The 288358-nt window shown below is 40.8% G+C and overlaps 1 protein-coding gene across 5 annotated transcripts; it reads right to left on the bottom strand.

The window, feature by feature from the left end:
• Nucleotides 1–49971: 49971 nt before the first annotated feature.
• ADAMTS16 (ADAM metallopeptidase with thrombospondin type 1 motif 16) lies at nt 49972–210921 on the bottom strand. Of its 5 annotated transcripts, none has more exons than XM_066360795.1 (23): nt 210347–210921; nt 209389–209494; nt 199194–199519; nt 153698–153977; nt 149532–149731; nt 147983–148066; nt 145156–145315; nt 143348–143453; nt 135818–135955; nt 125228–125381; nt 113113–113208; nt 111548–111696; nt 110217–110389; nt 108324–108454; nt 106236–106359; nt 105594–105838; nt 103154–103292; nt 93415–93541; nt 63795–63996; nt 63442–63636; nt 60860–61084; nt 51950–52097; nt 49972–51214 (listed from the first exon to the last, which is right to left on the bottom strand). In XM_066360795.1, the coding sequence occupies exons 1-23, from the start codon at nt 210629–210631 to the stop codon at nt 51099–51101; spliced, it is 3909 nt and encodes a 1302-aa protein (XP_066216892.1). In that variant the 5' UTR covers nt 210632–210921; the 3' UTR covers nt 49972–51098. The 5 variants fall into 5 exon arrangements, with proteins under 5 accessions (XP_066216892.1, XP_066216897.1, XP_066216896.1 ...); XM_066360800.1 differs by lacking the exon at nt 210347–210921 and adding an exon at nt 209593–209828 and having other exon boundaries at nt 209389–209491; XM_066360799.1 differs by lacking the exon at nt 210347–210921 and adding an exon at nt 209593–209828.
• Nucleotides 210922–288358: the final 77437 nt, after the last annotated feature.

The following is a 288358-nucleotide window of genomic DNA, read 5'->3' on the forward strand; positions in this document are numbered from 1 at the left end:
CTTTTTCCAAGAATCAACAACTAGCAACCAGTGGACACCAGCTTTCTAAGCCCTGCATCCAGGAAAGGCTATTTTCCTGATACTATATATTATTTCTCAAGCAAAATTGTGAAAAAGACAAAATTTCTCCAGTCATGAAAATGAAGATAACTGTAATGAAAGGAATCATTGACAACAAGAACATGATCCACTCTACCTTGGATGGCACTTTCTCTTTTTCCAAGTGAACTCTGTTCATTTTCTCAGCAGACCTCACCACTCCCAGATGAGGAATGGAGGATCAGAATTATTGGCTCTTTATGAGGACATTGTTGTCTGGGGCAGTGGAATGGTGGAGCTGGCTCCAGAATCTGCCTCTGTTGATTGTGCAACAGATTTTGTTAGTTGTCCTTTGCTGTGTAAAAGTTATGAAGGACTTAGAGGTGTAAACTGACAGCCATGTATTTACCTCACTGACTTCCAGGTCAGAAGTTGGAGCACAGAGAGGCAGGGTTCTCTGCTCAGGGTCTCACACAGTGAAACAGTGGTGTTGTCAGACTTCCTTCCTTTCTGGAAGCTCAAGAAAAACACTTGCTTCCAATTTATGTAGGTTATGGGTGGAATTCATTTTTATTCATGGTTGTAAGACTGAGGACCTTAGGTCCTAGAGATTGTCCACATTCCTTACCATATTGTCTCCCTATCTTCAAAGCCAGGACCAGAGAATCTGCCTCATGTTGAATCTTCCTCATACTGCAAATCTCTTTCTTCAGGAAGTCCCCATCCTCTTATAAACCCACTTGACTAGGTCAGGCTTACCCACAATAATCTCTCTATCTTCAAGTCAACTAATTTTGAACCTACTTTCATCTACAAGAGTCAATCTCAGCAGCACATAGATTAGTGTGATTGAATAGCTGGGGGATGATCTGTGTACACTGTGGGGTTGGGGGGAGTGGTGGGAATCTGGGGGTCACCTTAGAACTTTACCTCCCACCGTCATTCTTGTTGGGTTACACTGGCTTTAGAAATTTCTGTGCTACTAAGACGATCCATGAGTGATTGTGAAAATAAAACAATGTAAGTCAGAAGTGATTTGATCTTAGTTAGTAGAATGCATGAGAACCCAAGACACTCCAAAGATCTCGATGCTGACAACCTGGCAGAGTTCTTCCCATGTCTGGCAAAATTGTTTTCCTCACTGCTGCCTGCAATCCAAAAAAACTGTATGATGGTTTCTTGGTTGACTTTCAAGGAATATTTTACAAAGAGTGTATGTTAAGCATCATTGTTGTCTAGGGTTGGTATAATGCTCACATTTGGGGCAATTCAATAATTAACTATTATGGCACTGATGTTCTTTATGAGATGTTAAGACAAATACATTGTTTTCCCTCAATAATAAATGGAATAAAACTACCAATCCCAATGTCCCAAACTGAGACTTTTTAACATGACTGCCACATCATTGCACTCCAAGCCATAGTTTCTCCAGCTACACCTGACCTCATCTTCTGAGTTCCTGATTAAAAGTTTATAAAAGTCACTCTATTTGTAAAATGTTTGGTGAAATCTACTGTAATACCGGTGGCTGAGCCCAGGCAGGTTCACATTGGATTCAGGCAGATGGAAGAGAAACTGTGGAGCCGGAAAGCGTCAGGCCATACCTGCTTATTGGAGGCTGGCAAAGACAGGTGAACAAGAAAAACAACAAAAGGAAAGAGCTAATAAACAAAGAAAAACTTGCTATTTGCAGTAAGGGAAAGGGAGCAAGGAAAGTCACACCTTACAGTGATGGGAGGGCGATCTGGGAGACTCACCAGCCAGGGAAAGCGCCCGCAGCCTTACACAGACCATGCACATGTGCCGCTGCTATATACCCATGCACCAATCAGGCAAAGAGCTTGTAGCCGGTAAACCCAGGAGCAAGGCTCACACAGCTGTTTTCCCTACATCTACCAAGTGAAAGTTTTAGCCAAACCATAATTCCTGGTGATGGGTTAGTTGCAGCTCCCCATTTTCAGCCAGTGTTGGGGGGGGGGAAGAGGGGAACCCTGGGCAGTTGCTAAAGGATCATCCTGCTCCTCCTCCATGACAGACTACTCTCTGCATGAACCATCCACCTTCCCCTTGACCGGAGAGAACTGCTGTGTCCTATGTCAATGTGCAGCAAGCTGGGCTCCTCTGGGGCCAAAGAGACAAGACCCCCGGCCTCATTCTCTCTGCTTCCAGGCTGTCACCAAGGGCACCAGTCCCTCTGAGCTCTGATGTCATAGATTCAATACCCCAAGACTGGGGGCCGGGCTCATTTTCTCAAGCAGGCCATGCTAATATCATTGAACTGCCTGGTTTTAATTTTCAACCACTTCCTAACTCTCTACTTAGGCGTGTTGAAAGCCAAACTCACTTATTTTTTCCACCATTTCCTGGTGATTGGAGCAGTTCAATGATTGTCTTGTGAGGAGAAAGGGATGCAGATCAGGAACAACTGGAGAGTGATGAGAGAGAAAAATTGTAAGTTGGAAGAAAAAAGCCAGCTCATAAACGTGTAATTGAAAACATCGTACTCATACAATTACCGTTGGGGGGGGGGGCACTTGGTTAACAGGGACTCTAAATTTCTCGTACTGCTGATAGTCCACTGTGAGAAATAAAATTGTAGAATATCGGGGGGGGGGGCATTCCAGTATTTCTCAACAACTTTATTTAACAGTTTGGTGTGGGAAACAGAAAGTGGGAGTGATTTAAGGGACTTCAGTGGTCGCGTGGCTCTTCAGTAAATGTGCCAGTCCTGTGACATTCTGTTCAGACTTGAGCTCAGTCACTGTTCAGAGCCTGGAGAAGGCCTCCCATATTCGCTGAGAGAGAGAGAAAACAGACCTGTTGCTGGTCTGCCTCCAGTGCAGTGTCTTGTCCTGTTGACAGACTTCAGATTTTAGAAAACAAGGTGGTGCTTCTAAAGTCAGTTATTCCAGTCACTTACTTGTTTGTTTTAAGCATCAACATGCCCATAAAGATATCTCATGAGCACCACAAACATTTCTTTCCCATGACTACCTGAGCATTCCTGAAATCTTGCCCTTCATTTATATCTTCACCCCACTCAGACCTCACTGAGAGGTGGCCAAGGGTCTCTTGTGTCTTCAGAGCTAAAACCTGGGGTGGGATTCGGCCAATTCGCACTGGTTCAACAGAACCAATACCTACTTTATTGTCGAGTTTGGCAAACTGGTTGTTAAAATGGCACTTGTAATCAGGGTTCTCTCTAAGGTGGGTGCCTGGGCTGCCACCAAACATGGAAATCACAAATTTACACTCCTTAGTCTTTTATAATGTTCATCTGCACAACAGCCTGTTCTAAGCACCCGTAGTAATGTTCATTTCATTCATAGGTGAAAAAAAAATGCAAGTGAGGATGCCAATCAAGTGAGGATATGGAAATCTCTTAAATAACAGTTTCATTGTTTTTTATCCAATATTATTTAATACTTTTTCATTAATATTGTAAAACTCTTTTTTATAATCTAGTTTTGTATACCTCTTTTATTGTTCTTACTTAAGTATTAAATGCATGAAATGATAAATGACCTTTCAGTATATCTTTTTTTACATTTAAAATGGTCATTAGGGCAGAGAATCAGTTAAATTATTTGAATCCCACCACTAGCTCAAACTCAATGGCAGAATGTCTGATTGGCTTCCCCCGCTTTGGCTCCTGTTTCTGGCCAGGCCATTTCTTCTCCCCAGACCCCTTGAGAAGATCCACTCCCAGCATTTCTGCCTTTCTTCTTTCCCCCACTAATATCTAGTGTCTTCACAGGTGCCTGAGAAATGAGTTCAAAGCCTAAACACAGTAACATCATGCTGTGCCCCTGCTCAAAGCCCTCCAACAGCTTCCCCTTTTACTTAAAATAAAATATATACACTAAGGTGGCCTGAAGACTTGCATTTGTAAATGCTGCCTCTTCCTGGCCACCAAGAGCACTCTTCTCCTTTTTTTTTTTTTTTTTTTTTGACAGAGACACAGAGAGGGACAGATATGGACAGACAGACAGGGAGGGAGAGAGATGAGAAGCGTCAATTCTTTGTTGTGGATCCTTAGTTGTTTTGATTGCTTTCTCATATGTGCCTTGACAGGGTGGGGGGCTACAGCAGAATGAGTGACCCCTTGCTCAAGCCAGCGACCTTTGGGCTCAAGCCAGTGACCATGGGATCATGTCTATGATCCCATGATCAAGCCAGCAACCCCATTCTCAAGCCGGATGAGCCTGCACTCAAGCTGGCGACCTCAGGGTTTCAAACCTGGGTCCTCTGCATCCCAGTCTGACACTCTATCCATTGTGCCACCACCTGGTCAGGCACTCCTTTTCTTTCTGTTCACGAATGTGCCACGTCCCTTCCAGGTCTTCTCAGGTCCTGTGGTACTTAGGGCTCTGTTCAAATGTCCCTTCTCCTGAGAAGCTTTCCTCAATCACAGATGGTGAGTCCAGTGTGGCAGGAATCCCCAAGATAAAAAGGGTATCTGGGCTAGAACATGGTGGTCCCTCAAATTTTTGGAAAATTAATGAATGAATAACTTCCCTGATATTTCAGAAGGTTTAACTACTGAAGCCAAGAACTAAGATAGGTTCTCACTGAGAAGTTCAGTTCAATTCAATACCTGCAGATTAAATATTTTATTCCAACCAGTATAGGAATTTCTGGAGCTGTGTTGTCCAATATGGTAGCCATTAGCTACATATGGCTAGTGAAATATAAATTCAGATGAACATGAAATACAATGAAACATTCAATTTCTCAGCCACACCATGCACAGTTCAGGGGCTGCATAGTCACATGTAACTAGTATAGCTCCCTGTTGTGGACTAAATGTTTATGTTTCCCCAAAATTCATGTTGAGGCCGTACCCCCCAATGTGCTAATATTTGGAGATGGGCCTTTGGTAGGTAATTAGGGTCAGATGAGATCATGAGGGTATGGCCTCCATGATGGGATTAGTGTTTTATAAGGAGAGACACCAGGACACCCTCTCCCTGTGCCTTGTGAAGACACAGAAGAAGGTAGCCATCTAAAAACCAGGAAATGGGCCCTCATCAGACACCGAATCTGCCAACATCCTGATCAGGTATTTCCCAACCTCCAGGACTCTGTTTTTGAGCCCTGCAGTCTTGGTGTTCTGTTAGGCAGTCTAGGCTATAACAGTGCCTATTGCATGGTGTAGTTGTGGAGCATGTGCATCATTGCCAAAAGTTCAATTGCACTGAGCTATTATAAAATGTGGTATGAAAAACACTGTCATTCTCTCTGAAGGAGTTCAAAGTCTACTAGGGAAGGACAGATGGGGAAGTGCCATTTAATTAGTACTGATGAGTGTGTGCACAGGTGCTGAGGAGTTAGCACAGAGACCATGGTAGGGCCCTACACTTCTTGACTCTGAGCCCAGTTTTCAAGGATGAGCAGGAGCCCTCAGATAAAGCAGAGTGTGGGAGGTCAGAGATTGACCCTGTGTATCCTGAAAACAAATGTAAATGTAAAAAAAGCCTCAGCAGAAGATGTATATCCCCAAAGAGTATTTGATGCCTTACATTCTTCTTCCTTACACTTTTTGTTGAAAGGAAAAGAGCATGTCACTCTTGTTTCTTCACAAAAGTGACATATATGGAGCTGTGTCACAGTAAAAATGTGAGGGTAGTAGGCCACTTCTACTTTGTGTAGAAGCAGCTTGACTAGCATTTGTGAACTAGAACTAGGAGAGCTAGCATAAGATTGAGTGAGGTGCCACATTGTCATGAATGAAAGTTTGAAGGTAAGAAGACCATGAGTGTAGTTGAGGTTCACACCTTCTACAAAAGAACACTCTGTGATGGTCAGTGATCACAGCCATAGAATGGGTTCTACCCACAAACATGGGTCCTCCATGCTCACACACTGTTACTGGCTTTGCCTCCCAGATGGAGGAAGCACATGCATCCTTCTCTTCATTCACTTGATGTCAATTATTTTCTTGCCAGGGTAAGTGGTTATCGGCCTGGGCCACCTGCTTTTCTGATGTGACTTTGTTTCCTGGCATGCGTGTTTTTGAGCAAAATGTATGGAACCATTTCACATCCTGATCTTTCTTTCTTCCCAGCACCAGGCAAGATCCTTCCCAGCATCAGGCACTTCACAAATAGATGCATACCTTTATGGTAAATGAATGACCTCCTTTCTGGTTAAGTACCCAATGCTCATCTGGGCTTGGACCTTGCCTTGGATCTCCAGGACCCCAATCTCAGGATTATGGGCAGCAGGGAAATAAGACAGAGGAGGTCAGATGTCCCAACAAGCTCCATAAGTAATTTTATGTAATTCAACATGGAGTTCCAGGGATCTTTGTAAGAAGTGAATGTATTTTTGGGGTCCAAAGCTGGAAGGAGAAAGGAATAGGGTACAGCCACGGACTCTGAAATTGTTTACCCAAGAGCAAGCTCTACATTCAACTTCTGGCATATCTGAGCTGCTCACAAGAAAAATGGGGGCAGTTGCAGCGCATTCCCACAGATAAGAAGGCTCTTCCTTGCCTTGTCTGCACCAGCCATTTTTTCATTGCTTTTAGAAGATGCAATACAACCTCTATATGTTGTGTTGGAGATGATACAGCCAGCTGAGCTTCGTATTGAATAAACGTTGGCAGCCACATCAAGTTTAAATTGATATTAATGTCAGGGTTGCTTTTTATAGTTTTCCTGAAGGTTTTAGCAACAATAGACCAAAGCAAGCATCATGGTACCTGAACCCGAATCAAGCTTGCATTTTTCTGATGTGTATTTAATTTGGTTTTGGCACAGAGTCTCTGTTTTTCTTGGGTTTTACATCATTTATGAGGTTGCATGGATACACTCTAACAAAACATCATCTATAATCAACTGAGGCTCACAGAAGAAGGAAATGTGTGCCAATTCCAACTAATCTGAGCCTTTATGGGAATAGCTGTTTGCTATGAATGATTGGCCAAACATCTGTGTCAACACTTTGGGAGCTGGAGATAGAGAGGTTGTTCATCGCCACATTCACAGTATTTCTAGTTTCATCGAGGGGGAAATGCTCATTACAAATAAATGTCTCAACTAAGCTCCTCTAAGTGAAATATACTCTCTTAATTAATAATAATAAGTAAGGACACAGATATTTGCATGGGGTATGTGTGTGTGCTGAGGGTGTGTTTAACAAAAACAGCGTTGCTTTGTTTCACACTAAACTTTCTAATGAAGTGACATGACCTCCAGTCACTCCTGCAGGGTCATTTTAGGAAGAAAGTCATATTTTCCCCCCATTATACGGAGGCATCTGTTCTCATCCTCTGCTCAATCCAGGCATCACTCAGCAATTTCTGGAATGAAAAGAGGCATACATGCTCTTCAAGGATGGTTTATGTAATTAAGGATGACGAGAAACCTCAATAATTGAATCCATTGTACAACATTTTGCACAAGAGTCAACATCTGTCCTCAATTGTTCCAAGCATCGTGGCAGTTCTCAGAGCTTGTTGTGGGAAACCTATTTCTCCTGGTAATTACCAACACTCAGCTGCCTGCAACTCTGCCTCCTGAAGCAGCCATTTACCTCTTAGGGGGTGGTGAGGGTGGTGGAGGCCGTGCCTCAGGGCAGGAAGCTCTTCTTTTTTACACTAAAGCCTCACCTTTTGCTGCAGTTTCTTCTGGGCTGGTCATCCGTTTTGCTCCTTTGTGACATCTGCCTGCAGATTAGACATCACATGAGGATAGGGTAGAATGGGACCTGCACACACTGGCAGCCAATTTACTCAGATCTGGAAACAGACATAGATGTTGCTGCTGCAGAACCAGGATGCTGTTTTAGCCTGGGGAGCACGGAGCACTGCATGCAAATGGGGCATATCTAGCCCATCTGAGTCAACTGGAAGTACCACTGATGTCGGATCAGCAGCTGCCTCTGTTTTATCAGCTGCATCCTCTGTGGGCACGCAGACTTCTCCAAGCCCTCAGAGGAGGCCAACGCCAAACCTCTGAGTCATCAGATCAACTCTCTTTAAACCTAGATACAAATTCCTTGAGTTTAATAAAGTGAAGTTTAAAAAAAAATGGGTTTTTCTATTTCAACGTCTGTTCCTATTGCATCTGGCTCCTTCTTAAGCCCCTGGCCTATGGTACAGAGAGCAGGCAATGGAAGGAGAGCCGGCTGAGATAGTTCAGTCTCAGATTCAGTGGGTTCTCTGAATTAATAACATCAATTGGATGAAATCCAGCTGAAGATTTGATCCCACTCTGGACAAGCAGTTATATCTTTTTGTTTCTTTGAGCCTGCCCCTTTTCTTTGAAAAGTTCATTTATGAGGCAAGTTATCTTGCAGCAAAACCGGGGAAAACAGCCTAAATTCATATATCTAGGCGAAGTCTTTCCAAGCTGCTGTCACTTGCTTGAGAAAGCACGCTCGCCATGACTGAAGTCATCCTGTGTCCCAGTTGGTTTGCTCCTATCACTTCCACTTCATATAGCTTTTTGCCTGGCCTTCTGCATTTTCCCAACTTGTGCTCTTTAAAAGGCCTCAGATTCTCCTGGTTTTGGAAAACCTAACCAGGAAATCTATTTATTACCTTTACCAAGAAGCCTGAAACAGGGGAGATGATTTGTATTTATTTTATTTAATATTTGGTGAATCTGGAGGCCAGGAGGCACCATGTGCCACAGTGAGTAAACCCGACCTCTCACCTGAATGGCTGCCCACAGTACGGTGAGTGCTCCCGAGCCCAGGATTCCTGCCTTGGAAATTGAATGTTAAGCAGAAGGTCTATTCAACGTGCCTTTCTGGAAGCCAGTCTGTGTATGAGCACCCAATTTGCAAGAGGACAAAAATGTAACTGGAGAGGATGCTCAGATGCTCAGATAGGTTTCAGTAAGATGGAGGTACTTAATGCTTTCTTGCAATATTTTATTGTACATCTCCCCAGTTTGGGGATTCCTCCACTAGTTGTATTTGTGACTGCACTGAATGGTAGCTGAGGGAGAAACGGCCTGCCTGGCTTGATGATATGTGGTAAAGAGTGGAGTGACTGTTGAACTAAAGCTTCTCATTGGCCTAAGCACCCACCACTCCCTTCTTTTTTTAAAAATTTTTTATTAATTTTATTTATTTATTCATTTTGAGAGAGAGAAGAGAGAAAGAGAGAGAGAAGGAGAAAGAGAAGGGTGGGAGGAGCAAGAAGCATCAACTCCCATTAGTGCCTTGACCAGGCAAACCTGGGGTTTTGAACTGGCGACCTCAGCGTTCCAGGTCTGCATTTTATGTACTACACCACCACAGGTCAGGCACCACTTCCTTTCTTGGGTTCTCAGAAGATTACAGCCTTAAGCTTGTCCACATAGAGTACTACTATTTCCAAATGCTTTGCTTTGAAAATGGAATGTATCGTTAGCATATTGGTGGGCACAAGAAAACACAATATTCATTCTTGTCAAACATGTCGGTTAGTCACAACCTGTAGTCAGAGTCCAAATGATTCACTTTTGAATGAGCTGATATGACCCCATAATATTTAGACTCAAAGAGAAATTTTCATTATGGCCTACTTTGTTATAATGGAAACATACAATAAAATCTTATTCATTTGAGTGTGAAGTGAGAAGTAACATACTTTGGGAGACTATAACCAAACTATATCCTCCTTTGGAGGAAGCCCAGGGTGGGACAGCTATAGAAAGTGATACAGTGCTAATTCAGGGTCATTAAATCAGTTGTGATAATGCAGATTTACCTCCCTGTATTCTGATTGTAGTATTGTCATGGCTTAGCACCTCCAGGAGAGAAAAATCCCTTTGGTTATATCCATGCTTAAGTGGCCTTGCACTGCATCTTTGAGAGATAACAAGTGTCACTCTTTTGAGCAGTTGTCCTGGTTTCTGCTTTTTACTCTGAGATTTGTTTATGACATTGTTAACGTTCAAGTTCTCAGAAAGATGAAGATCTCAGTTTGGCACTTTCTATTTGCAACAAATTGCTTTTGAGCAAGTCTACACCAGGACCCTGCCTCTCAATGTCTCGATCAACTGTAGGGAAACTCTAAAAGGATGTACAGGGGCAGGTGGAAGACAAGAGATCACACATCTAGCCCAAGTCACTGTTACCTTTCTGTGTCTCATCCAACAAGATGATGGATGTAATACTGGCACAAAGCTAAAGAGGGAAGTTGAATTCTTTGGGAGAACACACAGCCCTCATATTATTTACTGGACTTACTCAATTGCATGAAAGAGTCCAATTTTACAAGAGTTGCTTCTCAGCTTTTGGACTAAATTTTGGATGTTCTAAACAAGTTGATTTAGTCATTCATAAATTATCATAATTTATTTCATCTCCTTCTAAAATGTCTACTTTTTGAAATCAATTATATGTATTATTAGAGTATTTGATAACCAAGCTATGAAATTTACATACTCTATCATTTTAGTTTGAATATTCTATTTAGTTTTGATATAAAGAAGTATAAAATTTGAAGTTTGTTGTCTAAAAGTTCCAGTTGTACATTTTTCTTGGGAAACTATTCTTAAATTTTAGTTCAAAAGGACTGGAAAAACATGCTTTCAATGATACCTTAATAATTTTCTAATTATCCAAAAAGAAATAAAAAAGATGGGTAAAATGAAATAAAGAGTTGATGACACTTCTTTGCTTTCAGTCTAGAAATCTGTCTGGTTTTGAGAAAATTAATAGGAGGGAATGAAGAAGCAAGAGAGGAGAAAACACTAGACCATCAACTGACTTCCCAATGAATGACTTAATGACAATTGAAATAGCTGAGAAAGAGAAGGTTTGGGTGTACCTGGACCATACACAGGGGGATTGAACTGGTTCAGGAGCATGACCCTCTTCTTTGAGGGATGTATTTGAGCTGGTAACAGAAGTATGAGATGAATCAACAGGGGCATGGGTTGAGGTGAACATACCAGGCTAGGAAATGGCTTTCATCATTGTTGTGTCCACTTTGCATTGAGCCTGATGTTTATTCACAATCATCCATTTAGAAATTAGATGGTATCCCAGCCATCTCCTCAAGACCCATATACCACCATCCCATGTACATATTTCACTGATGCCATGGTCCTAGTTAATTCTGTGTATTCCTTAATTTCCCAGTGTAATTCTGTGTGTTCCCTAATTTCCCAGTTTTTCCCTGGGCTCCTATAGCCCATGGACATGGCTTATTCTCACCCACGTGCAGTATACAACACATGCCCTGCTGCCCTGTCTTTATCTGTTCATGTCTGTCTCTATTCTTACAGGTTGGGCTGCAATGGCTCCTCCACCTTTGTGTCCCCTACATCTACTACTGAGTTTAACACATAGTAGGTCAACTAAGTTTATGGGAGGAATACTCACTAAACTGTCTACTCATTAAGTCTCAAGGAGTCACATGATGAAGAAGAGATGTGAGCTTGTCCACACTTAACCCTTGGAAAAACCTTGTCACAATGAGGACTCAATATCTCACTAATCCCTTCTTGAAAACAACAAAATATTTTTAAACTCATTTATTTTACCAATAATTTCTTTATTCACCCTACTTTTCTGAAAATGAAACATGAGTCACTTGCCTTTGGACAAAAGTGGCCCATCCCCTTCCCTGATGAGTTTTGTTCCTCCCAAGGGCACTGCTTTTTAAAAAAAAAAAAAAAATTGTTTAACATTCATATAGTCTTCTCTGATTCCTTTTCTCTTTTTCCTAACTCTAGAAATGCTCACCATCAGCTCACAAAGCCTGTTCATGTAATTATAAGGCATATTTCTTTCTCTTTTTCCTTAACACAGTCATCTCCCTCTACCCTCCCGTATCCACAAACACTCACATACCTTTCCCCTCCACTCAAGCTCCCTCTCACATTCTTCAACTAGAAGTCCCCCATGGCAGCTGGACAAGGCCAGCTCATAGTGGGGAGATTAGGTCACTGTGGCTTGTCTATACAGCTGTGTTTTTGGCAAGGACCCGGAAACACTAGGCTCATCCCTTATGATGGAACCAGTAGTTTAGTCTCAAATCCACTTTCCAAGTATGTATGCTCATACCCCTAGAAACATGACACATTCATAATAAACACAAGTCACCTAGCCTTGTGAACCAGCACCCATTTCCTGTAAATTCTATAACCCTTCTGGGGACCCTGGATTCATTGAGAGACCCTCCCAGCAGAGTGGTAGGAGTAGCTCCTGGTAAGACCACCATGATTGGTGATAGTAAGGTCTGTGAACACAGGGTTGTCTGGGTAGTGGGGCTGTTCTTGGGACGATGAGGGTAGCGGCTGCCACTTTAGGGTGGAGGAGACTAGCATTCTGGCCTTGTGCTAGACAATTCTTATGTGGTGCTGTACACACCTAATTTGAAATTCGTGGGTGGAACAGGAGCCATAGACTGGGTCCAAACCAGAAGAATGTCAAAGGCATGCCAGAAGGGAGTTAGGAATTAGGTAATAGGGAGGGAAAGGGGCTAGTCCACGGTTGGGCTCTCAGTTCATCTGTGGTCACCAACAGTCATGGTTGGCAGAGGTCTACAAGAAGGCAAGGCCAAAGTTGTCAAAATAATAACTCTTCTTGAACACAGACCACACAATTATGGGATGTCAGAGCAGGAAGTGACTTTAAAGCTAATCTAAGCTTTACAAAATCAAACCAGTTGCCCAGGTCACAAAGATTTGGGACAGGTCTCCAAGTCCTCTTCCTTCCCAGTGGCCTTTCCACAATTTGTTGTTGTTGTTAAAATCACAGTATAGATACCAAATATTTTACAGGAGGTGATGCTGGTTGCTATTCTAAGTATTTTACTGCTATTACCCATGACACCCTGTCAGGGATATAATACATTTTTGTAGTTGTTGGAAATTTTACACTCTGGCATCACTTAGTAGAAAACAATTCATTATGCAGCACTTGAGAATAGTGAGCAGGAAATCAACCGACCAATATAGTGTCTCTGAAGACGCGTATTGGATGGTCTGCCAACCCTCCCCTGGCCTCCTCCTCCTCTCCCTCCACTTACCAGCTCAGAAGCTGTGCTGTTCTTTTATGAGCCTATCTCCATGACCTTCTTGATTAACCTAAGAGTGGAAACCTGATCTACACCAGGACATGCTGAATCTCTTCCCCAGGGTTTTTGAATAGGAATTCCTCCATGGCACAAACTGAACCATGTAAGTCAAGGGCACTGTGGGTACCATGTTTCCTGCCATTTGGAGAAAGGGGTTTGGGATCACAGTGCCCCACTAAGGAAAGCAAAGATGAGGTCCTAAAACAGAAAGCCTGACAGTGTTTACATCTGGAGGTCAGCTGACCCAGGACCCCAAAGCACTCCTTCCATTCAAGGGATGGTTGCTCAACTCTTCCTTGGGCTCTGTCAACCAATTAATTAATGTTCTGCTTATGCCCATTCAAGTCTGGTTTCTGTTTCTTGCCACCAAAAAGACTCTTGTTTAACTGGTAGCTTTCCATTACTAGGTTATAAGTATCATTAAAGAAAATTATCTGTATAGCATTGTTAAACCAGATAGACAGCAACAACTGTTTTAGGCATAAAAGTGGCATATTGCAAGGATGGGGTAGAAAAGGTAGAAGATGAGCTTGGAACATCTTATCGTGTCAAAAAGTAAAGAAATGATTTTTTTTAAAGAAGAGGTCTTGTCGCAAAGACATAGGAGCAAGTGGAAAGAATTCCCCACTAGCCGTATCTGGGAAAATTTACGTTTCAGTATAATTAAGAATGATGATGAATCATTGCAAAAAATGTCCAAGCCCATGTCCATAATAAGTAGATAAATAAAATAAATGGTGAGGAGTAGGGAGGTCTTGCTTGCAGCAGAATACGAGGTTGGGTGGGTAAATGTAGAGGGTGTGCTGGGATGACAGCTTCATTTGCAATTAATTTGCAGTCATCGTGATACAGAGCCTGGCAAGGAAAAGTTGTCAGTGATGCTCAGTGCACTTGGGCCAGGATGGATTTTGATGAGAAGTTGGATACTGACATGTTTTAAAGGGCCTCCCTCAGATTTTTTATTAGAAACAAGGGAAAACTAGTAACTACAGAATGGAAGTTTGGGACCACATCATGATGGGGAGACCAGAATCTGCCTCAGCAATGAGGGCAGACCAATGGCCAGTGGTCTGGTGTGATGTCATATAATGTATGTGTGTAATGTCCCTCATATTGTGCATAGAACAAATCTATGAGCAAACATGAACTGAGGGCGCATGTTCCACTGAAACAGGAAGGGTGAGATTCTGAACTGTTTCAGGTGAAACAAATGTAATAACTGAATGCAACAAATGATGTCAGCAAAAAAAACCCCAAAAAACAAACAAACAAAAAAACCCCACAAAAACCCAAAAACCCCCAAACAAAAACAACAACAACAACAACAAAAAACTAGAACACCAACTTATGTCGTACACAAGAATAAACTAAAAATGAATTAAAGATTTAAATGTAAGTCATGAAACAATAAAAATCCCGGAAAAAAATATAGGCAGTAAATTTTAGACATTTCTCATAGCAATACTTTTGCTGATATATCTCTGCAATCAAGGGAAACAAAGGAAAAAATAAAAAGTATAGGATTACATCAAACTAAAATGTTATCTATAGCAAAGGAAACCATCAACAAAATGAAAAGACAACCCACTGAATGGGAGAATATATTTACCAATACATCTGATAAGGGATTAATATCCAAAATTAATAGGAATTTATAAAACTCAACACCAACAAATCAAACAATCTAATTAAAAAATGGGCAAAGGACCTGAATAGACACTTCCCCAAAGAAGATATGCAGATGGCCAATAGACATAAAAAGATGCTCAACATCACTAATCATCAGAGAAATGCAAATTAAAACCACAATGAGATATTACCTCAAACCTGTTAGAATGACTGTCATCAATAAATCAACAAACACAAGTATTGGCAAGGATGTAGAGAAAAGAGACCCTCAAGCTCTGTTGGTGGAAATGCAGATTGGTGTAGCCACTGTGGAATGCAGTATGGGGTACCTCAAAAAATTAAAAACAGAACTGCCTTATGACCCAGTGATTCCACTTCTCAGAATATATATAAATACAAAGAAACCTGAAGCACTAATTTGAAAGACTATATGCACCCCTATGTTTATTGCAGTGTTATTTATAATAGCCAAAATTCAGAAGCAGCCCAAGTGTCCATCAGTAGATAAGTGGATAAAAAGCTGCGGTACATTTACACCATGGAATATTATGCAGCTGTGAAAAAGAAGAAAATCTTACTTTTTATGACAGTTTGGAGAAGGAGAACCTGGAGAGTGATATGCTAAGTAAGGTAAGACAGTCAGAGAAAGACAAGTACCATATGATATCTCTTATATGTGGACTCTAATGAACAAAATAAACTGACAAAATAAAAGCAGAGGCATGGATTTATGGGAGAGACTGACAGCTGTTGGCAAGGAGGGTTGGAGGCTGGATGAAAAGTGGTAAAGGTATTAAGCAAAATATCATATACATACATATATATAATACATAGACACAGACAACAATGTGGTGATAGCCAAGGGAAAAGGGGCTGGGAGTATGTGGAGATGGGCAAAGGGGAGATAAATGAAGACAGAAAGAGCCTTTGCTTTGGACGATGGGCACATAATGCAGTATGCAGATGAGGTTTTGTTGAGTTGTATATCTGAAACCTGTATGGCTTTATAAACATTATGTCACCCATAATATTTTAATTTAAAAAAAAAGAGAAATGATCCTTGACTTCACCCTTCTTTGAAGGGGGAAAATGTCACAATGGACATTATTGGGTCAATTGTCAAAATTGGACAATAGATAGTGGACTGGATAAAGGGATTGTATCACTGTTAAATTCTCTGAAGTGGGTAACTAACTGTGCTATGAATATGTAAAAGCATCTTTGTTTTTGAGAGTAAAGAGGCATGATCTACAAAAGCTATTCCCAAAGAACTCACAAACCATCTCACACACACACACACACACACACACACACACACACACACACACACACACACACACACACAGAACAGATCACAAAGCAGATGGATAATAAGGTAACAATAGTTAATTGTAAGTAAAGGGTACATTGGCATTCTTGTTTTATTTAAAAATATTTTCTTTATTTTTGAAATTATATCCAAGTAAAATGTTAATAAATACTGCAAAAGTGGTGCAATCTGCCCCCTTTCCAAAAGGAAACCCGGACCTGTGTGGGCAGCAGGTCCCAGGTCCCTCAGACTCCCCGGGTAGGGCAGTCTTTCAGGTTCTTTGACTCAGTGAGGGTGCTGCGCGGCAGGCTAGGCCACTCACTTTTCACCTTGGATAACTTCTTCCTTTCCAGGATGTTTGTTTCCATTAACCTCCAGGTAGCAGAGAGCAGAAAAAACTCAGCTATGTGCCAACACTAACGCTTGGCTCTTCAAATGAAGTTATAGAAAAATTGTGACCTGGAAGAGGGTTAGTTAAATATTCCAGAGTGTTGGAAACAAAAGATATTTGAAGTTCCTCAGGGCCCTCAAGAGTGATTTAGAGGATGCAGTATGGCCTGATATTAGATGATATTGATTGGAAGGAAACTACAGCTAAAAACTAAAGCCTCAAATGTAGGAGAAAGAATAAAAAGAAATCCAGTGTCTTAGAGCCCAAGGCTCCCGTGATCCTCATGTGTAAGTGAGCAATGACAGAATCAACTCAAACGTGAAAGTCCTTGAGCTCCTAGAGACACAGCACTGCTGCTGTACGCATTCCTTCCCTGCTGCAGCATCTAGAGCAGGGGTCCCCAAACTATGGCCCATGGGCCGCATGCAGCTCCTTGAGGCCATTTATCCGGCCCCCGCCACACTTCTGGAAGGGGAACCTCTTTCACTGGTGGTCAGTGAGAGGAGCCCAGTATGTGGCGCCGCTGCAAAGCGTGGCATTGCTCACATACAGTACTACTTCTGGTGACACCGGACGCACGCCTCACGGCTCCGGAAGCACGTCATATCACTTGTTACGGCTAGCAGTGACAAATATGGAGCCGGACATTGACTATCTCATTAGCCAAAAGCAGTCCCATAGTTCCCATTGAAATAGTGGTCAGTTTGTTGATTTAAATTTACTTGTTCTTTATTTTAAATATTGTATTTGTTCCCGTTTTGTTTTTGTTTTTTTTTTGTTTTTTTAGTTTAAAGTAAGATATGTGCAGTGTGCATAGGGATTTGTTCATAGTTTTTTTTTAATAGTCCGGCCCTCCAATGGTCTGAGGGACAGTGAACTGGCCCCCTGTGTAAAAAGTTTGGGGACCCCTGATCTAGAGCTTAGAGAGCTATGCTATTGCCACACGGCCAAGCTAATGGGATAACATCAATGATTCTCAGAATGGGGTCCTCAACCTGTAGCCTCAGCATCACCCAGAAATTGAGAAATGCAGATGATCAGGCTCCACCCAGACCTGTCACATCAGAGCTCTGAGTGTGTTTTCACAGGCCCTCGGCTGATTTCCATCCACATCTACTACAGTGTGAGAGCCGGTGGTGGTGGTGGTGGTGGTGGGGGCTCATATCATTTCTCAGTTCTTATCTTCATTGGAATGTCTATTGCTGAGGGGGAAGGCTTTAATCCAGCTCTATCATTCCCTGTAACCTTGAATAGATCAAGTCAAATTGTTGGGCCTTATTGTAAATTCAGGACATTTGATCAAAAGACTTATTTTTTATTTCTCCTTTATTCAAAATTACATCAAACTGGATGTAACTCATTTGAAGAGGTTCTCGACTTTGCTGCCAAGGGACATGTCAGAATTTATTTCTTCAGTGATCTCTCTATAGACAAGACTCATGGGGTGTGTTGGATTGTTTATTGAAGGGCATGTGGAAAAAGGCTGACACGCAAGAGAACCTCCAGGTCCCCATTTCCTTCTTAGGGTCTGGTGGGTTCGTGCTCAGAGAGAGGGGCTCTATAGCTTGGAGCAATGCTTATATCTCATAGCCTGGTGTTTAGTAGGTGCTCAGTAAATACACTGTGATGAATGAAGCAGTGTACTAATGATAAAGGGTAGTTATCCTGCTTCCATGGGAAGAAAATCTTCATTTATGCTAAAACTTAAGCTATAAATGAGAAATATCTCTGTAAGCATTTTTCAGAGCTCCTGGTCTTTCTGTAGATACTCTGCTTTCTCCCCAAGTTCACAGGCAACAGGGACTGGGATAAGAACAGTGCAGCATGGTGAAGTGGGATAGGTGGACGCGTTTTTCAGAAGCTCATATGTCAGTTGCTCAGTTGTCTGCCACGTCCATTACCAGGCATGCATTCCTACGGAACTCGGATGCAGGCATCAGGAAAAGGCATTGGGAGGTCTAAGTCGCAAGGACCCAAATCAAGTCTGGAAACCCTCAGCATCAACAACCTCACATTTGTTGAGTTTCTTTGACAAATCTTACGCTTTGACTTCAAATTCCTATATAATAAGTGAACTCCCTCATGAGGGTGGCCCTTTAATCACCAGGACTCCCAGAATTTGATGCATTTGTGAAAAACATGGTGAGAACAGAGGGACTGAACTGGAGTTAAGACTGCCTTCTCTGCTCAGATTCTGCACTGACTGGCATTAGCATCTCAGGGCCATGATGCTCAGTTCTGCCTCTGCCTTCATTTTCCAGGTGGCCATTTCTAACACAGATGTTTATCCTAATCCTTCTGGGGCAGATGAAGAGGAAGGAAGATTTATGGGACTGCACTCTCTGTACCCAGCCAGCTCTGTTTGCTAAATGTGTCTGGTGTCCCGGTGATGCTTTTGTCTTCCACACAAAGGAAAAGCACTTTTAGTGACAGAGAAACAGATGTCCACAGGGGGAGAGACGACCTGGGCCACCAGTTGCCTCAGTTCCCGATAGAAGCCTCATATGTTCAGAGCTCACTGAAGCCAACACATTCTGACAAACATGTGACATTTCTTCAGCTTAGATTAAGAAGAAAATGAAAACCGAAAAGCATTTCTCTGCTTTTTAATCATTGCATCTCAGCTTTCTGCATCTGCTCAAACACATACCCCATTATTTAGGTAAACCTACAAGAACTATTCATTTAAAGAGATTGTGTTTTAAACTTCTAAATCTAGAGGTTGTGTTTTGTAGAGACCTTGTGAAAAGCTTTTGGGTGGGGTATGCTCATTGACAGGCAGTTCTTTATTCCGCTGGTCATTTTCCATCAAATATGACCACTGGTCATAGGATGACTCTTAAAAGTCCATTAATGGTCGTACACGTGGGGAAAGAACCCTCTGTGAAGCCACTGATCCCACTGCTCTTCAGTCTTCAGAAGGCAAGGCAGCCCCCTCCCAGCACCAATGATGTGAATGTGTTTGGGGCTGCTGAAATGAGAGCTGTCCTTGCCACGGCCCCGTAAACCTTGTATATGTTTATCTCAACCTCTGCGTTTCCTTCAGTGATTTCCATTACATAGGAAAAAAGGCTGAAATTAAATCCACGATAAGCAAGTAGTACGTAAGGCGTGAGAGGAGATGATGGACTTTGGGCTTTATTTCAGGTTACACTTGGGGGTTTGGTTCTTGAGGATGACAGTGGGACTTCTGGTTTCCCTCCCTTGGCTGAGACCTCAGCCTGGAAGGACACAAGGACTGACAAACACCTGTAGACATACGTGTTGGGAATTGTTGCTCCCTTAGCAGATCCAGGACACTGGGGAACTAGAGCCATGCACACAAACCAGGGAGCTGGGAGAAGAGTGAGGGTGAAATGAGAGAATGGGCTCTAACCAGTCCTGCAGAGTGGGCTCATGGTCTTAACCTTCTGTGCATTCTCACGTACAACTCCAACTTCATTTTACACTGTTAACAACAGAACCCTTTCCCCCAGTGAATTCTGTGTGTAGGAAAGTGTATGGTTAGGGAAAGTCTGGGATGATATAGACTGAATGTTCTGTCCCCCTCCATTCACATGCTGAACACCTAACCCCAATATGATGGTATTAGAAGGTAGAACGTTTGGAGGGTGTTTAGGTCATGAGGGCAGAACCTTCATGATGAGACAAGTGCCCCTTATGAAAGAGACCTCAAAAAGCTCTCTTGTGCCCTTTGAAGACACAGTGAGAGGTCAGATGTCTGAACAGACACTGAATTGGCTGGTACCTTATTCTTGAACTTCTAGCTCTCCGAACTGTGAGAAATAAATTTCTTTTTGTTTACATAAGCCATGCAGTTTCTGGTATTTTGTTAGAGCAGTCTCAGTGAAATAGGACATGTAGGTAGAATATTTGTCATGTTTATCTTCTGGAAATATAGGTACTCACAGGGAAAAAATGCATCTGTATAATGAAAGAGAGGAGAGTCCATTTGGTAATGTGACAATGTTGCCACCCACCCATTATTTTAATTCCTCTCTCTAGTACAGCAGTGAACATGCTTTTTAATAGTGCAAAGACAGCCCAGGCTGTGTCTAACCAGACACAGTGATTTAACTGCTATAACTGACCTAATGAGTCAAATCATTTTTTAAAAACATTTAAAAATCTGAAATATTGATTCCATAGCATGTCCTTTTCCTTTGTTTTTCCTCCTTGGCATGTCAGAGAATGTGGACATTTCATCTTGACGCGACCTGGAGGGAATGATTGCAGTAGTCAAGATAATCCAAAATATGTTGTGGTGTCTGGACGCCTTGATTTTCCAAGCCTGTGTCTGTCTTTTCAGGAACACGTGCCTCCCAGAATCCTTCAGCTACAGGGGCTGCCGGGGGCTGCCCAGCTACAGAAAAGGTTGTGTTCACATGTCTATTTCTTTCATGATCTGCAGCTGGATAAGATGTCTCTCAATGCCTCTTTGGTAACATTGTGCTTTATGTTTGTGTATTTTGGGCTGGTTTATTTTCCTTTTAGGTGTGGGAATAGTTCATGTCCAAAGTGAGTCTCTCTTTCATGATTATAGGCTGTTTACATTTAAAAGAATTTCAATGAGTCAAGTTCACTCCAGTTTCTCAAAAATGCCATCCTTTTTGTCCTTGTAATATTTATGGCCTCCAGCTTGGGAAAAAGCCAACCGTTTTCTTTGGTAGGCATCCCAGAAGGTGACAAACTTAAGGCAACAGCAATCACATCTTTCTGAAGGTAAGTGCCTCAAGTCTGTGGGCTTGACACACAGGAGACTGTATTGTGTTTCCACAAAGAGTTGAACATTAAATATCATGATTGTAAGTTATTTCTAGGACTATAGAAACACAATACAGACACAGAAACATACAAAAGTATATTCATAACTATGATTTCTACCTCATTGTTAAAAAATTGTGTTTTTATTTTTAAAATGCACATCTAATTCAGAGGTCTTACAAATAACTTACAATGCCTGAGTGAGGAATGATATGTTTTCCAGAATTTAGTTACACTGAACTTTAATTTATTACTATAGAAATGATCGTGGAATTTTCAGCCTCAAATTTCTTGTAATTGAGTAATATAAATCTCTGTGACCTTAACTTTCAAACATTTTGTCCATATTAAACAAAATAAAATTGGTTTGCTAACAATATCAAATTTTGTCGATATAGTTGTCCATCCACCCCTTCATTCATCCATTGTTCAATCATGTGTTAATTTTCAAGTTTAGTGAGTAGGTTTCTCCTTCCATTGTGGGAAACAATGCAGGGAGTTATATAGCATGAACCATATCTCATTCATTTCTACTGCATTCCTTTTCTCAGGTCAAAAGTAATTGACTTTGAAGGAAATAGAGAACTAGAAAAATGGTGGGAGCCTTGGAGATTGTCTGACACAGGCTGTACCTGTGGTTGGAGCCTTTAGGAATGGGGTGGAAATAAAAGGTTCAATAGACTGCATGTTGGTATCCCCTCCAAATTCCTGTATTGAAGCGTTGCTCCCAATGCTATAGTATTTGAAGTTCGGTATTTTGGGAGGTGATTAGGGTTAGATGAAGTCATGTGGGTGGGGGCCCCATGATGTAATTGGTGGCTTATTAGAAAAGAGCAAGTTAGCTGTCTTTGTGCCCTATCAGGAAACAGCGAGGTGATGGCTGTCTGTAACTAGGAGGAGGCTTTCACCAGAACCCAACCAAGCTGGCAATCTGAACGCGTATGTCCAGCCTCTAGAACTGCGAGAAATTATTTTTTTTGTAAGCCCCTGTCTATGGTAACCTATAACAGCTCGAGTATCCAAGCAAGTTGTCCAAACAGCGCTTGTTAGCAGTTTGACTCGGAGTCAGAACACAATTCGGAAAGAAGGTGTCTGTCTGTCAGAACCCCTGGCAGTGCCTCTCTCCACTCGGGGTGTTGAGGACCATCTTGCAGTCAATGGGACCTATGCTGGGTCAGCATGAGTAGTTTGTGCAACTGTTGTGGCCTGTGTTGGCCATGGAGGAACCGATTCTTACAGTCAGTGAGGGTATCTAGGGCCGTTATATGTAACAAATGCTGCTGGTGATGACTGCAGTTAGACAGGAGATCAATAGTGTAACAAATGCACTGGCAAAATTAGTGCCACTCACATTAAAACCAAACCATAGCAATCAGATAAAGCAATTTATTTTCTCAAGTAAAAATTAAAAATTAGTCTTTCAGCTAAGTCCTATTATCAATGCACACTTTAGTCCTATAGGGAATAATATCAGTGGTTAGTGATAGGTTACGGTTCCTTTCTATAATCAAAGATCTAAAATGAAAGGCCTCACATATTTCTATGCTTCACAATACAAATATTTCTCCTGAGTAATCTAAGCTGAATTTTTAAATAGCTGAGTCTTTAATTTTTAAATAGCTGGGTCTATAATTTTTAAATAAAGAAATATCAGAAACATGTACAATTACAAGACCTTTTACAATTAGAGATGTTTCACCATCTTATGATTGATGAGATGCATTCAGGGCACTGATGTGTCACCTCACCGGGGGGTGACCGTGCCAGACTGTGTTTATTTATTGAAAACTTAAAAGAAGCACAAGACCATTGGGATGGTCAGGATTTTACAAAGGATAAGATCAAATGAGAGTGGGGCTTTAGCATGCTGTCCAAAACTAATGTTTAGAATAGGATAAAGGAAACCCAGAAATGCACCAAAATACAAGTGCCTTGGCTTTTTCATTAAGATGGTTATACCGGGTGGGGCCACATTAAGATGTTTATCCGGGGTGGACTTGCGTTTCCCTTCTTTTGAAAGTAAAGCATTGGCACTACAGGAGGCTATCTCTTATTGGGTCTGAAGCAATCAACCCTTTTCCTTCATCTGAGATGTTTCTTGGTCCCTAGGGGGACTCTGTGGCTCCTGCCCACTCTCTTCAACCTTCTCTATAGTCTGAGTAGCTTGTGTGGGTATAGAAAGGGCTCTCCTATGCCAATCTTGATGACTTGGGGTGTATGGGTTAAGGATGTACTGAAACTTTGAGTCGTTTTAGCCCCATAGCGAGCTGGCAATAGGACACACATGCAGTGCTGTGGAAGGCCTAGAACTCATGGGGTAAGTCTGTTGCTCAAAGGTGGAGGAGACTGACTTAGGCTGACCATACTCCTCTCCTACCCAGAGAAGAGCCAAGGGCTGGGGGTCAGTCAATCACCATTCAGGTCTCAGCTCTGCCTTCAGGGCTTGGGTGGTGCTGGGCAAACACTCATACACTCTACCTTGGGTCCCCTGGCTATCACAGAGGGACAGAGTTGATAACTTATTCCCTTGCTTACAGGATGGTTTTGAAGATTAAATTAGGAAGTCCACATAAACACATTTTTTAGGGCTGTGTATCTGTAACATGTAATATGAATAAAAAAGTTATTTCATCAAATGGTATTGGAACCACTGGACATCTATCTGTATGCCAAAAAATGAACCTCACATCTTATACAAAAAAATATCTCTAGTGAATCATAGACTTAGAAAACCTTCTTCTATAAAACTTATAGATGAAAACATAAGATTAAATATCTGTGATCTTAAATTAGAGACCGGTCACATACAACACTAAGGCACAATCCATAAAATGAAAAACTGGTTAAGTGGACTTTATCGAAGTTTAAAGGTTCTGCTCCATGAGAGATACTGTTAAGAAAAGAAAAAGATAGGCCAGAGTTAGGGAGAAAATAGTTGCAAAACACATATCTGGTAAGAATTCCTTTACTAAAAAATCAAAACTTAAAAATAAGAAGACAATGCAATAAAAATGGGCAAAAGATGTGAAAGGATACTTTGCCAAAGAAGATATGCAATGGCAAATAAGCTCATAGCAAAGAGCTCAGCATCATATACCAGGGAACTGCCAACTAAAACCATAATCAGATATCAATATATTCATATTAGTATGGCTCAGAGAAAACATCCTCAGGCCATGAGGCCCATTAGCTGGGGACACTTGGGGCTGGCACAGAAGAGAGTGAGGCAGTAGGATCCAGCTGAGAGTGCAAAGTAATAGATGCACAGATGCTTGGAAGAAGAAGTGGGGTGTTGTTGGAGGTGAGATCATTCTTGTCTGAGAGCCTGAGCCGTTAGCACTACCAAGTATATGGCTCAGAAAGGTATCCATGAAAGAACTCGGGGTTGCAGTTAACTAGTCAACTTCAGTTGTCTCTGCCATCAGCAGTATGATGGGCATTTGAAGGAGTTCAGTTATCTAAAGAAACACGCCACATATATTTTTTATTGAGATACAGTTGGCATATGACATATTAGTTTCAGATGTACAACATAATGATTTGATATATGCATATATTATGAAATGATCACCACAATAAATTTAGCTCACATCCATCACCACACGTAGTTATACATTTTTTTGTGATGAGAACTTTTAAGATCTACTGTCCGAGCAAAAATCTACAACTATTTTTTTAAAATGCGTTGCATTGTGTAAATTTCACACCCTCTGCACACTCACCTCCATGCTTTATCAGCACACTTGAGAGTATCTAAAACTCAAAAAAATACTCTCTTCACAAAATTAAGTTACTAAAAGGCTAGAGAGTCCCTTTCTTTGATGCTGTCAAATGCTTGACCTTGAGACCCTGCTCACAAACGAGTGGTAATGGGTTGAACTGGACAGTGGTAGGTACACCATGAAGATATCACCAGTAAGTGAAATTTTGTCCTTTACAGAAACATAGCACATTTAAATGACCCTACTGCAGTGAGCTTTAAAAAAAACATTTTAAACAGTGGAATCCTTTTTCTAGACATAAGGATACACAGAAACCCAAGAGGTGGAAGAGATAGTAGGTTAGGCTGAAGTCAGCAGTTCCTCCACCCTCCTCAGACAGCTTCTGGGCAAGGGAACAGCTTTCTGAAGCCACTGGGAGAGTCTATACATCCAACACCAACTCAGGGAATCTACTTTTATTTATTTATTTATCAGATTTATTAGGGTGACACTAGTTAACATAATTATACAAGTTTCAGGTGCCCAGTTCAACAACACATCTCTGTACACTGTATTGTGTGTTCATCCCCCCCAAGTCAAGTCTTTGTCCATCACCATATATCTCCCCTGTTGAATTTACTTTTAGAGTGGAGTGGAAACAGTCTTAATTTAACATCTACAATGTGGTAATCACAAAATACTTTTTAAAAAGTTGGAAGTCAATACACAAATTATTTAATAGTAAGATTATTTCTTTTTTTTTTAATAATTTTTTAATTCATTTTAAAGCGGTGAGGGAGAGAGAGAGAGAGAGAGAGAGAGAGAGGAGAGAGAGAAGGGGGGGAGGAGCTGGAAGCATCAACTCCCATGTGTGCCTTGACCAGGCAAGCCCAGGGTTTCGAACCAGCGACCTCAGCATTTCCAGGTCGATGCTTTACCCACTGCGCCACCACAGGTCAGGCGTAAGATTATTTCTAGCTGGTAAGGCCAGCGGAGATCCCCCCACCCCCTAGTTGTTTCCAAATTTCCCTAGAGTAAGTATGTGATAATTTTGTACTTAGGGAAATAGTGGTATGGCCTGCACTATTTGGTGGGCTGTCTTTCATGTGGGCAAGCACCAACGGGAGAGGTCGGCCACATCAGGCTGGTGCTCCTGGGGAGAGGGCTCCCTGGGTGACTGTGGGTATTGTGATGGTTCAACTGTGCTGCAAACAAATGGGAATTTTGTCTTAAAGATTCTCCAGGGAGACATTATCCTAATTGGTAACCAATGAAAATTTCACAAGGAAGGAAGACAGAAGATGTCAGCCGCTGTTTTCTTATTGAATAAATTGCAGGTTCTGTATCTATGCTTATTCACGGTCATATCTCAGTAACACAATTAAGATGTTTTGGTAACAATTATTACTTAAGAAGATTTTGTTTTTATATTTATTGAAATGTGTGTGTGTATGTGTGTGTGTGTGTGTGTGTGTGTGTGTTTATCAAATAGGAAGAGAGAACAGTAAAATACCTATTAAGTATTTTGCATTCCACTGTGATGATGCCTTTCTGTGAACAGGCCTGAGTAGGGCAACCTTCCAAACAAGCCTGGGTGCGGAGTAAGGAGACCAGGCTCATCTGCCTGCCCCTGACCAGGCGAGTTTCTCAGGACAGGTCACTAGACTCCCTGAGGCTGAATCATCTGGAGAAGAGAAAAGGACATCCTATCCTGCCCACATCACCTGGTTTCTCTGAGAATCAAATGAGCCAATGTGGGTAAAATAACTGTTCTTATGTTTTTAAATATATATGTGCTGGCAAGGGAGGTAGATTATAAAGGATATTTCCATCATCATTTCTCCCAAACTGAGGATTTCTGAAGGCAGAAGTATAAACCATTTTTGGTGCCTCCTCTACCTTCAGCCTTTACTTCTCCTTCTTCCATCCAATGAACTCTGATTTCCATTTGAAGACTGACTCCCTTTTCATGGTGTGCCATAAGACCTTGATGGTCAAGAACACCCCTATCACTAGGACACTGGGTTGTTCCGGAATCAGCGGACTGCTTTACTCAGCGTCTGCACTTGCAAAGAGCTACCAGTGGTTTCGCCCTCATCCCCCACAACAGCGCTTGTGGGAATAAGAGAGATGAATTGCTTCAGGGTGGGCAGAGACCCCGGGGGCCACTGCAGGCACTGCAGGTAGCCTCCCATGTATGGGCAGGTAGAGTCTGTTGGGTGGGCAGTCATGAGACAGGAGGGAAAGTAATCTGAATTGCTGTTGGGAGAGAAACAGTAGTTGGTATCGGAGGGAAAAAAAACTAATCAGTGATTGCAGTGGAGAGAAGGGAGAAATATGGGAAGCACTAAGGTATGGTTTGCAAATCTGTGACCAAAACTGTGGAGTGAGCCAAACACAAGACTGGACTCAGCCCGTGGCTGTTTCTGATGCTCTGCAGATGCGCTGCGGAGGGAGGAGAGGCAGCTGGAGGTGGAGGACTGGGGGCTACACCCCACACACACATACACCCAGGGGAGAGGTCTGGGAGGATTTAGGAAGGAATTTGAGTCTAAAGGAAAGAATATAGATTTTAAGTCAAAATGGGCTGAACCTATTATTTCTTTGGACCTTAGCTAAAGCCAGAGTAGTGTGGTTAGGTCATTGGTTGCACAAGGCACAGTCCTCACCTGTCCCTCTATGCTCCAACATCCCCGCTGAGATGGTGTCCTGTCTGGCAGGGCAGCAGCTGGGCACAGTGGCTGTGACTGCACTTGGGGCCAAGGCGAGGGAGCGCCCCCTGCAGTCCTGCCTGCCGCAGCTCAGCTCTCAGGCTGGAGCGGGGCTGCCCGGAGGCCTCAGAGGGAGCAGGATGGGAGTCAGTGTTTGAGGGGGGCCTACAGACTCAGGAAATCCAGACAATCAGAAAAACAACAGAGGGAAAGTCTGATACTTTGAAAAGCACGAGGCTCTCTTTTCAAGGTCTTTTAGACAATGTTAAAATTTACAGAAAAAAAAAATGTCGCTAATGAATTTAGAGTGAAAGTTGCTTTCCACTTAATTCTGTGAGATGTCCTTCATCCGGGCTCCCATAGGAGCAAAGTGAAAACACCTGCCTTTGAGCTGGCTCCTAAGAAGGGAGCTGTGCAGACCCATTTCAGCAGGAAGGTGCCCCCCCCCCCGGGACTCCTGAAGAGTGAGCCCTCCCAGTCTATCTGCCTGCCCCGTAATCCCCAGGGGAGCAGGAGCTCTCCATCCAGGTGAAAGATCCCTGCTGGCTCCTGTGTGAGATGAGTCACTGACTGTTGTCTGGACAGCAGAGAAGCTTGGTGACCAAAGCATTCCATTGCCCCCGCGGCCCCCACACCCAGCCCCCAGCAAGGGCTCACCAGCCTGGAATCAGCAGAATGCTGAAGAGGTCAGACAAGCACACAGATACTGTTTACATTACTCTCAGCAGGATGAAAGCGCCCTAAGACATTTATAGCCCAGACAGAGATATTTAGTGCTGATTTATAAATATGTCAGCCTGGCAAATCCATTTTTCATTTATCTTGACATTTGCCATAGCTTGTGGTTAGGATCTTAGAACAAAGTGCCTGAGAAAGGTCACAAGATCTGGGAATCAAAGCATGGGCACAAATAGAAAGAATAGAAAAGAAAAGAAAAAAAAGAAAAGAAAAGAAAAGAGAGAGAGAGAGAGAGAGAGAGAGAAAGAAAGAAAGAAAGAAATAGCTAATTAACAAACCCTACCATGCACTATGCAGACAACTGTGGGCTGCTCTGGTACAGTGACTTTTTGGAAACTTTAAAGACCACTGTCAAATAAAGCTTGGAGGAGAAGAACTATTCCTCTTAGATGCCAGGAAACCTCAAAGCATCTCTTTTTCATGGGTGCACTGGAGTCTGGTGGCATCCTTCTTCTCCATCCTATCCCCCTACTCATTACTTACCCTCACCCCAAAACTGTAGAGTTCCCCCAACGTAAGTTGCCCTGTAGCCCCAGGAAAGACTTCAAGTAAAGTATTAGTCTATTCCTCTGCTTTCTGTCTGACGCTTTCTCTCTGTCAAACACTTACTTTTTACAGAAATGTCATATATATATTTTTTTCTCCTAAATGTCTCTCAATACATTTTCTTCATCTGACCCTTCACAGGACAAAGCTGCCTGTGAACCCCCCGAGAGCTGACCAGGGAGCACAGGCGGGTCTCTGTGGGTAAGGGCCATCGAGACAGGAGGGTCAGCCCTGGAGGTGGCTGCAGGAAAGGCTCTTTGCAAAGTCAATCTCTGCTCCAATGATCTTATCCTGTAAGCTCTTCTCCTCTGGGAGGATCCTGGTAGTTCTTAGGACAGTACAGGTGTCCAAGTGTTAATGACAACAAAGGAATGGGGTCCCTACAATTTTACATAAGGACAAGTAGAGCAGCTGGTAAGAAAGATATGGGTTGCTTTCTGGAACAAGGGACAGAGATTCAGGACTGCAGGGAGTCCAACCTGCTTCACCATCCCCATTAGTGGGCTTTGGGGAGTCATGTACATACCTAGGCTGTTAGTTATGTGATCATTAGAATAAACAGAGGGGAGAGGTGGTTTCCATCTGCTTTCATTTGTAGAATCCTTTCACAGAATACTGGTTCTTTCCTAAACACAAGGGTTCTGTTTTAACTTCTATTAAATAAGTTGCTCTCTTTACAAAGTCTACTGACTTGTACCAAACCATCACAATCCCCATGGCCTCATTTTCTAAATATAACATCTGTGTGTATATGTGTGTGGGGGCATGGATTCATCCAGTTGTCACTGCAGTCCCATGGGCAGCTATCCACACAGATGGATATTAATTTACACATGTGGACACCTAATTGTTGCTTAAGTTGTCTCAAAAAAGACTGGCTAATTTGAAGCTAGGAAAAAAAACAAGTTGCATATACCCAGATAATTGCCTGTCAACTGACAGTGAGTTCAGCCACGAGGGCCGCCCAGCGTCTAGGCATAGACAGGGGAGGCTCAGGGCCTCGGAGAGAGCGGGGGAAGCCAGCATATTTCTCATGGAAACCTTCTAGCTGGCAGTCGAGAGTTGCTATTTAAACTCCAGCAGTACAGTTTAAAGAAGAAAATGTTTGAAAACTAAGAAATATAGAATACAACTTAGTATTTTTCAAATGTTAAATTGTCCTGCCACCGCACTGCTTTGAGCTGGTTTATTCTACCTTTAATTCCTGTTCAATCACTGAAGGAAGCCCAAGCCCATTCTTCCAGCTGTGTGGGCCCCAAATCATGGCATCATCCTTGGCCCCTCTCTCTGCTCACACCCACATCCTGTCCATCAGCAAGCCTGTCCCACTTCTAGAATGTACCCAAGCTGGGCCTGTCTCTCATAGCCTTTGTTACCTCCCATCTGGATAGCTGAGGTCATCTCTCAGCCATCTCTCCACCATTGCCTTTTCTGCCTCATCACCTTCTCTGCTCAGAGCAGCCAGAATAATCTTCCGAATCACAGTCCTTCTTACCCACCACCATGCTCCCGCCCTCCACTCTCACTTGCTGAGACACTTGTTATCATGGGATCTAGGAAGCTCCTACAATATGGTGCCTCTGAACACTCACTGGCTCAGCTGTTACCACCCATCTTCCCCTGCCTCCTTGACATTTCTCAGCCCTTCCAGGTGGGTCCTCTGTCCCTCTGACCAGTGCTCTCTTCTCTGTATGCATATCTGGTTCCCTCCTTCTTTCCTTCAGATCCCAAATGTCCCTGAATAGGGAGACTTTGAGACTTTCCTACATAAGAGTGACATTCTTCCTTCCATTAGCCCTGCTTCTAGCACTCCTCTGCACTTGCTATTCATTTTTCTCCAAAGCACTTAAAATCATTGACATAGTATGTGTGTGTGTGTGTGTGTGTGTCTTAGTTTGCTAGGGCTGCGGTAACAAAGCACCACAGACTGGGGCTTAAACAGCAGAAATTTACCTTTTTAGGTTATGTGTGCTAGCCAAGTGGAAGATATTCTTTCGTTTCTCATGGCTTCAGGATTGAGATGCAGTCCTTTGGCTCACGGTTGATAAGGTTACCTTGGAAGTGAATTCAAACCCATGCCTTTTAGCACAGCAGAGATACACTCTTCTGTTCCAGGACGTTCCTCTGAAGAGATCTGTGCTACCACTATGGCCTCTGAGAGGATGTAACTCTGGCTCCCAAAGACTCTAGTAAGCATCCCTTCCTCTCCTGGAATGGACATTAGAGGCCAGTAGCCCAGAATGCCACTGGCCATGAGAGGGACATACCTAAATAACCCAGCCTTTCTATTGCATCATCTACGGGGCCTAGAAATGCATGAATTAAGGGAGCTTCCTGCAAGGGATCACCAGGGAAGCTTATGAGAAACTTCTCTTCTGCAAGGAGAAGGGTCACAGGGAAGACGCTGCTTGTTGGAAAATAGCCCCTACAGAAGAATTAATTTAGAGAAAAAAATTCCTCCAGCACTAAGCTTTTACCAGGAATCTTTCAGGACTTTTTCCCATTTTCCCATGTTTGTTCTCATCATTTCTCTAAGCTCTCTATTTATCAGAATTCACACAGATGGATCTTCTAAGACTTTTTAGCATGGTATTTCTGGATAGGGTCACTTAGCTTGGAGTCTTTTTCATCTGTTTTCACATTGCACCCAGGCAGGTCAAGCTCACAGTACCCTTTAAGTAAGTGCTGGTTAATTTAGTGATTTGTCTCTTAGGGCTTCCTCCCCACTTTACTTCCATGCCAAGTACCCAATAATGGGACCTCCTGTGTTCATTTCTTAAGGTTGCTGTGACAAATGACCCCAGACCTGACTTTATGGTTTAACAGGGGTCAGGAACCTTTCTGGCTGAGAGAGCCATGAATGCCACATATTTTAAAATGTAATTCCGTGAGAGCCATACAACGACCCATGTACATGACATATTATCCAATAAAAATTTGGTGTTGTTCCGGAGGACAGCTGTAATTGGCTCCAGCCACCTGCAACCATGAACATGAGCGGAAGGAAATGAATGGATTGTAATATATGAGAATGTTTTATATTTTTAACGTTATTATTTTTTTAATTAAAGATTTGTCTGTGAGCCAGATGCAGCCATCAAAAGAGCCACATCTGGCTCCCGAGCCATAGGTTCCTGACCCCTAGCTTAGCACAACACACATTTATTCTCTCCAATTTCTGGAGGACAGGTATCTGAAATCGTCACCACAGGTAGAGCTGCAGGTGTTGGCAGGTTGTGCTCCTTCCAGAGACTCCAGGAGAAAATCCATTCCTTGCCTTTTATAGCTTCCGGTGGCTGCGAGCATTCCTTGGCTTGTGACTGCATCACTTGAATCTTTAAGGCCAGTCTTTTCAAATCTTTCTGTGTTCTGTCATCACCAGTGCCTCCTATTGTGGTCAAATCTATCTGCGTCTCTCTTAGTAGAGCACATACAAATAATCCAGGAAAATCTCCCCATCTAAGATCCTCAATTGTATCTGCAAAGCCGCTTGTGCCTTATAAAAAATGATATTCACAGGTTCTGAGGTTTAGGACCTGGTATCACCAGGGGCCATTGCTCAGCCTATCTATCCCATCCTTGCCAGAAGAAGACATCTCACCCAGCAGAGGGTGATGCACATGAAGTACTCGCTAAGAAATGACTGGAGAGAAGCTGGCTGCTCTGTCCACAGCTGCTCAGCACAGCAGCAGGAGAACTGAGCTATGAAACAGAAATTTGGACTAATGTAAACTCAAATACACAGCCTTAGAGAGTGGGAAGGGCCTTTAGTGAACACTTATCTGACTTCCCGCCATGCTTCAGGCAGCAGTAACTCTGACCATAGGAGAAGTTCACTTTCTGCTTAACCACTTCAAGCTAAGGAACATTTACTAACTACACATTTACAGACAAGTCTTCCCAAAATGGTCTGACCTTACTCCTGCTCCAAGTGAACACACCAGTGGGTCCTAGACCCCCTCCAAGATGAAGTTCAAGGGGCCCTACCTATTTTCCAAGCCTTCTGTTGTGTCAGATGCAGCCTGATCCCCAATACCTCCTTAAGTAGCCATTGCTGGTCCACATTAGCATTTTGAGCTGCTCAAACATGCGTGCTGTCTCACACCGCGACTTGGCACATGCTGCTTGCAGACTCCGGAGGAAGTGGCCCTCCTCTCTCCCACTGTGATGAGGATGTCCACCTTGTTCTCTGGGTAGTTTTTGCTTGATCTGTTCTGAATCTCTGTTACCAGGCATATATAAGGTCTACCGGAAAGTTCTGTCCGTTTTTGGAATAAAACAAAATACAAATTTTTCTTACCGTCAATAAACTTTATTAAATAATATAATTGCCATTATTATTAATGATTTCTTGCCAGCATGAGGGCAATTTGTATATCCCATTTTTGAAAAATGTTTTATCTTTTGATGCAAAAAATTGAACCAGTGCTTGTTTGATATCTTCTTCATGTTTGAATTTTTTGCCCTTCAAAAAATTTTGTAAGGACAAAAACAAGTGATAGTCGGAGGGTGCTAAGTCCGGGGAATATGGTGGATGTGACAGACATCCTTCTGTAGCATTTCTTCCTTGTTGAAATTTGTAAAAATTACAGTGGCGTAAATGAACTTTATCAGTAGCCATGGGTACACTATGGCTTCACACATAAGACTAACGTGAATCAACTTTGTTTTAGTTAATTTGCTACGTCAGTATGTATACATTATGTGATAAAAATAGAGAGGCACACATGCGCCAAATAAACATGTGCTTAAGTGTCGAAACTTGTGATAGAAACGGAGAGAACTTTCCGGTAGACCTTATACATATTTATATCACATCTCTCCCTATCTCCCCCTCATTGTTTGTAGCCCCTTTATTATCCTGAAGGCTTTCTGCCTCAGAACTGGCTGTGTCCGCTGTCCCTGCTGTGGGTGCACTAGGGTTTTCTTGGTACAGCCTGTTTCTATTTTCTGCTCGCAACTTTCATGCACCTTGATGTGATAAGCATGAACAACATCTAGACAGGTTTTATAAGTGAAAAGTGATCTCTGACAGCTTCTGTCTAGTTATAGACACTCTCTGCTGTGTTGGGGTATTCATATTTCCTAAACTCACATCAGCAAGTCCCTCGTGATTTTCTCCTCCCTTTAAACCTCTTTAATATCAAATCATTTTTTTTGTAGATTTAAATGGACTCAATTAAAAAAATTTGTCATGTACCATTTCGACTCTTTTAAAAGAGTACCTTTAGAATGCACATCCATCTTTAAGAAGTCCTGAAAAAATTAATAATCTTTTATTTTTGAAAGGACAAGAACTGTTTGTTTATGTAGGCCAACTTAGTTCAGCAAAGACTTTGAGGACCTTAATAAAAATAAATACAGGATAACAAAATTAATTAATAGCAGCCAATGAAACTTGGGGAAAAGAACAATGAACAGAGAAAAGCAGTAAGTATAATGACATAAGCCCCTGATTTTAGTTTAGGACAAAATTAGGACAGAAATTAGGTACTAATAGAAACTAAATGAGATCTTCCCAAAGAATAAGAATGTTCCTGCAATTGAGATGTGGGTCCCGTAGAAAGGACTCAGTGGAATGCTGGCTTCCACAGCAGCTGGGGTAAACGGCACAGGTCCCCCACCTACCTCCTGAGCCACACCTGGGCGTGGCCAGAGCACAGTCTCTGTGAAGGTGGAGGAAACCCGTTTACCCCATGTAGGGGCGCTGCTGTGCTCACTGCTGAACCAATGCAAGAGAGAAGAGAGGAGACTGAGAAGAGGAAAACCCTTCACAAACAGGATTTCTGTCGATTGAGCTTTTAATAAGCTCTTGAGTGGCCTAGTTATACTTGAAAGATACCTGAGTGCAATCATTCTATTTCACTAAGTTCAGACAGAGCAAGGCTAGCTCCATCCTCTTCATTATAAATTTACACTCTTGTCACACCACACACAACATTCATATACACATGCATGCACAAATATAAAATAAATGCACACACACATACTTGCACATACCCAAACATATGCACACACACTCTTATAAAACCCTTGTACTCTCACACTCCATAGGGACTCTCAGATAAATCCTATACATTACACACACAAACACCCACACTGTACTTTTAAAAATATAAAGTGCAAGCCCTGGCTGCAGTGGTAAAGTCAGTGGTAGAGCATTGGCCTGGCATGTGGAAGTTCCAGGTTCAATTCCCAGCCAGGGCACACAGAAGAAGTGCCCATCCACTTCTCCACCCTTATTCTTCTCCCTTTGCTCTCTCTCTCTTCCCCTCCCACAGCCAAGGTTCCATTGGAGCAAAGTTGGCCTGGGGCACTGAGGATGGTTCCATGGCCTCCAGCTCACGTGCTAGAATAGCTCTGGTTGCAATGGAGCAATCCCCCAGATGGACAGAGTATCGTCCCTTAGTGGGCATGCCGCGTGGATCCCAGTCAGGTGCATGCGGGAGTCTGTCTCTCTATCTCCCTGCTCCTCACTTCAGAAAAATACAAATATATAATATATATATGAAGTGCATATACATCTCTCTGTGTGTATTTGACTTGTTTAGCTTTGACATCTGTCTTAGGGACACTTCTATGCTGCCTTCATTCAGCACCTGGCCTGTATAAGTTCAGCTTCAATTTTAACTTTTTTTTCTTTGTTCCAGGTGTGGTTGTAGCCAGATAGTTTCACCAGTTGTACCTTGAGACCTGCTCTGGTATCAAGGACCCAACTTTGGAGTCCTGTGGACCTGCCGTGTTCTTGACCTTCCACTTCTCATTTGTGTGACCTTGGTCACTCAGTCTTTTTTAAATTAAATTTTACCTCATTATAAATTAAAGCACTAATACTATGTTATACATTTTGAATTTATATTTATTTTTAAACATAATATTTTGCCTATTTCATAGTTACAGCCCTGTTTTGAATGTACATTGTTAACAATTTCATATGCCTCTGATAATTCATATGCCCTAAAAAGAAGTCAAAATAAAGTCTATTATCTAAACTAGAGAAGGATATTTATTGATAACTTGTTAGTTCTTTATTTCCCAAAGGGACTGAAGACAGTTTTTCTTCAGATATTTTTGGAGAATTTTGTCATTTTCTACTCAAATTCTGAGTAAACTTCACATTTATTATCAACCTTGTATCAAGCTCACCAATACATTTTATTTTTAAGTTCTTTGATTGATTTTTGGTCATAATTTGGGTCAAATGTGGAGTCACACTAGTTGTGTCACACAAATTGGACTCACACTGGTGTCCAGAGAGTGGCTGATCATTTGTATTATCTCAAATCTATTGAGCGAAGCGTGAGAGTTGGCCAGAAAGAAGCCTTGCAGTAGATAGTGACAGCTGCTGGAGGAAAGGGCACGAATGAGACAAGGACTGTCTGATCCTTTGACAATAATAGGCAATTTGAAACATGCAGCAATTGCAAATGAATGTGCCTTGTAACTATAACTTCCAAGGGATGGTGGAATATATCTGAGATGCTGCTACCACTGTAGGGTGTGTATGTATTTAAAACCAGTTTCTTAACTTTCCAATCAAATTTAGTTGGCAAAAGAGATGGGGAGGATAGATGGGTGAAATGCAAACTGTGATAAATGCCAGGGTTTGGCTTTAACTGCTAACTCCCTCCAGCTTGGCAGCAGAGAGCCAAAACAAACACTCTCCAGGAATCGCTGTGTATTAATGAGAAACTCCAGCCTCCAGGGGCAGATGTGATAAAATCTGTGAAAATGTGAGCTTTCGGAAAGAACAATGCTTGGGTTTTTCCAGGGCAGGATGTGTGGGTTGAATGGCTTTTTATTTTTATTTTTTTATTAACTTCCTGAATATGTAGGCCTGGGGTGGGGGTCAATCGGCATTCATGTAGCAGCCCACTCAGAAGATTACAGAATGGAGAGCAGGGAAGGATTCAAGGAGGTCACTTTGTGGAGTGAGCTGGGTTCCATGTCTGGGAGAGGGGGAAGGATGGGCCAATTCCATGCACAGTCGATGCATTATGTTCAGGTGGCTGGAAAATGTTATCTATCTGCAGCCGGAGCTGGACCTTCGCTGGAAGGACTCTTGTTCTGTAGGGATGACAAAAACTGAGTTTTCAGATTTATGCAGCTCGTATTGGGTGGGAAGGACCTTGAGGGGTGGAAGTATGATGTAGGGTGAATTAAGGAGGACACGAAGTAGACGGATGCGTTCTTTTAAATGATTTCAATTGTAGAGTGTAACGTGCAGCATAAATGACCACCTTAGTCTGCTTCGTCCTGGAGAAGCATGCACTGACGCCGTGGCATCAGGGTCACGCTGCAGTGGACTCAGTCGTGGGTGGTGTTTCTGGAAAGAGGAGAAGTAGGAAGTTTAGCTGCAGAGGAAGGATTGAAGGAAGACTGCCGGCATCAAAAGGCTTGGAGCTTCCATCCCCCTCAGCTGATAAACATACTCACCTAATCACACACACAAAATGCAGACCCTGAGAACATCGGGGTCGGTAAGGAAAGAAAGGGCACTGGAGGAGAGATCAGGAGTCTTTCTAAAATATACAATGAAATTCTTTCCTTTTGCCCTAAGTATCGATGTTCTTTATTATGTAAGACATTAATCTCTTAGGATTACTCAGAAAATAATAAAATGAACTGACTCATTTTCTTTTTCTGGAATACTTCCCTCATTTTCTTATCTTGCTTGAGAAGTGTAGATCATCACTAGAATCATCAAAAGCAAAAAAAAAAAAAAGATTAAATTCTTGGAAGAAAACATAGGCATAAATCTTCATTACTTTGGATTCGGCATTAATTTCTTAGATATGACACCAAAAGCACAAACAACAAAAGAAAAAAATAAATTAGACTTTATCAAAATTAATTTTTGTTCTTCTGAGGACACTATCAGTAAAAAGACAATTAGCCCAATTAAAGTACAGATTGTCAGTTGTAAAAACAGTCATGAGGATGTAAAAATACAAGGTGGAGAATATAGTCGATAACACTGTGTTAACTGTATCTGGTGTCAGGTAGGTACTAGACTTACTGGGGAATCATTTTGTAAGTTGTATAAATGCCTTAAAATGTTAAACACAGAGTTTCTACTCCCAGGTTAAAATCTAAGAGAACTACAAATACTATACACCATTGTTCATTATGCATATTAACAGAAAGGTGTAAACAGCCCAAATATCAATCAACTGCGGTACTGTCGTTATCCGAAATCAAAGGAAATGAAGCAGTGATGCCTGCTACACCAAGGGCGAGCCTAGGCAACAGCATACTAAGCCAAGGACGCTGGTCACATGGCTATACATTTTATAGTATCCTTTACAGAAAATGTCTAGTCATCAAAGTCAGACAGACAGAAAGTAAACTAGTGGTTGCCAGGGGCTGAAGGCCTGGCTGCTAACGCTATGGAGATTTTTTCGAAGATGATGAAAATGTTCTGGAATTAAACAGTGGTAATAGTTGCATAGCGCTGAGAATATAACATAAAATCCTGAAATGTACACTTTAAAAGGGTGAATTTTATCATATGTGAATTATGTCTCAATTTTAAAAAGCAAAGCTGAAGAAAGCACAGTGCATTCATAAACCATTTGTAAATAAAACAGTGGTAGTCATACTTAATGATGGAAGCTTTGGATCACCAAATATTTCAGCATGTGTGTGTGTGCGTATGCAAACATTTTGGGAAGAGTGTTATGGGTGATGGGTTGATGCATTTGGCTCAGCTGACCGTTTCAGCACCCAGCAGGGGCTCCCTGGCCAAGCCAGTCCCTGAGGCAGATCACAGCTGTCCCAGGAGAGCCCAAGCTCCAGGGACTGTTACCTAGCTGTGAGCTTCAGATCCAGCCCCACGATAGGGGGGAGGTGGGTTCTGGACCTACTGCTCAGTTACAGCCTTGGAGCAGTCAAGTAGCAAACAGGGAAGCCTCAAGCCGGAGAAGAAGCTCCCCTGTTCTCCTCCCAGCACCCTTCCCTAGTACAACTCACATTCTTTAGCAGGGTGCGTTACTGTGTTTGACTCCTCTAGTTTAATGCATATGTTGTTGGCAGGTGTCTGAATGATTCTGCCATCTTTTCACTGCAAAGACACTTAGATGACAGGTTGGCTCTGTGGTCCGTTAACTCATAATGTTGCTCTAACAATGCCAAACTCAATTTCTAGCTCTGCAGATTGTCCGGAATTCCTCAAAAGCAGCTCTCCAGTCTGTTTGAAGGGGTAATGTGTTCATAAAGGATTGAGGACCCAATGTGTGTGAGCACCCTGCTGGGCCCCTTATGGTGACTGGGTCTGTGAAATCCCACACAGCTGTAGGCAAACCCCACACAGAGGGAAAGAGGTGTAATGCCATATAATTCCATCTGCAATCAATTTTTTTTTTAGATACTTGAGGATAAATCAATCAGACTCCATTAAGAGAAAAAGAAAGGCAAGGGTGATCTGTTAGCTGGCCCGGGATGTGCGGGAGTCCCATGCCGTGTGAAAGCCGAGTGATTGCGAGATGAGTAATGCTAAGAGGAAACAAATGTATGGAGGCTTCCACACACTGGAGGAGGCCTGGTCAGGGCCCTGTGGGACAGAATGCAGTGGGAGGTCTGGGAGAATTGTGCTAATTTTTAGGATCAGCTTTCCTGGTATTCCCTTATCACTCATTACAACCCCCTCGAAGTGTCGCATCACAATAAATTTTGCCTAAGTGGGTTGGTAGATGAATCCTTTCCCTCAGTTATTTGCCTTGGAGATCCTCTCCTACACCCCTTAGCTCCTAGACAAGAATCTGACGCCCTGGAGACCCATGCATTTTTCTTCTGGCCTCAAGTCCTTCCAGGAAAGAAGGGAGCCCCAAGATGAAGCTGCCAAGCTTCATTAGCTTTACTATTAATATACTACAAATCAAAGAGGCAAAATGAAAATTGCTTCATACATTTGGACTGTTTAGAGACTTAATGTGGACAAAGGCAGTAATTAAAAAAAAAACAAACGAGGCCATGCCCTAGAAATGGTTTAATATCTTTGAGCAGAAAAGAAACCTGCACGGTAGAGGTTTTGCTTGGGAGTTCTACACTCGACTCTGGGAGTAGGCTTACTGAAATGTCTCAGGAAAAGTGAGAGGGAAATTTGAACCAGTTTCATTCAGGTCCTAGGTTTGCCACATCAAGGAGGAAAATGAGTGCACACCCCTCCTCCCTGCAGGCTGGCTAAGAGCTTGGCCTGCTACTGACACCTATTCCAAAAGGAAGCTCTGCTCAGAAACCCAGAGAGGTGGAGGGAGGGTGGCTGTTCAGAACACAGCCAGCTGCAGCTTGTTGTACAGCCTCTAACAGTGTGATGGCTCCAGACTGTGGCAGATGGTTCCAAAGCCATGTCCCAAAGTCTACTGTGTTGGTGTCCTGCCAGTCTAGGTGTGGCTGTTATAAACAACGGTGCTATGACCATTGGTGTACATGTTTTTATGTAAACAAGTTTTTAGTTCTCTTGGGTATATACCTAGAAGCAGAGATGCTGGATTGTACGAGAAATCCACGGTTAACACTTTGAGGAATCCCAAACTGTTTTCTACAGTGGCTGCAACACTTGAATTCCCACTAGCAGGGTCTGAGGATTCTAAGTTCTCCACACCTTCACCTGTTATCCTGTGATTTTTTTTATCATAGCCATCCTAGTGAGTGTTAAGTACTAGCTCGTTGTGGTTTTGACTTTTATTTCCCCAGTGACTCCTGATGATTTACATTTTGTGTGTGTGTTTATTGGCAATTTGTATACTTTCTTTGGAGTCTGTTCAAATCCTTTGCCAATTTTAAAATTGGGTTATCGGTCTTTTTATTATTAAGTAATTGAGTTGTTAAGAGTTCTTTATTTAATTCCTTATTAAGAGTTTTTATTCTGAATATTAGATGTTTACCAATATGTGGATTGAAAATATTTTTCTCTCATTCTTTGGGTTGTCTTTTTCACTTTCTTGATAGCATTCTTTGATTCACAATTGTTTGTAAATTTGATGACATCTCATTTATCTATTTTTTCTTTTGGTTACTTCTGTTTTTTTGTGTCATATCCAAGAAACCATTGCCAAATGCAAGATATTGCTGATTTATGTCTTCTAGCAGTTGTATAGTTTTGCACTGTATAGCTCTTACATTTAGGTATTTGATCTATTTTGAGGTAATTGTTGTATATGGAGTGAAGTAAGGGTCTAATTTCATTCTTTCACATCTGAATATCCACTTGTCCCAGAACCATTTGTTAAAAGACTATTCTTTCTCTATTGAATTTTGTCTTGGTTGAAGTTTCATTATAAATACAAATTGAAATATTATCTAACTTACTTTTTTTTGGCGACAGAGTCAGAGAGAGTGACAGATAGGAACAGACTGATGGGAAGAGAGAGCAATGAGAAGCATCAATTCTTCATTATGGCTCTTAGTTGTTCATTGACTGTTTTCTCATTTATTTATTTTTTATTTTTTCTAATTTCAAATTTCCATTAGAGTCATTTCTGGGTGGTTTTCACTGAAGAGTATTAAATTTTTTTGTTGTTGTTGATTTTAATTGTCATGTTCAAATGATTTGAAAATTGACATAAATGCTTTGTGTTTTAAAAATTCTCATGTATTCTCTGTAAGAAAACATCTTTTACAACGACCGTGTGCCCCCTGAGGTCCTCTGGCCCCTCAGTTCCAGTCTCTTCTTTCAGGGCCCAGTCACCCCAGGCCTCTCTGTATACCTTTAGGGTTTCTCAATGCAATACTTTACATGTTTCCATTACTGAAGTGTAATTACTTATTTATATTCCAGTTCTCATCTCCTTTTTTTTTTAAATTTATGGACAGATAAAAATTAAGCTACTTAAACTGGGTACCTAGGCTTAGGTCAAACTTGTTAGCATGTATATATGTTCTTTTAGCAGAACAATGCCCCCACCCCCAGGGGTTTTGGGAGGGTATGGTGTGTTCTTGTTTGTCACAACTGACAGAGGGAATGGCTGGCATTCTGTTTGGGATAAGGGGCACAGAGCACTAACCATCCCATAATGGGAGAACTATCTTTTAGGTGCAGAATTATCCTGTCCCTAATGCAGGTGCCAACTTAAGGAAACCCTGACTCCTAAAGAAAAACTTATTATCTGCTTAAAGAAAAACCCTGGAAACTTTATTTTATACTTCTTGAGAAAACATAAGTCAATTAATTAATGCATAAAAGTTAGGATTCCAAAATAAAAGTGGTCATTTTGTGGTGAGTCCAGCTCAGCACTTGGTCCTGGAGTGGCTCTTCTAGCAGCAAGTGCCCAGGAGCTCAGGAGGTTGGAGGTTCATATGGTCCCCTTTATTGTCTCCACTCTTGGTAACTCACTCCTTAATTCTCTTCCACATCCCAACTTCAGTCTCTCACCATATCATTGAGCATGGGATCCTTGTTTAACTGGCTATTCTTCCCAAGTCACATGGCTCAGCTTCCTGACTGGTTCACCCCCACTCAAGGACTGACAAGGTCTGGGCTGAACTTTTGGAGTTAGTTCTGGCCCAGCCTCCACTCACGCACGACTTGTGTGGGAAAGTGCCCTTCCTATCTAGCCCCTCTCCGGCTTCCAGGCTAGCTGTGTATGGAACCGGTGCACGTTTCACGCAGTTACATACACTTTTGATACGTTGCGTCCTTTGCTGTGTTGTTGCGTCAGCCTAGAGAGACTTCACCCTTCTCCCCCAGTCCCCAGCATGTTCCACCTGATCTGGTAAGGGCTCTTATTTTCGTGCTCACCACAAACCGATGCCCAGACCACAGTTTTAACCTCAACACGTTCACTTCAGTGTTCATTCATGCCTACTATTATACTTGATATTCATTGCTTTACATATGTCAAACGTGTGTCCATAGTAAAGTTAGAGAGCAGCTCAAAACATACATTTATTCTATTTCTTTAAAGGACGACACCTTGGTTTGTATGCAGTAGGCGCTCACATGAGTTATAGATGAACTGGGTTGAATATATTTATCTAAACACTTATTTAATCTCTGATATTTTTAGCCTTGGAGATGACAGGCTGTTATTGGACATTTCACAGCTTGAATGTCTCCCATGACTGAGGGTGGGTAGTACTGGGTGAAAGGGAGTTTGCTGAGAGAAAGAGAAATCAGAGGCAGTTCCTGGCGTGGAACATTTCTTGGGCTTTTTGACCCTAGAAACCACATACTCTGTGGTTCTGGCATGAAGGATTGTCAGCCGAGCCTCTGGGGAATGTGTGTGTATTGTCTGAGGGCCGTGATCTGAGAACATCCACAAAGAATGCCCCGGGTGATCCAAACCAAAGCCCGACCTCTGGGATGGAGACCCCTGGCGCACGGAATGGAGAGCAGAGTGGGGGAGAGCAGGCGATTCTTTACTTGGAAATTCTCTCTGTGTTGAGAAAGAATGCTTACTCAGTGTCTTCTGTCATACTCGCTGCCCAGGGAGCCTGCTTAGTAAGACCTCATGATTGAGAAGGAGAAAAGAAAGTTGTCTTCTATGATTAGCTGTGTTTTTCCTTTGTCAGAAGATAGCAACTGGGGAGCGATTGAAAGACATCTGAGATGAACGAACAGAGATTCCTTTCTAAAGTGCTAGTTAGTCATGACAACACTATCATAACAGCTTCTTACATTTTATAGGTTTTCAACTTTCCAAAGCCTTTCTATATCTTTTATGTATTTACTTCTCAGGAGGAAGCCAGATCCAGCATGCCAGAGTCCCTGCTTCTGTCTTCTCCTCACCGTCTCCTTATGTGGTTCTGTGCAAACAGATACAGAGTTTTGGGGGCTCCATTTAGTCTCAGCTAATCTTTAACAAATACTTAATACAGTACTTGGTAACTGCCTTTACATTTGTTGTTTCATTGACAAAGAAATATGATTTAAACATATATATGTCCTCTATCCTTGATAAGCTTTAACCCCTCTTCCACTAAATTCACTTGTAAGAAAATTAAGATTTTTTTTAAAGATAATCTTTGTTCTCCCATTCTGTACATTTTTATCCATTTATGATGTTTGTGGAAGGTGTGAAAACATCTCGTCATGTCCTTGAAACCACTTCCTCTGTTAAACGAGTGTATTTCTGAGGTTAGTCAGGTCTAAGCATGTCCAGACTGAAGGTTAAAGCTAAATTGTTCTAATCCTGGCCAGATAGCTCGGTTGGTTAAAGCATTGTTCTGAAGCGCAAAGGTCACCAGTCCAATCCCCAGTCAGGACACACACAAGAACAAGTCTATGTTCTTGTCTCTTTCTCTTTCTCTCTCTCTCTCTCTCTCCTTGCTTCTCTTACTAAAATCAATTTACAAAAGCTAAGTTGTCCTAGTGTGAATAGAAAGGAGGGAACATGTTTGGGGGACCCCTCGGATATACCATGGTCACTGGAGGTGGAAAGAGTGGATGCAGTGTGTCACTGACCTTGGAGAAAAACAGTGGAGCTTGGAGGGGACTGGGATTGGCTCTGGACTTGCATGTGAACATGATGATTTGGTGATTCTACCAGGACACCCAAGGAGACACGTCTCGGGGTTCCTACAGACTGAACATCCGTGTTCTCCTTCTAAAAATTCATTTGCTGAAGTTCTGTTCCTTAATGTGACTGACAGTGTTTGAGGTTAGGGACTTTGGAAAGTCATGCTCTTCAGATGAGGATATGAAGGTGGGGCCCCCATGATGGAATCAGTTCCCTGTAAGAAGAGAAAGGGACACGAGCCCATTCTCTTTGCTATGTGAGGACACGGCCGGAAGGAAGTTGTCTGGAAGCCAGGAGAGCTCTCACCAGGCACTGACTCTGCACTTTTATTTTGGAATTCCCAGTGTCTAGAATTGTGAGAAACAAGTGTTGCTTAAGCTACCCTGCCTACGGTGTCAGCATTCTGGCAGCCTGAAGTGACCCAGATAAAGCCAGTAAAAAGAAGAGTTTCAAGTGAGAAGAATTTTGAGGCTGATGACTAAGTAGAGAACCTGTGAAAGGAGCCTGGTTATCTAGAAGACCCCTGGAGGAAGGCAGAGGTAAAGAGGACCTTTCTGCTGAGCAAATGAGGTGGGCAGGACCTCCTGGGAAGAGCCACATAGAACGAGATGGGGCATTGCTTTTTCCACAACCTTGACTCAGTTAAATCTAAAAAAGACAAAAATATTCAGGTGAGCTCACATTCCAAAATCACCCTGTCACTATAAAGAAAACCTTGGGAAAAGGTTGAAAAGTTATTTAGAGGACATTGTAGAAAGATGGTCCCTCTAACTCAGAGTCTAAAATGATACCTTATCTTTTTCATAGGCCTGAAAAGCCACCCATGTCCCTGACATGGGCCGCTCTAGCTGCTGGGTCAGGACTCTAACACAGAGGACCTCTCAACCTCATGCCTCACTGACATAAGTGGTGACACTTCCCTCCTACAGCCTTTTAATCCTTGTTCTCCCAAATTGCATCTCAACCTTACAGTCTATAAAAAAAAAGAAGAAGAAGAAGAAGAAGGAAAAGAAGAAAAAGGAGGAGGAGAAGGAGGAGGAGGAGGAGGAAGAAGAAGAAGAGAGAAAAACAAAAAACAGAACTTCTTCCCTTAGCCAGAATAGTGAGCATAGATAAAAGTCAGAATGTGATGTCACCATGCCATGGGCAAACAAGGTGTTGACCTCCATGTACAAGCAGAAGAATGTAATTGTAAAAATGAATGACCACAGTCTTAGGCATTGTATCCCACTGCTGACAGACACCAGAAAAGGAGCAATGCTGAGATGATTCTTCTCATTTATTTACAATGGTTTCATTTTCCTCATAATTGAAAAGAATGCCACATGTCATAGGCGGTCATTACATGTTTCACCCTAAGATAATAACAAAGCCAAAATAATCACATGTGTTTGCTTTCAAATTATTCTAATTATTCTTGTTGATTGCTCTGCCTTGATGAGACTCCCAGCAATGAATGGTTATTCCTAGAACCTTAATACTCACTTGACCACAAATCTTCAGAGAGCACAGCTTTTTTTTCTTTTCTACCAGCTCTTCTTCCTTCAATTAAATTTGCCAAATAAATGATTATAGGCATAGGTTAATATACAGCACTCATTTTTAAGAAATGTGAATGGGGAGTGGGAGGGGGTGGGGGGATGGTGTAAAGAGTGACAAATACTGGTATAAGGTGACAAAAAATGATTTGACTTTGAGTAATGAATCAACAGTTCAAGTACCATAGAAATGTTCACATAGGTGTACTCTTATTGATCAATATCATCCTGTTAAAGTTAATTGTCTAAATAAAATTAAGAAAAAAGAAATGAAAGATCAAAGGAAAAATTCTCTTGTTTTTTAAATTAGAGGGAGTTTGAAAATAACTTGGCTGATTTCTTGGAAATTCCTCAATCCACTTCTTTCTTCCCACCCCAACAGCATACACAGGTGAATGAGTGTGTTGTGTATCATGGGGGAGGCTATCTCTAGTATCTCTTCATTTTCTATTAAGGACAGCAGTCCTATGCAGTTAAGGTCCCACCATATGACCTCAGTTAACCATAATTGCCTTCTTACCACCCTGTCTCCAAATACAGTCACACTGGGGGTGACGGCTTCAACATGCGAATTTGGGAGTACATACTTCAGTTCATAGCATCCAGTGTGTTGGACGAGGTAGATTCAGGGTATCCAAAGTTCTGGGAGTAATTTTAAAGGGTGCATAAGTATGACAAAGTAAGACAGATTCTAGAAATATTGCATTGACTCAAACATGAAGGGAGAAAGGTAAAGCCAAACAAATATTTGGTCCACTTCCCCTCAGGGACAGGTCCAAATGTCATGCTGGGATATTTAGGTGTGTCCCAGATACAGAAGACAAACAGACCAGCTGGACTTCACCTGCATTTATAGAAGGTGTCCCCAGGGGAAGGACAGCTTTGTGATCTTCAAAGCCCCCATGGGAAGGCATGGTTTCCCACTTGAAGGAGATGTGGGAGCTAATGGTCACTACAGTGCAGAGTCTTTTGGGAAAAGCTTGAAGACAAATGTGGTGCACACATCTGTCTTGATGGGCTGGCCCTGATTTTCCTGAGGAGGCTGGCCTATTCTCTTTGGCCCCTGGCAGATGCTGATCACCAGATGAGCAAGCAAAGCCGGCAGAAGTGAGTTTCCCTGCCCTCTCCAGGCTCCAGGCTGTCCATCTGGTGGGATCATGGAGTCTGGGTTGGAGTCTGGGTTCCAGCCAGGGCACAAAGCTCTCTTGCCTCTTGGTCCCCGGGCACACGGGTGTGGCGGAGTCTCTGTCCAGACTTCAGATTAAAGCTCATATGATTTGTAATCCCACCACAGACCCTCTGTGGTTTTCAGTCTCCAGCTGGGGTGCCAGCTGCCTGGGCCAGCCATCCAAACCCCTGAGGTCAGAAGAAGAAATGCCTGTCATTGTGAGTCATGGGCTGGATGCTGACACAGTGGGAGGCCCAGGGGGCTCTGCTGGGACCCATGACCATGGAAGGAAGCAAGGTCACTGTGAGGACAAGTCTGCAGGGACCTGGGCCTGGGCATAGCTCCTGTTAGAGTCCTGGACACTCTGGCCGGGAATTTACCCACTTGGTTTCTTGGAAAATTATAGATGGGTTCAGCGCTGCCATCACTGGGAGTCTGTGAGTGTAAGGATTTCAACAAGCCAAAATAATCCTTAAATCCTCAGAGCCTTCTATGTCTGACTTCTAACATGCAGCAGAACTTTCTCTACCTAGCTAGCTCTGTTCTCAGGGTTGATTCATGACTTCCAGTCAAGTATTAGTTTAATAAGAGCAAGGGAAATGGAAAGGCTAGCATCTTAGACTTTTGGAGGTATGTGCAAGATCTAATTAATTGATATATAACAAACCCAACAGCCAGAGAGGTAAAGTGACTTGCCCAAGGCCACACAGGTAGTGAATATAAAGACAGAGAGACTGCAGGAACCACAGGAAAGGGGCCTTAGTTAGAAACAGAAGCAAGCACAGTGCCTGGCACATGGAAGTGTGGTAGATGGTGCTGCTGTTCTGAATGGTTCATTTCCTTCCCGGCTAACTGCTGTATACACCCCGTTGCTGTCATTTGTCACGTGGGGCCTCCCTGTGGAAGCAGTGATGCTGGCTGGTGAAAGGCAGGGGGACCTCTGCCCTCAGCCCTGCAGCCTCAGTGACTGGCCATTCAGAGCCTGGGACGATGGACAGAATGAGGGGGAGACGCTGGCTGTGCTGGCCCCTGTCCAGCGATGCCTGGATTTTCTGATTTCACTAAACAGGCTACAAGTCGCCCTGGGCCCGCATGCAGCCTCCAACTCTGTCAGAGGAGTAAGGGTGCTGATGGAATGTCAACTCAAAGTTGTCTCAAACCATGGCGGGGGTGAAGTGTGAAGAGCTGTCCCATCCTCCAGTGTCCCCATTCTTTTAGGAACCAGACATTGAAGGCCTGAGGGACTAAATGTGTTAGACTAGAGCCTAACTGCTGGCTTTGGGGTCTGGCCCTGCCGTACCAGGTGGGACTGTGGCCTGGCTTCCTCAGTGTAAGGGGACTGATGAGATGTTATCCCTCGGAGGGACTAAATTCACTGAGCTGCGTCAGGGCCCAGCATGTATGAATATACTATATTGGGGACAAACATTTTTAAGAGAAACTAATTCAGGTTGAGAAAAATCCTTTCATTTCTGATGAAAAGAGACTCCCCAGACATTTTCGGAGCACTGGGAGTAGGCAGCCCAGGGTCCCGAGCCTGGGAGCAGGCGACCACAGCTCTGCATGGGCCAGGCCAGGGTCCCGAGCCTGGGAGCAGGCGACCACAGCTCTGCACGGACAGCCCAGGGTCCCGAGCCTGGGAGCAGGCGACCACAGCTCTGCACGGACAGCCCAGGGTCCTGAGCCTGGGAGCAGGCGACCACAGCTCTGCACGGACAGCCCAGGGTCCTGAGCCTGGGAGCAGGCGACCACAGCTCTGCACAGCCCAGGGTCCCGAGCCTGGGAGCAGGCGACCACAGCTCTGCATGGACAGCCCAGGGTCCCGAGCCTGGGAGCAGGCGACCACAGCTCTGCACGGACAGCCCAGGGTCCCGAGCCTGAGAGCAGGCGACCGCAGCTCTGCACGGACAGCCCAGGGTCCCGAGCCTGGGAGCAGGCGACCACAGCTCTGCACGGACAGCCCAGGGTCCCGAGCCTGGGAGCAGGCGACCACAGCTCTGCACGGACAGCCCAGGGTCCCGAGCCTGAGAGCAGGCGACCGCAGCTCTGCATGGGCCAGGCCGAGGCCCCGAGCCTGGGAGCAGGCGACCACAGCTCTGCACGGGCCAGGCCGAGGCCCCGAGCCTGGGAGCAGGCGACCACAGCTCTGCACGGGCCAGGCCGAGGCCCCGAGCCTGGGAGCAGGCGACCACAGCTCTGCACGGACAGCCCAGGGTCCCGAGCCTGGGAGCAGGCGACCACAGCTCTGCAGGGACAGCCCAGGGTCCCGAGCCTGGGAGCAGGCGACCGCAGCTCTGCACAGACAGCCCAGGGTCCCGAGCCTGAGAGCAGGCGACCGCAGCTCTGCACGGACAGCCCAGGGTCCCGAGCCTGGGAGCAGGCGACCGCAGCTCTGCACGGGCCAGGCCGAGGCCCCGCAGACCGGCGAGCCCCTCCCAGAGCTCCAGGACAGCAAGAGGCTTACACAGGTGACTTCACCCAGCACGGGGTCCGTGCCCAGACTGCCACCTGCCGTACAGACTCTGGACACTAAGTCCCCATAATCATGTGAGCCAGTTTTTTAAACTTAATCTCTCCTTTTTTTCTCTCTATAGCACATTGGCTTTGTTTCTCTGGAGAAGCCTGACTTACAAAGAGGGCATCACAGGTCAGGGGTCACCTTTTAATCAATCGTGCCTCTCAGGTTGCAGGAGAAGGCGAAAAAGAAAAGTGGTCACTAAGCTAAGCTGGGTGGCCCCAGGGGCGCTGCTCACCCCCATATTTGCTGCCTCCATATCCGGTCACTAGCCATCTCTCTGCAACCTCATTTGAGACACTATCTTCTCAAACCAGTTCTAACACTTTCTACCGACTCTAGAGCCCCATCTCTTTGAGACAGCTTTCCAGTCTCTGTACCAGATACAGACCTCGTGAAGAATCAAGCGCAGTTCAGAATCACACTGTACAATATAAAATTTATTATAAACCTCCAGCAAATATAAATATCCAGGTGCCCAATTCTGAATGCTGCTGCGTGGGGGTGGGGGAGGAGGTGGAGCCGGGCAGCCTTCCCAGTGCGAAATGAATGCTCCCTCTCCCAAGGGCTCTTAAAGAAACAGCCAACAGTTACGGGGAAGAATATGAAGAACCTTACAAGGCACAAAAACAAAGCGTGGGTTCTAAGTTTATCGTGTTGGCGTGTCTGTCCGAGAAGGACCACCCACACTCCTTCCTGGGATAGCAGGGATTGGGTGTAGGCAGCAATTCTCGAATCGTGGTATCACCTGTAATTCTGACATTTAAAAAAGAAAAGCATTAAGAAATGGGTTTAAATAGAAATGCTCACTTGTCAATAACTGAGAAAGAGAAAACATAAAATCCTCTCCTCCAGCACATAAGCCTGAGAGGGAGAAAGCACCTTAGCAGGAATTTCATTTTTCCTGTTTCCAGAAGCAAAGTCTCAAATCAAGACAGAGTCCAACCTCTCCCGGGCAGGCCGGTGCCCCTGAGTGACGGCATCCAGCTCCTGTGACAGCACCAAGTCCTTAGGAAGAGAAGCTGTTGCTGGGGCATGAGCAGGGGGCTGGGAACGCAGCCAGGAGCTGGCTGGGCCACTTGCTTCTCCTGGTTGAAGGCTGGTTTTTTCTGACCTTAGTGGGGCACATTCGAGGTGGGAGGGAAGCCGGCATCCTTAGTGGCAGATATTTCATACTTATTCCTAATTTTGTGGCCTTTCCTTCTTCTACAAAGCACCAAAATGTAGCATTTAGCAAGTTCAGCTCCATGTGTGTTTCTGACTTGATCGAGCTGAAATACAGCCGCTGGTGAGCACCTGTTCCGCAGAGGAGGCCCTGCTGCCTGCCGCCAGGCTGCAGCCCAGCACGACAGCATGCGCTGGTGTGTACACAGGTACACACACACACACACACACACACACACACACACACACACGCCCGCGTGCGCGCAGAGAGCCTAACAGCTAACAGTTTTTCTTCTTCAGCTTCCATCTTCCTTGGACACATTCTCCTGTGGACCGTACAGCTCAATGGTGCTGAAAACAGGTACTTTTCTCGGCCCTGGGAGAGAGCCCGACTGACTCACAGGTTGGATTTGGAGCAGGTCTCGCAGCACTGCTGGCCGTAGAACGGGTGGCTGCACATGCCGTGCTGGGGCACCAGGGAGCACCAGTGCAGCAGGTCTCTGCAGAAGGCGTCTGCAAACGGGCACACTCCAGGTTAGTCAACGTCCCCGTGCCACGACCAGTGCCAAAAGCTGATAAGCCCGCTAGCAAATCAAGGTAAATTTGTCATTGTCTTGAAGCTGCTGAGGGAGGGCAGCTCTTTAGGTCAAAGGGGGCCATGTGTAACCTGCTGTTTTTATAAGGCTCCTCCTAGAAGGTCCCAGAAAAACTCAAATTTCATCTTGTGCTAATCCCACTCACTCAACCACTCATCCCTGAGACAACAGGCTCTATGGCGACGGAAGTTCGGTCATCTGACTCTCTGACTGAGCCAGTGCACAGGCTCTGCCCAGCTTGTTCTCCCCTCCAGGAAGCCTCCAGAGACAGGCTGCTGGTCTCCGCACAGGCACCAGAGGGCCTGTGCCCGAGGAGGGTGTCTGACAGCAACAACAGACAAGGTGAGCTCTGGGTAACTCACCTATGAATAAAGTGAACAGCACTGGAACAGGAAAAGACATCTGCTTTCTTAAAGCTAGACTTAAAATTCACTGCCATCAATGTCACTTCTGGGGAGGTGTTAGAAATGAGGGCCGTTTTATGGGAAAACCGGAACAGGGGATAGAAAGGGAGAGAAGGTGTAGCAGAGCTAAGGCCTGAAGTCTAGGACTCTCTAAGTCTAAGACCCCAACTTCCTCAGGCCCTCCCACTCCAGAGACAGCACCCCCCCCCAACATGCCAAGGCCGAGCCCAGGGGCTCCTGGCACTCACCTTTCTTCTCTGCGACAGGGCAGAAGTGAGTGTTGCAGGCCAGGGAGGCTTCAGGCTTCTGGTGGATAAAGCAGCCCGAGGCCGGCCGGCCCCCTGCCCGGCACTGCACAGACCTGGTCTTCACGCCGCCGCCACAACTGGCCGTGCACTGAGAGAAACACGTGCATGACAGTCACCAGGGGTGCTCCAGTTTCAGAGCACTCCTCTCTTCCCAGTGTCCCCTCCACCCAGACTCCTCAAGGTGATCTCTCTCTATGATGGTGGGTGGCTGACCAAATTCTGGATTAATCCAGGTAGGAACAAAAGGGAGAGGTACCCAGAAGTTCAAAATGTGCTTGAGTCGTCCGTGGGCTGGTGGACACTAAGAAACGGGCACACATCTGGGGATAGAGCATTGTTCCCTGGACCTGTCTGGGCTGTGGGCCTGGCAGGAAGGAAACAGTGCCCTTCACGGATGCTATCGCCAAGCCATCCCTTTGGTGCTCCTGACAAGCCAACTCCCACAGAGACTTGATAAGACTAAATCCTTCTAGACCCAAAGTTCATGGACTCTGGACGCCTGGAAGTGGCAGTACCACTTTTCTGGCTTTATTTTGCTACAACATGCACATCCTCCCAGTGGTGTTGTTCTTGGACACCGAGGCTCCGGAGCCTAAGACAGACCGATCCCAGAGCTAGAGAATGCGCAACATGGCTAGAGAACCTTCCTCTAGCTGGCCAGGTGCACACCCAGAACATACGAGTGGGTCATCTGAAATCTACTGTGTAAGAAATCAGGAGAGCAGCGATCAGAAAGCAGGGGAACCCCAAACTGCAGCAATCCATCTGTCCAAAAGAAAGCAACTCAAACTTTAGACTGAATTATGTTAACTGTGCTTAAACTAGGCCACTGGTTCAAAAATGTTAAGAATGTAGGCAATTAAGGAGCACCTGCAGGAAGATAGGATTAGAAGTCCCAGTGCATGGTGGGTAAGCTAAGCGGCTGCTTTAAAATGCAAAAATGAAGCTGTTCAGTACTGGGAACATCAAGACTCAGGATGCTTGCCAGACTTACAGGAGAGTGCATCCGAACCCCAGTGGAGTGCATTAAGGCAGCAGCCCAGGGCTGGTGCACAGCAGACACTGGCCTGGAAGTGAGCAGCCAGGTGCATCCCTGCTGCTCTCTTCATTCACGACCTGCTGCAATCAGAGACTTGCTGAGTGGCTTTTTAAAGCCCCTGCTGGTAGGGACTGTCAAAATAAATAAAGAAACGGAGCCACACCAAAATGGAGCTGGAGCTGCCATGCCAGAGCAACTGCCTTGCATGTTTATGTCTCAAACTGTGGAATGTTAAATAAGGGACAAAATAACCCTTGGAATGGGCTTGAAGCACCTCTGTGTCCCGAGGAATTCTTTGCGAAGGTAACAAGAAAACAGATATTTAGACCAATAGATTGTACACTACTGGTGTGAAAATTAAAACGTTATTTAGAATTATTGTCATTATGTTATGGTATCTGCACCGATAAAAATGCCTTCTTTTGATTGATGTCATTGTTCCTCTTCCCATTATCATAAATACCCCTTGACTTCACCTCCTAATCAGAACACTATTAGGGTTTCTGCCTGAATCAGTGATTTCCGAAGAGCTATTCTTACTGACCTAAAAAAAAAGTGTTTGTTGCCTCTTACTTAGAAAGGCCTTTATTTTTACTGATGAAGCAAATAAGACATTAAGACATCTTCATCTGCTCCAGACTGCCTTAGTCACGTCCAGCCCTGCAGGTGTCCACAAGGCCTCCCCCTCAGGAGTTGAATTTCTTTCATAATCAGCAGCTAGGGAGAAATTCCATTCTTGCTAAGAGCCTTTTGCCTCAATCAGAAATCAGGAGACCTGGCCACCATGTGTCATCACATCAACAGTGCCCAAACAATTAACATGGGTTTGATTCTTGTCATCGTTGATTCATTTATTTACAGGTAGAAATCACTCGGCTCCCTTAGCAGGTACTGTGTTAGAGACTAGATTCTGAGTGGTGAATATAAACCACTTGTTCCATGTTTCTTTGTCCTTTTAGGACTGAATTCAGTTTGATTTAAATTTATGAACAGCGGTCCATAGAGCCCATATCTGTCCTGACTGCAGACATTTTAACAAGTCATCTTGTCGAGGGACTGAAACTTTCTGTGCATTGCCTTGAGGGTCACTGTCGTCCTTTAGTCAGACAGTCTAACAGGTGTTCCCACTTAAGCCATTCCCAGCCCAAATTAAAATGTGAACCACCCATCCCTAAACCCAAATGACCCATATAATGGAAATCAGTCCTACCAGGTGACAAACCATTAAATTTGATGATAAGCAAAGCCATTACAATTAACAGAAACCCTGCAGATCAAACATAGAACCACAGTCTTTATACTGTTACAAGAATAAATCTGTCTGGGGGCAAAGTTCAGCCAGGCACTGGCCACGCATTAAGGCCTGACAATTTCCCACAGTCTGAGGGCACAGAGTCCTGGGTACAAGTGCTTCTGACAAACACAGCTGTAAGAGTTATCACTCCCCAAAAGTTAGTCTCAGATCATAATAGATGAATCATATCGGCTAAAAACTTCAGGCAGTGCATGATAAAAATGACTTATTAGACAAACAGATTGAGCATTTCAGACTGGTCAAAGCTCTTACAGACAGGTTTTAGGTTGTTTTGTTTTGGTTGAAATTAAATACTGATGAATATTATTTTCCCCTTTGTAAATTTGCTGGGAGTCTCCAAATTGAGTAGAGTTGCTTGGCAGCTAGAGGGTGGGGAACTGGTTGTAGGAGCCGCAGCATCCTCATTGACAGAGATGATAGTTTTGGGGAGAGGCCTCTATTTGTCTCCCACTCATGCTTCTCTAGGGACAGGAGGCAAAGCCCCTGCCCCCAAACCACTCCACTCGACTCCTTAGCTCATCTCCCTAGACAGACTGTGTTCTCAGAAGAAAATTAAAGGGAAACATTTGAAGCTATTGATAATTTTGACAATTTCTTTCTTTATTATTATTATTTTTTCTTTTTCCAAGTAAAAGGAGAGGAGATAGAGAGATAGAGTCCTATATATGCTCTGACCAGAACCCATCAGGCAACCCTGTCTGGGGCCATACTCTGCCCATCTGAAGCCATGCTCGCAACGGAGCTATTTTTACTGCCTGAGGTGGAGGCTCCATGGAGCCATCCTCAGTGCCCAGGGATGATGAGCTTGAACCAATCGAGTCATGGATGTGGGAGAGGAAGAGAGAGATAGAGAGAGAGATAGAGAGAGAGATAGAGAGAGAGAGAGAGAGAGAGAGGAGAAAGAGGGAGAGAGAGAAAGAGAAAGAAAGGGGAAGGGTGAAGCAGATTGTCACTTCTCCCAGGTGCCCTGACTGGGAATTGAACCTGGGACATCCACCACTGGGCCAAAGCTCTAACACTGAGCCAGCAGGCCAGGGCCTTTTTGTTCATTTTAAGTAGGAAATGCTTGCAAAGGATATAGTTCAAATGTCCCTTGCTCCAATAATTTAAATTTAAAAAAATCCTAATTTGAAAACATTTTGGGGAGGGATTCATATATTTCTAAATACAAAAGCTATGTCAGGTTTGGAGACAATCAGACCATGGTAGAGCTGGAACATAAGCCAAGGTCAATACATAAGGTCTGTGAAAAGTGTACCTCTTCCTCCCCAAGGTCTGAGGGAATGGTTATTTCTGCAGGACTCAGAGCCTGGGATCAGGAATTACGGCCAAGGGACAAGAGGAAAGGCTGTGGCCAGGCTGGATGTCATGACTTTTAGGAAGCTGGTTGATAAATAGCCAAACCTGAACTCACAGAGACATGACCAGAGCTCTGACACAATTACCACAGGGGCATAATTTAGAGGGGATTTTGAACTGATTTTTTTATTTTTTATTATTTTTTTTATTTTTCTGAAGTGAGAAGCAGGGGGGAGGCAGCATGCACCCAACCGGGATCTACCTGTCATGTACACCAGGGGGCGATGCTCTACCCATCTGGGGTGTTGTTTCATTGCAACCAGAGCCATTCTAGCGCCTGAGGCAGAGGCTGTGGAGCCATCCTCAGTGCCCAGGCCAATTTTGCTCCATTGGCTGCGGGAAGGGAAGAGAGAGACAGAGAGAAAGGAGAGGGGGAGGGGTGGAGAAGCAGATGGGTGTCTCTCTGTGTGCCCTGGATGAGAATCAAGCCCGGGACTTCCACACACTAGGCCGATGCTCTACCATTGAGCCAACCGGCCAGGACCTTGAACTGACTTTATTCTAGTAAAAGTTTAGCTAACAATGAAAAAGATTCCATGATATATTAAATTGGTTCTGATAAATATTTGTTTGTTCTGTTTTGAATTAAAGACAATAATTATGTGTTATTTTTAGCTCTGTCACATTTGTTCATTTCAGTTTCCCAGTCAGAGTAGGGTTTACCTGAGACGATTGTTGGTTAGTACGTGTGGGCAGCTTCCTGAGTGAGAGTGCATGCGGAGCCGGGACGACCCTGGTCTGTGAACAACCGGCAAAGCCAAGACTAGAAGGGCAAGCACCCCACCACCTCCTGGCCACTCCTGGCAGCAGGTGACTGGGAGGCACAGAGCCTTGAGGTCTCCCCTTTGAGCCCCACATTTTTCCTGCTAGAAAAGTCCTGGTGGAGGCAGGGACCATGGTATTCTCAGATTCAGCTCCTATCTGCACCTGCCTGTGGTCCTCACAGCCCGGGGCCATGAAGAATCTGAAGTTAAGACACAGCTCTTCCCTTCTGGGGGGAAAGTGTTTGAATAAAACACAATTGGACTAAGATACAACCACTTGTGTTTGTTTCCTGGGGCTGCTGCCACAAATGATTACAAATTTGGTGGACTAAAATAACAGAAACGACTCTGAAGTTCATGAGGAGTCCAGAAGTCTGAAAGCAAGATGTAGGCAGAATAGGTTGTTTTCTTGTGGAGGTTCTGAGGGCAAGTTTCTCCATGCCAGAAAAGGTATTTTGCATCCAGAAGAATGAAAGATGGATCATAAAGCATGTATGGTGCCCTCCAGGTGGAGACAGGCTCAGGCCTGGAGGATGAGGAAACCCCTGAGGTGAGGCTCAGGTGGTGGGAGATCTGGTCAGTCAGGGGCCAATGGTCCAGTCTCACTAAGCTCATGTAGTTATAACAGGTTGCCCATGTGAACCTTGAGAAAACAAGACACCTACTAAGAAAGGTCCCTGGTGGCTAACTGGGCTCAAATTTAAAAACACAGAGCCTAGTAGTCTCTCACACAAACTGCATGGAGAAGTTGGTGCTGTACTGTCTGCATGCACTCTGTTTCTGCTAGCTAAACCAGTCCTTATAAATGAGTTCCTGGAGTCTTATTTCAACCAATAGGACTGAGACTTTTCCCATCCAATCAAAGCTGTGTAGCTTCAACCAATCAGAGTGGCTCTATTCTAACCAATCAGGACAGTGCCTTTTAGACTAATCAAATTACCAGGATTTGGAATCCTCATCTGCATGAAGAGAGACCAATCAGGGACCAGGGTTGGGTACTTCTGTGTATATAAGCCAGCTCCCCTCTGGCTCAGAGAACACACTTCTCCTTTCTATTAATAGTGGAGACTGTGTCCTTGGCTGAGCTGAAACACTGAAGATGTCTCACCAGAGCAGGGCGGAGCAGACCATTGAGGAGGAGAGCAGAGCTGTATAGCATGAGAGGGGCTTGCTGCAAGGCCTCCTCACTGCCGTGCTGCCTTCACATCCTTGCTGTATCACAATTGAGCTATTCCACAGCACTGCTATATCACAATTGAGCTGTTTTGCTCTAAATCATGTTTCTTTCTTCACCCCACCCCAAACTGGGGATTCCTGTTGGCACTAAATTGGCCTCATTGACTATCAGTTGACATTTGGCTCAACCTTCCAGTCACTTTTTGTGCCTGGACCCTGGCTGGAATGCTCAGCAAGCACCTGCCCCTCGAAAGCATTGATTTCTAATAATGAACACTGATGTCCTTGCCGATGGAGTGGCTTGTCCAGTTGGCCGGTCAATAGCAAGAATTCTCAATCCTTAACAAAATTTTACCCAAATATAACTTAGCTACAGGTTTTGTGGGGCTGGGGACATAGCAGCCTGACTGGGAAGAAAACCATAGACAACTTTTAATGAGCTCGCCCCACATTCCTTCTACCTTCTCGGGGGCTCCTCACCCTCACCTGATCAGGCTCACATACTCAGCGGACAACTTGGGTGACCAGACACACACACACACACACACACACACACACACACACACACGTCTATCACACACTAGCCATGTGAGATGGGCCTTTGTTTTCATGAACAGGCAGGAAGGAAGCAAGTGGTTAATAAGCAAGCATTGTCTTTGGATTTTAAAGATGAAACCACTGCACATGGGTCTCTTGAAAGCATGCAATATCAAGGGACAATGGAATCATAAAACCCTGAGACAAGTGTGTGCTTTGTGCTGGGAGATAAAAGAACTCTAAAAAAGAATAAGAAGTGGCTACCGCCCCCCCCCCCGAATACTTAGTATGGGCTAGGTGCCCTCATAGGCACAGGAAGCTATAACTATATTTTACACACACATACACACACACACACACACACATATATACAATGTACGAATATATATACACACATATGCAAATATACAGAACTTACATGTAAAACATTTAGCATAATATCTGTCACAAAGCAATCTCTGGGCAAACAGTCTTAATGGTTATTTTGTGACCATATCTGTTTTCTAGAAGCTCATGTTTAAGTGGGCAGCTTTGATCACGGATGGTCACTAGCTGGAGGATGGACAGAGTATGAATCCAGCATGAGAATGAGTCTCTGCTTCAGAATCTGTTTTTTACCCATGTTCCTTTTAGTACAGAACCTCAGGGCCTCTTCCCTGGGTGAACTTGGGGTGTAGAGCACATTCCCTGGAGCACCCCCATTCTTAGTGGCATGGGCTGGTTGTGCTAAGAGTTTGGAGTCACCCCCTACTTAGTACAGGCCCAAGGGAAGGCTTGACATGATGAGTTTGTGAATGGGCAAACTGGAGGACAGGAAAAGCAGTCTCTGTCCACGCAGGGACAAGTTTGGGGGCAGGAAAAAATGTGACATAGGCTGCCAGCTGGGTCATTTCTATAGCATGAGGCACTGAACTGATCTTCTGAGAAATATTTTTGTGAAGAGACAAAGACCCTTGAAACTTCCTTTAGAAGTGAAAAAAGACATACATTAGTCCAGTGCTCTTTGGGATCAGCTGCTGGAATCAAAGGCCCAGCTTGGGGGCCTTGAGAGGATGCTTATGACAGGACAATTTGGTGGTATGACACCCTTGTGTAGCTGATAAACTCAGGATTTGACTTTGGGTGTTGGGGCAAATGTTACCTGATATGGTTCTTAGATCCTGGCCAAGGACCAGGCGTTTATAAGGTGGGAATCCAGAAGTTTGTGGCTGTGCATGACATCATTTTAATTTGCCTTTTAGAAGCCAACATTTTGCCTATGCATCCATAATGACAATGGGCTCTGACTTTGTCCGTGTTCTGCTGCCCAGAGTGGGGTGGGACAGTGGAGGGCACCCCCAGGGTCAGGCTAAGCAGTCAAGACCATGGATAGGTACATAGTGATTATAGGCTGAAACCACATGATATGCGTGGGCCCCACTGAGAGGGTCAGCTTCGGCCTCTCACTAGACTCTCTGAGCCTCAGTTTCTTCTTCTGTGAAATGGGATGATAATGTTATCTCCATCATAGTGCTGCTGGGAAGGATAAATGAGTTGAGAACCTTACAATACTTAGCACAATGCCAGCCGTGGGGTGGGGAGGGGCTCCTAGCAGGTGTTAGCCATTGTCCTGCCTTTATTGCTGTGCATGGTAGTGAGGCTTCCAGTAGAGAATCCAAGAGTACCTTCCAGGAACAAGAGTACAATTTCAAGGACCCTCTGCAAGATGGGCTTGGCAGAAGGGGACACACAAGCTGGTGACCACCCCACACTACATCACTCTCTCTCCACCTTTATCTCTTCGGAAAGGAGGAGAAAGTTAGAGATGGAACCTCCACTGTGCAAAGTAGAAGGAAAGTAGAAAATCAGAAAATGTTCCCTTCCCCTCCCTATAGGGACAGGTTACGCAAAGCGCCCCCTCCTGAGAGAAGCAAACAGTGCAGGTGGTCCAGGTTTGGTCAGCTGGGATGGGTTAGGAAGGGTCATCCCTTGGCACCCCTCTGATGAGGGTCAACTCCAAGGAGTAGAGAGCAGAAATAGCAGCAGGAGCCAGAGGAGTGAGGGTGTGGGCCTGGGACAGGGAGAAATCCGAAACTACGGGCAGAAGAGCAGAGCCACAGGCAGAGAAGGGACGGAGTGCAGTGCAGGGGCTGCCAAGAATCCAAGGCAGAAAACAGGCCGAGGAAGGAGGGTGAGTTAACAATAGTAACAGTGAAGTTCTCCTTAGAGTTGAAAGAAGTGTGGAAGGAGGAGGGAGGTGGGATCCCGAAGGCCCTAAGAACAATCCTGTGGGCGTAGACTGCCTTAGTCTGAGCCTCAGGCAGGATGGGACAATTCTAGGGTGTCCTGAATGCTCTTCTCACTTAATTTGTAACAAACCTAGTACAATCTCACAACCACCTACTTATTTGTAATTTCTTCCTAATTCACTCATTTCTGGGGAATTCTGCCCAGTTTTTACCCAAAACATTGTATTTTCCAATGCTTAATTGGGTGACGATTTAGAGCAAAGAACATGTGCTCTAAAAGATTCCATTACTTTTGGACACCATCCTCTTTGGAAAGCCACAGGTAAAACCCAAAACACAGGCACCTGCACATTCTGGAGAGAAGGGTCAGGAACTACTTAGTAGAAACTCCCCACCTGAGCCAGCTGCCCAGGTCAGAAGCGGGGCCCCTACCTGAGACCAGGGTGAGGCAAACCAGCTGGCCTGCTGGGAGCCCGCAGCAGCAAACAAGGGGTGCTTGGGGCAGGGAAACAGGGCGCAGGCGCGTTCCACCTCCAGGTCAGGCTGCGGCAAGTGCAGGCACTTCTTTGAGCTCAGCTCCCGGTACTTCCCAGAAATGTACTTTTCGGCACATTTTAAGAATCTTTTCTGTGTTCCCCCTTCACATGTAACAGAGCACTAAAAACAAAAGAAAACGAAAGATGTGAGTGAAAAATACTTCTTCTGTGGTGGTTATCTCCTTTACAAATTCTTCAAGTCAAACTCTCTCCTCATTATTTCAGCTTGAACATTTACACACGTGTAAACATTCAGTGAACTTGACTGGCATTTCAAAGGCATTACAGACTCTATCATTAAAAGAAAAGAAGAACTTGAAGCCATAATGGCCTAGAGTTTGGGGGCATTAGTAAGGGCAAAGCAATCAAATCCATGAAGAAACTGATAGTGAAGTTACCATTACACTGGGATACCAAAATATTGGGGTGTAACTGACATTGGGATACACTGAAATTTAACACACAAGTCATGACGTGAACCCCAGAGCTCCGTGAGCTAATGCCACCTGACTGCAGTGTGAAGAGGGACCCTAAAGCAGGGACAGGCGGAGGAAAGCCAGGTTCACAAATCTTCCCCAGGAAGCCTAGTGCTCCCCTGAGGAGAGCAAGCACACGCGAGGAGCAAATCCATTTGTTCCCCATAGAGGTGTGCTACAAGCTTGAGCCGTCACTGCTGTGGGACAGCCCGGCATGTGCAGAATGGGTCCTCGGCAAACCGGGGGGGCCGGGCAGAGGCGGTATCTGCAGGTTGCATAAGGAAGACACAGGGGGACAAGGAACACTGGTGTGCCAGAGGGCTGGCCAGACTCAGAGGGTCTCAGGAGAGAGGTCCCAGGGTCCAGAGTTGCTGGCCTGAGCTGGAGGAGTGGGTGACACTGAGTCCGATGGGTGACTCCATCTATTGTGCAGTGTCTGCAGGTTGCCCAAGTAGAGGATCCTGGATGACCACACTTGTCCAGGTTCTGACCTCACACTCCCACCCGCAGGCAAGGCTTATAGGCGTGCTTTGTAGGTGTCCTGATGCTAATACGGAGATGGCTGGAAGACTACTCTCAGTTACTTGCTGCGGCCATGACTGAGAAAAGCTGGGTCTGTGTGGGGGTGCATGTGTATGTAAGATGTATGTGCACCTGTTAAATATTCACAGCAATGACTTTCCACCTGGACACCGCCCACAGATTATACAGTTCATGTCCCTTCCTTCTTATGCACTTGGCCTCCTAAGGACAGTGTGGTTTGGTTCTGGGCAATACTGACTGACGTTCCTATGTCCCAGGTGAGAGAACCTGGTGTTCTTCCTTAGCCATGGCAGGCTTGCTTCAGTGAGCAACTATGTTTGTTTGTTTTTCAGTAGCAAACTGAAACAGGGTCTAAATGGGATTAAAAGGCCTGCTTGGCATAGCCACCCCTTTATTGATTGATTCATGTCCCATCCTGATTAAGGCACCATTCCAGATGTGGGCTGGACTGAGACCCTCTATCTGTCCCCGAGTAGCTCAGGGCCAGGGAGTGAGGGGTTTTCTGTCCACAGGTGCTGCAGAAACACAGACAGATAGCTCTCGGGTTACAGAAGGGCTCTCTCAATACCCATTCCCACTCTGTGGGGTGTTGCTCTCATTCTGTTATATATTAGCTTTCTGATGTCCTTCTGGGGTTTCCTGACACCTCCTCCTCCAAGTTGAAGCACAAGCACAGGGCGATTAAAAAGCTTCTAACATACTCCTCAGGCAGCCTCTGCACATGCCCCAGTGCCCCTCCTTGGTGTGGGAGGCTGTGCTTGGAAGAGAGGCAGCTCTGTCTGCACCCTCAGGCTGTATCAGCCCTCAACTGGGCCATCGCCAGGCATAAAACCCTCAACTCTCCAAACTTCTGTTAGTCCCAGCATAGTAGGGCCAGGGAAGTTCCCTAAGAGTACAAATAAGGAGGCTTCCTGGCCTTCAGTGATACAAGGCATTGATTAAAGCAAACCCAGCATGAGCAATTTCTTCCCCCCAACTGAGAACTGTTCATGGACAAGGTCCTCTGTCTTTTCCAAGATAATGCATTCTCCTCTTGCTCTGTATTGCACAAGTACCTCTTGGGAATTGACTGCAGCTGTTCTGGGGTTAGATGCGACCCCATGACCCCACTGTCAGCATGAAGAATGTCCCCTACTCTCACTCTTGTATCTTGTTCATCCCTCATCCTCTTCTCAGCACCACCTTTGTGAATGCCACTGGGTGGTCTGTCCAAGGACAAGATCTAGAAGATGAAGAACGTGTCTGGGAATGAAGTACCCTGAGGTTTGCTGAAGCTCCTAGTGTCTTGAATGGGGGGGGGGGGGCAGAGATAGAGGAAGAAGGGGTGAAGGAGGAGGAAGAGAGGGAAGTAGTGAAACCAGGTGAAGAGATAGCAGCCCCAAGATGAGAACTGGTCTATCTAGTTCTGTCTGGACCAGGCGCATCTATCTGAATCCTACCTGGGACCAAGACCACCTACCTGGGACCAGGCAGACACAAGCCACTGCAGCTTCCTGTGCTTGTGGCAGCGCTTAAGCGGACAGGCTTCATGAGTCCTGGGTTTGGGCTCCGAGCTACAGAGGCTGTCGGGCAGCAGTTGTGCCCTGGCTGAGGGGTTGGTACTCTTACAGGCCACGAACCTCTTCCTCCATCCCTTCCCACAGGATCGCGAACACTGCACAGGAAGAGTAAGTATCAGCTCCCAGCTGGGAACGGATCAGACGTTCCTGGGGGACCAGGCCACAGAACCTGCAAGACCTGGTGAGAACCCAGCTCTGTGTTCCACATGAGGGGACCAGCTGCCCGTCCCCCTATCCACCCTGCCAGAGTTACCTCTGCCCAGGGCCCGGTGCTCCAAGTGGGCGGGCAGCTCTGGGAGTGGCAGGCCTGTTGGCTGGAGGGGCCAGGCTGTGGGCACAGGCTGGCCGAGACTCGCTCTGATCTGTAGTGGGCTCGCCGCATGCACTGGACCACTCGGCTCTGTGTTCCACCGCCACACGTCCTGCTGCATGTACTCCAGTTCCCCACGGACCAACTGGGAGGGGACAGAGAGACCTACAGTGAGGGACGATGCCACCTAGCGAGAGGAAGGCCATGTCTGATGTTACTTCCCATCTATGGTCTACATGTGCAGCGTTATTTTTAGTCGCCCCCGAGGCCTCCCCCTGAACGTAGCCGCTTCTCTCTTCCTGATTAGCTTTCTTGATTGTCATTTGACTCCCTGCCCTGGCTTTCAGGGCCGTTTGTGCTTGGAAATAACTCTCTTTAACACAGTTTGTCTGTTCTTCTTCTAGTTTTTTTTTGAAATGTAAAACTTCAAACATGTACAAAAATAAAGGCTATGTCTTATCCACACATAGTCAACAATTATCAGCTTATGCTCCACTCCCCCAACAGCAAATTCCAACCTATAACTATTTCAATATGCATCTCTAAAAGATAAGAATTTTTCATTTTTTAACATAAAATTATTATGACATATAAAAAAATTGACAATCTTGTAATACTACTTTATTTTCTGTATTCCACTCCTGATTGTCATAAATATCATAATTTAATCTGCTTGTTTGAATCGGACTCTCATTGAAGCTCCCACTCTGCAATTGGCTGATGTCTTTATTCTCTTTCAGTCTATACGTTTGTCCTTAATGTTATTTTATTATATTCATTTTATTTGTTATAGAAACTGCAGTGATCACCTTACTAAGTTTCCATAGCTTTGGTTTGGTTTTGTTTTTTTGCTGATTAGAGGATTTTGCAACTTGCATCTCTGTAGTATCAACTAACATGTTCCTCTGTCCTCAGCACTTCCTCTGATTTAGTGCTTGGATCTAGAGGCTTGATCAGTTCAGTTCAGTACTTTTTGTATGATGACTTTAAAAGTGATTATTCCAATTGGCAGTTCATAATGTCTGGTAGTCTTTCCTTCAGTTTGTTAGCAGCTTGAGACTATTGTCTCTGAAAGCAACCTCTTTTTTTTTTTTTTTGGTTATAAAAATTCTCTCTTTCAACATGTGTGTTGGCAAAGTGAGAGAGGTGGGATGTAGCTGGGCCCAGGCTCAGGCCAATGGCACCACTGGTGGGTTTTGGATTTGCTGTTTGCTGGCTTTGTACAATAAGCTCATCCACACATAGGAGGACTGACGACACACCCTCAGGAGGGGGACACTGAGGCAGGAGAGAAGGCGGAGGTCAGTGGTGCAGGAACAAGGATGCATCTGGCTGGGAAGCCCGGGGCTCCTTCCAGGAGACAGCCATTCAGACTCTTAGATAATGATGATTTTAACTTATATTTGTCTTCTGTTCAGGACATTTAGGCAAAAACTAAAAATTCTGTAGAAAACTTAAGAGGCCCTAGACTCTTCACCTTGGTGGTTTTGGAAAAAAAAAAAACCAGTGGAGGGAAAGGAGAAATCAAGATCTTTCTTTAGACAGCACAGCATGACCACCCACATCCAAGGGCACAAATGGCCAGCAAGGCCCCTGCAAAATATTGTCGTGAGTCACCACGGGGCGTCAGGGACAGCAGAGCCCATGAGGCTCAACTGTGACTAAGGCTGGGAAGAGGAATCAGGGGTTGGGGGGGGGGGCAGAGAGAAACATTTTCTCTTCTATTTTTCAGCATTTCTGAGTACGACTTAATATAACTGTGATTCTTCTCTTGAGTCTTGAGGTAAAATGGAGGACTTGTGATGCTTCCCCCTTTCATCCACGAGCTTCTCCTCCCCCCTTCAGAGCCCCAACACTCACACTCGGGCTGAAGGGCCCAAGCAGCAGCCGGAACGCACGGTCGGAGACACTCATAGCAATGGGAGAGCTGTCGGGAGGACTGAAGTGTGGGAGCCAGAGTTACACGGAGAAAATCATCAGGAAAAAGACACAAACTACCCAGAGATAACCATTGTGCATAGTCCTTCACATTTGTTCCTGGTGCATGCTTACTCTCTGTAAATATAAATATTTTCAACATGACTGAAAACAAATAGTATATGCAACTTTAAATTCAGCATTTTGAAAATTCAATGTCTAGAACAAGCATTTTTCCTATACTGCAAAGCTTTTGTAAACCTATTTTCAGATTCTGTTTCATGGCATGGACTGAGCTATGTGCATATGCAAATAAGGAAACAGGAAAAAGGATTGGGTGCTGTGCTCCCGGACTGCCGGGCCCACCCTGAGGCTGTGCCATCTCCAGGTGTACTGCCCTGCCACGGTTTCCAGCAAAATGACCGATGTCATTCCTCAAGTTCTCAACTGGGTCTGGTATGCAGAACCAAGTTCTGGACTCTTCTGAAAGTTCTCAGGACAAATCAGTGGTGGAAGGAGAGGGAAACTGATAGGGCTTCTTGGCCGGAGACAGAAGTGGCCTCACCCAGCCCTGCTGTGTCCCTGTGTCTTAGGCTGAGTTCACTTCCTTACATTTGTGGAAGCCTTGAACTATTTTACACCAAGGTTTCTCCTGAACCAAATCTATTAAGTATCTAAGAAAATTACCCAAATCCCTGCAATAGAAAGTTTTATTACTTTTTCAATAATTTTTAAACTTTAGTTAGAAAATGAACTTTTAGCATGGTAACATTGGTCAATAAGAGTACATAGGTTTCAGGTAAACATTTCTATAGCATTGGAACTGCTGATAATATTGTACACCCATCAAAAAATAAACAATGTTGGTCTTACAGGAATTGTTCCGTTTCAACTGTGGAAATGCTTCCATTTTTCAGGATCAATAAAATTAGTGTCTTTTATTTCACATTAAACTGTGTAAATTATGCCCCCTTGTCATGAAACTGGGTTTGAGGGCTCTTGGCTCTAATGCTTCTAAGTCTTTGGAGCCTCTCTACTGCTTCCTGTTGCATTTTTCATTTTCTCCCATTTCTTGCTTTTTGCTCTCTCAGCCCTGCAGCCCTATAAATTATAACTGGTGTGTCCACAGCAGGTCCTGGCTGAACTGAAGTTTTTCACACTCCCTCGTTAAGTCCTCTGTCTCCACCACCTTAAGCTGTTCCAACTGAGTTGATCCATTCTCTGCCCTTCTGTTAACTGCCCGTCATTAAGAAATCCTCCATTAAGAAACCCTCCCGAGCAGAGATCATTCACAGGGCAACTGCAAACGCCAAGTGTCTGTTTCCTTTCACAGACTCTGCGGTAATGTCTTAATTTCAGCTCAGGGCAGAGTCAAATGGCACACAAGCTTCTATGCTTCCTGAGGGTTTCGAGAGCAGAAGCGAGGTGCCTTCGGTAGAGAACCAGGGACCACACTTGCCCCCACCCTGTTCTGTTTTTCCTGTCTGCCAATTGGAACAAAGTAGGCAGCTAGAGTTACCCGAGGCAGGAAGACTCAGCCTCCCAGCCATCATCTGTGCTTCCCTGGCCCAGGGTTGTCCTCACAGTCACGCCTTCAGAGTGGGCTGTCAGTGTTGCTAGGAGAGGTGGACTGTTATGGCTGTCACTCAGAATATTAGGCAGGGTTTCCTGACACCATTTGTTCAAGATTCAGTATCACTGGTTGTGAAGTCATTACTTGTTTCTAAATAAAATAACTTTTCCTTCCAATTAAAAATATAACATTTCAGTTTTGGTAGTTTAGTTTCCTTTGGTAAATGCAAATTTCCAACAAAAGTGTTTGGTTTTAGTAAAATACCTTGTCATAAACTACTGTCTAGATTCAGAGGCCACCGCTTGGGCATGGGCCAGCACCTGCTGCTGACACTGAGCCCCACCCAGAGCCACCCAGAGACTGTCACACACTTAGCTTCAGTGAGTCACTCAGGGAGCAAATGACTGCTAACTTCATTTTAGAATTCAGTTTCAGTTGTTCCCCCACCCTCCGCTTATTCTCCTTGAATTTTCAAGATGGCATCAGTTGTCCTATTTTTACAAATAATTTGATCTTCTATGAAGTGGTTTTTCATGACTTAACAAACACATGAAATATGGATGGGGCAGAACCCGTGTCCCAACCTCACCTTACAAGGGGGGCGTGATTAATATCACGTACTCACAGCTCGACTGAGTTCAGGAGAGGTGCATGCTGGGCGCAGTGAATGGCGGCATTAAAATCCAACTTGGATGAGTTGTGTGCCTCCTCCACATCTGCAGGCTTGTGCACACGTGACTTCCACATGTTAGTATATCCGTCACAACTTTCAAGTAGGCTGTTCTTAATCAAATCATCCACTTTCATGTTCCTAAATGATCTCTAAAGACCTTTGTGACCATAAACATGGATACTCACACACTGAGTTATCAGTGGCACCGGGTGGAGACGGCTGCCTCTTTGGTCTGATACGCTGGGAAGTGTGTGATTTTTAAAGACAGAAGAAGCTTTTCTTCATGGGGCTCTACAGCATCATCCCATGTGTAAGTCATTTGAGATCTATTACACTTTTTTTTTCTATATGAAATATTTTAGATAACAATGCATATTGAATAATAAACAGATGCTAGTTTGAACTATCTGCCTTTTCCATGGGGAAACAGTAAGCCAAGGGCCAGCTGACCTGTAAGCTGAAAGCAAAGCAATGGAGGTCAGAGAACTCGAGAGGACGGGAAGGGCGGGAAACTCCTTTTCTGAGTCCATCTGGCAGATTGCCACGGGCTCTGCCTTCCCCGTCTACTGATTTGGAATGTCTTATTGGTTTGTGTCAAAGGACGTTTCATCAGTGTCAAACGGTGCCAGCTACACTCCAGACAAATTCAGGGACAGAAGTCCAGCTCTGCCAGTGATCTTGGTAACCAAATGTGTAAGTGGATGGTGTCGATATAGCTAGTTATTGGATGAACAGATCACTCTGCTCACGTGTTCTACCTCTTGGAGCAATGCATGTTCTTTCCAAATCCATCTAAAGTTCACTAGTGAACATGTTAGACATGACAGTGAGTGCCAAACACTCACTCATCCCCTCCACCACGGTCTGTCTGCAGGATGTTCTGGATACTATTTGGGCAAACCAGGCACTTCCAGCTGTCTGCTGGATGTATTCTTGGAGCAGTGCTGGGGACTGGCCTGGATTTTCACCTCAGGACTGAGAGTCTATTGCTGGCCACTGGTTAGCAGGAACAGGGCGGACTTCAGAGAACTGAGACCTGGAGGGGAAGCTGGCCTTTGCCATCAGCACTTGGAAGCTGCTCCGTGACAGTTACTTCATTTGTTCGGCCTCGGAAGTCAAACCACTCTGCAGACATGTGAGACTGACAGAGATTTATGATGAACCAGACACAGGCACTGAGTTGTTCTCCTCTCTAAATGCAGCATTTTCTTCTCCGACTCACACCAAGCCAAACTGAAGGACATCAAAAGCTGCCCTTAAAGGAAGCACTGTGGGTGTTAATTTTATGGACTGTGAGAAGCCAGAGGTATGTGAATTTTTATTATTCAGGGGCTGACATGCTATTTTTTTTTTCTTACCAGATTTTCCTGTCTCACTATCCTGTCATCAGATGTTATCTTAGGGAGAATCAGTAAGATCTACAGAGCATTCATTTACTTGGGGAGACAGGGAAAACAAAACGATGAGGGACACAGAGACCAAAGAATCTGACCTCACTGTTCAAAACAGCCTCAGCAATTCCCTGCTTCAGCAAAAATCCTCCCTCTGAAGGTTTTTCTTTCTGTAGACCACTGAGGGTGTTTGTATCCCATCAACTCACATGACAGACTTCAGCTCATAAAAGGTCAAAAGAAAACCATTAGATTCAAATGCTAATACAATTCTTCTACTTTGTGAGGCTGCTCCTCTATCCAGTTTCTACAGAAAATTGGAAGAAAGACAGCTGAGTGTTAGAGCTGGGAAAGGACTTCATAAGTCATGGACTTTACTGGCCATGTCTTACATTTGGGCAACTAAGCACCAAGAATAAAGGACAGTCACAGAGGCAGTGGAAGGTGCAAATATATAGCACGATGGGTCAGGAGTCTCCCCCACGGGGCTGCTCTCAATTCTACTCTACTGTACTCAAAAGAATGAGCATCCTTTTCATCTTCTGATTCCAACATGGGGAAGGTAACTCCCTTTTGCTCCACTTGCATACCCATTTAACACCCTTCCATGGAGTCAACCATTTACATATGATACAAACACCTTTCTTATGGAGGACAAAAATCTGGAGTGGTAACAATATATAGTAGATAAATTAGCAATCTAGACTAGATTGCGACTGAAATTAAGTACTGAGTGAATAGGAGGTATCTCCCTCCATTTGACGAGGTTCAACATCCCAAATTTTCACGTCCAAGGATAGTACAAAGGAACTCAAGAGGAGCCTGGTCTACTCTCCTATGACCCAGATGGAACTAAGACTGTGTTTCTCAAACCACAGCTGGCTGGTGGGGCTCTCACATACCCACTTGTTCCTGGTTTCTTCTTCATTCTGCAGGAATCACAAATCTGGTGTTGGGGTCAGGAATCTGAATGTTTAAAAAGCCCTCCCTTCCCCAACTTGATGGTTAGGATGACCAACAGGGTTGGGAACATGACTCATAAGAAATGCAGCACCATCTTACTGTTCAGGACAGTCCAAGACGCTGGCCCCTAGAGATGGGCACTGCCTTTCCTTCCTCTCTTGTAGTTGAGTTATACAGATATTATTTTTTTAAAACTATTATGAGTGACTAAGATGTTCAATGAAACTCAGGGTGAAAAACCTGGTGAATAGCTTCTTCTGGAGGAAGACAGATACCTTCACTCCTTGTCATTTGTGAATCACACAAGCTTACCCATGTGCCCTGGTTCAGTGCAGCCCTCCTGGTTTTGAAGACTGTGCTCTGGACCAGTTCCTGAACCTAGACCCAGAGACTGAGCTTTGGGAATGCAAAGTCATGCAAGCTCAGCTCCCTCCCAAAGAAAGACTACCCCAGAACCAAAGTGGCTGAAGAGCTAAGATGGAGCAGATCTGATTCCTTGGATACTGACTATTCCAACCATGAAATAAAGAGCTCTGAGAGTTAAAGGTAACTATGTCCACTACTGATACTCTTCTAAGCCTCCCAAACCACCCATCTTGGGACCTGGGGTATCCTTACTACCCAAGGGTAGCTCTATGGTTCAAGGTCTTTATAAACTTAGATTTTGCTTAGACACAAAAGGTTGTGATAATGGAAGAATTCATAACTGGGAACATCATTTAGGTTATAAAAGTCCTTCTTACACCACCCTGCCTCCCGAGCAGACAAGGTGTTTTCCCCAGGGCAGGGCCAGTATAACTTCTTAAATGAGACTCCTCAGTGTTCTGCCCTCAGGAAGGCAAAGCAGTGGGACATTCTTGAGATTAGTTTCTGTCCTGTGGGTCCTCCAGATCTCATCTCCTTTCCTCTGGACAGATCTCTAGACACCAGACACACACTCCTCCCTGCCTCTGGCTCGTTTCCCACTGCAGGAGCAGCTCTCTTCTTTACTTATCTGAACTGACCCATCAGACTCATTGGGCCTCTCCATTGTTTTGGTGAAATAACCGCCACTGTCCCCACCATGCCAGGCACCACATGAGGGCCAGCCTTGCCCATGGTCGTCAACATACTTCTGCTGCCACCACTGACATGTGGGAGCACCTGGAACCAGCTGAGCCTGCATTCCAGTCTGCTTCTGCCAGCTGAATTTGTTATTAGAATTATGTAATATAATCCAATTTTGTGTAGCCTGATGATATATGAGCATAAAAAATAAGAAGCTTGTTTCCATAAAAATAAAGTTAGATCTTCGGAATGACCCAGTGAAGACTAGTCATTAAATGAAATTGCTGTCAGCTTAGGCATGGCTGAGACCAAAGTAAAATACAGAAAAAAATACATAAAAACCTCAAAAATTTTTACACTGAGTGAATGAATGAATGAATGGGACCAGTTTTATTCTTCCTTAAAGAAACTCAAACTGGACATCATAGGTACTTTGCATATTTTATTCAAGTAATCTACTTAGATTTTTATTAATCAAATCTCTACTCAAAATAAGTTTTTGCCATAACTAAAAATAAAAAATTAGCAAATGAATGCACACTTGTGTATTTTAAGTGAAAATAAAGATTCAAAGTGTGTTTATATTTTTAAATGTTTATCCCCTTAATCTACTTTTCATCAGTGTGTTGAATGACAGCTTCTCTTCTACCTGATGAAAACCCCTCAATATTCCCCATTGAGCTCCTCACCTGTGTGACTCCTGTTCACAGAGTATGTCCGTCTGACTTGTTATGGGAACCTAGAGCCAACAGTCCCCATGTCCACCCTCCTGCCCTATGTGCTTATTGCAGGGAGTGACATCCTGCAGGCTTCCTTTTCGTTACCCATCCTATACTTCACCAAGTCACAGATTCTACTTCCTGGTTCTCCAACAAAGCTGCAAAGTCCTGTACATCTGCCTGAACCCAGGTCTGTGATAGTTTATTTTATGTATCAATTTGGCTGGGCTGTACATCCAGATATTTGCTCCAACATTATTCTAGATGTTTCTGTGAAGGTATATTTTAGAAGTGGTTAACATTTAAACCTTTGAGTAAAGCAGATTGTTCTCTATAATATGGATGGGCCTTGTTCAATCACTCACTTGCAGGTCTTAATAGAAAAAGACTGACCTTTCCCAGAAGATAAAATTCTACCAACCAATGGCCTTCAAACTTGGAGTACAGAATCAGCTCTTCCTTGGGTCTCCAGCCTGCTGACCTACCCATAGATTATGAAGGCTACTCACACAATGTTTACATATTCTGATAGCTAGCTAGGAAATTATACACTTTAGGTAAAAATTAGCCATATAAACATAAGATTGCATGTTACAGAGATTTAATGATTACTAATCTAATTCACTTTTTTTTTTTAATTTAGAAAACTTTCTTATATTGAAGACACGACATTTTCCTGATAGAGAAAAGAAAAAGCACATTACACAAATCGCTGACATGAATAATCGATTTATCATGCAAATCACTCTAAAAGATTCTGAATCTGAATGATAGAAAGACTGGAGACCTAAACCAGGTTCAGGTTTTCTGAATTATTTGGACTATTTGGACAACATTAACACTGTTATTTTGCCCTGAAAAAGGTGACAGATAGTAGGGACAACATTTTCTATTAAGATACTCACTTTGCTGGAAAAATGTTTTCATCTAGCCCTGGAGTTGGCAAACATTTTACTAAAGAGCCAGATAGTAAATATTTTAGGCTGGTGGGCCACGTGTTCTCGCTGCAGCCTTGCCATGACAGAGAGAAAGTAGCCAGAGACAATGTGGAAGCCATGTGCATGCTATTGTTCCAATAAAGCCTTATTTTCAGAATCACCATAGGCCACAGCTTGCCAAGAGGAAGATTTAACACATCTGCAGAAACCGGGAAGCAATGGGCATGTGTGCAGTGTACAGCACATGTTTACAAGGCAGGCACGTTGGAGTTCTAGGCCTTTTATGAATGCAGCCAAAGCAATTATTAGGAAGAAAAGAACAAACTACCCATTGTCAGAGACAGATGTTAATAACAGAACAACAACAGCAACAAAAGCAACACATTTAACCTCACATGTTAAATCCTGAAGTCCTAACAGAATCTTTCCAAATCTTAAAGAGACAGAAGGACGCCTCCAGAAGACGGCTTCAAATACTGCAGCCCAGGGGAAGGGAGCCTGTGCGAAGGTAGAGTGCGAATTCTATTACGTAAAAGCCACGCTGAAGTTCTGAGTTTATTTGAGAGCTATGAATTTGTTTAATTCTCCCCACAAACCAATGAAGTGGATACTGTTCTTTATTCCACTTCAGAGAGGACAAGAGTGAAGGGCAGAAGGATCAAGTAGATGGTATGGGCTAGGATTTGGAGCCCAGTGAGTCCAACTTAGAGGCCTGGGCTCTCACTGCTGGTTTCAGGTTCCTTTCCAGGCAAACTTGGTGCTGCTCTATGCCTTGCACTGTTCTAAGTGCTTCCATTGATTCACCTATCACGTACATGTATGTCCTTAACAACCCCCGGGGGAGGTGCTCTTAGAATTCTCATTCTACAGGTGAGAAATTGAGACCCAGAGATGGAGAGAGCCTCTGTGGCAGGCACTTTGGTTCTTGATGTTCAAGGTCACATGGCTGCTAAGTGGCAGGGCCAGAGAGGAAACTCACTCTGCTGTGTGCAGCTCATTGAATTAGGTTTCCATAGCTTTTTAGCTGTGGGAAAAAAAGTCTAATGTGAGGTAATTATCTAGTATTGCTTAGCTCTAAAATGTTCTAGGAAAAATGTATATATTTAGGAATTTTGTGGGTATTATGTATCTTATTTGGATAGTCGCAAATTTTGTTCTACATATCTATTTCATACACACGCAGGTCTAAAATTTAGTACTATAGGTAAAAGTTGTGAGCTTCAACTTTATGGCTAAATTCCACACAGAGTAGTGTTTTGAAAAGTCCTTAATGATTCAGTATTGAATCAGTGACAAAATACTTAGGGCTATGCTCTTTCCAAATGATTTTCCCTTAGTCATCATGACATCCAGAGTTTCTATAACATCTGAAATATCTTTTCCTGCCTCTCAAGAGAGCCTATTAGTGGTGCGCTAGGGAAAGCCTATGCATCTAACATAAATTTAAACATTTCACAACTGCGGTTCATTTTTCTTTCTTTTAAAATAAATGACCTTCCCACAGGAGATGGTTTAATAAGCATCTCTCAAGGTGCAAAGTGTAATTTAAGCCATGGAGGATTCACTAACCACTGTGTTCCAACTCACTTTCTTTGGATCCTCATTTTTTGGAAAGGAACGTCAATTTCCTCTTCTATTACAGGAGTTGAACTGTCCCCACCGGGGCTTCCTTTTATGAGAAGAATGTTAAAATGATGGCATCGTCCTCCTACAGTTTCAGACTTTTCTGGCGTTTCACTTCAGGGTTTCTTGGATGTTCACTGTTAGATAAATACTTTGAAATGAGCTTCTCCAGACTCATGAGTCAGTTTTCTAAGAATGCTTTCCAGGTGGCCTTGTCCAGTGGATCTGGACAGTTGGAGCCCTGACCACAGCCACTCAGTTCCCATGGTTTATGCATTCAACCAGTGGGGGGCACTATCAGGGTCCGGGCCAAGAGGGAGAGGTCACTTAGGCCATCAGCAGAGGTTTATACGCCAGGTTACCAAGAATTGCCACAAATTCGATTGGTTTTAAGAGAGAAATTTTTTTAAAAAGGAAGTTAAGGACAAATACTGAATCCGTATTTTACACAGATCGGATCTGCAAGCAAATTGACATCATGAATGGATCGATGGCAGTATCCTGCCCAGAGTTCAGGCACATTCTTTGCTGTCAAGTAACAAAAGGGGACAGTAAGAACCTCGCATCCATGTTGTTACGTCACCCAAGTCCCTGAGCTAGCCACGTCACTTTTTGAGTGGTTAGCATGTGCAACCAAACAAAGCTAGCAATCTCACTTCCTCACTTTCCCTGTAAGTCAGGGAAGCACTAGTGACAACGGAAGGATGGGGAACGTAAAGCTCCACAGCGGGGTCTGGATGCAGACACGTGAACGTTTACTGTAGTTTCCACAAAATGGCAGCAGAACTTGATCTTTTACAATGATTTCTAATAACCTCTAAGTTTCTTTTTTCTTTTTTTAAGCTGACAAACAGCTTCCAAACTGAGGTGCAGGTGTGAAGGCACCACATGCTGTAGATGATTTTTCTGGCCAATAGCTGCCATTAGGCCAGGTGGTTGCCAAAAATATATAGTTTACATTTGATGTTGGGGTCATCCTTCTTGGTGAGGCTGGAACATTCCATTCACTGCAGGAAGGAGTTCTCACTGTGGCACTTTGAGGGGATTAATCAGAACCAGAAAATAAACACACACGAGTAAGTAGAACAATATTTATGTGACCTCTGGCTCCCATCCCTAAGAAATTACCTTTTACCGTCACATCCGTTCTTCTTCAAGACATGCACAGATTAGTTATTTCTTATTTCCTACTTTATCTTAGTTACCTATTGGTTGCATTTCTTTCTCATCTGGTGGGTCTTATGTATTAGTAAATACTAAAAAATTCTGACACTTTTTAAAATATTTAATGGAATAATATAGCTAGTTACTTAGTTATTTAACTACATAATTAAATATTGTTGTATTCTTTGGCATCAACTACTCAATGTAAAGCTTCAGATATTGTATCACAAAACTTATCAGGTGAATCAAGTTGTGAATGTCATATTTATCTGTTGCCGTTAACAACACCGATGCAAGAAGACAAAAGGGGTGTGAAGAGGATTGCGCTATACTGTTATCTAATTAATATTATTTGCTGTATTATAATTAGTATAATTTATTAGCCATGTTGCAAAAGAGCCTAATGATCTGATGACATTTACATTATGTATAGAGACATAAGAAAATACTCTGTTATATTTAAATGGTTTGACATATGCTCAATATTCTTACAGTGAGTTGGGACAGAGGGAAAAATAGCCCCATATTTAAAGATCAGTCTCTAGCTCAGCTGTTTTAAATGACTAAAATTGGGACAGCAGCCAACCAGTATAGCATTAATGATAATGTATGCCAAAATATCATATACAAAACATAAAAATGATGTCTGGTGGTTTAGACAGTGCTATGATGTCTTTCTTTCAGTGACCCTATGATGTAAGGTCTACATTTGTACAAGTAGCCATGAGAGAATTGCATTTGCCTTCACAGACAAGGGAAAAAATCTGTGGGAAATCCAATTCTTTGAACAAAATGAAAGGATGTCCTGAAGAACAAGTAACAGCGTCTGAGAATAGTGAGGCCAGTAGAGGGCTGAATGCAGGTGTCCCGAGCATGGCTCATTGTGTATTATAGTCAAATACACATTAGATGATATTGGACAAGTCTGCAAAATCTCATTGTCTTTGAGTAACCAATATATATATATTCCATATCCTGAAAAATCTAAAATCAGACAACAGGGCTAATAAATTCAACCCCAAATCTCTCTAGTCTACTGAGTTTCAATAATACTAGTAATAATGGCTCTATCTATACTAACTCTTTAATTCTCACAATATACCTATATGGTGGGTATGATTATTGTACCCATTTCAAAGGTGGAAACTGAGGTGTAAAACACTAAGTAATATGCTTAGGTATATGCAGGAGCATGTGCAGGAGCCAGGAGTCCAGTGCAGGTGGCCTGGCTAGATGTCTATGCCCTGGACCACCTGATCCTCACCACTCAGAGGCCAACTGGGGGCATGCCCAAATACTGGCACAATGGCCACTAGGACAGTGTAGCTGATTGCCAATTTTGGAGAAACCCTTCCCAAGTATCCTTTGCTGCAGGCAGAATCGTCTACAGAGATAAACAAGCTGTCGATGACCAACAGACCAGATTCCAGGTTTGTGTCTCTGGCAACCACAGGTAAGCCACAGAAATACCGATGGTGTGAGCCACTCTTCAACAGCTCTATAAAGAAAACACATCTGCCAGAAACTCTTCTTTCTTTTTTCATTTAAAAAATTGAGGTAGAGATTTTGGAAAAGATGGTGCAAGTGAGGAAGTACAGAGATTTCTTTTCCCAAACACAAATAAATATTTGAGAATCTGTGAACATATCAAAAGAATCAAAACAAAAGGACCACATATTCATAACAAATCATCTATATTTGCTCCATAAAGCACTTGGAAAAAGTACACTGCAGGAAAAAGTCCAGAAGGAAGAAAGCCAGTTCCACTTAGGTCTATAAAAGGATTATATGCTAATGCCCAGGCCAGAACTGACCTGGCAAGAAGGACCCTTACATGAAACCTATGTGAAAATGATAGTGAACCCATCTCCCATCAAAGGCACATTTTAAAAAAATAGAGAAGATTGCAAAGAAAGGTGAAGAAAATAATAAAATATTCTGGAAGAAGACTTACTTTATCAAATATAATTTTACAAAATAACTACACTGTCAGGAAATTCAAAAGCGCTTAAAAGTTCCATGAAGCAAGACCTCAAGTAGAGATAAGATGGCAGGATGACATTAAAGGGAGTGAGAGGAGAAGCAACAGAAAGACACTCCCAGATAAGCACGGAGTTAGGACAGCCTTCCTGAAAAATCTCCTCCAGACATATTCCTGTCGACTGGGGAAAGGTTTCAACTATTGAACCCAAGAATGAGAATGCTATTGTATGGCAAGGTCCCCGGGTACATTCAAATAGAGAATGAAGCTCATATCACTGTGGTCAAGATTATAACACCAAATTAACATGCCGTCATTATTAAAATAATATAGGCAAATAATTTATTATTATCATTATTATATCACTATTGTTATCAAAGTAAACTGAAATGAGAAGCCTACACGCACTTACGACAAAGTCTGGGGCCTGCACTGATGTGTGGGAAGTAGCAATTACAGAAGTAGAAATGTGCCAGTTGCCTATTTTGCTCATTAGGGTTTTTATAGATGCAATTTGAGAAGTTAATAAATCATAAAATAGCAGCTTAAACATATTACTTAAAATTGTATATGTAACTAAACTAGAATTAGAAATATACTATATGTCTTTTAAATAACCAGAGGGTTAAAAAAAAAAGAAGGGCATAAATAAAAAAAAAAGTTACAGTAGAGACACATTAAATAACTAAATATAGCAAGCAAACTTAGATAAGAGAATATAAGACTTATCTATTGAAAGATAACACACAAAACCACACAGACCAATCATGGAAATGTATGCAAATCATAAAGAACATGCTATCAAAATAAAGCCACCAGTACATTAAAGAAAACACAGTGATTAACGGGTTCACAGTAAGAATACAAGGATGATGTGATTAATCACACAACCCAAGTCTCATTCATCGTAACCTGCAAACTGAGATGTGCTTTTCTTTTCTTCAAATTTAATGTCAGAAGTGTTTACTTGCTTAAATCATGGAAATGTGTCCTGGTTCAAGTGTCCCGGGACCTAAGGGGCTGACATGACGTCATTCATGTCACACAGAACTTCAGTCTACAACCAGTGTGATCTGTGCTGCTCCTAGACTCCTGTAAGTTTTCATCTTTTACTTGTAAAGCCCAAGGACCTGTTTAGATAAGGCTGATATTCTTGATCAAAGGAATATTCACTGAAGTTCTATAGCTCCAGATTCTGAGGTAAGTATCCATTGGACTTCCTGGCTATTACGTGAATGTAATTCCTAATACATATATGCACATATGTACACCCATGCACACACATACATACATATATATGGAAATAAAAAGAAAAATCTGTAAAATATATTTTCATATTGACTTATTTACATACACAATTTACAACTGTCTTATAGGTGGTTTAAGCATTTCCTTGATAATTTTCTCACTATTCAATCTCTAATGGCCATGTACCTCGGTCTCCTCATCTACATCATAAAGATAGTAATAATTTCTACTTACTGGGTTATGGTTAGGATTAAATGTAACCCTTCATTTGGCAAGCATTAGATTAATATCAGCTACTATTATTTTATCACTATCATCATTGCCATCATTGGGGTGGATGGTGTAATTGCTGTGGAACTGACATACTTTAGGGTGACCCCCTCTAAGAAGCGTAAAAGCAAAGGAACCTAAAATTAGAGGAGCCTTTAAATAAAGCTTCAGCCTCACTGGCTCCAAGTAACCTCTCTAACTACTAACGCTCCCGCGCTGCCATTGTACATGTAGCCTCTGGATATTTCTACTTCTCTGTTCAAAGTGACGGTTCAGGGTCTGAGGGTGAATATTGCTGGCAAATGAGAGACATTTTCTACTATAATTTCATTTTTCCTATGTTATGCATGGAGAAAGAGGGCAGGTTGATCAACTTCTTTGGTTGGTCCGGACTACTCACAGGGTTCCCCAGACATGGAATTTGTAGTTTTAAAACCAAGACAGTCAAGATAACCTGGAATGAGTCAAAAACTGTAGGAATAATTTAATTTTTTTCCTACTCAATACAAAACAAATTTAGCCATAGCCTTGTGTAAAGATTTTCAGTAATTAGTCTCCACATTACAATAGCCTTAGCTTTATTACTACTAATGATTATAATAATGTCCCAGCATTGTCCACATTTTCATTATCTTATGACCATTTAGTTGTTTCTTTAAACAACTATAACAGAAGCCTTTAGTGAAACACAGTGGGTTGAGTAAACGTTTTTATCGCTGCTGCCTTCCCCAGTTTTAATGGCGAGCAGGAAGGAATTTTTCCCACTGGAGAGACTGACTTGGGTGTTTGAGACATGAAAGGTGCTAGAATGGGAAGCTCTGAGACCCCCACCAGCCTCAGACACCGTCTCTGCTGTGCTCCCGAGAGCTGGGCACACATGCTGCTTACCATAAGTACACAGGCATCTGACGACAGGACCCTTCTCTGGGGCAATGGCTGGTTCTGGGAGGAGAGAATTTGGAGGTGACAGAGCAGTTGAAAAAGCCTGTGTCAGCATGCATGGTGCCTCAGTCTCAACATGTTTGGATAGACAAAGGTTGCTAGGCTTTGGAAAAAGATCTCAGCATGAAATACAACAAGAATGCCCAACAACCAACTCCTAGAAAAAGGAAAATGGAGGGAATAGACTCTGCTGGTAAGAGGAGGGAGGAGAAGAGAGAGACAGACACACAGAAATAAAGAAGAACAATAAGATTTTTAAAGAAAAAAGAGAGGAGCAGGACGCTTTGAAAGAAAGGTTACAAAAAAGACCACAAAGGTAAGGAAACATTTGTTGTCAGTTTATTTAAAAATAAACCAAATAAAAATCAGGAAATCTATAAAATAACATTTAAAAAAAAAAACCCCAAACCAAAAGATGAAGTCATGGAATTTGAAAAGAAAACATAACATTAAAACATGAATCCAATGCACTAAGAATTCAAGAGGCAATAATATAAAGAATAGAAGAGAATAGTATTAAACTCTCTATCTCCACATTGAAAGGCCCATGTGGACTAAGCAAATGAAAGTAGATACAATGAGATTAAAGCACGTTAGTAACCCAGGAATAATAAAAGACCCCAAGGCTTCCAAAAGGGAGGAGGTAAACACAATCAGAATAGCAGCAGACTCTTGTCAGCTACAGGAGATGGAAGAAAATGATGTCATGCCCATAAAACTCTAAGGGAGAGTGAATTCTCCCCCGAACGCTGTTCTCAGACTTTCTGACACTGGTAAAGCTGAGAAAGTTCAACTCCCGGAAACTTTCTCAGACAGTGGAAAGGGGTTGTTCTCTGAATGTGATGTAAACCAAGACAGGCCACTGCTTGGCATCAGGAAACAATACTCCACATCACAGAGAAACAAGGGGAGTGCCAGCATGACAGGTCCAGGTTGGAACAAGAATGGTAGCCCCAGGGAGGAGATCCCAGGGGAAAAACCAACTGAGAGGTTCTCCGGCAGGTCTGACAGGGGAGTGTCCTGAGAAGCCTGTGGGTTCTACCCCCCCCTTCTTGTCCCGCCCTATCAGCGCTTTCTCTATGATGTGTCCCTACACTCTGCACCTCCTGCTCTCTCCACTTCCTTCTCCTCTGCCTTCCCTTATTTTTTTTCCTTTTAAACCATGGCTCTTACCACCTTCCAAAATATGCAATCATTTAAAAATATATTAGGAAGAGAACAGCATGTCTCTTCTGAGCACCTTCTGGAGGGACCCTGCTGAGTGGCAGATCCCTGACAAGGTTCTGACAGTATTTCTCTTCTCTGTCTATCCATCTAGCTTGATTTTAACTTCTCTGACACCAATGCAGAGAACAGCAATGTAATCATGCTTTCTTAGCCAGGCTGCTATTCCTGTTGCACTGGGAAATAATGCAGCTGTCATTGTTTCTTTATCTTCTGCTCTGGGAGTCAGAAAAATATAAGGTAACATTTAGAATATGGATAGAAATCCACGGCCCTGGCCGTTTGGCTCAGTGGATAGAGGATCAGCCCAGCATGCGGAAGTCCTGGGCCAGCAGGGCACACATGAGAAGCTACCATCTGCTTCTCTTCCCGCTGCCCCTTCTTACTGAGAACAGCTCAGTTGATTTGAGTATAAGCCCCACACGGGGGTTGCCGGGTAGATCCCAGTCGGGCGCATGTTGGAGTCTATCTCCCCTCCTCTCAAAAAGAAAGAATAAAATAAAAATATATTATGCTTATTGTTGACTGTGTCTCTCCCCCCATAAACTCCTCAAGGACAGGGATGTTTGTTCACTCATTCAATATACCAAGTGCTTGACTCACAGTAGACACTCAACTGACATTGGTTAAATGAGTCAATGCACTATATATATATATTGGATTTATGTAAAGAAACCTAAGCAGACAAAATTCAGGCAATTAACTTCTGGGTGAATAAAATTTTATATATGGAAAAGACAGAATCAGAATATTCTTAGCTGGCAAGGACTGATAAATAATGATGTGAACAATAATAATATAATAATAGACTGTCACCATATTAGAAGACTGGAGGTCAAGGAAATTGGTGTTAAGAGAGAGCTTAGTGATGAGTGATAAAAAGTGATGCCAAAGGGCTACTTATTCTCTTATCCTCTTCTGTGACAGATAAGAGACTAATTTCTAAAACTGATAACTAGAAAATGACAATTATGCAGGTTACTTAGAAGTATTGGAAGAGATACCAGAAGAGAGAGACAAAGTAACTAAAATTGTTACCCCTAGCTAGTGGGACTGGGGTGTGAACTGGTTAATGGACAGGGATGACGATTTCTCATAATGAACTTTAAAGTACAGTAGGCTTTTCTAAATGATCTGCATGGCATTGCTAAATAAAATAAAAATCAATTAAAATAATAGGTGTTAAGCAAAAATCTAGATTTAGTTTACGCCTGACATGTGGTGGCACAGTGGATAAAGCATCAACCTGGAAATGCTGAGGTTGCTGGTTCAAAACCCTGGGCTTACCTGGTCAAGTCACATATGGGAGTTGATGCTTCCTGCTCCTCCCCCTCCTCTCTCTCTTTCCTCTCTCTCTCTCTCTCTCTCTCCCCCCTTCTCTCCTCTCTAAAATGAATAAATTTAAAAAATCTAGATTTAGTTTAAATGTTGAAGTTTGAGAATTTAAATGGATTATTCTCTCTAGTGCTCTTTTATTTTATTTATTTATTTTTTTGTATTTTTCTGAAGTGAGAAGTGGGGAGGCAGAGACACAGACTCCCATGTGCCCCCGATCGGGATCCACCCGGCATGCCTAAGGGGTGAAGATCTGCCCATCTGGGGCATTTGCACTGTTGCTACCAGAGCCATTCTAGTGCCTGAGGCAGAAGCTGTGGAGCCATCCTCAGCACCCAGGCCAACTTTGCTTCAATGGAGCCTTGGCTGTGGGAGGGGAAGTGAGAGATAGAGAGAGAAGAGAGGGGAAAAGTGGAGAAACAGATGAGTGCTTCTCCTGTGTGCCCTGGTTGGGAATTGAACCTGGGACATCCACATACCAGGCTGATGCTCTACCACTGAGTCAATTGGCCAGGGCCTCTAGTGTTCTTTTAAATTAAGAAAATATGTAATAATGCATCAAAAATTAAAACTCCCTTATTGTTCGAATTTTGTTTGACATAAAAGTGTAATAAACCTGCAATTATATGGCAGCTGGAGGTGGAGGGGGAATTTTTGTGTGGATTCTGTCTTGCATTGGATCCAGACAAATGTAAATATTCTAGGAGACTGTCGTCTTTCCTTTGTGATGACCGCATTCCCAGTGACCACAGTCAGAAGCATATTAAGCATTTGTTTTCTGTTTCAGGTCATTTTGCCCTGAACTTATATGAAACTTGTAGGAAAACAAATCAAGTCGGACATAAAAATGTTTTATGCTTTCACATGGTCACGTCTTTTACCTTGCAACACTATTTTTTCATTGAAATGAGGTCTTGTCTTGAAAGTGGTGCTTTAATTGAAAGTGTAATTCATCTAAACAAGTTCGTTTGAGGATCTCTTTGGTTCTGGGAATATTGTTTAAAAAATTTATGCATACCTATAAAAATACAATGAAAGATACATACACTTATTGGAAACATCACAAAGAGAATAAGGACTGCTTAAGCAGAAACCCAAGGGAAAAAAAGGAGGATGAGAAAATTCTAAGATGTAGTAATCATATTCAGACTTGTTAAAAAAAATCTCATAGCCATGTGATAAAGTTAATGCATAAGTCTTAATACTCCTTAGACCTTAATGACTCTCAAAGGGGAGATTTTCCAGTCTCTACAACTGGTGAAGATGCTTGCCAAGTCATGGTTTACAGGTGATATTGGCATGACAACACATCAAACTGTCAACCAAAACTAACCTGAATGTTTAAGCAAATGCTAAGATAAATTGCAAAATAAATAATCAAATTTCTGTATAAAATTTGGAATTCAATTAGTTTGGTTTCTCTCTTTTTTTTTTTTAAAGAGAGAGAGGGGGCAAAAATAGAGAAGGAGGAGGGAGGAGAGAGATGAGAAGCATCAACTCATAGTTGCTTCTCTTTAATTGTTTATTGATTGCTTTTCATATGTGCCTTGACCAGGGGGCTCAGGCCAAGCCAATGACTCCTTGCTCAAGCCAGCAAACTTGGGCTCAAGCCATTGACCTTGGAATCATGTTGATGATCTCATGCTCAAGCCGGCAACCCCATGCTCAAGGTGGCAACCTCAGGGTTTCAGACTGTGGCCCTCAGAGTCTTGGGTTGATGCTCTATCCACTGCACCCCCGCTGATCAGGCTGGTTTTCCTCTTAAGCTAAAATTCTTTCAAGGTTACATGAGTCACTATACTCATCTACTGAAATTTCCTATTCCTGTAAGGTCAGAGATTTTTTTTTTTTTTAATTTAGTGAAACTCTTTTAGGGAGGAGGGTTGGAGAGGTGGGCAAAGAGGAGGATGCTGGTGGGAAAAAAGTGACTAAATATGGACATTATCACTGGTGGAATGACATGTGAGAGATGTTTGCAAATCAACACCTTTAAAGATGGTGTCTAAAGAAGAGTTTTAAATAACCAATTTTGAACTGACAGAATGATTATAATGCTTTTTCAATATTCAATCAATATTCAAATAGTCACACTATTCCTGACCCACTGCTTTTTCTTCCTTTCGTCTTGCCCTCCTAAAAATACAATATTAAACTCAAAAATAAAACTTAGCTTGAAATGACACCTTGCTGGTACATTTCAGTCCACTGAATGAATCACCTGGTTCTCTGGTGTTTAATGTTGTTTCCTGAAACATGGGTCCTCGGGATGGTTTGGTTTTTAATGTAGACAAAGCGTTTCCTTGTCTAGTACTCCTAAGAGTTTATCCATAGTTCTTCAGCACAGTGATGGGCCTCAGAGACTTTCTGTGGACAGAGCCCTTCTGGGCACTTCAGACAGGTGGAGTGTGAAGTGAACTCTGTGCCCAGAACCTGGTGCCCTGCGAGTGGCCTCCCGCAGTAGGGGGTTCCTGCTTCCTAGTCAGGTCACTGCCTGCCTCACTTTCTCCTTCTCCCTGAAGGCAGCAACTGCTCTCCCTTCTCACTCTTATGAATGACTTTGCTTCTTTCACTGGGAAAAGAAAACGATGGGTAAGGCTACCACCTGGCCCAGTCCTGCCCCGCTCCCTCCAAGGGCTGGCCCTCACAGCTGCCTGCCATGCCTTCTTCCTCCACCTGCTCCCCACCATTTCCAGAGGCACATGGGCGACTGCACCAGCTCCCATATGGACATGAGAGAATCAGCAGCAAGGCCTCCTTTCTTCATTTGTCAAAAATCAAAATCCAACAAAAATAAGTCCAACCTATTAATTCCAGGTGCAGAAAACTTTATAATACAGACATTTACAAGCAAAGAGAACGAAGAAATGTAAGACAGGCCAAACTAAGTAAATGGAAGCTAATATCATAATGTTAATTTTAGAAAAAAATAGAGCATACATTGAAGAGCAATATTAGGGATAAGGATAATCATTAACTAATAATAAAGAGTAATCTGTGTAGAACCTACAACCCTACCTTACAATATAAAGGAGAATTTTAGCATTAATTATAAAATAAAATTAATAGGAGAAATTGAAAGATAATCAAAATGTGAGACTTAAAAACTTTTTTTAGAAACAGATAGATAAAAAATCAGAACATATTTGAATAAATAACTAAGAAATGCATTCTAATTGTCATATAAATAACCTACTCCAACACAGAACACACATGCCTTCATTCCCACAAGAAACATTTGTAAAAACTCCCATTCCTAAACCATAAAGGAAGTCTCTAAAATGATAAAAAATGATATAATTTTAATTCTTTCTTTGATCTTAACATAATAACATCTGAAATAACAAAGTATTACCCCAATGTCTCCATAAATTTGGAAATGCAAAACCATAAAACTTCTAATCCTGCTTAATTGTACCTAAAAGTAATATGTTGTTTCTTCCCCCCAAAGTCTTAATTCTGAGTGAAACTTCCAGTTTTCAACAAATATATACAGAAGCATTGACTAGTATACTTTCAGGGAACATATGGTCACAGATACAGATTTTTAGTAAAATTTATTTCATCTATCTATTCATCATCCATCCATCTATTTATCATTCAATAATCTAATTATCTATCACCCATCTGTCATCTACATATTCTGTCTACCTATAGATCTTTAGGTTTGTTTTTTATTCTTATATTCCAAAATATAAATATATACTTGAAGCATATGCCACATAGTGTGTATTATTAAAGGGTAGTTAGTTAGTTGAGTATGAAGGGCTTGGTGAATTTTAGAGTCAATCATACTGAGGACTGGAGAACAGAATATAAAACTCTTATAAAAATTTTGGGTATTATTTAACCTACATAACCAGGCAAGTTCTCTGAAAGACAGTAGTATTCTTCAGGTGTCTTTCTGCCTTTGCTTAGATAGATAGATAGATAGATAGATAGATAGATAGATAGATAGATAGATACCACACACACATACACATGCACCAAAACAAATGAGCCAAAAACAAATAAGAAGACAAAAAAAACCAATAAATAAACAAAAACAAAAAAATCCTCAAAGTATAAAAGACTATATAGAACTATATAGAACTACCTAGGACAGATTTGTAAGAGTGAAATGACACATCCCAATCTAGAAAGCTAATTAGCTTTTATATCCCCATGGATTCTGTAATGGTTTCTACATTGATATTTGAGTGTCTGAGGAAATAAGTCACATCAGTCCTCTTATGGCTAATTATATTTGTCCATATTTATAACTGGATTCTTACTATGAAGGTGTGTTAACACATGTCGTTACCAGCATGAATGCATTTTGAACTCACTGTTTTGGGTGTTAAGTGACGTCTTTCCTAGGGAAGAGAGGATCTTTATACTAAGATATTGTCACACCTATGTGATTATATAGTTTCGAGTTATGATAGTCATACCTCAGCTGGTGACTTGGCACTTCCACTGAAGCTCTCTCTATAGGGAATGTCAATTACAGATGCCATAACCCTTCTGGCTTCCCTGATTAAACAGAGGGTAGATGCCTTTTCAGTGGGGATTCAGTGGAGAGAGAACAGCAGAGTTGGCCTGAGGGAAGTGACTTCTCTGGGCATGAGACATAAGGTCAGGTTACCTGGTACAGGTGGCCTCTCTCCCTGAAGGACAGGATAGGGGAGTGTTGGGGCCTAGAGAACACATCTTCACAGGTTCTGTAAAGCCCTTTTCACAGTGACTTCATTCATCTGTGAGTTTTCTTAAGTTCAGTGTCAGTGGCACTCATCCCACAGGTGAAAAGAAAATAAAGGAAGAGAACTGCATGAAGAAGCCTGCATCCTTCATGGCTAACACGTTGGTGTCACAGAGAAACCCATGCCTTGAAGTCATTGTCGAGATGCATTTCAATCTCAAGGGTAATGTAGAACTGATTTACTAAAAGGAGAAACAATCTGACACAATTCCCAAATATCCTAGAAAATAATTTTGAAATAGAAAAAGGACTGCTGGACAGGAATGGTTATGGAATTTGTAAAATCCAGTGAATGAAGTATCATTAGACATTTCAAGGTGGCAAGAGCAGAGAATGAAAAGAAGCAGGGACCTTTCTGAGCCCAGGTCCCTGAGTAGTAAAGGTTCCAGACTCAGGAAGCAGATCCTGCTGCCACTTTATTCTCCATTACTCAGATAATTAAATGAACTGAAATGCTCCTTTTCTGGGGGGGAGGGACATTCCTGTGAGTTAAACCCTTTCATACACAGGTAACACCTGTGTGACCAGGGTCCTTTTCATTCCTTTGGTGACCTATACAACACTGGGGGGGGGGGGGAGGTGTCAATATTTTTATGGCTCATAATGAAAAGAGACAAGACACACACAAAATGACTGCCCCTTCCCTGTCACTATAAGTGTTGCTATAAGGGCAGCATCAGTAATAAATTATCCTGCTGGCTCTTAATCTTCCATCGTTACAGTGTGCAATCCAATGAATGTAATCACCAATCTAGTTATCTTGTAAAAGAAACCATTCTGCTAATGGGTTTGTAAAGAGTCACCAAAGTATAGGTAACAATAATATGACCAAAGATCACGTGCAGAGGATTAGAGAGAGAGTACCTGCGTACAGATACCTAAGACAAGAAAACAAGGCATCTGATCACAATGTTTCATCTAAATTTTTCCTCTGCATTCCTGGTAGAATACTGCAGAGAGGGGAAAAGGATCCCTTTAGCATCTGAAAAGTATTTCCCCTTGAATCTTCAATCCATTGTCCAGGAAAGCATATATACTATGGATTTATGCTCTGAAAACTAGCTAGTTAAGATAAATGGCACAAAGAGCCCCTCCACTTAGATAAACTGATAAATAGAAAGAAAATAAATATCTGTGTGATGTATAGTTCGTGTTTCAAAAGCAAGCGATAAAAATGCCCGGAATCACGCTTAAATGAAGACAGAGGCAGTTGAGCGATGGGGGGCGGGGCTGTGCACTGCTAGTTAGTTCCAGGGCCGTCGCAGAGCCTCTAGCCTGGTCGCAGCACAAGCCCAGGGGCTGTGTGCCGGCTCAGCTCCCTCCCCGAGGAGCAGCTGGGATTGCCCAAGCCCTGCCTTTTAACCAGGATGCTCCTGCTGGCTGGAGTCACCTAGACTTATTAAGATCACCTTCTTCCAGGACGAAGTCCCCTGTTCTCCTAGCACTCAGCCCTCTGCACAGATTTTCAACCTGGGATCCCCATCCTGCTAATGGCCCAGAAGCTTAACAGTACTCCAGCTGTGTGAGCCTGAGACACCACCCAGGCATGCCATTTGGACCCTGACACAGCAGGTAAGGGTTTCGAACCGGCAGAGCAGTTTTTCTTTTCCATTTAAACTACAAATGAGAAGGCTGTGGATTAAGATGTTTTAAAGATCCCACTCCCCCATCCCTTCAGGACCTTTCTGCAGATGGAACATGAAACAGCAAATTATATACCACCGCATTCAGTCAGCTGAGCAAGATGTGAGAGAAGGAGCTACTGTAGGTGCTCTGGCTGCGGAAGGCCACCTGAGGGACACCACAGGACAGCGGGGCTTGGAGAAGGCCCTCACCCCTCATCGGAGACAGACTCCAATAAGAAAGACACACTCTCATTTTCAGAAAAATAAAATAAAACTGGGGCTTTCTGCCCACTTAATCAGGAACAAAACATTGTTAGTATTCTGGGCAAGAGAAAAATGTATCTCACATCTCAGAGGAAAACAAAGCAATTTTTTAAATTAAGATCTATTTTCCCAACTCAACTGTTAAAATTCCACAAGGATTAATATATATAATGTAGGTTCATTCCTCTGTGCTTGGTCATTGATAGTTCTGCTTCACAGACTAAATAAGTAACTGATGGGAATTTGTTTCTCGTTTTATAGCAAAATTAAAACAGCCAAGATTTATTGAGTATTTAGCACATGTGCTATGCTAAGAGCATTTACATAGATTCCCTCGGCATAGCCTCCCCGGTATTCCCCGGTTATGCATGAGACGGGCAGACAAAGGGGAGTGTGTGCCCAGGTTCATGGCTGTCCGGCTGTCCAGTGCCCACCGTACTCCTCCTGGCCCACTGGCCTCACTCAGGGTACTGAGTCCACTCCATGTGGAGGTGGGTGGTGGGAGCCAGGGTATTTGTCCCACCTGCACCACAGGAACCTGTAGGGCTGCTTGTCCTCCAGCCCCTGCTTTTGGCTGTGGTGTGGCAAGAACCACGTCTGTCTTCTTGAGCAGTGGTCTCCAATCCCCAGGTCGCGAACCGGTACCGGTCCGTGGGCCATTTGGTACCGGTCCGCAGAGAAAGAATAAATAACTTACATACATTATTTCCGTTTTATTTATATTTAAGTCTGAACGATGTTTTATTTTTAAAAAATGACCAGATTCCCTCTATTACATCCGTCTAAGACTCACTCTTGACGCTTGTCTCGGTCACGTGATACATTTATCTGTCCCACCCTAAAGGTCGGTCCATGAAAATATTTTCTGACATTAAACCGGTCATGGCCCAAAAAAGGTTGGGGACCACTGCTCTTGAAGTTGGTTCAGTGGTAGAGCATCGGCCTGGCATGCATGGTTTTAGGTTTCTGACCAAGATTTGTATTATCTTTCCAAGGTTTCTCTTTTAGAGGAAAATACACATATTCAAAAATGTGAGGCATATAAATCAAAGAGTTAAGATGGGGCCTGGTGAATTTGGTGTGTTCTTGGTGCCTTTTCTACTTGCTGCTTCCACATACCAGATTGGCTTCCCCTGGACAGACAGTCCTGCCCCTGAATCATGCCCTTCTTCCAGCACACAGAGATGTTGCCAGAATTTACCTGTAACACTGGACCTGAGCAAGATGAGCATAGAACACAGGGCATGGAAGAACGCAGAGATACATTCAGCTCTAGATCCCTCAAAACCAGAAGGACCAACGGCAGGGAAGCAGAGAAGGCCAAGCGAGGAAAATGATGGGCAGAACAGAATATGTGACTCGGACAGAAAACTAGTACACACACACACACACACACACACACACACACACACACACACACTCACCAGAGCATAAACGGAATCTGGCATCCATTTAAAACTCTTTCTTTGAAGGAATCAATAAGCATGAAGCACGTGGGGAACCAGAGACATTTCTCTGAAAGCTTTCGGGAACAAGTGGGATGCTGGCCCACCATGAAGGAGGAAAGGCAGAGTGAGGAGTGGATTCTCATGTGGACTGTTCATGGGAGGAAGGGCTGGGCATCTCTTCATTCCCATCTTTGAGGTCTGAGTTGTGGCCCCGAGTGTGGAACGGGGAGAAGGAGGAATGTTGGGGAGACTGGAGGGGATATCAAATCATTGTCCTGGGAGGGAGAAAGTGACTGAGTGAGGGTGTTAGGATTGGCTGCCATCCTGGGGTGGCCGTGTGAGATGGTGGCCATGCTTTCTGAGTGAGAACAGGGCTTATAAATTTCCTGGAAGTATTTAGCTACTGAGCTCCATGTGCAGAGCGGGTGATACATCACATGTAGCCAGGTTGAGTCTCCAGGGAAGGGTAAAGGAGGAAGAATTAGGTGAAAATGTTAAGCCAGCTGGCCAGAGAAGGGTGACAGCACTACTCATGGTCTCTGAACTGGAAAGAAGTGATGCCCAGACAGTGATGCCCCAGTGAGACGTAGGGACAACTGGAGTGTGGGTCAGGGAGCACATGAGCTGCCAGGACAAGGGCTGGTGGCCAGGATGGAGTGTTGGGACTAAGGTTTCAGAGCTGAGGCAGACGGAAGTCAGGAGAGTGGCTGCACTGCACCCACAGAGACTGCTTAACCAGCGCTCCACCCCAGGAGGTGGCACGTCCCTTTCAGGAAGAAGCGTGAGCTGGTAGGCAGATGGGGGGGCCAGTGGGGTGGCTCTGCTCCAGAAGTCACCAGGGATTCTGATGCCCTCCATCCTGTGACTCCACACATCCTGCAGGTGGCCCTTCCCCACCTGACTAGAGCTGGCTCTGTGAGGCCAGGCCTGTTGTGGCCCATGGAGGCTTCAGAGGAGGAGGAGGAGGAGGAGAAGTCTTTGCAGGACACTCATGGGAGGATCTGCCTCACTTTTTCTGCTGGCATATTGCCAGCCAGACGAGGAGCTGGGATGGGGAGCCCTGGCTGTGGCATGACCAGTGGCTCTGTGAGGTGGGGATCCCCAGTCCCTAAGGGGGAAGGTGGGCTGAGAGTACAGGATCTTTCCAGGGAGGGCCCTCCCAGCACCTAGTGGGAAAAAAGACACCAGCCCCTTAGATGCTGATAATGGCCTCATCGCTATCCTGAGCAGGTGACCAGGGACCACACAGGTCAGAGAAAAAGGCAGACAGCGCCTTCAGGAAGAGCTTCCATTTTATGACTGCAGGCTCAGTTCAGCAACCCTGGGTCCACCCCACCCCACCCCACCCCTAGCTATTGTGGGTCTTTAAAATCAAGATGTATGAGATTATTTTATATGTGGTGCCTTGGCTGTCTAAAACTCTAGTTGAAGTTAGACTTTCATTTTGTAAATATGTTAGATGATTTTCACAAGCCTTGTGTGACATGTTCCCTGAAAAGATGAAGAAAGTGAGGAGCAGAGAAACTAAGGACGTGCCCAGGGTATGATGGTGGATGAGACCAGGACCATGCTGCCTCCCCGGGGCTCAGGAAACCTGCTATTTAGAAATATCTAGAGGCAGCAGCACTGAGGACAGAATAAAGGAAGGACAGAACCCAGGTTTCCTGCACCTCCGTCTCATCCATGTGTGGTGCGCAGTGCGCGGCAGTCACCCACACTCCCTTTACCCAGAGTGGTTTCTTTGCATGGGTTCTTCTCACTGGATTCACTCAGTCAGCCAGAGGAGAGGTGAAAAACTTCTGTTTGCGACAACATGGATGGATCTTGTGACTATCATGCTACATGAGATAAGTCAGATGGAGAAAATCAAGAACCATCTGACTTCACTCATATACGGGGTATAAAACAACAAAAAAGACACACAAACAGAAACCATAGGCACAGAAAACAGTATGGTGGTTACCAGTGGGTAAGCAGAGTTTGGAAGGGGGAAATGAAAAGGCTAAATAGGGTCCAATATATGGTGACAGAAGAAGACCTGACTTTGGGGGGTGAACACAAAGTGCAATATACAGATGATGTATCATAAAATTGTATACTTGAAACCTATATAATTTTATTAACCAATGTCGCCCCAATAAATTTAATAAAAAATTTAAAAAAAAACGCTAATAGTAGGAAGGGAGCTAAAATGTTACTAGCACCACAGTATATTATCATCCATGCCAGCATACAGATTATAGTGAAAATCTAACAGGATGTTACTACAATGTAAGAGCTTCCACTGACATTCACAAGATTTTCCAGACAATCTTATAAAGCTCACTTGTGACAGGCAGTCTTTGTGACTTCTGCCTCTTTGCTGTTAGGGAATACGTGATACTCAGTGATTCTGTCTTCTAGGCACCAGAGCTTCTAAAAACTCTCCAAGTATTTCTGCAAAATTACAACACTTGTTCCAACGTGCATGTGGTTCTTACCTGGGAGGACAGGCAGATACTTTGCAAGGCACCACCCCTGTGACAGGCCTGGTGTTGGGATTGCAGAATGACGTATTTACTTGAAACTTCAGGTCTTTGTAGCAGCCTTCTCGTGTGGTCATCTGCCCTATATGAAAGGGTAAGATGCATAATACTCACAGACATGCCCCACAGTAAAATGCAGGTGAAGATCTAATGAAGTCTCACCAGAAAAAAAAAAAGCTTTACTGCATTTGCCTGTCTGTGTTACTGACCAATTGGCCAACTTTTTATATTCTACTTTTCTAACCAGTCCTCGTGATTTTTATTAATGAATTTCTTTAGTTCTAAAATATTTGCATTCCTCCTGCCCCTACATTTTAACTTCTTTAAAATTAACATGGGTCTTGCCGTCAATGGCAACATATCTTTGATGAAACATTCTAGTTCTTTTCTATTTTTTCTGTGGTTGAAATACCAGCCACTTGTCAAAACTAACATAATGCTAGTTATGCCTGCAATTTATCACTGGAGAATTCACAGAGCTAAATATTGCTATAGTTTCAAGACAATTGGTGAAGTTTTCACAATAATGACTTAAAAGTTGTATGAAAAGAGGTCAATGGAAATAAAAATTGGTTTGATTTTCTGTTTGCATTTATTATCTCTGGTACTATTTAGGGTTCTGCGAACTCTCTAACTTTGTTCAATAATTCAACTCATTAAATTTACCAAACTAGTACTGTTACTCACATGAGGCCCCTGGAATAGTCAAGTTCATAGAGACAGAAGTAGAATGGTGGGTGCAGGGGAAGGGGAGGGGGTGGGGAGTTAGTGTTTCATGAGGACAGTTTCAGTTTGAGAAGATGAGAAAGACCGGGAGATGCACAGTGGTGACTGTACAATAATGTAAATGTGCTTGATGTCACAGAACTATGCACTTCAGAGTGGTTGAAGTAGTAAATTTTGGTAAGGGAGGAGAGGGAGGAGGTAGGTGGAGGGGAGGGGCATAAAGAGAAACAAATACAAGGTGAGAGAGGATGATTTGACTTTGGGTGATGTGTATACAACGTAATCGACTGTCCAAATAATGTGGAGATGTTTGCTCAAAATCTATGTACTCTTGTTGACCAATGTCACCCTGTTCAATTTAATTGTCTAAATAAAAATAAGTAAATAAATAAATAAGTTATATATATTTTACTGCAAAAAAAAAATATTTAGTGTACTGTTTGTGTGACCTATCTGTCCTGTTTCCTGAAGCCCAAGCAGAGGAGTGATGGAAAGGGGTCCTGAACCCAGCCTGACTCTGTCCATCAGGCAGATCCTGAGTTTGCTTGTAAAGGAAGAGCCCAAAGAATCCATCGTGGTTCAGAGGAGTCCAAGCCACAGGTTGTGGCACAACAATCTTGACCTCTTGGTTTCATTTAAAACCACATTCTTTACTTAAGGAAAAGCAAAAGCCTCCAAGACACTCATTGGAAACAAGTTTGAAATTTTGCCTCTGCTTTGTCAGAAGAAATAAGGCAAGTCGATGGGGAAAGTAACATTCTCTAGAGAATTGATTTTGTTAAGTGGCATGAAGAAGAGAGGTCTCCAGAAATCTAAAGCAGAGAACCAGGTGAGCTCATGGGTCTGGGGCCCAAGCCACTCATTGGGTGGGGTTTAACCTGGTAGGAACAATAAAGGGGTGGTTACTTGGGGGCATTTGCAGTTTTGTACAATTATTCACCTCTCCACTAACTTGACATAATCACATTTTGAAAGTTTTTTATTTGGTCTTCTCCAATATGAATTTTGCAAATATTTCCTCTTGATTTTAATAATCTCTGATCAAGAATGGCTTATTAAAAATGACTTTGACATAGGACATGGAATACTTCTGCAGTAATGTAAGAAAATTTACTTAAATCTACTGAAAGCCCGAAAGGAGATATATCTGTGAAGGGACAAAATATAAATCACATATAATAAGTGCCCCTAAACACTAATGTCAAGAAGATTAAGTTGGCTTCATTAAAGAAGAACCTCAATCTCACAAGGCAAAAGAATGGTAATAAAAGTGAGTGTTTCAAGAATTCCAATTAGTTTGCAGTCCAATGTTTGCTCTAATATACAGGCTGAGAAAAATCAGAGATGGGGCGGTGGCTCATGTGGGACACAAGAGCACGTGCACACACCTGCATGTAAGAAACAGAGGAGTGGTCCTAGATTAAAGATACCTCTTCAGCGGGAGTGGTGTGGAAGGCAGCTCCCCCCCCCTCTCTGCATCAGGGCCCTGCTCCGTGGGCTGTGGGGGGACATTCACACCTGAACCCTTAAGGAGCCTCCAGGTGTCACATGGCCAGGCTCCATGAGAACAGGTTTAGTTAGGTTCTACTCTAAGAAACCATTTTTCACAGTTAATCCAGAGCTACAAAAAATTTCATTAGATCAGAAGATCTTTACTTTGCCCCAGGACTTGAAAACCTGAGCCCATAGTCTTGGCCAAGCTCATTCCTTTTTCTTCTTTCACACCCCTGATTTTGTCCTTTAGTTTCTGTATGGTTCCTGTCATATCAGTTCTTCCTAGGGATTCACTCTCAATTCCCTCCCAAAGTCCTGCTTTCCTCTTATCTATTCACCATATAATTCTTACCTATGTTTCAACCATCTAATAACCTCACCTAACAAATTAAGTGAGAACTAACAATTAAATGGAAAAAAAATCACTCTCATGTTCACGTGCAATGTTTTCTGTCTTTTTTTTTTTTCAAAGGGTTTTCTGCGGGTCTTTAATCAGAGACTTTGGCTCACCATATGTATGTAATTTGCATACTCAAGATCTTGGGCTCAGGCTCACCTAGACCTAGTTATCTGCTCACCTGTTGATTTTGTTGTGTTCCACCATTTAGCCACAGAGGTTATAAGCCAGCACACTCATTCACACACAGACACACATGCACACGCATGTGAACACACATCTCCAAGTACCTTTGTTCATGCACATATGCCTTTGCACATATGTGTGCATGAACACACATTCCTCTTAAGATGGCAGCATAATCCAAAATAGGGAGATATGTTTTCATCATCCCTGACCTGGGGCCATGAGATTAACAAAATCATTATGTACTTTCCTCTCGCTTCAAGTTTTATAACCTAAATGGTCTAATTTCTCAAGCAACATTATACCATTAACAAAAAATAATAGAAAATGACGTTAATTGACTGTATAAAGTGTTACGAGCTTTACAGGCATTCTTTCATCTAATCCTTAGAGGAACCTCTATTCGGTAGGTCACATTATCCACATTTTAGATATAGTCTTATTAATGTGTAAAAGGCTTAAGTAGTTAATATGATAGTATTACCAGTTTTTTTTGTTCCATTGACTTTTTGAGAGAGAGAGAGATGGTAAGAGAGACAGAGAGAGGCATCCACTCATTCCATTCAGTTGTGTACTCATTGGTTGCTTCTCTTAGGTGCCCTGACCGGTGACTAAACCCATGACTTCAGCATGTCAGGATGATGCTCTACCCACTGATCATATCTGGCTAGAGACAGTATCACAAGATTTTAAGATGTGGGGCCAGGACTCAACGCTTGGCATTATGGTAAAAAACACTCAAAAATTTCTTTGTAGCCAATGTAACATATACAGGTAGAAATTTGTGTGCTTTTTATTTGAGATGAAAGATATTCATTACATTTTCTATTTCAGAACTCTTCATAGACTGAGAACAATCTCTTAAACTATGTATCAGTGGAAGGAAGGGAACCTGCATCTTCGATGATGAAAGTCATGTCCAGGAGCAGGAAGAAGAAAGGCATGAGGGGAGCTGGGGGAGCTGCCACCATGGAGGGACATGTATGCTAGGGTGACAACAGGCCAACCCTCATCACCATCCCCACACATGGTTCTTGTATATTGTAAATCAATTAGCAATTAAGGTCTCGCGTTCATTTATTCAACGAGTGTATTATTGGCACCTGGGATGTGCAGGGCACTGTGCTAGATGCTGAGGACAGAACCATTAACGACAAACTACAAATGTCAAGAACCAACCCTCAACAAAGACCATTACATCTCTGTCACAGAATTCAAACCACAAATAGTAAAGCAAACAACAAAAAGAGGCATGTATACACAGCAGACGTGATGAGGTCATGAAGACGAGTATTTCAGCCCAAGGAAGTCAAGCGCAGCACTGTTCGGGGAAGGCTAAGGGGCCACGCACGGCCTACCACCTGAGGGCACCCAGTGGGCGAGTAGGGCACAGCAAAGACCAGCTAAAGATGTAGGACACACTGACCCCATGTCACAAATGTCCCTTCCTCCAACCGAAGAAAGAGTTCCAAGCAATGAGAAAGCTTAAAAATATGAAGCTGATACAGAAGAGAATCAAAACCAAAAAAAGAGGGGAAGAAAACAAAGCAGTGGTCAGAACTATAGCTATTAGAATGATGAGATGGAGAGTATTCAATTCTGTTATCTGCAGGGCACTTTTTCATTTTGTGCAATAAGTGTACCCAGGTCCTGGACATACCCCAGAGATTGACTTGGGAACTTATATAAGAAGTATCCTCTTGGTTGTACTATAGCCATTTACCTCTATTTCAAAAAAAAAGAATTGTACCCAATATCTCATAGCATTTCACTAATTAAGTCAAATCATGAATAAAGAAGTAAACAAAGGCAGGCTGAGGGGCTGTCGGTTAGGCAGTCATGTTAACTCCACACTGGGAGCTCACAGGCCAGCTTCCTCAGGCCATGGGAGCTCACTGTCCACATGAACACACATAGGTAAATAATACATGACATGCCAGGTGCTTATTGGATGGGCCAGGGATGCTCAAACCCTAGATTATTAAAACTGAGATAGTGAGGCTCAACCACACCTTCTCTTAATTGAAGGGACCCTTAGTAGCACTTAGAAAGCAAAGAGAAGGGGGCAAACACAAGTGCCACCAAGCAGCTAAGCACCTCCTGATCAGGTTGGGGAATACTCGTCTATTGGCAGAAGGATGATTGGAAATCATCCTGGCTTTGGATGTCTGATCGAGTCACAGAATTTTCCAAAAGACAAGATTTTTTTCACCTGGATATAGCCAGGTGACAACAGTTACTGTTTTATGTCCTAATGAAATGGTCAGGGATCTAAACATTTAAGTACACGGTGAATGGATTTTTGAGGTCAAATATATTTGTAGGTCAAAAGGATGCTTGAGATTTTAATGTAATATTTGTTTTCTCAGCCTATACGAAAATAATGGACATAAAAGTGAGTTTAAATGTTTTTTCCTTTTATAGTTTTTGTTTTGGTTTTTTTTTGTATTTTTCTGAAGCTGGAAACGGGGAGAGACAGTCAGACAGACTCCCGCATGCGCCCCACCGGGATCCACCCGGCACGCCCACCAGGGGGCGACGCTCTGCCCACCAGGGGGCAATGCTCTGCCCCTCCGGGGCATCGCTCTGTCGCGACCAGAGCCACTCTAGCACCTGGAGCAGAGGCCAAGGAGCCATCCCCAGCACCCGGGCCATCTTTGCTCCAATGGAGCCTTGCTGCGGGAGGGGAAGAGAGAGACAGAGAGGAAGGAGAGGGGGAGCGGTGGAGAAGCAGATGGGCGCTTCTCCTGTGTGCCCTGGCCAGGAATCGAACCCGGGACTTCTGCATGCCAGGCCGATGCTCTACCACTGAGCCAACAGGCCAGGGCCTCCTTTTATGGTTTTAAAGTATCTGACTATGCTGAGAAAATGGAAATATACATAGACAGTCATATTCCCAATAGTGCTTAGGATTCCCAAGTTCTATTGTTATATGAGGTGGTAGATAAGTATGTTTTTAGATGAGTTTCCTGTGATAGAATGGGGTCTACTCAGCCATATCGTTGAATGTTTATGCAGACACAGGTATTTTTCTGACTAAGGACACATCTGTGAAGCAATTTCTCAACAGCCCTTGTAATCACTCAACTATTTGTCAGAAAGAAATATCACAGTCTGTGGGAATGCCAGAATCAAGCCAATTTTCTAAAATGATCCATACTAATAGATAAGAGAATCGAGTGTACAATTCAAAGGCTACAGTAAGAAAGTCAGAGAGAACATCTTTTAACTGAAAAGCCCAGAGCTGAGTGCAGGCCATGGAAGGTGGTGAATGTCATGATCAATGTGCCCAGACCCTGCCTTTATCTTCATAGAAACCAGCTCAACACAGTTCTTTGGAAAGCATGTTAAAGTCTTCACATTTTTCCAAAGTATCTGAAAGAAGAGCATTCAGTCTTTAGACTATAATTTTATCAAATAATCTCCAAGTTTTCAATAATTCTTACTATAGAATTAATTCCAGCTGTTGCCAAAAGCCTTAGAAAACAACCATTTAAGCAAAACTACACAGAAAACTGGCAAATATTCCACAAATGAATGCACATGGTCCCTTGAGAAAGGTGCATCATTACTACAGTGAGTGCTAGATATATTGTGAGCCTGTAATACATGAGCACGAAGACCCTAAAACCAGAAGAGGGACGTTAGTCCAGGACACCAGCGTGGAGGAATTCTCAGGAGCAGCTCCGAATCTACAGGATTCCAATATGTGTTTACGTGACAGTATTGCCTGGTATGATCACATAAGCATATGGCACCCTCATATGCAGCAGAGCTTGGAGTGTGGTGACTATGGTCACATATGGAGGGTTCAGGACATCCTTATGTGTCTGATCTGCTTACCAGGGAACTGGCCAAACTCTTTGATTTCCCTGACAGCACTGACCTGTTAAAATGACAGCAAGAGATGCTGCTCATCTTGTAGGTAGTTATTGACTGTTCATAAGGTTCTGGTTTGGTTGAGAAAGAAGCAAGTAGGAGGACCGAAAACCCATGGTGCACACACTCACCCACAGTGGGAGGACAATGGGAAGGAGCTGGCCATGACCATGTGATGGGAGCTGGCTCTAAGACAGACCCTTGAACCCACTGCCCCTCATGAGGGAACCGGTGACTCAGGACCAGTATATGATTCCTGCACCTTGGGAAGAGCAAAAGGGTGGGCAACATATTTTTTAATTTATCAGGGTCTTTATTAACTCAGCTCAAAGGTGAGCTAAGGGAGGGAAGAAATAAGCAAATTATTTCAAGTTGTTCTGTGGGACCTAGAAAGACAAGCTAGACCCTTGAGGTAATGGTTAATAAAAGGAAAATGTCCACTTGTGTGAAGATTCAAAACATTCTAGCACACACAAAGTAAGGATGGGAAAGATCTAATTTGAAGCAGTTCTTGAGAAAATGTCTAGAGATGTTAGCCAATTGGACAAGTACTATGAACAGAGAAGCACTGTTGCCAGCCAGAAGCTGCCTCCACTCTCCAGTTCTGACTAAGACAGATATTCAGGGTGCAGCTAAGCCACTGCTCTCTTAGCGCCACGGTCTTGGAGTCCCCTCCAAGTTCTCACGGGTGCAATGCACAATCTGGAGCTGTTATGTGTGTGTACATGCTAACTCCTCTCTCATCATTGCATATGTTTTTGAGGACAGGCCAGTACGTACTATTTTTCTTTGTAGTCTCAGAACTCAGTAGAATGCCTCACACATTTAAAGAAGAATTACTGGATTGAAATACTTAATACCTTGGTTGAGATATGCAGATGTACCATATTTTAATTAGCTATATTGCTAAAACTCACTAAATATTATTCATGTAAAGTAACACTTATGATAGTATTTCATTGTTAAGTTCTGAGAGGGAATTAAGTAAAGGTCTCTGTATTTTCTCATCTGACATTAAGCAGTTTGATGTTCAGATCTGTACCCATAAACATCTGCTGACTGAACAAGTGAACCAGTGAAGAATGAATGAATGAATGGCTTGGCATCAACAAATAAGGGCAATACTGCTAATGATTCTATTCCATTTTTTTAAACCTAATTGTTAAGCTAATTAAAGTTTAAGCCCTAGAGATATCTGAAGATGGGGAAGGGAATATTATTGGAAAATTAGAAGAGAGGTTGATTTTTAAGCCAGTTTTAAGTTTTGTCTAAGGAGCTTTGTGAATCAGATGCCTATTTTCATTTTATTAATAATAAAAACATCATCCAAGACACTGTGTGGTACATTGTGGAGTTTATAACAACAATAAGCCAAATTTTAGTATTTTCATTTGGAAGTAAATCAGAAATTTGAAGTTAATTATTTGAAATGCACTTGACCAACTGAATCACGACTGATTTTAAAAAATCAAAAGCATATGTTATTCTAAGAAATGGCTGATGCTTTTACATTGGAAACAAGAGTCTAGTGAAGTCATTACCATGTCACAGTCTCCATCTTAGAGTCAGACATAATCTGTGAAGCTGCTTCCTAACAATATCTTGGCTCTGTGTTGCTCTCTATAAGTCTTTACCCCATCACCAGGGTCCCACAGAACTGACTTAGAATTCAATCAAGAAAATGTGGTCAAATCGTAAAAGTGAATGAAAGGAAAAAGAAGCAGAGGAACCTTGTTAGGAAAGCAAATAAAAGACACTAACTGACCTGAATATGTCAGGAAATCTTATTTTTCATTGAGAGATGGGTCTGTTAGAGCTGATAGGGAAATGGGGCTTTTCAAATCAAAAGAAAGTGTTCTTTCTCTGATAATGTTTCTTGAATAAAACAAAAAGGTGGGGAGGTTTTCAGAGGCCATTAGAGCCACAGGCTTGCTATCCTCCTTTGCAGAGGGAATCATGTTTTTTCCTTAGAAAGCTCTTAATGTCAGAATTGGCATTTAATGTGATATGTTATTCTTAGTTTAAAACAGGAAGAATTAACATATGTCAAGTACTTAGTGTTAACTTTTTAGACCATATTTTTGTTAATCTTTCAGTTTTCTTTTATTATTTATCTCTTAAGAATGCATGAGTTCATTATAATTTTTTTTCATTCATTGATTCTTTATGCAAGTTCTCATTTGTGTACCATTTTTACATTTAAATATCATCTAAATTAATTTCTTAATTATTAAAACTTGGAATGTACAAAGCTGAAATCCATTTGCTCAAATGGGAATTTGTCTGTTTTTAAAATATCAGACAGTATTTATTAATTTGTTTTTAAATTTGCAAATATTTACTTGTCATTCTTTACCAGATAGTATACCCTGGCTGTAGCTAAAATGTTTTTCTGGTAAACAAGATTCAGCAATCTCAACATGCGCTTAATCTCGTAGTATTAAGATAAAAAAGCCATCCACCGTTATGTGAAATTCTTTTCACATGTTGTTTCTATCACCTCTACTACAATTTTAATAAAATTCTTATAGATTTTTTATGAATTTTAGTATACAACTTTACAGCAAATTTCTTTCCATTGAATTTTTTGACAGGACCATTTGATTTAAAAACTCACTCTATATCATTCTACTTTTCATGCAAACTTTGATTTCTTGTCACCAATATGATATATACAATATATAAGTTGAGTGACTTTCACTTGAATAACCTCATAACAAAGCTATGCGTAAAAAAACCATAGAAGAAAAGCAGAAACCCATTCCCTAAACGACTTCCTCAAAGCCACACACTAACGCAGGTGAACAAAAGGCAGCTGAGGCTTTCAAGGACACTCAGGACCACTGTTCTCTCCTCCGCCTCTGGAAAAGTTACTGCTACCCTCAGGCAGTTACTCATCTGATGAGTTACTGATCTGGACGTGGTGAGGACCAGTGTAGTACATGTCACAGCCCAACCGCGCTCCGGCCACATCCATGCCCACCACCAGGAAAGACAAGAGAAGTGGCCTACCCCCTCCACAGGAGACAGAGCACTGGGAACGCACGATGGCCCACGTGTAGCTGGGTTGGGCACTGGGCTTCCTCTCGCCTGCCAGCCGAGGCACTGAGTATTCCCAGGCAACCCCTGGGTTCCTTCCCTGAAGCAGAAGCTACAAAATGAGACAGGGGGAAATACAGGTAATTAAAGTGGTACCAATATTATAATTTATTTTAAAGTAGTTAAAACAATAACAAAAAGTTGGTTACAATGACATTCTCCAAAACTTACTTTAACATTCTGAACCAATATTATAATTTATTTTAAAGTAGTTAAAACAATAACAAAAAGTTGGTCACAATGACATTCTCCAAAATTTACTTTAACATTCTGAACAGGAATGAACTCCCAGCTAGACTCAAGCACACCTCAACTTCCTTTTAGTGTTTCCTCCACACAAGGCCTCAGATGCCTATACAAACATAGTTACTTATGTCTTGCTTTCTCTTGGTGTTTCCTTGGAATCCCTCACAAATCCTCTTCATGTGAGCGAATTAGATAATAGAAAGTGATACATAAAATGCACTGTCACACTTTCTAGTAACAATCCAGGATGCTGAAGGGGATGTCATCCATGCCACTGACAAAGCTGTCACAGTACTCCCTACTGCAGGGGTCCCCAAACTTTTTGCACAGGGGCCAGTTCACTGTCCCTCAGACCGTTGGAGGGCCGGACTATAAAAAAACTATGAACAAATCCCTATGCACACTGCACATATCTTAAAGTAAAAAAACAAAACGGAACAAATACAATATTTAAAATAAAGAACAAGTAAATTTAAATCAACAAACTGACCAGTATTTTAATGGGAACTATGGGCCTGCTTTTGGCTAATGAAGTGGTCAATGTGTTCCTCTCACTGACCACCAATGAAAGAGGTGCCCCTTCTGGAAATGTGGTTGGGGCCGAATAAATGGCCTCAGGGGGCCGCATGCGGCCTGTGGGCCGTAGTTTGGGGACCACTGCTCTACTGTGACTGGGCATGGAGGCCTTCTGCCTGTGGGCATGCACCCTGGAGGTCCAGAAGAAACATATCTTACTGGTCAAGATGGTCTCCCAGGCCCAGCGTATCTGTGAATGCATCAAATTGCGTTTGGACTCTTTACCTAGTTTGAAACCTGAACTCATGGACCAGTTACCACCTTTGCTTACAGAAGGGTATCAGATCCACTGATCTCAGTGAGGTTGTATTTTTTTTGTTTTGTTCTAGAAATATCACCATTAAACTGTTGATAGACATCCCCATCTCTAGGCCTTGGAGCCTTTACTCGTCCTTGATGTGATGTTCCAGTGAATAACGACACTGGTCCTTCCCTGACTCCCCGCCACCACAGTCCCCTCCCTGACAATGCAGCTCAAGTCTCAGTTGGTGGAGGACAGGCTGGCACCCTGGAGAGGTGGCCGCACTGCAAGGCCATTGCGATACTCCCTGCCTGGCACCTGAGCCTCTGCGGCTCTTCTTCCACAGCAACAGTTCCTGATAGCTTGAACTCATTTCCAACCCCAACCCATCTCCATTTCTCTACAATTATTAAAGCGAACAGCCTGAGATGGACGGTGGGAGAGAAATAATCAAGGCGAGAAGGCTGGTGGATAGGTTACAACAGGGTGAGGGAAGCCGCTCAGGTCAGCAGAGGATATGGAGGTGGGACATGTGGAGATGCAGCAGCTATCCCAGATGGGAGGGGACTGCCAGGCGCAGAGAGCAGGTGGGGGCATTTGAGTGCCTCACATTGCAACACCTAGTTGTGAGATGATGAAAATTTTTTTTAAATTTTATTTATTAATTTTTAGAGAGAGAGAGAGAGAGAGGGAGAGAAAGAGAAAGGGAGATAGGCAGACATAGAATAGGGGGAGGAGTAGGAAGCATCAACTCCCATATGTGCCTTGACCAGGCAAGCCCAGAGTTTCAGACCAGTAACCTCAGTTTTCCAGGTCGACACTTTATCCACTGCTCCACAACAGGTCAGTCCTGATGAATGATTTTTGAACCAAATACTTTTATTTCATTAATGAAAAGTTGGGAGTTAGCATATCCAGTGTTTGCCCAGTCCCATGGGCACAAATTATGTTGTCTGAAGAGGCCTGACTGTGTCATATGACCCTCTGTAGTCACAGGTAGGAAACAGGAAGTGGTTGTGCTGTGCCCTCACTGGATACTGGGGCCCATGTGATGGCACAGCTGTGGCTGTAGTTCTGGGTACAAATTTAATCATGTACCAAGAATCAAAAGATGATTAAAAACAAGTCCAATGACCCATTCAGCCCATGCATTGATTAGCCTTGTTTCTCATACATTATCTATCTGTAAACATGCTTCTGTGTTCTTAAAATTATACCAATAGCCTTGGATCTACAGAAATGCCACAGACCCCCAAATTCAAGACCTAAAACCACGAGGCTGAAGTCTACCTCCACGATCAGCGTTTCATTGGTTGGCCCTACAGAGGTCAAGCTCTCCGGATCCCTGTACGACCGTCGGTAGTCGAAGGCAGTGCCTGAAAACTTGTAGTGGCCAGGCCAGTCCACAGTCCAGTGACCATTCAGGTAGTATGTTTTGAGGGCATTGCGCACAGCAATGTAGGAGGTAGATACGTTCATTTCATAGATGCGAATACTCCGGGCTCCAGAAGGAATGGTAACCATCTGATAATATTCTAAATCAAAGCAAATGGGAGAGGGTAGGATGGGGGATTTCATTCAATTATGCCAAGGCCAAGTCTCTCAGCATCTTCGGTACTACATAGCTACTATATAGAAATGGGAGATCTGTTTCATCAATTGGTTATATTAGTCCTATAAATGACATTTTTGTTTAAATTGAAGCATAGTTGTCATAATTTTCACTATTCCTTAGGACAATTTTAATTCAAATAACTTAGTAACTACTTCCAATCAAAATAAAGGCTTGAAAGTAGGCAGGAAAGGAGGCAGCAGTGGGACCTTTCAGGAGTCTCAGCGCCTGCTGTATTCACTACACCTCAAGGTCTTACCACCAGGAAGTCCCTGTTTTAGATCTCTGTCAGCCCCCGCAGGCAGCTGTGGCATACTCACGGTTGGTGCGGTGCTGCTTGGAGTAGAGGCCCTTATGCGTCGTGCAGTCTGAGTTATTCCCCTTGCACACGCCACAAGAGTCTTCAACAGCACTGGATCCAAGGATGTCATCACATCCAACTCTCTGAGATATTCATAAGATCACATGTCATTCATGAAAAAAAAGATAATACAAGCAACGTTACAAACTTTGAGCAGAAAACCTCCTCCCGCTATAGTTGAAAATTTCACCAACACAGGGACATTAACAAATATTTATTGGATACCCAATATGTGCACAGCAAGACTACACTTCTACTCTTCAGGTCCAAAGTAGGAAACTTGAAATGTCAAATATAACCTGAATTCTTCAGTATTGCTACATGGCTGTCTCATCCTGAGCCCTGATTTATATCTACCAGGTTGTCATGTTGGAGATATGGGTCAGTTTCAGACTGACAGAGCACTTACTACAAATGACAAGCATTGTGTCTTCACAAGGGTCCACTGAAATATGTCATGGTGCTTTTTAATCCTTTTGTTCAATGGCAGAGTAGTATCACATGCCACGTGGAAGTAACTCCCAGCAGTAAATTATATAAAGGGCATATTTGTTCATCCTCTTACAATTTTAGGAACTTTTTATAATTTATGCAATGTTTGTCAGTTTTATATTTCCTAACAAAGAATATCTAATCTATAGATGTAAAAATATCTATTCAGAAATGAAATAACTAGAGTCCACAATCCCTTGCTTGTAATCCTTAAGAACAGACACATTTCAGAGATTTTTGGATTTTAGAAAGGTAATTGATATATTACACATACAAAGTCCCAGAAGGGCCCAAGGTAGCAATGATGTTTCTAGAACAAAACACAGATATCTTCATATTAAGTAGGAAAAGAAACCAACAAATAGCCTTGCAGTAGTCCAAGGCAGGTTTCTGCCACCAAATTCAGGGCAGCTTATATTTTCCAGCCAAACAAACTTTCTATTTTATAACTTTTTAGACTTCAGAATTACAAATAAGGGATTGCAATGCTGTGTCATTCAGAATACCTGAAAATAGTGAAATATTTAACAAATCAACTAGTAATTATATGAAACAAGTAGAGACAAGCATTTTAAAGCTGAAAAAGATCTTAATAGAATCATCAAAGCCTAATTTTTATGCATTTAAGAGGATTACACCAAGGTCTTAGTGGGTGGTTCCACTTTATCATGATAATACAATGTAGAGAAAACTGAAACTAAGACCAAGGTTGTTGAACTCCAGTAAATAAGAATATTGAGTAACTACATGCAGTGGTTTGATCTGGTCACATCTTCACTTTGTTTATAATAAAATTTTTCCCATAATTTTTTTCTGCACATCTCAACAAGCTCCAAGGGTAAATGTTCACTTAGACCACTGAGTCTTCCCCAACCTGTCATCCAAGTCCCACTCAATGGATGTTGAGGCTTCCAGGTCTCTTGGAGACCCCTGCAAAAGTTGCAAAGTGGCCTCTTGGCTCTGAGCTGTTCCTGCCTTCACTGAATCTCCACACTACTGTTCAGCCACTGCATCTGATCCCAGGACTCTACTTGTTCCTAATCCTAATGCCTGATTGGCACAGACACAAGGATAAAAACCCAACTCCTCATTCTGCCTGCAATTATTCTTATGGGAGCTGGTTCCCCCTCTAACCTCCCCCAGCACCCCAACTCCTGCCTGCTTTCTGGCTACTCTGATGGCTGAATTGGGTCTTACCAACCTATGCTTTTCTGCACCACCATGTTCCTCTATCTGCCTCTCCAATATTCTTCTTCCAACTCTCTCTTTCACATTTAGCTTGTAAGCTCTCTCTTCCAGGAAGCCCTGCAAATCTCCCAGATCCACATCTAAGAGAGAATTGGCTTGTCCCTTCTCCCTGTGCTCTGTGCACACCGTCATTTCAACAAACCACCATGTATCTCAGTATGCATACATCTGGCTTCTTCCCCAGTGGGCTGTGACTTGGAGGGAAAGGGTTTGTTTCTTTTCTGTTCTCTCTAGCTTCTTACAGAATGCCTGGCACAAAGCAGACTGTCTGGAGATGTTTGTTGAATGAATGAACGATCATTATTACCTCACATATCCCATCTATACAAACATTACGGCTATCCTCCGAGCATGGAGTCCCATCTTTGACTTTATTTGACAAAGAAAAGAAGAAATCAAATCCTTCTGCGATACAGTAGAGTTTGCATAAGTCCTGATCTTAAAAAGAAATACACACACAAACACAAATAAGAAAGATACTTAAGCTCTGATCATTTTTTGCTCTAAATTTTAGACTTTTTTTTCTTTTGCCCATTAAATAACTCCCACACAATTATACATTCAAAAACATTTTTGTATGGTTGCTTCACTAGGCTTGCTTTTTCCCTTTATTATTTAAAGGTTCACTATTAATTTTTAATCTACTCTCTCCTTTACTGATGTTTGTTCTTTACACAGTGGTTGGCACATAGTAGGCATTCAATAAACATTTGTTGATGTGAACTACAGCATTACTAGTCATTATTCTACTAGTATAATTAACTCTCTTGTAGAAATGCAAAAAGTTACTACCATTTTATAACAATATGCAAAATTCTCACAAATAAAGTATAATATAAGAATTAAAGTAATTACTGAATTTCTTAATAGCTAATATAGTTAAAGAAATACATAAAATTTTTAAGCTAATAAAGAAAGGGAATAACTTTTAGGTGAAATCTCCAGAAAACAGTGTTTTCTATAATATAATGAGTAGTCAAAAAAAATACTAGTATATGGAGGATATTGGTCCCATCATATAATTAAGAATGGTAGATAGCGTTTTTCTCTCAATAATTTATTTCAAGGGTTTATAATCTATATAGTTAAATGTAAACTTTTATAAAAAACCATTTCTCTTTGTTCCCTTCCTGGTAAGAAGAAAACAGTTTATGATGAAAATTCTGTCTGTCTTAGGAGATTTCATAGACTCAGGACTCTTCTACAAATATTTTCTTCTTTGTGCAAGATAAAAGACCCAAATGAATAATGTTAAAAATCAAATTTAATCTATACTTCCATGATTAATAGTTTACTGAAAACTAGCAATGTCAGGAATAGCACACATATTTTTTCCCTCAATTTCAGATTCTCTTTTTCTCCTGTCTACTTGTTTCTCACTGGCTTAATTTTCACTGAGTTTAAGAGTGAAAACACTACCAAAAATGCTTTGTGTGAAGCTGCTAACAAAATTCCACAATCTACTAACTGTATAAACCTCTCACAATAAAAATATTACATATGTTTAGATGGAGAAAGTAAATGTCACATGAGAAGGTCCAAATTATATATTTCCCTAGTGTTGTTTGGACAATATTCCCAATTTCAAAGAACAAGAATGTTAGATGTTCTTTGACTTTACTCTTAAATGATACCACTACCAAGTTCAAGCTATTATAATAATAAAAATAATACATATTTCTCTCCAACTGAAGAGCAAAATCTTCCATATATTATAAATAAACATCTAGGTTTATAGTTATAGTAACACTTTCTGAATACAGTATACTTGAAAATTATCTAATATTTCCAAAAAGATACTAAAATTTTTCTTCCATTCTTGACAGTTGTAAGTGTCCAGTGGGTGACATGCTTATAGCAATATCACAATCAACCACTGGGATTTGTAATTCAGAATAAACATGGATTCATTATCAATAAATCATATACTTTCAATTTTTTATCAGTTCTTTGAAGACTTTGTGGTATTATGTACTTGTTCTCTATCTGGCTTGTTAATTTCTGACCACACAGCTGGTCAAGTTTAGATTAAGATGCCAGCGGCCATATATCGCACTACCCCCAGAAAATACTCTGTGACACTGAACTCACATAGAGGATTGTGATCTATCTGAACACCACACCATCGATCATGTAATTCTTTAAAAAGGGAAGATAATAGAGTAGGAGGCTATCGCTAGATAGTGGGTTTGGGATTTACCTTCTACTCGCGTGTAAGGCTTCCACTTGTAGTGCCACCCGCGGAACCGTTTGCTGTTGTATTCCGCACACTGCATGGCGCGGAAGTCAAGACTATCATGCGGACATTTCTGACTGTTGCAAAGCCTCAGAGTGCGAGTGGAGCCCTCACAAAACTTCCCGCCATGAGATGGTCTGGAACATATATCTTGCTGTTAGAAACCTTACATATTAACAGCTACTCGCCCCTTCCTTCTAATGGACGTATTGGAGTGATGTAGCAGATAATGTTAAATTATTTAGAAGGGCTAAATTAAAAAGGTGCGTTCTAAGTAGTCGCTGCCACTGTCTTATATATTGACAACATGGGCAGTGTTTCCTATTTCCACTGAGTGCATTATTTATGGCATTGGCTGAAGAGGTCGGAATGTGGATAGTGAGTTTGTATGTATTTGCTCATGGATGCCTCCCAGCCTCCTCTGCCTGAGACAAAGCAAGCATCACTGAGCTCTGAATTCCACAAGGAGGGAGGACAACAATGGAGGGCAGTGGCTCTTCCAGAATTTCACCATTAGAAAGCAAAACAGAATAAAACCGAACTATGCCACCTCTTGCCACAACCCATCTTCCTGTGACAAGGCCAGGACAGCAGATTGGGTTAGAAGCACCAGTCACCTTCTGCCGGTTGGCACTAACAGCAAATTCTCCCTGCTCACCGCCCCCTAGAACTCATGTGGAACACCAGGACAAGGGCATCCTGTCTATTCAGGGAACCAACTGGATCTCACACATTAAAGGCAGGACTGAAATAACCACAATATGCCTAACGTCTTAAACAAATCTAGGTGCAGAAGGAAGATTTAGATATCCATTCACTCCATGGCACTGGTGACTGCAGTTAACATTCTTGTCATATAATAAGAGGCCACAATTATGGCACATCTTGGAAAGGTAAAGGTATTTGATGAAAACCCCCAAATTTGTTTTATTCACCTAAAATAATTTTTCTTATTGATTCTTATTCATTTGTGTTCTCTATACTTTTCTTTCTTTGTTGTAGGCAGGTCCTTGATCTTTCAAGTAAATATGGTTAAATTCCAGTTCTAGAATATTACTGATGAGTCTATTATTTTTCTCTATGGTTAGTAGTTATAAGCATCTTATATCAAAGAAATATTACTATTTCATAAATGTTTAAGGGAAATGGTTTTCCTACTTAGCATTTCTTATAGTAATGTGTAGTAATGTGTAAAGTACAGAATGAGTACAACTGAGCTCAGGAACAAGCACTGTTTGGAAGTCTCATAGCAGAGAGAAGCTCACTTGTGAGTTGGGAAGTTGAGACTTGCTTACTTGGGATTAGTGCAGAGGCGGTCTCTGTGGGATATCCCTCCTCCACAGGTCCTGGAACATGGTGACCAGGGAGACCAGTCAGACCAATGGCCATGGGTAGGCTTGGGGCCTTCGTCACCATATTTTACACATTGCCCTCCACGGCACCACTAAAAATAAAACATATATATATGACTCATGGATACACAGGTGGGTCATCATTCCTGCAATGCTCAGTCATGGGGAGTCTGGTACTTTATGTACATAACGTCCCTGACCTCTCATAGCACATCATACAAATACACTTAATGATGCTTCTTTTGTCCTTCCAAACCTAGCATTGTTCCATAAATCCATGTAAAGAAAAGATAAATAGAAAAAAAACCTGCTTGAGCTGCTGGAACTTAACACATTTAATTAAGTAGTGTTGCATGGATATTCGGCTCTCAGGTAAGTGGATGCTGACCTCTCCTAAAAACAATGTGCTTTTCACAGCTCATTTTCGGCATAGACTGAGTCTTAGGTGGAAAAATCCAGCTGGAGGTTCCATATGACTCAACACCTTGTCATTTCTGGTGGGTAAGCTGTGACTCTGCACTAAAGCACCTGGGCTCAGAGCCTGGAGGTCAGAACTGATGCATGTCAGAGGTCACACGGCTTCTGAAGAGATGAAATAATCCACACAGAGCTCGTCTGTCCCTAGTGATGCTATCAGCTCCCCTTTCTCAAGAGAAGTGCCCGTCAATGTTGACTCATGTTAACATGAAGATCACACATTGTGTTCAATGGTGTTGGTTTTTCTACCTATGTCTTGGTGTAGACTTCAAAGATCTTAAATATAGACCCAGGCCATCTGTTTAGAGGTGGGAAGCAAGTGCCTTGTCCCTTGTTGCTGGCACAGCCTGGCCTGTGGGTGGGGTCGAGGGGTGGGTCAATTTAGAGCCACCTGTTTCATTCTGAGAGGAAAAAATACTGGTTTTATAAGAAGAAAATAAGAATACTTCAATTATAAATAGATGTATTAGGTTAAAACATCAAATTGTTGATATTTGATCATTGTTGGTACACAGAAGTGGCAGTTTCAAATAGTTCATTTTAATATTATTTCAGAAGTAAAAATCAACTTAAGAAGCATAGGTAGGTCTGAGGACTAATGTCTCATCCATATAATTCTTTGATTCTTTCCTACAAGCAGATGACAAAATGAAGTCCCATATCTCTGTCCCCTTTCAGTTCAATGAGGGACATGCAACTGAGAAAGGGTCTCCAACCTATGCTGTGTGGCTTTAGCACCACTGCCTAGTTTTGGTTCTCTACATGGTTAAATAGGGGCTTAACATTTTCCCTCACTAAACAGATTCAGCCATCACCTTTGCCAGAACATCTATGTCTCTTAATATCATTGAAAAAAGTGAAACAGAGTCTTCTTTATACTACCAAAATAAACACCATCTTTTGAAGTAAGTATAAGTCTGCTCATATGTGTGGGAAAGAAGGGCTTAAAAATAACAATGCAAGAGGAAAGATGAATGTGTTGAGAGACTGACATCTAAATGTGATGCATGTGCCTAAGATCAGTGTCTTACCATGTCATGCCCACAAACGGTGCCCTCTGCTGCTGGCATAAATTTAGTTTCACATTTCCTTCCAATCCGATGGCACCATAGGGCTTTACAGATATCCTAAAAGGGAAAAAGAAAAGATCATCAGTATTACAAGTGGTCCATGATAACTTATTAATAAAAAATTTAAGGAGAAACAACTGATATAAATTAAAACTGACATATACTTAGCAGTGGATGCACAGATTGAGTGAGAAACTTGAAGACTCATGTTCTAAACTTGTTTCAACTTAACTCCATCCCTGAAACCTTGTTTTATTCATTATAAATATACTAAAATTATATTTTCTAAAGTAATAAGTAAAATGTACTTACTATAGACATTGCAGACAACCACAAAAAATGAAAAGGAACAAAACAATAAAATCCAACATATAATTTATTCTTTTTTTTTTTTTTTTTTTGTATTTTTCTGAAGTAAGAAGCAGGGAGGCAGACTCCTGCATTTGTCCGACCGGGATCTACTTGGCATGCCCACCAGGGGGTGATGCTCTGCTTCCCCTGTTGCTCTGCTGCAACCAGAGCCATTCTAGCACCAGAGGCGGAGGCCATGGAGCCATCCTCAGTGCCTGGGCCAACTCTGCTTCAATGGAGCCTTGGCTGTGGGAGGGGAACAGACAGAGAGAAAGGAGAGGGGGAAAAGCGGAGAAGCAGATGGGTGCTTCTCCTGTGTGCCCTGGCTGGGAATCAAACCCATGACACCCACATGCCAGGCCGACACTCTACCACTGAGCCAACCGGCCAGGGCCTATAATTTATTCTTGATGCCATCTTTCACTAAGTTCTCCACATCTGAATCTCCATTTTTCAAATTAAAGATGATTAAGAAACTCACTGACTTGTCCTTCCTTCCTTCCTTCCTTCCTTCCTTCCTTCCTTCCTTCCTTCCTTCCATCCACCCATCCATCCACCCATCCTCCATTATCCCCAAACATTTGATGAAGGCCTAGAATATGCCAAGTACCTTGTTAAGCAGAATGTTCCTTTGAGAATAAAACTCAGACCTACTCTTTTGAGCTTGGTCTTATAGGGACAAGTAAATTTGCTGTGAATCACCATATGGTGCATGTAGGAAGAGGTGCCTTCAAGAGGGAAGAACAGCATGCAGGATGAACTTGCCCAAAGGGGAAAGGAATTTCCCTGGAGGACTTAGAGGAGGAGTCAGAGAAGAAGTGATGTCTGAGCCAACTCTTGAGCTCTAAGGCTTTGTCGGGGGGAAGAGGATGATTTTCAAAGGAGAGGAAATAAAAGGTTTATGCAAAGGAAGGAAGATGAAAAGGCAGAAAGGTGTGCACAAAGAAAGGAAGCCCCATACAGATTATTTGAGAGTAAAATAAAACATGGTCTGAGATTTAAACACTATAAAAGTTTCTCCAAATATAAAGAACTACTTTTACTTTCACATCCTTTTGAGCCCAAAGGAATATCTTCTTAAAGGGAAAATAATAAGACTCATGACATGAGAGAATCTTCTGGAAAACTGGTGGTAGCTTCAACTGCACATGATAAAACATTTCTTAAATTTTTTTCTGCACAACTGTTCTGAAGATTTGAACAGGTGTTGCATTATTTCCCAAGGAATTTAATGGCTGCTTTTACTGTGTTATTGAAATTATAAAGAAAATATAATACAGTGAAATATCAATATAGATCTGCTTCAAAGATGGTGCTTATGTCTGACCAGGTGGTGGTGCAGTGGGTAGAGCATCAGACTGGGACACAGAAAACTTAGGTTCGAAAACCTGAGGTCACCTGCTTAAGTGCAGGCTCATCTTTCCACGTTTGAGTGTGGGATCATAGACATAACCCCATGGTACCTGGCTTGAGCCCAAGGTTGCTGGCTTGAGCAAGGGGACACTCACTCTGCTGTAGCCCCCTGGTCAAGGCACATATGAGAAAGCAATCAATGAACAACTAAGGTGCCACAACAAAAAATTGATGTTTTTCATCTCTGTCCTTTCCTGACTATCTTCTCCCTCTCTGTCTCTGTCACACACACACACACACACACACACACACACACACACACACACACATACTCTCTCTCTCTCTCACACACACACACATACACTCACACACACACACACACGGCATTAATGTTTTTATTCCTACTTCAATGATGTTAAAAGATGTTCTCACATGGAGGTTTCCTGCATTGTGTGAGTCATATCATGAAAGGCTTTATTTTTTATAATCAATATTAATTTTACCTACGTAAAGTTCATTCTATCTCACTAAGAAGTTATTTTTTGGAAACTTAGAATGTTAACAAGTAAATTCTGAATGTTTTAATTTTGGATACCATTGGTTATCCAACTTTTAAATATGGATACCAATTGCTTTTATTTTGTAGTATTAATAATAACCTCTTATGGTTACAATCACTATACCATGAAATTTTAATTTCTTATGATTTTTCCAGGATCATTCAGTACTGTTGGGGTAAATGTGCAATGTTGATGGTTAGAGCTTTGCTTGACTCACATCTTTGTCAGTAATCAGCAAACAATGATGCTCATACAATTCTTGGGAAGGTCATTACTGAGAACTTTGGATTGGTCTCCTTCAGACAGGCCCTCATGATATAAATTGGCATATTATGTTGGTGGTTCTGTTCTTGACCAGAATAGCATTTTGAGTTCAGAGCTATACGAGGACCTCAAGGAATCATAAAAGCAGGGTCTGTGTCTGTAACACTCCAAAGAAATAACTGGAAAGCTCTGTTTGCCTAAAGGGTTGACAATGTGATAGCATCCTAGGATATGAATAAAGCTCCCTTGAACCAGAGGCTGTTGGTCCAAGAGCTTAATGTCTGGGTGGTGATATGGTGGATCAGAACCAGAAACTAAACAGCAGTGTGGGCTAGTTACTCCTGGGTTTGAGTGGTGGCTCTTAGAAGCCAACTAGATGTATGGGTATAGAAACGTACTGACTCAGGAGGCTGTGTGTGCACACATAAGCAATGGACTGCATGGGTGAATTAATGAATGAATGGATGGACGTAAAAATGGAAATGCTCCTGAGGTTAAGTCAGCCAGGAGATGGCCACAGTGATCCGGGAGAGTTGAGCTTCAGAGAAGGCAGGCAGATTTGATGTGAATTGGTTGAGGCAAATCTGGGCGGGTAGGACCCGGTGTACTCCCTGTACCCTTAAAGGTGACAACACTCAACCACCAACTTGTCCTGTAGGCTAAATAAAGTGGTTTCACATAATGGGTCCCACTCAGGGCCTGGCCCCTAGTAGGCACCCAGCCAGCGCACGTTTCTTCTTCACTGCACAGGCAGGAGGAGAGTTCAGCAGTCATGACTCAGCATGGTCATGGCCGTGGACTGAGGCAGCTGGTGGGATTGACTCATGGGACTGTTTCAAAGATTATCCAAGACATACAAAGTAAATGGTGTTAAAAATGTTATTTTTATGGATTTGCCATCAGTCCCTGAGGCAGTGTTCAGTACCTAGCTAGCTTTCAGTAAATGCTTTCATTGTGAATTGAATACCTGTCAGGTTTTTCCTGTGGAAATCTTGAACAGGGTGAGTAGGGATTTTTTTAATGTAAAATAAAATTAATAAGATGAGTGAATTATGAACATAAAAATGTCTTAAATGACAAGAGAGCCATCTTAGATGACAAGAGAGCCACTTTATGATATGAAAATACTAGAGTTAGACTACCATTCAGAGCATTTTCAGAATCTTCTTATATTGAAGTTTTTTGAAACCTTTTGAAGAATAAAGGCATACAAACGGATGATACTATAAAGGTGATGGTTTTTCACTTTTCTAAGTCTAATGTTCTCAAATATAGGATGCTAGTAATAGGCAGCTCACCACTAAGGCAGGTGACACACTAATTACCCTGTGCCTTGTCTGTGCCTTTAAGCCTTGTCCCAAAATGTGTTCAACCCCCAATTCTAGTCCTCCAAGCAGAAATAAATCAGAGGATTAGAAGAGTCTTGAAAAGTCATATAATCCATGTTACTGGTTTTCATCATATCAAAAAGCATTTGATACCTCGGTACCCTATAGATCTAATTGTCTGTCATTAGATAAAATGTGACACCTCTATCCTGGAAAACAAATAAAAATTCTATTATTTCAAAAATTTGATAATACAATGAAAATTAAACCACAACCAAACAACCAAAACCAATTACTCTTGCTCATTTTTATTATATTTACATTGACTTAGTTGTTAACCTCTGGATATAATGTATAGTAATTGTATTAAATTCAGTATTATTATAGTTGTACATCACTATATTATTTTTTCTTAAAATTAAATTATTCAGTGAAGTGATATTGATCAATAAGAGTACATAAATTTCCGGTGAATATCTCTAAAGCATTTGAACTGTTGATTGTGTTGTGTGCCCATCACACAAAGTCAGATTACTTTCCAAAACTGTATATTTGTCCCACTTTACTCCCTTTTCCTCTACTCCTCTTCTCCCAGGTAACCACTTCACCTTTATCTATGTCCAGAAGTCTCAGTTTTATATAATTATATTCTTAATGAAACTCCAGGGTCCTCTTAGAACAAAGACTCTTTTAAATCATGGTTCTAGGGCCGGGGGAATTGGAATGTAAGCCGTGCTGGTTGTGGGGGCAGTTCCCAATTTAACAACAGTGGCCAGGACACTAAGGTGATCAAATTTCAAAGTAATTCTGACAGCTTGTATTTCAGACTACAGGGTCAGTCCACCAAGCAATGATGACAAAGCTGAATAGCTATTGGATAAAGACACAACATTTATCATAAGCAATAGTTAACTTTGGAATAAAACCAGTTGAAGCCTAAGTAGAGAGCTCACTCTCATTTTTATTTCTGAAATTAAAGAAAACTATTTTAATAAAGGCTCTCACTTGCTATTCTATCCCATAATTTGAGGACTACATTTACAAAGACCAATTTCATAATATGACCTGGTTAATTTTAACATCAGAATTTAGCACCCCCAAAAAACCATTTTCAAATAAATGTGTTGAAAATTTATTGTGGCATTTGAATAATGTGAATAGAGTGTCACCAGATTCATTTACTCCCACAGTCTGCATCAGACTCTCTAAAAATATAAACTAAAAATGTAATTACAAATGATGTTATAATAGGGTATACAATCAATTGTAATTATTTGTTTTTCAAGCAGTGGGGTGCTTTTATCACTAATTCAAATTATCATTATATAAGTCATCAGTACAGAGAAAACCATAGCCTCTAAACATGGGAGTGTATGCATGAGTATGTAAACATACATAACATATATACCAAATGCCCATCTATCTATCCAAGAGAAGGATGCATTTGCATTTGCACTGTATATTGACTTTTGAAACTAAATAGCATGTGGTACTTAGAAAAGGGTCATCCTTTTCTAAAGCAGCATCCATCCATCACACTGCATAGAAAATTTAAAGTGGCTCTTATGTGATAGGTGCTCACCTAGAAATTGAGTAATTTGTTTCTTATATAATCTTTTATATTCTCCCATCAAAAACTTACTGGTCTTTACATTTAAACCTAAAAAAATAGAGCCATTTTCATAAAATTTCAGTTGAAGTTCATTTTAAAAAGTAAATTTTATAATTGAAAATGTTCTGAGATGATTCAGTCCACATAGAAAATTAAAAAAGAAATCTCTAATTGTCACATGATATCTAATTTTGAGATTTAATATATTAGAGATTCTGGTCACAAAAGTAGAATTTAACTTATAAAATCAAAATACATCAAGTTTGTGTTGAAAAACAATTTTCCACAATAGAGAATGAGCAAAATTTATTTGATTTTTTTCTACTTTCCTTCCTCACTTGCCATTTTCTCATGGCAGTGACTATTGTTTGAAGGTCTGTATAATGATATTTGACTCCTCAACCCCTAATGTATAGTGAAAAATTGTCAAAAGAAAAATTATGATTTTAAAATATTTTTTTTAATTTCAAAAGGTTTTTCCTCTACTGTTCAGAATTAAGTAACTGGCAAGAGGTTTATTCTTTTATGCACAAAAACTATAAAACTGGAGAAAAATATATGGGCCAATTGTTTTAGATCTTTGATAACAGGTAATACAGTATATTATCCTGAAAAGAAGTGAAACTCACAAAGTGAGTGACAAATCTACCTCAGCTCTCTGCCTGGGAGCACTTTGTCCAGACAGACACAGTTGTCTCAGAGAGTGGGAGATAGAGAGATTGGAACTGGGGTTCCCCAAATAGTTAGTATATGTGTGAATGGGACTAGAAAGAAAACAGCTGCATTGAGAGAGGGTCTCAGAGGCCCAGATGTCTGCATGAGGATTTCTTGCAGGTCCTTATCAGAAGGACAAACAGGCTGAGACTTCACATGGCCTGGCAGAGGGTAACAGGTGCAGGCTAAAAGCTGACATGGGCTGGAAGACAGACATTGCACTAGTCTGAGAAACATCATCAGAATGCTGGCTCATGCAGAGTGGAGACATCTCTGTGAGCATCCTGAACATCATTAGAAAGCCTAGAGGCCACACCTCAGGAGTAAGAACCACAACCGGGAACACAGACTATGCTCTAAGGCAGCGATTTTCAACCTTTTACATCTTGTGACACACATAAAGTAACTACTGAAATTCTGCAGCACACCAAAAATACATATTATATTTTCTGCAGATCTGACAAAAGAAATAGGTACAATTTTGATTCATTCACACTGGTTGTCTATTGTTGTGTTGACTGTTGTCATTTTTTTTACTTGATGTTCTAAGGAAAAAGAGGTCAGTGCGCCTAACTAAACAATCAGGTAGTGCATGTTTTAAAAATTCTTACGGTCCTGGTTAAAAATCATTGCTGCGGAAAAACTAAAATAGAGGAGCCTCAAGGAAGAATAAAACAAAGGCCTCAGAGAATCAAAAATGATTCACCTGTTACAATGATATAGTAAAAATATATAAAATGTAGAATAATAATGTCTTACAATATAAATGAATAAATATGTTCAAGGGCTGTAAGGGGAAAATTGACATGAGTATAATCAAACAAGAAATTTTGGTAAAGTAATATAGACTATAAAAAACAAAGTTTGATTCTGAAACTGAATCTTAAAATAACCCAAATAGAGAATTGGCTGAATTGATTAGAAACTATAGAAAGATACAAATGATAACTAAGTTTTATCAGAAAAAATCAAGTTTAGATGAAAATAAATTTTTTTCTATACAGTATCTAAAGGAAAAAAAGAATAAATAAAAAACATTTAGAATCTATATTAGAAAAAGCTACCCTTCAAGCTGAGTGGGACTTAATGACATATTCAGATAAAGAAAACTTAAGACACTTTGTGAACAGCAGACCTATGTTGTAAGAAATTTGAAGAAAGTTCTTCAGGCCCTACAGAAATGATACCATTTGGAACTGATCTATCAAAAACATGCACACTAATTGGTTAAAAGGTGAATAAATATAAAATATCATCAATTTATATCTATTTTATTCTGTTTAAAAGCAGTTGACTATTTTTCAACAAAATTATGACATTGCATATGTCACTCATAATAGGACTAGAAATAAAACACGTGACAACAATAGTACAAGATGTGAAAGAGGGATGAGGGATACATAGACTTCTTTCTTTTTTTTTTTTCCACTGGGGAACAATTTTTTTTCATTTTCTATTGCATGAGGTTTTAGAACTGTTTCTATATATTTCTGCATTGCTTGATTCCAAATCTGAAACCCGGTTTTTGGTGCATGCTCTAGTTTTTATGCAATTTTAATTTTTTTTTGTTACAGTAATGGCATGCATTTTTTAATTTTTATTTTATTTTTTATTAATTTTAATGGATACATATGTTCAGAGAAAACATCTCCAGGTTATTTTGATATTTGATTATGCTGCATTCCCCTCACCCAAAGTCAAATTGTCTTCTGTCACCTTCTATCTGGTTTTCTTTGTGTACCTCCCCTCCCCCCCTCTCCACCCCCGTGCTCCTCCCCCCAGTAACCACCACACTCTTGTCCATGTCTCTGATAGACTTATTTCTTGTAAGGATCTCGCATTTTACATATAGTGGAACAATGTGAATTTTACATAGATTGTAAATTAAGGATCCAGTTGTAATCTCTAAAGCAATCACTACAAATTTATATAATGAAGTATAACTAAAAAGCATATCAAGGCAAAAGAAGTAGAATATTTAATGAGAAGTTTAATTCAAAAGAGAATAGAAATAAAAACAATAAGACAAATATGAAACAAAGAGCAAAATGGTAAACCTTATACACCATGACAATAATCACATTAGATGTAAATGGATTAAACATTCCAGTTAAAGTTAGTGATGGCTCAACTGGATAGAAAAGCAATACCAAATTAAAAGATGTTTCCGGCAGACACATTTTGTATAAAAACACAAATAAATTGAAATAAAAAGATTGGAAAGAATATCATGCAAAGAGTATTCTTAAATAAGATGATGCGGCTCCATTACTATCAGACAAAGTAGAATTTATGAACAATTGTGTTATTGACAATAATGGAGAATAATTTTTAATAACAAAAGTGTCAAGGATCCCTTGGGAGCATAGTAGACTATGTTTTGATGGAGGAGGAGTTGACATCATAGTAACGTAAAAATCTCATGTGAGCACCTAAGGCTTCCACTTAACAGCTTCTCCATTCTTGAAATGCCCTTCATCACCCACTGTCCTTTTACACTCCTGGCACATCACTGTCCCAGCCCTGGTCTTCCCCCACCTTGCTAGCTCCTTCTTCTCCCTCCTTGATTGTTTTGTCCCCTCCCATACTTCCTTCCCACTTCTACCTTGTGTTGCTAAACAAATGCCACTTTTCCACCCCACCCCACAGCAAAGGATCAGAGTTAGCTGTTCTTCCTCCCAAGAACTGAGCATGTGACTCAAATTGGGCCAGTTCCTTCCAGGGGGTCTATGCAATTATGGGCATAGATGAGGCTTTCTTGCTGCATGCTTCCGAGGGGCACCACTCACAATGTCTTCTACAAACTTGAACTCAGAAGGATACTACACTGGAGTCTCAGAAGAAGAAACTATGAGAAGGAAGGACTTGCCAAGATGTCAAGTCTACATCAGGCAAGGCAGGAAGGGCTTCTGCAGGTCATAGACAAGCCAGGAAGGAGGGGCCATCATTACGCAGGTATACTTGCTTCTCATACCACCCACATTTCCTCCCAGGGAGCCTGTTACCCTCAGGTGGAAAAAAAGAGTCAGGGAGCTAAAACAATTCCAAGTGTGTATACACCCCTTAATAATGAAGCTCCAAAATACACAAAGCAAAAACTAAAATAAGAGAAAAATAAACTCTCTCTCTCTCTCTCTCTCTCTCTCTCTCTATATATATATATATATATATATATATATATATATATATACACACACATATATAATTTATAGGTTTTACGAATATAAATAAAATTGATATAACAAGTAGCAAATATGGGAGAGAAGATACAAGCTGTCAAACCAATTAACAAAATAGATATTTCTAGAACACAATACCCAACCACTGCAGAATTCATGTTCATGTCAAGTGTACCCTGAATGTTCAATAGGATATAGATCAAAGCTGAGCTATAAAAACATTTCAATAAATTTCAAAAGTATACTTATAGCATATATTATCTGAACAAAATTAAACTAAAAAAAAGGCTATCTAGAAAGGCATCAATTATTTAGTAATTAAACAATATAACACTAAATAATGTATGGGTTAAAGAAGAGAAATGAGAAAGTTTTTCATACTTAATAATATTAGAAACTCAAAATAATAAAATTCATAACTTTAAATATAGTTAGATAGTTTTACTAGGAAAATAAGAAACCTTTAAAATCAGTAATCCAAATTTATGCCTTAAACACAAATAAAAAGACATTAAATATTGGGATATTAAAAAACAAAGCAGAATGTAATAAAATAGAAAAGAATCTAACAAAATTAAAAAAACATTAAGTCAAATATTAATGTTTCTGAAAGGATTAATCTAATACACACCTCGCTAGACTGATAAAGAAAAAGAAGATAAACATATGTTACCTTTATTAGAAATGCAAAGAGAACTATCACTATAGCTCTTATAACCACTAAAAGAATAAATGAAAATATCACAAATTTTTGGTTAAAAATTAACATGATAAAACAGACAAACTCATAGGAAAAGCTCTATTCTTGTGTCACTTTAGATCAGTTTTAAATTTTTTCAGTGATTTTGATCAGCCTAGTAGGAGTTTTTTCAAAGAAACCTCCTATATGTTCGTATAGTTGAAAAATTATGAAAGCTTCCCACAGACAAAACTTACTGGTAAATTTTAACAAACATTTAAGGAAAAAGTAAAACCAACTTATTTATATAAGCTCTTTGAGAAAACAATATTTCTAAATAATATCACTCAAAAACACAAATCCTGAATAAAATATTCCAAATCAAATCAGCAAAATAGAAAAATAAGTACTAGATTACAATGATAAGGTGATCCCAGAAATGCAGGTTGGTTTAAGATTCAAAAATCAGTGAAAAACAATTTTAAACCTATCTAAACAATTCACCACATTAACAGAATAGAAGAGAAAAACAACATAACTTGATTTAATACATTTGCCAAAGCTGACACATTTTTGTGGTAAATCTCTGAAGAATCTAGGATGAGAAAGGAACTTCAATTTGATAAAAGGTAACATGAAAACCAACAGCTAATAGCATATTTAATGGTGAAATACTAAATACTTTACTTGTCAATTATTAATTTCCAGACTTAGAAAAGTAAGTATATATATGATGATAAAAATTAGATCAATGGTTTCTCACTGGGTGGGAGATAGATTAAGTTGATGATGGTAAACAAGAACTTTCTGGCTTTACTGAAATAAGCTATACCTTATTGGGATGCTGGTAATATGGGTGAATATATTTATTAAAATTCCAGCTGTACACCTTGGCTTAAAGGAATGCATTTCATTGCATGTAAATATTTCCTCAGTGATAAAAAATGTGCACATTAACTTCATATTTTCCAAATTGCACTAGAGAATCGTGGATGACATAGTCCATGGTCACAGAGCATAGTAATGAGGAAACCAGAATGTTTCTGGTTTGAAAGAAAACATTAGTTTTACACCCCCCTACTTTTTTAACATACAGAAGAGTAATACTCAAAAAATTCTTAAGAAATTCATATTGTACCCATGAAATATATGCTGATGCTGGCTGATTTACTATTATTGGTCCAAGCTGAGATGACTCAGCTGGGGAGACGAGAATACAGTTCTGGACTTGGCTGTATTTGATCATTGTGGGATCTCTCCTTAGAAGAAAGAAGTTGATCATGTTAGATTTAAATTGGGAATATTCCCAGTGCATTCTGAAAAGTCTGGATGTTTGTGGAGAACTATATTATTTTGTTTATCTTTTTTTTAATTCCATTATAAACTATAATAAAAGAAACCTCAAAAATAGTTTCTTTTATTTAACTTATGGGTAGGTCTCCTTGTGGTTCAGTAGAGCAAGTTCTTAAATCTCGACTTCCCTGTCCAGCAAGAACACAGGTCTCTGTGTTACGTGAGGATTTTATATTAGGGGAACACACCACTGTTGCCCCTGAGGTCCATGCATAGTTAGCATCTTCTATGGGAAACTTGTCTATAAATACTTTACTTGGAAAATTTAATAATCAGAAGCCCTAGATAAGCTGCTATGTCATAGTAACTTATGCTAATATAAGAGGAAGGTAATGGTGAACCTTGTTTTCTTAATACCATTTGAAAAAAATCCACAGTATTAATTTGCCAACTTACACCAACCAAAAGTGATTGCTAAACTCCCACATGATAAATCAGAAAGAAAGAATTGACCTAACAAGCCAATTTTTTTCTCAATTGAAAACTGATACCCACAACAGTATCAGCCATCATTTTCTTTGCCAGCAAAACATGTGTTTCCTGTTATAGAGGACCAGCCCTAACATATAGGATTTGACATTTGGTAGGTACCCAATAAGTACAGAATATATCAATGTCAGTTATACTGAATAAAATGGTTTTATGAATAACAGTGCACTGAGCATTGGCCAGTAATCACTTGCCTTTTTAAAATCCAGCATGCAGAGCTTGGCTTTCTCTCCAAATTGCCACTTGCACTGCGTGTTTGCATCATATAACTGCCCCGGCAATTTCTCAGGGTACTTGTATTCTTTCACAGGCTTTGGCTGATCAGCAAGGCATGTCGCTTGGGCAGTGCTGAAACAAAGAGGAGACAGGCTACTTGTGATGCCAAAAGAATTATCAAAGATGTACATTCAATTATGCCATTTTTTTTCTCATGCAGTTCACCAAATATCCTACATAGAGAAAAAGAGATTTCCCCCACAAAATACAATATAACAAGTACCTGAATTATATTTAAATATAGGGGACACATTTACTAAAATTGTTCATTTTCCTTTTACCAGGAAGGCAATTTGTTTTTCCTTAGATTACTCAAACCTTTCATGGGAGAAAATGAAATGGACTAGTACAGCCAGATGTTTAATGTGAGAAGCTCCTATTACAGACCACTTTTACGTACACTTCTTGCCAGGAACAATCAAAAGATAGAAATGGGTATTGTAAAAGGCAAAACGCAATCTGCCAATTTCAAAGATTAAAATTTATTTCCTTTCCCTCTCTCTCTCCCTACATGCATCCCTTTCTTTCTTCCTTCCTCTCCTAGGTTAGGGAACACGTGCGTAACAGCTTATAGCTTCTAGAGGTTCTGGATAGAATACTGCAAAATTTCCACCAGCAGTGCTCTATGCCCAGGTTAATTTCTTACTAGACTTCCAAATCAGAGAGGAAAATAACTCTGCTTTAGTTTACCAGCAGATGGCTAAAGACCAATAAATCTTTCCTCCACAAATACAGTATCCCCTTCCCTTCCAGGGATGTATTTAGGTATAATTTTTGCATTTAGAGAGAGGAAGGACAAGTGTTTGCAAATAGAAACTAAATACCACTTATAAATTTTTTTTTTCCTGTATTTTTCTGAAGTCGGAAACGGGGAGAGACAGTCAGACAGACTCCAGCATGCGCCCGACCGGGGATCTAACTGGCACGCCCACCAGGGGGCGACGCTCTGCCCACCAGGGGGCGTCGCTCTGCCGCGACCAGAGCCACTCTAGCGCCTGGGGCAGAGGCCGAGGAGCCATCCCCAGCGCCCGGGCCATCTTTGCTCCAGTGGAGCCTCGGCTGCGGGAGGGGAAGAGAGAGACAGAGAGGAAGGAGAGGGGGAGGGGTGGAGAAGCAGATGGGTGCTTCTCCTGTGTGCCCTGGCCGGAATCGAACTCGGGACTTCTGCATGCCAGGCCGATGCTCTACCACTGAGCCAACCGGCCAGGGCCACCACTTATAAATTTCTTTAAATTTATTTATTTATTTATTTTTTACAGAGACAGAGAGTGAGTCAGAGAGAGGGATAGACAGACAGTAACAGAGAGAGATGAGAAGCATCAATCATTAGTTTTTCATTGCACGTTGCAACACCTTAGTTGTTCATTGATTGCTTTCTCACATGTGCCTTGACCGCGGGCCTTCAGCAGGCTGAGCAACCCCTTGCTGGAGCCAGCGACCTTGGGTCCAAGCTGGTGAGCCTCGTTCAAACCAGATGAGCCCGCACTCAAAGCTGGCGACCTCGGGGTCTCGAACCTGGGTCCTTCCACATCCCAGTCCGATGCTCTATCCACTGTGCCACCACCAGGTCAGGCACCACTTATAAATTTCAATAAGCAAAAAGGAAAAAAAAAAACCCAACTATCTAATCACAATAAATTGATCAACAGCATATCTGCTCATGCATCTCCAAATTTTTCTTTGTGTGATTGTTTACCTTGATTGGAACTTTTCTGGCCCCAATCTCCAGGGCTCCAGTCCCAAATTCTTGTACCTTGGAGCCCACTGATGTATGACTTCAGTTAGTATCCACATACACAAAACGTGAGGAATAGCACCAGCCACTATGCACGAGATATTTATCCTTCATTCAAGGAGGTCAGTAGGTCTTACAGAGCAAACTAAGAAGTAGGGATGAAGTTAAATGACAGGAAAGCGCAAGAGTAGTGACTGGTTCACTGTGAGTTGACCAACAAATGAGATCTATTACTGTTCCTCTGATCATGATACAAGGGCATATTTTTAAGTTAAAAAAGAAAAATAACAAAAGCGTAATTAACACTCCAAGACAGGAGCGATTTAGCAAATTTTAAAGTCCATAGCCCCTCTCTTTAATAGATCTCAAATGATTTCTATATTCTAGTTAAATACTGCCCATTATATCCCAAAGTTTATGTTAGAGTTGACAATATTGTTCCCAGTCCATGGACAGGAAACTAGGGTAAGTCAGCTACACTATCTGGCCCACGTGAGAAATTGAAAAATTACAAAGCGGTTCACAGTCTCGGGAGTTTTTACAGTTTGTGTATGTGCAAGCTGCTATTTATAATTCAGCCTTAAAACTAAAATCACAGAGGACTTCCCCTCCTCACTATGGTGTACTGGCATGTATCAAACTGATCAGTCTGCAGGAATCAGAACTATTAAAGTCAAAAGGACAGAAGAGATGAAATTTCCAGAGTAAAGGGAGGCACAGAACGGAACCAACCACCCAGTGCTAGTTTCCTCCTCCTCCTCCTCCTCCTCCTCCTCCTCCTCCTCCTCCTCCTCCTCCTCCTCCTCCTCCTCAAAAATAAAAGGAATCTGTTGAGTCATAAGCAGCTACCAAGAAGCAAGTGGCAGAGTGGAAAGTGGAGGTCAAGGAGCTGAGGAGTTGAGTGAAATTTTGCCAATGTGTGGGGCTGGGAGATGAGCATTGGAACTGTGGGTCTGCTGGAAAGGAGGGGCCCTGGTAACACCACAGCATTTCCATTGACAGCACAATAGGCCTATTTCTAGGAGCAAGAACAGCCTGAATAGACCAGTAAAGACTGGATCCCAAGTTGGCATCAGCTCAATACCAAAGTGAATCAAGATAAACTGCAACCACCCCATCTGATAGAAATAAAAAATAATATTATTTGTCTTTAAACGTTTGATAAACAATGTCCTTATTTATTCAAAATTACTAAGTTATTAGGAGATAAGACCAAATGATTAAAATTCAAGAGAATATGTAAATAATAGAGGCAGGCCCACAGGAAATTTAGACATACTGATGATGTAATTAAAAATGGAATTTGAAATTATTATAATTAACAGATTCAAGAAAATAGAAAATAAAGACTTTTGTCCAAGAATATATACTAAAATATGCATATGGTGTATTTGTGAAAAGTTCTGATATTTACAAAATTGGAATCCAAAAAAGAGAGGATAGAAAGAATGAGGCAGAATCAATATCTGTAAATAAAATAGCCAAAAATGTTCAAAAACTAATGGAACACAGCAAACCATAGATTTAAGCAGTTCTAAAATCCCAAGAAGAAAGGCACACATAGGCACATTATAAGAATTTTATAAAAGCATAATCACAGAAAAAATATCAAAAACCTTAAAAAAAAAGAGAGAAACATTATAACTTTCCACAGAACAACAAGAAGTCTGACAGCTCTCTTGTCAACAGAAATGTCAGAAGCCAGGAAACAATAAAATGATAGCTTCAAATTACTGGAGAAAGATAACTGTTGAACTAGAATTGTGTTCAAAACCAAACACCCTTCACAAAGAATAGTAAAACAAAGACAAACAGAAAATGCCAATAGGAAGCCCATAATAAAACAAATGAACAGACAACACATTAATGAGACTTATTCACACATAGAGGAAATGTTTGCAGATGAAAAAAAAATATGCAAGAGATAGTAAAGAGCAATGTAAGGGTCATTATGTTGGTCAAAAAGCACAGAAAACAGCATATGGCAGTGAGGATGAAGTCGCTGCCTGGTCCACAAACACGCAGTTCCCAGGCTGGGAGCCTGGAAGAATCCCATAGACAAGGAAGATGCAGGAGTGTGCATATCCATGCCAGGACGTGAACGTCAGCTCAATTAGTGTCACGTATGAAGAGCTGAAGCTCCACGCACTGATCTCATTCCTTTAAAGTCTTGCTAGGCTCATTCTTGCAGCTAAGCCTCGAGTCAATGGGCAAGTGTAGGGGTACCCCAGAAGGGGGTGCAAGAAGGAAAAGCATGGCAGACATTTTATAAACAATCTACCACAACATCCACAAAGAAAAAGTAAGGTCTGATTCCTTTGTTTGCCCTGCACCAAAATCAAATGGCTTACGTGTGAGAAGCAAAACAATAAATGTTGTAGGAAATCATGAAGAAGACTCTATGTATGACTTTGGGGTAAGCAGAGTGTTTTGTCAGCAATGTACACACACACACACACACACACACACACACACACACACACACAGTAATCATCCTAAGGGAAAAATATGGATAATTTGGATTCCTTTAAAAATTTTTAAAAACATGTGTTAAGGAAAATAAGGCAAGGTCAAAGTCCCACACAATATTTAAAAATCCTTTTTCCACTCTGATTTGTGAACCATAAAATATTAAAGAGCTTGAGAGATCTTTTAGTTGTGTTTCTTCTTTTTCCAAGTTAAAATTAGAGGCCTTCCCAAAAAGTTACCTCACTTGCCAAGGTCAGCACCTTCCCAGACATAAGTGATAAAGACCCCATCAACACGTCAGCTCTGTTTCCCTCTGCTGCTCTTTCCATCACATGGCAGGACCCATTTTCCAGTCTTAATGTCACACAGGCTCTGCAGAAACTGCAATCGGCTATGACTTTTCTTAATTGGTTTGCTTTTCTTAAGATGACCTGTGGTGCCTGACCAGGCAGGAGCGCAGTGTATAGTGTCAGCCTGGGACACAGAGGATCCAGGTTTGAAACCCTGAGGTTGCCAGCTTGAGCGCGGGATCATCCAGCTTGAGTGCGGGGTCACCGGTTTGAGTGTGGGATCATAGACACAACCCCATGGTCGTTGGCTTGAGCCCAACAGTCACTGGCTTGAAGCCCATGGTCTCTTGCTTGAGCAAGGGGTCACTGGCTCATCTAGAGTACTCCCCCCCCCATCAAGACACATATGAGAAAGCAATCAATGAACAACTAAAGTGCCATAATAAAAAATTTATGCTTCTTAACTCTCTCCCTTCCTTTCTGTCCTTATTTGTCCCTCCCTCTGTCATCTCTCTCTCTCTCACTTAAAAAAAAAAGCTCATCTGTGGTGGCGGAGTAGACAGAGCATCAACCTGCAATGCTGAGGTAGGTAGCCTGTTTGAAACCCTGGACTTGCCTGTTCAAGGCACATATGAGAAGCAACTGCTGTGAGTCGATGCTTCTCACTCCTTTCCCACCTTTTCTCTCTCTCTCCTCTATCTAAAATCAATAAAAAAAATCTTAAAAAAAAAAGATATGCATTATACAGTAGAGCAAAATGTGACCTGAACTGTACTATTTCCATTATATGCAAAAGCAAGCTGAATGAGCTCTTTGGTCAAATCAAATTTTCCCATCAACAGAGGAGGTCAGGCATGGCAGGGAATCCATGCACCCCTCAAACTTCCAGGTCTATGATAGTCATCTGTGTCATGTATTGACATAGACTCATATGGGTGGGTAGCTGGGAAGGCATGTTCAATGATCAGTAGTACATGACTCAAATTTTTAAAAAAAGAATTGAAGATGAGTCCATGTTGTCATTAAATTAAATGACCTAATTTTCCCTAAATTTTAGGCCTCCAAGGATGCAGACATGAGTAAATGTGATGAAGTCTGTGTCTGCTTACAGGAAATGACATGTTACTTTATGGACTAGGTTGGTGAGTTTATTGCACATATGTATCTGTCCTTCTTGACTCCACCAAGTATGGAGAAAAGTTGTGCTGACAACTTCAGGCCAATTGAATATCTTATTATATATTATTTTCCATCTACTAAATGCTAGGCTGCTAATAAAAGAAATTAGATTTATCATTAAAAGTTCACTGTTTCTCCTTACTCATTGTTGGGATTGTATCCAAATAGCCACCTAAATTGTTGGAGAATATAACAGTGTTTTGATTCCTTGGAAATCAGGAAGTCAGCAAACATGTCAAAGAAGAGTCTCAGATTCACAAACTGATGAAAAGTTAATGTTAGCACACTGTAGACATGTCTAATTTATAATTTGGTCATCTCAAGTTAAATACACTTTATTAGTGAATTTGACAATACAAGTATTTTTTAGAAAATTTAATTTTCCAAGAAAACAAACTTGTATGTAAAATCTTGCATATTTATTTATAATCATGTGGTTCAAAAAAATTAGTAAAATCTCTGAAAATAAAGGCTAATTACTGAAATTGCAACAGAAAGGTTTTACTGCTTGGCACAAAAACAAATGAATATACTTCAGAGTACATTTAATTGTTCCAGTGGCACAGGACAGAAATGGTTTTGAATCCCAGAACCTTAATAATCATCCTCAAAGATGTGTTCTGACTTGAAGATTACAGTCAATATTTAGTGTCATTGAAATATTCTCTAAGCATATAAATATTTTATTTCCATGAATTTTCTTATATTTCTTGGCAGTTAAAACACTTTTTCTGGATAATTTTATGATGCTGATTTTTACTGCACACCCAAATTTTGCATTCCATTTCCCAAGCTATCAGAGCATATTTTTAAAAATTGAAAAATCTTTATATATCTTCATCATAACTCTGAAAATGAAAAAGCAATACAATTTTTTGAAAAAGAATCTAGAAAATTAAAGAAAGAATTTGAGATATAGAAAACTCCAAATATATGTTGTTGTTGTTGTTGTTGTTAATATAAGTAAGAGCACTGCGAGCCTTAAAGTGAATGTTCTTTATTATAGGAAGCAGAATTCTTCACACACACACACACACACACACACATATACACACACACAGACTCACGCGCGCGTGCATGCTCTGAACAGCTGCAAGAAACAGCTAAAAACAATGCTAACAATCCCCAACTTGACTTCACTGGAACACTGTGTAGGGAACAACAAATGCTAAAAGGACCTCATGTGTCATGCCAGTTGTAGAAAAATGTTAACGTCACCTTTTATGATAATAGAAGTGAAAAAATGTCTAAGTGTATATTCCCAGTATATAGGCTTATATTACCAAGATACAAATATTGTCCACAAAATTCTCATTCATTTTGGGCTGCACAAAATATGGAAAGCAGTCATCAATCAACATTTTGCATGAGGTCTCAGAATAGGACTATGAGGAAAGGACCACACTTGAAGGCTGGAGTCCCTGCAAGCTGGTGGCCAGAATGCTGGCTCAAGAATGTGTTACAAGAATTGAAGGAATAGGCAGCAATTAAGGTAAACTAGCCATAGGCTCACTGGCTCAGGTGGGCATGGGGGAGCACTCCATAAGATGGACAACATATGAAAGTGAAACAAAAAAAAAAATAGTTCCTGACCCTACCCTAATGGTGTTCTAGAAACCAATAAATTGTGCAACAGAAAAAAAAGAAAAGAAAAAGAGCTCTGTTGGAAAAATAAGAAATAAAATGAGAAAAAAAAAGAAAGGAAACCTGGAACCCAAAGTAAGAACCATAGTGAAACTAGCCGGAGAGTCCAGTAGACCCTGATGAGTCCCTAGGGAGGATAATACGGATGCCTTACTTTTGTTCTTAATTCTTAGCTTGGAGTCACCAGTTCTTAATGATGACCACAAGAACATATAAATTACAAAGACTTAGAAGGCACCTATCTGGCTGCTAGTTTGGTACTTTTTGGGTGCCGCCAACCTATTCTTTCTTCCATCAACTGTGGTCGAGCCAGTGTGGCGTGTGAGTCCTGCGGCTACCTCTCCATGTCGTGTTGCCTGTTCAATTGCTGGAATCATATTGTGGCAGAAAAATGTTCCTGGTGCCTGTGTAGACTGACCCAGGATAGAATCACTCCAGAGCTGGGTCTAGAGGAGGGTAAAAGTGGGAGGTCACATGTGTATCATCATGTACAGAAGGGTATAGATAGATAACTTTATATCAATGGTTTTGTTTTTTTGTGTTTGTATTAATATTTACACTCACTATAAAACAACATATAGATAAAATTTTATGCTTACAATATGTAAAATATATTTTATATATCAAATATATAATATATAGAGTATTATTTGACTATAAAGTATATTCGTACACTATATATATAGAAACATTTTTATAAATGCATGCACACATATAAATCTATAGTTATGTTTATATATATATGCACATTTCAATTTATTTTAAAAATTCTGTGCTGGTAAAAGCTTTGTTTTTCTTGAAATATTGGTATTTGCCCCATTTTCTGTTAATATAAATGATTATATTTCTTTTTTGTTGCTTTGATTTCTAGAATGGTTCTAGACCAATTTTAGGCTTCAATATCAGAGCAAAAGGTTGAACTTTAGATCTATATAATTATATGGTATTTTCTTAATTTTATTTTTTATTTTCATTTGCTTTTCTCTTCATCTGATTTTTTTGTGTGTGTGTGCCAGAGATAGAGAGAGAAAGAGAGAGAGAGAGAGAGAGAGAGATTGGAATAGACAGACAGGAAGGGAAAGAGATGAAAAGCATCAATTCTTTGTTGTGACACCTTGGATGTTCAATGATTGCTTTCTTATATGTGCCTTGACTGAGGGAGGCTACAGCAGACCGAGTGATTCCTTGCTCAAGCCAGCGACCTTGGATTCAAGTTGGCGAACTGTGCTCAAACCAGATGAGCCTACACTCAAGCCGGTGACCTCGGGGTTTCGAACTTGGGTCTTCTGCCTCGCAGTCCAACACTCTATCCACTGCGCCACTGCCTGGTCAAGCTCTCTAACTTTGAATTTCACTATTTTCTTTTCGTGATAATCCATTCCAATTTCTTAAAGTAAGGTAGTTTTATTTGTTAGCTTTTTGCAAAAATATACTATTAAAATGAAAATAATAATTCTCAAACTTTCTTTGACAACTCTCAGAAATGTGAATGTGTTTAGTTGCTAGTATCAGTAGATTATTGTGAGCCAGCAAGTTGTTAGCAAGCCAACACAATTCTTTTGTGTCTAGTAAAATACATTTATAATGATTAAACATGTCCTTCGAATAAGAGCAGTTTTTCTTCCTGGGACCAAAGAAGCAATAATGTTCCCATTTTAGGTGTGTTTTCCACAAGGAACAGCTATACAACCACAGTTATTCCAGGTACTGACTTTTGATTCCAGAAGAATGTATTCAGAAGGGGAAAAAAGGGATGTTGAAAAGTTTAGGTAGATCCAGCACCTAAAGTCTAATGCCCATTCAGTTGTTCAGTTGTCTATGCTATCAGAGATAATTCATTGTCATAAGAGTTAAGAGCTACTTTCTAAACAAATAAAAATTTTCCCTCATCCTTATAGAATTCTAACCAAGTAATTTTGTTATGTAATTACATATAAAAGCAAAACTAAATATTATGATTTCAACAGTTGCTTTTCCTCCAGAGTACAAGGTCATTCAGCAGCACCTGGATCTCTGAATGACTACATGGAGCAAGGATCTCAACAATCTGTGCTGGCATGCAGTGCAAATCAGAAATGTTATGGCTGAAACTAAGCCAAACTACCAGCTCAAAGCCACTGAGGTTTGTAGGACAATCTACTTTACTAGCAGATCTAAGGATATTTCTTAAAAGTCCTTTTTTTCTCAGAAATTTTAAAATCTATTGACTATTGCTCAGAGAGTTAAGTCCTACCTTCCAAATGCTTTTATACCTTAAATAAAGTAGTGCTATTATCAAATTTTCTGAACATAATTTTTAAAATTACAGAATTTTGTAGTCATGATAAGGTTTAAATATTCAAATTTTTACTCCTATTAAGGAATAAATTTTGTTAAAACAAAAAAATAATTTAGGTGTGCTTTACCATTGTGTGCACAAATAAATAGATGACAGATCTTCCTATTCATGGACTGAAATGTCTAGTTATGGAAAAGAAAATTTAAAAAACTAAATTTAGATGCAATATTTTGGCCTGCAAATTATCATGGAAACTTTGAGTTTAAAGGTTGAATCATATTGGAAAAGTCTACAGACCTTCATGGTTTTTTTTTTTTGTTTTGTTTTGTTTTTGTTTTGTTTTTTTGTATTTTTCTGAAGCTGAAAACGGGGAGAGACAGTCAGACTCCCGCATGCACCTGACCAGGATCCACCTGGCACGCCCACCAGGGGCGACGCTCTGCCCACCAGGGGGCGATGCTCTGCCCCTCCGGGGCATCGCTCTGCCGCGACCAGAGCCACTCTAGCGCCTGGAGCAGAGGCCAAGGAGCCATCCCCAGCGTCCGGGCCATCTTTGCTCCAATGGAGCCTTGGCTGCGGGAGGGGAAGAGAGAGACAGAGAGGAAGGAGGAGGGGTGGGGAAGCAAATGGGCGCTTCTCCTGTGTGCCCTGGCCGGGAATCGAACCCGGGTCCCCCACACGCCAGGCCGACGCTCTACCGCTGAGCCAACCGGCCAGGGCCCAGACCTTCATGTTTTAAGAAAGTGTTTTGCAGACGCCTTGATAAAATGAGTGTCGTAAGACACCTTCAAGTGGGAACTATCTTGAGAATTCACACTCAAGCCTGAAGCTGCTCAGATATTAGAATTAGGCTGACCAGGCACTGAACATCAATTGTACCAAAAGGTACACAACCAGCTCTAAAAGTTCATACCTTAAAAACTTGTGCAGGTACTGGCGGCTGCAGGGTGACCAGGAGAAGACTCCGTTGCGTCCTGCTAAGGTAGGGGACATTATGTTGCCCTCAGACTTTTTGCACATGTTCCCTTCTCCATCGTGGACCATGCCAAAGCTATGAGAGAGAGAAATAGTTTTGTTTAACACAAAGATCAGTTTAAATTGTCTAATATACTCTAACAAAACACGTGTTGACATTGTGGAGACTCCCTTACTTTTGTGTGATAGTCAAGCAGAAATTACAGCCCCAACAACTAAATTGTGGAAACTAGTCATGTATTCACAGACTTTTCATGAAGAACTAGCATTCACTGAGTTCTCTGAAAGTACACACAAATATTAAAACAGAGCACTGTCTCAGGACAGATGTTTTCATTATTTAAAAAAAAAATAGCATTTAAAATGGCATAGGAAAGGCAGTTCACTTGATCTTGGTAGAGCTAAAACTGTTCCGTATTCCTTCATTCCCTCTCTGCTTACTCTCTTCTGCTCACCAAGGATTGTCAGAATTTCCAGTGTTTTCCAGAAATACAGATACTAGACTTCCCAGATGTGTTTGAAATGTAACAGAATTTGAGAACTAGCCAACTACTGTAACTCTTGGTGGTGCTGACATTTTTGTCCCTATACCCACCCAATACTGCTCTATTTCAGGCTAGGTCTACACTGCCAGAGGCTGTGACAGTTGGACAGTTCTTGACCTGACAACTCCCTATGTCCCTTTGGGGGAAGTGGTTCTATAAAACCCCAATGAGTGGCTATGGTTGTATTTATCTGTGGGCCTTGTTTGAAGTTGAGACTATTTGTTACTCTTGAGTGAAAAAAATCACTTTGGGGCTCTAGCCCTAGCTTAGTAAATGAGGATATCTTAATCTTAGTGGCTGTGGAAACTCTTAATATGATTCTTTACAGGTGTTCAAATCCTACAATGTCAACCAGCACCATCTTATTGTCACTTACATAGCTCTGCATCCGAATCCCACTGACTGAGGTTCTATCTTCCTATACCAAGTGCCTCTCCTTAATATCCTAAAGATTTAGCCATCCTCATCGGCTCCTGAAGAGCACAACTTATTCCTTTGGAAAGAAAGCGGTGTGGGGGTGGGGGACATTCTATATAGTCCTGGAGGCTTCCTGTTAGGGCAAATATATATTTGGAAAGCCAATCCATGGTTGGTTATTAATATCTGATACTCACCCAATCATTATATGGATCCTCAGAAAGTAAGAGTTTGAATGAGTGGGACATAGAGGAAAGGGGAAAGGCAGAAGAGAGAGAAAACAAAAATGGTCAAGGTGGTTACTTGGATTACTTGGATCTGGGGACATCCTGCATCCAAGATTCCCATGATGACTGGAGGGAGACACATAGGGAATGGGATAGAAGACACTGACAAGGGGTGAGTGGGCTCCAAAATGAGGCCAGAGGACCTATACTTGTTGCCAAAGCTAAAGACATATTTTTCTACTTTACTATTTTGCTTAGCGCTGTTTAATAATATCAGCAAAAATAAAAACTAACATTTGTTAGCACACACTATTTTACAGACAGATATTAAGCATGCTACTTATGTTTTTAAATTTAAACCTCATTACAAGCCTATAAGGTAGGTAAAATATAATGACAGCAAGACTGAGGACTTGAGAGAGGCTTATCCAGGGTCCCATAATCAGTACTGGAACCAGACACTCTAATGTCAAGCCCAGGCGGAACCCATGCAATAGTGTAACCCAAGCATGATTGAAGGGTGTATACAAGAAATTCTGGTATTCAAACATTGTCTAATTTCTTCAAAATTCTTACTCAGTACCAAGAGTGATGTATATGTAGACGTTTCAGCCTCCACCCGTTCTCTGAAGTTCTATTAAAAGCAATCAATCAAGGCCAGAATAACCATACGGCAGAGAAAATGTGTCATGGCTATGGAAAAGATTCAGACTGTAATCACATGTGGGTGGCTGCCTTGGGAAGAAAGTGACCAAAATGAAATAACAACCTACACCCATGGGATGGCCCTTGACCTGAATATAAAGATGGCATGTTATGGGTTATATTGTGCCCTAGATAAAATTATTACCACTTCTGCCTACATTTCTAAGAAGTTCAGTTACAAAATCCCAGGTCTGGGAAAATCTTGATCTTAAACTTTTCATCTAAGGTATTTTCAATGATTCTTATTAGCATTAATCTCAAACTCTGCTATGCATCAGAATACCTGAGAAATGCACTATATAATGTGGCTATGCAAAGCCCACCCTGATAGCTTTCTGACTTAGTAGGTTGGAGGTTAGGTTCTGGATTTCTGTGCATTCTAACACAGTGAGGTGATTCTGATGCCCACCCAAATCTCAGCACCACTATTTTAAGAATTGTGTCTCCATGTAGTACAACAACCATAAACTGTACTGCAATGGATGCCAGCACATTAGTATGAAAGTGCCACAATGATCACATTTGATATTAACACTAATGGAGTCATGGAAGAATGAGTAGAACATATTCCAATGATAAGGTTGGTATTTGGCAACCCAGAAATATAATTTTCATTATACATGCTAGATAATTTTTTTGCTTCCATGAACCATAATGCTTTATTTAAAGTGATCATCACCCTATATATTAATGTAATAAATACATATATATATAATATTTCTTACCTACTATCTTATAAGTTTTTAAAGAACAGAGATTCTTATTATTTATGCTTATAGTCCCAGAGCCAGTGGACTCACTAACCCATAACAGGTTCTCCATTCATGTTTATTGAATGAATAAAGAACAACCTTCTAGCTATAACACCAACTCAAATACTCAAATATAAACATATTTTCAGAATAAATTGGACAGGGGAATTATGTTCAACATCAGATGTTTTTAATGTATTTTATAGTACTATGTCAAATATTCAACTACATTAACAAGTATTTCTTTATTATTGATGATATGGTCAAATGAACAGCCATGTATATTTAGAGGTATATCAATTATTTCAGGCTATTCAGCTAGAGGGATTATGAAAATGAGAAACTCTCTAACGAAACTATAGGGCAATGTTTTCTGGATAATAAACCATACAATTGGCCTGATGATGGTAACTACTGGTAGGACCCAAATGACCAGAGCACTGACGCAGGTTTTGCAAGAAGCTTCTGTCATTCATAAATGGTTTGACTTTGGGCAAATTACTTAAGTCCCTGAGTCTCAGTTTCCTCACTTATAAAGTGGGAAAATAAATCCTTCCTCAGAATACCTGAAACCTTGCATATCATAAACTGAATCTCAAAACTTCTATTAATTTCCTGATCAAATGTGGTCTTGCTCAAATCACTTAATACTTAAATGCCATTTGTATATGTATCGTGTATGTGTGTGTGTGTGTGTTTGCATGTGTGAGTTTGGGCAAAAATCAATGAGTTTCAAATGCTTTTTGGACACAGAAACAAGCATAATAATTTAATGAGGAATGACAATAAGTAAAATTGGTAAAAAGTGATTTCCTAATTGCCGTTGTTCCTTGGACTGAATTCTGACAATCGCCAGACCGATGATCTCTAACGGCATGGGCTTGCCCTGATGCTCTGCAAATCTTTCAGGTCACCCAGTGCCTCCCCAACCCAGCTGGAGGGCGCTGGGTTGACGACAGAGCACAGCCACCATCTGGTGGGGTGTCCATATCACCATCAAATGTTCAAAAGGCATCTAACATCGCCAGCTAATTATTCCTGAGGTGAATGGTATTAAAAAGCCAATTCTAATTCTTTGGAGAAGACTTCTCTGACTGTGCCTCTTGCAGTGCCGATAGCCTTCACTTTGTTTCCTTTCATGCCATGTTTTTATTTCATCTTTCTGTTAGACATTGGGGGGTGTAGATTACCAGTACTCTTATAGAATCCTACACATTGCTTTGCTGGCAGAATGCAAATGGTGCCCAGAGAATAGGTCCATAAATGCTGGAAAAGACATGGGGGAAACGACGATCATGCATACTTCTGAGAACGATAAATGTGTTTAATATTGTCTTTGAAAATAACATTTCTCATTTAGTTGGCTGTCTGTTTAGTTTGATGTCAGTTTCTCTTGCTGAGCAAAAACTTTTTATTCTGATGTAGTCCCATTCATTTATCTTTGCCTTCACTTCTCTTGCCTGTGGAGTCAAGTTCATAAAATGTTCTTTAAAACCCAGGACCATGAGTTTAGTACCTATGTCTTCTTCTATGTACTTTATTGTTTCAGGTCTTATATTGTCTTTATGTTCAAGTTTGATAATGCAAATTATTTCAGCATACTGTATATAATAGGGATGTTCAGCTTAGATAATATTGCTGTAATTGTGCCTATACATACCTGCTAATAATCTCACAGGCTCCAGTGTTTTTGCAAATGGAAAGCTAGATAAGAGAAGACCAGGCAACGCACCCTGAGCATTCTCAGGGTGTGGGAGAACCACAATGTATCCGAGCCCCAGGGCACTACCCATTAAATAGCATGACCTTCCTTTGCAAGCAGAAACTTTCAAATAAATGACATATTCTCCAAAATGTGTAATGCAGTCCTCAATGTGTCTATGCCAATTCTTAAACACTTGCCTATAGCAATCCACATGTCCTGTGTAACGTGATTTAAAATATCCAGGAAAGACTCCTTGCCCCAATTTAAGAGCAATCCTGACTCGATCCTACACACAAATGAAGAACACCCACCCTCGCTTCTCATTCCCGCCTTTTTCCTCCCTTTCCCAGGACAAATCTAAAGACTGGGTCTTAGCAATTTCTATTTTTAGACCAGATTCCCCTGTATAAACCACAAGACATTTTTGAAATAAAAACAACTAAACTTAGTAGAAGAAATTGGCTGGACATTAACTGAAATCTTTTTTTTTTTTTTGAGTTAAAGATTAGAAAACCTATTGCTGAAGCATGGAAAGCATTGCTCCATCTTAAACAATGCCCTCTGAGTATAAACAAAACTGAAGAGGTAAAAGTCACTTGTGCAATATGATGTCTTATACAGACATAATAGATCTAGAATTATGTTTTCATCCTTAACCCTTTGAGTAGTGAATTTTTTTCATGCTCATGAACCCCTGGGAGTGAGTTGTTTTTTTTTAATGAAATTAGTTCCAGTTACTCTGGATGGTCAGGAGGCACGAGGACGTACATAAACATTCATACTACTCAAAGGGTTAAGGTACCAAACTCTAAAATTGACTCTGCTTGGAGCTCATTGCCAAGGATAAGACAAAGGCATTCTGTTTATGTTATGATATTTGATCCATATAGCAAATCTATTGTCCTGTCTTAAAGAATAATAGTTATTAACTAAATGAACTAAATAGATATGTGCTTGTCTTATTCAAGGAAAATTCACAGAGTTTGATTATTGAATGTTCTATGTCACAGCCTCTGTCACTTGATGTACTTTGAAATACTCTTTATTTGTTCACATTCTCACTCTTCAAGTCACTTTCCCCATTCCATTTACTCACAGTTGCTGAATACTCGATATGGTCTACCTGCTAGGCCAGTGAAGGAAGATGGGAGATTATCTGGAGTTGTTTGTACGGTTTGAGATACATGAGAAATTGCTCTGCACATTTATAAAAGGTGCTCCATAAAGAGAAGCTATTACAATTACTATTATCATTATTGTTAGTACTAATGTTATCACTTATTTTGGCAGTTAGCACATGCAATTCATTTTCACATCCATTACATATATTCCCTACTTTCGGATCAGAAGCTATTTCATTGGCAAATTGACTGTTCAGAACTCCCAGTTCCTCCATCTCTTGCACAATATCCTCTAAACATCATGTGCCCAATAAGGTGTTGATAATTTTCTGGAGGTTAATTCTATAAGGAGTTGGACTTCTATATATCCAAATCTAGAATTCCCTTCCTTCTTCCCATCTATATTCCAGCTTGCACATACAAACACTTATCTTTTCTTAGGAAGAAATTCTTTTTCTATCTAAATGCAGCCCAAGTGATAAAAAGAGATATTAATAATTGACTTTTAAAAAGAAAATAAAACCAAACACTGATAGCTGTTGACACTGAAGACTAAGAACCAAGTTTTGGATAGATAAAATTTCACTTCAGTTACATTCACCACCTGCAACTGCTAGCACTGCCAATGCCCATATCTCAACTGCTCATCTAATGCCAATCTGCCCAGACCTTGATGACTACAATATTTCTTACCTTGATTGTTTAATTAAATTCAGGTATGGTTCAGAGGACAGCAAGAGCCCCATGTCGTTAAAATAATGAGAGTTTTTGAAGTTTTAACTATAGTGGTCTATTAAAAATACAATTATGATGTAACAGAAAGCTTTATGAAGTGTAAGTGCAATTTTCTGGGCATTGAAAAAGTCAATCATTGCCTGCAGTGATGAAGGGATCAGCGGGAGGATATACAGTTTCGCTTTCAGGTCATCAGTTCACACACAGCCTGAGTCTGCAGGGCCTCCACGGGACTCCCCCACACACAGAGTCACGCACACGTGGACACACACACACCAACATGCACATAAGATACTTTGAACAGGTCAGGGTGACATGAATAACCCCAGTCTATTTCCTAAAGAGGGGGTAGAGACTAAATCACAAACACTGACTTTTGCAAGTTTTGTGATTTTGCAGGTAAATTACGGGTTAAAATAAAAAATAGAAATATTATAATTCTTAGTTGTGCATTTTCTAGAAGAAATTTCAAGTACAGCTGCAGTATAGCAGGAAGACACTTGTGTGAACATTGTCAGTGTTCATATTAATTAGGGTAGTTGTAGGAAGTTAGCAAGTGGGCCCATAAAAAATAAATGATCAGATGCTGCCTCGAGGTAAGGTAACTTACATCATGATTAGCCCAAGGAAACTTCTCTAAGAATAAGTTTCTATAAGTAATTGATAGGAATTTTTTATTCTACAGTCAGCAGGTTCACCTCTCACCCTGATGCTGCCCTATTTCAAACCTGGCACCACTAGGAAAATGGGAACATGGGAAGCAAACGGTCTCCTCCTGGGCCTGACCTCCTGTAGTACTTGCACTCTCCAAACTCTGCTCAACACACCAGCTAGAAACACCTCGCAAAATTCTAAAAGCGATATGAGAACACAAATTTGAGAGAAACAGGTTAATAACAGTAGGGCTTGTTACTACCCTAGTCATCGGGAGTTCCCCAGCTGGAGCGGACCACGGAATGAGATTAGGCCACAGGACAGAGGAGCAGGACGGATACAAGTGTCTGCAATGGTACATGTGAGTGTGAGCAGGGTTTTGAGGGAAGGACAGGGTGGGAAAAGTGTAAACACATGCACAGCACAAGGCACTAAAATAAAAGCAAAAGAAGTACCCAAGGGGCAATATTTACTACCTGTCACTGACATTCTCCTTGGGTATATGTGAATTCCCCTGGTGGGTTTAACCTAATGGATCAGTACTTCTATGGAAACCAACGAGGAGGGAAAGGACTCGGAGCCCCACCCTTCCATGACATGCACTTACTTGTGTCCAGACTCGTGGGCAATGGTGAAAGCCAGGCCAAGGCCTGTGTCTTCGTTAATCGTACAGCTGCGATATTTACTGCACATTCCACTTATGGGCGCAAAACCTATGGGCATAAAGGTCAAAAGAATCTACAGCAGTTTGCAATGAAATAAAGGAAGAGGGTGTATTGTAAAGGCCTATTTACCCTCCACCCTGTAAGGAAATGTGGTTCTCATCTTCATCTGCTGAACTATGAAAGGGAAACCCTTGGCCAATCACAGAAAGGGCTCTTAACAATGTGGGAGTAGGATGCTATAGAAATGTTTAGCTGAAACCTATGTATTCCTATTAAAGACATCCCATTAAATTTAATATCTTAAAAAAAAACGGACCTAGAAAAAGAAAACAATGTGGAAGTAGGCAGTCTGTTCTCTCTGCGTGGAAAACTCTTCAGGGATCTATGAAACGTCTATGTCAAAGCCTATGACGTGGACACAGTAGAAAAGGGGTTTCACTGCAGATGGAAGAGAATGTCTGTCTTTTTCTATAAACATCCATGTTCCCAAAGGACAGAGGAAACAAATACTGTAGGAAATGCGTGTGTCAGGAAGTCCCGACACCACCCCAGCTTCAAGGATTTGCCTGGAGGACTCGGTAGACTCAGTGTGTGTTACACTCATGGGTATAATTGAGTATGGCAAAAAGGCTAGAGAGAAAAATTAGCAAAGGAAACAAGTACATAGGAAGAAGTTTGGGAGAACCAGGCATAAGCTTCCAGAGCCCTCTTTCAGTAGAATGACATAGGACATGCTTAATTCCCCCAGTTACACATCATGACAGTAAGTGCAGACTTGTCCACCAGGGAAGCTCATTAGAGGCTCAGAGCCCAGGGGTTTTATTGGAGGCTGATCACATAGGCACCCTCTATTGGCAGAGACCCAAATTCCAGACTCTCAGGAGGAAAGCAGGTGTGCCTCGTGAAGTGCGGTCAGTACATGTACAAACAGTTACAGCACAGTGAGCTGCACTTAGGTAGGATGGTGGGAACCTTCTTGAAATCTAAGTTCTCAGAGGCCAACTAAGGGCTAAGTTTGCAAGCAGGTCTTCCTAAGGACAAGCAGTTAGGTTAACTTAGATTAACTTGAGTCTTAGCTGAATCGTTTTATAATAAGGCATCTTCCTCTCTAAGATCCTGGGGGGAAACAGAGAGTAAGAAAAAAAATGTCCAGGAGAGCCCTGGTCAGTAGCATATTATGTTTTACAATAACGATACTGCTCACAAAAATTAGGGGATATTTCAAAATGAGTATGAAGTGATAAAATATCCCCTAATTTTTGTGAGCAGTGTATTTGGAAAAAATATCAAAATGTTGCCTCTAAGATCTACTTAGCCCTATAAACATATAAAAATTGCTATAATTGAGACATTTATAAAGAAATTTAAAAAAACTGGGAATATGACATAGTTGTATTATCTCTATAACATTCACAAATCTACCATTTCTGCCATATGTTACACCATGGTCCCTATTGATCCCATTTTCTTAAGAAGAATAAATGAAAGAAATTATTTCTTAAATTAGAAGAGACAGAAACTCTTGAATCGGTAAGAAACTTTCCCTTATGAAGTAATCACTTTTGATGAAAAATGCATAATTTTGTGTTTGGCCAAAGTTTATATAGGGATGCAAATTTCTTCTTTACAATTTCACTCTGAAGTGGCTACCACTTATAGATCTGGAATGAGGCAAAAACGTTTAACATATAAGGCCATGGATGGCGCATAGCACATATGTGGTCCTCAAAACTCTGCTGAATGATCTTACCCAAAGTGTCACAGGGCTCATTCTTCCAGGAACATATGTCCAGACCAGTTAGTAAGATGGCATGGTCATGGCGAGTTCCATCTTTCCCCATCAGTCCAGACTGCCACTGGCAGAAGCTACTTAAAGTGTGGTCTGCGTGATGGCTTATTACAAGACCAGGCTATGCAAGAGAGGCAAAGACACCATGATAACAAAAGTAAACATGGTATAATGCAATTGTTACTAGCACTAGCATCACAGAAAACGCCTATTAACTTGGACAAGGATGAATCCAAATGGCACATTTGCTAATTTACCCATTTCATATATTGAAATACAAGTAAGGTGTGATATATAAAACTATACAGAGTCAGTGTAGACACTATGCTCATTCTGTAGTTCTGTGCCAAAACAATTGGGATGTATTTAGCTGACCCTGAATGCATTTTCAATGTCCCAAGATAAATTATTTCTAAGTGTAAAATTTTTGCATTTGTACACCTGAAACCTGTATAATTTTAGTAACCAATGTCACCCAAATAAATTCAATAAAAAATTTAAAAATAAGATAAAATGCAGCCCTGGTCGATTGGCTCAGCGGTAGAGCATCAGCCTGGCATCTGGAAGTCCTGGGTTCGATTCCCAGTCAGGGCACACAGGAGAAGTAACCATCTGCTTTTCCACCCCTCCCCCTCTTCTTTCTCTCTCTCTTCCTCTCTCTTTCTCTCTCTCCCTTTTTCTCTCTCTCTTCCTTTCCTGTAGCCATGGCTCTAGTGATTTGAGCAAGCTGGCCTAGGGAACTGAGGATGGCTCCATGGCCTCACCTCAGGTGCTAAAATAGCTTGGTAGCCGAGCAACAAAGCAGTGGCCCCAGATAGGCAGAGCATCACTCCATAGTGGGCTTGCCGGGTGGATCCTGATCAGGGCACATGAGGGAGTGTGTCTCTGCCTCCCTGCCTCTCAATAATAATAAAAAATTTAAAAAAATGCTAACATTTGTTGTATTATGTTAAAAAAAAATCTTTGTAAAACAGTTTACAAAATTATGTAAGGCAAAGGGTCATTTGTATGTTATTAAACACATACACAAAGAACACCTAGTAACTGAATGTTTATTTCATTATCACATTGAGCAAGTGGGACTTCCAGCTTATAGCCCCTTTAATATTTATTATTGCAGGAATAAATTAAGTCAGTACAGAGGCAACATATTTATGAGAAGAGGCAAGTCCATTCGGCAAGATTTATTTCTGGAAAATAAATGGAACTAGAAGAAAACTATATAGAAGACATTTGACCTTATTCATATATACTAAGTTCTAATAAAGCAACCATGAAATATCAGAAGAACATGTGAACTTCTGGGAAATGAAGAGTTTAAGGGTGGCAGCAACACCCAGCAGAGCAGGCTGCAATAAATGCTTGAACCTTATTTCTAGGACTGCTCTGTTTCCTATGATGAGCAGAGGAAACCAGATTAAAAACTCTGATTTTAGGACAACTTGTTTAAGGCTTTCATGACTAGAATGTTGTGTTGGAATTTTTGTCCTTTGGTCACACAACGCGATTTCTCCTTACAAGTTTTTGTCTTTCCAGAAAGTCAAATACACCTGAGCTAGATGTTGTACATCAAAACTGGGACATGCCTTCCATTCTTCAGCTGGTGATTTCTAGGAAAACTTCATTAATTAAAGTTAACACAGGTGTATGATCAAAAGATAACCTCACCTATTCTTTGCAGCTTGGAGGAATTCCAAAGGTGAAAACGATTTAATACAAGGAATAATTAACCTGTCACCTGAGAAACCCTGCTGGCTCAGCACCCCCTCCCAGACATACACTCACACAAAAGACAATGAGGTTGTATCTTCCTGACTATTCAGGCTAGAAATAGGCCGGTCCCTGCTATTCCCACCCTGTCCGGGCAAAGAACAGGGACCCAGATTATTAAAGCCTGTAAGCATCTTAGATCTTATGATCTTAGATGTCATCTAAAAATTCTTGTTTTATAAATGAGAAAACTATGGGTAACAGGAGACTCTGCCAAGACATCAACAAGGGTGGAAGTGGATGCAGGGGTCTGATTCGGGTCCCAGGATCCCTCGCCCATGCCCAGCCAATGATTGGAGGGGGCCAAAGTAGAAGTGAGAGCCTTTGATGGCTGACATGCCTCCTATTACTTATGCCATGAAATGCTCATATTCATCTTCTTTATGACCCAAAGTGTATGTGTGCACATTTAGACAGGGACTCTGGAATTGAGGCAAAGGAGACAGACGTTTTACCAAATGCTGCCAAGATCCAGCACAATTCTGGTTTTTGTATGCAAGAGACATGTGCTCACCACTGCAGAATCTCTATGAGAATAAAATTCTGGGACTAAAGGTGATGAGGGTTGTGAGATCAATCTTAGAAGCTGGGAGACAACAGAGCAAAACGAAGGCAGGCCACACTGTACAATTTACTTTCTATACTAAAGGACATTCCTACTGAAAGATAAAATGGGCTCAGTGCCACTTGGCACCCTGAGAGCTCACAGTGGCTAAGATGCATTGTGCACTTTGTCTTCCCAGTGTGTTTCCCACCCATCTAAAGGCAGCTTCTCTATTCCCTTTTCTCATAAGGCAATTAAATGAATCCTTCTTACTACCTCTGCATGGAAAAACAAACCATCAAATAATCATTAAAGGGACTGACAAGCAACTAACTCATAGCATTAGACACAAAATATAAAAACTTTTTGTCCTAGGGGAAAGAGAAGTAAGGACTCTATATTAATGAAACAAAGCATTGCTTTGGCATTATTTATTTTCTGGGAGAAAAGTTGCTTGTTTTAAAGACAAAGTACCTGTTCTTCTTCTAGAAGAATCAGACCTACAATTGCAATGTTGATATTTCCTCCTATGGTTCCGTCTTTGAATAAAGCAGACACCTGAAAAAGACAGGCAATCCACGTCAGTCTCCATAGGTGACCACTTTCCCCAGACCTCAGTCTGCATGGAGCCCTGATGCTGACTGCCAATCCCTGAGTTCTCTAGTGATGTAGCTATATTATTTTCTTATATTGCCAGAGAGACAGGCACAGGAATAGCTGTCAACTATAGACCAATTGTTGAATCCTTGTTGGTGGTGCCTGAGGGTGAAAAACTGAGGTTTGGAGAGGGAGGTTCCCCTTCTTCTCAAACACCGATGGAGTAATGACGAGGTCTCTGAATTGTTAAGTGTCCTCAATTGAATGGACTAGAGGACTTTTTACTCACAGTGATAACTACATTGGTAAGAATTCTCCAAGCTCTCCAGGCAAGGGATTCCAGAAACATAAAAGAAATGCTAGGAAAAGACCAACAGGACATGAGAAAGGGAGGGAAATGGAATGATGTTCCAAAAAAGATGCAAACATTCGAGATGATGATCACAAATGTCGAAGTGAACACTGGAGTGGATTTGGGGTGATGGGTAATGACAGTCAACACTGTGGCATGTGATTGGGAGGTGACTTGGCACTGAGATGCCTCTCACCACTTTATACTTGAGGTGTAGAAGCATTATAACAGCTGTACAGAATAGAGGTGACACTTGCACAAATCACAGCATCCTGGGCCCTGCTGTTCTCAGCCCTGTGGACATGCAGTGGTAGGGTGTCAGTGTCACTGTCTTCCTCAATTCCCTGGGAGATCATAAACCAGATAGGTCAACCTAGTGTCACTAATAGTGACATTAGCAATAATAGCCATGTGACAACATGGAAACATAAAGTACATTTAGGGTAGTCTGTTTATTGAGGTAGAACGAATAGATTTTTAAAATATTGTTATCACAACTACTTTTTAAAACACATCATGGTGGCCCAAGATTTTGTATTCTGTTACCTAGATGTTACTTAGGTGAAATAAGGCTTAGATATTTCTTACCACTTTTCCATAATTACTACAGCTGCGGGTCTGAGGAGAGATACTCTTTATCTGAGAAGACATTCCAAAAGGTTGTACTGTTTTTCTAGATAAAATAATGTATACTCAATATTTGGACATTAACATTCCTAAAGTTAGTATTTCTATATAACCATCTAAAAATCACAGCGTGGTGATAAACAGATTTATTGCACTAAAATGTCTCAAGATATTCTTTTAGATTTCTGAGGACATCAGTACATCAAAACAGGTTACCGGCTTACAGAGACGATCAAATGGTTTCATCATCCTTCACTTATTCTCTGAAGTTCTAAACTTGGCTCTTTTTATTGGAGCATAGTAAAACTGAAGGAGTTACCATAAATAAAGCATTTCTATGTATAACACATAAATCCATAAGTAAAGCAGAATGTAAAACACATATGCAAATGCACACACACCAGTAGGAATAACTATACTAAGCTTCAACAAGGTGGATGTTCTTACCATGTTGAGTATCGTCAGTACGTAGGTGGTAATATTTTCATGGCCGTGGTTTTGCATCATCTTTTTGTCCACCACCACCAATGTCTCCACATTCAGTTCTTCATTTCTATGGGACTTCAGAAGAGAGCGCTTGTGCCGTGAGCAAGACTTATACTCGTCAGGCAAGATGAAAAGGTCTTCCTTGGGTGGCTTGGGCATGTCTATGAGGGCCATACAGAGAGAAAATTAAGGCAAATTCATCACAAAAGGTGAGTGGTGGAACTTGTTATATAGAAGTTGAATTTAAGAAGTGAGTATTCATGATATAAACCATGTAACTCTTAAAATTTTGTGATGTAAAAACTCGTGTTAGAGTAAAACACTCCATTCAAATAAAGCCCATAGAGTCTAGACATCATAGAAGTCATTGCTTTATTTACTTTTGTATAATTTTGTCCTAATTCAAAACAAGAAAGGGTCATTTTTGTTCTGAAGTGCTAGCACCAACTACAAGTATCATGATGAAAGACTGGTTAGCATAAGGATTTATGAAACAGGCTGTGCAAAAGAGTTACTGACAATGAAATAAAACTAACAACTACAAGAAAGAGTGTTGTCTTGGATTGTTTTCTTATTTGAGGGCTTTTAGTGACCTGAGTGATTTTAAAGTTGACTGCTGTGTCTGCACACATGACTGGTTTTGTCTATAGTGTTTCAAACCGGTTCTAAATTGTTTGAATCAGACCAACCTCACTCCAGAGCTGGCTTTCCTAGAAAGCACCATGAATATTTGCTTAGCTTAATTAGAAGACAAGATATACTCTGTCTTCTTGAAGAAAGCCATTTAAAAAGAGTTTTGGCTGGGTTTGGAGGGTAAACACACAATACAGTTTATAGAGATGTGTTGTAGAATTGGGCCCTTGAAATTCCGTACAGTTATGTTAGCCAGTGTGACCCTAATAAGTTCAATTAAAAAAATAAAAATACTTTTGACATTTACCATCAGTAAGTCAACTCTAGGTTTAGTGGATGCCTTTGAAAATGTGGTTAGAATGGTTTCATGTGAAAGTAAGTTTCAAAATACCCACATATTTAGCATACAATAACTATTCCAACTCTATTTATGGACCACACTGATAGAAGATGCTATTTTGTTTGACTGGCACCTACATCAAATATATTTTATCTCTTTTTGCTAAAATACTTCCAAACATAAATAAACATTTTTAGGATAATAATTATACCAGCTAGCATTTAATAAACATTCATAAAAAAATAAGCAGTCATCATTTTATTAACATTGACACAATTTATATAGACATAAATGCCACTTGAAGAGCTGTGTATAACTCACTCAGTCTTTACAACAGCCCTGGGTATGGTGGAGGACACAGAGCAAAGGGGATAATCACAACTTGTTCACTGTCCCTTCTCTAGAAAGTGTTGAAAATAGGGTTCAGATTTGGCAGCGTGGTCCCAGAGCCTTGGTCCTAATGTTCACTGGTGGAAAAACATGCGCAGGAGGAAAGCAGACACAGCATAGGAACACAGCAGTTTATGTGCCCCTGGGTAATGGGAACAGGGACAGAGAACTGAGAAAAGAGGGGGTTATTTCACTGGCCAGGGTTCTGACAAGGGTCTCAGAGTAAATCACTTGCTCTTCAGTATGGTAACTGCAGCATTTTTCCCAAAACACGTGTGCCACCTCAAAACCCAACAGCAGTGCCGACAGCTGGAAGCAGAAAGCTGATTCACGAGCCTGAGGTCCAGGGTCATGATTCATTTTAAGCAAATCAATCTGCTTTTGTTTGCCCTTTTCCACAGATAGATGAGTAAACACATCAAAAAATCTCTCATTTTCTGAACTAGAGACTCTAATAGAGATGAATCTGTGTGTGTGTGTGTGTGTGTGTGTGTGAGAGAGAGAGAGAGAGAGAGAGAGAGAGAGAGAGAGAGAGAGAGGAGCAGGGGAGAAAAAGGTAGAGAGACAGATACAGAGACAGGAAGGGAGAGAAATGAAAATCATCAACGCATAGTTGTGGAACTTTAGTTTTTTATTGATTTCTTTTCATACATGCCTTTACCAGAGGGCTTTAGCCAAGCCAATGACCCCTTGCTCAAGCCAGCAACCTTAGTGCTCAAGCCAGCAATCACTGAATTATGTCAATGATTCCATGACCCTGCAACTCATGCTCATGAGCCCACACTCAAGCTGAAGACCTTGGGGTTTTGAACCTGGGTCTCTGCTTTCCAGGTTGACAGTCTATCCACTGTGCCACCATCTGTCAGACTAATAGGGATGAATCTTGTAACTGTAAACCCCATTGAACCAGAAGATCAGGATTCCTCCAGGAAAGTCCAAAGCCTCATAGAGAACATGGGATAATCCATGCACAGATAACAAGAGCCCTGAGAATTATATACATCACCTGGAGGCAATGTGTCAATTCTGTTAGTCACACAGTCCTCAACCACTTAGGGTCCCCAGAGAACAGAACTGCCCAGCAGGAAGGGGACAGAAATATTTAGTAAATTAGACTGTACCGTGAGATCCCTAATGACTTCCACTAGCAAGATGCTTTTGTAGACTTTTTCTGTTCTACTTTTATTATGAAAATAATAGCTTTTTAAAAAATTTTCCAAATACAAAACTTATTGTACACTTTAACAGTTTTTTTCAAATAAACTCCACTATTGAGATTTTAAAATACTTGTCAAAGCAATATACATGTGCTCTCACACAAACATGCATACACACACATATGCACACTTATGCACACATAGCCATATTCAACACAATAATTTTATTGCTTTATATGCACAAGCTGTGCCTTAGCTGCTACTGGTCTGAATGACTCTGATCATATCTAGACAGAAATGAGAGGATCATATTTATTTCAGAATGGTCAACACTGTTCAGTTTTCTCAGGGCCCATGACATTTGCTTCAGAACTTGGTATAGTCTGTCAAAGAGGTAAACACAACCCCACTCATCTCTCTGGCCTCCCTGATATATGAAAGCTGTTTTGCATTGACCACACCTATACCACGAGCTCTGCCAACATGCATCCTGGCTTTGACCTTGATCTTACCCCTGATCTTGTCCTGACTCAGCTTGGCCCCATCTTCTGCCACCTTTCCCTCCTCTTCTCCCCACCCATGTGTCCCTAGTCAGCCACTGTTAATAAGTACACCCTGCTGTATTACCCACTGAACCTCTCTCGTTCACCTGAAATTGTTCTCAACTCTGTTCTTCCAAGTCCTCCGGTAAGGCAAAACTGAGCCCCCTGACTAAGTCATTTTGGGTTTGAGTTTTTCAAATTTGAATGTAGCTTAAGACTTTTATTTTTGGAGGATATAAGTCTAGATGACACGCAGGAGTTATGGTACTTACTCTTCTGTTGTAAGAGCCAGCTGGTTATGGTTCATTCACTCTACTCCACAATATACGTGGAGCTCCTGCACATGCCCACTTCTATTTTAGTGGTGGGTATAGATGCCCAGGAAACCAATCAGCATAGAAAGATGGGGTTGGGGAAAGATGGCTCACAGGAGGAGAGTGAATAAAGTGACACCGGAGAGGGAAGCTGAAGGAAGTGAGGGAAGTTCCAGAAAGCACTGAGCAGCTAGTCTGGAATGTATGAGAGGTTCCTACATAACATGGGAACAACACATCACCCTCTAAATGTTCATGACAAAATAAACGACTCTGATAAAGCTTAGTGATAAATTATAGGTAAATATGTCCTGTATAGTCTGTCTTTTGATGTGGTGGGTCAAGTACATAAATATGTATAGAGATAAATGATCTCAGCTGGAAAACTATGTGGGCTTTCATAAATCTAGACCTCAAAAATATAGAATTACTGGCAGACAGGCCAGGGTTCTTTTGAAGATGTCTGGTGGATTCTGTATTTTTCAGCAGTGTATCATTTAATCTGTCCAGGGAACAGTTCTTTTTAAAAAAAGAAAACATCCTACTATTATCTATCTATCTACCATGGAGAGAGCTTTTATACTGAATGGACAGATAATGGACTTTCTTTGGAATCATCACTTAAGTTTAGTAAAGACAGTTAATAAGTCACCTTGGGGAGAGACATACTCTGATGAAAATTAAAAATATTCCATCGGCTTATACAAATGTTAAAATCATTAAATGCACAAGGAGAATCGCGCTTACATACATTTCTTGCGTCTTCCGCAGAAATGCTGCTTTTGTGGGTGCTGGAAGTTAAAGCTGTGCGCAAGCTGATTTCCGTGGTAGAAGGGGTGGTGATGTTCCAGCTCCCGCTGCCTCTGCACCATCATTACCTGGCGCCCGCTACGATTCTCCGGCTCTGTGGACCTCTTGTACAATATGTGGGAGGGGGGCCCACTCCTGGCAGAGTCGTTGAGTCTCCCTGCTAGGTGTGAAGGAAGTGGCTTTAAGAAATAATCTGCTTCTTGTGTTCTTATCAGGCCTGACTGGAAAAATAAGGAGGAAGAAAAAGAAAAGCATAATGATATTTCCAGTTTGAGACACAGCCAACTCTACAAGCATGCCTTTTTTATTCTGTGTTTAGAAGGACGTTGTTCCCACATCCTGTTCCCTCCTTGAGAACACACATTCAAGGGTTCACACACCTGGTTTCAGATTTACAAATGGGAAAGATCCATTTCTGTCCTCTTACACCTTCACCCTTTCAGAAAGGTGTGTGTGGAGGTGTTCCATGACAGAGAGAGAGAGAGAGAGAGAGAGAGAGAGAGAGAGAGAGAGAGCACATGACACAATAATGTCAGCAAACATTAACCAAAGAATGGAGGAGAGCCCTGGCCAGTTGGCTCAGAGGTACAGTGTTGGCCCAGCATGTGGAAGACCTGGGTTTGAATTCTGGTCAGGGCACACAGGAGAAGCGCCAATCTGCTTCTCCACCATTCCCCCCTTCTTTCTCTCTATCTCTCTCTTCCCCTCCCTCCCGCAGCCAAGGCTCCATTGGAGCAAAGTTGGCCCGGGCGCTGAGGATGGCTCCATGGCCTCTGCCTCAGGCGTTAGAATGACTCAGACTGTAGCAGAGCAACACTCCCTGGTGGGCATGCAGGGTGGATCCCAGTTGGGTGCATGCGGGAGTCTGTCTCTCTGCCTCCCTGTTTTTTACTTCAGAAAAATACAAATAATAATAATAATAATAATAATAATAATAATGGAGAAAGCATATGCATGCAAATTTAGGTATCAGTATGGGTGTGTGTGTGTGTGGGCAGTGGTTCCCAAAGAAAAAATAAAATTTTACTCCTAACAAAATAATTTGCAAAACTCTGTAAACTTGAATTAATGTGATTAATTGTTGCAAAAGTGTAACAAAATTAATCCAGAAGAAAGAATAAAATAATTTCTTAGAGGATCAAGAAGATCTTTTAAGCAAAATATTAAGAAAATAAGAAAGAACTGGCATTATAAAAAACACTAGAAATATCTGTACAACATAACACAAACTAAAGGCACATAAACACTAAAATATCTTAAGACAAAATTGAGAGGCACTGTACCTTTTAGAGTGATGAAAAGCTTTATAATAACAATTGTTGAAGAAAATGGGAACAAAGAGGCCACGTGACACTCTGGGCAAGTACAAACGGGCCAGACCCAGGAGGTGGGTTGTCATAGCTACCAGTGATAAAAATACACAGCTCAATTCTAGAAATTTAACTTTTAAAAACCTTGCCAAATACCTCTGATAGACACGTTTCCAATACTGATAAATATTTATGATTGTACATTGCAGCATTATCTGTAACAGCAAAAAAGTAGAAACAAAGCAAAAATAGTAAAAATGAGGAATAATTTAAATGTTTACCAATTAATTCAGGGTAATTTTTGAAAGTACATTTATATATTTGTAGTCTACCTACCATTAAAAAACATGAGATGATTATGTATTTATGATAATCATAGCGCAACACTTTTTTCTTCGGTTTCTGAGACTTGTCAATATAGTCTATGCAATGCCTTATTTATCAGTCACAGCAATTTGTAATGTTGACATCATTACTATTCTCCTCTTGCTTGTGAGGAAATAGAGAGGGAGAGTGATTAACATGTTTAAGGTCACATGGCTAGGAACTATAGTATAGGGATCTGAACCAAATCAAGAGTAAGTTTAGAACCTACAAGAGTTTTAGGTTTACAGGGTTTGCAAAAGGTATTAAAAATTTTATAAGTATATAATAAAGTATATAGTTGATCCCAGTTGTGCTCATTTTGCAAAGCACGCATCTACAGTTAGGGACTTTTCCTGGAAGAACTGATGAGAACTTGTCGATGGTGGTTATCTCAGGGAGAGAAATTGAGGAGGAGGGGTCCAAGCGGGGAATTCCACTTTCAGTTTTATATCTTTCTGCACTACTCAAGTTTAATAAATCTGCGTGCACTCTCACGTAAAAAAATATCAGTGGCATTGGTGAATCATAGAATTACAGATGAATTTTAAAAATCCTTACAAATATAACCAAATGTTGCCATACATCCAGAGAACAATTAATTATTCCTGAACAACTGTCAGGTACCTTTTATGACTCTACCATACTGCACTCCCAGAATTACTATTGTGCTGGTTTTCTCCAAAGTTATATTGATGATCTAGAATACCGAGACACTGATTAAGTGCTCAAAGACGCTTATACACAGGTGCCTGTTCTAAGTGTATCTCTGATTGACATGCCCCAATCTGATTCTCATTTGGGGAAGACTTATTGTGCATCCTTGTCACCAAAGGACGTTCCATGTTGGGCTGGGCTGTCATGCCTGACTCTGAATATTTGTATAATGTGGTAATGAAGAAACACCTCTTAGATCTTAGGAAAGGGCCAAATGCAACTCTGGGGGACAGTGGAGTCAGGGATGGGAGATATAAAAGAAGGGAAGACTAGGCTTAATGTATTTAGAGATTAAGCACTGGCCCTAGTGTCTGCTAGTGGGAAACAGGTGAACATGGTAAATTATCAATGAAGCTAATCAGCACCACGGGGGGTAGACCTCCTGGGGCCCAAATGCCACCTCACAATAGAAAGGGAAATACAGTACTTAAAATTTATGCTCTGGATCACAGAGCAGGCAGCTTCTCATGCCATGTTCCATATGAGCGACTTGGGAATCTTTCTTGTCTTTTATAATGCTACCAATTAAACTAGGATACAATAATACTTTAAAGTTTGCAATTTTATCAAGAAATAACTAAGGAAAAAATTAAATAATAGCCAAAGTCAGTTGGATTTTACTGTTTTTTACATTTAAACTAGCCCAGGAATAGCAGAGCCTTCATGGATGTATTTGACCTTGTGTAATAACCCTAAACAAAGAGGTTTTGCACTCTATTGAAAGTAACTAGTTTAAGTACTAAAAAGAAAAAGGAAAGTTCACTTTTTGCAGGTTTTAAAAAAACTTGCCTGATATACAAACAATTCCTTGCTCTTCAAATCACCCTTTAGAAGATTGTCTAGAATAGATGTTATTTGGCATCTCTTGTACAAGCCCGAGTAGACACATAGGCATTGGTCAGATGATGCAGACACCCACGTAGAATTATGATCCAATTCTACATTATCATCTGTGTGACCCTGGAGAATTTACTTAGCCACTCTGTGCCATTTTGTTATCTAGGCAGTGGATATAAGGATAGCTACTTACCATCAGTTTGTAAGACTTAAAAATAACATATTTTAAACACATGACCTCCAAAAAACAAGCAAACTAAATTTGCTGAATTTATGAGTGTAAAATATTCTATAATAATTCACTCTGAATTACCTTGGTACTTGACCCTGGTAATTCAAGAGGCTGGGGAGGACTTTTCACTGCATAGTATGAAATCCCTCTGAAGCCCCAGTGTTAATGCATCCCATGAACACAGTCTCTACAAACACATCTTTGCTTCTGACCTGATCACCTTTTTATACTCTTTCTGACTTCCCCACCTAAACCACTTGTGTTCTATGACAGCTGTGCAAACTCAAAACCATCCCTGGCTTTTCCTTGGGCTATACTCAAGGCTACTTTCTGGGTGGCCCAGGCTGAGAGGACCAGATCTTCAGGCAAGAGTGACCTGTTACAGCTGGTGGATTTTTGACTTTTCATTAACAAAGTGGTCAAGTATTACATTTGTAATTTATTCTGTTACAGCATTCCATATTTAAACCACCCCCAATTTCATGAAATACATAGAACATAGTAACTGATAAGACATTTGGATAACCCTTGATAATCAATAGATATGAAAATTAACAGAAAAGTTAAATTCATTATCTTGCTGCAGTATTAGTTTCCAAGTTTATTTAAATGATTAGGCAAATCATAGAAGATTAACATTTTCTCCTTATCAAAGTTTTTCTTTGCTGAATCAAACATATTTATTTGGCAACTCATAAAATGTCTAGTGTACACCTGCCCGCAGTCACCACTGGGATGTCTGCTGGGTGGATTATTAACAAGGCTTCAGAATAGGGGGCTATAGCCTGTTCTCCAGGCTTTGCAAAGGAGCTCTCCCAGGGCTTACATCTCTCATGGCCAATTCTATAAACCATTTCACATTGGAAAGCTTATCAAATACTCATGTTGAATTTATAAGGAAGGAAAAAATGTGTGTTATGCCAGCACTGAGAAAATGCTGCTTTGGAGCAATGAAGTAAAGAAAAGTTTGAAGCTTTAAAGTAAGATGCTTACTGTATTCTATGTGTTGTTATCTACAATTAAAAAGTTAGTAGATTTCTATTAACATAGATCTATTTATCGACACTGTCCATAAAAGTTACATAAATCAAAAAGTAAAATGGAAATTAGGGAAAAATGGACACATGCCCAACCACTGAGCCTGTTTCTCCTGCAGTGTAAGAGGTCCTCATTGAACCAGTTCCAAGATTGTTTCACGTGACACCATAAGCTCTTTCAAGACAGCTAGCTGTCAATAAACCAGTGAAAACATGACCAGGCTCATGAGAAGAAACAGGCATTTTAATTACCTATTAATTTCATTTTTACTCTCCTTTCTTTGTCTTTTCTCCAAATGTTATCAGTTTTGAAAATATTCTACTTATTCTAGTCTTCTTAGTGATGTCTCAGAAATACAAGACAATTTTAATATTTACAGAACTTTGATAGAAGTCAAACTTTGCTTTTTATTTCCTTATAACCTCAGGGTAAAACATGGACCTGGCCCTAGGCCAGTCCATCACTTACCAAGTGCCCAAGACCACAGTAAGTCTTGTTGAATATTTATTTGTGATGCTTCAAAAATCAAAATTCAGCCAAAATCTTCTAAGAAGCTCAACAACCAAAAGTTGCTATTGTTCCGCAGGAGATTCTGGATCTGACTCTTATCATTCTTATCCCTACTGCACCAGCTTGAGCACTTGGACTCCTGAACCCTTCAAGAACAATGGGGCTGGTCACAGGAATCACTTATCATCAAAAACCAAGATCAGTTTCGTCCTTATTCATTTGCTCAGCTCTAAACTTGATCACTGGTCATGTTCTAATAGCTCAAGTACAGTTTCAAAGGGCTAACATTTTGACCCTTGTAAAAAGTTTCTTAGATAAAGTTGAATGCTATCAATTTTGTTAGTGGTGGCATCATTCAAGTCCTCATACCCACCAAAGAGGACTGAGCCCAGGCTTCCCACAAATCCTGTCCTTACCACAGGGCTGTCAGGGCACATATGTCACACCTGAGCACTTGTTGGCACCGGGTTTCTTTTTCAGGGTTGACTGGAGAATTGGCACAGAAGGCTAGGTCTTCCAAGGTGGAGACTTTTTCTATGCTTTTTCTTCATTTGTATGACTCAAACAGATTCATTCACTTTGTTGAATTCAATTCAGACTTTGCGTCCTAGCCAAACTGGGTCAGTATAACCACTAGCAGAGGACAAGTGTAACTTGGGGGAAGTGCCAATATCTACCTCCCACACACACCATCACAGTATAGGACCTCATAGCTGAGCATACCTGAGACTTTAGTCAATCAGGCTTTGAATCAGGCAGGAGGAAGAAGAGGTGTAATGTAAGAGTACAGTCAGGTAGGAAGAAGAAGAGGTGTAATGTAAGAGTACAATTAATCATTGCACTAGAATTATCCCTGTCTATTCCAAATATTTATTGATAGTGAATTTATTCAAGACAACTTCCGAATCTTTATATTTCTCATCTTCTGTTATAAACAGTGGTACTTTTGTCTTAAAACCTCATAACTGCAGCTTCAAGAGTTCAGCACAGTGAATGCTCACCTTTCAGCACTTGTCCTTAAAATCTGAACAGCTCTAATATTTTTGCTTGTTATACTAATTTAATTCACTTGGATGTTAAATTACCAGTATTTCTTGTCTTATCCTATGACTTAATCTTAGTATCAACATAATTTATGATTAGAGCTTAAAATAATATGATTATTTGTGACTCGCAGTAGCATACCTGGCTGAAAATGACCCTCCAGTGAAAGATGACTCTCTGTTGGGGGTAAACACGTCTCACCCACTTCATCACTTCTTTAATATGTCAGGACCCAGGAGCACTGCACTCCTTGCCCCTCATTGGTTCTTCCCCAGAGAGGAAATGCCTTAATTGTGAGTTTAAAACTCACATGAATAGTATAGCCATTTCTTCTCATAAACAGTGGTCCCAGAGGAAGCTCATATACTCAATGGCTCTTGATCATGGGATAAGCTTGGCTGCCAGGTGGGCAGCACAGGTTAGCTGCTGTCCCGGGTGGGTCATTTCCAGAGATCTAGCACCTCCTGCAACTCAGTGCATAGGTATATATTGGGTCCAGTTTTGGAAAAGCCACTCACCTGCACAAATATTCCAAAAATAATTTTTTGAAAAGGGATAAATAGGTCTATTATCTAAGTTACTCTTTTTATTTACATTTTATAATTTTTTGAGAATACAGAACATATGAAAAAAAAAAGGGGAAAAATGTAAAGAAAAGGAAGCTATATATTGAGCCATCACAAAACCGAGCATTCTTTATTTTCTCTCAGGTGGTTTATTAATTAATAGAATACTTATTATGAATCATATTGTACATATAAATATAAATAAAAATAACAGTTACTTTACCTTAGGCACCATTTATGTGGCAGGTGATGTACTAGGTGATTTGCTCTATTTATTACTCCTATCCTAATAACAAACATATAAAATGAGGATTAATATTGCTATTTAAAAGAAAAAATGCTAAATGTAGAAATTTGTCCAACTTTGTGGAGATAGCTGAGTAACTAAGATCAAAATTCAGCTCAAATGACACTAATATCTATGCCTTTGCCAGCACACCATGTCATTTATCTACCACTTTCATTGTTATTCTGCAGAGGCCATGTACCCTTGAACAATAACAACAATGATGGTGTTAGTTAGAAATACATTGGACTTAGTTGTAAACGTGTATTGCAAACTCTAGGACAACCACTAAGAAAAGTGAAAATGAAAAGTGTAACTGATAGACTAAAAAAGGACAATAGAATCACATAGAATTTTTAATTAAAAGCACAAAAGCAGAAAAAGAGAGGAAGACATAAATAGGAACAAAGAACAAGAAATAGAAAAAAGTAACAAATACAGTAGATACTGATCCAACCACATCAATAATCTCTTTGAATGTCAGTAGATCAAAACACAAGACCCAACAATATGTTGTCTATAAGAAATCTACTTTAAATACAAAGACAAAGGTATATGGAAAGTAAATGAATGGAAAAAATACAGCAGGCTAACACTAAGCAAAAGAAAACAAGAATAGCTATTTTAATTTCAGACAGAGCAGCCTCGAAAGTAAGGAACATTATCAAGGATAAAGAAAGACAGTACATAATGATAAAAGGGTCAACTCTCTAAGACATAACAATCATAAGATATATGCACCTAAGAGCAGAACATCTAACTAGTGTCACAAACACTGATAGGAATGCAAAGAGAAATAGATGAATCTACTATCATAGTTGGAGATTTCAACACTCTCTCTCAGAAATGTACAGACTCAGCAAGCAGAAAACAATGAAGACATCATTGAACTCAACAATACCATTCATCAGCTGGGTATAATTGACATTCATAGACTACTTTATCCAACACCAGCAGAATAGACATTTACCTCAAGTTCAGGTGGAATGTTTCTAAAGATAAACCACCTTTTCAGCCTTAAAACACATCTTTATGCCTAACCTGTGGTGGCACAGTGGATAAAGCACATCGACCTGGAACACTGAGATCACCAGTTCAAAACCCTGGGCTTGCCTCATCAAGGCACATATGGGAGTTGATGCTTCCTGCTCCCCCCTCCTTCACTCTCTCTCTCTTTCCTCTCTATAAATTAAATAAATAAAGTCTTTAAAATTTTTTTTTAAAAACAAAATAAAATAAAACACATCTTTACAAATTTAAAAAAATAGAAATCACATAATCTGCTCTCAGGTCACAGAGAAATTAAACTAGAAATCAACAAAAGATAACTACAAAATCCTCAAGTACATGGGGATTAAACAACACACTTCTAAATAACACATAGGTTAAAAGGAAATCTCAAAAAAATGTGAGAATACAATGCAAGCAGTGCTCAGAGGAGAATTTATAGTATTGAGTGCATATATTAGAAAAGAGGAGAGATCTAAAATGAATATCTTAAGTTTCCACCTTAAGAAACTAGAAAAAAAGATCAAATTAAATACAAAGTAAGCAGAAGGAAAAAAAATTAAAGCTGAAATCAATGTAATTGCAAACAGAAAATCTAAAGAGAAGATCAAAGAAGCCAAAATCTAGTTCTTTAAAAAATGGTGAGATATACTCATGCTGCATTTAGAGAAAGTTTAAGACCTAAATTCTTTCCTTATTAAAAACAAACTAAATAACTAAATAGACTAACCAGGAGGTGGTGCAGTGGATAGAGTGTCGGGCTGGGATGCAGAGGACCCAGGTTCCAAACCCCAAGGTCACCTGCATGAACGTGGGCTCATCTGGTTTAAGCAAGGCTCACCAGCTTGAGCCCAAGGTCGCTGGCTTGACCAAGGGGTTACTCGGTCTGCTGAAGGCCCCCGGTCAAGGCACATATGAGAAAGCAATCAATGAACAACTAAGGTTCCACAATGAAGAATTGATGCTTTTCATCTCTCTCCCTTCCTGCCTGTCTGTCCTTCTCTCTGTCTCTGTCATAAATAAATAAATAAATAAATAAATAAATAAACTATATAAACAAACTAAGCATTAATTCAAAAAGTTTTCAAAACTATAATGAATGACCAACTAGAATCTATAAAGATCTTGTTAAAAAATAAATCCAGAATAAATGAACCAGTAAATAATAAAATAATGTGATTTTGACCAAAGAAGTCTAGTAAATCCAAGATCTGGTTTTTAAACCTAAATGAACAAAGCTCATGAAAATGCAGTGAATATACAAAATGTCAAGGGCATAGATGATATAATGGGGCATGGTGGATCTTTATAATGAAAAATCAATATTCTCTTGGAGATTAAAGATCATTGTAGCACGCATTTCAGTATTTTATTAGTGAATTCATTATTCTAGTTTTTGTGCTTTTAAATTTTTATATCTTTCCGGCCAAGCTATTATAAAGATTTAGTCTCAGTGGAAAGAAAACTTTTAGATATGTGCTGTGTAATGTAGTGGCCACCAAATTTCAATTAAAATTGAGAAAAATTAAAAATTCAATCCTCCAATCATGCAATAGATATAAATGATACTTGCAACTCTCAGTAGCATGCCTGGCTAAAGACATGGGTTTTCAAATAAAATTTAAATAAGTAAAAATCAAATAAACTTAAAAGTTTAATCTATCTTTTGCTCAACAGTCACATTGACTAGTGGTTACCATATTAGACAGTACGATATTTCTATACTAGCACAAACTTTTATTGGAGAGTACTTCTCTAGAATTGGTAATTAAATCTTTGGGGGCTTACTTCTTAAGACTAGTTTGCTAGATAAATGAGAGGTTGGTATAGTATTTCTGTATAATAAATAGTATATATCACACAGTTAAGGATAATCATATAATCACATCCACTAGTATGTTTATAAAATTTCCCCATGTAAATTATTCAAAACATGTTATTCTAGACTGATTGCTTATTAAGACTAATTTTGAGTGACACAAAAATATCTGAACTGAGAACAACAGAAACTTAAATTCTCATATCCTGCATCTGTATGTCCCCGACACAAAGAAAAATTTATAAGCAAACAGTAATCTTGTCAAGGCACTGAATACACTGCTGCTACTTCATGGAACCAAAATACCACAGATTGAACATTGTATCAGATCCCTTTACAAAGTTGTATAACATTTAGACATTAAGTACATAGTAGAAAAAATTCATAGTCCTTCTCATCCAAGCAGAGTATGTAGTATTTTTGTTCTTTTATTCACTCATTAATTCAATAAATATGCATCAACTGCCTATCAAGAGCCAGGCAGTGTTTTAGGTAATACAGATGCAACAATAAACAAAATAGACAAATACAGCTGCCCTCCTGAAGTTTAAATTCTATCATGCATAAGGGAGTGGAGGACAAATAATAAACAGCAAACATAATAAAATATAAATAAAAATGTGTCAGTTCTTTCCATTTTGATCTGTAGATTCCATGCAATCTCAATTAAAGGCCCAGTCAATTATTTTGTAGATATCAACAAACTGATTCTAAAGTCTGTATGAAAAGGCAAATGACCCAGAGTAGCCCATTCAATATTGAAAGAGAAGAACAAAGTCTTAGGACTGATACTACACATCTTCAAGACTTACTTTAAAGCTACACTAAAAAAAATAGGGGAGAAAATATACTACTCCCAAAAAGTAGGGGATATTTCAAAATAAATATGAAGTGATAAAATATCCCCCCCCTTTTTTTTATACAAAGACAGAGTGAGAGTCAGAGAGAGGGATAGATAGGGACAGACAGACAGGAACAGAGAGAGATGAGAAGCATCAATGATTAGTTTTTTGTTGCAACACCTTAGTTGTTCATTGATTGATTTTTCATATGTGCCTTGACTGTGTGGCTACAGTAGACCTAGTAACCCCTTGCTTAAGCCAGCAACCTTGGGTCTAAGCTGGTGAGCTTTGCTCAAACCAGATGAGCCTGCACTCAAGCTGGTGACCTCAGGGTCTCGAACCTGGGTCCTCCACATCCCAATCTGAAGCTCTATCCATTGCGCCACCACCTGGTCAGGCTCCCCTAATTTTTTTTTAACTTTTATTTATTGATTTTAGAAAGGAGAAAGAGATAAAGGCGAGGCAGGGGTTGGAGGCAGGCAGGAAGCATCAACTCATAATTGCTTCTTGCATGTGCCATAACCAGGCAAGCCCAGGATTTCGAACCAGCAACCTTAGCATTCCAGGTCAATGCCTTATCCACTGTGCCACCACAGGTCAGGCAAATATCCTCTAATTTTTGTGAGCAGTGAATTTGTAAACCACACATCTGACAAATCACTAGTATCTATAAAATGTAAAGAACTCTCAAACTCAACAGTAAGAAAACAAATAAATAAAAGAAACAAATCCATTTCTAAAATGGCCAAAAAATATGAAGACACATTTCACCAGAGGAGATATATAAATAGCAAATAAGCATATAAAAAGATATACAACCTAATTAGTAATTAGAGAAGTACAAATTAAAACTACAATGTGGTATCACTTCACCCTTGCCAGAGTGACAAAATAATAATGATTTTTTAAAAAGCTACAGTAATCAAGACAATGTGGTAAGGAATAATGAACAAATAAGCAAAAAAGAATAGAGAGCCCAGAAATAGACACACACAAATATAGTCAACTGACATTTGACAAAGGAGTAAAGGTAATACAATGGAGCAAAGAGAGTATTTCCAATAAATGGCGCTAGAAAAACGGGACATTCACACACCAAAATAAATAAATAAATAAATAAATTGTGACATACACTTTCAATTAATCATAAAAATTAGCTCAAAATGGATCATAGACCTAAATGTAAAATGCAAAGCTATAAAACTTCTAGAAGATAACATAACATAGGAGAAAATTTAGATGGTCTTGGGTTTGACAATGACTTTTTAATTTTAAAAAATCATAAAAGTATAGTTGACATGCAATATTGTATTAGCTTCAGGTGTACAACATAGTGATAAAGTGATTTTATATTAAATACCTTACAATGTGATCATCGCAATAAGTCTATTAACCATCTGTCACCTTACAAAGTCATTACAGTATTATTCTTTATATTCCCTGTGCTGTATATTATATTTCCTTGGTCTTTTAGTTACAATCCCAAAGGCGCAATCTATGTGAGATAATTGCTAAATTGGACTTGATTAAAAATTAAAATATCTGCTCTGCAAAAGACACTGTCAAGAGAACGAAAAGTCAAGTCACAGACTGGGAGAAAATGTTTTCAAAAGACATATGAGAAAAAGGAGCTGTCACAAATATACAAATGACTCAAAACTCAAAAATAAGAAAACTCAATTGAAAAATGGTCCAGAGGTCTTCTTAACAGACACCCCCGCAAAAAGACATACAGATGCAAATAAGCATATAAAAAGAGGTTCTGTATTCCATGTCATCAGGGAAGTGCAAATCAAAACAAGGCGCTGCCACTACACACGTTAGAATAGCCAAACTAACAACATCAAAAGCTGGTGAGGATGTGGAGTTACATCGTTAGTGGGAATTCAAAATCGTACAGCCACTTTGGAAGACAGTTTGACTGTTTCTTACAAAAACTAAACAAACTCTTACTATAAGATCCATCTATAGCACTTCTTTGTATTTCTGCAGATGAATTAAAAATTAATATTCACAAAAATACTTGCACATGGTTATTTATAGAAGCTTCATAATTGCCAAAACTTGAAAGCAACCTAGATGCCCTTCAGTAAATGAATAGATAAGTAAACTGTGGTATATCCAGACAAGGGAATATTTTCCTCCAATTAAATAAAAAGAGATATCAAACCATAAAAAGGCATGGAGAAACCTTAGATGAGCATTACTAAGTGAAAGAAACCAATCTGAAAAGGTTACATCCTTCTATGACTTCAACTATATAACATTCTGGAAAAGGTAAAACTGTGGGAACAGTAAAAAGAAATGAACAGTGGTTACCAGAGGTTAGTGTGGAGGGAGGGATGAATAGAAAGAGCACAGAGGGTTTTTCAGGCCATTAAAATACTCTGCATGGTATTATAATGATGGGTACACGTTATGATACATTTGTCTAAACCTGTATAATGCATAGCACCAAAAATGAACCCTAATGTAAATTAGGGACTTTGGGTGAATATGAGGCGTCCATGTAGGTTCACTTGTAACAAATGTATCACTCGGGAAGGGGATGTTGATAACAGATGAGGCTGGATGTGTGTGAGGACGGTATAAATGGGAAATCTCTACCTTCTCAATTTTTCTTTGTTTTCCTTTTTATTGAATTTATTGGAATGACTTTTATTAACTGTATTATACAGGTTTCAGTGCACAATTCTACAACATATCAGCTATACACTGTATTGTTTGTTCACTGCCCTGAGACAAGCGTCCATCCATCACCATTTATCCCCCTTATACTCTCTTCCATCTCTCCTCACTCCCTTCCCCAGGCAATCAACACACTGTTGTCTGTGTCCCTAAGTTTTTTTCTCTTTTTTGCTCAATTCTGTCACCCACTCCATAACCTTCCAGCCAGCTTTCAGCTTGCTCTCTATCTATGAGTCTGTCTCTGTTTTGTTTTTGTTAGTTCATTTTGCTCCTTAGATTTCACACATGAGTGGAATCATATGGTACTTGTCTTTCTCTGACTGGCTGATTTCAGTTAGCATAATACTTTCCAGGTCCACCTATGCTGTCACAAAGGGTAAGATTTCCTTTTTTTTTTTTTACGACTGAGTAGTGTTCCATTGTATAAACTGTCTTGCTAAAACTGTTCTAAAAATAAAGTTTATTAAAATAAAATATATATTCTCCATGCTATACTAGACATCCCTCTGACTATGGGGCTACTTGAAATATTGCAGAAATCACTTTGTAAAATATATGATTGTCTAAACCACTATACTGTATTCCTGAAACAAATACAAAAGAATATTGAATCTTAAATATAATTAAAAAAATAAAAGAAACAACCCAGGATGACAAAGATATTAGGAGTACAGAAAAGGTGGTCTCACTGGGAAGGTGGCATTTCAACAAGCCCTAACTGAGATGGAGAGCTGGCTGTGAGGACACCAGGGGGAAGACTCTGAGCCAGGCAGACAAACAGCCATGCACTGCCTACGGCCCAGCATGGCAGGAGTTGATCTTATTGTCTTTGAAAAAATCCACATGAGATAGATTCACCAACTAACGACAAAAACAACAGCAACAGTTCACAGGATCTTGTTCAAACAGGAAAGCCTCTTTCCCATGCTTTCCCAGCCCCGCCGATAGAGGAGACATGGGAAACTCCGGGGTTTATCCCTGTAGGCCACTCCCACCATCTCCCTGAAAGGGCTAACTTACCATCTGCCGATTCTACTTCGGCTCTCCTTCCAATTTTTATTTCTTTATTTTTTTTTTTTAAGAAAAGGGGGAAAAGCATAAACTTGATCATTCCCTACTTACAACCTTGCAAGCGTGTCCCCTAACTTGAGAACACAGTCCCTCATCTCCATGGTCAGGCTCGCACTGGCCTTGCTCCTGACACCCCACCTGGGACTCAGGACACTCGTGCTGTGGCAGCCACTGCTGCTGTTCCAGGAACTCACAGACTCCTCTTGGCCTCAGAGCCTTCCCACCCACTCATCCTGTTTCCTGGTGCACACCTCCTCTGGCCTGGGTCTTTCTCAGCGTTCAGTTTGGAGTGACAGCGTAGCACCTGGGGACTTACTTGCCATTCTGTTGTTCTTAATGTTGGAGCAGATGTGAGACTTGGTCCTGTGGCACACACCATGGTGGTATAACGGCAAGAAGTGGCTCCTGAGGTTGTGTTCAAGTCTTGATTCTGCCCCTCTTCAGAGGGTGAGCTTGTGTGTGTATGTGTGTGTCCCGAGAACCAGTTCCTATATTTACAAGCAGAGGATACATCTGCAGCTATTTCTCATGATGATGGTGCAGATTACTCATATAGACTTCAAAGGTGGCCACATATATATTTTAACAATGCCAATCAAGATCACGGTACATATTCTTACAAAACAAGGGCAGCATACTGGAAGCTGTAGGAAAAAAAGGAGATCAAGTGTGTAGGAGCCACTGTGCAGGTTGGGAAACCAAGACCAAAAGGCCAAAGGCAGTGGGAGAGTCATAACAGAGTTGAACAGCCTTAAGCAGCTAGTTTGCCATGGCAGACAGAGTCCCAGCAGAGTGGGACAGCCCACTTCCAGGTCCTCGTGACAGAGAGCGAGGCAGCAGTCATGTGGTGGGCAGGCCTACATGTTTCTTATTGGAAGCCAGGGGACCCTCGGGTGTTGTCACCTGGATGTACAAGCCATTGCTGAAATCACCGTGTTTTTCCGTACACACTCCATCCACCCCAGCGTGCGGCCCATGGCGCCCTTCCCTCTAGTGGTGGCAGGCTGCCGGCTTGAGGAAAATTCTGTTATGAGCTCATCAGGTTGACAGCTCATGAATCAGCTGTTTTCCCTACTTAGTTATGCCATTGCAGAGATTTCTCTTCCCTGCTAGTTTTGGTGTTGATATCAAGTCTCTCTGGTGTTGATATTTAGTACTCTTTAAGCTGAAGGTCACATCACAATCCTGTTAATCACATTAATCTCAATGACATTTATTTTTGCTCACCTACAGTGTCCTTGCCTCTGTCCTGAGGGCTGATATCCTGCTATTATCAATAAGCCTGAGAATAGATTTGCAAGGTATGGATTAGAAACTATATTCTGTAGGTAAAGAAATTGAGGCTGAAATAATTTAAATATCCATCAACTGCTGGATGAATAAACAAAATACGGTACATCCTTACAGTGGAATATTACTCAGCAATGAAGACAATGAAGTGCTAATGAGCATGGCTGAATCCAAAAACATTATGACGAGTGAAACAAGCCTGAGCCTGACTCCGGGCTGACTGATTTTTTTCTACTAAATGCAAAAGAAATAAATAAAAAAGGCAAACCTATAGAGGCAGGAAGCAGAACAGTGGTTGTGGGCTGGGGCTGGGAGCAGAATGACCGCATTTGGGCACAGGGGGGCTGGGAGTGTCCTAAAACTGAACTGCGGAGATCCCTGCACAATATCACTGCATTATGCACTGAAATGGGTGATCTTTTCTTGTGCAAATTACATCTCAGTAACGCATTAAGAAAACAAGGGCACACAGCTAGGATGTGGGGCCAAGCCTGCTAGGCTTTTATGGCCATTCCCTCCACACCTGGGTGATTCCTAGGTGCACAGCAGGATGAAGTCATTTGGAGATGTGCCCTTGAAAACAACAGCCTAACAAGCAAAGCAGCACACATCCCAAGGCTATTTAAAGGTCAGGTTTCTCGCAATAGAACGCAGAGACAAATAATGAAGCCAAGAGGGTGCTGCCAGCCCCAGGAGCCTGGCTTGATACGTGTGGAATATTGTAAAGCTAGGAGAAAGAATCTGCCCGGTTTCACTCTCACCACTGCCTCTCTACAGGGTAATTAAGATTTGAAATCAGTTCACCATCTCCCCATTGCTCCTGGACTACTCAACCCAAAAGACAAGAACCACGAGCTCTTCACCTGTGTGTGCCCAGCTGTGCACACACAATAGACTCCACGTGGACTCTCCCTGAAGAAGGGCCCATAGGTCGAGGGTATTATTCATGAAGTATGCCACCCTCTGCATATGCAGCCATGATTCTCAAAACTTTTTGTCAGCAACAACTGTCTGAACAGCTCATTGAAATCCATGCTTCTCCCACCCCCACCCTTCAGACATCTGGACTCAGAGGTCTGAGTTGGGAAGACGGTTTGTGATAACAGGTTTATTTAATCAGATTCACAAACTCAATACTGAGACACACCCAGGGTCTGCAACCTGAGGGCCAAGGCCCATATACTCTGGGTTTAGCTGTCATCTCCTACTGTCCAGTACTCTGGAAGCAGGACAGACACAGCCCCTCTGCTCTGTCAATGCCTGCCATATACTGACTGGCTTGCGAAGACACAATTACACTTGGTGGGTATAAAGTTGGTTACTTATTTTCTTATTTTCAAGGCAATGAAGTGGTGATTTTAGATACCAGTATTTCCTGATGATATATTAATAAATACCAAAAGCAATACCAAGTATAACAACTCTCCATTAAGTTCACTGGAATAGACTTAATATATGGCCAGATAATGGCTTTCATAACGTAGGGCCTTGCGATGGTCATTCATACCAACACTGTATGTTCTACATGCCTTTTGTTAGGCATGCAGCATTCCAGGCAGATCCTTTCAACATCCGTTACTCTGGATACCATTCACAAATTCCAGCCTCAGTTATATTTATGACTGCATATACTCTCATACGCATGTCAGAGTCCCTAAAGGATTTTAAAAGTTATGACCAGTCCTATTCCCAGGCTGTCAGCTCAAGTTGTATAATCATTATACAGTGTGGCAAGGCATATTCAAAATAGTCTATTTTTAATAAGCTTTGCTCAAAAATCTATTAGACAAATGCTTTCTTTTTTTTTTTTTTTTTTTTTTGTAGAAATAAAACCTTGGCAAACACTATGGCAAAATTAGACCATGAGGATGTAGAGATCCTCCAAACAGCATCACGACCAGGGGACAGCTCCCTACTGGAAAGCGTAGTCAGTCCGTCACTTCCAGAGGAACACAAAATGATACAAACAAAGAAAACAAAAACAGAACAAATACTAAAAGAAACAGGCCAGGTTGGTTGGTTCCTTAGTGTGATTCACAGCTGTTCTGTCTAAACCAGGGGTCCCCAAACTTTTTACACAGGGGGCCAGTTCACTGTCCCTCAGACTGTTGGAGGGCCAGACTGTAAAAAAAAAAATATGAACAAATCCCTGTGCACATTGCACATATATTATTTTAAAGTAAAAAAACAAAATGGGAACAAATACAATATTTAAAATAAAGAACGAGTAAATTTAAATCAACAAACTGACCAGTATTTCAATGGGAACTATGCTCCTCTCACTGACCACCAATGAAAGAGGTGCCCCTTCTGGAAGTGCGGTGGGGGCCGGATAAATGGCCTCAGGGGGCCGCATGCGGCCCGCGGGCTGTAGTTTGGGGACCCCTGGTCTAAACCATCCCGTGGCAGACAGCTGTTACCTTCACCCACCAGTGAAGAAAGAATGCTATTCTCACTGTGGCTCAGGGAGAGCAACTCCTAATAAGCTTGGGCTGAGCTTCATCCTCCCCTTTGGTGGCTATAAAAATGGCCCAAAGATGAAGATCAAGTGTGTGACCCAAGGAGGGGCAACGGCCACCCTGCATCAGGCAAATACACTTCCTGTATTATTTGGGTGCCACTGCCAATTTAGGGTCCTCTATGACATAATTTCAATTCTTTCAACTACAAAATACAGATGAGGAACAACTACATTATCTCTCATGTAATTATGCTCAGTAAGTTTCTGCTAACTGGTTCTAACTTTGCAGGAGTCAGGACCTTCGATAAGAACTCAGAGGAGAGTATCACGTTTCAGTTCGAACTTCACATACCGGGGAATTTTTTTTCTATATTTTTCGAACAGGTTTATCCTCAAAGAGTGTCTCAAATAAGATTATTTTAACTGTCTACTTATGAAAAGGAAACTGAACCCTAGGCGGAGGGAGGGGAACGTAACAGCCTTAAGCACTATGTTATCCAGAGACACCACGATGTCCGTCAACTCATTTATCCCTGATGTATGCACAATTCATACCCATAAACAATGACTCCTGAAGACAAAGGCATGGCCCCCGAGTAGCCTGCTCTTCTATAGGTTAGTACCAACATGCTGGAGCCTGTGACCATGATCCCCATGAGAACATTCACAGTCCACATGTCAGTTCTACAGAGTGTAAGATATTGCTAAATATCATCAGTAAAATACATGTAAGAGCTTAAAGCACAGCAAATGATCAACATATAACAACTCTGTGTCTCTGGTCAGATCAAAGACTTGGAATTTATAGGGCAGCTCTCAGGCCAGCGGAGTTATTCATGTTCAGGTCACCCCACCCCTGGTAGATCGAAAAGCTTCTGGTATGTATGCATGTGTGTGTTGTGTTTCATTGGCAATAATGATTCCTAACAAGTTACTTATTTTCTTCACTAAAGAAATAAAACAGAGAGTGTCTTAAAACCATTTTTATTAGTTATTTCTAAGCGAGACATTCATTTCTCTTGGTCAGTTCATCATGGCTAAGATCACCATGCTCTCTGAAGTCACCTTTCTGCCAATTCTCATGTTCATTTTGGACGCAGTCATATGGAAGGGAATAATGCAGTCATAAATATTGTTGTCATGTCCATAAGAAAGGAACAGTGCCTGCTTACTGAAAATTGGGCTGAATTAGAGGGATCAGCCACTATTTTAATGGGAAATTTCCGTGGCCTTTCTTGTTAGTTTTGGATTTAAAAAATGCTTTAAACATATGTTCTCCATCTGGTATTTTGTCTGTCTCTCCTTCTGGTATTTTATCACTAAATTATATAATCATGTGAGCTGATAACCACCACAACTATAAACACTGAGCTATAAAAGCCCTCATCCCCAAATTTTCTGAAGGAATCCTAGCTTTCTGAGTATGGCGGTACAAAATTATCACACAGTTGCACCCCGTGCAGGCATCAAAGTGATTAAAAGCACCGGCTTGGTACAGCTAAGTTTTTCTTTTCTCAACAAGATCCAGTGTTGTCCAACCGATTAATAACACTCCAAGGATACCGATGGAGGTTGTTCCTGGGAGAGGACATGGGGGCTGGGTAGGAAGCTCATCATTTGTTCTGAGATCCAGTAGATGTGTCTTGGAATCTGGGCTCTGTCCCTTGTTAGATGACAGCTTTGGGTAAGCTACATAATCTCTCTGATCCTTAGATTCCTTTTTTTTTAAAAAAAAATGAGGACAGAATCTCTTTGTGTATTGCTAATAGAATGAAATGTAATAGCACTGCTATAATTAATCTGCTTGCAAAATACTCAGTCTGGCATACAGTAAGTGATCATTTTAATATTAATGTTCATCTTTATTTATAATGGATGTATTTTCACATTTTATTTGAAACTATTCAAATTGCATCACTGACACACACTTCAACATACCTGATCCTTTGATGAAGAATCAGAATTTACCGCATATTTATTTTGTAACAACTAAACATGGTATAGGTTGCAACTAGGCTTTTATCAAAATAATGACACACTGTTATTTAGGTAACACAAAGCATTAGAACAATTTTAGCTTAAGAATTTTCCCCAAAGCTCTCTGGTAGAGGAGTTGGAGAAAAGAGATGGGTAGTTTAATGGAGGAGGAAATGGAGATAAACAACCTTTGCATGAAACCATCATAGTTCCCCTCATTGTCTGGTCACAATGAATAGAAAAACCACCATTTCTAAAGAACCACCATAACTGAAGCACACCAAGGTCTAAGGATACATTTACTTCTCTTTTGACAGAAAATTATAACCACAGGCTACCCTTCTAGGTAAGAGCTATAAATGTGTGCTGTGAAAGATTATTAACATAAAATAGTGGAAAGAACATTTGAATGGAAAGTGAATCAAAACACTGTAGGAATTTGGAAAGTTAGCTTATCATGAAAGACATTCTTTATACAATATCAAAATAAAAATTTTGTCAATAGCAACTAACTCTTCTCACGCATCTTTGTCTCTATGTTCAGCCAAATATAAGAATATGTTATCTGTTATGCTTATGTACTCTACAACTTCACATACACGTGCATTATATCTACAACAGTTGTGTCATAACCACTGCACTGCATGTCAGAGCCTGAGCCGACCACACCTTTGACCAAGGGTAGATGAAAGGGCTGAAATCAGAGAAAGGAGAAGTTGGTTGGGTTAGGGTTGATTTTGAAACTAAGATCAAACAAAAATGACATCTTGGAAGTCTCCAAATCGAATCCATTTTAAACTGCATGAAGTGAGGGTGAAATCTAAACTGTGAATAATTGCCAAAAGAGAGGATTAACTTGCAAACAATACAATGGAACATGATACAATGTCAAAATGTAATTAATATACTTGGCCTTCATAGTTGGGTAAGGATATTGGCTAGAATGGATGTTAATGCCTGATTATAGTGTACATAATACTTTTATTATAGTATACATATACAAAAAATGTGCAACTTATGGGTATGTATGTAACTGAGAACTGCTATTCAACAATCTAATTTTAAGTGATGGGCTTTTAAGACAATTTTTCATTTAAATTTCAATCTGTGAGACTGTCAAATATCACCAATTTATTCCACATTTTTAAGACATAAGTGCACAAATCATTTTAAATACTGTATGTCCTCTTATACTAATAGGGACACAAGCATCCCAGGAGCACATAGTATTTGGGACCCAAATGCAGAAAACACTGTTGTTTCCCATAAAATTCTTGCACTGCTCATAATCTGGGTTACAGTCATTTTGAGACTTTAGACTCATTCTCACTTCAAATATGTGGGCATGTTTTTCTTCTAAAAAATTTATAAACCAAGTGGTTCTAGTCCTTCTAGTAGAAGAGGATATGACACATGTATTGCTATTTATTTTCAGAGGGTTAATAATGGCAAACTTGAAAGTATTAGGGATTAGTAAATTTAATTTTATTTAAATGCATAAACCCATATACAACTACTAATAGACAACTTACTGGATTATTTGAGGTAGAGGTAGGAGTTATAATTGCTATTAGATCGAAAAAGTTTTCCAGTACTAAACATACAATTACATTATACATCAAAGCAATATTAGAAAATCATAGTAATGATAATGAATGATGAAGAAAAGGCTGCCTTATATTATTGGCCTTCTTAAGGAACACATAATGACGCTTCTACATATGGTATGCTTACATGGCACAGCCGTTACATACTGCAACATCTAATATTTAGCCTCCCAAGTCTTCTACACATACTTGTACATCTCAACCAGAAACAGAACTGTAATATAAAACATTCTAGCTTCTCTTTTGGCTTATTATTCTGCAATCCATCACTTCTTGCTTTATTACCTAATGATGACCTGCAAAGGGAATAGTCAGAACTCCCAAGCATCAGTTAGAGATAATCCCTGCACATAAAACAAGGTTTATAGCTCCTTAGGCTGCTGCAAGGGGAATACAAAGTCAAATGTCAGCTGTTCTGGGCACTTCCCTCAGTTATGATAGCTTACTAAACTCAGAGTAATCTCCCAGGTGTTGGAAATAGACAACTTTCTAGCTAATATGTGGGCACAAGCAACAGTTTTAAGAATTACGTAAACAGCACTCTTGCATTTTAGATTGCCTGCACAAATGATATGCCTTTTTATTATCCTAAAGTGCTTTCAATAAATCACCTAAAAGTTTTTAGTGGGACTGAAATATGTTCTAATCCTATCCCCACCTCATCTGTGAGGCTTCTCTGAAGGTCAGTGTAACTCCACCTCTCAGTTCTTTAACTTTACTTGAACTTGCTTGCATTACAACATGCAGTTATTTTCTAATTAGATTTTTATCCAAATTACTGGTACATAGTTTAGTAATGGGGGTAGTAAGAGGAAGAGAACAAATACTCGCTCAGCTCTTAGTATGCACCTAGCCCTGTGCTAAGGGCTTTCTTTTATATGGGTATAGTCTCACTTAATCTTCATGCAACCGCATGAGGCCAGTGTTATTTATAAAGTAAGAAAAATGAAATGCACTGTGGTAAGCCACTTGGTTACTGAGAGAAATTTGATTTGAATAAGATTCATCTGACTCCAAATGCAATTTTGTTCATTATAGTTCCCATTTGCTTATATAAAGTCATTTTATTCTCTTTCTTGTTTGAATATCTGTCTAGATATCTTTCTTTGCATGAAAAGAATTCATGTATTTCTGTTCATTTGTTTTTTTTAGGATAACTCAAATCACAAGTGCTCCAAAATGCTTGTTGACTAGTTTGGTTCTGGATTTTGAGAAACAATTGCTTAATACATATTTGTCTTAATTAAATAAAGTAGATATGCATTATTTTATAATACACATTTCTTTTTATCTCTGAAAGTTAGCATATAAGAAGTTTGCTTCATCACATTTTGTGAAGGATTCAGGGTGGTAAGAATACCATTTCCCAGAAACTTAAATGTGCAATAGCCAATCCACCCTTGTCATAAGCTTGGTAATTAAAAAACACATATATCCAAGAAATGGAGACATGGTAATCGCAATATCTCTGTGCTCACACACAAGGTGTAAAAGGCTAAGAAATGGACAAATGCCCATTAGTTTCTTATATAAATTGCATCATATTCTGTCATTGAATGGTTGTTATTTAGAATTTGTTGAGATTTTACCTGCCATTAGAAAAATTACTTCTATGGTTATGACTGGAAAAGCATTCACTTGCAGATGGCCTTTCCTGAGATCATGTCCATGAGAACAGCCCTTGGGCTGTGGAGGTATGCTTCCTGGGTGTCAGTAGACAGGTTTGAATCTGTGTGGTGGCTGTCTAAAAAATGCATGCTTTTTAAACTCAACTTAGTGCCATTTCTAGACATGGCTATTTACAATCATTGAACCCTCTGTCTGAATACAGGGAGTCTCTCTAGCATTGAAGAAACTAGTATCTGAAATTACAACCTTTCATCAATCCATCCATCTATTTATTCATTCATCCATCTGTGTACCCACTCTTCCCTCACCCCATCCATCCAGTTACTTCTATGGTCAAGAAATATTGCTATGTGCTGGTGGTTCTGAAGGGATCATGACAGTTATAGTGCTGCCCTTAGGATGTTCACTGTATATTATGAGGGAGGGATAAATACTGATCTAGTAACCAAAATAATAATTAAAATTTAATAATTCCTTTCAAAGAGAAAAACCAGATGAGTTATGATTGTATTATAAGGGGAACCTTCCCTGGCTTGGAGCATCAGAAGAGTATGACTTTCAGGAGTAACTTTCCAATTGAGACCTAAAGAATAAGTGACATTAAACCAGTGGAGGAGGGATGGGAATTCTGCTCCAGACAGAGGGAACAGCATTTATTAAGGTCCAGAGAGGGTGAGGAGCTAAGCCTTTTTTGAAAGAAATAAATTGGTGCTGCTTCAGTCTATAGAATATGCCTTACTAGGCATATTCTTATTAGGCATATTCTAATAAGGCTGGAATTGCAGTTAAGAGCAGATCCCCAAGGCATAGTCAATCATGAGGATATAAGGTTTACTCAGAGTACAATGGGAGCATACTGAGAAGAATAATTACAAGATCAGAGCTCTGCTTTTCAACCTCACTGAGGCAGCCCACAGAAGGGAAGTAGAAGGGTAAGAATGTGGACAGGTTGTCTTTCATGGGACAGTATGTGAACTCATCCTTCTCAAAGTCTGCCCACATTCCCAAAGCCCAACCTGAACTATCATATATGGAGGCCGGGGCTATTTTTGCAAGCCCAATCAAAACTGAGAATCTTTAAAAAATAATGTTACCAACAACTGTGGATTAAATGTGGGCTTACCATATTTAAGGGAGAGCCCCTACCTTTTCACCTAAAAGAAAATGATACAATGCACTCACATAAAAATTTACATTATTATGGAATGAAATGATCCTAAACTCACCAGGGCAAACATTTTTAGCAGACCTTTTATACTGAAAGAAATCACCAATTGCTTAAAATACATTTTGCATCATGTTTTGCTCCAAATGTCTAATGTCTTAACAGAGTACAGATTTAATTATTCAGTTACAAAAAACTGGAATAATTGAATATATCATAACATTGTTTCTTGAAATTTTCTATGATGTCAGTACAATTTGTAAATTAAAGGCAACCAACCTTTTTAGCATTACTGTAAGTCTGGTAAGTGGATATATTTTTTAGTTTTGTCTTAGTTTAGTTCAATTTTTTTTTCAAAACTGGTAACTTTTTTATATATTGACAGTGAATGCCATATTGGCTACATCCATTTACTGTCAACTAACTACACCGAAAAAATAAGAATCCTGCCTATCTATCTTTAGATTGCAATTTTTCAGATGAGGTATTTTATTTAGTTTCTCCATTATTTCACAGGAATTATAGAAAAAAAAGTACAAAGTTAGCACTAATATTTATCACTAATTTAAAATACCAGATTTAATGAATTTAATGTCCTTAAAACACATGACGCTTTTCTAAAAAAAATATTTTTAAATGTAGTGAAAAATATGTGCAATAAATGACAAATATTGTTAATAGACAAAGGGTCCTAAAGCAGTAAAAATGACACATACCTAGAGTGGCTGACTACTGGACTATCAACAGAAGAATGAAGGCAACTAGAGGCTGCTGGTTCCAGTTAGAGGCTCTGGGACCCTGGCAGTAAGAGTGAGATTACTCAGAATGGCTGTTGTCCAAAATGAGCAAGGACAGGACCCCACTGCATGTATAAATTCACTTTGGTACAGAATCTGGCCTTAGGCCTACAGATGATGATAACCTCATTTCTCCTTCAGGAGTCAGAGAGTAACCAAACTCACAGGCACTGAAAACACAAGCACATACTAGCCCACACAAACTTCTGAGTGCCAATCCTGTACAATAAGTCATAAACTACAAATTCCAAGTATACTGAGGAAATGTTTCTTCTTCTCCCTCCAGGTCAACTGGTGGGAGATTTAACTTTAATCAGGTTGGTAAACAAATGACAACTGTAGCCCTCTCAGAGGAGGAATATTTGCTTGCATTGGATCTGAGAGCTCCATCCTCACACAGGAAAAAGCCTGGTATTTTCTAGTCCTTGAAGTCTAATCCTTACCCTAAAGTTGGATATCCTTACTACGTTAGTTTTTTGGTTTCCTTTCTTTCCTCCCCCCTCCAGACCAGTGCTGTGCAAATAATATATATGATATATATTATATATATTAAGAGAGAGGTGAGGAGGCAGAGAGATAGACTCCTGCATGTGCCCTGACCAGGATTCACCCTGCAAGCCCTCTACCAGGCATTGCTCTGCCCATCTGGGGCCACTGCTATATTGCTCAGCAATGGAGCTATTTTAACACTTGGGGTGAAGCCATGGAGCCAGCCTCAGCACCTAGGGCCAACTTTGCTCAAACCATCGAGCCATGGCTGCAGGAGAGGAGGAGAGAGAGAGAGAAAGGGGAAGAGGAGGGGGAGGGGTGGAGAAGCAGATGGTTGCTTCTCCTGTGTGCCCTGACCAGGAATTGAACCTGGGACTTCCACACACCAGGCCAACACTGTACCACTGAGCCAATTGGCCAAAGCCTGCAAATAATTTTTGTAAAGCACCAGAATTCTTGTTACTCTGTTTAAAAAATCATTCATTTATTCAAGAAATCTTATTGAGGGTTTTACTTTGTGCCAGGCACAATTGAAAGTGCTAAGGATAAAGCCAGAAAATGTCAAATAGAAATTCCTGACATAATTGTGATATTTAGTATGTAGCTAGTTTAATATTAAATAATCACTCTTAACTCCAAACTGCCTTTTTAAACTCTGCTTTGTGATATTGAAGTTGAAACTACAAATCCCATTTCTGCTCTGCCACCTCCTCTTTGTTCACTTTTGTCAATATTCCACACAATGAAGGACCAGACCATTGAGGAAGGTGGAATAGCAGGCTCTTCCCTCCAGCTCTCTATGAACTTCCTACTCACAAAAATTAGGAGATATTTTATTGCATCATATTCATTTTGAAATATCCTCTAATTTTTGTAAGCAGTATATTTGCTTCCCAAAGACTTCTTCTCTGCTGTTGGTTGTGAACTTTCTTTCTGCTCCCTGTTTACTTTGTCAGTTCTTTATAGACTTTCTGTCAGTTCCCTGTGAACTTCCTCTTGGCACCCTATACTCTTCCTGTGTGATTGCTTTGGACTTCCTGTTAGCCTCATATAGACTTCCTGTCTGCCTTTGGTCTCCTCTGGACTTCCTGTCTGCCCTTTGTGAATTTCCTGTCTGCTTGCTATAGACTTCCTGTCTTCTCCCTAAAACTTTCTTACCTGCTTTCTATGAACATCCTGTCTACCTTCTCCTTTCTGTCTGCCTTGCTTCTCCTTGACAATGGCAGTTTGTTGCAGAAACACCAGCTTATTTCAGTTTACAGTTTACTTGAAAACCCAGCAGGACCCCTTGGCGTCCTAGTACCAGTTGGCCAGCTCCTCCTACTCAGAAGTTTGAATCTAGCTCCAAGCATGTAAATTTTAATAATACCAACATTTTTCCCCAGTTCCCTCAAGCCTAAGGTCAGTAGGTGCTTTCTGCATTTGCTAACTTGTGATATGATAGCATTCTCCTTTTAATTTTTTTTTTTTTTCTGAAGCTGGAAACTGGGAGAGACAGTCAGACTCCCGCATGTGCCCCACCGGGATCCACCTGGCACGCCCACCAGGGGCAGGCTCTGCCCGCCAGGAAGCGATGCTCTGCCCCTCCGGGGCGTCGGTCTGTTGCGACCAGAGCCACTCTAGCACCTGGGGCAGAGGCCAAGGAGCCATCCCCAGCGCCCGGGCCATCTTTGCTCCAATGGAGCCTCGCTGCGGGAGGGGAAGAGAGAGACAGAGAGGAAGGAGAGGGGGAGGGGTGGAGAAGCAGATGGGTGCTTCTCCTGTGTGCCCTGGCCGGGAATCGAACCCGGGACTTCTGCACGCCAGGCTGACGCTCTACCACTGAGCCAACTGGCCAGGGCTCTTTTTAATTTTTTAGTTCTTTAATATCTACCTTATACATAGAATTAATTATCTCTTTTCAATTAATTTGTGTGCTTTCAGGTTCCTGAACAATGATTGAAACAGATAATGATAAAAGATAAGTAGAAAAATAAGCAGGGAAAACAATAAGAAGCAAGTGTGGCAGACAAAGAATAAGAAATTTTAGATGGGCTGCTAGGGAAGTCCTTATAGTGAAAGTGACATTTAAGAAGAAAAGAAAAATTACATATGTGTTAAGCAGATCCAATCAGCCTTTTCAGGTTGAATGCCAGGCAAGCAGGATCCTACTTTAAAGAAGCTGGTTTCATTTAGCCTCCTCTTTTAATCTCTCTGGGCTGCATATTCTCTTAGTCACTCTCTAAAAAGTGTGTATGTTTCAGGTATCCTTGTCCTTCTGAGAATCCCAGACTTGGATCGTCCTCCAGCGGGAATGTCTACAGGGATCACATTCCTGCTCCTTCAAGGGGATTGGTTTCACTTTTAGGGGCTGATCTTGGCCAGGAAGGAAATACTGGTCATACTGTTTGTGGGGCACCATTCCAATGATCCTTACAGCAAAGCATTCTAATGACCATGGTGTGGGAGGAGATGAGGGCTGTCCTTGGTGGTGAGAGGGATACAAGAAGCACCACCACTAACCAGTCTGTCCCCTTCCCGCTGGCCCAAATCTCCAAACCATGTAGCTCTTGTTTTATTTTTTAAATCTCTGACCACATATTCCAACATTTAAACTTCCCCAACTGGCTAGTCCCTATAATGAATAAGAAATAGAATCTATTGCATTTCAGTGAATCACTGGACAGAGAATTTGAAGATGTGTTTCTTAGACATGTCTAATTTCTGAGGCCGTGGTCAGTTGGATCAGTGGCAGAGCATCGGCCTGGCATGTGGATGTCCCAGGTTCAATCCCTCATCAAGGCACACAGGAGAAGTGCTCATCTGCTTCTCCACCCTTTCTCCTCTTGCTTCTCTCTCTCTCTCTTTCTCTCTCTCTCTTTCTCTCTCTCTCTCTCTCTCTCTCTCTCTCTTCCCCTCTTGCAGCTATGGCTCAATTGGAGTGAGTTGGTCCCAGGTGCTGAGGATGGTTCCACAGCCTCTGCATCAGGTGCTAAGAAGAGCTTGGTTGTTGAGCAACAAAGCAATGCCCCATATAGGCAAAGCATTGCTCCTTATTGGGCTTTCTGGGTGGCTCTTGAGCACATTAAGGAGCTGTCTCTGCCTCCCCTCCTCTCACTGAATAATAAAAAAAATAAAAGAAATAAAAAGACAAGTCTAATTTCCATCTGGCTTTCTAATATTGGCCAAATTAGTCTACCTCATTGTATCTTAAGTTCGTCATCTGAAAAATAGGGAAAGTGGAACAAAACCATAAGTTTTAAAATTAATTTTCTCTAATCATTTAATTTTTGTTTACGACTAATGGTAAGCTAGCCGGAAAATATGTAGTCCTTTCTGGTATAAAAGATTATCTTATAAATGTTACTTTGATCTGTTTCTAGTGATTAATACATTAATTACTATCAATTTCAAACTTTTTATTATATTCTTAATTAGTAGAAATATACGTAATTATCAAGTATTTTCAGTCAAATCTCTACACCCACTTTTAAAAATTTTCTAATAACCACAAATTTTGGTCATACTTTATCTAAAAAACCTTACTTTTTCTACAACTCTCCTATATGCCTGCCAAGACTGACATATTTTCAATTGGGTATACCATCACTAGCCTTTTCAGATAGTGACACTTTTCTTTTAAAACTCATATTATATCTCTTCTGACAATCTCCATATTGATACTTCCTTTCTATTCTTATTTTATTTTCCTAGTTCATGAACATTTTTCAACATCAGTTGAAATTTTGGCAATATTTCAGATGGTTTTCTAGGATTTATTGGGTGCTTAGAGAAACTCTCAATGACTAAAGTTTCCAGAGAATCCCTGGAGTTTGTGGCTGGAAATAAAACCTTGTATAATTTAAACCAGGGTCCAGAGTAAGTCTCCAAATAAGTGAGGAAATTCTTAAAGAGACCTGAGAACTGTGGCATTTACAAGTTTTCCAACATTGTTAAAAACATGAATACTCACATATTAGAAGTGATATGCATTCTATGCATTAATACTGTAACAGACTTTATGTTTTATGCAAGAGGAGCTAAAGTTCATTCAGATTTTGTACCAAGGACTTGATATTATTATTATTACTATTATTATTGTTAAAGTGTTATCTAAGCAGAACTTGAATAAAATTCTTTAAAAAATCTAATCCTGTAACATGTAACAAAATATATCTATAGAAACTTTGTTTAGAAATATCAACTAATGAGAGTTTTAAAAAATCTTTGTCAGAACTCTAGCAATTAAACCATTTCTAAATAAACTATGTATTTCAAAAGAAAATTTAGAGGTTTTTGCATTACTCATGGAAAGGTATCAGATAACAGGATTATAATATTAATGTAATATTTATTCATACCTCAAATAGAAGTTGAGAAGATAGAGTATTTTTGTTTGCAAATTTTGAGATCAATCATTCATTATAAGATAAAAATAATTTTGGTTAGCATTTACAGAAACTTGGGAATACAAAGATGAATAAAATAAGGTATCTTGAAGAGCTCACAGCCTTGTATCAAAAACAAATGTATAAGCAGATAATTATGGAATAAATCCATGTATTTTAAAGAAATCTGTGATATAGTACAAATGGGGGCACTAAGCTCAGAAAAGGCTAATGCCCAAGAAAGTGGCATTAAGGTATAAACCAGGTGAGAAAGTCATTACACTTGACAGAGCATTAATGGTGATGCAATGGAAAGTCATGTAAATGATCTTGCAGGTCCCTATTAGGCAGTAATGGTCTCATGATGGAGGGAAGCAAAATAGTGATTTTGGTGTTAATTCTTAAGTCAGGCTGCCTAGGTCCAAATCCCACTTTTAGAATTATCTTGGAAATTATCTGTAAAATGGGGATGATAAAATGGTTTGGGTAAAATTATCTCTAAAATGTGTTAGTAATAGCACCTAGAAGAGACTAACAGAATAGCAGTGCGAGAGTAGACAGTCTTTCCATTTAACTGAAACAACAATTTAACTGGTAAATATTATACATACATACCATACATACACAACACACACACACACACACACACACACACACACACACACATTTAAAGTCTTGGTGAATTGTTCTAAAGACATAAAGAGTGGAAAAACAGTTTCTTGAATTTGATATAGTAATTTGAGAAAGAATGACTAAATTTGCTAACATTCAAGCCACATTCTTGTCATATACTCACCCTGTTCCCTGCTCAGTGTGACAGAGCTTTATTCCAGGTATATGCCATTAAGGAGACAAGAGCTACTTCTCCATATATTTTTATGTCCAGAGGAAAAAGCCACCAGCATTCTCATTTTCTCAGTACTGTATTTCAGAAGCTTTATTTCAGGCAAGCGTGACCATGAGAACCAATTTTCTTTCTCCCAAGCAGTCTCTACTTATAGAGTGAAAACTGTATTTTAGACTCAGAAAACCAAGAAAAACAGAACCCAGAACATCCTCACCCCAGTTCTCTTGTAAGGTAGAAGTTTCAGTCCAGACAGTAAAAACAGAGAAGATAGGTTGATACCATCCCCACCCAGAGCCCCACTTAGAATAGGAGTGTTACTGTGGGACATGCAGCGCAGTACCATTTCACATTTTGCCCAGGAGAAGAGGCAAACTGTAAGAACAAAGAGCCTCCCTAAAGTGGCTGACTTTATTTGGAATAGAATGTGTGAATATTCAAGACTAAGGGAATTGTTTAAAACCATGGAGCTGTTGCTGCACAAGGGATGTTCTTGCCCCCTCAATAGGCTAGCCACTGCAACCCAGCCAGTGCCACCTGAAATGAGAAATGCTTTTGATCTGTCTTCCCAGTCTCAACGACTCCCACCTTGCTCAGCTCAGTTCCTTGGGGCAAAAAGGAGCACTGCTTAGAGCTGAGGCCTTTGGAGCATATCTCCCTCAGAGGCTCGTCCAAGACTCATATGGCTACTGGGTTGTGTGGCTATAGCAGGGTGGGAAGGGAGCATTCTCACCCCCCTTATAGGCTGGGCCACCCCCAATCACAATGGGAGATTTTTGACCTGCTTTTTTGAATTTTAGTCGCTCTGCCTTGTTGTGCTTGCTCCTGAAATGGGGCTAGATGGCTGCATCCAACCTGAACCTGCAGTGCACTCCTTGTGGAGGAGATGGGGTTGGAAATTCTGGTAAAGACTGAGTGGTATGGCTATAAAGTAGGGGTCACTTTCTCCCTATTAATTGCCTGACCACACTATCCCCAAGAGGAGACCCACCATCTTGGTCCTCTAGACCTGGTTGTCTAGCCCCAGTAGGCTCACATGTTCTGGAAGGGTCTGTGGGTTATGGCCATTCAAGATCCACTCTACAATCTTTTTTTCTGAAGGCTTTAGAAGTCCAGGCAACCTCAGAGGTTAACAAAGTAACTAACAGGTGAATTAGGAACTCAGGGTGCCTTGAACCTTTTATTGACCAACCCCAAGCTTAGAGCTGGAGGAAGCTGACCCTTGTACACAGCTTGGCTCCTCAAATGGACATCCAGGCCTAGCAGAAGCACCCACAACCTCTGCACAGTGACTCACACATCATAGTGGATTATCCTTACATTTAAACAGTAGGATGATTCATTCTACCTGTGAATGGGCCAACAGCATTTGAGACTCAACTACAATAGTAGAGTACACATAACCCACACAAGAGATGTTCCTAGACCACCTAGCTCTGGTGATCTGGAAGATTGAACCACTGGGCCCCTCAAGATACCTACATCATAATAAAGCAATCATAACAAGTTTGAGAGTCATAGCAGGTCAACCTAATACACACAAGAAGGCAAACAAAAATGGGAAGTCAAATAAACATGTCCCAAATGAAAGAATAAGAGAAATCCCTAGAAAAAGTATTAAATGTAATGGAAGCAACCAAGATACCAGATGCAGAGTTTAAAATAATGGATATAGGGATGTGCAAGGGCCTTAGGGAAAGAATAAATTATCTCAGTGAGAACTTAAATAAAGAGATAGTAAGCATTAAATATGACATAAAACCATAAGGAAGAAAGAGTTGTAAGTGAATACAACATCTAAAATAAAGAATACTCTAGAAGGAATCAACAGCAGGTTAGATTAAACAGATGACTAAATCAGTGATTTAGAGAACAAAATAACAGAAAACACCCAAACAGAGCAAAAAAAAAAAGATAGTTTGAAAAAAATGAGGAAAGTCTAAGGGAACTCTGGGACAACATCAAGCATAACAATACCTGCATCATTGAAGTACCAGAAAGAGAAGAGAGAGGGAGAGTGATCAAGAAAGAGAAAACCTCTTTGAAGAAATAATGGCTGAAAATTTTCCTATCTTGGTGAAGAAAAAAGATACACAAGCCCAGGAAGAACAGCGAGTCCCATACAAGATGAACCCAAGAGGCCACACCAAGACACATCATAATTAAAATGCAAAAGGTTAAAGACCAAGAGAGAATCATAAGAGCATTAAGAGCTCCTATAAAGCTGTTAGCTGATTTCTCAACAAAAACACTTCAGGCCAGAGAAGATTAGCATGAAATATTCAAAGTGATGAAAAGCAAGTATCTACAACCAAGACTACTCTATACTCTATCCAGCAAGATCATCATTTAAAATGGAAGAAGAAATAAAGAGCTGCAGGAAAAGGGAAAGGATCTCCTTAAAGAAGAAGAAAGATTAACGTAAATTTATACAGGAACATAGATATAAAGAATAAAATTGCAATGAATAAGTACCTATCAATAATAATTATAAATGTAAGTGGATTAAATGATCAAATCAAAAGACATTGGGTAGCTGAATGGGTAAGAAAATATGATCCATATACATATGCTGTCTACCAGAGATGCACCTCAGAACCAAAGATATACAAAGATAGAAAGTGCAGGGATGGAAAAAGATATTCAATGCAAATGGAAACAACATAACAGAAAAGCTGGGGTAGCAATACTTATATCAGACAAAACTGGCTTCAAAACAAAGGTCATGACAAGAGATAAAGAAAGTCACTACATAGTAGTAAAGGAATCTATCCAACACGAGTATATAATACTTGCAAACATATATGCACCCAACACAAGAGCATCTAAATATATGAAGAAAATATTGGTGGAATAAAAGAAGAGATCAACAGTAACATAGTCATGGTAGGGGATTTTAGCACACCATTAATATCAATGGATAGATCTTCCAGACCAAAAAAAAAAAAAAAAATCAACAGGGCTATAGTGACCTAAACAACACACTGGACCAGATGAATTTACTTGTTTGTTTATTATTTTATAATTTATTTTTAATTTAAAAGAATTAAGTGTTTATTTTATTGATTTTAGAGAGAGAAGAAGGGAGAGGTGGAGAGACAGAAACATCAATCTGTTCCTATATGTGCTCTGATCTGAGATTGACCAGCAACCTCTGAATTTTGGGATGATGCTTTAACCAACGGAGCTACCTGATCAGGGCAGGGACCAGATGGATTTAACTGAAATTCACAAAGTATTTCATCCTAAAGCAGCAGAATATACATTCTTTTGCAGCAGATGAAACATTCTCTAGGATAGACCACATGTTAGGACACAAAACAAGTTTTAATAAATTCAATAAGATTGAAATCGTATCAAGCATCCTCTCTGACTATAATGGTATAAACCTAGAAATCAATTACAATAAAAAAACTAAAAAACACAAAAACATGTGGAGGATAAATAATATGTTACTAAACAATGAGATTAGACAGAAATAAAAAATTACCTTGAGACAAATGCAAATAAACATACAACAACCCCAAATTTATGAGACACAGTGAAAGCAGACCTAAGAGGGAAATTCATAGCATTACAGGTCTACCTCAAGTTTCAAGAAAAATCTAAAATAAACTAGCTAAAGTTACACCTATAGGAAATAGAAAAAGAAAAACAAACAAAGCCCAGAATAAGTAGAAGGAGGAAAAATATAAAAAATAAAGTGAAAATGAATGACATAGAAACAAACAAACTATAAATAAAAAAGATTAATGAAGCCAATAACTGGTTCTTCAAAAAGATAAACAAGCTGGTTAAGCCTTTAAAATACATCAAGAAAAAAAAGAGAAGAACCATGAACTCTCAGAAATAAGAGTAACAACTCAGACCACAGATATACACAGGATTGTAAAAATATTGTGAACAACTATATGCCAACAAATTGGACAATCTAGATGAAATGGATAAATTCACAGAAACATACAATCTTCCAAAACTAAATTAGGAAGAATCAGAAAACCTGAATAAAGCAACAGCAACTGATGAAATAGAAGCAGTTATCAAAAACTTCCAGCAAACAAAAGTACAGGACCAAAAGGTCTCACAGGCAAATTTTACCAAACATTAACAGAAGAACACCTATCCTTATAAAACTATTTCAAAAAGTTTAAAAGGAGGGAAGACTCCCAAGCTCACTTTATGAGTCCTGAATTGTCTTAATTCCAAAATTAGGTAAAGATACTATGATGAAGAAAATGATATGACAATATTCATGATGAAAATAGATGCTGAAATCCTCAACAAAATATCAGCAAACCAGATCCAGCAATACATAAAAAATATCATACACCATGAGAAAGCAGGATTTCTTCCAGGGACACAAGAATGGTACAATATTCACAAATCAATAAGTGTGATCCATCACATGAACAAAATAAAGGATAAAAATCACATGATCATATCAATAGATTCAGGAAAACATTTGATAAAATTTACCATCTATGTATGATAAAAAAAACTATCAACAAAGTGGGAACAGAGGGGACATACCTCAACATAATAAAGGCCATATATAGCAAACCCTTAGCCAACATCATACTTAAGGGGCAAAAACTAAAAAAAATTCCCTTAAGATCAGGAACAAGACAGGCATGTTTGCTTTTACCATTTTTTTTTTCAGATACAGAGAGAGAGAGTCAGAGAGAGGGATGCATAGGGACAGACAGACAAGAACAGAGAGAGATGAGAAGCATCAATCATCAATTTTTTGTTGTGACACCTTAGTTGTTCATTGATGCTTTCTCATATGTGCCTTGACTGTGGGCCTTCAGCAGGCCCAGTAACCCCTTGCTCAAGCCAGCAACCTTGGGTCCAAGCCGGTGAGCTTTGCTCAAAGCAGATGAGCCCATGCTCAAGCTGGAGACCTCAGGGTCTCGAACCTGAGTCCTTTGCATCCCAGTCTGACACTATCCACTGTGCCACTGCCTGGTCAGGCTTTACCACTCTTATTCAACATAGTACTGAAAGTCCTTGCCATAGCAATCAGAAAATAAGAAGAAATAAAAGGCATCCAAATTGGAAAGAAAGAAGTAAAACTGTCATTACTTTCAGATGACATGATACTATATATAGAAAACTTTAAAGACTCCACCAAAAACTATCAGAACTAATAAATTCAGTAAAGTAGCAGGATAAAAAATTAATATTCCAAAATCAGTGACATTTTTATAAACCAATAATGAACTATCAGAAAGGGAAACTAAGAAACCAATCCCATTTGCAATTGCAACAACAACAGAAATAAGGTAACTAGGAATACATTTAACCAAGAAGGAAAAAAAGCTACTCAGAAAATTATAAGATACTGAAGAAAAAAACTGAGGAAGATACAAATAAGTGGAAGCATATACCATGTTCATGGATAGGAAGAATTAACATCATTAAAATGTCCACATTACCCAAAGCAATCTATAGATTGAAAACAATTGTTACCAAGTTACCAATGGTATATTTCACAGAACTAGAAAAAATATCCTAAAAATTTATATGGAATATAAAAAAAAAACCATGAGTAGCTATAGCAATCTTGAGAAAGAAGAACAAAGTTGGAGGAATCACTCTACCTGATATCAAATTATACTATAAAGCCACAGTAATCAAAACAGGATGTTATGGCATAAAACAGTTATATAGCTCAAAGGAACAGAAAAGAGAACACAGAAATAAACCTATGCCTTTATGATCAATTAATATTTGACAAAAAGCAAGATCATACAATGGGGTAAAAATAATTTATTCAATAAATGGTGTTGAAGTAACTAGACAGATACATGCATAAAATGAAACTAGACCAGTTTCTCACACCATACACAAGAATAAATACAAAATAGATAAAAAGACTTAAATGTAAGTTTTACAACCATAAAAATTCTAGGAGAAAACATAGGCAGGAAAACCTCAAACACTTCATGTAGCAATTTTTTTTTCTGATATATCTCCTCAGGCAAAGAAAACAAAAGAAAAACAAATGGGATTATATGAAACTAAAAAGTTTTTTCACAGCAAAGAAAACCAGCAACAAAATGAAAAGACAACCCACTGAGAACACATCCACCAATGATCCATATGATAAGGGATTAATATTCCATATATATAAAGAACTGATACAATTCAACACCAAAAAATGCCCCAAACATTTAATTAAATAGTGGGCAAATGTCCTGAATAGATATTTCTCCAAGGAAGACATACAGATGGATGGCCAATAGGCATATGAAAACATGCTCAATACCACTAATTATCAGAGAAATAAAAACTAAAGCCACGATGAAATCTCACCTCAGACCTATCAGAAGGGCTATTATAAATAAATCAAAAAACAAGTGCTAGTGAGGAAATAAAGAAAAGGTAACCCTTTTGCACTGTTTATGAGAACGCAAATTGGTGCAACCACTATGGAAACAGTATGGAGTTTCCTCAAAAGATTAAAAATGAAATTGCCTTATGACCCAGTGATTCCACTTCTGGGAATATATCTGAAGAAACCTGAAAAACTAATTTGAAAGAAGATATACACCCTTATGTAACTGCAATGTTGTTTACAATAGTGGCGATTCGGAAGCAGCCCAAGTGCCCATCAATAGATGAGTGGTTAAGAAGCTCTCAGACATTTACACAATGTAATACTACTCAACCATTAAAAAAAAAGAAATAAGACAAAGACATCTTACCTTTTGCAACAGCACAGATGGACCTGGAAAGTGCTTTGCTAAGTGAAATAAGACAGTCAGAGATGTAACTTCACTTATATGTGGAATATAATAAACTAACAGAAAAAAATAGAAACAGATTCATAGATACAGAAAACAGACTGACAGATGTCAGAGGTAGCAGGTTTGGGGGCCTCGGTGAAAAATGTGACGAGATTAAGCAAAAAAAAAAAAATCAGATACAGAAAACAGAATGGTGACTGCCAGAGGGAAAGGGGTGGGTGAGTGGAAGTAGAAAAAGGTAAAGGGGAGATAAATGCTGATGGAAGGAGATCTGACTTTGCGTGGTAAATGCACCCAATATACAGGTGATGTATTATAGAATAGTACATTTGAGGCCCTGGCTGGTTGGCTCAGCGGTAGAGCGTCGGCCTAGCGTGCGGAGGACCCGGGTTCGATTCCCAGCCAGGGCACACAGGAGAAGCGCCCATTTGCTTCTCCACCCCTCCGCCGCGCCTTCCTCTCTGTCTCTCTCTTCCCCTCCCGCAGCCAAGGCTCCATTGGAGCAAAGATGGCCCGGGCGCTGGAGATGGCTCTGTGGCCTCTGCCCCAGGCGCTAGAGTGGCTCTGGTCGCAACATGGCGACACCCAGGATGGGCAGAGCATCGCCCCCTGGTGGGCAGAGCGTCGCCCCCTGGTGGGCGTGCCGGGTGGATCCCGGTCGGGCGCATGCAGGGAGTCTGTCTGACTGTCTCTCCCTGTTCCAGCTTCAGAAAATTGCAAAAAAAAAAAAAGAATAGTACATTTGAAACCTATATAACTTTATTAACTGTCACAATAAATTCAAGTTTAAATAAAGAAATTGAATGCAAACCATATATGTGATTTAATTTTCAGTCACTTAGAAAAATAAAAAGTAAGGGTGAAAATATATAATTATAATAATGTTAGTTGACTCAATATATCCAAAATGTTATTTTAACATGCAATCAATACAAAAATAACTAATGGGATATTTTACATTTTTATACTTCTAGGGTACCTCATTATCACAAACCACATTTCAAGTGATTAGTAGCCACAAGTGTCCAGTGGCTGCCATTCCCAGAAGGCCATTGTGGGTAAGAGCCACTAAAACAGGAATTTGGGGGGAAAAGGCATTTTCTAACCCTTTTAGTAAGGAAATCTTCAAAGCCAAGGCAGTGTCTACTATCCATTAAATAATTCTCATGTGGTCACTGAAATATGAAAGGTTATGAATATTTGTGAACACAATTAGAAAAAGATACCCATTAGGAAAAGTACATTGCCTCTCTAAATTCTACCTGTTTATCAAACACTATTTGCTTATTCACTTATTCAGTTGGACTCAAAGGACATTTTAGTATTATTATTATTATTATTATTATTATTATTTTTCTGAAGCTGGAAACGGGGAGAGACAGTCAGACTCCTGCACGTGCCCCACCAGGATCCACCCGGCACGCCCAACAGGGGGCGATGCTCTGCCCACCAGGGGGCGATGCTCTGCCCACCAGGGGGCGATGTTCTGCCCCTCTGGGGCGTCGCTCTGTCACGGCCAGAGCCACTCTAGCGCCTGGGGCAGAGGCCAAGGAGCCATCCCCAGCGCCCGAGCCATCTTTGCTCCAATGGAACCTCCGTATGGGAGGGGAAGAGAGAGACAGAGAGGACGGAGAGGGGGAGCGGTGGAGAAGCAGATGGGCGCTTCTCCTGTGTGCCCTGGCCGGAAATCGAACCCGGGACCTCCGCACTCCAGGCCGACGCTCTACCACTGAGCCAACTGGCCAGGGCCTAGTATTTATAAGCATAGTAGCCATGGATTTGAAATACTTTGAGTTTTAAATTAGTCTATTCACCAAAAACTAATGAATATCTAAAAGCATAATGTCCAGGCACTTTACAGATATTCTAAGAGCTCAAAAATTCAAACCTAAAGGAAAAAAACCTAAACTAAAAATTCGCAAGAAATTATAATTTTAAAGAGTCTTGTTTATAGCCAAATTCCTAAAACTACATTAGGCTTGTGGTAATATGTTTCTTATTGAAAAAATGAGAGTCTGTGTTTGTTTAATTCACCAATTTCACTGTGTCAAGAATAAAAATAACATTTTCCAGAGAATATGGGCAATATCTTGGTAGCCTAATATTGTAAAACTGAATTAAACAACAACAACAAAACAAAAGAAAACTAAAAATCATGGAGCTGTTGGTTGCAAGCAATTAAGAAAAGGCTGGTAGCCCCGTGATACACATAAAAATAAGCAAAAGAAGACATGGACTAGAACTTTAGCAGAGACTCAGGGAAAAAGACATCAAAGATTTCCTGTGGTATCAGTGTCTCAAAAAGAGGCAGCACCTAGCACCTTAATCTCCTAAAGGAGTTCTTCTTAAGTCAAATTGTGGAACAATTAATACCACAGAGTGTTATAAAAAAAATGAGAGAGAGAGAGAGAGAAAGAGAGCGAGCGGTCAGCTAGTAGTTAGTGTAGGCTAACAGCTGAGTGTAATACCTATAGAGGCAGTCTGGCATAAGCTTTCAGAAAGATTTATCCTGCCAAATCACCAAATCAACAATTAAAAAGAAAAAAAAAAAAACAAACCAGTGCCTGACCAGGCGGTGGCACAGTGAATAGAGTGTCAGACTGGGATGTGGAGGACCCAGGTCCAAAAGCCCAAGATCACTGGCTTGAGCACGAGCTTATTTGGCTTGAGCATGGGCTCACTAGCTTGAGCATGGGATCATAACATGAATCCAAGGTCACTGGCTTGAGCCCAAGGTTGCTGGCTTGAGCAAAGGTTCACTCGCTCTGCTGGATCCCTCCAATCAAGGCACATGAGAACGCAATCAATGAACAACTAAGGAGCAGCAACAATCATCTCTCTCCCTTCCTGGCTGTCTGTCCCTATCTGTGTCCCTCTCTCTGTCTCTTTCTCTGTCTCTTTCACTAAAAAAAAGAAAAATAAAAGAAAAAAAAAACATTAACAAGTTCTGGAGTGGCAAAAGGTGGTCAATATCTGGAGTCACTACAATACATTATCTATAAATTTCAGTTTTCAGGGAAAAAAATTATAAGACACACAAAGCAAACATGTGACTTATACCCATGAAAAGAAAGAGCCAACAGAAACTTCCTTTGAAGGGACCTAGTTATTACATTTGGTAGAGAAAGACATTAAAATAACTATTATAAATATGTTTAAAAAAAGAATGCCCTGGTCAAGTAGCTCATTTGTTTGAAGCATCATCCTGATATGCCAGGGTTGTGAGTTCAATCCCCAGTCAGGGCACATACAAGAATCAACCAATGAATGCATAAATAAGGGAAACAACAAATTTGTGATTCTCTCTCTCTCTGTCTAAAATCAATCAATCAATAAAATTTTTTTTTAAAGCAAAGGAAACTATGGATAATGAATTAAAACCATAGTTTTTAATATAATACCCAAACTGAAAATTTTACTACAGATATTTAGCAGTATATTTGAACTGCCAAACAAGAAGGAGGCAACCCGAAAATAAATTTTTGACAGTTGTGTAATTTCAAGACCACAGAGAAAAAATAATGAAGTAAAATAAATGGAGCCTCAGAGAAATGTGGGAACCATTAGCACACAACATATGCATAATGGGAATTCCAAAGAAAAAACACAGATACCCACACCAATACTTATCATAGTAAAAATGATGAGATACAAAGACAAAATCTTGAAACCAGCAATAGTAAAACAACGCCTTTGTCTAATAAACTACGGTGAGATAAACAGCTGACTGCTAATAAAAAAACAATGGGATCCAGAAGGCAATGAGATGACATATTCAAAGTGCTGGGGAAAAAACCACAATAACAAAAACAATTAACTGTCAACTAATATTCTTTGTCCAGTAAATCAAATCCACAATGAGATATCACTTCATATTCACAAGGACCGCAATTATAAAAAAAAAAAAAAGATGGACAATAAGGGTTGCCAAACTGTGGAGAAATTAGAGCCCTTATATATTGTTGGCAGGATGCAAAAGGGTAGACCTACTGTGGATAACAGTTTGGAAGTTCCTTAAAATGTTAAACATAGAATTTCCATATGACCCAATAATTATACTCCCTAGTTATAAACCCAAGAGAAATGAAACATATATCTGCACAAAAAACTTGTACACAAATGTCCATGGCAGCATTACTTATAATAGTCAAATGTATTCCAAAGTGTTCCTCAAATAAACCATTAGAGGACTATAGTAAATGTTCCCAAACTCAAGATATGAGAACCAGGAGAAGAATTATTTTTCAGTTTGGAAATTGCAATGTCTTACAATTGTAAACCACTTTCCCATCACCAGGAATCTTGTTTGCAAAGTGCTCTCCACTAGGATCTGTGCAAAGGTGTGTGAGTTACAACAGAGCAGATAAAAGAGAATTCTAGTGACTTCTAACTCCATCAGATCAACTAGAATCTTTATTAAATAAATAAATAAAAGTGAAAAAGTTTAACTGAGATCTTATAATCCGAAATAACCAGAACAACAATAACAAAAAAGGACCATCATCAAACTAAAAGACATGCTGAGTTTCTCTGTATGTTAACAGATTTGGAAGATGAGGGCTGGGGTAACCATCAATCAGGAAGGAAATAACAGACTTGGCAGCCACATGAGGGACATTCCCATTCAACATTCTTTATTATCTGGCTAAAGAGAGAGGACTTCTTTATACTCCTTTTTCCTTCCTTAAAATGTTTTTGATTTGTCTCATCATATGGCAAAATACCCTGAACCTCACACTCATAAGTCTAATTGAGGTCATGTTTGTAATGAACATCCACAGACAAAGTGTCAGCAAAGTTGGAATTAATGTATTTGGAAGATTAATGATGAAAGCATATGGATTTCTATTCTGGTGACCAAAATATTAAATTCCAGTGTTTACTATCCAGAGGAGACTTTTTTTTTTCCTGTTCTTTTTCACTTTTTTATCTTTCATGTAGTTGCCATTTACAACTTTAGCTGTTAAGTCTCATTGAGTTCAAAGAAAGCCAGAAATCTCAAGCAGCTGCCAGCAAATGCTATTCATCGAACAGACTCCAGGCATGGCTCAGCGGTCTGGGGAGAGCCTTGGCTCACAGAGACTGCACCCCTGCTGGGTTAATGGGAAGTACCTCTCCCAATCTCCACAAATGAATCCAAGTATACTGAGCTCTGAAGGGTATGGCACATCTCCCGGCCACACAGATGGCTTCCATTTCTGGTCTGAAACTTTGTTGAAGAAAGCCAGGAAGACCTATCTTCCTTCAGTGCTTTATGTGAAGAGTTTAGCCCTGTAATTAAGGAAGATCTATTTTTCTTGGAAAACCATTGAAGAAATCAGCCATACTATCTTCATGCTTAACAAGTTTGCCAAATAACCACCACCCTATCTTTGGCAACTCCTGTTTGTATCCATTCTCAAACCAAAAGCCATTTACAAATGAAAGCAGACGTGAAACCAACACATACCAAATTCCCCTAAAAAGCAGATGCTAGTTAGTATTTTTTTTATACATTTTTAACAGGATTTAGCATTTGCAGATAGTATTTTAAGAAGTTGGTTGTGAATGCTCCTTTAGCACCCACCATTCACATACACATACACAAAATCCTTTTGATATGTAGGGTGTGATTTCACCTTTTCAAAAAAGGGAAAGGAATTTATGGCAGACTTAAAGCACTTTGTAGAGAGCAATAAATGTTCAAAAACCTGCTTGCCAAACCTTTAACACAGTCAAGACCTTGAAGTGTTTGGACCACACATTTTTACTCTGCTATCTAAATGATCTCTCTCTCTCTCTCTCTCTCTCTCTCTCTCTTTCTCTCTTTCTCTTTATTAATCAAATTTATTGAGATGGCACTGGTTTGCAAAGCTATACAGGTTTCAAATATACAACTGAATATAACACCATTTGTACACCTCCTTGTGCACCCTCCACCTCAAGCAAAGTCTCCATCCCCACCCCACCCCTTTTGCCCACCACCACCTAGCCTCCACCCGCCTTTCCCTCTGGCTACGGTCACTCTGTTGTCTGTGTCTCTGTGTAATATATGTATGCTTTTTGGCTAATCCTTTCACTTTCTTTTATCCAGTTCCTTCCTCCTTTCCCCCGTGACAGCTGTCAGTCTGTTCCATGTGTCCGTGCCTTTGTTTTTATTTTGTTTATTAGAATCCACATTTAAGTGAGATCCTATGGTATTTGTCTTTCTCTGACAGGTTTATTTCACTTAGTTTACGTTATGATTATGTGTAACAGATTAATTTGTTCTCAAGAATCTAATAAGCTTTTCTTTCCTGCAAATATAAAAATATTTTTTTAAAAGTAAAAGACAGCCATTAAGATTTTAGCTGGCCCTGGCCACTTGGCTCAGTGGATAGAATGTCAGCCCAGGGAGCAGATATCCTAAGTTCAATCCCCAGTCAGGGCACACATGAAAAGTGACCATCTGATTCTCTTCTTCTCCCTCTCCTCCTTCTTTCTTCCCTTCCTACAGCCAGTGGCTTGATTGGTTCTAGCATTGGCCTTAGGTGCTAAGGATAGTTTGTTTGATTTGAGTATCGGCCCTAGATGATGAGAGTTGTCAGGTGGATTCCAGTTGGGGTACATGTAGGAGGAGTCTGTCTCTATCTCTTTTCTTCTCACTTAAAAAAGTAAAAAGATTTCAGCTTAGGTCAGACTGAGGGATACATTATCTTTTCAAGTTGACCAGAAGCCCCTCACTGAAGGGGTCTCAGCAAAGGGGGCCACATGAAGTGTCTAAATGATATTTAATGTCTCAACCTGATATTAGGAAAATGGCTGGTTGTCTCAGTGGTAGAGCAGCAACCCAGCATGTGGAACTCCTGAGTTCAATTCCTGGTCAGGACACACTGGAGAGGCAATCATTGGCTTCTCCACCCTTCTCCTACCCATTCTCTCTCTCTCTCTTTTTCTCTACCATAGCCATGGCTAAACTGATTTAAGCACATTGGCCTTGGGCACAGAGGATGGCTCCCTCCAGCCTCCACCTCAAATGCTAAAAATAGCTCGGTTGTGGGCATGACCCCAGATGAGCAGAGCATTGGCCCCAGATGGGGGTTGCTTGGTGAATCCCCCTAGTTGGGGTACATGAGGGAGTCTGTCTCTGTATTTTCTGTACTCTCACTTAAAAACAAAACAAAATAAAATAAAATGGGGGATATACCAATATAATCATCAGTTCAATGAGACCAGCATGAATGCCCTGCCATGAATTCATCAACCCATCTGGAATGAACACCTAATTAGCAAGCACATTATCCTTATCAGAATGACAAAAATGAAGTGTTTTCAAGCATCTAATCAAATAATTACCATGGCCAATCAGCTGAGTATTGCATTCTATTCAATATGAGAACACTTCTCCAGTGCTAGTAAAGGACTAATAGTTAGGGTACAGCCATCCTCTAAGAAGTCAATACCTTCAAAGGTGGCCATAAATTCTTAGAAACAGTTTTCAAGCTGCCGGGGTTTTCCACAGTTACTTTTGAAAAACAAAGGCAAAAAAAAGGCTGGACATGCATGCTATTTTTAAATGAGACAAAGAAGGCAGCACAGCATATTTTAGACCAATTACTTGGCAATTTTCTCCTGCTTTTAAGATAAAGAAGTCTGCACTGCAATAATAGAGGATCAGACTAAAATATTTCAGGGGAAATTGGCCATTTTTCCTCTTTCACATATCACTGTCTCCACCATCTTATTACAAGTAGCCAGAGCTGTACTCACCAAACCTTCGCAGGTTGAAAGAGCCACTGAGGAATTTTGGTGGGATCGTAAGGAGCCTTGATAAAAACAGAACTCGTCTTGTGGGAAAGCATGTACTGATTTGATGCCTCCCTTTCCCAATGTCTGCACGATGAATCCAGGAGCCACTAGTTTGCTGGAAGTCTTCAGCTCCATGTGGAAGTCATGCTTGAAGCCTTTCAGCCGAAGGTAAAGAGAATCCAATCCGGGCTGGGCCAGTGCCCTTTTTCTCCTCTGAGGGTGTGTGATTTCGTGGGACACGTAGTTGCCACTGTGATCAACCTCATAGGGAGATACCAGGTCATATTCTGAAAATATAAGAGGGGTTGTGACTGAGTCATTTCAGAATTCTAAAAAGAATACAATAATTTCAAATATAATTTCTTACTAGATGACACTTTCACTCAGGAAACAATGATAGAGGAATTCTCAATGTCAACCTATCTGCAAATCCAAACAGTACAATGCACAAAATCAGAGACAGGAGGAAAGATTTTGAATAGTGGCCTTTAAAAGCGAAGTCAGTCCTGTTCCTATAATGAGTTATAACCAATTCAACAAATTCGATAAAACTTCAAAGGAGAAACAGATGACAGACCAAATAAAATAAAAAAATAAACTTTTATGCTTATGCTTCAGCGTTTTACATTAGAGTCATTTGTATAGTTGTAAACATTGCTTTAGTCATATTTTTCTCTATTACAAACATCTTCATCATGCTAAGAAATTTTAACTTAAATGCAGACAATTTTTCAGAAAACAGTTAAAAATACAAATATGATTGGCATTCTTTGCTGCTTACTTTTTTGATATTTGGTCATTAAATCATTGACTATAGCAGAAGAAAAGGTGGAATGCACACACATTCTAGATTTCCTAGATGTTAGCATTTGGAAATGTTCATGCTCCCAATGAAAACCACTGTTGACCCTCCAATTGGCCTGGGTTCTTAGCTCTTGATGGTATTTCACATTCCAGGGCCTTTCAAAGACACATACCTACTCTACTTTATAGTATGCCAGCCTACAATGCATTAAAATACATGATTTCTTTTTAAAAAGTCAAGAAAGGCCTTGGCGGGTTGGCTTAGCAGTAGAGCATTGGCCCGGCGTGTGGAAGTCCTGGGTTGGATTCCCGGTCAGGACACACAGGAAAAGTGCCCATCTGCTTCTTCACCCTTTCCCCTCTCTTTCCTCTCTGTTTCTTTCTTCCTTTCCCACAGCCAAGGCTCCATTGGAGCAAAGTTGGTCCCGTGCGCTGAGGATGGCTCCATGGCCTCTGCCTCAGGCACTAGAATGGCTCCAGCCACAGTGGAGCAATGCCCCAAATGGGCAGAGCATCATCGCCTGGTGGGCATGCCAGATGGATCCTGGTCCAGGCACATGCAGGAGTCTGACTGCCTCCCTGCTTCTCACTTCAGAAACACACACACACACACACACACACACACACACACACACACACATGCGCGCGCGCGTCAAGAAAACCCCAAGGAGTTATCAGATTTCCAGGCTTCAATCATAGACAGTCTTACAGTTTACATTCTGTGTACACCTGAGTCATTTCCCTCTCTGTGAAAAGAATGGACAGAAACTTCATCAGAATTCTGGGCAGTGGCCTCCACTGCCTCCCTGGAAATATTGGAATTTTTTTCTCCAAAGAGTTTCTCTTTTAGAAAAATATCACTTATACTGTACTGTATTTTCATTTAATAACCAGGATTTGTTCTCTCTATAGCATCATTAATGATATAATCTCTGCTCTCCAAAGGTCAGGGAAAGGTTGTTTCTGTCCCAAGCAGGACAGAACTTTGTCTCGGAAAGGGTGGCTTCATGTCAAGGGGCAACTCTCCTGCATGGTCATCTTCCAGACTCTGACCTGGACTTTCAGACCATGTGAAGTTGGCTCTGTCAAGGCTGAGGTTAAAAAATGTCTTAGATAGGTCCTGGCCAGTTAGCTCAGTGGTAGAGTATTGGCCTGGCATGTGTTCAATTCTTGGTCAGGGCACACTGGCAAGGCAATCATCTGCTTCTCCACCTTCCCTCTTCTCTCTTTCTCTCTTTTTCTCTTTCCTTCCCACAGTCATGAGTCGATTGGTTCAAGCACATCGGCCCCAGAGTGCTGAGGTTGGCTCAGTGGAGCCTCCACCTCAGGCTCTAAAAATAGCTCATTTGTGAGCACTGACCCAGATGGGCAGAGCATTGGCCCTAGACAGGGGTTGCTGAGTAGATTCCCGGTTGGGGCACAGGCAGGAGTCTATCTCCCTTCCTCTCATTTGGAAAATAATAAAATAAAATAAAATAAAAATATCTTAGTTAATGATTTGTTAACTTGGTTTATACCTTTCAGATATTTAAACATATGATACATGTGCCTCTATATGCATTCCAGTGACAGGCCTGCACAATTTCCAAGAGGGCCTGTTGCCTATCCTGCATTTTTTTTTTCTAATCATCAGAAAATAGCAGGTTAGCATGACATCAGACCTTCCTTTTAAGATGTCTCTGAAACAGATGTCAGGCTGAAGCACCAGAGAGTGCAAAAAAGGTCTACCCTACAATGAGGTGAACAGGCTTTGAATACCCTAAACACAAATTCCTTGTACATGCCTAATAAGACCCTCATACTAATATTATCATCCTGATTCTAATGTCCTAAGAATGTATATATAGTCCTGTTTTATTACCAATATATGCTGAGAGGAGGAGGTTGTTGTTAGATGCCAAAAACTAGGACCCTTTTCAGCCTTTGTGTGAGCTGAACACGTTTCTTGGAGTCATAAGATAAATGAAACATCATTCGACAGAAGTGGCATTTGGTCACAGGTGAACAGTATTCAAGTAATAATTTTTTCTGAAAAAAAATAATGTTTTATTCACAAAGAAAACTTCTTTGTGGCAGGCACTTGTCCACATGTCACTGTGCTGTCCTTACAGACAGCTGTGGCTAGCCTGGAACAGAGTGGTTGGCAGCCAGTGGGTGATCAATAGAGGCATGTTCAAAGTTTGGGAGGATGGTGAGACATTGCCTGGAGCCCCCGTGCCCAAACCCATGGCAGGTGAGGGTCCGAGGCCAGGGTCAGTCTGAAAAAAAGGCAGAGTAACCAAAGCCTTGGCTCTGATCTCTGTGACCCTAGGCTTCCTGATCCCTCTGCTCAAGATTTCTGATGTGTGACCCTTCTGGGCCCATTGTGGGGCCCACAGGCCTGGCCCTACCATACAGGTATGTATGAATGGGCACTTTGAGGGTAACTGATGAGGTGGGTGACAAGCAGATTAGTCAGGCAGCAGGCCCTGGCAGACAACCTGATGACCAACCATTGAAATATACCTCAAAGCAGGGGTTGGGAACCTATGGCTAGCGAGCCAGATGTGGCTCTTTTGATGGCTGCATCTGGCTCACAGATAAATCTTTAATAAAAAAAGTAACAACGTTAAAAACATAAAACATTCTCATATATTACAATCCATTCACTTCCTACCGCTCGTGTTCATGGTTGCGGGTGGCTGGAGCCAATCACAGCTGTCCTCTGGGACAACACCAAATTTTTATTGGATAATGCATAACGTACATGGGTCATTGTGAGGTCAGGAAGTAAAATTCCCTCCTTTTAATCAAGTAGTCAGCTAGTTAATTGCAGAAACCCTTTTCTTTTTTTTTTTTTTGTATTTTTTCTGAAGCTGGAAACGGGGAGAGACAGTCAGACTCCCGCATGCGCCCAACCGGGATCCACCTGGCACGCCCACCAGGGGTGATGCTCTGCCCACCAGGGGGCGATGCTCTGCCTCTCTGGGGCGTCGCTCTGTTGCAACCGGAGCCACTCTAGCGCCTGGGGCAGAGGCCAAGGAGCCATCCCCAGCGCCCGAGCCATCTTTGCTCCAATGGAGCCTCAGCTGCGGGAGGGGAAGAGAGGGAAGAGAGAGACAGAGAGGAAGGAGAGGGGGAGGGGTGGAGAAGCAGATGGGCGCTTCTCCTGTGTGCCCTGGCTGGGATTTGAACCCGGGACTTCTGCACGCCAGGCCGACGCTCCACCACTGAGCCAACCGGCCAGGGCTGCAGAAACCCTTTTGATGATGAAGATGGCTAAAAGAAAAAAAGATGAGGAGTATTGTACTTTTCAGCAGGAATGGACAGAGGAATTCACCTTTGTGGAGAGAGTAGGTTCTGCAGTGTGTCTAATATGCAATGATAAAATTGCATCAATGAAACAGTCAAATATAAAGCGGCACTTCAACACATACCATATTACCTTTGCATCAAAATATCCAATGGGGAACAGCAGGAAGAAAGCATGTCAAGAGCTACTGTGCAGAGTGCAAGCTACTCAGCAGCAACTCCATGTTTGGAGCCAACAAGGTGACTGGAATTCAGCTAGCTTTGCTGGTGCTTTAGCAATTGTGAGAAATGGAAAGCCATTCACAGATGGGGAGTATGCCAAAACATTCATGCTTGATGTTGCTAATGAATTTTTTTATGACTTTTCGGATAAAGATAAGATAATCAAATGAATAAAAGACATGCTTCTGTCGGCAAGAACTGTTCACAATTGTACCATCATGATGGCAAATCAAATTGAGGCAACTCAAGTGAAGGACATAAATGCAGCACCATTCTTTTTTCTTGCTTTGGATGAGTCAACAGACGTAAGCCATTTATCTCAGCTAATCATGATTGAAGGTATGCTGTCAGTGACACACTACATGAGGAAAGTCTTGCTGTTTTGCTTATGAAAGAGACAACAAGAGGGGAGGGTTTATTCAAGTCTTTCACTGAGTTCACTAAAGGAAAAAATCTACTGATGGATAAACTTATTTCGGTGTGTACTGATTGTGCTCCGTGCATGGTGGAGAAAAACAGGATCCATAGCACTTCTTCGTGAACATGAAAAGAGACCCATCCTAAGTTATCACTTCATCCTACATCAGAAAGCACTTTGTGCTCAGATGTGTGGCAAGCAGTTTGGTGAGGTGATGTTGCTGGTCATTCAGGTGGTCAATTTTTTTGTTGCCCGAGCTTTAAATGATCGCCAGTTTAAAACACTGCTGGATGAAGTTGGGAATAATTATCCTGGTCTGCTTCTGCACAGCAATGTGCATTGGTTGTCAAAAGGGAAGGTGCTCAGCAGTTTCGCGGCTTGTCTGAGCAAAATCCGGACTTTTCTTTTTTTTTTTTTTTTTGTATTTTTCTGAAGCTGGAAACAGGGAGAGACAGTCAGACAGACTCCCGCATGCGCCCGACCGGGATCCACCCGGCACGCCCACCAGGGGCGATGCTCTGCCCACCAGGGGGCGATGCTCTGCCCCTCCGGGGCGTCGCTCTGCCGTGACCAGAGCCACTCTAGCGCCTGGGGCAGAGGCCAAAGAGCCATCCCCAGCGCCCGGGCCATCTTTGCTCCAATGGAGCCTTGGCTGCGGGAGGGGAAGAGAGAGACAGAGAGGAAGGGGGGGGGTGGAGCAGCAAATGGGCGCGTCTCCTATGTGCCCTGACTGGGAATTGAACCCGGGTCCCCCACACGCCAGGCCGACGCTCTACCGCTGAGCCAACCGGCCAGGGCCCGGACTTTTCTTGAAATGAAAAATGTCGAACATCCTGAGTTAGCTAACACTGAGTGGCTCTTGAAGTTCTACTATCTCGTGGACATAACTGAACATCTGAACCAGCTCAATGTTAAAATGCAAGGCATTGGAAATACAGTCTTATCCCTTCAACCAGCAGTGTTTGCATTTGAAAACAAGCTGGAACTCTTCATTGCTGACATTGAAACAGGTCGTTTACTACACTTGGAAAAACTGGGAGAGTTTAAAGATGCATGCACAGCAAGTGACCCTGCTCAACATCTTGATCTCCAGCAGCTAGTGGTCTTCACATCTAATCTCCTGCAGTCATTCAAAGCGTGCTTTGGAGAATTTCGTGAGCATACTCATCTTTTTAAGTTCATCACTCATACACACTAGTGTGCAGTGGACAGTGCTGACCTGAGTTACATCCCCGGTGTCTCCAACAGAGATTTTGAGCTACGAGCTGCTGACCTGAAGGCCTCAGACATGTGGGTGAATAAGTTCAAGTCACTGAATGAAGATTTGGAAAGACTTGCACGACAGCAAGCAGAGTTGGCGAGCAAACACAAGTAGGGAGAAATGGAAAAACTTCAACCCGTGGACCAGCTGATTGTCAAAACTTGGAACATGCTTCCCGTCACATACCACACACTGCAGCATGTGAGTATTGCTGTACTGACAATGTTTGGCTCTACATAGGCATGTGAGCAGTCTTTCTCACATCTAAAGAACATTAAGGCCAACCTACGATCACGTTTAAAGAATGGAAGTTTCAACGCCTGCCTGAAGCTTAACCTCACCACGTATCAACCAGACTACAAAGCCATCAGCAAAACCATGCAGCACCAGAAGTCGCATTAATGGTAAGAAGTACTTTATTCATCATTGGTTAGCAATAGCATAACAACGTTATTAAAAAGAATTCAGAGACTTATGGCACTTTAAAAATGTTGGTCTTACATAAAATGCACACATTTACTTGTATTTAGTGTTAAACATATTGTGTGGCTCTCACGGAATTACATTTTAAAATATGTGGGGTTCATGGCTCTCTCAGCCAAAAAGGTTTCTGACCCCTGCCTCAAAGCAAGGGAACTGTATCGCACAGGGCAAAATACAATGGAATGATTTCATAGTTTTGGGGAAAATTAGAAAGTAAAACAAATTCAGTTAAACTGTGTGCAGGGACAGAAGTAAAGGCAAGTAGGTTGCATTGTGTGTCAGGCATGAGTATGTGATTGCAGCCTGTCCTGGGCCACCGCGCAAGATAAAGTGAAAAACGCAGCCCAAACTGCCTTCCTTATCCCTGGCTTTCTGGACTAAGGGGCAGAGCTGGTGCAACATGGTCATTACTACCTACCATCCTGTCCTCCGGGGCTCTCAGGGAGTACTCTCCGATTTCCACTAGCCTGTTTCCATCCCAGCAGAGGCCCTGGAGTGAAGACAGAAGCACGTGGACTGCTCCAAACACTGACTAACCCACACATTTATTGCACGTAAAGAGATGACTACCATTTAAAAAAAAATCAAATTGTTTCCAGATGATATAAACCATATTCTTATGACCTTTATTTTGGATGGCAGATAATATTTTTTAAAACAATGACTGATAAGCCCCATTTACATAAACACATGCAGTGTTATGCTGATAAATGTGTGACAACCAGCTCTCTGGGGGTCAGGGAAAAAAAAGGCTGATTTACAGTTTTTTTTCCAATTTCTCTAGTGTAAATACTCTCATCATGGCTGAGTTTGAAAAACCAATATGCAACATCACTGGACATGGAGTTTAGAAGAGATGCATAGTAGCACACCATTACATAGTATTTCCATCATATAGATGCTAATAACCTACCTCACAAACAGGGATGAGAGTAAAACATAGTAAAAGAATGGTGAAGTGATGATGGGGTCTGAATATTTTAATTTTGTATTTGCTAGGGTTTTGTTTACTACAAGTTTATATATTTTAATTTCCAACAACTAGCTCACAAAATTCCTGAAAAGTTAACAGTCAGCTCTTAAGGACTGGCCGGTGTCGGCTCTACTGTCACTCACTGTGATCAATGTCAATCCGTTCCTGAGCAGGAGGGAGGCAGTGGGAGATAGCAAACCTGTCTTTCAATTTAGGAACACTGGTTTCAAACCCAGGGTGTGAGGTGTGGACCATCCCTGCGTTTGCTCTGGCTGACTCAACCAGATTTAGAGAGCTCATTTTGCACATTGTATCCTCATTCTGTGTTTAATGCTAATACGCTGATCGCTTGAATCTGCCATGGTGGGAGTAGTGACCCCGTGACAACAAGTAAATGTTACAAATCAGAGCTCCAAAGAGCCTCTTGTCAAACATTGACTCCACTGGGCCAACCTGAAAGACCCTGCCCTGCCTCGTATGATGTGAATGTTTGAATGTAAATCAACGTCCACTTCCAGAGCACACATACAGATCTACTGTGTCCGATGAAACAAAGTTCTAAGGAACTTGTAAACCTTACCGAAGCTTAACTTACTCTAGAAATTGTAAGATAGTAAATCTTGACATGTCTCTGCTCTTACCAGAAGCTACAGTTTTTATTACAGTGTTAAATTAGTAGGAAATAACATTCAAGTCTCCTATTAAGGAAAATCAATGCTAAATTAGCCAAAATAAAATGGGTATACTTAATGTCTGAAAGTAGAATTTATCTCAATTTAGTTATCCTTTGTTGCCTCAAAGGGTATATGGAGTTCTCTTTCCTATTGCATAAAACTTCAGATACACAGTAAAATTTAAAATATAGTTTGAAATATGTTTTAAACAAACATTATGGCCAAAAGAATTATTTCAACTTATATAACAGATGTCTGGATTTCTAATAGTAAACTGATCACAGCATCACACACAGTGTACTCTAGCCCTGCTTTTCTAGACAGAAACAGGTAACACTGAGTAGCAAGAGTCTTTCTCTGGTCATGTGAAAACTGTCCGTGGATACCCATTCCATCAGCTTAGCCTGTTATAATGGATGGAGACAGAAACTAAGGACAGTTTGTTCACTCAGTTAGATCGTCACTGATTATGGATTGTACCTTCTTCTTTAGGTTTTGACCAAGCAATGTAAGTGGCTGTCATAAATTCTGGGCAGTGACACTGGCTGAGGTGCCCAGTTATTGGAGCCACATGCCAGCACGGCTGGAGTCCAGTTCCCAGGGGTCTGTTCTCACAGGGTTTGGAAATGCACTCTTAGGCAGGAAATCTTGGCTATTCCTCCTGGAAATAAATGGTTCTCTGTATGTAACACTCTTATCTTAAAGGAAACTTTATAAAGTACTTTGACAATCTCCTGAGACCTTCAGGAATATTCATAATTTTACAGAACTAAAGTTTTTACAAACTTGTTTTTTAAGTAAGAAGGCAATTAACTTCTAATGTGGATAATTGCATCGCAGAATTTATTGTAAGAGAAATAATAAAGAAGATCAGGGCAACACCAAGAAGGTGAGCTTTAAATAAACAGTGAAAAGTAAATTTTAAATATTTTATATCATTTACATCTAGCGCCCTCTGGTGGTTCTGGGAAAGATCCTCTGTTCCTACATTCATGATTTACCACTCTACTATTTATAGTATACTATAATATCGTGTATATATATATAAATGGTTATATATAAATGGTATATATATATAATATAGTGTAGTATACTATTTATATACTGTATTCATTAAGAAAGATAATATCAATGGTTAATGCAGACATTAAATCATTGTCTTTAATTTTAGCAAGGTGAAGAAACTATATTTAGGTATTTTGAATTATTAACTATTTTCAAGATTTTTCTAAAACTTTGCTGTCATAATCAAAAGCTCATTCTTTCTCTAAAAGTCATTCACATTTAAGATGACTGCTGATTGTTGGAAATGATGCGAAGTACTAATACTGAGTAATCGTCAATGGATCGGGTTGCGATAAGAACCACCTTGCTACCGCCAACGTTCACACCTGTTTTCGGGTTCACCCTGATGCAGCTCAGGACACAAGGATCCACTCCCAGGAAAAAGTGAAATTCACAAACACCGCTTGCGAGCAGCCGAAGTCAGGCCACACGTTGCAAAAGGATCAGATTTGTTTTTATGACAAATCAGGGCAAAGATATAGACATTGCTTATGATGTCACAATATGCTAACTAACCGAACTGTGGAAAAGCATCAACTTCGATACTAAGGTGATAAATAGTGAGCAAGAATGACCGCCTCTGCCTCTCGGTTTAAAAGGAGGAGGAGGAGGCGGGAGGGAGAGGAGGGGTGGAGAATTGAGTAATAAGCTTGTTATATAGCTTCGATGTATATACATTGATACAGCCTCTAGAGTCCTCCTTGGCGCTTCCAATTTTTTTTTTTTAAATAAAACATATTCCCTTGACTTTTTTAGTGTTTGTGGTAATAACGCTGGTGCGCCCTTGCTGTTTCACACGGGCATATAATGCAAACACTGGTGAACGTGATCTCAGGTGCTCCCTCATAAGAAGTCGGACAGTAGTATCTAAGGAGAGTTTCTAGAGTGATGAACATTTGCAGCACCTTATAAACCAGCGTTAGGGGTTCACATTGCAAGAATTAGAACCCCTCCCGTGGACTTACCGCCCTTTTCCACCCAGGAGGGCCACTCCGCGGGACCGGGAGGACGCCGGACGCTCGGGCTCCCTGGCGAGGCTGCTGCGAGTCCCAAGGCGCACGCAGGTGCCTGCTGGGAAACAGCGGCGACACCGCAGTGAGACCAGGGCTGTGCGAGGGGGGCCGCGAGGGAACCTGCTCCCGCTGTCAGATACCAACCTGCACACCCACCTGCGCCAGCAGCAGCACCCAGAGCGCTGCGCAGCCGGGGCCCCGCATGTACCCTCTGCCCCGCGCGCCCGGTGCGCGCCGCCCGAGCAGCGCCCCGGCGGGGAAAATACACGGCTTCATCCCCGGGCGTTCAGAAGGGTCCCGGGGCCGCGAGATGGTCCCAGTCGGGCGGTGTGCAAGTGGGCACCCAGGACCCGATCCGAGTGGAGCGCAGAAGGCTTTCCCTCCGTGACTCCGCTGCCCGCGCGGGGGTTATTACTGCGGTTCGGCACCGCGCGGGGGGCGGGGTGGCGGACGCGGCGGCGGGGGGCGGTGGCGCAGCACCCGCCTGCACCGTGGGAGAACAGGGGGCGGGGGTTGGAAGAAAGGCAGGAGAGGGCAGGAGAGGGAGGAAGAAGGCAGGAGAGGCGAAGAGGACAGAGGAGGGAGAAAGGGGAGTTGGAGAGGAGGGAAGCGAAGGAGGAGGGCAGGAGGGGAGAAAAGAGGGGGAGGGAAGAGGCAGAAGAGAGAGGGCGGCGCGGTGCAGAACGTGAACTGGTGGATAGGAGAGGATCGAGGATGCTCGCCTGTCTTACTTTGGCACCTCGAAGGGCGCCGGGTGGGTACCAGGGTGGAGAGAGGACCCGGGGCGTGGCGCGGTAAGCAGGTTCGACGGCCAGCCCGACGCCCTCCAGACTACTACCTGGCTGACAACCTGGCGGTACCTAGCTGCGCTGCGCCCTGCTCCCACTGACCTCCTCCCCGAGGGCCATACCTGCTCAGCCGAAGACGCGGACACTTGCCGCCGGCTGGAGTGTGGCTGTCCTCTCTTGGGCCGCGCTGGGTCCACCCTCCGGCCCAGTCCGGTACCTTCTGGGGAACGTGCAAGTCTGAGTATGCGTTTCTCGAGGGCTTGTGAGATGATGGGTGACCAGGAGGTGGAGAAAAGTCCATCTTCTGCGCCGTCTGCCCAGGGATGTAGCGGCGCTCTTCGCCCTGGGGTCTCAAGCTGCCTTTCAAATGGCTTTTCCTTGAGGGCCTGAGCCGGGCTTCTCGGCATCTAGGCGCAACCTTTGGATGGAAAGGGGGGGCCTGTTCTGCCAGCTGCACCAAGGGCTTAGGGAGCAGCAGAAGTGTGGCCACAGGCCTGGCAACAGTCCCAGCCCGGGTTCTGCGTCTATCCACAGGTTGTGTGTACACACGCATGTGTGTGCGTTTTATTGTGAACGCCTGTGTACATGCACTTGTGTGTGCACATATGTACATCAGTGCTCACTTGTGTGTTCACGCGTGTGCACGTGTATGCGCTTGTGCATCAGTGCGTGCACCTGTTAGTGCCTGTGACCACTCTGCTCGCCTGGTTGTTTTCTGCTTTCCTGACCAGTTATCTCCTTCCTTTAGGTCTCTCTCGTCTGTGTCCCTCACATTCAAGGTTTTCACATTTTGCACATTTTGTAGCGGAAGATGAGAAGGAATTGGTGGAAGTGGTCTCTGGACTCTTCTGCCCAGTTAGCTTGAACCCCAAGGTGCCTCTTCCCTTTGGTAGTCCTGAAATGCCAGGCATCCGGGACATCCTGGGCACTGACAACAGCTGTGCAGGGGCTCATCCCTGTCCACATCTCTCTATCTCTTATCGCTATCTCTCATAGTCATTTATTTAAAACACTCTTTAAATTGTGAATATTTTTTTACAAAAAGTTCTGTATTATAGGTGGCATAATAAAACAAAACAAAACCGCCACCCTTCCCCTCTGCAGTTCCTGTGTGTCTGCCTCTGTGCCTGCCTGGGCAAGGAGCTTGCACTGGAGGAGCCTGGAGGCTGGGGTTGAGCAGAGCATCAGGGTCTCACAAAGGTTCTGCAGAAGACAGGGTTTCCCTTTGTCCTGAGTACAGGGCAAAGTATGCTTGATAAGGAGGAATCTAATCATCTCTCATGAAGTCAAATGTAGCCTTCAGGGGCCTCAGATTCCAAGTCTAGCTACAGTTACATGAAGACACCCAGGGGATCTCTTTTTATAAATTCAAACAGAAGCAGTGAAAGAAGAATGGCTGGTATAAAAAGATTATGAAAGGATTCACTTTAGTATTAATATAGTTTTTAGTAATACCAAAATGAGTCTCTTTTCATTGTAAGGAAAGAAACAATGCTCTTTACAATGATGAGCGTTTGCATTAAATTCAGTGTTCATCCTAGACCCCAAATGTCTCCAAATAACAGACCAAAGGCGGACTCCAGTGGGGCCAGGTTGAGAGCTGAGATGAAGGAAACTGGTACACGGGGTATAAGAAACGCCAAGAACCCATTGCAGTAATGTGGTTTTTGACTTAAAATAAGATAAACCTCTGTGGTCTTCTATTTGTGGCCCAGGGCTCCTAAAGCCCTTGGAATTTCCCAAATGATGAGAGCAATACAGGTGTCCTTTGTAATGCTAATGAGATGGCTTTGTGTTCCAGGATGTGGGCTGTTTGCCTGGAGAAGCAACCCTCTGATTACAGTGCTGGAACTTTCAGTCCCACTCCTCTGACCTCCAGGGAGGGAGAGGGGCTGGTGTTTGAATCAGTCACCAATGCTCAATTATTTCATCAGTCATGCCTATGTAATGGAACCTCCACAAAAATCAGAAAGCTTCTGGGTTGGTTGGTGAACACGTGATGGTTCAGGGAAAATAGCTCCCTCAGAGACCACGGAAGCGCTGTACTCCTTCCCACTCAGACGGGGTCAGGTTCATGACATCCATTCTACCCCAGCCATCCACTGCTTCTCCTGTAAGAGGTGGTTTATAAACCTACAAGTGGGAAGAGTATTTCCACACTGTGAAAAAGTAGCATACTGAGAAACAAAGAAAGAACAGTTTGATTTAAGAAACTTTAAATTTCCAAAGTGAAAGATCAGGATAGGGCAAAGTGTTTTCTGGATTATATAAAATTTAGAAGTCATATTGAAGACCAATTTAGCCCAACTTGAGAAGTCAGACAGTGATGGAAGAATCCTTCTTCCAGGATGCTTGGTAATATAACACAGACCTACTATGTTTCCTTAGAGCCTCATGCAAGTCCTTGCGGAGCCTGAGTAATAGCGCCTCAGGGCGGATAGGGTTACTGCTGAATGCCCTTCTAACTGATGCCTAAGAGCTAACTAAGCTCATCAGAAACTTGAGTGTCTGATTCTGATGCTGATTTTGTTACTGGCTACACTCTAAGATCTGGGCTCCTTCTTCACTTCGTAACTTGACCGTCTCAGGATAAAGGAAAATTGGGAAATAATATACAACATTAGATTGCTGAAACCAAAATATTGCATTTTTAACCTTTATTATGAAACACATAGAAATTTAGTACAAATAATAATATAATTTGTATTATATAAAATAAAATTGCTTAGTATTATAATATTTATTATGATAGATTTATTATAATCACTATAATATATGAACTATTTGTTATTATTTTTGGAAATCGGCATCCTCCTCCCTGCAGTGAGCACTTCCCTTTCCCAGTGTGAATCTATTCAACAAGTAACAAGTATCCAGAGATCAATCACTCAGAAACCTTGGGAACTAAGACTCAGCACTTCTTTCCTCATGTCATCTGGTCCATAATCACACTGGTTTCTATTAAGTATATATTTTTTCTAATGAATACAAAAGAAAAATCAGTGTTGAAGGTTGGTGTATCAATTAGCTATTGCTGCACAAGAAAAAACCCGGTACTTTAAAACGAGAACCAGTTATAATTGCTCAGGATCTTCTTATCTGCTGGCTGGTTACCAGTGGTGGGGACCAGGCTGATTGTCCTTGGCTGGGCTCGCATATGAGTGCCATCAGACACGGGGCAGTTACAGGGCTGTGTGTGCCATTAGGTTCTCTCACAATTCTGGAACAACTAAGCTGACTCAACTACATTTCTTACATTCCTCATCCCCCTGCAGACCCTCCTGGGCTTCTTAGGGTGGTGGCAGGGTTCTGAGACAGAGAGGACAGCCACATAAAAAGCCCTTGCAGTCTATGCTTGGATCTGTCCCAAGTCCACTTCTGCAACATTGCCCTGGCCAAAGCAATCCCAAGGGTAGCCCAGATACAAAGGAACAGACTCCATTACTTGATGGAGGAGCTGCAAAGTCACACTGCAGAAATATGAAAACCAGGAGGAGTAGAAAATGTGGCTATTTTTGTAGTCAATAACTTTTTGCTTCAAACCTTTGTTATTTTTGCACATTTTGATTTAAGAAAATGATGTTACCATCTACAGGGTGCCCAGGTCAGTGACCTAAGACATGAACTGGAGCTAGAGAACAGTGTTTCCATGCTCTCCCTCCAGGAATGTGTGCGCTGTGGGGCAGTGACAGGCCCAGGGAGGAGCGGAGACAGTGTGGGTCAGGCTGTGATTTTCAGAAAGGGGAAGTCCTTTAGGGACTTCCGGCTCACATCCGATTGTGCTTTGCTAGTTGTCAAGTTTTCCAGAGTGGCTAAGAAGAATCTTCTGCTCTCTATGTTTTTTGTTTTGTTTTGTTTTAAAGAAGAAAAAAAGATTAATTAGTGTTATGTGTTGAATTCTGTCCTCAAAAATTCATATGTTGAAATCCTTACCCCCATTGTGTCAAAATGTGACCTGATTTGCCTATAGATAGGGTCTGTAGGGCCAGTAGTTGCGCCCACCACCACAGCTGCCTGGCGCATGTATTTTCACATTTAATTCAGATCAATCATAAAGAAACTGCGGAACCAAAAACTGGTGGTCCATTTTCCTGTATTTTAGACTCATACTGGCCAACGAGTAAAAAACAAACACACAGGGCACCAAAACCCACTCTTTCCGGTTTTTCCTAGAGTCAAAGGCCCTCACCAGTCTTATTCACCTCTGTTTGTCTTCTCCTTCTCCTGCACAAACTGGCTTCTTCTTCAGCATTCCATCATTTTGGCTCCTCCTCCAACGTGGCCTCCCTGCCCTGCTACCACATGGGCTCCTTCCCCCTAACACAACTGGTCTCCTCTCCTAAAATGGCCTCCTAGCTCCACCTTTTAAAACCTTTTAGTGCAAAAGCCCCTCCTCCAGCACACATTAACATGATCAAGCCCCTACTCAAGCATGGAAGGCAATTAGCTGTATCACGTGAGAGCATCACCATGTGATAGCAGTGCCCATTTTTAACATAACATAAAATAACTTATCTGCCCAACAGGGTCTTATGGAGGTTAAGTTAAATTGAGATTATTAGGGTAGGGTCTGATCCAATATTATTGGTATTCTTATGAAAGGGAGAATTTTGGAAACAGACGTACACTTGTGAACATGAAGGCAGAGATCAGGATGATGAATCTATACTCCAAGGAATGCAAAGATTGCTAGTTGTTAGTCAAATAAGTTTGTAAATATATATATATTTGCTCACTTATAGTTTGCATTGGGTGTGGGGGACAGGCTGTAAGCAGGCAGGGTCGTTATACCCTAAGGCTTAGTTTTAAGACTAAGACTTTCCCACCCTAAGTGACTTTGTATCAGAGACTTCCTTGTTTGTATATTGGATTAAAGGTTTTAATTTCTACACTGTAAAATGGGGCAGATGGGGAGTTTGCTCTCTCTTGGTTCCTGAGATTAGCATTAGAGAAGAGAGCAGAAAAAGGCCACATGGAGGAGAAGAGAAGCAGCCAAGGTGGCAGAGTGCTGAAGGAGAAGCCAGTTTGTCCAGATTTTGTGCAGAGAGATGGAGATGGAGAACAGAAGTGAATAAGGCTGGTGAGCTAGAAATCTTTGATTCTAGGAAATTCGGATAAGTCAGTGGCTTTGGGCACCCTTAATGGAAAGGGAAGTGTTTTCTCATTGCGTGTATTTCTTGCCTGCCAGGTGCAAGCTAGGATTAAAGGTAGTGGCCCACCAGTTCTTGGCTCCATTGTTTCATTACTGTCTGTCTGAATCAAATGCAAACCTGCATGGAGCAGGAGGAGGTAATGGTGGCCGTGGCTACTGGCTTTACATTAGTGAAGCCCCAGAAACTGGGGCACAGTCATAGAACAGATTCTCTTTGTGGCCTCAGAAGGAAGTGACCTGCCAACACCTTGGTCTCAGAGTTCTAGCCTCCAGATATCTTACAGACATTTCTGTAGGTCACTTTTTTTCTCATTTTGATAAGAAATCTTTTCATTATTATCTGCATTTCCTCAGTTGTAAAATATATTTTTTTCAGAATTTAGAGTTTCTTAAATTGTGATTGTATCCTACAACCTTGGTATGTAACATTAGAGTATCTTCTCGTACCCTCCCCACTTCTCCTCCCACCCGCCCTGTCTTTTGTGGCTGGGCTCACATGGATGATATCCTAGAGCAGAGTTTATCTGACGTCTTGGGAGTCCTGATTCTGTTCTGGTTGATGTGGAAACCAGTTATCCACATGCTTTGTTGAACATTTTCTGCTATCAATTTGCTCTTTCTCCTCTTTTGTTTCCTGAATTATGTGAATCATGTTAAAGTTTTCCTGATCTTTCTCAGAGTGCAGATTCCGATTTCACTTTTAACTTGCTTTGCTTGCTGTGTTTATAATTTGTTACTGGATATTTAGTTGTCATGAGCAATACATATTTGTTAAATGAGTAAATTGTCCCCCTATATTTTTTACCTTCTGTGAATCTCATAATTCTTCATAACTTCACATTTATTTTTTCACGGAGGCCAAATCCATTCCTGTGTGGACAAAAAAGGGGCCCCATGCTGAACCTAACAAGCTCAAGGGAGCCCTGCCTGGTGGCCTTACAGACTCTGGGACCTAAAGTAAACACACAGGATGGTCTGAAATGGAAACTTTTTTATTAAAAGCAGTTTATGGTTGGTAGTCATGCCCTAGGAAGTTATTCTCTATCTGAACTAAGGTCAATGTTTGCTTTGAAGCCCTGTACCTGTACCTGATAACATGCCTTTGAGGTGTGGGGGTAATCTTCCTTTTTCTGCCCCCTCAGGGCAGGCATCCTACCAGAGCAGGAACCAACAAACTCTTTCATTGTTATTATTATCATGTTAATGAACTCAACCAGTCTTGTGCCTCCCTATGTAAGAGAGGTTTTAGAGCAGGGGTAGTCAACCTTTTTATACCTACCGCCCACTTTTGTATCTCTGTAAGTAGTAAAATTTTCTAACCACCCACTGGTTCCATAGCAATGGTGATTTATAAAGTAGGGAAGTAACTTTACTTTATAAAATTTATAAAGCAGGGTTGCAGCAAGTTAAAGCATATAATAATAATTACTTACCAAGTACTTTATGTCGGATCTTTGCTTAGTTTGGCAGAATAAATCTTTATAAAACAACTTACTATAGTTAAATCTATCTTTTTATTTATACTTTGGCTGCTCTGCTACCGCCCACCATGAAAGCTGGAACACCCACTAGTGGGCGGTAGGGGACCAAGTTGACTGCCATTGTTTTGGAGTATACATTTTCACATTTATCCAATCCCAGAGATTTCCCCGCTGTGCTTTCTCCCATCTTCATAATCTATCACCAATCAATTTCATGTAACCCTCTTACGTCTTTCCCTTTGATTTAAGGTATAAAATAAGTGGTGACACCGCCATTTTTCAGAGCACTTTCTCAACTCATTGAGACTTTGCTTCCCAGCAGTTGTTGACAATTTGACTCAAAACAACTCATAAAAAATTCTTACAGGTTTGGAAGTTGTTTGTTTGTTTGTAACATTGACACCTAGATGGAGGATACCAAGAGTTTGGTGAAGCTTTCTTCTGGCTCCTGAAGGAGGCCATTTCCACAGACACTTTAGATCTAAATCACCCAAATGCTGTTTCCTTCCATTGTTGAGCAGGATCCTGTATTTTGCCCAGTCATGTTTGGAGGGCTATCCCTTCTCAAGCAGGAACTGTCCACATGAGGAGTGGCTGGAGCCAGAATGACAGGACCACCTGTGCCCTCTACTGTAGCCATTGTGGCTATACAATTTGCTTCCTACAACCACAGTTGGGTCTCCTCTCCACTCTGATGGGCTTTTACCAGGCACCTCTCTGCTCTATTGCAGTGGCATATCTCCAGTATTTGGAATCATTCTGGAACATAAATGTCTTATTCCCAGTGCTCACTGCTGCCAGTGTTTTATTCCCCTATCCATCACTGCCACTGGCTTTGCAATAATTTGAGAGAACTCACCTCACATATGCCCTATTTACTGCCAGCCTCTTTTCCATCTTATCTTGCAGCAGCTGCTTATTTGATTTTTCTAAATGGACCATCTATCTCTGTCTGCATGAGGAGGGCCATGGTTCACTACTGAAGGACTTTTCTGGGGAGTCACAAGACCCGAGTGGGGAGTGGACTATGGATAGCAAGGCTAGAGTGGGAGAGACCAGTATGGGCTAATATGTCAGAAAATAGGTAAAAAATGATGGTGGCCTTAACAAACATGTGAGGGGTTGCTGGAAAATGGATGAATGTTAAGTTAATTTTAGAGAAAGGATTGATGAAAGTTGGAAATTGGGTAATAAATGCAGATAGAGAAAACTTAAGAATGTTCACAATATTATAAGTAAGTACTTAATGATGTAGGTAAAATAAGTTTGTAAACATGATATATATGTTTGCTCGCTTATAGTTTGCATTGGGGTGTGGGAGACAGGCTGTAAGCTGGCAAAGTCATTATAGCCTAAGGTTTAGTTTTAAGACTAAGCTTTTCCCACCCTTTTAATACTAAGATCTTCTCAAAACTGAGCTTTCCCCCACACCCTTGACTGTTGCATGATGTGGGGTGGTACACTCTTACCAGGAATCCTATTTATGCCTCAGATAAGTGGCTTTGTATCAGAGACTTCCTTATTTGTATACTGGCTTAAAGGCTTTAATTTCTACACTATAAGATAAGGGACACCAGGGGCTCTCATTGTCAGTTCCTGAAATTAGCATTGCAGAGGAGAGACAGCCAAGATGGCGGAGTGCTGAAGGAGAAGCCAGTTTGTGCAGAGTTTGTGCAGAGAGAAGGAGATGGGGAACAGAGGTGAATAAGGCTGGTGGGGCCTTTGATTCTAGGAATACTCGGGCAAGTCAGTGGCTTTGGGAGCCCTGAATGGAGAGGAACGTGTTTTCCCACTGTGTGTATTTCTTGCCTGCCGGGTACAAGCTAGGATTAAAGATAATGGCCTACAAGTTTTGGCTCCATTGTTTCATTACCATCTGTCCAAATCAAATGCGAACCTGCACGGGCCAGGCGGCTATGATGGTGGCCACAGCTACTGGCTTTACAAATGAGAATACACAAGAGTGAAGATAAGGCCAAGTTTTAGGTTTTATCAGCTAGTAAAATTTCAAAATAAAAAATTCTAAAAGAAACCCCATTGATTGCCAGGCTTCCATTTTTCTACGATAAGAAAACTCTAGTAAATGTATTATTCCAAAATTAAGATTTTTGTTTAGTTGAATTACTTTAATGTAATGAAATGTTGACCCAATTGTTCTCACTCACCACTGTGAGTCTATAAACAATTTGAAAAATGAGTTCATGATGGGCAGAAAGTATTGAGCAATACTGTCACAGTGTTATGAGTTTGGACAGGGGCTATTAAGTTCAGAAAGTATCTGGGAAGTGAGAAAAGAGGATACAATGAATTCCACATGGAAAAAATAATCATTGGGCAAGGCTTTCAGAAGGAGCTTCTGTGCTTCTCCATAGTTTCCCAGGTCCTGCTGCCTCTAAGGAAATCTCCCTGGTTACTTCCTGGAATCTTCCCTCCAGTCTCTTCCTGCTCTGAAAACAATTACAGGGTCATCCTGGCTTTGGCCATGTTTACAAGGAAAGGCTGTTCTTGTCAGGTGCACACATTCCGAGGCCTCCGCGCTACACCTTGGCTGAGCGCCTCCTGCCTTCACTCCAGGCTCAGTCCTTCCTGTGCAGATTCTTCGTTCCGGTGGACAAAATCCCTTGAAGCTGTAGTCACCCACCAAAGTCAAAGTGACAAGAAGCCTGAAGCTTGGCACCTCTGGCTCCTGCTCTAGCAGTAAAATCTTAGTTGGCACTGGTGAAAAAAATGGATCACCCAACAAAATTATCTGCATAGCCTGAAGTCCCCCAAACACTACCAAACACTAAAATATAACCCCGAGGCCCACCACAAATCCTCTCTACATGTCATATTGCTCCCACAAATTATATATGGTTTTTAATTGTCGACGTTCCTGGGCATTAAATTTCCTCCCCCCAAACATTAGTCCTTCTAGTCTACCCCCTTTTGAAAGGCAGCATCTACACACTACCACAGGAACAAACAAAATTAAAGGCACACGTTGTGTGGGGTCTGGCAGCTCCCAGGAGGGGAGCGGGAGGGGGAGAGTTACGCTGCCCAGATTCTTTCCCAAGCTCACCACCCATACAAGTCATTCCTTCTTGGGAAGCATTGAGTACAAAGGGAGTAGAGAAAGTCAGGACAGTTATACTTCTAAGAACTTCCTTCAACTTGGAAGGAAACAGCAGGAGAAGGATAGGAGCACCCCCCTCTAACAGATACAGGTTTGGAAAATAGAGTTCTTACTTCAGGGAACTTCCGGTTGTTGAGCATGCCCTGTTTATGGAATGTGTGCCGTAACAGTGGTGCTGGGATGTCAGGTGTGCTCGGAGGTTTCGCTCATGCAGGAACTGGGAAGTTGTTCCTAGTAGATTTTAGGAAAACTATTAACAACATGAGCCTTGAGGATGCATGAACAGAGAAGAGAGATGACAACCAGAACATTGCCTTTCAAACAATATTTAGTGATGAGCCATTTTTTTCCTTTCCAAACTGTAGCACATTTTTTAATAAAAATAAGAATAAATTACTAGAACAATGCAATGAAGTACACATAGAATATATAATTTTCATTTGCAAAATTAATTGACTCACATAATATGAAATGACTCTGGAAAATTGCTTTGAAAGCTTCTAGATGCCACTCACAATCTCTGTGTTTTCCTCATTACAGAGCAGGAAGAATCAGTCTGCCACTTTTGTCTGGTCTAGAAAGCAGTGGAGTAGAAGCAGAGACCAAGCAAGCATTTCAGCCAGGAAGGGACCCCAGGGTCTGTTCCTGGACCTGGTGTCTGTCATCTTTGTGACTGGCCTGGGACCCAGCAGAGTGGAGCAACCACTTCATGGCACTGAGTGGCACCTGAGGCAGGCACCTCACCACCTCCGTCACTCTTCTTTTCTCTGTTTCCCTTTTATAAAAGTTGGTTTTGTCCATTTCCATTTTCCTCCTTATGGTTTCCAGTTTCTTTTATTTCTTCTTGTTAACCACGTAGTGGATTCTTCAGTGAATTCCTTAATGACAGCCTTCTACTCCCTCCTTCCAGAGTGAAGACGCTTCTGTCCTTACCAATGGGTTCAGATTCCCCATCAGGCTCTCTCCAACTGAGCTGGGCTGTCTGAACCTCAGTTTTCTTATCTGCACAAGAGTGACAGTGGTGCCTGACCTGTGGTGGCGCAGTGGATAAAGTGTTGACCTGGAATGCTGAGGTCACCGCTTTGAAACCTTGGGCTTCTCTGGTCAAGGCACATATGGGAGTTGATGCTTCCTACTCTTCCCCTCTTCTCTCTCTCTCTCTCTCTCTCTCTCTTCTCTCTAAAGAAATGAAAGAAAGAAAGAAAGAAAGAAAGAAAGAAAGAAAGAAAGAAAGAAAGAAAGAAAGAAAGAAAGCAAGCAGTGGCTTGCAGATATGTTAGAGTTAGGTGCAGTGATCTGAACACAGTAGGAGAGAGCTGAAGCTCCCATGAGGAGCGGAGGTCAACGTGGAGTGTCCCCAAGGAAGAGGGTGGAAGAGTTTGATTCAAGCTAGACTATCACTGAACAGGGACACCAGGGACAATAGAGCACATTTGACAATGTACTCCTGTTTTCTGCATCACAAAAAAGCAACTTGGAATAACATGTATAAACCATTGCATTTTTCTTCCAAACATGTCACTGGTATTTACTTTTGCAGAGAAGCCTGGAGGCAGGTTTGGTTTTATTATTTTTTTGATAGACACTCTTTTGCTCTTCAGACTAGATCCTCATAGCATCGTCATGTGTCCTTGTCTTTGGATTTTTTTAGGATGTATTTGGCTGTATGATTTGTTATTAATTTTTCTTGAAACATCATAAGTATGTAGATATTTTTTCAGCTTTAAGAGCTATAGATACTTATGTGCTTAATATTTGGGAGATATGATATTCAGTAAGTAGTATTTAGCATTAAAATAGTTTAGGTAACTAACTGCTGACATAAAATGACAAAGATGATTACTGATGAGGGAAGTATATAATATACATGTATGTGTAATTAAATGAAGTACATAAAAACAGTATGTTCATATTTTACAAAATATTTTTGAGGGACAGAAAGAAGAGAAAGCTGTGTGAATGAAAAAATAAAAGAAAGATGGGACCACGGACTAAACCTGACACGCCAGGGCAACCATGCCTGGTGGCCTTGCAAACAGAGACTTAAAGTAACCACATAAGATGGTCTGAAATTAAAATGTTCTAGCTAAAAGCAGTTCATGGTGGGTATTCGAGTCCTAGGGAGGTATTTTTCTGTAACAAGTGTCAGTGCTTACTTTAATGGAGCCTGTCTGTTGTCTTTTGCATTTATAATATGTACTTGATAACATGCCTTTGAAATGTGAGGGTCATCTTCTTTTCCTTATGGCAGGCATCCCACCAGAGCATCTTATGGCAGGCATCCCACCAGAGCAGGAACCAATAAATTTCCTCATTGTTGTTATTGTCATGTTAATTAACTATTATTTTATACCTGCCTATGTAAAAGAAGTGTCAGTCAGTATATACATTTTTACTTTTTATCCAATCCCAGAGATTCCCCTGCTTTGCTTTCTCCCGCCTCCCTAATCTACCACCAATGAATTTCATGTAACGCCCCACCCTTATGTCTTTCCCTTTGATTCTAATGTATAAAATAAGTGGTAAAATTGACATTTTCCAAAGCATTTTTTTAATCCTTTGAGACTTTGTTTCCCGACAATTGTTAACAGTTTGGCTCAAATAAACTCATAACAAATTCCCACAGGTTTGGAAGTTTCTTATATTGACAAAATAGGAAAGCAAAGTGAAATTCTATTAAAATTCTGTTCTGTGGATTCAGGAGCCAACATCTATGCTTTATTTGTAACTTTGAAGATCAGAGAATTAAGCTAAGGTCCTCTTGAAAAATTGAAAGTAAATATTGGTGATAAAAATAAAAAGAATATATGAGAATAGAAAAATTAAAGGTACTTTGAATATGTACAAAAACAGAATAACAACAGGGGAATGACAATCAGAAGGTATGGTTGTGACAACAGAAGATATAAAGAATTATAACAATATATACAATAAATTAAATTTGCTTGCTATGTAACAAAGTCTTAAGTTTTGTTATGGTAATAAAATTGAATCATATACTCTTAGAATTACATACACTGCAAAGAAAAACTGAAATATTAAATCACTCACTTGATATTAAATGATAATATTTTTCAGGGAAATATAATACAATTAAGAACGACAGGATATGACCTTGGGCATATTTCCTAACCCCCAGGAGACTTCATTCTCCCATCCATGTAAAGAACATGTTAAAAATAGGAGAACATGATAAAAATATGAGGATGGAATAAGTTAATATTTATAAAGAACTTAGAACAATGCCTGGAATGTAGAAATTGCTATGTAAGTTTAATAAAACTTAAATTTTAATAAAATGGAATGCACTTACAGAGAAATGATACATATTGCTTTGAAAAAATAAAACCAATTTGAAAAAATAGTTGGCAGTATCAGATTAGTACAGGTCAAATTAAACATTAATATCAACATTTCCTTTGTTCTATAAATATTGTTTCCAAGTTCAGTTGATTTGCATGAGAAATAGTTCCAGCGACTCTTCCAGAATAAAGATTGCATATTTTGAACAGAGTTTAGCATTTTTTTTTTAAATGTAATTCTTTTTTTTTTAAGTTTTATTTATTTTTATTTTTATTTTAGAGAGGAGAGGGAGAGACAGAGAGAGAGAGGAGAGACAGAGAGAAAGAAGGGGGGGGAGGAGCTAGAAGCATCAACTCCCATATGTGCCTTGACCAGGCAAGCCCAGGGTTTCGAACCGGCGACCTCAGCATTTCCAGGTCGACGCTTTATCCACTGCCCCACTACAGGTCAGGCGAGTTTAGCATTTTTGATGACTGGAAACCGAGAACTGCACAGCAAATCTGTTGTGACAAATCCAATTAATTTCCCCATATCACATTTATGCATGAGTGCCTTGACTAACTGGACAAACTGCCCATCAGACTCACAAAAATTGTGGGGGATGAGTACCAGTGTTCTTACTATTTATAAAAGTGTCTGGGAAACATTGGATGGTTTTCATAGACAAAGAATCTCATCTACAATGTTGCAAACACCATAGTGTGTGTGGTGCTTAATGCCCTGGGACAGATTCAAATGGAAAACCCCACCATGTACAATTAATTACTATGACTCCATTATGGAGCAATTTGAGCTCAGCTGTCTTATTCTATCTTCTTGAGATAGAAAAATCCAAGCATCCAAATTACAAAGTTCCAAATCAGTAACCATATGATAGCATTTACAGATTAAGACCAGTGTATTTATCGTCATATTATTAATGTTTCTTTTACAAAGAAAGTAATTGTGGGTCTGTAAGTCATTAGGGTACAAAAGCATCCATTGATTCTTGATAACGGAGCAATCATTTCTTTTGGGAAATTTGAACTCTCAATTTTTCTTACTATATAATTCAAATAAAAGCTTCTCCCTTTCTGGCTTTCTTTACCCGTTCCCTCAAAAGAACTGATGAACTTGGCTGATCTTTAACTCAAATTCATTTTGGCGGGTGTTCAAGTCTGAGAGCATCCTTTAACACAATTTGGAACTTGAAAATAAACTAAATATATAATAACTAAGATAAAATAATGCAAACGTAGATTATGCTCTTTCAAACTCTGTCTGCTTCAAACACTGAGTAGGTCCCTTTTAGCTGGCACAGACACTGAGTATGAGGTACTAATTTAGACATTGAAAAGTGGCTTTCTAGAAAATAGCACTGTTGATCAGATAGACCTGGGCACTGTCCTCCTCATTGTTTCCTGTTCATTCATGTAGGAAGATCTGATTAAAACACCTTTATCAGATCTAACCGGGCTTTATTCTCTTTCTCCTTCTTCCTCTACCTAAAATCACGTCATGTATGTTCCAGGTGCCATGACGTGAACTCATGGAGTGTCTCGCTCACAGCAGCATCTCTCCCATGCAACACATGGCCGGGGGCAATCTCTGTGAGTCGCCTGGATTAAGGAACATTTAAGTTACCTATTACTTTTTCTGATAGTCAGAACAACCCATGATTGTTGCTCTCCTGAGCAGTCATAAGAGAGCAGATACCTTCTTGCCTGTCCTGAAATCCTCCAAATTCTGCCTTAGTGAGAGGTGGCAGGTGTGGACCTTCGCTTGCATTTTGACGCGACAATTTTTGAAAATTGTTGGAAGAAGCTGACCAGGCAGTGGCTCAGTGGATAGAGCATAAGATTGTGACATGGAGGATCCAGGTTCAAAACCCTGAGGTTGCTGGCTTGAGCGTGGGCTTATCCGGCTTGAGCGCGGGCTCACCAGCTTGAGCACGGGGTGGCTGGCTTGAGCGTGGGATCATAGACATGAGCCCAAGGTCGCTGGCTTGAGCAAGGGGTCACTCAATCTGCTGTAGCCCCCTGGTCAAGGCACATATGAGAAAGCAATCACTGAACAACTAAGGAGCTGCAATGAAGAATTGATGCTTCTCATCTCTCTCCCTTCCTGTCTCTCTGTCCCTATCTGTCTCTCTCTCTCTTTCTCTCTGTCAAAAAAAAAAAAAAAAAAAAAGGGAAAGAAAGAAAGAAAATAAAAAGAAAATCGTTGGAAGAATAACATTATTTGTTTGTCCTGAGACAGACTGGCCTGAAAGACGCTGTCTTGCCAGAGGTGATGCCTATTAACTGTGGACTTTAATCTATGCCTCCTTTCTCTCGACCATAGCCCCAAAGCCGCTACAGAGGAGATGAGAGTTCCAAACTTTATATTACATTTTAGAACATGAAGAACCTTCCCATTACAAACCTGCCTGCATATTCTACACTATCTGGGCTTCCCCTCTGCTATGCCTCAGAACAGACTGACTAGAAGGGAAGAAGAATTGATCCGATTCCAAGGAAGGATTTAAACCAGGGAGGCCCGGTGGGTGCTGGACTTCAGTAGGCACCTGACAAGGGGACGCTGGTACTCACAGCTGGACCACATGAACAACATATCAGATCAGAGTGGTGTGGCAGAGCCAAGAAACAGAAAATGCCTCCAGAGCAGGGACGGTGGCTCAGGCACAGAAGCAGATGCTACGAGCAAAGCCCCAGTCAGAAAATCAGCGCAGAAGGCATATTTAACCACTGAGAGCCTGGTTGCCTGGCAGAAATGACAGCTGTGAAGGAGAGAGTGTATGCCCTTTGAGATGCTTTGCAATTTTGAAGAAGTGACAGTGAGGTAGCTGCTACACTTAATTAGCCTCTTCTGGGCACCATGTGTAGTTTTTGATACAAGTACTAACATGTTTGGGGCTCATAGTCCTATGTTAACCTACAAATATAAGGCCTTTCAAAGCGAGAGGCAATGGCATTTATTTGATATCAAAAAGAATAGCTATTCATTGATTCAGGCAGAAGCCCAAATACTGTTCCAATTACAAGTCAAAGGCAATGACATTTATGAGAAATGGAAGGGGAACAATGACATCAACAGAAGGCAGACATTTCTATTGGTACAGATAAGCTAACTCAGTGATGCTAATTCTAAACAATGTCTCTAATTTTCAGTCTGGTAGTCATCAGTCCAGCTGTCAGAATATCTGCTTTCTTGTTATCTTTGTGAACAGTTCTTTGGGATTTAAGGTTGTGTTAGGCCCAGTACAAATGTTATTTTGACCTGTTTTAACATGTTAAAGAGCCCTGCCTGGATACCTTGGTTGGTTAGAGTGCTGTTTCAAAGCACAGAGATTGCCAGTTCAATCCTTGGCCAGGGCACGTGTAGGAACAGATCGATGTTCCTGTCTTTCTTTCTATCTCTCCCTTCCTATCTCACTAAAGTCAATTAAAAAGAAAGAGAGAGAGAGAGAGAGAGAGAGAAAGAAAGAAAGAAAGAAAAAAAGAAAGAAAGAAAAAAAGAAAGAAAGAAAAAAAGAAAGAAAGAAGTTAACATGCCAAAGATTTGAGGCATAAGATATAGAAGACAGTTCCTCTGGGAAGGTAGTCTGATTGATTCCATTTTAAAGTAGCTCCTTTTATTACTATTTTGACACCTATGATAAAGCAAGTTTGCAGTTCTATAATAAAATTTTTCTCCCTAAATTTGCCCACAAATGTGGCCGCAAATCAAGGGGTCCATACTGGAGTGGATGCAGTCAGCTAGAATTCCTTCTCAGTTCTGTTAGCACATTATATTTTAAGGGTCTAGACCAGGGGTCCCCAAACTTTTTACACAGGGGCCAGTTCACTGTCCCTCAGACCGTTGGAGGGCCGGACTATAAAAAAACAACAACTATGAACAAATCCCTATACACACTGCACATATCTTATTTTAAAGTAAAAAAACAAAATGGGAACAAATACAATATTTAAAATAAAGAATAAGTAAATTTAAATCAACAAACTGACCAGTATTTCAATGGGAACTATGGGCCTACTTTTGGTTAATGAGATGGTCAATGTCCGGTTCCATATTTGTCACTGCTAGCCGTAACAAGTGATATGACACTCTTCCGGAGCCGTGAGGTGTGCATCCTGTTTCACCGGAAGTAGTACTGTAAGTGAGCGACGCCACGCTTTGCGGCACCGCCACGTACAGTACTCCAGGAGCACAGGAGTGCTCCTCATCCCATGCTCCTCTCACTGACCACCAATGAAAGAGGTGCCCCTTCCAGGAGTGCGGCAGGGACCAGATAAATGGCCTCAGGGGGCTGCATGTGGCCCACGGGTCGTAGTTTGAGGACCCCTGGTCTAGACATTGGTTTGATAGAACTTTCCCAGATGGTTCAGATTTACCTGTTTTCTTAGCAGCCCATGGAAAGTAGAAACTGGTAGGTTCTGCACACCCTGGACTTGGTACTAAAAATGAAAGAAATATGTGTTTATGTGTGTGTATGTGTGTGTGTGTAATGAGCTGAGCTCTGGGCTAAAATAGAAACAATAAAAAGGACATAAACAGTTTCTATTGGGGAGAAATCTACGAGGCTGAACAAAATGATGGTGGCTCAGATGCTGTTGCTGAGGGAAGTCCAAAAGACAAAGTACTAACCCTCTCATTGCCGGCCAGGCCCTGCATACACAGCCATGCTCCAAAACCCAAGCTTCTGACCTCTGTATGAGCCCATACTCAGCCCTAAGTTACTTGCCCTAACTAGTTATCACCAGGTCTCTCAGCCCGTTCCCATGATTTCTGACCACAATCAAGTGGTCCTCAGATGCAGCATCAGACACGGCCTTTTCAGTCCAGGCCCTGGCTGCCCTTGCCTCCCTTTGCACCTCATTCATGTTCCTTAACTCCCCCAAACACATCCTACCTGGTGATAATTTATGTAAAGGCACATGGCACTCAGAAATTGTTCAACCACCTACTGTAACCCACATGCATACCGGACGGGGCTAACCTCCTTTGGGTGCCAGGCTGACTCTCAGAGTAAGTCCTCTCCAGTCCACACTGGGAATTAGTCTGCCCCACTGCTGCTCCTGCACATAAAGCTGCGCATGATTTCACTCCAACCCACTGAACATTTGCTGATCGAGCATGACATTTTATATTGGTTTCTCTTCTGGTCCTGTTTCTATGGACACAGCACCTTCTGCTCTGCCTGTCTAAGCCTTCCCATGTTCATAGACTGGATTGTTGCTATATATCCTGCTTCAAGTCTTGCTTGCTTACTTATTCACTCCATTTATTTATTACCTCTTTTAAAACACAGATTTTTAAAATTATTGTTTAGGTATGATAAGGCCAACAGATCATGTGATGACTGTCACTGTTAATATATATAGTTTGTTGCTCTCAAATTCCAATGGAATGAGGGCAAAGACATCACATGACAGGCTCAGTTGTAAGCACCGGAGCTGGGAGGCAGAGGAAGAGCTGGAATAAGTGAGCAAGAACCTTTATTTTGGTTTCCACAGCAAGAAACAGGCCAGGCTCCGTGGAAGACATAGGGTTGGCTAGTTTGAGTAAGTGCAGCGGGCTCTGGATGTAGGGGCGGTTCTTAGTTGTCTGGTGCTTGGGGTTACTAACACAGACGTAGTGACCCAAGTGTAAGTGCCAGACAAAGGGGGTGGTTGGGGCACAGACTGTGGATTGGCTGGTTTACATATGAAAGGTGCACTTGCAGGTGAACTCAGGGAAGAGCTTTCTTTCCAGGGTTAAGTGGCCCAGGTATCAAAGCAACAATACAGAAAATAATAGACATGGTCACTAAACCCTCTTTTCTCTTGGCTCCTGTATCCTGCCATTAATCTTTATTTTTTTTTAAACTTATTTAACTTATTCAATAACCTCCATGACAAAAGGATGTTTGCTCATTCAACTTTAAATGTTTTGCAACAGTGTTGCAATGCTAACTGCAGTGTTGAATGGTAATTGTAAATGTTCAAAAGATATTTTTTTGCCAAAAGACAGAACAATAGAAATGTTACTTGGAATGTAGCAAAAGTTGGAGAGAGTAGCAGAGATATGGAGATTGGTTATAAAATGTGGCAGGCACAGAGGGATTGATAAATAGAATTAAATAAAACATGCATACTTTGCACCATTCTGCATTTTACCTCTACATGGATTAGTTACAGTAGACTGTATTGAATCTCTAAAGAAAAACCTTACAAAATGCAAAAGTGCTAGTAATTCATAAAAGAGCTGAAGGATAAACTCTTCATTTTGGACAACTCCTATTTTTCCTTCACCTGGTATTTATTTTCATGTCCTTATTTTCTTATTTTTAACATCTACTTGCATACCCAATATTAACTTGATTGCAATAATAGCACATAGACTTTTCTCTTAAAAATGTTGCATAAAAATGCATGTTTATTGTGAGTGTGAATTCTTACTAAATTTGTTTCCTTTTTGGTTGTTTGAGGAATAGGCGACCTGGGTTTGGTGGCAGTTGCTCACACTGCCAAGATGATTCCAGGAAACAAATGCAGTCAGGGACCCAGAAAAGCAAAGACCCTGGGAGATTTGCCAAAGCTTCGCTTCAAACCAATCTTTCACATTCAATTTGCAGATGCCTCCTTTACTCAGTGGGGAACCTGAAGAGTAATGGAATATTTGTACAGTATGTGTTAATCTAATGATCTGTTTCCATTTAACAACTTCAAAGCGTTGTAAACACAAGACACTCATTAATGCTTCCAAGCGAGGCACAAAGCTGGCCAGGTGATTTTAAAGCTGAGGCTTGACAGCAAACTGCCTTTGGAAACAGGTTGTCTCCACTCTCATTTGGGACCTAACCTAAAGAAGTGTCTTTAAACTTACCTTCTTTTAGGCACAGAATTTCAGGAATAAGTATAGCTTAAGCTTTCTGTGCACCTGTTCAGAATACAGGGCTAATGAGGTCAGATGAGTCGTTCTTATATGCACATTCCCTGGGCTGGTCCTCTTGTTTCATTGATGAACACAGTGAATTGTAGATAAGTGTCTCTGCACAGGTAAACTTCATAGCACATTCACCTGTTAGCGAGAGAGCCACTGAGGTGTATCCCCTGCTGTCATTGGTTCTGCACTTCTCTCAGGCCTTATATGAACAGCACTTCTCTTTGTCAATGTCACTTCCATCTGAGCTCTTGGTGACAATTCTTCCTCCCAGCCTCCACTGCTTCCTCTGGATTCCATTAACTAGCAGTTGTTGAGACTTAACCTGTTTCCTAAATGTCACACATCAAATCTATTAGCGGGCTATTATTTCCCATTTCTCATAGAGCAAAACCTTAAATTCCCAAACCAGAGAGTATTAATTTCTGTCTATGAGAGTGGCAAAAACAGCACTTGAGCTCAGATTCTCTGAGTCTAATTTTATTTTATCACAATTCAGAGTGTGGATAAAAAATGAGTTCTACAGCAAGTAATTTATACAGGGTGACTTGATCATAGTTTCTTAACTGGGAAGGTCATGGCAGGTGGTCACATGCCCCAGACACATAACTTCTTTAGTAAAAGATTTATCTTTGTCTTAACAAACTCTGTCTATTGTTTCTTTGCATCTAGGTCGGTGGTTCTCAAACTTTTTGAAATTGGGGTGCATTTAAAATTCTACAAATAATTGTAGGCACACTATATACAAATTTCTGAGAAATATGTTATAATAATTAAGTCAAATATTAAAGAAAAAAAATATAAAGTCCAAGCACGCTTTTATGGTAATTAAAAAAAATACGACAGAATTAAATTTATTCTGACATTAAAAAACATTTTTATGTTACAGTTTTTGAGTTATGCTTTTTAGAATTTATAAAAAAAGAGGGGTTAAAAAATTAAAAAACAACAAAAAAGTTATCTTTTTATATATTATATATAGATACATTCTTAGTAAGATTTGGTAAATTTGGCAGATCTCAGCTCAAATATGTTAAGTTTTTTCATTCTTATATTTATGAGAAACATGAGCCTGATATGTCCTAGTGATTTCTTCAATGTTTGGGCATGTATATGAAAGGCAAACTGTCATTTCCTCATCAATACATTGAAGAATTGCTCTCTTTTTACTCTTAATTGTGTTGAGTGCAGAAAACCCCCACCATATATACCATCTTAACTTTACACCAAACAAAGGATAGAAGAAACTTGCCTCCAGTCTTTCTGGGGAACATGGGGGGTAGTGTCAACAATCCAGCAGCACAGCTTAACAGCCTTTTGCAACCTAATCAGGCAAGTGAGGTGGGGGTTGGGCAGACTGTCAGCTTACAGCCAATTCCCCACACCTCTATCCCCCAAAAATCTAAACTCCAAAAACCCTGTTGGTTTTTTGGTCCCCAACAGGCACATATTTCTCTGGAATACCATAGGGCACACCTGGAAATCTTCTAGAGCATACCAATGTGCCCTGGCACACACTTTGAGAACCACTGATCTAGGTTAATATATCTTTGAAATAAGCTTAACCACTGTCAAGAGAGCCCTTAATCTTGTTAACTATCCAGTCCCTGCCTTGCTTTCTCCCACCTCCATGTAGTCTTCCTTATATTCTTTCCTTAATTTCAAATGCATAAAAGAAGCTACAAAATTGTCATTCTCCAAAGCATATGAAATCTTGCTTTCTGGCAGTTTGGCTCAAATAAACTAATAAAAAAATCTTTATAGGTTTGAATGTTTCTCTGTCAATGAGTAGCAGAAAGTGTTTGAATCTTAGTGATAACAGAAAGGAAGAGATAAAAAATAAAGAGATAAAATTAAAGCACCTGCAAAGTTGCATTTCTGGAGGGAGGGCAGCCATTGGCTCAGCCACCTGCCCTGTGCCCACATTGCCCCGCTGTCTGGCCCCAGTGAGGATCAGATGCCTGTCTCATTAAATCCCAGACCACCCACTACAGGTGGCCGTGGTATTTCAGGGGCATTGTCAGGCCTCAGGTTCTCTCCTCTCTTTCACTTCCCCATGATGAAAACTCATATTCTTTCCTACTCTCCCACCCAAGGGAACAACATGTACTTTTAACCACCTGTGTTGAGTTCCATTCTCTCTATTCAAGGTTTGTAGGGAGAGGGAATGTTTCTGTAAACAACAGAATAGGAAATGGAAACACAGGTGCCATCCCAAAAGAAGAGACTTGGAGGAGACTTTGCAGGGCAGACTCAAGGAAGGGCTGGTTTAAGGGGAAAACAGCCAATAGGCAAAGTTTTCCAAAATAGCACAAACTACTGTTGGTGGTGCGGTGCTAAGTGTCGAGGCCAGAGCAAAACAGTATTTGATTCAAAAGATAAGTTACAAAGTTGTCTCCCGAAAAGACACACTACGAAAGCCTAATGGTTGACTTAATTACTAAAGTGTCTTATAAATTCATAAAAAAAGAATATTATAGAAAACTTGGCAAAAGATATTAACAAGGATTTCATATACACAGAAGAAATATAATTGGTTAAATCAGTGGTAAATTTACGGTGAAACTCAATGGAAAAAAATGTGCAACTACTTGGTGTCACTTAGAAATATAGGACCATTGACTCTCTAAGGAAGAGAACAGGCTTACTCACCCTCTTAAAAACAGTCAGCACTAGGTGCACAAGGTTTAGGAAATTTCATGATGACACCTGGTGGCAGCAGGTGACATTGCTGTCCCACCAGTTGCCAGGTGCCTGCTTCTGTTGGCCTGAGGTCTCACTCTGCCCCCTGGGACTCTTTTCAGTGCACATGGAAGATGGCAATGCTGAGTGCACCCCTGCCCCTGACCAGTTCCCAACCTTTTCTGGGGTATTCTAGGGGGTCTGTGCTCTACTCTGATACTCAGAATTTCTCACAGAATTAAAATTAATTTTAAAAATAATTTATTTATTATTCTTAAATATTATTATTTAACTTTTTATTATCACTCCTCTACTTTAAGAATTATTAGTTTTAAGGAAAATTCCTAAGCACACTTGCAAAGAAGTTCACCTGACCTGTGGTGGCGCAGTGGATAAAGCGTCAAACTGGAATGCTGAGGTCGCTGGTTCAAAACCCTGGGCTTGCCTGGTCAAGGCACATATGGGAGTTGATGCTTCCTGCTCCTTCCTCCCCCTGTTCTCTCTATCTTTCTCTTCTCTCTCTCTCTCTCCTTTCTCTCTAATAAAAATAAATAAGAAAAATCTAAAAAAAAAGTGGTTGCAAAGGAAGTTTATTAGGAGAGAAGGTTTACCAGGCTCTTTTAAACTGGCATTTACCCACAAGTGGATCAAAGTTATATATATAATGGAGACATTTTCTTCAGAAGCAGGAATATTTTCATTGGTGTAAGAGGATCAATGGTCAGGGAAATTTATCTGCAGTGTGAAGAACGGGGTGGAGCTCATGTGAGAGGCGGGTAAGAGGCTGAGCAGACTGACCTGTGGGGGTCAGAGCTTTGCCCACTCACTCGAGGTAAACAGGCTCATAGTTCATGTTGGCACATGACTACGTTGACAGTCAGGTCCAAGTTTTCTGCCTCCTTTGAGAATTAAATTTCAGCATCATTTTTGGCAAGTTTTTAATATAGGAAAGTATATAAAAACACACAATACAAAGTAATGAATGTAAAATTTGGCTCAAAAGTAACACACCCATTAACAATTCTTGATGTACATAAATAGATTTTATGGGGATTTTTTGGGGGGAAAAGAAGCAAAATTAAATAAAAATGAAAAGGAAAGTGAGTGTGCACATGTATCTTTATATTAAGCCCAAAATTAAGGGAAGCCAGGCTGAAGGCTTATTTCTATTTCAAAATTCACTTAGAGATCATAGCCACCACAGGGATCCTGTGTAAGAAATTCTTGTTGGAAAGAATAGAAACTATATCCTTGCTGCCTGGAGAATTCCTTTAAACATGCACAGACCCTGTGTGACCAGAATCTCTGAAGCCTGAGTGTTCCAATGTTCCAAGGGCCCAGAGGACCACCACCATGTCCCCACTCATGGAATCACAGTGAGGTTCTCCACATGGGAGACATGGGAACCTTCCGAGTGTTAGACCTTGCATAGGTGCAGTGCCAGATGACATCAGATGCAGCACTGAGACATTGAGAGGTCCAGCAAAGGGACCTTGCAGGCTGCCGGGTATCCCTTTCATTGCAAGCAACAAGTCAGTCTTACCTAGGCCTTGGAACAGGGCTCTCCCTGCCCCAAATATATGATGCTTTTAATACAAACTTAGTGCTGGTCACCCAGCGATCTGTGATAAGCACAGAATCTACTATTTAGATCCATCTAAAACATGCACCACCATTGTAACAATATAAACATTTCTCTCCTTCATCAAGGGTACCTGTGAGACCTTTCATTTGCCATATCTGCTCGATGAGGTGTCATGGACCAGAGAGTTAATTCATCTAGAATAACTGTACATTGTCAGCCTGCTGTGGATGTCTGTGGGCACCATGTTTTCCATCTTAGCTAAGCCGCTTAACCTTGAGGTATCTTAATTGGCACAATGAAAACCTTAGACTATTCATTTGTTGTTGCTAATAAATTTTGAGGCACTGTTTTTCTCTTAACCTCTGAATCATTTTATTGTTGTAAACTATATTCATACTGGGTATCTAGTTTATTCATTTAAATTGCTCTGCAATGTCTCACCATATGGGTATCATTTATTCACTGATACATCTGTCCTAAGATTATAGTAAAGAACAAAGTTTGGACTTTAAGAATTATCAGCTCAACATCTGGACTCTCAAACCCCAATGTCTGATTCACAATACATACAGATCTGGCAGAAATCACTGAAGAAAATTTTCTTTAGAAAAATTATTTATTCTTTATGTTTTAGTGAGAGGAGGGGAGGCAGAGACAGATTCCTGCATGTGCCCCGACCCAACCGGGATTCTGCCCATCTGGGGCCTTGCTCTGCTGCAACCAGAGCCATTTTTTAGTGCCTGAGGCAGAGGCCATGGAGCCATCCTCAGCACCTGGGGCCAATTCATTCCAATTGAGCACTGGCAGCAGGAGGAGAGGAAGAGGAGGAGGAGGAGGAAGAGAAGAAGAAGGAGGAGAGAGAGAGAGAGAAAGAGAGAGAGAGAGAGAGAGGCAAGAGAAGAAGGGGTGGAGAAGCAGATGGGTGCTTATCCTGTGTGCCCTGGCCAGGAACTGAACCCAGGACATTCACACACTGGGCTGACGCTCTACCACTGATCCAACCAGTCAAAGCCAAAATTATTTATTCTTTATTTAGTCAGTTTATAGTATCAGGTGAAATCAACTCCTTCAATCATTAAAACTTCAAGGACTATTAATTTTACTCATGAAAAAATTACTTTCACTCATAGAAAAATTATGTTCACTATCAACTGTATTTACAAAAATATTTCCACTTCTCCTTTAGGCTCCTCTGAGTGACTGACAAGCTGGTGAAGTGAGAAGGTAGTTATGAAGGTTAAGGTCATGAACTGAAGTGCTGGGTTATGTAGGAGAGAACAGTGAGAGAGATAAGGCTTTGGTTTGAGTTTGACATTCTGAATTGCTCACTATAGAAACTTGCATGAATCATATAATTGCTTGAACTAATAACCTAATCTGTAGCTGAGAATAATTATTTCCTTGCTCATTTCACACTGCTGACATTAAAAATTCCATGAGATAATACAGATCACACTGCATAACATCACAAACCATTAATTAATTTTTTTAATTAAGTGAGAGGCAGGAGGGAGGGAGGCAGAGACAGACTCCCATATGCATCTGACTGGGATCCACCTGGCAAGCCTCCTACAGGGCGACGCTCTGCCCATCTGGAGCCGCTGCTCTGTTGCTCAGCAACCAAGCTATTTCAGCACCTGGGGTGAGGCCATGGAGCCATCCTCAGTGCCCAGGGCCAAATTGCTCAAACCATTCAAGCCATGGCTGTGAAAGGGGAGGAGAGAGAAAGAGAGAGTGAGAGAAGGGTTTGAGGGAGGGATGGAGAAGCAGATGATCACTTTTCCTATGTGCCCTGATTGAAAATTGAACCAGGAACTACCATACCCTCTACCAGTGAGCCAACTGGCCAAGGCCCATTAATTAATTTAACATGATGCTATTTATAATTGCAATGTTCTCTAGACCTACTGTGGATTTTCATATCCATATAAATGTATATAAATATAGACAAGACCCTTGTAGGTGATGGAAAACAATTACAGGAAAATTAGGGTAGGAGAGAGAGGGCAGAAGGCAGACTAGGGGGTGGGGCAAGAAAGGGGCCAGCCCACAATGTTGGCCTCTCATCTACTAGCTGTCTCCAGTCTAGGGCTCAACTGTTCTTCTAGAAAGCAATTGAATATGATAGTTTTTACCTAGAAAAGGTGAATCTCAACAGTAAGGGCCATGCTTGTTCTATGGGCAGCCCCCAGTCCTGAGTTCCAGGGGCCATAAGTAGGAAATCAGCAGGTGTTGGTTAACACCACTTACAATAAGAGACATATGTGAATATTAAAATTCCTACATAAAAACCCATCACTAGAGAGAAAACTGGTGAGAAGTTAGGCATGTAAAAATCATAGTAACAAATCCATCATTGGCTTTAAAACAATGATAATGAAAAGAAAAGTGGTTTGAAGCCACTAAATTTGGTCTGAACCCATGGTAAACTGGCTTGAATATGTTTGTAGAAAATTTTTCATAAAATGTACAGCATCTTGCTGTTGTCTAGAATTAGATTTTGGTATAACCAAGTTTCAAAGATATAATGTTAGGCCCCACCTGGCTCAAACAGGCACTGGGGTTGGCTATGTCTATAGTGGTGGTGGAGACTGTGGCTCTGAGGTCATCTTGCCCAAGTTGTACTATCAGCTCCTTCACTCACAACCTGTGTGAGCCAGGGCATGCCGCTCACCTTCTCTAAGCCTCAATTTCCTCATGTGCTAAGAGGGTGGGATGATAATTCTACCTATTTCTAGATTCTCAGGAAAAAAAAAATCTATGATGCAAACTTCTCAACATACACCTGTCACAGTGGCGAAAGTGGAAAGCAGTGACTGCAGGGAGGAAGTTGCTAGGATTGCAGCAGAGGCCTGTCAGCCATGTGCATGGGCATCCTGTTCACTGTACAGCAAAGCAGTGTGTAAAATCTGCCACTTTCTGGGGTGACCTGGGTTGTGAAGGCATGGGATAGTAATTCTGGTGTTCCTCATGAGCTGGTCAGGAAGGCTTATTCCCAAAATATAATGCCTCATAATTGGCTAGGCAGGTTTGAGATGAAGACTTGGGATGGCAACTCTCATTTGGACAAATTTTTAGCTGTGTTTTCAACAAATCCCCAATGGTGGAAGGGCAGATTTCACTGTGTGCTAAGGTGTGGTGTTCCAGGGAGAGTTCAGGTGTCAGAAAAATAGAAAGCTAGTATGCAATCCCGGCTTCACATGACCCAGAAACACAAACTTGTACTACATGTTCAATGTTGCCTCTTTGACCACTTGAATAATCTTCTAATGTCACAAGAACAAATATGGCTGAATCAGCAAATCATCTTATAATGGCTGTTTTCCCTTCTTCCTTAACCATCTGACCCTCATTATTTTATTCTCATTTGGGCATGTGGTTACCTGAATAAAGACTACATGTTCCAGTTTTCACCGACACTTGGCAAAGTCAAGAGAGCAGTTCTAGCTACTAGAATGCCAGCAGAAGTGTCATATCCTCCTCCAGGTAAAGTCCTCAAAGGACAGGTGTGCCCCTTTCTGCCCTCTTCCTGCTGGCAGGAAAGTGGAGACAATGGTTGGAGCTCCAGTGGCAGTCTTGGACCCTGAGACCGCATGGAGTATCATGTCCCAAAACAGCTGCAATAAGATGGCAGGAGCCTCTAAAACTCATGAACCTGCCCTTGCTCTCCACTGCCTGGCTAGACTCCTCTCTGATGAGGGAGAAATACACACCATTCTTTTTTCCAACCAAATGTACTTTGCAGGGACAGAGATAATGACCTACTCTTCTATAGGCCACTTCCTGGTTAGTAGGCTACTCGCTTACAGAATGACTCATTATTATCTATAAAGAAAAAGATGAGAATGAGGGAAGAGCATATGTTTCAGGAAACAAAAGGAACAATATTCTGACATGATATCACAAGGAATTCACATTCACCATTTGAACTCGAGTTAATGGTTGAAATAGCAGCATATAATTTTGTCTTCATTTCTGTTTGTATGTAAGTTCCTCCAATTTTATTAACTGTGGTATTTCTGACTGTGGCCATAATCAGATAGCTGGTTTGAATGACTGCTACTTTGCTTGGCATCAGTATACATATTACCACCGCTTTTCCTTGGGCGTGGGCACGAAGCACCAGAATGTGTGAGCTCAGCTTGCAGAGTAAAGAGTCCAATTCCATCTGCACACGATTATTTTCCATCCAGTGTCTCCATCAAGCATGTGGGCATGCAGAAGAGGCACTGGGGATATAAGACACTCCATATGTGGCCAAGCTAACTGTCACTCCCTTTTGCGTGATGAACAGTGATGAACAGTAATGAACTTGGGAAACAGCTTTCAGCAGACCCAGGGCTGCTTTTTTTTTTTTTGCTGGAGAACATGGTAAAGCCAGGGCAGTCTGTGTTACCCAAAATTCCCTTCCTCAGTTAATAGTTCACTGCTCACATAACTTACTCCTGACCCCAGTGGTATTTCAGGTGTTCCAGTGACTGCCCTCATCACTGAGTAACTGGGGGTGAGCACTAAACACATTGCCGCAGCCCCTCCAAATGCTTCTTTCTTAGGTCTGCACACCATCCATCATGTTGAGAATCAATTTCCCTTCAGCAAAAAGATTAATGTTTTATGGAGAAGTGGACCCCTTAACCTTAAGGAGGGCAGTGGAGCACCACGGAGGTTGGGTAAGGCTTTGGGACTATGCTGCTCATCCTGGTCCTGAAGTGTGAGGGAAGCTATCGCTCAGAACTAAGGCTGTACAATCCTGTCTCAGTAGGTGGGGTGCTCCCCATATGAACCCAGAGAAGCACACACCACACACAGGGAGACAGAGGAAGTGCCTCCCATCTCCTCTGGGGTGGCTGCTGATTCTGGCTGATGAACATCCTTTTCTAAAGCAGCTGTTTCAAGGTGAAAATACTAAAACATTTTGTTCAAAGCTAACCTTTAAATACATACTGAAACTTAAACAGGATGGATGGACATGGTCCTGGCACTGCCCAGAGCTATCCTGTCTGGTGGTAGTGCCCACCTTTCTGCTGCTGGTCAGCTGGACAGAGATATCTGTTTCCAGGACCCAGGGCCACAGTTTGCACTCCAGCATGTCTGTCTGGTCCACAAACTCTAAAGCCAGCAACCTCGAGGTCTCTGGACACTGGGGCTTACAGGTCTGCGATTTGGCTTTAGGCAGCCTCCTGGATTGTCATTGCTTGTACTTGCTCACATTTGGGGAAACCTGTTCCAGCAAATGGGATGCTGCAAAGCCAACTCCTTGGTGGCAACACCAAGAGCAAGGCTGGCCTTCTTAGCCAGCCCGTGTGGTGACAAGGGCTGAAGGAGTGGTGGCAGGGGCAGCAGCAGTGAATATTTCAAGTTCTCTTTTTCCTGCAAAGGCCTCCTATGTGGCTTCTGAGCTCTCTGCTTTCTGTGGGGTTGCTCCGAGTCAAATAACAACCAACAAACCATAGATGCTCACAGCTGGCTACATGGCTCTGAGAATGCCAAGAAGCAACGTTGTCCATACTGATAGATTTCCAGGTAAAAGCTGATAGTCCAAGGCACCTACTATATGTCACTCTGTTCATTAGCCTTTTACATGAGCACCGCTACTCTCTGAGGTAGATGTGGTGGATGAGGATGCCCATGTCACAGGTGGGGACACTGAGACCCAGAGGTGTAAAGGAACAGCAACCATCCAGGCGGAGGTTTGACCTGGTCATCCTGGCCTCAGCATGTGTGCTCTTACTAACATCCTCCCACTGGGGCTCCCTGGTCTCCCCCTGCAGATCCTCAGAACTCTATGGTCTAATGGACTCCATTGGTTTTGCTGGCCCTGAACGCAAAGACCACTGTTGCTTTTTTTTTTTTTTTTCTTTTTCTTTTTTGGTATTTTTCTGAAGCTGGAAATGGGGAGAGACAGTCAGACAGACTCCCGCATGCGCCCAACCGGGATCCACCCGGCACGCCCACCAGGGGCGACGCTCTGCCCACCAGGGGGCAATGCTCTGCCCCTCCCGGGCGTCGCTCTGCTACGACCAGAGCCACTCTAGCGCTGGGGCAGAGGCCAAGGAGCCATCCCCAGCACCCGGGCCATCTTTGCTTCAATGGAGCCCTGGCTGCGGGAGGGGAAGAGAGAGACAGAGAGGAAGGAGAGGGGGAGGGGTGGAGAAGCAAATGGGCGCCTCTTCTAAGTGCCTTGGCCGGGAATCGAACCCGGGTCCCCCGCATGCCAGACCGATGCTCTACCACTGAGCCAACCGGCCAGGGCCCCACTGTTGCTTTTGATATTTTCAGGCCACTATGACTCAAGAAATAACCATCTTGAAAACAGCAATTTGGTCAGGATTTATAAACCTAATGTGCTTATGGCGATGATTCATCCCTTCAGTGCTGCTAGACTTTCTGAGTCTAGAAATAGCTCTCCAAAAATAAATGCCCTAAGCTTCACAAGGGAAATAAGTGATCCCTCATATGCTTTCTGTTAAGTAGGTCTCTAACAATTAATTGTTTGCTAAGCACATTCTTTGACCCCCCCCCCTCCCCCACACAGACAATTGCGGAGTGAGGAAATACAAAGGAATCACCACATTACAGTTTGGGTTCCTTGCAGTGCAGTAAAGAATGAAATTTGTTTTGCCAATTTGAACATCAACAGTCAACACATGTTTGCTTCATATTCGTATATTTTCTTTCGGAAAATACCCTGTTCTGCCATTGCCATTTTGGTCAAGGCTCACCTCTGTCTTGGGGGCAACGTGACAAGGGAGCATCTGTGACTTTAGCTGCTGTAACCAAAGTCACACAACTGTGCGTGATAGAAATACTGATTTAGTCCCTGGCTGACCTTGCACTTAGCTTTTGAGTGCTCTCTGTGATCAAGCTTCATCGTGTTCAGATTTCCTACTATTTTCTGTGCCCATTTTAGTTTATCTCAGTTAAACAACAACAACAAAAAAGACAAAACAAACAAAAAAAACCATTTTGGTGTTTTTAATCAATGTGATCAAGCAGCCAAGTTTTACTCGACAAAAGGAATCTTCCAGCCTCACCCCTCCCAGTGCCTTTTCCTGGGGGCGCTACCAGGTGTTTCTTACTGAAAGGAATCTATGAGCAAATCAAGTTCAGAAACACCTGGCGAAACCTAGCTGGCAGGGTTTCTTTGTGGCTAAACTGCCATACTTTTCACCTGACCAGGGTCCTCTGATTTCCTGGAGGGGACTCCAGCCTCCCACACCACGGGAGAACAGCTCTGCTGAGGGCCATTGCAAAGGACTAGATCCCATTAAGGTATCATTTGGGAAATAAAATGCTGGATTTAAGATTGTTAAGGCAAATTGCTGTGGTTTTTACTTTCAATGCTTTATGTATGCCAGTTGGGGTCCTAAGGCAAAATGAAAAATGAAGTAAATGAACACATAAAGTGTTTACCAAGTTCCTGTGGCACAAACATAGCATACCTTTTAACAAGTCCTTTCATACTGCTCCTTGGTCAGGGAGGTGTTTTGTGTTTTTGTGTTTTTTTTTTCTCTCTGTAACCTAAAGTTCCGTGCATGTGTCACCCAGAGGAGATTTCTGCAAGCAGGCTGTCAAATGTGGCAACTCACTGTGGTGGTCATACACATAGTGACTGCTATCTACATATATGCCTGGGATGCGCATTTGCCTGGCAGTGGTGGGACAGAACTTGTGCCTTAGGGGATGAAAACAATAAATAGCTGAACACTGAGGTTGGAAATTTGTTTGGCTTATGATTTAATTCTTTCCGTGATTTGATTTCCTATATTACCTCTCCAAACCCAGCTTTCTCTCAGCACGCCCCCATTCTGCACTGCCTTTGCAATAAAAGAAATCATATAGAATCTTTAGAAAGTACACAGAGCAGGAAGGAGAAAGGAGGAAGGAGGGGAGCAAGCTGAGAGGGTCACGGGGTTGTGGGCTCTGGCAGCCCTTTCCAGTGCAGCGTCTTTCCTGAACTTGACCCTTTAGAACTGGCCATCCAGGCATAACCCGCCAGGGTGCAGTCAGAATACTGTGCTCTCCAAACACTTCCACCCCATTGTTCTGGACATAAGGCGCGAGGCAATGAAAAACTCCTAGGGCTTGAAGATCTCCACTGGGGAGAGTTTGGTCAAATTTTGAGGGGTACTCATAAGAAAAACAACAATGTTTCCACATGCTGGGGAAAGAGTCCTGTAGATCAGGCGAGGCTATGAAGGTACCAGGGTGAGGAAAGCCAGGGAAAATAGGAGCCCATGAAGAGGACACATGATTGAACTTGATTGTTTAAGACAATGTCAGCAACTTGGATGTGCAGTACTGCATTTTTCCAAGGCTCTCCAAGCACAGCGATGCAGAAACATGACTAGGAGTGTGGGAATACCATTTAGATAAGGTATCTTAGTGTCTCCCCAGAGATCAATGGAGTGGAGAGAAAGCTTTTGGTAATAATACCTCCCAGTTTCTTGTTTCTCCCTGGCGGCATTATTTGTTTCCCTGGGGCATTTGCTTTCAGGGGAAGGGTTTATGTTTTTGTCCAATAGCAAATTTTTAGAACAGTGGATACCAAGTGAGAAGGGTGTTCTGGGCGGGTACATGGCCAATGATCTCACCTTTCCTTGTATTTCTCATAAATCCAAACTTTACACTAAAATTAAAACGGCAACAGTGAAATCAAGCCAAGTGGCAGACAATCTAGAAGAAAATTCCTACATGGCTGGAGAAGATAAGGAGGGAAATGAGAGAAGAATGTCCACTTAGTCTGATGGGGGGTGGAGAGCAGAGAAGTGGAGGAAATAAAAGGAAATTATGCACTGCACACATACACACTGAGGGTCGGGCCGAGGAGGTCATGCTGTTACAATAAAAAGCTGACTGCTACGTTCTGAGATACTGGGAAACAAATGCCTTCTAAGAAAAAGTAAAAAAAATCCCTTTGGATTTGTACAGTCCTAGCCAATAAAGTTTAGGCTCTCAGAAGAAAGTGCCTGAAAGCAGGACTATAATGGAAGCCATTGTGTAGCCCCGTGGAGCAGGGATGGCTTTCACCGACAGACACAGGGATGCCGAGCTCTGCTCTGCAGCTGAAGGAGGTTTCCTTGCCTCTGGTGGAATGCCTTTCCCTCTGAAATGTCACTGTTCTCAAGGACAGTTTTCTCTCTCCGTGGCCTATTGTTGGAGTAAGCCTTTCATGCAGGCAGTGCATACTTGGCTACACTGAACCTTGCTGAGAACAGTCAGCAATATACAAATGGTCACACTCTCAAGCTACATGAAGCTACATGCCTGCCCCTAGAATATACAAGATAACTGTGGAACAGGCTGAGGTGCTCCGCATTCTCTCCCTCAGCCCCGGAGATGGCTTGCAAGCTTTCCTCCGCATTCTGAAAACAACAAGACTGCTCCTTAAATAGCTCAATGGCCTTCTCCACTTTCAAGTCCATTTCAGCCTGACTTTCTGACTTTGCTCCCACAGGAGCAAAGCTATCATCACTACCTGGCACTTTCTGTTTAACTTGTACCTCTATTATTATTATTATTATTATTATTACTACTACTATTTGATTTATTTACTTATTTGTTATTATTATTATTATTATTATTATTATTCTTTTTTGAGAGAAAGAGAGTCTAGGAGAGAGAAAGACAGGAGCATCAAGCTGCTCTTGTATGTGCCCTGACCGGAAAATTGAACCAGCAACCTCCATGCTCCGGATGAAGCTCCAACCAACTGAGCTATCCAGACAGGACGTACCTCTATTATTTAAGATTACTTTTATCCTCTCAGCTAGCTGGGAATTTCTATCTGATACCCAAGATATACTTAACTCACAGAATTACCATCTTAGACCTCCTCCTTACACCTTTTCTGCCACAGAGCAAAAACTCCACTTTGGTTTGGGTCCTGGGACTGAGTCCTGGAGGCTGGAGAGTGTCTTCCAGGGAGGCTCTGGGCTCATCTACTTTGGGAGGGGACTTCAGGTATGTCAGCTTCTCCACACACCAATGACAAAAACAATGAATGACATGCTGGGAGGAGAAAATCCATCTCAGAGGGAAAGAGCAGGATCCACAGAGACTTGACGGTCAAGTTTGAAATAGGGAATCTAGGAAATTATGCCATATCTCCATTTTGTTGGAGTTTTTAAAAAGAATAGATGTCATCAGTCTTTTGAAATTCTTTCTTGTAATCCAGTTAAATAAGCTGGAAATATATTCAGTTAATGTGCTCGTCCACATTCTATGTAGGTTGTTTGATTTGTTGAATTATCACACATACAACTTTTAATACTAGTTTTGTATACATTTCTTAGATCTCCATCTGTCTCAGACCTTACAATGTCTCTGTAATTGACTTTGATATGGCTAATGGTACTGTGCCTGCGTGTGTTTGTCTGTGTGTGTGTGTGTGTGTGTGTGTGTGTGAGAGAGAGAGAGAGAGAGAGAGAGAGAGCTGTGTTTTGTGGCATGCAGGCATTCAGTGGGGTTGGTTGGCTGCGCTCTCGTAAAAAAGCTTTTGTCCATGTTGAATACACTGAACAGACAATACAAAAAATATTGCGGGGAGGTCTGGCATAAAATGACTGAGTTTTGAGGGAGTGAAAAGAAACGCAAAATGCAGGAAATATTTTTTTTTTCTTTAAACATGAAGGTCAGCATGTTTGAAGAAGTAGTAGATGAGTAATAAATTTTATGTAATATTTAATCAGCATACATAATTTGCTATCAATTAAAAATTTGAATTTTTAATTAATGAACTATTTGTAGAGCAGTTTGAAGTTTATAGAAACATTACACAGAAAACACAAAGAGTTCCTACATGTCCCCTTTACTCTCACAAGGTAAAATAAAAAAAATAATGATAGGGGACTATCATTATTAACAGCTTACATTAGCGTGGTATATTTCTTACAACTGATGAACTAATATTGACGATTTAATTTTAACAAAACTGCTGACTCATCATCAAAGAGTTTACTGCAGAAAATCTGACTCAGGGACTGCAGTTGGGTCCCTATCTTTCTAGTACCTATTAAAGGTGGTCTACTTTGCTGAGTTTTCTCAAACTGAATCCTTATTCTAAATCAAAACTCATTGGGTTTGTCTGCAAGCATAATGTATAAACCCCCACACTCTGACCATGTCAGAAGGTCTCCCATGGGCCACTTCTAGGACAGGAGCTGCGGGGGAGGGAGGGCCAGGGCTCCGTTTAGTATTACTCCCCCTTCCTCAGCAAGGGGCATTTTATTAAACCAGGAGCCTTGTACTGTGGAGCCAGCTGTATGTTAGTGGGAAAGGGTATGAATTATTTCATGAATGCATTTAAGGAATTTTTTTTCCCAAAATATGTGTAGCTTGAAACATAGCCAACTCAACTCAACGGAATTGCTGACTGGTGAAAATGCACGTCTGGTACTCACAGTTTGTTTTAATAAACTCAGTTTTTTCTTCTGAAAATGCATCTATATTCTTCTGAGCATTCCTTAATCCCAGGTAGAAATAGATGGGGAAAATCAAAATGGAGAGCGTTTTCCATATTTACTCATGGCTTGATTTTACTTTTCTTGGGTTCCATTTAGTAGTATGCATGGAAGTTAAAACTTCCCAAGTAGCCTCTCAGGATGAATGGAAGAATTTTCTTTTCAGAATAATAAATGAGATATGAGAGAGCTGGGTCTGTTGAGGGTGGTGGGAGGGTGAATGGCCAGTACTAGTTCTGCCTTCTCAGCCGGGTGACCTTTACTGGACTTTATCTGTCCAGGCTGCCATTCATTTGAATTCTAAAATGAAAAAGTTGGCATCTAAATCATCTCTAAGGGCTCGTCCAGCTCTAAAAATAATAATTCTTTGTGCTTTACACAAGAAGATGGACTTCAGTACTTTTGAAGCACCATTTTCTGTTCATCCTTTGGAGGAGACAGCATGAGAGAGAGCAATATCTTATCTTAGTTGTCAACATTTTAATTGGGCAATCTATGAACTAATGACTTCATTCTAGCTGTCCTTGAGAAAAGACGAGAGAATTAGATATGTGCCAGAAAACTTAGGCTTTTTATTTGCCTCTGACTTTAAAGTTTCTTAAAATTAATTGTGTTTTTTTTTTCATCGTTCTACTCAGTGTTTCTCAATCCTGAATGTATATTAGAACCACACAGAAAGATTTAAAAAATACCAATGACACCTTTGGGAACCATTTCTACTCAGCCAGAGTCTCATGGGCAGAGACCTGAGCTTTTCCATGGGGGTGGAGAGGGGCTGATGGCTTGTTTATAGGCTCCTCTGGAGATCTAACTGGTGTCTCAACTTGAAACCACTTCACATAGGACTGTCCCTTCCTGGTCATGTTCAGTTTTTCCTCCCCATAGTCCACCCCTTTGCAATTTACTTTCTAAGGCAGTGATTTTCAAAGTATGCTGCCCAACTAGCATCTGGGAGGGGAAAGTCAGTTCTGGGCTGCTGACTCAAAAACTGGGGGTGGACCCAGCAGTTGGTGCTGGGACATTACCACCTCCCCCCACCCTGTGATGCTGTCCTGTGTCGTGGGCTGAGACCAACCTGCCACAACAATGCAAACCTTTGGCTATTAGTTTGAAGTGTATAAGTTTACTATATTTCTAACTAAAAAAATGTGAAGTCTCCACATTTTCAATTGGTTCAACTTCACATCTACATTGGTAAGACCCACAGAAGCACATTTTTACAGAACATTTTTGGGTGGTTTGTATTCTGAAACATTGTCAACTTGAAAGATCCTCTCCCCATCTCCTTCATTAATGGAAAGTATGAAATTTTAGGTACATATCCTGAAATGTATGAAAACATATAATTAAGACATCCTCCAGGCATACAGGAGTTACCTAGATAGATTTTTTAGATGGACTAAATTTCTGGACGAGACCAGCCTATTAAGGTCCACCTACTCGTCTTCCCTCCAACCGTACCAGCCACACTGAGCCTTTCTTCTTTCTGAGCTTCATCCCCACTTACGTTGCTGCATCTCTGGAGTTTTTAGCCTTTTATTTTCCATGGAGGACACCAAAAGTGTTGCCTCCAGTCTTGTTAAGACACAGCCTGAACCCATTGTTACTGTGGTTTGTAGCTCTCTCTCCCCACTCACTAATGCTCATCTAATACACAACGTGGCAAAGTGTTATTCACTTACAAGTCCTTCCTGCCACATCTGAAACTATCTGGCTACTTTGTCATTGGCCTCACCTCTGTGTGACCTTAAGATCCTTGCTCTTTTCCAGTCTTCCCAGCATCTGTAGGCAGACCTGTGAACTGAGGGCTGCCCATGTGCTCTTTCAACAGGAAATTATTTCCTCTCAGCACCATACTCTGTATTAAGAGTGACTATTTTATGATCTCAGAAAATAAATACACTTTTTTCTAACTTAAATAGTATTATTGTCTTAGTTCAAGGTAAGAACATGTCATTAATAATGTTTGTTTCAGGTTATCACTCAAAAAATCTTAAATAAAAACCTCAGATATTGACTCCTAATGAGAAAGATTTCAAAGGAGTAAATTTAACCAAGGAGAATAAGGACTTGTACTCGTAAAATTATAAAAAAATTGATAAAGAAATCAAGGAAGATACAAACAAGTGGAAGTATATACCATGCTTATGGTTAGGAAGAATCAACATTATTAAAATATCTATATTACTCAAGCAATTTATACATTCAATGCAATACCAATTAAAATACCAATGACATACTTCAAAGATATAGAACACATATTCCAAAAATTTATATGGAACCAAAAAAGAACACAAATATCCTCAGCAATCTTGAAAAGGAAGAATAAAGCAGGAAGTATCACACTTCCTGATATCAAGTTATACTACAAGGCCATTGTACTCAAAACAGCCTGGTACTGGTATAAGAACAGGCATATAGATCAATGGAACAGAACTGAGAACCCAGAAATAAACCCACACTTTTATGGACAATTGATATTTGAAAAAAGGAGGTAAGAGCATACAATGGAGTAAAGACAGCCTCTTTAACAAATGGTGTTGGAAAAATTGGACATCTACCTGCAAAAAAATGAAACTAGAGCACCAGCTTACAACATTCACAAAAATAAACTCAAAATGGATAAAAAACTTAAATGTAATTGGTAAAACCATAAGCATCTTAGAAGAAAACATAGGCAGTAAGCTCTCTGACATCTCTCGCAGCAATATATTTGCCGATTTATCTCCATGGGCAAGAGAAATAAAAGACAGGATAAACAAATGGGACTATATCAAACTAAAAAGCTTTTTGTTCAGCTAAAGACAATAAGAACAGAATAAAAAGACAAACTACACAATGGGAGAACATATTCTACAATATGTCTGATAAGGGGTTAATAACCAAAATTTATAAAGAACTTGTAAAACTTAACACCAGTAAGACAAACAATCCAATCAAAAAATGGTCAAAAGAAATGAATAGACACTTCTACAAAGAGGACATGTAGATGGCCAATGGGCATATGAAAAATGCTCAACATCACTAATCATTAGAGAAATACAAATTAAAACCACAATGAGATATCACCTCACACCAGTCAGAATGACGCTCATCAACAAAACAACACAGAGTAAGTGCTGGCGAGGATGTGGAGAAAAGGGAACCCTCCTGCACTGCTGGTGGGAATGCAGACTGGTGCAGCCACTGTGGAAAACAGTATGGAGATTCCTCAAGAAATTAAAAATCGAACTGCCTTTTGACCCAGCTATACCACTTTTAAGAATATACCCTAAGAACACCATAGCACTGTTCCAAAAGGAGAAATGTACCCCCATGTTTATGGCAGCATTGTTCACAATAGCAAAGATCTGGAAACAGTTCAAGTGTTCTTCAGTGGACGAGTGGATTAAAAAGCTTTGGTACATATATACTATGGAATACTACTCAGCCATAAGAAATGATGACATCGGATCATTTACAATAACATGGATGGACCTTGATAACATTATACTGAGCGAAATAAGTAAATTAGAAAAAACTAAGAACCATATGATTCCATACATACATGGGACATAAAAATGAGACTCAGGGACATGGACAAAACTGTGGTGGTTATGGGGTTGGGGGGATGGAGAGCGAGGGAGTGGGGGGAGGGGAGGAGCACAAAGAAAACCAGATAGAAGATGATGGAAGACAGTTTGACTTTGGGTGATGGGTATGCAACATAATCAGATGTCAAAATAACCTGGAGATGTTTTCTCTGAACATATGTACCTTGATTTATCAATTTCACCCCATTAAAGTTAATAATAATTTTAAAAAAAGGAAGATTTCTCTCTGACGTCTTACTCCCTGTGTGTGGGCATATAATGTCTCTTTCCTGTGAGTCATATGGTCTTACCTGTCCCATTAATTACCTCCACAATGGAAATATTCAGGGCACATTGAAGTGTCTTTTTATTTTGCAGTTCATACACTAGAAGTAATCACTATATTTTTTGATATATGGCTGTGGTTAAGTCATACAAAAAGTCTGCTTTTCTCTGTTTTCCTCCCTCCCACCTTTCCACATCTCTCACTCCTTCTTTTCCTCCCTCCCTTCCTTCCTCTGTTCTCCTTTTCTCCTCCCTTGTCAAGCGTATGTTATCTGTATCATGCTAGCTGCTGTCAATCCTCATAAAATATAGTCCCTGTGTTTCAAGTCTTTGATTCTCCCAAACAGCACGTTTAGGGACAGATTCTCATCATAACAGAGCTCATTGCTGCATTGAGGTAGATGTGATACCGGACGAGAGACACTCTAAGACCTCTTTATAAATTAAGAACGCATTATAGAGGAGATGGAGTTTGAATTGGAGCTTTACAAAAGACAAATGGGGGTATTTAAGAGAAAGTGTGCAGGGCTGAGTCCTAGCATAAATAACAGTCAGAGAGAAGCAGAAATGTGAGTTCAAACCAAGTTCTTCTTTTGGCTGGCAGACATTTAGTAACTCATACAAGCATTAGAAGTTTCAGTTTCCTTACTTGTAACCTGGGTTAATAACATCTGCCTCAAGGGAGTTGCTCAATAGAGTGAGGAGTAAACCAGATAATACACTCAAAGGCCTTGGCACAGTGCCTGGGTAAGTTATGGCCGTGTTAGGGAAGGACCACAGACTAGTGTTCTTTCTTTTCATCGTCAAACCACTAACACAGGACTGGTCGTGTTAACTTTGCTGAGGTTGTGGAGTCCACTGGAGTCATGACACCCCCCCAGCTCTGAGTATCAAGTGCCCTGTTATGATCATTGACTGCTGCATCCCTGGGAAGCTGTCCACTTGCTCGCCAGCAGCCATCATCAGCTTCTAGAAACCAGTGCTTCTGCTCAGCATCCTCCTGGGACCAATGAAGCATTAGACCAAGGCTGCAGGGATCACCAGTCAGATGCTCCCTCCTGGGGGAAGAAGCACATGACTCGGGGCCTGAGCACGAGGTGTCCCGGGCTGGGCCAGCATCCCCTGTGGGGAAGGAGCACAGAGAGGGCAACGTCAGCCGTCCTCTGGCAGCTCCGTTCTGCCTTGTCAAGGACTTTACACAGACCCAGGGCATGTGCCAAGAAAGGATGGTGGCTCCAAACCCAGACCACTCTCCACTTTACACACATTATCCTGAGGGCAGGCAACAAACTAAAAATCACTATGATTAACTGCCAATCAGTCAAAGAAAATTTGGCTTTGGCACTGGGATTCAAAAAAAAAAAAAAAAAGTAATGATTTAGTTGAATGACTTAGAACAAACATAAACCAAATGCCTTGATATGATTTGATCCCACTTTACTAGAGTTTCCCCCTGGAAGTTAGAGAAAATAATATTATTTTACTGGATTTCTAACTTAGTGTGAGGTTGGAGATGTTGGTCCTTGTATGTGACTCCCTTATTACTCATTCTGAAGGTAAACCAAGTTGCAAGAGAGTTTGGTCTAGATATAAAATTCCTGGAAGTTTGAGAGGGTGACATAACTATCTACATTAAATACTTGAGAAACTTACTATTTGGGCGGGGACGGCCTTCAGAGATCTTCCTGGGGTCTCAACCACACATCACACCACAGGCCCAAAATGGAAACTGTGACGTTTTGGGATGGCTCTGCATCCATTTTCTATCTTTAATAAAGTATTAATCTAAGGATATATTTGTTACAAGCCAATACTCCATTTTTGTTTAATAATTGCTTATAATTATCGAGTTTATGCTTGTTGGGCTACATTTGACCCAGTCTGGAGCTCACCCACCATCCTGTGGTTGCCATCAAAAAGGAATATTATGAATATTTGTACTTAAAATGGGGCTAATGATTAAAATGTGGGTGAGGAATAAGCAAAATTCAAACTTAAAATGTAAGCATTTTATAATAATATATTTCTAGACCCAAATTCTCTTTTATCCTTTTTTGAAGGAGGTATAAAAGGCTCATAGATGGTAAAAACAGTAACAAAACAAACAATGCTTGTTTTTTTTCAAAGAAGAAAACCTAGTCATTTGTACAGGGTAAAACCTTAGTCTGGCTACAGTAACATTATAAAGGATTAGTGAGGGAAAAACAAAAAGACTCACCTTTCAATGATGTCCCTGATCCAAGTCAAGGGAAAAGATCAATATTAGTACTGAGTCACCGAAATAGGGTCACCCCACAACCAGACCAGGAGGTACTGTAGAAATTTCTGTCTTAAACTTCCAAACAGAGGGAAGGAGTTGTCAGGGAGAACCAGAGTGACAGCAACAGCCATGCATTTGGAAAGCTGCTGTCAGACAAAGGGAGGCAGGGGTCCACAACATCTCCATCACTCCAGAAGACCATGAAGCCAAGATATTCGATAGGCCAACAAGACAGAAGTGCAAGATGCTTTCAAGTGTATCTTGCCTAAGAAATGCTTCTGTGTCGTTTGCTTGCTTAGCCCTTCTCTCCTGGGCACTTACACTGTATATTAAAGGAAAGATTATAAATTTATCCTGATAAAGAAAAATCATCAGGTTCACTAAAACCTCACAAAGAAGTTCAGAACTGATGTGGGTATCTCAGTGATTAAAGGCATGTAGTTGCTCTGAGAAACCAGAGCCAACCAAAGGTATTAATGGCACGATGTGTGCTGCCTTTAGAAGTCCATAGGTCTCTGATGAGAGCCACTGCGCATGAGGTATAGGATCGGCATAGCCTTGCCCAATCATTAGATATATGTGTACAACCTTTTCAGTTAAGTATGGGCTCTTAAAGTAATTTCAACAAACTCAAATACGAATACAAGTCACCAAACTGTCTATCACTTGTGCATTCTTGTGGTCTTCTGTCTGCCCTAATTCAGTTCAACAAGCTCTTATTATGTGACTGTATACTGAAAGGCAAAAGACTAGGATATATTCTGTATGATATAAATAAAAATATTTTAATTGAGGGTCCACATTGGCTCACTCCCTGTGCTGACATAAGGTCTCATATAGCTTACATTATAGTGGTGCTAATATATTCCAGATAAATTACTGCAACTTAAGACAATATACTGCTCATGGCATCTTTAAGGATTTGGATGAAGAGTCCCTTACAACTAATGCAGGAATGAGAGTGTTCCAAAGGAGGAGGAAACCCCAATAAGAGGATCATGACACATTTCTTTCCGAAGACGAACAGAAGGTAGGGAGGTAACCAAATGATGGAATGTTCTAAGGTGATTTGGGGTTAGATTTTTATCTAGAGATTAAGAAACAAGAGAGAGGAAAAGGAGAAATATATCTGTTAATAGTATTAAAGACCTTCCATGTTATGAGTTATGGGCTGAAATGTGTGTCTCCCCAAAGTCACATTGAATTACCCACCCCTGGTATGTCAGAATGTGACTGTCTTTAGAGATAGGGTGTTTAAAGAAATAATTAGGTAAACTGAGGTGATATGAGTAAGCCTTCATCCAGTATGACTGGTGTCCTTATAAGAAGAGATTAGGGCATGGACAATAGACAGACTGAGGGACAGCTCTGTAAGGACGCAGAAGGCTGCCACAATCTGCAAAGCCAAGGAGAGAGATCTCAGAAGAAGCCAATCCCACTAACACCTTGATCTTGGACTTCCATCCTCCAAAACTCTGGATAAAGTAAATTTCTATTTTTTAAATTGCCCAGTCTGTAGTATTTTTTTATTGTAGCCCCAGAAGACTAGTATAGTAGGAAAACTAGTTTATCAGAGGGTGAAGGGCATTGAAAATATAGTACCCTAGGATCTGAACATAAAATAGGACACTAGAGTGACTGTCTATCAGCAGGCAAAGGTAGGCACCATTGAAATTTGCTAGGCTAACATTTTTCAGTATGACCACCACTGGCTGTGTCTTCCTACTGGGCATTCCAGTTTTTGTACTAAATAATTGTAATCTAGTGTGTTTTCCACTAACACTACATCTCAGCTCAGGCTAGGATGTAAAATGTCTCACTTAACTTTATGTTTATATTGGAGTGTCTGTTCCAGGCAATGAGAGAGCCTAGAGAAAGAGTGGTGGGAGCCAGACATGCAAGAAGCCAGGTTGACCAGCTGCCTGGATGGAGCTTTCAAGTGAGGTGATAGAACCTCAAGACCCAAACTTTGGGAACAGGAGCTGCAGTGTTGGAAGGGCACTTGTTTTGGGTTGGGAATAGTGATTAATGTGTGTCACACAAAAGTTTTTGTTTTTCTTTTGATATGCTATGTAGTTTAAGTAGTTAGCTGAAAATCATATATTAACATGGGTCAGAATTGTGATTTACAAACCAGGTCTGATCATGATCATCCCTCAGGGATCACTCATTTAACAGGGATGCGGGACATGATCTTTAATCTACTTGAGGCAACAGAAGGAATATGATAGATAAGCCTGAAGTGGTTTGTACTCAGTGTGAAAAACATATCATTACATTAAACGTTATGTTAAGTTGGGAATGAGCAGCACTGAATTCAAGTATTTGGGTTTAGTGACTTGGACAAGGCTGATGGGCATGAAAAACCTGGAGGAAACGTGAGACACCTTTTAGAAAAAATAGACTGTCCTCCTGGGTACTGACCTGATGATCAGTGGAAGGAGTGATCAAAATGTAACTTGGTACTTCAAGCAGAGTGATTTGGGGAAATGGTGATAACTGCCGTAGAGGAAAGTTGGGAGAAATAACCAACAGGATTGATTCCCTGTCTTTCAACCGGTGCAGAACTGACATTTTAGGTGGTACAATGCTTTGCGGGCTTGTGGCACACAGAGCAGGACTTGCTGTTTGTATCAGTCAGGGTTCTTGGGGATGGTTCACAGTATTTTTGTTTTACTTTTAGCGAGATAGAGAGAGAGAGAGAGAGAGACAGACAGACAGACAAGAATGGAGAGAGATGAGAAGCATCAGTTCTTTGTTGTGACACCTTAGTTGTTCATTGATTGCTTTCTCATATGTGCCTTGACTGGGGGGCCAGTGACCCCTTGTCAAGCCAGTGACCTTGGGCTCAAGCCAGCGACCTTTGGGCTTAAGCCAGAGACCACGGGGTCTATGACCCCATGCTCAAGCCAGAGACCATGTGCTCAAGCTGGTGAACCTGCACTCAAGCTAGATGAGCCTGCACTCAAGCAAGCAACCTCTGGTATCTAACCTGTGTCCTCTGCATTCCAGGCCGATGCTCTGTCTACTGTGTCATCACCTGGTCAGGCAGTTCACAGTGTTTTTATTAAGCAAAGGCAGCCTCTGTTTGGGGGAACTAGTCTTAGCACCTGTAACACACTGTAGAATATTTCCTTTTTCTTCCCACTCTCAGAATAGGTCTCTCCTCAAAGCCACCTTTGGATGCCTGTTACACCCTGTAGTCATCTGCTATTTCTTTTCAAGGACTGGTGATGTGTTCTTTAAAGTCTTTAAGTGGCTACTTTCTACTTGGATAGACAGAGGTATCCAAAATAGTGTCACATATACTCAACTAGCCTGCTGCATGTGCACTATACCGCCTAAACATGAAAAAGACATCGAGGGCTGCTGCTCAGATGTGGACAGGAGGGGACTTCCCTAGAACCATAGAGCTCTTAGCTTTCTTCTTCCATAAACCCTTTCTATCCTTCCAACTCCTATAGGAGAAATCTCTTTGTTTGACATGTATATTGGCATATAACTTTCAGAGCCTGATTTTTTTTTCTACTAAGACTAATAAAGATCCCTTTTTAAAGGTTATATTTTATAAACACCATCTGTTTTCTAAATCTACAAGATAGATTTTTATATTTTTTCTATTTAGGTGAGGTGACGTCCTGGAATGTATCTATGTGGTTCAACAATATTTTCAGCTACCTGGCATATCCACATTGTGTATTTAAGCTTAGAATGAGGAATATGAATGTTTCCTAATGTTCTGGTATTTAAAAAGTTTTCTTTCAACTTGATGAACATAGAATTATCTCCTAGATAGATATGTATAGTTAAAACTTGAAAACATTTCTGTAGTGAATTCAGTAGAATGTGATTCTTCTGTAATTGGATTAAGATTTAGTAGTCTTTGGGGAAATCATTTAACCACATGGAAATTGGACAGTTCCTTGGCTGGCGAGGGAGGTTCACCTACAAAGGATTTATGAGAAACTTTAGAAAATAATACTCTCCAAAACAATTATGGATTTGAGTGTGGTGAGGATTGTTTTTTTCAATAATCATTCCCCGGCCAGGCTGAAAGGAACTGGGCTAGAGGCAGTCTAGCCTCCCCCGTGCCCTTTTCACAGAGTGGGATCAGATTCGGGGACCTGACAAAGGGGCCCAGTGGAATGATAGCCTCTTTGCAAAGTTTTCCAAAACGTTTGAATCAATCTCTTTATGTTCTCAGGCCATGTAGATTTGCAGACACAAACCAGGGTGATTGAAAAGATAGCCTTTCAGGGGGGAAAAAAACTGAATTTCAAATAAATGAAGCAAGACACAATTCTACAAAGGATATACACCCAGGTTAGTAGTTCTCAGCTCTTCTCCACTCTGAAACCCAAATGAATGACCCTCCACTGTTAGAGTCTCCATGCAAAACACAGGAAAATAACCTAGTGGTTCTTTAGTCAGAAGTGAGAAAAGCTCATTGAAATTTGGGCAGTCCATTTAGTATAATTATTTTTAAACTAAAAGTTGGAATGGGAGCCAACAATGGCCGTAGCTAGCTGAGCAATATAGGTGGTATCTCCATCCAGGCCAGAGGTCAATTGTCCTGTGAAACTAAATTCTTGTCCTGAAAAGCAAGAGTAGCTGGCATGCAGTGGGGCTGAACATGGCTCCCAATGCTCACGTAAGCACGAGAGAAAAGCTCTTTGCTAAACACTCTTTTTGTGGGCTAAACCCTTGCACAAGCCCATCAATATTGTTAAGGTCCAATCTGTCTCGATGCACTATCCACAACCAATTGATTAAGAAGTGTCTGCCTGAGCGGGTCCTTATTAAATGTTTCTGTCTGAGGCATGATACAGATAAAGGCAAATAGTTCTAATGGAGGCTATGTAGCAGCCCCAAGAATAAAGCCAAGATAAAATTTGATTATTGATATGCCTGAATTTTTTGTAGCATTTGACCAAAACCGCTGTGTCACCAACATGTGGCCTTCAGGAGCAAGGACAGAGTAAAGAAGCAAAGTGAATACTGGGCATAGGTAGGGTGGTACTCAGATTTGTGAAGGGGTCAGCCCTCAAGGCCAGCTATCACATCTGTCACCTCTCACTGACATCTTCTCATGCCCAATTTTAAAGGCTTGAAATGTCTCTGTCTATGAAACAGAATTAACATGGGATTATCCAAATGGTAACATTAGAACATTCAGTGAAATATTTTCTCAAAAATACAGTTTATGCCCTGGCCGGTTGGCTCAGTGGTAGAGCGTCGGCCTGGCGTGCAGAAATCCCGGGTTCGATTGCCGGCCAGGGCACACAGGAGAAGCGCCCATCTGCTTCTCCACCCCTCCCCCTCTCCTTCCTCTCTGTCTATCTCTTCCCCTCCCGCAGCCAAGGCTCCACTGGAGCAAAGATGGCCCGGGCGCTGGGGATGGCTCCTTGGCCTCTGCCCCAGGCGCTAGAGTGGTTCTGGTCGTGACAGAGCAACGCCCCGGAGGGGCAGAGCATCGCCCCCTGGTGGGCAGAGCGTCGCCCCTGGTGGTCGTGCTGGGTGGATCCCGGTCGGGCGCATGCGGGAGTCTGTCTGTCTCTCCCCGTTTCCAGCTTCAGAAAAATACAAAAAAAAAAAAATACAGATTATAATAATACAAAAGATGGCCCTGACTGGTTGGCTCAGTGGTAGAGTGTCAGCTCAGCCTGTGTTCTATTCCTGATCAGACCACACAGGAGAAGCAACCATCTGCTTTTCCATCCCTCTTCCTTTCCTTTTTCTGTCCATTTCTCTCTCTTTCTCTCTTCCCCTCCTGTAGTCATGGCTCATTGGTTTCAATGCAGTGCCCGGGCACTGAGGATGGCTCCATGGAACCCCTTGTCTAAGGTGCTAAAATAGCTCAGTTGTGAGCCCCAGATGGGGGTTGCTGGGTAAATCCCAGTCTGGCACATGCAGGAGTCTGTTTTTCTATCTCCCCTTTTCTAACTTAAAAAAAAATAATAATAACAATAAATAAGTCATTGATTTTAAGTAAAACAAGGTATAAATAAGTGAGAAAAGATGTTGTCAGGAACTTCTGAGATATGTTTGTTTTAAATGTCCTATACCAAGGCCCAGCTTAGGGTGGATTGAGAGGTCCCAACACATGAACCTAGACTCCCTGGAAGACAGAAACATGAAGAACAGTCCAGGATTTCACACAGGGCGTGAGATTTAAAGGCCAGGATGAGTGTCTTCTGGCCAAACAGCAGAATTGTCAATACTGGATCAGCTCAGACTTGCATCACCATTCTCTGGATGAAAATTCTTACCCCATCCTGGGTTTGTGAGAGCTGATAGTATAGATAGGGGACACTGGACCCAAAAGAAAGGATCCAGTGTCACTAATCATTAGGAGAAAACTTGCCCCTGATTTGGTTTCCTTGAGTGAGTCTGATGCGCCTGCTTTTCCACGGGGGAAGACCAGCACAGCCTCAGGCTTGGTGATTGCCAGGTCCGTACAAGCTCTGCCTAGCTCTTGAGCCTCAGCTCTGTTCTCTGATTACAGTTTCTCTGACCCCTGTCAGGTGCCCTGGAGATTCTTTTCGATTCAAACCCTGACAGACTCCTGCCCTGCTCACTCCTAAGATCTATATGGCACCTCTGCAGATGGAGCAAGGGTTCAGACAGAAAGGCAGTTATTTATACAACAAGGGGGCCCCTGATGGTCTTGATGCAGGAGAGACTTCCACTGGTGCAGGGTCCTGTTCAAATTCCTGGGGTTGAACAACTGCCTATGTAGTTGTGAATAACCCAAACTCTTTGAGCAGTGTTTGATAATTTTATCATATGACTCTTAGGCAAAAGAAATGGGTAGGTGGTAAGACAGACAGCAAAAGACAGAAACGCTATCTTTACTAACATGCATGCATAGCACATGTATGTGTATACACGCGCAAATATGTATGTATATGTGTGTGACACACACACACACTCACATAGACACAAATCCTTCAGCCTTGCTCTTCAGCTTAGCTTGCTCAAATGAGTGATCGAGGATTACTGATGGATAGATAAATCTGTACATAATCATCCTTTTATACCTAGGACTGTACATGAAACTGGAAGTTCATTTAAATTTTGGTAATATTATTACGTAAGTTGTGCACTTTTCTATGTTCTTTAAGAGGAGCAGGACTCTGTGAGAATTACAGTGCACCTATTTCTTTAAATTCTAAATCCAGTGCTAGAATAAAACCCCAACTGCAGGGTCACTGAATTATTTTCAGAAAGGATTATGAAGCTACTAAAATATACCAAGAACATTTTATGTACTCTCAAGTTGCTAATATATTACATGAACATCCAGCCAGCTACAAAAATGATAAAGTATACTAGACACTGACATAGTGAAACAAAATGTTATCATCTGAAAAATTAATATATTTTTAGCAGGTCCTAAAATAAGTATCAACTATGTTTCAAATTCTTAGCTCCTCTTCACCAGTTACTTAAACGATCTTAAGTTAAAAGTGTTCCTTTTCAAATTTACATTTATTCGGAAAGATCACGATAGCTACCTCTATATCTATGAAACATACAGGTGTGAGTGTGTATAAGGCAGTTGTCCCTTAGAAGGTGCAGAAATAGCACAAATCCGTGCTGGGATTCAGAGCCGGGCCCTTCACCATAAATGCTGCTTCTGGAACCCTGCTTGGCAGGATTCCACGGAAGGGCAAAGAGATCATGGTTGTCTCAGAAGCAGATGCATCCTGCTGTTTTGCTATCTTGAGTTACAAGAATCTCTGGGTGATAGACAAATTTAGAATGCATTTGTAAACTTAAGGTCATAAGGTCATTGTAGAAAACAAATTGGTCTTCATTGAACTTTCCCAGTGGGCATATTTCCATTGAAGTATGGGAATTTATGATTATATTCTTTTATAGACAGGCCACTTTTCTCAAGAATGTTTGAAGTTCAAGCTGAGAACCCTAGATTATCCAATTTTCCATCCCCAGAGTGGAATTCTATAATAGCTCCTTAGACATCCATTTCCCAAGCTCCTGTTTGTGAACTCAGTAGAGGTCTGAGTGAGAAAGCATGAAGACAGCCAGAAATTAGTCACTTACTAGGTTTAAAGTTCCCATCGTTTTTAAGTGAGGTGAGAAAATTATTTTCGTATTTGTATTAATAAAAACCCAATCCCATCTCTTAATGTCAAGTGCATATCAGGTACATACTATTGAATAGTTGAATAAGTGACCATTATATTAACTTATTTAATCCTCTCAACTATCCTGTGCAAATGCACTGCTTTTGGATCCATTTTGTAGATGAGAAAACTGAGACACAACAAGTATTTTTGGCTGACTTACTTAGTCACATAGTCAGGAACCTGCTGAGTCAGGATTTGAACCCGGACAGTCAGACATCCAGAAACTTACTGTAAGCATTTTGTCAGAATTTGTGTACTTCTCCAAGGGCTGAGTGTCCAGAAGAATATGACAGACAGGCCTCTTGCCCTCTTTTGCATCGCACTTCAGTCAGAGAGGCAGATATTAGACCAATAATCACAGGAACAACTTTTTGTTGCAAGTCCTATGATCAACTCACCTCAAATCCTCTTGCAGGTGCTAAGCATGGTCTTCCAATTGGTCTACCCGCTGAGAACTATCCCAATGTGGGTTTTCATCAATCTCTCTGAACTTAGTCAGCTAGGGAAGCAGGTCTTAGAAAAAAATCATAGCAGCAACATTTTTCTTGAAGAAATAAGATATTAAAAAAAAAAACAAACACCAGGGAAAGTGCACTATAGTTCAATTCATTTTCTATTGTTGCCATAACAAATTACAACAAATTTAGTGAGTTAAAACATCACAATTTTATTATAATATAGTTCTGTAGGTTTGATATGTTTTATTGAATGAAAATAAAGGTGTCTGATTCCTTTCTCCAGGGTCAGTTTCCCTGCTTTTTCTACCTTCTAAAAATGGGCCACAATCCTTGACTCATGATCCTCTTCCTTCATCTTTAAAACCAGCAAAGTAGTGCTTTTCTGACTCTGCTTCTCTTCACACACCTCTTTCTGGATTTACCTGAAAAAAGTCCTTTGTTTTTAATGATTCAAGTAATTAGACTATGCTCACTGGGATATTTCAGAGTAATCTCCCTACTCAAAGTCCTAAACTTCAATCATATCCGCACAATCCTTTTTGGTATGTAATGTAATATATTCCAAGGTTCTGATAATTAAGATGTGCTCATCTTTGGGAACTACTATTCTGCCTACAACATATGGTTAAATATCAGAGTTGTTGTCTTCCAAGAAATTTAATTAATTTGTTCCTAAAGCTTCAGGTTTAAACGTTGGCTGGATAGTGAAGCAGCTGACTAATTGAGATTGAAAAGTTGATCAGATGTGAAGGCTCAGGAAAGAACGTTTCGTTATGATTTTTTGAGAATGATGATCTCCTACCTGCTCATAGAAACCCTGGATGCAGCACATCTAGGTCGGAACAAATGTTACAAACACTAAGAAGCAGAGACATAAACATGGAGCTGTTTGCACATTTTCATCTTTATTACTTTTAGGGTTTCTATTTCTTCTTTTGTTTTCTACTATTTATTAAAGCCAATACCTAATGTTCCATCCAATTTTCTATCTTTCCCTTAAATTCAAGAGGGGAAAAGAAAACCAGCACTGTTCATACTTTCTTCAAATCTCCCAGAACTCTGAAAGAATTGTTACAATCAATGATGTGCGGTTAACACTGGCTTTCCAGGCATGCGTGAACCCTCACTTATAGTGTGGGTCAATTTCTGTGATGTAAATATTCTCATAATAGTTGATTTTAAGTTACTGGGTGCAAAGTTTCTGAATATTTAAACAACTGACTCAGGATATGTAAGATGTGGTACTAGCATGTCACTGGGCTAACCCACCTTTCTTAGTAGCCTCAATCTTTTCCTTTCTTCTGACTTTGACTATCTTGTCATAATAGAACATATTTGCTGACATATCTGATAAGGGATTAATATTCAAAATTTATAAAAAATTATAAAACTCAATATTAAATAGCAAACAATTCAATTAAAAAATGGGGAAAGGACCTAAAAAGACACTTGTCTAAAGAGGATGTACTGATAGCCAATAGACATATAAAAAGATGCTTAATGCCACTAATCATCAGAAAAATGCATATTAAAACCACAATGAGATATCATCTTATTCCTGTAAGAATGGTTATCATCAATAAATCAACAAACAACAAGTGTTGGCAAGGATATGGAGAAAAGGGAACCCTCATGTCCTATTGTAAGAACGCAGATTGATACAGGCACTGTAGAAAGCAGTATGGTGTTTTCTCAAAAAATTAAAAATAGCCTTTTGACCTAGTGATCCCACTTCTCAGAATATATCCTAAGAACCCCAAAATACTAATTTGAAAGAATATATGCACCCCTGTGTTCATTTTAGCATTGTTTATAGTAGTTAAGATCTAGAAACAGCCAAAGTGTCCAGCAGTAGATGATAGGATAAAAAAGCTGTGGTACATTTGCACAGTAAAATACTATGCAGCCATTAAAGAAGGAAATGTTACCTTTTGAGATAGCAAGGATTGACTGGAGAGCAGAGAACATTATGCTAAGTGAAATAAGCCAGTTAAAGAAAGACAAGTACCATATGATTTCACTCATATGTGGAATGTAATGAACAAAACGAACTAACAAGCAAAATAGGGACAGAATCATAGATAGAAAGCAGGCTCACAACTGTCTGGGGTGGCTGTTAAGTAGGGCAGGGGTAGAGGGATTGAGCATAAAAGAAAAATAAAAGAGAAAAATGAGTCATGAACAAGGATAGCAGTGTGGTGATTTCTAGGGGGGAAGGTGTAGGAGTATAAATGGTGATGAATGGAGACTTGATGTGGGTGGTGAACACACAATACCATGCACAGAGATGTGTTGTACAATTGGGAACCTGAAACCTGTATAATTATGTTAACCAGTGTTACTCCAATAAAGTAAAGTGCACACACCTATTCAATCAAGACAATCAGCAAGTGTGATGATTTATCTTCCAGAATATTCCACATATTAGGTCATTTTTTTCCCCCATTCTTATCGCCAAAGCTCAGGTCAGTGATCTGTTGGGTAGATAGAGTCTCCCACCTTCTGACAGCCCTCAGCCTCCACTGTCTGCCCTCTCTGACCCCAAAGCCACACAGAGCTGCGGCGGAGTCTAACGTCCCACACACCTTCATCACATGGAAACCTTCGTGACTCTCTAATGCCCAAACGAGAAATTCATCATTTCTCAAAGAGATACTCAAAACTACATGAGTAAAATAAGCTGTTTGAAAGCTAAATTTATTTGGCATTTGGTTTAAACCAGATGCTATTTTGTTATTGTTGTTATATGTATACTTATAATCAAACAAGCTATGTGCACATGTTTAAACCCCTGCTTGTACATTTCAGTTTGGCTATAGCATTCATCCATGTTAGTTTTTGATGTTGTTAAACAAGAGTCTTCTTTGTGAGAATGCATAATGTTGTTAAGATAAAAAAAAGATTTATGACTCACTGCTTAATGCTCACAAAGAAATGAGAAGACAGGTTTGGCTCTTTTGAATTAAGAAAACTCACTTGGATCAGGGCAGAGGATAGTTAGGAAGCATGTGTGAATACCTCTTTCTCTCCTGGGAATAAACTAAAGCAATTGAACGTGACTTTGTGTAGCATCTAGACTGATGACAGCCTACAAGGGTTTTTTATTAGTACATAACACAACATCATAAAGTAAAGTCAGATGGAATTTCCTTTTTTGTCTGTATATTTTTATTTGACAAGAACAATCATAAACATTGTATGTGAAACTTAAAGGGAACACGGATATGGAGAAGTTATCCTAAGGATTTCTATCAGATTCTCTATCTTAGAGCTGCACTTTCCATTCATAGGGCAAAATGTGTGCTCAGTATGTTAGAATAAGTCTTTCTGATGAGCTGTTTCTGAATATATGATGCGGACATAGCGTACCCTGGCACAGCACCGTGACTCAAATGAAACCTTCTTATCTCTACTCTGCCTTACTCTTCAATCTTCTGAACTTTTTATCTTCCTTGTGCTTTTTCAAATGTATATTTTGAAAGCAATAATGATATATGTAGTATATCCATAGAGTGGCAGACTTTTAAACCATAAAATGAGCTAATTTTTTTTTAACACAAACAAATCAAAAGGCAGTAAAGAAAAGTTTTCATATACTTGAGCATAAAATTATGATTACTACTCATCACTGGCTTCATCCTCACTCCCTCACTGTATTTTATGAGCAGAATAAAGCAGCCCTTTTCTTCACTCCAGGGCTAAGAGCCCTGCTGACATAGTCCATCGCACATGCTGACCCTTAGCAAAGGAGAACAGCAGGGACCACTTTCAGCAAGTGTCTGATGTATCTGTGGATTCAGGACACTGTTTATCTGCAGTACCAGTGGGGGTCAGCACTGGGATATTGTCTAGTATAGGCGTGGTCAACAGTTTTTGCCCCCAGGGCCAGATTAGAAAGAAAACTTTTTTCACAGGCTGGCCGAAATATTAAAATTAAAAAATGTTAAATACAAAAATGATTCATTTAAGTAAACAAAATTTTATTATGTAACTTGTTTATGAATAAATGTAAGTAATTTAATACAAAAAATTAACAATAAAACTAATGTGACGTGTTGAGGCACGTTGCATCGCCTATTAATTTTTTTAATATCTGGCTCTATACTTGTAGCTATTCTTAGCACAGCCTGTAAATCATTCACTCTTTTTTTTTTTTTTTTCTGAAGCTGGAAACGGGGAGAGACAGTCAGACAGACTCCCGCATGCGCCCAACCGGGATCCACCCGGCACGCCCACCAGGGGCGGATGCTCTGCCCACCAGGGGGCGATGCTCTGCCCCTCTGGGGCGTCGCTCTGCCGCAACCAGAGCCACTCTAGCGCCTGGGGCAGAGGCCAAGGAGCCATCCCCAGTGCCCGGGCCATCTTTGCTCCAATGGAGCCTTGGTTGCGGGAGGGGAAGAGAGAGACAGAGAGGAAGGAGGGGGGGGGGTGGAGAAGCAAATGGGTGCTTCTCCTATGTGCCCTGGCCGGGAATCGAACCTGGGTCCCCCGCACGCCAGGCTGACGCTCTACCGCTGAACCAACCGGCCAGGGCCTGTAAATCATTCACTCTTGATCTTGTACTTTTATTTAGATTTATTAAAGAAAAAGTTTGTTCACAAATATAACTTGATCTGAAGATTACTAAATATTTCTTGGCAAATTTTTTTTAAATTTCCATATTTTCCATTATTCAGTTGCTTATAAAAATTGCACAGACGAGTACAAAAGTTGTAAATCTTTATAATGGAATTTTTTTTTAAAAAATAAAGAAGTATCGAAAATCCATTCAAACAGTTATTGGAAGTTAACCCTACATTAGTCATACGCGGAATTCTTTTCCATGTATCACTTATCTTCTTAAATATCTCAATTTCCAATAATCAAAGACACTTCCGCTTCTGAGTAGCTGAGATTTTAACTTTCATTGTTGTACAATCGTTAGATATCGTAGTTTATGTATAACGATTTAAAAGTACCACTTATTTCATTTCCACAGTGCGTCATGCGGAGAATATTAAAAATTTAATCACGGGCCGCATAAACTCATTACATAGGCCAGATCTGGCCCGTGGGCCGTATGTTGTCTATGCCTGGTCTAGGCTCATCAGACTTGTAAACAAGTCACAACGGTTTTCAGTCTCATGCACCCAAAAAAACCCCCCTAAATCAGTAATGCTTTTTACATTGCACAGCTTTCTTTTATAAAAAAGCATCGTAAGCTACTGGCTAGCATGCAAAATTCGGTTTCCTTATCCAGTCAGCCTTCTGTGTACACAGGTTCCACATCCATGGATTCAGCCAACCACAGATGGAAAATATTGTTAAACATGCTACATAGTTGCTGACATGTGTTGTGTAGTTAAGCTTATGATAGCTCTGTCTGTACTGAACACATGCAGGTTTTTTTGTGTCATTCTCTAAGTAATACAGCATAACAACTACTTATGGAGTATTTACATTGTATAGAGTATTATAAGTAATCTAGAGATAAGCGAAAATATACACAAGGATTGTTATTATTTGTGCCATTTTATATAAGAGACATGAGCATCCACGGATTTTGGTATCTAATTCCATGAGGATACCAAGAGACAACTATACAGTTATCAATATACTACTGAAGCCAAAATATTTAAACTGAATTAGTTCTAGTCTATCCTTAAAGTCCAATTTTTTTTTACAAATGAAGGCAATGCATTTGAATTTCAATAGCATTTTAAAAAGGTACTAATACTAATAAATCAAAATAAAGTTTAAGATAATGGAATAAAAAAACATTTTTGTATTAACTCAAGTGTTCTTTAAAATCACTATAAATTAATAAAAGAAAATTTATCTAATGCCTGATTTAAGATGCACTGATATGTCCTGATGTGTCATCATAAGATACATAAATGAGTCAATAAGTCATTATTTTCCATTAAACTCTAGTGTGGAAGATAGGCCAGAAATGCAAAGGCGATTGTTAAAATTGGATGTTGCATAGTATGAAATTGTGTGCTGTTGAACTACAGAATTAAGATTTTTATGAAATATTTGTCACATAAGCACTGTTTGATCTACGATGACACTAGGAGTAGAAAGTGGAGAATAAAGCTAAAAACTATCATGGGGCAAATCAGAAAATGGGTAAATTCTTTGTTCTTGGAAGAAATACTTTAAGTTAAAGTTGAAAAAACAGGAAAGCAAGAAAATATGTGTGACATAGATATCAGAGGTCAGGGTAGAGGGTAGGATGGGTGTCATTGCTCTGGATTACAAAAGAGCTCTATTTTATTAGATTTGTGACATAATCTGTTAGGATTGTTTTATTAATTTTTGAACAGTTTAATGAACATAAATAAAGTTATAACTTATAGTTGGCTTATAGTTTTCTTTTGTTATTTCCACAGGGGCACAAATTCACTTAAGGGAGAAACAATACAATTGTTAATAAAATTTATGATGGCCATGGGAACATATATAATAATTATCCTTTCCAAAACATGGCTAAAGAAGAGCTCCAAAAGTTGTTTTCCCTCTCCACATCTATAATTTTATAGGAAATCATTTTTCCTCTTCTCCAGGAGGAGAATTTATTTTCCAGGCTAAATTAAATTTGAGATATCAAATTGAATTAGAATGCATCACCTCATACTACATTGTAATTTCAATGCTCATCTTCTATTTGATACATTTATTTTCTTGGTCTTAGCTAAAACATGGATTGCATGGTGGAAGAATGAGGCTAAAAATACTTATTGTGACAAAATAATGATAGATTTTTTACATAGTGCTAAAGAGTTAGGAGTTCATCCTAAAGTAAAGGCAAAAGAGGTTCTCATGCAGGAGTCCGATGTGAGTTGAGTTGCAGTTTTGAAAGATAATTCTGGAGGCAGAGACAGGTTTTGGTGGAAGGTCCATCAACAGCTGAAGGCAAGGTGTCTGCATTATTAGATATGTGATAGCTCTGTGGTAGCGGAACAGACTGGGCAGAACCTTGATATTTTAGTGGGTAAAATCTAAAGGCCAATTTAATTATCCAAAAAAGTTGCTGTAGTAAAGAATCACAGTGTCCTCTTCTTCTATTAAAGATCTTTCCTCACATAACACAACATTATAGAGAGCAGAAAAGCTAATCCTGGAGGGAACGGGAGGACGTTGCGGAAAGTGTTGTTTGGGGTACACAGGGGACAGGGGATGCATTCGGAGGGAGACTAGAATCTATGTAAATACACTAAATTAAAATTAAAAATAAAAAAGATCTTTCCTGAAATTCAATGAACATGTACTCATTGAATATTATTATCTATGATTTACTAGAGTTAATATTATATTTGACAGTAAGAAAATGCAAAGGTTTTAATAAATTTTTTTAAAAGATTTTTTTTATTAATTTTTATTTTTAAAGAGAAGAGAGAGAGAAGTGGGGAAAGAAGCAGGAAGCATCCACTCGTAGTTGCTTTCCATATGTGCTTTGACTGGGCAAGCCGAGGGTTTTGAACCGGTGACCTCAGCGTTTCAAGTGAACACTTTATCTACTGTATCACCATAGGTCAGGCTAATGATTTTTTTTTTATTCCCACAAAATCATTGACATTTGATTAGAATGACAAACATAGGCCTGACCTGTGGTGGCACAGTGGATAAAGCGTCGACCTGGAAATGCTGAGGTCGCCGGTTCGAAACCCTGGGCTTGCCTGGTCAAGGCACATATGGGAGTTGATGCTTCCAGCTCCTCCCCCCTTCTCTCTCTCTGTCTCTTCCTCTCCTCTCTAAAATGAATAAAAAAAATTTTTTTTTAAGAATTACAAACATAGATGAAGCTGAAAACTCACTTGTTATTGAGGCTGCAAAGCCGTGTGTTTAAGTCAGGTTTCTCCCCAGCGTAGGCTGAGCATCATCAGCACCCTCCCATCACTAGCACCCACGCCCCCATCCATGGCCACCATCTCTCTAATTGTACAGATGATGGGCTGGCTGATGCCATGTAAGCATAGAAAAATTAAGTGTTCACAAACTGGAAAACCTTTTTGTTCTTTCTTAGCTTATTTGTATCAATGTTTACATGGATCCTGAAAAAAGAAGGGCTCCTGGTGGCTATTTGGTTCATATTCAGAAAACAGAGCCTAGCAGCCATGTCTACAAAGGGGCCTCTCATGAAAATGCACTTCTGGGAGAAACCTGGACACACTACCTGCCTCCTGTATTGAACTGCCTCTTGGCACTGTGTTCCTGCCATCATACCCATCCCTTATAGAGGAGTTCTGAAATTGTATTTCAATCAATAGGACTGAGATTCTCCCAGTCCAATTGGAGCTGTGCAGCTATATTTCCACCAACATCTTCACAGACAAATCAGATTTCTTTATTCTGGTTAATTAGGACTGTGGCTTCTGGACCAATGAAACTGCAAGGATTTGCAAGAGAATAAACCTATAAGAGACCTGGGTGGGGACTTTTGTCTATAGAAGTCAGCTCCACTCTGGTTTTGTGAGTGTACTTGCCTTTCCATTGAAGACTGAAGAATGTTTCCCCAGCTAGAACTGGAACATTGAACAGGTCTCTCTGGAGCAAAGTAGAGCACACCTGCGCAGGGCAAGGTTGAGTGGATTAGACTGAAGCAGATGGAGCAGAGCAGAGCTCTCTAGCTGCTCAGGTGCCTCACTCAGGGCCTTCTCACTCCAGGATTGGCTCTTTCCAAAGCCACCTCTCCTTAGGGCCATCTCACAGCCATGCTTAACAATTGTTCTGTAACACCACCGAGCTGTTCCATAGCCATGTTATTCCTTTTTTTTTTTTTTTCTTTAGACAGAGATAGAAAGAAGGAGGGACAGACAGGAAGGGAGATATATGAGACATCAATTCTTTGTTGTGGCATCTTAGTTGTTCATTGATTGCTCTCTCATATGTGCCTTGATCGGGAGCTATAGCAGAGCAAGTGACCCCTTGCTCAAGCCAGTGACCTTGGACTCTAGCCAGCGACCTTGGATTTCGAGCCAGAGACCTTGAACTTCAAGCCAGAGACCATGGGGTCATGTTTATGATCCAAGTGACCCTGTGCTGAAGCCGTCGACCTCAGGGTTTTGAACCTAGGTCCTCTGTGTTCAATTCAATGCTTTATCCACTGCGCCACCGCCTGGTCAGGCAGCCATGCTATTCTTACAGCCTTGCTGTATCACAATTGATTTGTTTGATCTGAATAAAGTTTTTTTCTTCACTGTACTCAAAATTGGGAATTCCTTTTGGTGTTGAATTTATGCCAGTGATCATGGGTTCACAATATCAAGTCTGTCTCTTAAATAAACCCTACTTTGCTGATTTATCTGACAAGAAAAGTTTCTCTTAGGTCTAATTCCTCTTGAACTGGTGTGAATCGAGCAAAGAGTAGTTAAGGGTTGTCAAATAAGCAGTTTTTCCTTACATATAGTTAGTTTTGCAAACTCTTATTCTTAATAATCAGTAAATGTCATTCCTTGCTAACTAATTAGGTTACTAGTGGCTGTGAGGTTATATAAGACACTTTTGCCAAGTTTCAGTTTTTTAGTGAACATGAAGTGTGTTTTATATTTATAATAACACTAGAATGAAGAAACTAGAGCTATAATTATTTTCAGATTTGCCAGACAATCTGAATGAGTCAGCTAAAAGCTAAAATGATAAATTTATTAAAGTAGTTAATTAAGGGAAAACAGTCAATTGTGCATGAGATTATCTTAAAATATAATAAAGCATACATTAAAAAGGATTCATGAATTTAAAAAGTTAACCATTAAAATCATATTATAAAACATAAAATATCATAAGGAACAGCTCTCAGGAGTAGTGCTAGCTGTTCTAGCTTTGAGAAAAAGAAGCAGACAAATCTGAAGAAGTAAAATAAAATGGGAAGACCAACAGTGTTTGGAAACATTTGTTTCACCTAGTCTAGATAAAGGATAATTAATAATATAGAAAATTGTATTGGAGTTAAAGAGAAGCACTAGAATGCCACTTATAAAATGAATAACTTTCAATGTTTGGTATGATTTGAAATAAAACACGCTGATATAAGATGAAACAAGGACAGCTGTTTATTGCAGGCATCAGAATGAACCCATGACCTTTGGAAATCAGTATGGCAACATATGTGGAAAGTTCTAAAGATATCTAAAGACTTTGAGCTGTTCCAAAAGTCTCTTAAGAATTTATGAAATGGAACTATTTCCCAGATGTGATACATGAACTCACCTCAGCAGCATTTCCAATGATATCAAGCAATTTTAAATATTCTAAATAGCTAATGTTAGAGGAAGATCTTAAGATGGATAGTTTATATATATTTACACATATCACCTTTTTTCATAAAGTATTGGACACTGCTTATAACAAAACAAATACTGCTCACAAAAATTAGGGGATCAGAGAACTTGTACATACTCTAATATTTTCAGCCTTTTGTTTATAGTGCATTTTCACCAATGAAATAGAAGTTGGTTTTGCATCTCATTTGCATAATCAAACAACTTTCTTTGACTTGTTGCTTGCTTTTCTGATTTCTTGTTTAATAAAAAATCAAATGCTTCTTTTTTATAGTTTCATATTCATTTTGAAATATCCCCTAATTTTTGTGAGCAGTATATTTGTTAAAAGAGTAACTTATATATACAATTATAAAATAAGAAACACCAAAGAAAAGAAATATACAATGCAACAAGAGTCAGCATATTTTCTGTCAATGAATTTTCATCAGAACATAGGAGCCTACTGACATCTTAGGTAAGACGAGAGATAAAAATATGTACAGAATTTTAAGTATGAGAAAAGAAACAACATGTGACATTCTAGTTGACACAGAGTTTTCTGACTCCTAAATTTCAAAAGGACATTCTTATATAGAAATTTTAAATTGTGTTATAAAGAATAATTATGTTACTTAAAATGTTTTTTAAATTTATTTTTTTATGATTACTCAGGCCCAGACATGGAATAACACCACAGAGAGGCAGGTTGAAAATGAAAGAGATTTATTGCATTCACAAATCTTGGAGAGGAGACATAGCAGTCCATGCAGGGGGCCACACAGAGGGAGCACCCAGCAGGTGGGAGTCAGAGAAAGTGAGAACCAGTGGGCAAGTGCCTTCCAGGAGATCAGGTTGGAGCACGCAAGCAAAAGGTAACATTATAGCTATTGTTATTTTTCTTTTGAACTTTTCTGCATTTTTCAATGCTTAAGAGTAAATATGATGATTTTGTATAATAATAATCATTAAAGCCTGACCAGTGGATAGAGAGTTGGACTAAGACACAGAGGACCCAGGTTTGAAACCCTGAGGCTGCCGACTTAAATGTGGGCTCATCCAGCTTGAGTGTGGGGTTGTTGGCTTGAGCATGGGATCACAGATATGACTCTGTAGTGGCTGGCTTGAGCCAAGGTTGCTGGATTGAGCAAAGGGTCACTGTAGACCCCTGTCAAGGCACATACAAGAAAGCAGTCAATGAACAACTAAGGCACTGCAACAAAGAATTGATGCTTCTCGTCTCTCTCCTTCTTGTCTGTCTGTCTCTATCTGGTCTTCTCTCTGTTTCTCTTGCTAAAAAATTTTAAAAAAGAATAATAATCATTAGATATAATACTGATAAAGATAATTAAAAGAAGAAATAATAAATAAAAAGCAGGATAAGACAATGTTACTTATTTCTACTATCTCTAATTATGAAATCCGAACCCTTTGGAACCCTCTCGAATGCATAGTATATCAATCATTTTTAAACACCATTAAGATCAGATGTCCAAACTTGCACAGTTGTATAGTTGAAATTAAATCATGTAGAGATCATGTAGCCTGCTTTTAAGCTTTCTTTTCTTCCTGTTACAAAAACAGAAACTGAATTTTAAACTTTTAAGGAAACATAAAGTCTTTATTTTCTTTCAGCAAATTAGTCTAAGAAAAATTTACTAACCTGTTCCCTTAATCAAATATTCACTTACTATAGTTGCTTCTAAATCTAGCTCTTTTGGGCTGTGCTTCATTTATGGAGATCATTAGCTATTGTTAATTCAAAGTAATTGTTTACTGGGGGTGGGGAAGTAATCGGAGGGGACAGAGAAAAATTCTAAAGTTAAGCTTTTAATTTTTATGGCTGCTGTTCTTAGTTTCCCTTGTGCAAAATAGATCTTACCATCTCTTAATTAAATTACTTATTAAATGCAGTTAATGTCTTTTGCTTAAAACATTTTTGGGAGGTTCAAAAATAAAAAATTATGTGATTGGTCTTTTGACAATTTAATATCTTTAGTATTGCATTAATTTATGTGGTGGTGTTATTAAAGAGGCAATAGGAGATATATTTTCAATGGATGCTGTTACTTGTGTGTTGTTTGCTAGTGTTCACAGCTTTGAATGAGTGAGACTTCTCTACTGTTGGGATGATGGCCATGTGCAGTCACCATGAGAGCCACACACTAGCTCAAGTTACGTCACTAGAGCCATGTGGTCTAGTGACTTATGATTCTTTTTTTTTTTTTTTTTTTTTTTTTTTTTTTGTATTTTTCTGATGCTGGAAACGGGGAGAGACAGTCAAACAGACTCCTGCATGCGCCTGACTGGGATCCACCCGGCATGCCCACCAGGGGGCGATGCTCTGCCCACCAGGGGGCGATGCTCTGCCCCTCCGGGGCGTCGCTCTGCCACGACCAGAGCCACTCTAGCACCTGGGGCAGAGGCCAAGGAGCCATCCCCAGCGCCCGGGCCATCTTTGCTCCAATGGAGCCTTGGCTGCGGGAGAGGAAGAGAGAGACAGAGAGGAAGGAGGGGGGCGTGGAGAAGCAAATGGGCGCTTCTCCTATGTGCCCTGGCCGGGAATCGAACCCAGGTCCCCCGCACGCCAGGCCGACGCTCTACCGCTGAGCCAACTGGCCAGGGCCGTGACTTATGATTCCTTTGTAGTCAGTAACAATAACTGCTTTCCAAGGAAGACTCCTGATGAGCCACCTATCCTCTGGGTGGTCCTCTTTCATGCTGAATCAAGAAGCGCCTGTGTTGTTGTGCCAATTGGGGCCTAAATCATAAGAAGGCCTAGAAGCTTCTGTGTTTAGGTTTTTATTGAACCCGAACTTGTCATGTAAGTAGCCCAGCTACCCTGCTAAAGAGTCCATAAGGAGAAACTATGAGGAGAGACCATGAAAATAATCCACAGGGAGTGATTATAAAGAGGTGCCATGAAGAGTGACCACAGGACAAAAAACTGTGAGGAGGCCATGAGGAAGGACCACATGGAAAACCACGAAGAGAGGCCCAGCTGGAGAGAGAAGACTTCAGACTACATTTAGAGAAAGATCCAATATCTCAGCTGAGCCCAGCCCCTGGGTGATTTCACTAAGACATGAGTGACACATTAGATATTTTAGCCCAATCAAGTCCCCAGGTCCACAGCTACAGCTGATATAATATGTTGTGCTAGTCTATTAGTTTGGGGGTAGATAGCTTTGTAAAGACAGAATCTACCAAGAACCTGCAGGTTAACTTCTCAGGTGACTTACAGGAGGCACTGCCCCCTTCTCAACCCTATGACTCTGTCCATTGGTTTTGTGTGGGAAGGGCTTGTGTAGGAGGGGCTGAGAGAAAAAGGCTAAAGTTATATGGTTGCTTTAATTTTTCTAGATTTCAGTGTACACAGTGGTTTATTCTTTATGAGTTCAACTGTCATCAGCCAGAGAGGAAAGAAGGAAGTATGTTGTAAGCAAGAAGCATGAGTAAGTAGCAATAGAAAGAGGTCTGCAATTTCCAGAAGTGGTTGATCTTTCTTGTGTTGCTCTTTCTGTCCAAAGTTAAGGAAAAGTCATTAACAAATATATTCTAACAGCTGAAAGTTAAGAATAAAGATATCTACAGATGGAGGCATAGTAGATGGTGGGATTTGGTTATGTCAGAAAAAATATGGTTAATATGGAGTCAGTCACTGGGAGATGGGTAAAGCAGTGCATGATTTCTGAGAAGTATGAACAGGGCTTTCCCATCTTCCCCAGGAGGGGAAAGACAGCTGAGACCACTGAGTGAGGTCAGTGGTATTATTCCACAAGGGGTTAGTTTAAAGATCTGCCCTGAAAGTTTGAGTCCTGAGAGCACAAGTTCAGCCATGAAAATAGCTACAGAAAGCATCCCAAAGAAAAGACCATGGGGTTGCCACAGACTGGCACAAGATCATGGGTCCATGCAGGTTCCATGTTCAAAGCCAGGCCAGAGTTTTAGGTAGGTAAGTGAAAATCCCTTTTCCTTTTAGATATTAGATACCTGCAAAACACACAGGGAATCTGAGAGTGCCTGCATTTGAGCTGAGAAATAAACCATCAAATAAACTGGTTCAAGAAAAGAGTATTGTTTTTGCTTGGGCTGCAATTACAAAAGGCCATAAACTGAATGGGAAAAACCCAGAAATTTTCTCATTGTTCTGGGGGACAGCATCCAAAGTCAAGATATTAAAAAGGCTGAGTGCCCTCTGAAGGTTCTAGGGGAAAATCCTTTCCTCTGCCTATCTCTTACTAGCTTTGGGTGGTTGCAGGTAATTCTTGGCATATATTGGCTTGTAAACTTATCACTTCAATCTCTGCTTCTCTCATCCCATAACTTGCTTTCCTATATATGTCTTTTCTTATCTTATTCTAAAAACATCAGCCATTGGGTGAGGGCCTACCCTAATTCAGCATAACTTCATCCTGACTTGATTACACCTGCAAATATTTTATTTCCAAATAAAGTCACAATGGTGGTAACAGGGGTTAAGAACTCAATATACATTTTTTGGGAGAGACACAATTTAACTTACTACAATTGAGAGAAACAAAAGGTGAGCATAAAAGATTGATTCTGTTTCTAGTCACTTGTGACTATGAGGGAATAAGAGTCCTTTAAGAATAACATTGAATGAAAAACCAACATTGGACTCAAACAACAGGACTCAAAAACCAAGGAGCATAGAAGAAACCACACTGAGCTTGGTAGGGAGTGCGGGGTCATGGTGGGAGATCCCTTGCTCCCAGGAGTGAGGGGAGGCTGAGTCCAAGGATTTGTCATTGTGAGGAGAGAGACCCTGAAAGGCAGGAGTCCTTACTCCCAGGACTTGAGCCCCATCCTAGAAATCCAGGGACTGGAGGAGACAGCCTGACAGCATTTTGTGGGAGTTCTGTCTGTGGGAAGTGGCTGGTGAAAGAGGTTGCATCCTTAAAGGGCCAGCACAGAAAATACCACTCACAGCTACTTGCTGGGGGCTCTGGGGATTAGGTAGGCTGAGAGGACTGATCTTGCATGAAAAGAATGGGGAGATCAAGTCATGGGCACAAAAATGGTGACAGGGAGAAGAATACCTGAGCTGAGTCATTCTCCAATGCCCAGGAGGCCATAGCTAGGGGAGGAGTCACTCCCTCCACCCAGCACAAGCCTAGCATGGAGCCAGTTAACCCACCTCCAAAAAGCTCTCCAGCTCCAATCAGCATGAAAGGTTGTTTGAAAAGGAGAAAGTAAAGGGGATGGGAAGTGACTCAAGTTTCCAGGGAGACCTGAGCTACATCTCTCCCTTCTGATACAAAGAATGTGTCCCACTCCCAGGTGTGCAGACCACACATTCTGGTTTTCAGAGGTCACATCTACCACATTCCTGGATAGAGTTTCAACTGGAGCCAAAGAACAAGATATGTTCGCTTTCCCCCAACCCCTGTCCTAAACACAGAAGCTCCCTGCTGGGCTTAGCAAACACAGAAGCTCCCTGCAGGGTCAGCAAAAAAACATTAGGGAAATTAAGACTTTTAAGCAACTCTGCTAGTTAAGTAGAATTAAAATTCAAGAACCATCAGAGGCTGAGAGATAAAGATCTGGAGGAGAAGCCACATTCCATAAATCAACCTCGACCCACAATTCTAATAAGCTTGCAAACTGCACACAGAAAAAGAATGGGAAGACAGAGGAATGTAAACCATATGAATCAACAAGAGAAATCCCCAGAAAAAGAACTGGATGAGATAGAAGTAACCAAATTACTGGATGCAGAGTTAAAAATAATGATTGTTAAGATGCTTAAGGATCTCAGAGCTACAATGGATGGACTTAATGAGCACCTAAATAAAGAAATTGCAAGCATCAAAAGGACACTGAAATCATAAAAAAGAATCAATCAGAAATGGCAATTACAATATCAGAAATGAAGACTACACTAGAAGGAGCTAGATTACACAGTAGGCTAGATGAAGCAGAGGATCGAATCAGCAAATTAGAGGACAAAGTAAATAAAAACACAGAAACAGAGAAGTAAAAAGAAAAGAGGCTCAAAAAGTCTGAGGGAACTATAAGGGAACCCTGTGACAAGATGAAGAGAAATAACATTTGCATCATAGGGGTTCCTGAAGAAGAAGAGAAAGAACAAGAGATAGAAAACCTGTTTGAAAAAATCATAGCTGAAAATTTTCTTAAATTGATGAAGAAAAAAGTCATACAAGTTCAAGAAGCACAGAGAGTCCTGGTAAAGAGGAACCCAATGAGGCCTACATCAAGACAGCTTATAATTAAAATACCAAAGTTAAGAGACAAAGAAAAAATACTAAAAGTAGCAAGAGAAAAGAAGTCAGTTACCTATAGAGGAGCCCACATAAGGACGACATTCGACTTTTCAACAGAAGCACTTGAGGCCAGAAGGGAACGGCAAGAAATATTCAAAGTAATGCAAAACAAGAGCCTACAACCAAGACATTTTATCCAGCAAGATTATCATTTAAAATTGCAGGAGAAGTAAAAAGCTTTCCCAGACAAAAAAAAAACAACAACAACAAAAAAAAACAAAACAAAAAACAAAAATAAAAACTCAAGGAATTCATTACAACCAAACCAGTACTGCAAGAAATGTTAAGGGGCTTACTGTAAAAATGACAAAGGAAAAAAGATATTGAGAAAAAGAGGATTATAGACTTAAAGAATAAAATGGCAATCAACAACTACATATCAATAATAACCTTAAATGTAAATGGATTAAATGCTCTGATTAAAAGACATAGAGTAGCTGCGTGGATAAGAAAACTGGACCCATACATATGTTGTCTCCAAGAAACACACCTTAGAACAAAATATACATATAGACTGAGAGTAAAGGGATGGAAAAAAATTTCATGCAAACAGAAAAGGAAAATAAGCTGGGGTAGCAATACTAATGTTTGACAAAATAAACTTTAAAACAAATGCTATAGTAAGAGATAAAGAAGGTCACTACATAATGATAAAAGGAGCATTACAACAGGAAGATATAACTATTATAAATATATATGCACCTAATATAGGAACACTTAAATATCTAAAACAGATTTTGATGGACAGAAAGGGTGAGATCAACAGCAATACTATAATAGTAGGGGGTTTTAATACCCCACTAACATCAATGGATAGAACCTCCAGATAGAAAATTAGCAAAGAATCAGTGGCCTTAAATAATGCACTAGATTAACTGGATTTAATAGATATCTTCAGAAACTTTCACACCAAAGTAGCAGAATATACATTCTTTTCAAGTACTCACTGTACATTCTCTAGGATGGACCACATGTTAGGACACAAAACAAGTCTTAATAAATTTAAGAAGATTGAAATCATATCAAGCACCTTCTCTGATCACAACAGCATGAAACTAGAAATCAACTACAATAAAAAAACCTGAAAAACATTAAAACACTTGGAGACTAAATAGCATGCTATTAAATAATTAATGGGTTAACAGTGAGATAAAGGAAGAAATCAAAGACTCCCTTGAAACAAATGAAAATGAACATATAACAACTCAAAATTTATAGGACACAGCAAAAGCAGTCCTGAGAGGGAAGTTCTCATAGTATTACAGGCATACCTTAAAAAGCAAGAAAAAGCTCAAATTAACAACTTAACCCTGCACCTAAAAGAACTAGAAAAAGAACAGCAAGTAAAACCCAGAGGAAATAGAAGGAAGGAAATAATAAAGATCAGAGTGGAAATAAATGACATAAAGGCAAAATAAACCCCAATACAGAGGATCAATGAAAGCAAGAGCTGGTTCTTTGAAAAGATAAACAAGATTGATGAACCTTTAACTAGACTCACCAAGAAAAAAAGAGAGAGGACTCAAATAAATAAAATTAGAAATGAGAGGGGAGAAGTAACAACGACGCAGCAGAAATTCAAAAAATTGTAAGAAAATAATATGAAGAATTATATACCCAAAAATGGGGCAACCTAGATGAAATGGATAAATTCCTTGAAAAATATAATTATTCAAAAATCAATCTGGAAGAATCAGAAAACCTAAACAGACTGATTACACTAAAAGAGATTGAAACAGTTATCAAATAACTTCCAACAAACAATAGTCCTAGGCCTGATGGCTTCACGGGAGAATTTTACCAAATATTCAAAAAGAACTAATTTTTATCCTTCTCAAGATATTTCAAAAAATTTAAGAGGAGGGAAAACTTTCAAACTCATTTTATGAGGCAAACATAATCCTCACTCCAAAACCAGGCAAAGACACTACAAAGAAAGAAAACTATAGGCCAATATCCCTGATGAACTTAGATGCTAAAATTCTCAACAAAATATTAGCAAATTAGATCCAGCTACACATGAAAAAAATCATACATCATGATCAAGTGGGATTTATTCTGAGGAGGCAAGGCTGGTACAATATTTGCAAATCAATCAATGTGATTCATCACATAAACAAAAGGAAGGAGAAAAATCACATGATAATATCAATAGATGCAGAAAAAGCATTTGATAAAATCCAGCACCCATTCATGATCAAAACTCTCAGCAAAGTGGGAATACAGGGAACATACCTCAACATGATAAAAGCTATCCTATGACAAACCCACAGCCAACATCATACTTAATGGGCAAAAATTAAAAGCAATCCCCTTAAGAACACAGACAAGGCAGAGGTGCCCCCTTTCACCATTCTTATTCAACATAATTCTGGAAGTCTTAGCTATAGCAATCAGACAAGAAGAAGAAATAAAAGGCATCCAAATTGGAAAAGAAGAAGTAAAACATTTATTATTTGCTGATGACATGATATTGTACATAGAAAACCCTAAAGTCTCAGTCAAAAAAGTATTGAAGCCTGACAGGGCACTGGTGCAGTGGATAGGGTGTCAGGCGTCGGAGTTGGATGTGGAAGACCCAGGTTCGGGACCCCAGGGTCGCCAGCTTGAGTGTGAGCTCATCTGGCTTGAGTAAAAAAAAAAAAAAAAAAGCTCACCTGGTCCGCTGAAGGCCCGCGGTCAAGGCATATATGGAAAGCAATCAATGAACAACTAAGGTGTTGCAATGAAAAACTGATGATTGATGCTTCTCATCTCTCTCCATTCCTGTCTGTCTTTCCCTATCTATCCCTCTCTCTGACTCTTTCTCAGTCCCTGTAAAAAAAAAAAAATTATTGGAACTGATAAATGAGTTCAGCAAGGTGGCAGAATATAAAATCAATATTCATAAATCAGTGGCATTTGTATATACCAACAATGAACTGTAACAAAGAGAAATTAAGGAAACAGTCCCCTTCACTATTACAACCAAAAAAATAAAGTACTTAGGAGTAAATTTAACCAAGGAGGTTAAAGCCTTGTACTCGAAAAGTATGAAACATTGATAAAAGAAATCAAGGAAGATACAAACAAGTGGAAGCACATATTGTGTTCATGGACAGAAAGAAAAATATTATTAAAATGTCTATACTACCCAAAGCAATATATAAATTCAATGCAATTTCTATTAAAATACCAATGTCATGCTTCAAAGATATAGAATAAATATTTCAAAAATTTATATAAAACCAAAAAAGAACATGAATAGCCTCAATAATCTTGAAAAAGAAAAATAAAGCAGGGGGTATTACACTTCCTGATATCAAGTTATACTACTAAGCCATTGTACTCAAAACAGCCTAGTACTGGCATAAGAACAGATCAATGGAACATAACAGGGAACCCAGAAATAAACCCACACCTTTATGATCAATTGATATTTGACAAAGGATGTAAAAGCAGACAATGGAATAAAGACAGTTTCTTTAACAAATGATACTGGGAAAACTGGACAAATACGTGCAAAAAATGAAACTAAACCACCAACTTACACCATTCACAAAAATAAACTCAAAATGGATAAAAGACTTGACTGTAAGTCATGAAACCATGATCATCTTGGAAGAAAACAGGCAATAAACTCCGACATCTCCTGCAGCAATATAATTGCTGATTTAACTCCATGGGCAAGTGAGATAAAGGACAGGATGAAAAAATGGAACTATATCAAACTAAAAAACTTTTGCACAGCAAAAGACAACATGAACAAAATAAAAAGACAACCCACACAATGGAAGAACATGTTCTCCAACACATCCGATAAGGGGTTATTAACCAAAATCTACAATGAACTTGTAAAACTCAACACCAGGAAAATAAACAATCCAATCATAAATTGGGCAAAAAAATTGAATAGACACTTCTCCAAAGAGGACATATAGATAGCCAATAGGCTTATGAAAAAATGTTCAATATCACTAATCATTAGAGAAATGCAAATTAAAACCACAATGAGATACCACCTCACACCAGTCATTATGGCACTCATTAACAAAACACCACATAACAAGTGCTGGAGAGGGTGTGGAGAAAAGGGAACCCTCCTGCACTGCTGGTGGGAATGCAAACTGGTGCAGTCACTGTGGTAAACAATATAGAGATTCCTCAAAAAATTAAATACCAAACTGCCTCTTGACCCAGCTGTCCTACTTCCAGGAATATATCCTAAGAATTGCAAATCACTGATTCAAAAGAAGAAATGCACCTCCATGTTTATTGCAGCATTGTTTACAATAGCCAAGATTTGGAAATGGCCCAAGTGTCCATCAGTGGACAAGTGGATTAAAAAGCTGTGGTACATATACACAATGGAATACTACTACATGGCTGTGAAAAAGAAGAAAATCTTACCCTTTGAGACAACATAGATGGACCTAGGGTCTATTATGCTAAGTGAATTAAGCCAGGCAGAGAAAGAAAAATATCATATGACCTCACTCATATGAGGAATCCAATGAACAATGTGAACTGAGGAATGGAAGAGAAGCAGAGAAGGGGTCAAAGAGTCCAGAGGGAAAGTGGGCAGAGGGAAAGGGGATAAGAGAAGGGGATCAAAGAAAGGAAAGACATGTAACACAGGGAGATAGAAGGCAGGATAGTAAATCATGGAGGGAAGGGGAGAAGGTGGTGAGAAAGGGTGCAAAAGGGGGTATCAAGGAGAACAAGGGGGCAGGGAGGAAGATATATTTGGGGGTACACTTGTAACTATGTAAACACAACAAATTAAAATCAATAGAAAAAAGAAAGAAAGAAAGATGAAAGAAAGAAGAAAGAAAGAAAGAAAGAAAGAAAGAAAGAAAGAAAGAAAGAAAGAAAGAAAGAAAGAAAGAAAGAAAGAAAGAAAGGAAGGAAAAGAATAACATTGACCATTATATAAAACCCTGTAATTGTAGGCATTGAATAGTTCTCTATGTTAATTATTAAGTCACTCTGAATACTGGACAATTTTTTTCAGCTAAGCCCCTTGTTTTTTCAGTCTAGACTTTAGGAATTCTATCTGGAATTAAAAACCAGACACACTTAAATGAGGCTGATCAAGCCAATGACATGCTTGTTTTCATAGTCACTGGACACTAACCCTGGTCCAGCATGAACTGTTCTTTGACCTTACCTTTCACAGTAATTAAAACAAAAAAAAAACTTCTGTAGCTGCCAGGTAGATTCTTTTTCAGGTACCAAAAGTGTTTTAAAAGGAAAATGAATTCTCTTTCCATTTACTTATGTCATTAAGCTCACGGTGCGCATGCACTGGCACGTGCACACACTCTCACACCCGAGAGAACCATTTGAGGACATTTTTTTCCTTTATTGTCTCATATTAGATTAGTAGCTGGTGTGATACTGAAAGATTTTCATCAATTGCTCAGGCTTGCTGGGCTGTAAAGTACATACCAGGTGTCCACATGGACCTTGTGTCCTAAAGGTTCACCACAGGTCATTCTCAGATTAAGAAATTGTTTGATCAAGGTCCTTCAAAAACCATTTCAACACTTAAATTGTGTTACATTTCTCTATTTATTCAAGGTTTTTATATCAGACAAATTTTGCAGATTTTATAAATACCTAATTCCCATTAAAATCTTGCTACTACATTTTGGGAGAAAACTGAAAATATCTTTTCTTGATTTAGTTATGATACTTAAACCATATTTTATAGGTTTCCATTTAAATTATTTTATTTTGCATTTTGCATGTTACAATAGTGATATTTTTTTATTTAGAAAATTAAGTTTAATGGGGTGATATTGATAAATAAAAGTACATAGGTTTTACATAAATATTTCTACAGTATTTGAACTGTTGATTGTGTTGTGTGCCCATCACCCAAAGTCAAATAATTTTCTGTCTCCATATATTTGTTTCTCTTTACTCTGCTTCCATCTACCTCCTGCTCCCTAACCACCTCCCCAGGTAACCACTTCACTTTTATCTATATCCATAAATTTCATTTTTATATTCCACCTATGTGTGAAATCATATAGTTCTTAGCTTTTTCTAATTTACTTATTTCCCTCAGTATAATGTTCTTAAGGTCCATCCATGTTGTTGTAAATGATGGCAATATGCTATCATTTCTTATGACTGAGTAGTATTACATTGTATATGTGTACCACCTCTTCTTGATCCAGTCCTCTATCGAAGGTCACACTGGTTATTTCCATGTCTTGGCCACTGTGAATAATGCTGCAATGAACATGGAGATGCATGTGTCTTTGTGTACCAATGTTTTTCAGTTTTCTGGGTAGATAATCAGTAGAGAAATTGCTGGGTCATATGGTAATTCTATTCTTAATTTTTTTGAGGAATCACCATACTTTCTTCCATAAAGGCTGTGCCAGTTTACATTATTTCTTTTGTGTCAAATGCAATTCAGTACTTTTTTGCCATTATTATTTGCTTCTGACTTTGTTGATAGTATGATTTTTAGGATTATAATTATTATGTTATATTTATTAATCAAGGTAATTACAGATATTTACAATAAAATTTTATAGTTCAAGATAAAGTTTTAACCCATATATTTTTAGTTAGTTATTATTATTGTTATTATTGTAACAGTATTGATTGACTTTGAGGATATTATGCTTAGTGAAGTAAACCAGACAGAGGAAGACCAACACTGTGAGCTCTCACTTATATATGGAAGCTAAAAGAACCGAGCGTGTAGAAACAGGAAGTGGAATGGGGTTTCCAGGGCCTGTGTGAGGGAGAATGGAAAATTTTTGTTTAAGGACACAAACTTGCAACTGGAAAGTAAGTTCTGAGGATCTAATGTGTAGCATAGTTATTAGAGTCAACAATACTGTATTCTATATTTCAATGTTGTTAAGAGACAAGATCTCTAATGTTCTCACCACAAAAAAAGAAATGATAATTGTGTGATATCGTAGAAGTGTTAGCTAAGCTATGGTGGTCATCATATTATAAAATATAAATGTATCAAATCAACACAATGTATACCTTAAACTTACACATTACTATAAGTCAATTATATCTCAATGAAAGAAAAAGAAAAGATTGCAGTTATTTTTAAAACCACTTATTAAATAATTTATATGAACTTCTAAAATTATTGAAATTTATATAGAAATTGTCTTTAATTTACATAGCTATCGGAAGGGAAGCAATCATTTGAACATATTGATCTTGTACTAAATAAAAAATTATATTCTTAATTAACCCCCCAAATATCCTATCTATGAAAAGATGTTTATAAGTTTTAACATATAGTTTCTTTATATATCTGGGTTTTAGAGGAATTTTACAGAATTTAGGTTTATATAAATGGCATGGCTAGAATAATAATCTAAGCCTTCAAATATCTGAGGCTCATATGTTTAACTTCTATTTTATATGGAAGGTGATGATGGGCCAGTAGTAGCAAGAAGAATTTTACTGAAAGGAACATACTGTAAATTTATATTATCATTTCCATAAAAGAGTTGGTGAGACAAATTGATGATTGAAAGTGTAATAAATTAGCATATATTTTTACAACATCTTTCCTTGGGGATGCATTTCTAAGAAGCTAGTTCAGATGAAAATCCTAAGTTTGGAAACAATGAAAAAATCATATTGTTTCCATAAAATGGAATGCACCCCAGTCCCAGGTACAGGAGATTATTTGACCAGGGCAGGGGAGTGGGATATTTAGAAATTAGATTTTATTTCTTAGTGACTACTAAGATAGCAAACAAAACATGTCAAAATTAATGGAATATTTCTTTGCATTTTTAGAGAGAGATGAGAAGCATCAATCATCAGTTTTTCATTGCAACACCTTAGTTGTTCATTGATTGCTTTTCATATGTGCCTTGACCGCTGGCCTTCAGCAGACTGAGTGACCTCTTGCTCAAGCCAGTGACCTTGGGTCCAAGCTGGTGAACTTTGCTCAAACCAGATGAGCCTGCGCTCAAGCTGGCGACCTCGGGGTCTCGAACCTGGGTCCTCTGCATTCCAGTCTGATGCTCTATCCACCGCACCATTGCCTGGTCAGGCCAAATTTTGCTTTTGTTGTTCTTTAATATAGTGTTTGCAATATATAATGTTTGCAATCTAAATAAGCATCATAACCAAAAACTCATTTGGATGCAGTATTAATATATACAATGGATTAACAGACTGAACATGTTTACATCCTTCATATTTTCTATCCTTGGGTTTTTGATCAGGCCTATGGTTCTTGTCCAGAGGACATTGAAGCTATGCACACTTGATTTTCCAGCTGACAAACTCAGCTAGCATGACCTGGGACCTTACTTTGCTCTTGTCCTTGAGTTGCAAACTCCTACAGGTCACTGCCTGCCCAGTGTGCTGAGTCTTTTCTCATGCACTGAGCAATACTTAATGCTTGTGTTATCTTTTACTCCTCCCATAGCAAAACAAAGCAGTTGTACCAATAATCTAGATATTTAACTGATACAGAGTTTCAAAACCAGTGCATTTCTGTGACTTTTTAGTTCAATTGTGCCTACTGTCTTTCTTCTGGAGGGGCTGGAGGAAGCCAGTAGGTTTGTGAGCAAATACCAGAGAGCTTTGAGACACCAGCTATGGACCCTCTGACCATGCCTCTCAAGGTCTCCAGTCTGCCTAAATAGGGGGTATGTGGCACCTTTGGAAGGCTGGTCTCTGATTTTTCCTGTAATAGCTTTTTTCCCCCCACTTCTGGCAATTCTGAGCACATACTATTTTGATAATACTTTGCTATTCTAGAATTCTGCTGCTCCCTGACTCTATTATTTTCATATTTAAGTTGAGATTTTAGCTGCAATGATTTATTCAGATAATACTTTAAAATAAGGAGCACCTGACCAGGTGGTGGCGCAATGGATAGAGCGTCGGACTGGGATGCAGAGGACCCAGGTTTGAGACCCCGAGGTCGCCAGCTTGAGCACAGGCTCATCTGGTTTGAGCAAAAGCCCACCAGCTTGAACCCAAGGTTGCTGGCTCCAGCAAGGGGTTACTCGGTCTGCTGAAGGCCCGTGGTCAAGGCACATATGAGAAAGCAATCAATGAACAACTAAGGTGTCGCAACGCGCAATGAAGAACTGATGATTGATGCTTCTCATCTCTCTCCATTCCTGTCTGTCTGTCCCTATCTATTCCTCTCTCTCTGATTTACTCTCTGTATCTGTAAAAAAATAAAATAAAATAAAATAAAAACAGTTTTAAAATAAGGAGCAATATTTTGAGAATATCCACTGCATCTAAAGTTGGTAGGCCTATGAACTCTTAAAATATTTCTATTTTCTAAATTTCTTTTAATATGCTGGTATCTTTTTATAATTGCAAAATATTATAAACTTTCATAATGAGCTTGCTAGCAGCACTGAATGCAGTGTCCACCATGAAATGGCAATATGATGAATGGCGAACCCACATGTCCAAGTCCCTGCAATGTTTGGGCTTCTCTTGCTACAAAAAACAGATAAAAGCTGGTTTCTAGCAACATCTGTCGGACGTGTCTGTCAAGGGTGCCTCCTAACTCTTCCTACACAGGTTCTTTCATCTTAAGACTTTGTAAGACAAGATTGTTAGGGAAGAACTGACCTCAAGTCTTAGTGTAAATCACAACCATAATGCTCAGTAAGTAACAATAGTAATTACATAGCTCACACTGGAAGTACTCTGTTGGCATAAGGACAGTGTGGCTGACCACTGATCCTATGCCACTATTGTCCTGATGGAACCATTTACACATGAAAGATGGTATGGTGCCTTCCTTGGTCTGGGGCATCCTCTGTTCTATCCTGTTTATTTGACTCACTTCCCAGAATTTGAGAAACCAAGAGCAGGTGTTCTGGGCTAAATTCTGCCCTTGTAAAGTTCATATTTTGACATCCTAAAACCCAGAATTTTAGAATGTGACTGTATTTGGAAATGAGGTTTTTAAAAGCAGTGGATAGGGTACAATGAGGTTATAGGAATGGAGCTGTAATTCAATATGACTGGTGTCCTTCCAAGAAAAGGAGCTTAGGACACTGACATGTACAGAAGGAAGACCATGTGAATACACAGGAGAAAAACCATCTATATGTCAAAGAGAGAGGCCTCAGGAAAGACCAACCCTGATGATTCTATGATCTCAGACTTCCAGCTTCCAGAACTATGAGAAAATAAATTGCTGCATTTAAACCTCCAGTTTGTGGGATTTGATTCTGGCAGTCCTAAAAAAACTAATCTAGTAGAGTAGGCAACTACAAGACTGCTTGCTACAAAGAAGTACTGGAAAGATGCATAAGAAACAAAAAAACTGTTGGGGAATTGTTCAGGTAAGCCCAGGAATGAGAGGGCAAGATTTTGAACCATGCGAATATATTGTGTATTGAACAATTAGCAAAAATGGCATTTTCTACACAATGCCATGCTCTCATAATTTTTCTGTCAAACTGTTTCATGCTTACTCCATGCATGAAACAAAAGCTACCTCACCTCTTTCACTGCCATTCATATTGAGGAAAAATTAATAATATTTATGCAAAACTTTTTCACTCATGCATGAACTCGATATTTCTTTAAGTAAAACACAAAAGTGCTCTCATACAGAATGATTGATTCATTTTATAGCTAATGCATATGTATGGCCAGAGGCCACCATCATCATGGACATTCACACGCAGGTTCTCATTGGATTCAGGTAGATGGTAAAGAAACAGTGGAGCCAAAAAATGGTGGGCCATTTCTTTATTAAAGTCTCGCACTGGCCGATGAGCAACATACAGGGAAAACACGTCCCTTTCACTCAAGGCTCCCAAAGCCCCTGACACATTATTTGGTCCCACAGCCAGGAGAATCTTCTCCCATTCCTCCTAGAATCAGAGGTCTCACCATTCTCAGTGGAATTTGCAAAGTCCCTCACCTCTGGTTCCCCATCTGCACACCTTCTCTCTCTCTGCACAAACTGGCTTCTCCATCAGCACTCTGCATTCTCTCTGCTCTCACTTTGCAAATAAAGCTTCTTTCTCCCTCTGAAAAACATGGCTTCTTTCTCCTTCTCCTCTTTTCTTCTCTTTTAAAATTTATGGCGTGAAAACCTCTCCTCCATCAAACATTAGCAAAACAATGGCCCTTCTCAAGCATGAAGGTAATTTGAAATTTCACAAATCTGCATATACCTGTTGCTGCCTAGTCCCCAA

This window comes from Saccopteryx leptura, chromosome 1, assembly GCF_036850995.1.
Source record: "Saccopteryx leptura isolate mSacLep1 chromosome 1, mSacLep1_pri_phased_curated, whole genome shotgun sequence".
Taxonomy (NCBI): Eukaryota; Metazoa; Chordata; class Mammalia; order Chiroptera; family Emballonuridae; genus Saccopteryx; species Saccopteryx leptura.

What these genes read in the sequence shown, in the direction of transcription:
- ADAMTS16 (XM_066360795.1), bottom strand. Translation starts at nt 210,631, where the DNA reads ATGCCGAGAAGCCCGGCTCAGGCCCTCAAGGAAAAGCCATTTGAAAGG. An exon ending in GCCCACGAGTCTGGACACAA is followed by an intron (nt 135,956 to 143,347) that starts GTAAGTGCATGT and finishes TCTCTCTCATAG; the next exon opens with CTTTGGCATGGTCCACGATG. An exon ending in GCATGCTGGATTTTAAAAAG is followed by an intron (nt 113,209 to 125,227) that starts GCAAGTGATTAC and finishes TTTCCCTTTTAG; the next exon opens with GATATCTGTAAAGCCCTATG.